At 51.7% G+C, this 243793-nt stretch overlaps 6 protein-coding genes across 21 annotated transcripts in view; 1 reads left to right on the top strand and 5 right to left on the bottom strand.

Moving 5' to 3' along the window:
* Window positions 1-1691: 1691 nt before the first annotated feature.
* Window positions 1692-40317, bottom strand: FUBP3 (far upstream element binding protein 3). 3 transcript variants are annotated; one of them, XM_032200314.1, is made up of 19 exons: window positions 40209-40317; window positions 33908-34013; window positions 27788-27838; window positions 27238-27271; window positions 25296-25345; window positions 23793-23864; window positions 22889-22946; window positions 20105-20267; window positions 19139-19237; window positions 17112-17216; window positions 16630-16732; window positions 15862-15962; window positions 14634-14775; window positions 9925-10085; window positions 9014-9087; window positions 8445-8521; window positions 4448-4519; window positions 3597-3724; window positions 1692-2495 (listed from the first exon to the last, which is right to left on the bottom strand). In XM_032200314.1, exons 1-19 carry the CDS (start codon window positions 40293-40295, stop codon window positions 2487-2489), a joined length of 1692 nt encoding a protein of 563 aa, XP_032056205.1. In that variant the 5' UTR covers window positions 40296-40317; the 3' UTR covers window positions 1692-2486. The 3 variants fall into 3 exon arrangements, with proteins under 3 accessions (XP_032056205.1, XP_032056206.1, XP_032056207.1); XM_032200315.1 differs by having other exon boundaries at window positions 27238-27268; XM_032200316.1 differs by lacking the exon at window positions 4448-4519.
* Window positions 40318-51272: 10955 nt separating this feature from the next.
* ASS1 (argininosuccinate synthase 1) lies at window positions 51273-76785 on the bottom strand. Its single transcript, XM_032200317.1, has 15 exons — window positions 76728-76785; window positions 74176-74287; window positions 73759-73827; window positions 73331-73519; window positions 70866-70922; window positions 70435-70509; window positions 67221-67291; window positions 66806-66836; window positions 63214-63304; window positions 61378-61462; window positions 60721-60785; window positions 56627-56758; window positions 53344-53500; window positions 52048-52113; window positions 51273-51544 (listed from the first exon to the last, which is right to left on the bottom strand). Exons 1-15 carry the CDS (start codon window positions 76772-76774, stop codon window positions 51490-51492), a joined length of 1302 nt encoding a protein of 433 aa, XP_032056208.1. The 5' UTR covers window positions 76775-76785; the 3' UTR covers window positions 51273-51489.
* Window positions 76786-78169: 1384 nt separating this feature from the next.
* Window positions 78170-115155, bottom strand: HMCN2 (hemicentin 2). The gene is made up of 91 exons (XM_032200506.1): window positions 114921-115155; window positions 114167-114237; window positions 113483-113641; window positions 113164-113286; window positions 112644-112815; window positions 112358-112464; window positions 112034-112154; window positions 111685-111948; window positions 111384-111528; window positions 110990-111111; window positions 110635-110907; window positions 110399-110540; window positions 109643-109770; window positions 109043-109192; window positions 108375-108548; window positions 108177-108272; window positions 107442-107566; window positions 107041-107185; window positions 106211-106323; window positions 105741-105897; window positions 105368-105533; window positions 104125-104252; window positions 103729-104001; window positions 103556-103639; window positions 103064-103255; window positions 102763-102890; window positions 102516-102663; window positions 102153-102279; window positions 101663-101817; window positions 101260-101538; window positions 100562-100834; window positions 100220-100328; window positions 99689-99858; window positions 99424-99578; window positions 99053-99149; window positions 98786-98881; window positions 98507-98683; window positions 98101-98255; window positions 97642-97765; window positions 97338-97513; window positions 97174-97261; window positions 96035-96154; window positions 95579-95740; window positions 94897-95178; window positions 94168-94335; window positions 93897-94010; window positions 93619-93705; window positions 92962-93150; window positions 92648-92821; window positions 92166-92279; window positions 91853-91995; window positions 91544-91694; window positions 91144-91362; window positions 90827-90940; window positions 90571-90758; window positions 90336-90432; window positions 89857-89982; window positions 89265-89408; window positions 88995-89154; window positions 88722-88846; window positions 88460-88643; window positions 88184-88281; window positions 87602-87874; window positions 87327-87517; window positions 87160-87241; window positions 86805-86941; window positions 86558-86699; window positions 86212-86359; window positions 85894-86021; window positions 85592-85748; window positions 85373-85494; window positions 84983-85147; window positions 84800-84907; window positions 84588-84722; window positions 84234-84368; window positions 83626-83816; window positions 83302-83515; window positions 83006-83140; window positions 82735-82925; window positions 82517-82598; window positions 81923-82192; window positions 81137-81286; window positions 80755-80892; window positions 80406-80527; window positions 80084-80321; window positions 79900-79953; window positions 79634-79762; window positions 79229-79540; window positions 78855-78974; window positions 78618-78744; window positions 78170-78512 (listed from the first exon to the last, which is right to left on the bottom strand). Exons 1-91 carry the CDS (start codon window positions 115153-115155, stop codon window positions 78170-78172), a joined length of 14220 nt encoding a protein of 4739 aa, XP_032056397.1.
* Window positions 115156-120425: 5270 nt separating this feature from the next.
* NCS1 (neuronal calcium sensor 1) lies at window positions 120426-136567 on the bottom strand. Its single transcript, XM_032200099.1, has 8 exons — window positions 136263-136567; window positions 124333-124357; window positions 122951-123089; window positions 122349-122427; window positions 122120-122208; window positions 121894-121971; window positions 121466-121582; window positions 120426-120979 (listed from the first exon to the last, which is right to left on the bottom strand). Exons 1-7 carry the CDS (start codon window positions 136324-136326, stop codon window positions 121484-121486), a joined length of 573 nt encoding a protein of 190 aa, XP_032055990.1. The 5' UTR covers window positions 136327-136567; the 3' UTR covers window positions 120426-120979; window positions 121466-121483.
* Window positions 136568-148741: 12174 nt separating this feature from the next.
* Window positions 148742-183119, bottom strand: GPR107 (G protein-coupled receptor 107). Its single transcript, XM_032200047.1, has 18 exons — window positions 182958-183119; window positions 178395-178514; window positions 177243-177293; window positions 177043-177131; window positions 176524-176690; window positions 174992-175026; window positions 174736-174792; window positions 173774-173887; window positions 172120-172253; window positions 171127-171202; window positions 170047-170120; window positions 169355-169472; window positions 168220-168350; window positions 166310-166353; window positions 158686-158735; window positions 157839-157922; window positions 156914-157038; window positions 148742-150243 (listed from the first exon to the last, which is right to left on the bottom strand). The coding sequence occupies exons 1-18, from the start codon at window positions 183072-183074 to the stop codon at window positions 150147-150149; spliced, it is 1683 nt and encodes a 560-aa protein (XP_032055938.1). The 5' UTR covers window positions 183075-183119; the 3' UTR covers window positions 148742-150146.
* Window positions 183120-187904: 4785 nt separating this feature from the next.
* The window catches only part of FNBP1 (formin binding protein 1), a 94424-nt gene continuing 38535 nt past the window's right edge, over window positions 187905-243793 (top strand). For all 14 annotated transcript variants that reach the window (XM_032200432.1, XM_032200444.1, XM_032200442.1 and 11 more), the window contains exons 1-6: window positions 187905-188110; window positions 218460-218575; window positions 222498-222554; window positions 225045-225192; window positions 236320-236382; window positions 237096-237200. In XM_032200432.1, the coding sequence (XP_032056323.1) occupies window positions 188087-188110; window positions 218460-218575; window positions 222498-222554; window positions 225045-225192; window positions 236320-236382; window positions 237096-237200 (513 nt within the window). In that variant the 5' untranslated portion in view covers window positions 187905-188086. The remainder of the gene's footprint in view (window positions 188111-218459; window positions 218576-222497; window positions 222555-225044; window positions 225193-236319; window positions 236383-237095; window positions 237201-243793) is intronic.

Here is a 243793-nt window from a genome sequence, read left to right as displayed (position 1 = left end):
CCCCTCAATAAAAGGTTGCATCAGAAAGAGATATTTCCATAATTTATAGTATGGGTATTTCACTGGGGAGACTCACTAATCTGTACTTACAGATACATTTAAGAAAATGCATCCTCCCACAATCCTGTGCCATTTACGACTATTGGCACAATCTGTAATACTCAGTCTTCAATTAAGGGACACCTTAGGGTTCATTATCACACAATTGCTCCCTGTGAACCATGCCAAATGCTGTTTTGGCACAGAGCTTGGAAGATGAATTAGAAGGAAGTCTTCTCGGTAATGCCCGCTCCCAATTCCCATCAGCAGCCTTTATGCCCTCCTCTAGCCATTTTTTCCCCCCTCTCCCCTCTTTCCAAGTGGCTTTTACTATCCCATCTTTCACTGTCTCTCTTTGATTCTCTGGAGGTATATTTAGAGATGCTACATCTCCTTTTCTTCCGGCTCTCAACATGCCTCCCACTCCCTGCTTTGCAGATGGGATCTTCTTTCCTCCCTCCCTTCCCCCGGCTGTAAACTCTCCGCTACAGCTGTCTGGGTAACAGCGGCAGAGCTCTTTTGGGTGGTGGAGCACAAACCTTGCGTTTTACAAGGCAGGGCAGAGCCGCCAGCAGCTTTGGCCTGGTTACAGCCTGAAGTCCCCGCGCTCTCTGCCTCTCCCCATCGGCCCCACACTGCTCCGCTGATCCCATCCAAAGGGTGCCCGGCGAGCCCCAGGCACAAGGAACCAAAGCTGTGGAAGAGCAACAAGTTCAGGGTGTTGAAACCAGGGGCTGAGCCTCCTTGACAAGCAATAAAACACTTATACAGCTGCAGATTGAGTCTCCGTGCCCGCTTATAGAAAACTTCCCTTTATTAAAATTGATCTTTTGGGCCCGGATGGCTCCAGTTACAGCACCTGACTGGGGAAACACAATGTGGTGGTGCCAAAAGGCACTTTGATGTGACAGGAATGGGGTCGCACTGGAATTAAGGCTCGAAGTTGAGGTATTGGAGTCATCCCCAAGTCCTCATGCGAGCCCCGGGCGGCAGCGGGGAGCTCGGCGCGCAGAGAGGGAGCAAACGGAGAGAAAGAGACGGGAGATACTTCACCCACAAGACACCTTGTGGGAATTTTATTATATAGAGTGTAAAATGCAACTGTCAGTCAAATAAAAAGAACACTTCTTTTTCTTTTTAAACACCATGCTCAACATTATCCAATCGCGTTTTCTTTATAGTTAGACATTTCAAGCATAAGGAAAAATAAGGAAAGAACCCAAGAACAGTAACTTCAGTACATTTCAAAACGGAATGTCCCGCAGGGCAATTAAAAAGGCAAGAAAAAATAGCTTCAATTCCGTTTTTTCCTTTAAAAATACACTGTTATCTGTACAAGAAACACTACAGTAAACATTGGAAATCATATTATCCCTTTTATTAAATCAAAATTATTTAGCGCATACTGTGGTTAATACTAGATTCATTTATTTCTCTAGGTAATTTGACAAATATTAGATAAGAAAATATTTAAAAGAAATGAAAAAGCAAAAAACACCTTGGAATTAAAAAATAGTTACTACCTTTTATATGGTTTTATGTTCCACAGTGTTTGTTAAAAGGTACTAATAGCAGGTTCATTTTAATATTAAAAATAACAGTATTTATATTTCTGAGAGCATAGAGGAAGGTCTTTTTCTTTTTTTTTTTTCTTTTTTTTTTTTAAACAAGCTTGGAGGTCTTAGATACATAAATGCAACTAGCAATGGAGACATGAAAAAATGTATTGCTAAAAAATTAACACGTTTTTATATTACCCCTTTAGACTCTAGAAATTATACAAACCCTACAAAATGCCCCCCCGCCCATAACTTGTCTGACAGTAAAACAGTAACTGTCTCAATACAGAATTCACATAATTAATTACAATACATATCATAGTTCAGTTTTTTAAAAAATGCAATAAAATCAAAGACAGCCAAGATACAAGAAATTAGAAGTAAAACATTTAATGAATTTACATATTTAAGAATATTTAAATACTGTTTAAAATTTTTTTTCTTTTTAGGATTTGTTACATACCACCTAAGACTTCCAAGCCACTCTTTCTGTTGCAACAGAAAAGATCGAAAATTAAAAGGAAAAAAAAAAAACACACAAAAAAACACATGTTGAAATGTCACAGCTCTGGGGTGCGTTTTGGTGCCTGCAAATTCTCTGGCTTCTCTCCAAAAAGAATCCCGGAGGTTGTTTTTTTTTTTTTTTTTTTTTGGTGTTTTCTTTTTTACAAATTTAGAAACAGAATTACCAGCATGTCCATAAGTTTAGTACATTACTAATTGTTCCTGATTCTTAGAAAAGTTCAGTATAGATTATCCTACAGCTAGTGTTTCACAAACAAACAGAAAAGTCTTCATCAAAATGTTGCAAATCTAGAAACCTCTGTTACAAAAAGGTTTTCTTCCACAATGATTCCAAGAAAAAAAAATTGCCACGAGGACCTTGTTCTACTGCTCCTAGAGAGAGAGAGGGGGGAAATAAAGGAAAAGTTACTCGGCGGCGGCAAATTCTTACAGCTGCCTAACCCTCCTCCCCCGACACACACACACAGGTCTCTCCGTCCCCGTTGCAGCAGGGCAGGCTATAACCTCAACCGATGCTCCCAACCGCAATCGCGGAGCTCTCTGCCCTACCGCCTGCCTTCCCCGAGCTCTCTCCTTCCAGGAGCTCGTGCCTTTTATTGAACAACATCTCCCTTCTCTAGAGGCTCGGTCTTTGCGGGAGCGATGAAGAGAACTCCCCTTTTATCACCACTTCTGGGTCACACTTCACCGGCGCCCGCGGCAAGCGCCGATGCCGCACCCGTCTTGCGCTGCTCGACCCCGGCGGCGCGGGGCTGGGGATGACAGCGGGGCAGGCTCCCCCGTGCCTCCCGTATCCAGAGCTGCTGGCTCTGAGGAGCCAGAGGGAAGGCACGACTCAGTGGGGAGAAGCGTCTGACCCCGCTAAGGTGCCCGTGGTTTGCTCGTGCTTTTTGCCAAACGCTTAGATGCTCACTCTGCAAACCCGGCACGCAGGAAAGCCCTGAATTTATCAGGATAAATCCCACAAAAAATCTCTCCAGTGCTCTGAAGGACAGGTGAGGCAACGTTTTTCTTGGCAGCTGGTTAATTCAAATTGTTTTTCTCCAATAGTTTTCCCCTCCTTTTCAGGGCAGGTAACTCCCCAGGCAAGCACGCTGCTCCTACCCTAGCACAAAGCTTGCAAGAGAAAAGGCGAAGTCTGCACGACGTAGCGGTGTCGCGCTGCCTCACCAGCCTGGATCCATCGTTCACTCTACCTAAATTCCCCAAAGCCACAAAACAGCTTGGGGATTATGAGGAAAGCCCCCAGGAAAACAAACAAGCAACCCCTTGGTTATCCCCCGAAAAAAAACACCCTGTCCAGGCAGATTAGACTCTGGTGTTGAGGTAACACGACGGTAGCAATCGATAGCAACGAGCAATTTTTCAGTTCCTCGACCACACAACACCTCCTTGCTTTGCCACAGGAACCCAACACTCCCCCCAGTTCCCCAAGGGGAGCAGCAGCGGGGTTCAGGGAACACGAATACAGACCTGGCTGTGGGCCTGAGCCTGCCCTAGTGTCTGCCCGTAGTAGGCAGCCTGCTGTCTGTAATACTCTGCCCAAGCCATCGTGTAGTCCGGCTGGGAACTTGCCTGAGAAGCAGCGCTGGCAGCATGACCTGGAGGGGACAAGAAAAAAAAAAAAGGGGAAAAAAGGGAGAGATGAGCAATTCGGCAAGCTCAGGGTTAGGGGTCTCCTCCTGCAAAGCTCAAAGAACAGCCAGCCCCCTTCCGACAGCTGCAGAACCCTGAAAGAGCGACGCCGGTAGCTGCTGTTTGGATGCGACAGGACAGGCTTTACGCTGGCTGGCGAGTGACAAGCCAAGAGCAGGCAGAAAGCGTTAAAAAAAACCCTTCCCACGGCTGCCGGGACAGCCTGACGGCCTGCACAGCTCATCCGTGGCCCGGAGGCTTCAGCAGCAAGGTGGCAAATGCAGATCCAGAAGCCGGAGCCACGCGCCTCGTAACGGAGCAGAGAAAGGCAGGCTCAGGTTTTTCCCCCCACACCTCTGCGTGGAGTTTTCCTGCCTCCTGACAACCCACCTTCACCTCTCTGGGCTTTGGGAGCATCAGTGCTCAGCATGTGCTAATTTTCCCCCAGGCAAGCCAAGTGCCAGCGTGGACACGGGGGCTACTGAGGGCCGCAGCTCAGCGGGAGCACCCAGCAGCAGGCAACACGACAGAGAGCTTCCAGCCAAAGAACTACATGCACCATCACCAGCAGGAGGGACCAGAGGGGGTTTGCAGGGGACTAGAAGCTGGCAACGCCAGGGGACGGAGATGCAAGTCGTCGAATTAGTTAACTCTGTTTCGCTCATCTCCAGGAACCCTGTTTCACTCACTCTGTTTTTTGTAATACTCCTCCCATGCTTTGCTGTAATCGGGATGGCTGTTCTGCTGCTGGCTCTGTTGGCCTGTGCAAAGATGACAACAAGGGGCACGTCAATATGGAACAGGTGACAGTTTCCAGCCAGTGACATCTGCTTCTCCACTAGACAGGCCCTGGCGCTACCTGAATTGCCCAGACTCCACGCTTCAGCTGCCACATTTCCGCAGTGTTGGGCGCCCTCAGTTCAGGGAAAGCCAAGGAAAAAGCCCGAGCTCCTGATTTCGTCTCACCTGTGCGTCGCTGAAGTGCCTTAAGCCTAATTCCACCCCTCTCCTCCGCCCCGCTGGGACGTGCTCAAGCCATAACAAACCGACTGGGAGCTGCTGGGTTTGCACGTGGACCACCCGAGGCTCTAAGCCCACTCCCAGCTAGCACAAGGACAGCACAGCTCAAACACCTGAGATCCCGGCCCCTCAGCCTCCAGCCACTGCGGAAACGGGCGCATTTTGAGCCATCTCACTTGGATTTTTGGGGTCTGCATCCTTGCCCATCCATCTGCACCACAAGGCTGTGTGAGCCTGCAGCTTGCTGCCTACCCGAGCACAGAGCTCTGCGGTAGCCACACGGCTCCTGGCTCAGTCCTGCAGGAGCAGAGGGGCCACGAACTCTGCACAAAGCCCCGGCAGTGCCGAGGGCTGGGGGGAGCTGCCACAAACACACCAGCAGCCGTGAAACCCAGCACGGGCTGGGGCACTGAGCTGAGACCCGCACGGGCAGACCACGCAGACCCCAAAACGTCAGAGAAAGGGGGGAAGGGTCCCCTCTTTCCCACACCAAGACGCCTTCAATCCAGCACGTCCCGGTGTCGAAGGGGAGCATCCAACCTGCTGGCTGCAGGGGCAGGGAGCCTGTGCTCCCTTGGAGCAAAGGGCCCTCAGCAGGCAAAAATAAACCTGAACGGAAAACACAGCGGTTAAAAAACTGCAAAGAAAGGCAAGTGCAAGCCACTAGGCGCAGGGATGGCAGCGAGGAAGGGGAGAGAGGTGGAGGGAGCTCTCCCAGCCCGGCTGAGCGCCCCTGCTGCATCCCCAGCGCGGCCGAAAGGAGGGCTTTGAAGTGGGGGGCAGGGGGAACACAACACTGCGAGCGTGGTGGGTGGAGGGAACAGGGCAGCAGTGTCCTGTCCGGGGGCATAAAAGCGGGTTAAAAGACTTGACCAACGCTACAAGTCAGGACCTTTGCTGGCAGAGGTCAAGGCTGCCTCAACTGTCCACCTGCTAATGCCGACAAAGGGCCTCCTTCAATGCCTTTTCTTCTGGGAGAATTACAGTCCGCAGCAGGCTGAAAGGACACGCAGCTAAATGCGCTTCACGGCCAAACGTTTCCCCGGCCAGTTAATTTATTTAAGATGGGGGAAGTAATTAAAATCTAAATACATGTGTAGGGGGTGGGGGCCTGCCCCTCCTCCCACAAGGAGGGCACTCTGGGATCTGGCCCTCGGAGCCGGGGACGGCTCAGCCCGTGCTTTGATGGGCTGGAGGAGCCACGAACACGGGCTGCAGCGCTTGGTTTCCTACAGGCAGGGAGGGGAACCCTTCCTGAGGCTGTTTTCGAATTAAAACTTGAAGGGTAAAACCAGGAATTCACCCAGTTTCTGATAATTATCCTCCTGTGCTGTTCTGGGCTCCACCTGGCCTGACTGGGTCACGCTGGGAGCTGCAGCAGGAGCGAGCGGTGAGGTTTGCATGGGGCACTGCCTTACCCCGTCTGTCCTCCCCTTACCGGGACTGCCTGGCTACAAACAGGAGCGTGGAGGATCCTAATGGACACAGAACTAGAGAACTGATCTTCTTCCGTCAGGTTCAACAGCAGAAATAAGACATCTGCCCCCAAATCACATCCTCGCGATGCGAAACCCAGCACAGGGGTAGGATCACTGAAGGCAGACCCTTGGGAACCACAGGAAGCTGACAAACTCCCTGCAAAGTGCTTGCTGTCGGGATGCAAACTGCAGTATCTGGGGAATCAAAGGTCTGGGCTTCTTTGATTAATTACCAAACTCTAAAGCCAGAGGATGTGAGCATGAGGACAAGGTGTTAGAGAAGGGGAGATTTTTCTCCCAGTGGCAGGTGGGCAGGGTAAGAGAATGTCTGGGGGAGACAAGGAAGAGGGGAAGGTACTCAGGTGAGTTTCTAGACACCTCTCAAAGCAATTAGCAAAGCACGTTTCATAGGCATTTATTCAAAGGTTTTAAATAAAGACAAAAACTGTATCTTTTTTGTAGGGCTTTCCCTGCCCTACTGACTGCTCTGCTTGTGCAGGAGCAGGCTGATTCCTCGAGCTCAGGAAAGCTCAGTGCTCTGGGGACTGCACAGGAATGGATTTGAAAAACATTTCTTCCTGTAAAACAAGCTAGTGGGAAAATTCTGCTCTTCAGTACTGTACTATTCCACTCCTGTACGAAAAAAAAAATCCTTTCAAGCCTGCCACTGCATTTTGCTGTCCTGAAAACCAAGCTACTGACTTTTTACATATCCCTAGAGCTCTATGGAAAAATTATGATTTTTTAGACTAGGATTTCTGAGGAGCAGCAGCCCTCTCCCAAAGCATTTTTCAGAGCTTAATGCCAAGTCCCTGGTCCCATGCAGGGTTTCTATGTCCAGCTGTAGCACCCTAGAAATGCACAAACATGAAGAATGCACCATTGAGGATTTCCAGATTTCAGATATGCACAATTTCATCAACAATAAATGTGATCAGTGCCATAGGGAATCAAAATGGCAATCGCTGGTGGCGTTCCCCCAATACTTCCTCCATCCCAGGTACCTCAAACAGGGGGAATTCAGACTGAAGATAATAATCTGCTCCAATGCTAAACCAGCCACAGCACCAAAAGGCACCTGTCTTTAAAACCCTTCACAATTAAGCTTACCCCCCCCAACCCTTGTCCCCAGCTTTTTTGGTGCTAGCTTTTGTTTTCACAGGAAAGATTCTTATTTCCTGAAAAACTGTGATTAAAAAAACCACTCTGTTGGGCATTACTGCCCATCACACAACCTTTCAGATTAACAAACAGACTACAAACCTGCTCTGCTTAGGACAAACCATTGCTGAGGTAGTTGAAGACAGTACGATGCAGTTACTAACATCACTACCAGCGTTACTTCAGTTATTCTGAAATGGGGAACTTCCATTCCAGCCTGCTGAATTTTGACTGAACGGTTTGGGGAAAAAACGGACACCTGGAACCCTGAAGAATAACAGCCAGCCAGGAGCAGAAAGCCCAACGGCAGAGATGATCTGGGCTCAGATCCTGAACTCACGACTACCAACCAACATTTGTGCACTGTTATTTTCGTTTGAAAGCTGGTTATCTGGCTGGGTACGTTCTGGGAATTTAGCACTGTGGAGGCTGAGCAGTTCCCATCAGCTCCCAAAAGGAGATAGAGAGGACACTGATACAGTCAGTGTGGACAAAGCAGGACAACAGCCACACAACCTCTTCTCCATTTTCTGCACCTACTTCCCAGTCTTTCCATCAGACTGGGAGTTGGAGAAGAGTTCATAAGGAGCAGGTTCAAAAAAATAATCAAGAATCCATACGGTTAAGAGCACAGAGATGGGAGGGCTCACCGTCATATGTGGTGTGCCTGCTAGGGGAAAGTGGGGCTGGCAAGTGCTTGCTCAGAGAATCCTGGCAGGAGAAAACCTAAAACAGATTTTATTTTTTGCTAGAGAGGAACAGATAGCAAGGACTAAGTTTCTACACAAAAAGGGAAGCAATAAGCAGTTAAGCACACAAAAAACATTACTGTTTTTGATGGACTTTGGCTTATTCTGAGCTCTAACACCACAGCACACCTCCGCATACCTCCTTTACTCAGGAATTCATTTTGCTGTTATCACAGAAGTGGTCTTACGGATGAACCTACATTTAGTGGACATGAAGTGGCAATTGCAAATGGGCAATTTCTCAATTTCCTTCTCAAACCCAGGTCCTAAAAACTTACTTGGGACTTGCTGTCCAGGCTGCTGCCACGTCTGGTAGGTACTGCCCCAACCCTGTGTCATAAACGCCTGAGGACCACTGCAGAGGACAAAAAGGCATGCTGAAGTAGACAGTAACACACTTCACAGGTCATATGCATGAAATTGGCCGGAGAAACAAAATTATTTGCAGTCAGCAACTGCTGAGCGAACAGGCGAACAAGGGAACAAAAGGAATATTTTAGATGTGTAGATGTTAACAGCTAACCACGTGGATGTTGGTCTGTTCATGAAGCCAAGGTGAGGACACTTTGTACTGAGCAACACCCCAGTGTGTGCAGCTCGAGCTTCTTTCTGCACTCACTGCACTAGAAACCAGAATTTTGGAGACACCAATACCTACCTCGCTTATGATTTAGTAGCTGAAATCCTTCCTGTAGTCAAGCTGAAAGGTTTCATCTCTTCTGGATGCTCCCTTTTAAGAGGCTCCACTTACATACCACCCATTCGGGGCCCACCACGCTTCTCCCCGTGCTTTTACAGCTCCCAGCCATTCCCCACAACACACCCGTGATGAGATGGAGAAGCTTACTTTTGATGAGGTGTAGCGGGTGCTTGGCTGAACGGGCTTTGACCAAATCCTCCAGGTCCACCCATGCTGGTACCCTGTCATGGAATCCACAAATACTTAATGCCAGCTCTAAGCAGAGGGTGAAGGTAGCTAGTATGAGCAGTAAGAAAGGGGAGAAAACAGCCTGGAACGTGTTCCATTAAACCCAAGCACCTGAAAGAAGTGACTGATCCTCCAAGGACGCAGTTCTCAGGACTGTCAGCACACTCCAGGAGCTCAGCTTCAAAAGCAGCTCTGGCCAGCCACAAAGGGGCTAACAGGACTATGGAACAGATAGAAGTTTTCCTCTGAATAGCTTGGATCCTGAGGTTGGTATCAAGCTGCCTCAAGTAATTCAGCACAGAGGTTGTTTTTCAGTTCTGTTCCCCAGTTCAGTATTCTCCTTACTTTCTTTTAACAAGCCTCCCCCTCCAGCAGTACTCCAGCCTGACATTATTAAGCTTCAATACCACAGCGCTGCGTTAAGTGGAAGATAAAAGTCATCCTGGATTTACTGGAGCAAGGGGTTCCGTGTGGTGATGCCAGGACTGTGCCATTTTCACACAGTAACACTATTGTCTTCCCTTCAAAATCCCATTTGCCAGCCTTCTTATCCCTTATTATAGTTGCTTTTCCCTCTCATACAGCTGCCCACTACACTCAGTGTCAGCAAACAGTTCGATCTTCCTCTGGGACCACAGCAAAAAATTAGTCCAATGGATGCTTGAGGACCAAAGATCCACATAGCTGTTAATGAGCAAATAAATGGTTTTGAAGCTAAATAATGTAAGCGTGTGCATTCTGTGCCATCCTGCACGTCCAGGCCTACGTGTACCTAACAGTGAAGAAACCACTTCTGAAAGAGACAGATCAAGATGAGAGATGCAACTTACACCAACTTTCTCATCTATGAGATGTCTAGCGAGTTCAATTTGCTGGGGAACTCCTCTGATTGTGAATATTCGTACACCGGGGTCTGTGTTGGGAGGTGGGTTTCTCTGGAGCTCCACGTGGGCTCCCGACTGTTGATTTATGCTCTTGATGTTCTCGCCACCTGAAGAAAAGGAAATCAAGACAAAGGGTTTCAGCAACTCCTTCCATAAAAGCATAGAACGAGACTCTGGGAAAGAGGATATGGTTTCAGCTACCTTCTGTGTGCCTCCAGCAAGGTGGGCTGGGGGTGGCAGTAGTGTAAGCAGCCACGTCACCTGAGCTCATGTCACTTCTTCCTGCTACCTCGTAAGCATGACCCAAAACCATGAGCTATTGAAATGCTTTCTAGGGCACTGATGGTGCTGTTTTAAGAACACACCACCTTCCTGCATGCACACTGCCAGGCTCCCAACAAGACAAAAAGCAACCAGCCACACACCTCGTAGCTTAAAACCAAAGAAAAGCTATCTCAGTGTGCTGTTCAATAGCTTATTCCCTGAGAAACCTCTGCTCAGCACGCTTCCTAGGCACAACACAGCACACACAGCCCTCCACGGAGCAGGATCCCAAGCTGTCTTCCATGATCTCAGAGTCAGTTGTGCATGCAGTGACCACGTCTGGCTACTTTGCCATCTGGATACACCAGAGCACCCAAGTGCTTCGAGCAGGATGCTCCAGGGCCAGCCAAAGAGATCTGATTTCCTGAAGACCTGCTAGGTCCCAGTCTCTTAATGAAATTTGCTTAACAAAAGCTTCAGCCAACATTACAATGGTTCAATTCTTCTTTTGGAAGCTCACACAACTTACAGACCAGCTCCGCTCGACTGGAGAAATTAAAGGGTACGGGGAAGGAAGGGAGTTTACAAATCCTAAATCACAAACCAAAATCAGCAGCCAAAAGGACACGCAGCAAGCACAGTAAAGCAACCAGAGATTTTTGTTCACTTTTAATTAAAAAGCCTCCAAAACCCTCCTCAATTTTGCTCGCATTTCCATCTCTATACATCCAGCACAACTTCAAAACAAACTGTGGATGTCGCAGACACTTGTTCGGTTCATTGTAATGGACTCGTGACCTTTTTAACATTTTAAAGCCTTTCTGGGGAAGGGAGGAGGAAAGCTTGCCAAAGGGCAATTAACTCTTTCCAAATGAATTTTAGAAGATGCATTTAACAAAAGATAGTCGTGTCACACCCCTGGGCAGACAACAGGGATTGTACTGCATAGCCGAAATCGAAGCCAGTCATTTTCAGCCACACAAGGGAAAGCCGTAAGATGGAGCTGACAGTCCAAGAAGTTTTTTTTTTATTTTATTCAATGCTTTTATCAGATGCAGATTTGTATCAAACCCTTGTTTTTACATATTAGGGTGAGATCTGAGTCAACAGCCACTTCCCGTGCTTAATGAAAGCACAGGAGCCAACACGCTATGGGTCACGAAGGAGAGGGAGAACTTTTTGTGGGGACAGAAGCATAAACACAGGCTGCTGCGTGCACAGCTGACTACCCTGCTCCTTCCAAAAGCAGACTGAAATTTGAAGCATTCTCACCAGACTGGAAGCGAGAATATAGATTTCAAGTCATTTCCCCACTTAGCATTCAGCACCAAGCTGGGAGTTGCTGGGGCTGTTTCCACATCAGCTCCCTCCTGGGCAGCGCCGAAGGATCACGTCCCTTTATTTTCGGGGTTTGCTGAGAGGCCCCAAGCTCCTACCTGCAGCACCAGGACTCGGTCTCCTTTTTCTCCTCGCCCTTTGGAGCCTGCCACTTGCCAAAGCGCCCCCTCCCATCCGAGCTTTCCTAACTCGGCCTTGAGCATGCAGATGAAGTGACACAGCCAAGAGGATGCTGTGTGGTGCCGGAAGGAGTTCACCTTCCCTCTTGACGGGGTGACCCGCTGGGCACATGGTGGCTGTCTATAGCTGCATTCAGCAGCCCTCTCCATTCTTCTACCTGATGGGGGGCAGAAGCGATCCAAGAGTGGCCCCCCAGCTGGACGTGAAATCGTAAAGCAATTAATCAAACCTGCTAAAAGGCAGAGCTGACAAGAGCCAGGCCAGCCACGTTATCTGTCAATATTGCTGTATTTATCATGGAAATCCAGCGGGGGCCCAGAGAGGCTGCGGTTTGTTTCCAAGCACCACCAAACAGAGAAAGCTCTTGACATGTGTATGGTGCTCGTCTCCACCCTTCCTCGAGTCTTTCAGAGAAGAAAAGCTGCACCTACCCACCCTCTAGAGGAAAAAGCTACACACAGGATTTCCAGGGAGCCGAGAACTTGGTATTGGCTCAAAAGGGCTCCAACTCTGAAGCTGAGAAGCAGTCCTCGTAAGAAGAGGGCCCTGGATCTTCTGTTGTACGTGCTGCAGAGACTGAGCTGAGGCCAACTTCCTTGTCTCCCTCTCCTCCCTGCTTCTGGAGCGAGGACACGGAGCTGGAAGTACAAAAGCAGTTACCTGGCCACACCTGATACCCTATCCCCAGGGGCCCAAGAAATGCACTGCTCAGGTGTGAGCCTTGGATACCAAGCTACACGTGCCCGGAGGGCTTGGCCAGATTTCACACGGAGGGCTAGCAGCCAAGCTCTGTATCACAGGGGCAAAAAGAAAACAAACAAACAAACCAAACAAAAAAACACACAGCAAACATTAACAGCCAGAAACTGCTCAGAAACTAAAGGGGAAGCTGGGGTGTGAGCAAAGGCTTTGAAATTGGTGACTGGTTAAAAACACTAACCCCCAAATTAATATCCCCTCTCCCCTGTAATGCCCCACAGGCAGTGGGAGAGGAAACAAGAAGCAGCAGACAAGGGTGTGTTGCATCAAAAGATGGAGAGCGTGGTACATCCACCCCGTCCAGACCCCAGAAGGTAATGCTGCAGCCATCACTCACTTGACAAAAAAATGAATGCTGCAACAGTCTAAGAGCACAGGCACCGTAAGAGCACCGATTGCAAGGTGGTATTACAAAGCTACGAGCATTCAAATCACCATACAACTAGTAATTAGTCACTCCAGAAAGCTTCTGATCTGGCTGGGTAAGAATCCCTGTTTTGTTGTTGTGGAAACAAAGGTAAAAAGCTACCCTTCACCCCCACAGCGAGCCTGTGCCAGGCCTCGCACTTGACTGCTAGGACATCTAACTCCACTACCTGCATTTATCTTTTCAGCACAGTGCTCTCTGTAGTCGCAAATGCTCCACTTCAGTGCACTGCTGAACAACAAGTGACCTTTTCTGATCCTTTATTAAGGATGACTAATGGATCCGGCAATAAAGTTTCATTATAATTTGATTTTTCCATCCACACAGCTCTCACTTGTGGGCTTAAAATTTGCTTTGCTCGATCTATGCCCAACCGGACCGTTCGCTGAGCTCAGGCACAATCGCTCTGCAGCATCTGCATAATGGGGAGCGCAGGTGTTTTGCCATACTGAGAAAGTTCCCAGGTTTGTGAGCAGGTTTACAGCAAAGAACATCTGAAACCGACTGCAGACACACTCCTTGCACGCCCGTGTCCCGTAACCTGTGTCCCTTGTCATCCAGTTCAGGGTACCACAGGACCCAGACGTGTGAAAGGGATCAAGCAGGGTTGCACGGCCATGGAACAAGGGCACAACGCGTTTCATCACGAGCTCAGCCCTGCCCAACAGGACAGCAGGAAACTAAATGCCACTGGAACGTGGCACAATGTCCTCCCGTCTCTGCCTCCTTTACCGTCACGGCTAATCTGTTCCTATTCTACTCACCTCACCTCTGCTGACACTAAAAGCCAACTGTGATTACTTAAATGCTACTTTAGGCATATGCCATTCTTTCTAAAATAAGCAGATGGAAAACTTAAATACAGCCCCTTTGATATATCAGTGTATTAACTCCAAAGCATCGCAACAATTAAAAGCCACAGGGCTATTCCTGGTTCTAATTCAAGTACTGCTGTTACCTGGTGCTCTACAACAATTTGAGACTGCTGCTGCTGCTCTGTTTTTATTAGTGTCTTGGAGGTGGGCTGGTTCTTGAGAGAAAGGCCAGGTGCCTTGTCCACGTCCTTAGCATGGAGAGATTCAACGGTTTAGGCAACAAAGGGGCCTCCGTGGCAGCAAACGTGCTCGCCTGAGCAAGATGAGGTGCACGTGGGGCACCAGTCTGTTCTGTGACAGGCTCAGGCATGAGCTGTGATACAGACAAGCCCCACCGCTTCACTTTGTTCATCAGATGCTTCAGGTCTGTGGCTGGAAGCAGCTACAGTTACTGCCACATTCAGAGCCCTGCCATTTTATCACACGGCACTCACAGAAATTCATCACGACAAAACGACTGTTCTGCTCGTCCCTGATAAACTGTCCTTTAAATGAGTTCTCTCTAAAAAGGATCCACAAACGAAACTGCCTTTTCTCAGCCAGCTGCTTGTTATAACAGGCTTACTTGACAGCTCTGCATGAAGAGCTCCTCTTACATATTGTGAACAAGGGCCTGGAGAGTACAATTATGAGCGAGAACACCACAAAGTAAACAACCACAAGTGCTTCTCGCTTATTCCTGCGCTGCGTTCACAGGCCACTAAATACCTACAATTACAAAAAACTCCCAAACCCCACTGCCAGGCAGCAAGAAGGTGACCATCCAGAGACAGAAAAACTGCAAGCTCTAATATTTATGTTTGCAGACCTACCTTTGCCTATAACAAGACCACACTTATCAGCTGGCACCGTGTAGGTTATTTCTTGCATGCCCCCAGGTGTTCCAACGCTCCAGTCTCCACGGCCACGACCTCTTCCTCGGGCGACAGCCAAACTTCCAAAGCCATCTCGTTCCTTGGAAGGCAAAAAATTGGTATTAGTGGTTTTTTTGCTGGCACCAATGCACATTAAAAACAAAATAAAGCAAGGTAAGTTAAATAGCATTATAATCAATGGCTCTGAACTAAGATATTCTTGGACTTCAGTTCCACATTCCAGATTTTGAAGTAATTTAAAGAAATGCCAGTGATGTAGGTTTGCAGCTGCCTTCCTGACTCAGGAAGATAAAAATATTTTTTAAATGCATTCCTATGTATCTGCTGAAATAAACCTTTAAACGCGCATCAGCTACTAAGGGACTTTTAGGTTGTGGTGGGGGCTTTCATCATAACAACGAATAGAACTTGGCACTGACTCACGCAGAAGTTACCTTCGAAACCCTTTCAAGTGTCATTCTTCAAAGAACTGCTGGAATTACTCAGCTGAAATGCACATTTTCCAGAACTTCCAAAGGCAGCTTTAAAGTTCAAAGACATTTAAAGGACATAGCTATTTTGGATAACTGATTTCTCCAAAAGCAAAGGCTGTGAGCCCTCAGAGGCTACCACAGCAGGCCTCAAAACATAAGTGGACAATTACCAGAGTTCTTCGAGCACAGTAACTGCATACACCAACATTTGTTGCCTTTCTCCTGCCTCCCACAGCCACCAGACCTGAGGACTGGAGTCTGAAGAGGCAGCAGAGGAGGCACTGTCCGAGCATTGTTAATACTGTGCTACCCCAAGTGTTACTCAGCCCTTCTGAGCAGAGCCTCCAGCCTTTGCCTCGTGCTAACGCTGGGCTCCATTCCACGGGGTCATCATTTTCAAATAACTGGAAAACAACTCACCATGAGGGTAAAAATGGAACTACAATGAAGCCTCATGATGCTGCCTGAAAAAAAAGGGAACCTTCCTATAGCTCAATGAGCCCAGATCCAATTTAAAAACAAAACCAAACCAAAGCTGGCAGCTCTCTCCTGGGCAGCAGCATGTGTGGTCTACCAGAGGAAAAAATGCAACACTGCTATTCTTCAGACAGCAGGGTCCATCCACACAGCTGCATGCACAAATACTACATTCTCATATAAGCTCTTTCCACCCAAGAGCCTCCAGAACCCACCTGTGCTGTGAGAATAAGCTCATTGATGATGTGTGCTGCATGTTGACACCTATCGGGAAGCCCCATGACCTGTGCGACTCTTTCAGGACTAATCCCATCATCTGTGAAGAGAAGTGACAAAGACTAAATTAAAAGGAGGGAACATTCACCCACCAACAAAGGCTTCCTTCCAGCACCACCACTGCTAGCAGCACGTTCACAAAACACATCTAGCCCAAGAGCTCTCCCTTCCCTCCACCTTCAGCCACTCTTCCAGGTACTGAAAGGAGACAAAACCCCAACCCCACTGCAGAGGGGACAGCGTTTAAAAGGCAACACTTTCAATGTCAAAAAGCCATGAGAGAGGTTGATATAATTTTAAGAGGACAAAGGCAGCTTTGATAGGTGATCAGACAGCCAAGGACCCAGAGAAAGTTACTTAGAATTAATCAACTCCTGATCCCCAAAGGCTTTAATGTCCTGAAGGAGAATTCTTTAACAGGAAATAAAAGTGGGTTTGGTTACTGGTATTTTGTTTTCCCATACAATTACCAGTCAAGACATTACTGTTGTGACATCAACTGTTTGCAAGTAAGATGTGTAAAATCTTACTCTCTGAAAAACAAAGTGCATGAGAAAGCAGAGAGTCATTCAAACAGGTTTCAGAAAGAGACAATGCACCTTTAAAGGAGGAAAGCCTAGCTGCTGGAACCTCAGAGCAGAATCACCGCAGCGATCCCAGAGTGGAACACTGGTAAGGAAGTAACAGCTCTCCATCCTCACACAAACCTGGTTTAAATTGAATCCTAACTCCAGCATCATTCTGAATCTTTTTGATCATTTCTCCATTTCTTCCTATCACAATTCCAACAGCAAACCTGGGCACAGAGACCTGATGGGAAAGGCAAAGCAGTATGAAAGCTCAGAACTAGACCAAGTGACTCTGATTTTACAAGGAGATGCACTTAACTACGAGGATGGGCCACATTAAGCTGCTCCAGGCTACACAACCATATCCCTTAAGAAAAACAAACACATGGCCGCAAATTCCTTCCCCGCTAAATGAACTCTGCACTGCAAGAATGTGGCTTCAAAAGATAATTAGAGAAGCACCATCTGGGAGTCCATGAGAACTCCCCTTTGCAGCCAGACTCACTCTTCTGGCAACAGAGCACATTGCTTTTCAGAAGCAGCTTACAAGTTACATGCAAAATTCGAGGACTTCCACCCACTGCCCATCCCACAGGGAGGTTAGCATGAAGAAAACATACCTCTATGCTGCCTCCTCCCATTCTAGAACTGAAATCATTGCGTACGCCTCGGAAGTCTGCCTGATCTTTCTCTCGGATGATCTCCAGTACCATTTCCCTCGCTTGCTACATGGGGAAAGAAGTTACAGTTAGCTTAAATTTACTCTGCTTGCCACCTCAGCGTTGGGGCCTCAACAGGGGCTAATTTACCAGTCGGGGAAGATCTGTTTTGGTCAGATGTGGAAGATGTCAAAGTGTGCCAGGTGTGCGAGGCTGCAGTTCCTTGTGTGCAATTGCTTACATCCAAAGGGAGGAGCTTTAGCTTTTAAAAATATAATCACTAGTTTTTCCCACCAATTTTTTAAAATTAAATGAAGGGAAGGCCCTTTCCTACTGGATAGGGCTGAAATAACAGTATGGTACAAGCTGTGGCAACACAGCACACAGTATATCCACTAAGAGGTAGAGAACATGTATCAAGAAGGCAAGTGGCCAGTACTGAGCTTACTGGCACTCAGAGAAGTTATGCACAAGTCTGCAGCAAGGCATTTTCTGAGACAAACGGATATTCTTCCTACCTACTTGCAGCTCTCCAGGCCTTTCAGAGACTTGCACATAAGCCCAGCTAGTTAAAACATGCCTTAGAAATAAGCAAGCAGTGCCACCATTTAAAAAAAAAAAAAAAAAAAAAAAAAAGCCCACATGTGAAAACCTTTGAGCCTTTGTCTCAATATATTAACTGTCAATCTTTTGATGCTTTGCTTCTATTTGCAAGTTTGAGGGACACTGGCAAATCTGACTCCTTTCACATACATTTTTTTTTTTTTAATTTTCCATGTCCCCTTCCTAATTATTACATAAGGGGAAAACTCGAGACATTTCAGAGACATCAAGATAGAAATAAGGCATCTGAGATATTTGCTAGTGATTTGAGATGGTTAAGAACTTTGTACATTGAAGCACAGAGTCCCCCAAAACCCAAGGCTCATCGAGCTTCTTAAGTGCTTTCTAAGCATGCTGAACTTTAAGTGCCTCCAAGATCTTCCAGCCTATGAAGTCTCTGTGATTGCTTGCCATAACTTATGGCATGGAAGATGTGACAACAGCAAATCTTGCAAGGTAGAAGAAACCATCTGGAAAGCATCAGCACTAACAGCATGATTTGGTTAAAAGTAGCAAGACTCCCATTCATATTTTTGCATATCTATACTTGTAGTAAGCATAAGAATTTTGAAAATTATTTAAATCTAAAAGTCCAGTTACATTAAGTGGCTTGAAAAATGCCACCCAAACATACCTGAGCAGCATCAACTGTTACAGCAGTTTATGCTTAGGGAGAGCCTATGAAACAAAGCTATTTTTATTAGAGACAGGAATGCTAAGCTAGATTTATGCTAAGCTAAGTACTTAGCAAGGTATGAAAGGCACTTGCTGAGAAGCGGAACGTGCCACAGCTCAACTTTAATTCCAGAACTCCTATCATGCTGCAATCTTCCAGCCTCTGGCTGATCACAGGTAGAACCCTGACACAAGGAGACCGAAGTACCAATATTAAGCAAACCCCTTGGTTTCAGGAGTTGTGGTTATTTTCCTTTTTTTTTTTTTTCTCTACTTTTAATTACCTGCGTCAATTGGCTGTCTGAAATACTTCTGTGGAAGGTTCACTTTGTCAAATGTCTGTGTAGGTTAGTCACTACGAACCCATTTGCTTAAGTACCACGTATCTACGACTTCTGCTTCAGACTGGAAACCTTTTCACAAACTTTCTCCAAACCATCCTCCTCAACTCTTCTCCTACCCACGTCTACCATCTACATGGAATAAGAGCTCCTAGGTTATACAGTGAACAAGCCAACACTTGATAGTCCTTTTTTAACTGATAGTCCAGTTTTAACTGATTCTACTCATACTTTAACCTTATAGAAGAAACAAAACCAGCAAGGATGATATCATTTACAATTTGATTTAACTGTTAGACATTCACAAATACACTTATGTTTAAGCTTCTCATCAGTACTCTGGGACAACTGCTTACTTATATTACGTACCTGTACTTTAAATGCATCTCCAGTAATACGGAGAGGTTTATCTGCTCCAGTAGGCAATGGACCATCTTGGATCATAATCATTTTCACACCTGTTCGCTCCTGAAGAAAAAGCACAGAGCACTTTGCTAAGCAGAGTCCCTAAAACTAGGGACTATATTTTGGTTACTAAACGTTACGTAGGTCGCGTTAGCAGCTTTGCAGAACACTACCTTAGCTCTTCGTATGTATTTATAGCATAAATTCAGTAATAGTCCTGGAGTGTAAAAGATTGCCAGAAAGTGTGCTACTCCTGAAGATCTCAAATACCTGAATCTCTCCTAAAAGCAAAACCCCTCTATTTCACCTGATTTTTTTTTTTTTTTAGCCATTTCCAAAATCTGCAGCTGTCTGCACATAAGTTATTATGTGATCAGCCTTAAAACTACTGGATGACAGAGGCCTAACCAGGGCATCCAAAAAACCTGCATTTTTGACCTAGGTGCTTTTCTTGTGCAGGATGCTAGAATATCTAGGAACATTGATTTATACATAACAAAACATTGAATTAGAAAGGGGTAGGATGAGGAAAAAAAAAGATGACAAACGCCAGCTTCATCACAGATCAACAACAAAAGAGAAGCACAGCACTCTACAACAGCATGGCTGGCATTAAAAACTATTGCAGCAGCAGACTAGAGAGAGCTTTTTCTTAGCTACAGGGATCCCCTCCTGACCAGCGCACACCAAATGTTATCTAAAGCACACGAGTTTCTTTCACAGTTCTGGCAAAACTCCACTACATGCGTAGCTGGGGCCAAACCGATTTCGTTTGTAACACAAGATTGGAGTCCAGCTTTCCGAAGGCAGAAGAGTAGTCCCTGCTGTAGAAGGTTAGAGCATTTAAGGCTCTCCGTTTCAGCACGCTCTTGTTGATCTAGAGAAGCTGCAGTAGGGAAGAGAGCCCTAAAGTAAATGCATCTTGCGCACCTGCAACTGTTTTATTGTTTCACCTCCTTTGCCGATGACTAGACCCACTTTGGATGCCGGGATCAAAATCTCCTGAATCGTACTGTTGCCATCAACATCGTTGTGAAAACCAGGTCCGTTCCGACAGCGATCTACAATCTGCCCCAGTAGCCGTTTTGCTTGTCTTGGAAAAGAATCGAGGGAAACAACCATTAGACAACATTGTTCCACGTCAGCAAGAGACTAGGAACCATTGGAACGTGAAGTGATCGGGGAGAGGAGAAGAAGTGAAAAGATGAAGGAAACCACAGTTAGCACTTTGTTTTTTTTTTTTATCCCTTGGACGTACAACTTCCCCTATCGTGATTACTTATAAGCAGTTTGATTTTTTGAAAGGGGAAGAGAGAAGGAAGAGCAGCAGCATGCTCTGACACTGTTGGAAGTTAAGGATAATAGCTGAGCTATTACATTTGGGGTGCACATTTTGAGTGAAGATGCTCTACGTCCTGAACTCTTTAAAGCTTTATTATACACGTTGTATAAATTATATATAATATTTAATAAAACTCAATCTCTGTTCTCCTTGGTCAAGCCAAAACAGACACTGCTCCAATAGTACCGCAGCATGTTGGTTAACCTCTCTCTGATCACAGGCAACTGCCTTGCCCTTCTCTGCCTGCTCTTACCAGCAGCACCACGCACACTGTTCTAACAGCCTCTGCCCCAAACAGCAGGTGCTGAAGCTACACCAGGAAGCAAGGCAAGGATACTGCAGCAGCCACCAGTGAAAGAGACTGGGTTCTTCTACTCCTGGTGAGAAGAGACAGACACAAAGAAGCATTTTGGAGGTTAAAGATACCTCCTCTAAAAATCTTTAGCACGTCAGAAGTAGCTTGCAGGTCCTTCCCTTCATCTCGAGGACTATTATCAACACGTCCCTTTTCTGCACTTTTCCTACAGCACTTCTCAAATAGGTAGCAGGAAGTCTCCAGTTCCCTACTCAGTCTAAAGCAACATCTCCCCTCTCTCCACTTCATATCAGGCACCCTACGAGGACTGTCTTCTACCTGGGAACTTGAAGAAACAGCACAAAATCATCCCTCGCAAGCAGACGTTCACCTGAATCAGCTCAAGGGGTGGTGATCTGAGGCTGCACAAAGATCAGAGCACTGCCCTCTCTCAACCTGCTCACAAAACAAGGCAAAAGATGGAATTTGTGGAAGCCCACTTCAAATATTCGGAAAGAGTCTGAAGAGGTTTTATTTAATCTACCTCTACATTTTGCATAAAGTTATGACCATAGAGACTGCAACATTCAATACAGCACGTAGATCAGATGAGAAGGGGTCATTGGGAAATTAGCTCTGGTAGTTTGCCACTGGATATAACTAATGAAAACTCTCCTCACACAAGATATCTGACAACTTTGAAGGGTTTCCTTACTTTAATATTTCTCTGAGTAGCCTGAAAATATAGTTCAAACAACCAACTTAATAATTTCAGCACAGAAGCAAAGTAAATTTCACCAAATTCCACATACTCAACACTTTGTTCTGCTTCAAAAACTGAGTATTCTCACTTTGTTTTTTTTGGTATTATTATTATTTTTATTTTATTTTGCTTTTCTTTTTTTTTTTTAATTTGCATTTAAAGACAGCCTTGGACATCACTACATTTAACTACATATTTCAGAACAATGAGGTCTTAACTATACCTGTCCCCCATTTTGCCCCAATTGCATTTCATCAGGCATTCCAGGGATTTAATATTTTACTCTTGTTCTGAAATATCGTTTTGCAAAGGGGGAAAAAGCACTTCAATATCACCAAGAGTACATCGCCTGCCCTGCAACACGAGCTTGCCAATTATATTTATTCTGGCTCACTGCTTGCAGCATTATGGTAAAGTAAGGAGATTTAAGTACCCTTAGATCTCTTAGGAATGGAAGAATGATGATTGCCTTCTCTTTAGAGAGACAGTCTTTGCGCCCATGTATTTTCACTATCAAATGCAACTCAAAGATTTCCAGATGGATTTTAAAAAACCCACCTACCCAAAGGCTGGGGAGAGAAAGAGCAGCTCCATATGTTAAGTGTGTTCCTGTAAGCCTGAGGATCCTGGATCCAGTTCCAGCAGGAGGTCCTCAACTGGTTTGTGAGAGTCTCAAACTCAGCTCCTGGGAAGGGGGAGGGAGGAAACACTGTCCCTAAAGTTTCTATAGGCCTAAAGAGTAGAAACCCCTGCTGGCTGGCCACGTGTCTCTACCATGCAGGGATCAGAATTCAAGACTTGGGTTCAGTCCTTTGCTTCTTGTTGGCAGCAGTGCAGAGAAAGCACGCCCAAGGGCCTCGTGCTCTGTGCAACACCACCAACACCTCCAGGGTATTCTGGAGTGGCACTGACAGGCTTTGGAGGCCTCATGCAGACCTTCTTCAGCTGGAAGGACGTCAGCTCAACAGGAGGGAAGCGAAGGGGAGAAGAGAAGGGGCCCTTCAACAGCTTAGCTCAGTATCCTGGAGAGCTGCAGTTAGAAAACTGCATCCTAGGTGCCCTAGGAGCAACCTTGCCCTGCGGAGGGGAATTCCATGGAAATTTCTGCAGAGGGTTCAAACTACAACGGGGGAAAAAAAAGCCTTTGAGGTGCAGTTTAAAGCATCAGACCAAGAGGCTCTATGCTCCAGAGACCCTCAAGTTTCTCTAGGCCAACAGCTGTTGGTGTGGCTAACCGAGTAGCACCACTGACAGAGCACAGCATTAGGGAGAAGAGAGAGAAGGAGGAAGGAGAAAAATGAAATCAGAACTCACTCAATGCTCTCTGGCGGGCCGGTGAGTACGCAGGGCCTCTCGGGCATCCCACCGCTGTCTGCAAAGGAAACAAGAGAACAACAGGGGTTAGATGCTTCCTGACTCAGCACCCAAACTGCCTTCACTAGGCAGGCAGAAGAGTGATTACTCCTTACACAAGCTAGAGAAAAAAAAACCCACACCACATTAATACTTGGAATTCAAAAATGGCAGCGGTTTTGGTTAACGATCAAGTACTAATGAAAACACCCCCCTCTGCACACCAAACATGCCCATGAATTCAAAGACATCCAGGGTCAACATATTTAAAATATTTGCTGGGTGTCTGCATTCTTTAAAAGCCTTCCCTGCCAACTTAAGGGAGGTTTAAATCCTAGACTACGTTCATCGACAGCTTCCTGCACAGCACTTGTAGTACAGCCTTCGAAGCAAACAGGCTGCAGCACTAGCAGACTGAATAGCATGGTCCTGTTCTTATAATGGAAGGTGGATCGTACAAAGATTTGCTGCCATGCTCCCGAAATGTTTTCTGCCAGGAGCTGGAGCAGATCAAACCATCAGAGACAAATTGCACGAGCTGAGCGAAGTGGTACCACCAGGAGAAAACTAAACAGCTGCAATTTCTGCTTTAAAAACAACACAGATTGTCCATTTGCACTGTACCCATCCGTTGGTTAAAGACAGTTCCTTAATTTGCTACTTTCACCCCCAAACCACCCGACAAGCCTGCTTGCTGTGCTCGTAGGGAGGACAGTCCCACAACAGCCCTCCCATGCACGTGAGCTTAGCGTATCGCCTGTTAACGGTGATAACACATTAGGACCAAGGCAAGGCACCTGATACGGTGGACACAACATCCTTCAACACTAAAACCCCTTCACCTGGCACACAAAGAGGCTCTTACCTGGAGCAATTTGAATTTTGCAGCCAGACTCTGCCTGAATCCGTGAGATCTGCTCACCTCCCCTGCCGATTACTGAAATGAGTTCAAGAAGCGTCAGAACATACCGGCTTCCCTGAATAACTGCAGATCACCTTCCCCCTTTTACTCCACTGCAGCTATCTATAAAGGAACAGTTTGACTCCAGGATTGCAGAAGAGGCATCCACAGCGTGAACAAATTTAAAAAAACACAAACAAACCGAACAAAAAACCCATCATGCACTGGAACAAATAAACCAGTTATTTGGGGTCCTAAAAAAAGCCAACAACTTCTGCTTTTATCTCTTTAAAATTCATATTTTACTACCTCTTTTCAAGAGACATGCTATTTCTCTGGTCTGCACTTAAAACTGCTACGTACTGAAATGCTCATTCAAACCGTGAGTGAAAACAAGTACTCATCTCCCTTCACGTTTAGAGGCAGCAAATAATGGCCTTCCCTCTGTGCATCTTTTTGCAAAGCAATGTGCCTATCCGTGTTCATCTCCTGCCCAGACTGCAAGAGAGCAAATCTGTCGAGTCTAACAGGTATACCTGGCTGGAGGACACCCTCCCAGCTGTGGATCCACCGCCTGCCCGATGTGCCTGAAGCAGGATTGTGCTCAACACACAGCTGAGACACCAGCCGAGTCCTGCTCAGGAGCTGCAGAATCCCTCCACCATCCCTTCCTCTCCACGTGTGGCCCTGGGACTGATAAATAACGAAGGCTGGTGGGAGGACAGACTGCCTCCTCGGGAACTCCACAGCTACAGCTTTACGGTGGAGAGTCAGGAGAAAACCTGAGGCACTGAGGGGTAATCATCCTCTGTTATTTGCCTTTTTGCTCTCTGTATATCAAATGGGAAAAGATGCACAGAGATCTAGCAGGGAAGAGCCAACGCAAGCACTGCAGTCACAAAAGCAGGAGGCTGCCATGGAAAGGAAGAGTAATGACCATCAAGAGGAAGAGAAATTAGGAAGAAAGCAGCACCAGCAACACACGTCTAGGAAAAAACCTCATCTGAGCAATGCACGCTGGCTGCGCTTCCCTGCAGCAGTGACTGTAGGAAAGACTTTAAATTCTGCTTAACTTGCCTTGAGCCAAGCCTTGCTTTAACATTTAAATCTTCTCTTCCTCCCTCAACTCCCACACTTTTGCATGCTCAAAGTAAAATATTTCAATGAGGGGAAATAAATTAACTTCTGACATATTTATGTGCTGCATCAGTTGGGATTTCAGGAACAGAACCACTACAACTCTCAGTAACCTGTACCGGTCTTGTTCTTATTACTGGACCACCAAGCTTCTCCATGCAGCATGCACCTGGATTTTAAATACATATCATCTGGTCCCCATGAAGAGAACACCAGACAAAGCTTATCCAAAGCCAGCAAGCACAAAAACTCATGAACACGTTTTATTCGGACAGAACAAATAGCATTCTTGCACAGAACCACCATACCAAAAGCATCCAAGGTACTTACTAAATCCAACCATTTTATCAGGCACTTTGAACTCTTCTGTTATTACAGCCCTGAAAAAAAAAAAAAGGAAGAGAAAAATCAAAGAGTCATTACAAAAAACAATTTGGAAGATGACCATGCTCAGCTGTGGAAAACAGGCAGAGCATCAGGCTTTTGAGCACACACGCAAGTAAATACCATATCATAGGGAAAATCTTTTGATTTGGAAGGGACCTCTTGGTCCTGCTCCACGCCCTGGCTGCAGAATGGACATAATTCCTCCTACATTGGATAGGTTTCTAGTCTACCATCCATTGTTGTCAGTGGAAGAATGTTTTTTTGGATTTAACAGAGTAACAAAGTTCCTTCAATATTTAGCCAAGACCTTCCAAGCCGCAGCCTCTGCCCACTCCTTTTTGATATGCTCTTGCCAAGAGAGGTTAACCAATGCCAATCCTGATATGAATGCCCCTTCTGATATTCAGATTGATATTTTAATCTGTCTGTCCCTATAATTCTTTTCCTTAGAATTTATAAAACCTGGTTTTGATTATCCTTTAAAGTCTTCCTATCTCAAGACTCGCATATCTGTTGCTCTTTGGACTTTCTCAGTATGTCTGTGCCTCAAACCCAAAGCAATTACCTAAGACCTGGCCACAATGAAGCGGAGAAGAATTACCTTGTGGGTTTTTTGTTTGCCATTTATTTCTATCTTGTATAAAACACAAGACTGAGCGCAGAATTTGCCAACTCTCTATGCTGGCATATGCATTATATACAATTTGTTCAGCAATCTCAGGAGCAGTCAAACACCTGCATAATGAGCTCAACGCAGGTTTTGTGGTGAGACGTATCAAAGCCTTCCCATGATTTACTTCAGATCAGTTAGGGAAGGTAAAAAAATACCCACCAGACCTCGCCAGCAGATAAAGCACCCTCCAGTGTCCCAAGGCTCATGAGCAAACCCAAACCCTGCCATCCCTATCTGCAGGGGAACGGACCCCACCTGCTCCAGGAAGGCTCCGAATTCCAGCAGTTTTAATCTGGAACAAACACGGCCTGTTGCCAAAACATCCCATCCTGCCTGATTTACAAACCACCCTGCGCTGGAGCAGCTGCACGGAGAGCCTAACCAACCACCAAAACCAGAAAGAAACCATTTCAGGCTTTTAACCTAAGCAGTTCCCTGCATAAACACCACCCCTGGCAGAAGACAGGTAGCTGCAGAGCAGACAACACTGCCCACCCTTTTCTGTGCATCCCTAGCTGTACATGAGCTCTAGGCTAACAGCAGCACCATGAAAAACTGATTTTTCTCCAGCTTTTGACTAAATATTCCTTCTCCTTTCTGCCGAGGGCCCCAGCAAAAGCTGGTGATGATGGAAACGCACTACTCCCGACCTGAAGGTGAATCCAGCTCTAGAAATGCTCTCCCCTTCCTGCTCAAAACGAGACAGGCAACTCCTTGAGAGCAGGATTAGAGAAAACCTGAGAATTTTACTTGTGTATTAGATGCTAAGGCGTGCTTCACACTTGCTTTAGTCTCCCCAAACCATCTTTGACAATCACAGGAGTCATCCCAGGTCATACTACATTAACAGAACTGGAAAGGAAAAAAAAAAAAAAAAAAGATCCACCTGCTTGTTTAATACTTTCAACTTCTGTAAAAATGCCAGAGTTTAACTCCCCCCCCGCCTTGGGCAGGGGAAAGGAGAGGAGAGAGAATTTATTATTCTTGGTCCCGCAGGTTTACAGGAATCAAATTCAAGTTTCACTTCAACTCTTCTTTCTTCGTAACAACAAATAGCCTTTAAAGGGTTAGCAGAAAACCCTTGCTGGAGAAAACCCAAGCCGACAGTTTCTCCACATTCTCAACCTCTGACTTCCTAACACTACTACAGATGGTGGATCAATAAACAATTAGAATTGATCAATAAATAATAAAACATAACCCACTGCTTACCTTTGATGTACCAGGGCCCCTAACTGGTTACCTACTGTGGCAGAGAGAGAAAAAAGGAAAAGAAAAAATCAAAGCATTAGCACGGATAAACTAACTTCATCCCTATAGAAAAAAAGAGTTCTTACCATTTCATCAAAAAGAAAGAAAAGCAAAACAGTAATTTAGGTTCAGTGGCTGAAATGAATGCGTTATGTGGTACAAAACAGGAGGGGATTTCTTGATCAACACACACCATAGCCCAGTGTCCAGCTGAACACAGGATAGGGAATTGATCTGTGTCTCCCCATGCTGAGAGTCATGGGAGAAAATCCTGCCTGCCCAAATCCAAATCCCTCCAACTAAACCTCCCTCCTTCCCATTTAAACCCAAAGTAGTTAAAAAAAAAATAATAAAAAAATAAAAAAAAGAGAGAGAGGGGATGACACCGGCTGAAGGGAGAGAAAAGGATTTTCAGGCAGCTTGGTATGTATTAAAAAAAAGCTAAAATAAAAGCAGGGCAGATTCAGAGCTTTAGTCTAGGCAAAAAGCATTACGGATTGCTTGCACATACTTCTCTCTGTATCTCTTATCTGTGCTCCATGGAGCCCACTTACACGGAGACCTGTTAAAGGAATACATCTGTTAAGTAACCTCGTGGCACCAAAACTGTATTTTATTTTATTTTTTTAAACACATTTTCCTGAACGCACACATTCCAGGCATATCTGCGATGTTAGCCAGTGGTCCACGTCTGATGAGCGCTCATCTCCCCAGCTGACAGCCCCCAAACAGACTTTTTTTTTTTTCCCCCTACCCCCCCAGATTAGATCTTTCTTCCCAACGTTAATGGGGGAAAAATATCATTAGACAGCCTCATGCCAAGTGGGAACACATGCCCTGCTGGGCTTCCTGCAGGACTGCGCCTGCAGCAACCCCGCTAAAAACCCACCATTTGGTCCTAACAACCAGTTGCAGATTATATTGCATGCCTGGAGGGCACGAGCAGAGAAACAAATGGGACTGGCCGGCAACGTGTGAGCTGTGATAATAAAGATGCTGTTCCCAACCACCTTGCAGCAACCTGCACATTCTTTGACCTGAAACAAATCCGCAATCAGCTGTCAGGGTTCGGAAGCGGACGTCTACCACGGTACGTAAAGTTTGGGGCCAAACACTTTGCCTCGAATAAAACAGACCCGAGAGAGTCAATAGTGTATTTCTGTGGGGTGTCGATATCTCGATAATAGGTCGGGACCAAAATATTGGCAGCCCGTGTATTTTATTACTCTCTCCAGTTCAGCGATAAGGCAACCGCTGCGTTATTGACTCCGTCGGATTGGTCTTTGCATATTCTCACCCTGAATATAAAAAGTCCTAATGTGATAACTGTCGATGCCGCAGCCAAAAAAGGCGGGTGATGTAATGGGGAATATTTGCCCTGGCTGATAAGCTACTACTGCAGAACTGAGCAAATATGGTAAAACTAATTCAGTATCTCACCATCTTGCCCCAAACAGCACTCAGAGTAATTTTTCCTATAGGCGGTAAGCCTTGTAGCTGTAGTACAGGATTGCCCTTGCCAGGACGAGGCCATTCATTACCCCAAGATGCCCAAAAGAGGGGTCTTAACACTACGAGGCCGTATTTAAACATCCACCTCGCATGGCCATTCACCTCACCAGCTCTCCTGCCTGCCTCTCACGCTGCAGCTGCTGCCCACAAATTACGAGACGGATACACATCCTATAATCAAACCCCGAATTTCACGCAAGGAACGGAGGAGCCATCACTTTTGTAACACGATCCTGTGCTTGGGAAAGACAACCTGTAAGGGGAAAGCTGCAGGGGCACCAGAAGTTGCACCAGCCGGGCAGGCAGCGCTGGTGGTGTAGGTAAGGTGCAGCCCCCAGCTCGCTCCAAGCAGTTAGCTGCTCACCACCCCAGCCATATCCCCCTGACTTTATTCACTTCTTCTACAAACCAGTTAAAAACCAGCTAAGCCACAGTAACTCGTGCACAAGAGCATCCCCTCCACGTGCCACAGACCTCTCCAAGAGCCAGGAAGCAAAGCAGGCGGAGACAACCGGGAGGGATCTGCCTGAAGTCAGATACAATTTCTCTCCCTTTGGGAGGAAAATGGATGGCCGGAGCTCCTGGTCCCAACAATCTGCAGTTTGATTCCTTCTCTACCGTGCCCATTTTGCTCTGGAAGACAGAGACTGATGGAGAGGCGAGGCTGGGGCAGAAGACGCCTGCGGCAGCGCTGAGCTTCACCACCTCCCTCCCTCGCGCCAGGGAGGGGACTGAACTCTGACAAGCCACGTAGATATTTCCCCCTTTTACATCTATTGAGTCCAATTTAACTGTAACTGCAGTCATTTTACTGCAAATAAGGAAAAACGCTGAATAAAATAAGCACAATTTCCTGTTAATGGCACCTGCTGGTTGATAACTCTTCGCTCGTCTTTAGGCTTCACCTTTAACTGAATTGTACCTAACAGATACTCAAAACAAATGCAGATTTTCTTCCACCCCATAAAGCAGAGCAGTGCCTCCCACTAAATTTACGTGCGTGATGGGAATTTACAATCTCATGGAGAATATTGCCGTGCCTAGAACAAAACCAGAGCAGCTCATCCCCCAGAAAGCAGTGGAAAAGGGCTTTATTTCATGCTTTCAGACTGGAATTGGATCATCGTCAATTTTAGAAAGGTACAATGAAGATACTAATTACTCTGTTGTTCATCATTAAATACTGGTGTGTTGGTTTTTTTTTTTTTTTTAAATAAATGGCCAAAACTTATTTTCCTACCTGCCCTTGCTGTGAATCTTTAGAGATTTTTCCCATTAGATTTCCTTATTAATAATGGTGATGTGCAGAGTTGCAGTTTTGAAGGAAGCTGCCGTTTTGCAACACTAAACCTTTCGCCAAGCGTCCTGAATTTCTGTCCTGGTCCCACCACTGCTACCGATGGGTCAAGGAGCATCGCTGCTAACTTGTCTGCAGGACAAGGAGACAGGATTTCCTCGTGCCCACAGGTATTGTCATCAAACCAAAGTCAGAGCAAACGAATGCTGTGTTTGTACAGCAGGACCGTGTGATGTGGGAGAGCCTCGGGGCTCGAGCAATCACGTCCTGTTGCACTAATACAGACCAACGTCGTGTTGGATGCACCACAGAAGCCTGGAGAAGGCAGGGGTGGAGAGAGGTGGTGGGGAGGGAAGGGAGGCTGCTTCTTCAATGATGGGTTTCACGTTAAATAAACTTATTAATTTGTGCTGGTAATTTGATGGACTGTTCGTGTGAAGAGAGGCCAGGAGCTGCTGTTGGCCATGAACAGGAGGATCTATCCTGTAGGATATCTGTGTAGGGTCCCATGAACTAGGACCTATCCTCAGTAGCAGCCCCCGAGCGAGGTGCCACTGGGGTCTCCCCGCAGCACGGAGCCAACCCCATCTCCTGTCACCTCCAACCTCATTAGCAGGACTCCAACTCCTCCCTGCTAATTGCACGATGACTATTTCCATTCTCTGGAAACAACCCTAAAGCAGCAAGGTTAAAACAATCATTCTCAAACCTCATCTAGACCAGCTCACCAGCACCAGTCCCAGCAGCTCACAGATTTGGGTGAACGTCTGCTAAGGGAAATGCAAAAGGGGCTCACATGTTCTGGTCCCCAGCACTATGACAAGACTATTTTTTTCCTGGAAATACTCTAAAAGCAGCTGAATTTGTTTCGCCCAGCACGCTGTCATCCTGTCTTAAGGCCACTTCCTAAGCTGACATCAATCAGCCGTGCCAGCAGCTGTTTACGAAAACAGACAGGCAGAATTAGATTTTCCTGGAAGACAGACGGTTCTCTTGTCACCTTAAATACTTCCACGTTCTCTGAATCCATTTCTCCAGCAGCATTTGGAACGGAAGTAATTTTCTATGAGCTACATGGGGGTAAGGAAGCAGCGAGGACCATGCACAGCCACACAGTGCACAGAGGTAAGCAATCCTGAGACTCACCACCAGACCTGCTTTCGAGCTACCCAGGGTAGCAGAACGTATCCCAGTCCCTGCACTATAACATTTCCAGAGCATGATAAAGATAAATAATCGCTTCTCGATGACAGCATTCCCAAAGCATAGCTCACAGCAGGAAAAGCAGGGAAGTGTGGGCACGCACTCCTGACTCCCCTTGTTCGCAGGACTGAAGATCACCCCGATAGGAAATGTTTTCCTAATTTAAGTGTCCCGTTAAAAGGAATTGCCATCTTTCAGATGCCTACAGCCCAAGTGCTGCATTATAGGACTTGGCAGCAAGAGCAGGTAGCCCATGAGTAAGGCACGGATCGTACCACGAACACATGCTGAGAGAAGCACCCACTGCTCAGGGCTTCCTCTGCCAGGCTGCACCCTCCCAGGCTTCTTCAGAAATAAAACCCAAGGTGACCAAAGCAAAAAGAACAAACACTTCCCTCGCTCCTGCCCTGACAAGTCCGATTTCTCTGTGATTCCAATCCCTTAAAATACCACTTCCATTATTTCAGCTCTCCCCTAAGATCTCACGGATCAGATTTCGGGGCAGGCAGTGGGAAAAGTTACACAGCTTACAGATGCACGCGAAGGACCCAAGGGCAAACACACACCTTGGAGCTACTTTGAACCGCGTTACAAACAGGGCCCAGTGCTGAACTACAGGGTGAGCGGGCACTTGTAGGTCCTTGCATCCCCTGAACCCCAAATCTGACACTCGAGAGCCCAGCCCCTCTGGATGGGGCTCCAAGAGCACCACCTGCTACGTGGGATCGCCTATCCCAGCACAAGAAACCAGCTGGAAGGTGCATTTATGGCCCAAACTGCAACTGTATTGACATGGTTTGTGTCAACACAAACAGGGTTCAGCAAGTAAGAGTGCTCACGCGTGGAAGTACAAAGTCCAACCCGCCCGCCACTGGGCATTGCAGCTACTTCATTTATTAAAAAATTCTCCAAGACACCTCGCTAAGAGGTCAGGTTTCTCAAGCTCAGTCTGCTGACACAATGAAACAACAGGGAGGGCTAATGCTTTGGGTAACTAGTTCCTAGAAGACAACTTGGATTCTTCTTTTTCAGGTACAGCCACTCGGCTAAGCCACCCAGACAGCCCAGTGTGGTGCAGCCTTCTCCAAATTGATGCTAAAATCAAATATTATTGAAGGCAGTGACAAAATAGGCCCTATTCACGCCTCCTGCTGCAACAGTGTTTCTGGAATGGAAGGAGCACCTTAAGAGGACATCATTTGAAGTGATGTCCACAATCAGTTGAGTACTGCTCTAAGGGAGCTGGAAAGGAAGAAGAGGCCAGGACATGTTTGCAAGCCATTTCTTTGCAGTCGCTCTAGCCTAGCAATTCAAACCACACTAAACACATCTGCCTGATCACAAAAAAAAGCAGCGAGTTTCACGGTTCATCGCCTGACAGCCAAGCACCTTCCCACACCGAAACCAGCACGAAACAACAACACAAGGCCTCCGGCTTCTCGCAAACACGGCGATGCTCCAGCTCGAGAGACGAGGGGCAGGGGCTCACACAAACCAACCCACTCCTTCCTACGACACCAAACCGAGCAAGCAGCAGCCTCCTGCTCAAACAGAGCCGACGCCAGAGAACAAAGTGGGTCGTGGCATAGGTTCAGACAGCAGTGATGCCAGCCAGCCAGAGGCTCCACATGAAAGGAAGGTCTGCCCGTGCTCCAGCACGCTTTTCGGCACGAGCAGCAGACGTGCAGTGTTTTCAGCCTCTGCCTCGTGCAGCTTTGGTGTCAGACAGAAAACAAAAAAAAAAACAACCAACTTTCAAAATGAAGTGCTGGGAAAAAGCTTTACGCTTCTCCTAAATGTCTCTGCAGGAAGGAATCAACCTGCAGAACTGGCTGGATGAGTAAAAACACTAGACAAGGACGACACAGACACATTTTGGGGGGATAACCAGCCACAGGAAAAGGTGAATTCTATACGTACAGCAGCACAGATACAAACACTTTCCTTGTAACAGCACACATTAGATTTGTAAAGAAAAAAAAAAAAGTTCTTGTTCCCAACATCAAGAAACTACTTATTTTAGAAGTGTAACAATTCATACAACTCAATACATTTGCCAGATTTACCCAGTAAATTATTCTTTAGTTATAACCAATGTTAATGCTTCAGAGATTTACGAATTCTCAAAGAATAACCACGAGAAAAGTCACACCTCCTATAGGAAGTTTCCTTCCAGCCCAAATCCACTTACACCCGTACCATTTCTCCTTAAAATTCACATAACAAGGCAAAACAATCAGAGCTCAACAGCCATTCATCTGCTGTGCTATGCCCACTGCTACCCATGGGATGAAACGGATATAACACTGCCCCTAGGCACTGCCAGCTCTCAGAAAACAAGGCTTGCCAGGGAAGGCCAGCTTGCTTGCACACACCTGGTACTGTGCACGCGGGTTCCAAGCAGCCCCCTCCCCTCCTCAGACCACCACGGAACAAGACTTAAACTGCAGAGTTAGATGGCTAAACCCCAAATTCACGAGCTAAGAAAAGAACGGCCTCAAATCAGGAATACCAATGCCCAGGAGCCCCGTGCTACGCAAGACCAAACAGCACGGGGAGTCGTGAGTAACATTTCTGAGCACAAGCAGCATTGATTTTTTCTCAGCAGAGCCTGCTTACCTCCATCATCCAGGGGCCGCTTCTGCACTCCATAACCATAGACCGAAGGGTCCACGAGTGTTGTAGAATTATTCAAGTGAGGAATATCTCCGATTTTAGCAGCAATCTGTAAAAAAAAACAGAGGAGAAAAATACAGTTAGTGCATCTGCAGTTTCAGCCACCAGAGCTACCCGTTCTTTCTCCCAACAAAGCCTTCACCCCAGAGCAATCTTCTCCCAGCTCTTTTCTGTATAGGTGGCTTTATAAAAAGCCCTAAGCAAGCAGCACTTTATTTGTACAGTAACCAGCCTTCCTCTTGCTTTGGCTATTTGTTTAATTAAGATCACGTTCGCCCGGCTCCTCTTCCTGGTCACGAGTACGTATTTACTGCCTGCGATATTATATTCAGATTTGTTTGTTCGTTCAGCTGAGGAGCTGAATCCAGCAAAGAGCTGAGCGAGCTCCCCGGCTCCGTCCCGGGGAAGCCACCGCCGTGTAGGAGGACACAGGCTCCTGCTGTATCTGCGCACATCCAGAGCCCCAGAAACGCAGACGTGGGCATCAGTGGGGGTGAGGGGAGGGGAAGGCGAGGAATGTGAAGATACACAGCACAAGGACGGGGCTGGGAACTCCTCGCTGAGGGCCTGGCTCAGCCTGAGCTCACTGCACGAAGAATAAGCCACTGGGCAAGCCGTTAGCACAGAATTAGCTGCAGTTTCCTGCAGCAGTCAATGCTTGAGTGGCTGTGTCTGCCTGTGCCTCTGCTCCTAGCCCTCAGAGGAGCACCAGCCATTCCCAGGGGAGCTGGGACACCAGGAGGACACAGAGGAAAGAAGAGATGCTCCGGCATCGCAGTGAGGGCACTAGGGTGAGCAAATAAAACAGGTGAGAGGCTCGCACTCAGTAAGAGTGAAAGCTGAGCTTGTCTCTGACACGTGGGACACACCAAGATCAAGCTGTCACCTACTCCCCCAGCCAGGTCTAGAAGCCGTACAGGTGCAGGACTTTGGGGCTGCTCTGAGCTTCTGCAGCCTTCGAGGCACCCTGGCACACGTAAAGGGCTTTGCTAGAGCAAGCAAGCGCAGAACAAACGAGCTGCAGGAAAAAAATATACATATTCTGTGTATTCTACTGCTTTTGCTGCCTTTCCCAGCAAAAAAGAAAATCACCAGATATAATGTGTGCCTGGAGTCTGATCACACTCTATTACAGCTGAGATTTCACCGGAGAAGCAGCAGAAGGAATAGATGGAAAAAGAGCATTTTACACAGATGTGCTTTAAACGAAGGCAAGGGCAAACGAGAAATGTAACTAAAGGTGGCTCTAAAATTTAAGTTTTATTGCAACAGAAAGACATCCGCAGTAACTCTGGTTGTTGACACCATCAACTGCTGCAGAGGAATAAACAACTGCCCAGGATGCAGAACCACAGGGTAGGGAAAAAACGCTGTTTGAAATAACCTCGGAAGATTGAGGGCACTGCTTTTAGAAAGAGAATAGAAAACATTCCCTTCAATGCCTCGCATGAAAAGGGCTCCGGGCTCCAAGTTTTGACCATTTTCTCATTCTGACCATTCCTTCCTCTCCTCTTTTAGAAAGGCAGCAACTTCGTTGGATCAGAAGTGCCAGCAGCCCGAGGATAAAATCCTGCCACTTTTACCCACAGGATTTTGACTGGTTTTTGGACGAACAACTGAAAACACAACACCAGACCATGAAACCCCCAGTTGGACTGACCTAGCCCCCAAAAAGGACGAACTGTTCGGTCATAACCTCATTTTAGAGTGGCAGCCCCTTACCCACAGGCTTCCCCATCATGTTTGGGATGCAGAGGATTTTAGTGAAGGTACGAAGAGCACAGGTGTCTCCTGACTACTTCAGTGCTGAAAAAGACTTAAAAACGCATTTTGTAGCCGTCTGTTGACAGCTTTAACACCACAACATCCAATCCAAACACACGCCAAGAGGAATTGTGGTCGGCTGTAACACACCCGGGCTTATTTTGGAACATTTGATTGTAGAGTGCCCTTTGTGAGATCTTTCTGCTAGTGGTTATTTACTCAAAAAAAAAAAAAAAATTATAAGATGTGGAAGTGGCGAGCCGAGAGTTTGGAACTGAAATCACTCACCGCACGCACATGGGGTAGGAAAAATCTTTGTGGATAGCAGGAATTGGCCTAGAGAAGGAAGCTGGCATTATGAAGGTGTGAGCAAACATCACCAGCCCCACGGAAGGCTTTTGGCTCCGAGCTTTATAAATCCCTGCTCGTGCTTAGCGCACAATTATCTCTCCAGCACAGAAGCCTCAAAGTTAGAGGACAGAACAAGAGAGGCGATGCAATTTTCACACTATCAGCTTTTGGGATGTTTTTTTTTTTCTTCCTTTATTGAAACTTGCACCCTTATCTCCAAAGCCTCCCAGCTGCCACGGGATTACACGCAGACGACGCGCCGCCTCCCTCCAGCAGGAAAAACACCCCGCAAAACCAAGAGTTAAGCTTCCACAGCAGACAAAGCCGTTAAAATCTATATTTTTTAAACTTCTTAGGTCTGACCTACAATGGGAACCTCCGTTTCCACTACAGGTTCAGCGGGGAGATAAGCACAGAAGTTAGAACAGAGCAAAAGTAAGCAGACCTAGCCCTTATCTGAGCAGATGACCTTGAGTGCCGTACTGCTAGCCACAGCTTTTGTCCCTCTGCATGTCAGGCTTTTTTTTTTTTTTTTTTTTTTTTTTTTAACCCAGCGCATCCATTTCACTGAGCTCTGAAATACGCTGGAAAAAGCATCTCTACCCCAGACCCGTTTCTGCACCGAATCCCCTCACATTAAAGCTCTCCAACGAGCATTTTAAAGGACACGGCATAAAGCTCGACTACAAATCTGCAATTGTAAAGCCAAGAATAACTAAATAAACAAGATTTGCCTGAGGCATACATGTTTTCCTAATACCTTACATTTCTGTCCTCCTATACCTTCACCACCCTTTAGAAGTGGTGCAATACCCAAACACTTTTAGATATGGAACTTGTCAGCTAGGCACAACGGGACTCAAGCACCAGTGTCTGCAGAAGTCAGCTCTCAAAAGGGCCTCGCTTCTGGGAAAGACCTCTCCCTGCTGTCCTGCAAAAGAACAGCAAGCAGGAAAAACACCAATTTGAGATATTAGCAGGATAGAAAACAACAAGGCGCTGGCATCGGACCCGTCAGTGCCTCTGCCACCCTTCCCATGCAGACAGAACGCTCACTTGCATGGTAGCAGTTCCCCCAAAGCTCTGGAGGAAGCAGCAAAACCACCCCCAGCCATTGAAGGTGCATCCCACAGGTGGTTTTCCTAATTGCAAAGATCTAAAGCTTCGAGGATGACCTGAAAAAGTACTTTTCTCTCTGCCCTTTTGGAGTAAGTCTCAAGGTCTTTCTCTCCCTGTGGAAATCAGAAGTTGGAGCCTGCCACCAGGAAGGCCTTTTAAACACACGGCCCGTTGGCTCTCAGAAGCCTGAGGACGTTCGCTCCCTTTCGAGGTACCCAAGCCACCTCGCTACGTACTGGCTGCCAAGCTGCAGACTCTCCTCTTCACATCATTCTTGGAAATTCGGGTGCAGAGAACGTATGGGAGGTTACAGGAATGCCACAGGTAGGAAAAGGGAATCACCAGGTGCTGGAAGGGCACACACTGTACAGGGAACGAGCCTGCCACGAGGGAGAGGCGAAGGTAAGAGCCAAGCTCTGCCACTGAGAACAAGGCCCGAGGACAGTCCAAGAGAAATCCATTTTTATCCGGAGTCCTGGCAGCTCTGCTTATTGTTTTTTACTCAGAAGGAGAGCAGACATCCTTTCTCCTGCCCCCAAATGCCACCGAGGCAGCCTGTGCCTCTGCGTGCAGATCGCTCACACCTACAACCCAAACATCATCCGCTCACCAGAGCCGTGCTGCAGAAGCTGCAGCAGAGCCCGGCTCAGACCTTCAGCATTCACCTGGAGAAGCCCTTTTCGATACGCCTCATATATTGAGGAGTACACACACACACCCCCCATGAAAAAAAACCTCCAACCAAGTCCTTCGAAAGCAACGTGAGTCATTTCCTCCGGCGGTGCTACAGATTTCTTACTCTCTTGTTAGCTCAGGTCCCGGTGTGCTTGAGAGCAGTCACCGTGATTGATCAGGGAAGTCTTCCTTGCCTTGAATTATTTAGCTATTAATAACTAAGCAGAGGAAACCACAGCTCAAGGTTTGGGTAATGGCTCTCACGAGAGCTGAATTGAGCCAGTTTCATTACCAGCCTTCAGTGCAAAATTAAACTTTGGGAGAGTTCAAATGTCAAGGCAGGGATGCCAGGCCAACACAGGAAGCAAGAACTGAGACTGCCGTGTTTTTTCTCCTGCCCTCTCCCTGCTTAAAGCAGAAACAATATTCAGAGAAGGCTACAGCACAGGCCAGGCGTAAAAGCTGACCTCTGTGTAGCAAATCAGGATGGGTCAGGCACGCTACAGCATTAAGTGTGGTCAGTGAAAGCTCTGCCACCACCTCCAGAGAAAGGCTGGGTGTACCTGCCTCTACACCCCGCCTGATTCTCAGCCAGGGCAGCCAGGTGAACCTCTCACCACCGAGCACTCGCCAACAGTTCTTCTCATCCCCCAAATACTAACAAAAAACAAACATTCAAGAGGCAGCAGACAACTCACTGCAGAAAAACGTAGGCACTGGGCTCCCAGAACGAGTGCAGAGAGCACATTTCTCACCACACTTGTCTCTAGCGTGGAAGATGGGCTGCTATGCCCACAACTGGCAGCTCTGGACATTTTGACAGATTTCAGCTCAGACCGATGTCACACGCTCAGGGAAACCCAATGTATTCTTTCAAATATAAAGAATTTTGGAATAGCAAAATCGGAGTAAACGAGCAGGGCTAAGTTACAGAATTCTTTGATATTCCACCTCCTTCGTGCATCAACGTGAGGCTCCCCAGCCCACCCTACAAACACAACAGGTATTGCCACCGATTTTTGGATAGCCCTGAGTTAGTTGAGCAGAGGCGTCCCACTCAACCTGGTACCCATCAGACAAATGCTGCGTGGTGTGATGCTTCCAACACACTCACGGAAAGCTTTCAACACATCACAACTGACCAGCGAGGAACTGATGATCTCCTCGCACATCGGTCATCGCCAGATTATTCAACGGAAAGCCCGAAGTAATATCATCAGATACCCTGGGATGTTTTTGTGAGGGGAGGCCTTCGGTTACAGGAGACCAGGTCAAGGCAAACACAGCTGCAACCCCTCTCGATTGAACTGCACCGAGCAGATAACCCCGGGCAGACAGCGCAGCTCTCAGACATCGCACGCTGTCAAGGCCACGGGGCTTTGTGAGCCACCGAGGAGCGACACCTGGCCTCACCTGGGGGGCTGCTAGCACGCAGCTCGCCTCCTGCGGTACTTCTAAGGCAGAAACAAGCAGATGAAGGGCAAATTGGCTCGTGAGCTCTTCTGGGAAGGTGCAGGGTGCTCCTCTAGAGCAGCCAGCGCCTCTGTACGTTTGCTGCAGATGGTGCAGAACAGGCTTTGCTGCCACACTGATTCACCAGCGAGCCGCGAGCGACGGTACGCCGCTCAGATCCCTTCAGGAGCTCCTAGGGTCCGCCTTAGCTCCTTCAAAGTCTCTCAGCTCAATGAGAAAAGCGAGCCTGAGAAACAGAAGGCGAGTCTCCCTACCTGGCCTGTAACACTGGAAGGAATAAAGCCGGTCTGCTGGTACTGCTGGCAGCACGGAGCCGTGTCCCACCTTGCTCCCACCTTGGAAACACGAGCAGCAGGGACAGCAGCAGCCGCTCGCTTCTGAAGCCTCTTTCCCCAGAGCACAGCGCAGGCGGGACGCCAGACCTGGGGTGTGAGGCTGGGACACCCCAAGCCCTGCAGAAGGCTGCCGGTTAAATCCCATCTCACCTCTCACACTGCGAGCTGCCATCTCACCCCTGTGACTGCTTGGGACACCCCTCACCTCTCCCTCCACGTAGAGAGGAACCAGACGCTGCAGCGGGCCTTGGGGGCTAACCCAAAGCCCCCTTATGACCAAAAACCCTCGGGAGGGCCCCTTGATGCAGCCGGGGGGGGGCAGCGGCGGGGCTGGGACACGAGGAGGGGAGGACCCGGTGCCACGGTGAGGGGCCTGGTGTCACCCAGAGGGGACCCGGTGTCACGGTGAGGGGCCTGCTGTCACGATAGAGGGCTCGGTGTCACGATAAGAGGCCTGGTACCACCCCCGGGTACCCCGGAGCGGGCCCTGCCCCGACCCCGGGGCCGCCCCCAAGCCCGTCGGTTACCTGCCGGACCCGGTGCAGGGCATCGGCGAACCCCTCGGCCTTGATCCCCACGGGGGCCGGGCTCTGCCCCTGCGCCAGCTCCGCCATGGCCCGAGCCCCGCTGCCGCCTCCTTCCTCCTCTCCTCCTCCTCCTCCTCCTCCACCGCCGCCGCCGCCGCGCCGTCCCGCCCGGGGACCCGCACCCGGAAAGGGAAAGAGCCCCCCGCTTCCGGCGGAAGTGGGGCGGGAACCGGGGCGGGAGAGGGGCGGGGAAGCGGGGATGGGGATGGGATGGGGGGGGGGGAGCGGGAACGGGACCGGGAACGGGGCCGGTGCTGGTCCTGGTCCTGGTCCTGGTCTCGGTCCCGGTCCCGGTTGTAGGCACCGCGTGCCGAGGAGCGGGGCCGTGTCCCCGTGTGTGTAGCGGGACGGGGGTGGCGCAAGGAGCAGCCTGCGGGCCCCTCGGGGACACCGAGCCACAGAGCCCGCACTGAGACCCCACAGTGTAACAGAGACACCACAAACACACAGAGACCCCAAAGAGCACCCACAGAGCCCCAACAGTCCCACAGAGCCACCAGAAACCCACAGAGACCCCCAAAGAGCCCCCACAGGGCCACCCACCTACCCACAGAGACCCCACAGATGCCCCACAAAGCCCTGACAGTCCCACAGAGACCCCACAGAGACCCAACAGAGACCCAACAGTGCAACAGAGCTACCACAAACCCACAGAGACCCCCAGAGAGCCCCTACAGAGCCACCCACCCACCCACAGAGACCCCACTGAGCCCCAACAGTGCAACAGAGACACCACAAACACACAGAGACCCCAACGAGACCCCACAGAGCCCCAACAGTCCCACAGAGACCCCACAGAGCCCCCACAGAGCCACCCATGGCATGGGCTGGGCTGGGGGCAGCTCACGGATCACCCACCAGCCCCCCCCCAGGGCACAATGCCTCCCCCCATGCCATCTGCCCAGAGCCCCGTCCTTGGGTGCTTCTAGAAATGGGGCACCCACAGCCACCCTGGCATCCCACAGCCACCCACACCACACAATTCCTTCCTTGTGCCACCTAAACCAGCCCTTGGGTTGTTTAAAGCCATCCCCCTTGTCCTGTCGCTGACCAGGAGACCCTCCCCAGCTTTCCTGCAGCCCCCTCTAGGCACTGCAAGGCCACCACGAGGTCCCCCCGGCGCCTTCTCCAGGCTGAACGCCCCCAGCCCCCTCAGCTGTCTCCTCACGAGAGGTGCCCCAAGCCCTCAGCATCCCCATGGCCTCTGCACCCACTCCAACATCTCCACTGCTGCAGGCCGTGAGCTGAGCACAGTGCTCCAGGTACATCCAACTCATCCCAGGGCTGGTTTCCCAAAGCTGCCAGGCCAGAGCATTACATTCAAGACTCAAGCTGTGACCCAAATGATGCAAGTGCCGTGTTTCTCCTCCCCGGCTGCCCGCACCAGTAGGGAGAAATCACTGGGGCTGACGAAACCACCTGGTGCCCCTCCAAGGTGGTTCTCACCCGAGTACCAACATTTTCTCTTCTCGGATCACTGCAGTTCTTATTCTTATGCAAAATGAGTGTTTCTTTTGGGAACAGGAGCAGGACTTGATGGGGTTGGATTTAAATCAACCAGATGTGTGCGTCTGCATCACCTCAGCATCACCAACACCTTCCAGCCACGATGAAAGCAATTTCTCCAGCCACTCCAGAGAGCACCCAGGGCTTTGCTTCTCCCTTTCTTTCACGCGGGCAGATACTTCCCCTCTTTGCAGGCTGTGCAGGCAGAAGGCTGTGCCAGGAGGCACACATTTGAAGGCTGGGTGTGCTGGGTGAGCTTCAGGCCAGGCTGGGCACAGCCGGAGGAGCTCATCCACAGGCTGGGGACAAGTCACCGTCCCCAATGCTTGGCCTGGGAGCAGAGTTGGGCAGCGTGGGGCAAGCAGAGAGGCCAAGGCCAGGTAGAAGATGCAAAGTGGTTTTCCCAGGGAGCAGAGCATCAGCTCCAAGGAGCATCTGAGACACAAGCCCAGCTCCCCGCAGCTTTGGGCACCATTCGGGGCCGGTTTCCAGCCCACCACTGTCCCACTTGGACCAGGCACTGGTCTGCTCCTGTGGGCCTCTCTGTGTCACGGGGGGCTGCTTCATAGGAAAACTACTCCAAAGCTGGCTGCCCTGCTCAGGATTGGCTCTGGGAGCCAGGTTTTGGCAATACCAGCACCCAGCAAGGGGAGTGGGTGCCTCGGGGGCTGCCTCGGCTCACCCCAGCTGTGAGGGTGCCAGGAGGGTGCAGCTGAGCCCCCCTGCAGCAGATGGGGCCACAGAAGGAAGTAAGATGGAGCCAGGCGAGGCGGTAAGAAGACATCAGACAGCCATTGAAAAGGAGGAAATTACAGGCCTTAAACACTCCCAGAAACAAATTTTTGATGTAAATCTTCCTTTTGAGAAAAAAAAAAAAAAAAAAAAAAAGGAAAAAGAAAGGAGTGATTCTACGCCTCCATCATCCTTCTCCCCCCGCTGTCCCCACTCCGAAGACACACACACCTTCACACACGCACACACACTGAAATTAGTTGTGACAGCTGAAATTCTCTTCTCATCGGACGACGTTTGACAGGGTACTTAAAAAAGGAGAGGAGAAAAAAAAAAACACACACAAGAAGAAGAAAAGGGAAAGTGGTTTGGTGTCGCGTGTGGGAGGCGGAGGGGGGTGATGGGGTGGGGGATTTCAAGTGATACAAGGCGCATAATTCAGGCTTCTTGGATTGCAAAAGCTCCTCTTACCTAAAGGGCCTGCTGCCTTTATTTTTATCCAAATGGCTCAATTACTGCAAAGCCCCACAGAGAAAATTATGGATGTTTGCCTCTATTTTTCTCCCCTTGTCTCGACAACTGTAGATATTTTGTTTTCCTTCTTTCCATCTCTCTCTTTTTTTTTCTTTTTTTTTTTTTTTTTTTTCTTTTTGGTGCTGGTGGGTGCGGGGGTGGGAGGTGGCCAGGGACCGGGATGGGGGCTGGATGCAGGGGACATGGGATGAGGGATGGGGTGCTGAGCACGGTGGCCCTGCCACCGTCACCCAACTTGTTCCTCTCCCCATCTCCCACCTGTCACCTCGCACCTTTTGCTCCTCGTGTCCCCCTCATTCTCTCCCTCGCTCTTACCCCGTTTCCCACCCTGCTCCTTTCCTCCAGCCCTCTCCCCCTTCGATCTCCCCCCACCTCTCCCTTCTCTCCTTCCCCCGACACCCCCTCCCTGTGCCTCTCAAAGCCACCATAATAGCAGCTTGTTTGGCACTTCACTTGGTCTCAATGAGAAAATTCCCCCCTCTCCCTCTTTTTGCCTTCGTTATTTCCAAACCCTGCAATAGCTCCTTTGCTCAGGGCTGCGGGAAGTGCCCATTTTTCAACATTTTTCTTTGGCTTATGTTTGTCATCCTCTGAATTACCGCACCGGGGAGTCCAGTCAGCCCGACACCGGGCCCTGCTATTCACGCCTCTCCTGCTCCTTGAGATCATGTAGGGAGAAATTAGTTATTTATTTCGAGCACCACTGCAGCGCACTTCCCAGCAGAAGTGTTTGCTTGGATCCCCGCAGGAGCAGGAGGCTCCGCAGGGACCGATGGCTCTGGCCAGAACCGTGGCCAGGGCAGGGCAGGGGACGTGTCCCCCCGGCCAGGAGGGGATGGAGAGGGTCCCCCCCATGCTGAGCTCCTTCCCTGAGGCTCCTCCTGGAGCAGATGCTCCCTGTGGGAGCTTCCAGGCCCCCTTGTCCCACGAGGACATTTTATTATCGTGGTGTTGTTCCCCAGGGTGTGACGGGTCGCAGGAGCACATGCGGCTGGGGAAACTTTGCACACCAAGTGGGAATGACCACAGCAACCCACAGGACTCTGCTGGGTGCTGGAAGGCCGGGCAGGTTTGGTTGGTGGAGGAAAAACCTTGCTCCAGCACAGCCCGTGGTCGCTGGACCCGGTGCCCAGCTCAGCTCGCTGGGTGCAGACCGGCTCTGGGTGCGCAGGAAAGGATGCACCAAGGGCACTGCCTCGTGCCACCAGCACATTTTGCTAACCCACCGCAAGAAATCCACCAAAGCAAGGATTTTCCCTGCTGTGGCGAGGCCTGGAGGCAGCGAGTGCCAGCCCAGCATGTGTGTGGGTCTGCAGACAGCTGGGCTGCAAGGGTGGCACCGCCACCGGCCGCGGTGCCATCAGGACGAGGGCCTGGCCAAGCTGCAGCTTTAAAGACTGAGGAGAAGCAGCAGGAGGATGAAAACGCCAAATTGGCCCAGTAGGTAGACCTGCTATTTAAGTGCAGCGGAGAAGTGAGCGCGAGGAATTACAGGAGAGATGATAGCGCCCTGACAGCTGCCATTTCCCACCGCCAGCCTCCCCTAATGGAGTCCTAATGTAGTGGTGGGCTCCTCGCTGACAGCCCAGCCCCAGCCGGGGCTTGTCTTTGTGCTGGTGACAGATGGGACAGTCCGGCAACAAACCTGTAATCCTCTGATTTCTGCCGCCTCCGCTTAACCCCTTCTTCCCCCGCCACCCGCTCGCTGCCCAGGTGCGCGGCCGATGGGGCCCCCACCACCACCCCGCTGCAGGGCGCCGGGTCCCTGCGTCCCGGAGGACACAAACGAAGGATTTGGGGAGCGGGTGGCAGCCTGCGGGTCCCTCCCCATCGTTTGGTGGCTGCTGGCAGGTGGCAGGGCTCAGCTCGGGTACCAAAGCAAGGCAGAGCCGACTGTGATGTGGCTCCCCGTGGGGAAAGGAAAAAGGCAGAGCACATCCTGGCCAGGTTCCCCATCCTGGCTGGGTTCCCCGTCCTGGCCAGGTTCCCCGTGCTGCCGTGCCCGGGTGACATTTAAGCGTGCAGGTGAGCCGGGGCAGGTGTGCTCCGCAGCTCTGCGCCCCCCCGGGGGGCTCCGGGCTGCCTGCCCAAAACGGTGGCCTGGGGCTGTGCCACCAGCCGCAGGGGATGCCGAGGGGGTGGCAGCAGGAAACGCTGCCAAAGTTTCCTGGCAAGAAAAGAAATGCTAGTCCCTGAGCTTGTCTTGCAGCTCCGAGGGAAAAGCAGGCTTGCTGCAGGATGCTGTGACGCAGAGGACAGGGGCAGAGGCACGCTCTCCCCCCCGGGGATACAAGGGACAGATTAAACACCTGGCGATCCTCTCTCCCCCCATCCCACCACCAGGATGGGCCCAAAAGGATCCCTGGGGAGAGATTTTTGGATGCTTCATTAGGCAAAGGGTCAAGCCCCTCCACCTCCATCCCGGCACTGAGCATCTCTCTAACATCCAGCTCCGTCACCCCAGGATCTCACGCACCGGGCAGGAACTCCACAGCCCTGCAAGGTCCCAGCTCTCCCCTCACCTCTTCACCGATCCCCCTGCAGCATCCCTGCCCTATTTGCTGCTGGGGGAAGGAGCTGGGACAAGGCAGAGCTCTGCTTGCCCATCCTGCTGGCACACGCAGGGGGACTCCAAGCTGAGCCCTGCTCCGCTGCGCTCCCATCCCTTGGGCAGCCCCCTGGGACCTGGCCACGGACACAGCAGATAGAAAACCCCCATCCCAAACCCCTTCCCCTATGGGAGAGGAGCTGAGCCTACGGGGCTGATCCCGGGGATGCTGGGGGCTTCGGACACCCCCTGCCCTGCAGGGAGCCCGGTGCTCCGGCAGCATCCGAGCCTCCCCGGCAGGAGAGCGAGCTGCAGCGCACGCAGGTACTCGGCACAATTAGCCAACAAGTGGCTGTTTTGTGAGGGATTGTTGCTGATGTGTTTTAAGTGGCTTTCTGAGTGGAAAATGTTAGGCGCTGGAGAGGCCGGCAGACAAAGGGGGGGATGCATTAGGTTTTATTGGTCTGGTTTGCACACATCTGACATCACTCTATTAAGCAAGTTCTGCCCGGCTTTGGGGAAAATGAAAAATAAAACAAGGAAAAAAAAAAAAAAAAAAAAAACGGGGGGGGGGGGGAGGGGGACGAGGGCGCGGGGAGCGCGAGCGATTCAAACAGGCAAGCGGGGGCTTAATAGCAGGAGACACTGGAGCAAACTGTGTCAACCAGATGGGACCCGGGTGCTGCGGGAGGAGAGGGGAATTAGCCAACCCGCGCTTTGTTCCAGCAGAAAGCGCGGCCCTCTCCCCCCCAGGAGCTGCCTACGTGTGATATAATACAGCCCCTTTCAGCCGCTAAGCTGGCCAAGGACAAAAGTCACCGATAAATAGCGAGAGGGAGAGGCTGAAAGCAAAAGGCAGAGCTGCCCACAGCCCCGCTCTCTCCTCGGGCCGCCCGGCGCGTGCGCGGCCCGCGGGCAGCCCCGGGGACTTGTGCCAAGGATGGAGGTGACAGCGGGGGACGAGGCTGGGCAGGGACACCGGGCATTTAGTGGGGCCACTGTGGCCGTCCCCGTTTTCTCTGCCTCGGTTCCCAGCTGGGGATGTGAGAGCGGGGACCTCGTCCCAGAACTGGTGGCCCTGCCCAAGGCCACCGCCTGGGGACACCGAGCCAATGTGTGCGTCCTGTCCGAGCACCAAACCCCTGGCCCCAATAAAATGGTTGAAACACCAAATTTCTCACCCAGCCCCAGCTTTCCCTGCAGCCTCGTGCTTGGAACCACGGCCCCATCACCACATTTCTCCCTGCTCCACGGCACGAGGAGCCTTTTCCCCTCCCGTCCCCCTTCTGGCACCAGGACACGTCTCACTGGGAACCACAGACTGGAGTAAGGAGACCCCAAAAATCCCCGTCTGAGCTGAAAGCTGTGGCCAGAGGGGGGTGGGGGGCAAGCACTAAACCAGCCACAGCATCATGCAAACAAGCAGGGGCCCAGCCCCTGCACCCGGAGGGGGCTGACAGAAATATCGATCTCAAAAGGACCCCGGGCGAGGCGCTGGGTGCGAGGGGGGGGTCAGGGAGCAGCGGCTCAGCTGGCGGCCCCTACGGGTGGTGTGGGGGGACCAGGGTGGGCAAGGGGAGTGCTGGGGGCCTGGGGATGCCCCACGCGATGCCGAGGGGCTGAGGCCAAAGTGCTTTCGCCAAGGGGAGGTAAAACAAATCGATGAGGGGCCGCCGTGACACGCTGACCCTGGCGCTGAGCCGTGGCTTTAACGCCTGCCCGTAAATGTGAGCGGGGCTGGGGGGCATGGAGGCAGATGGCCGGGTAGGGGGGGTGCGAGGGGACACTTGCTGGTGGGATGAGGAAGGGGAGAGCGCTCCCAAATTGAGTGGAGACCCCCCGGGAGGGGAGGCTGGGGAGCCCAGATGCTGGCACGGGGACGGGTGCAAGGAGCAAGGTGCCCCCCGCAGCCGAGCATCGCTCCCCAGCTGGTCCCTGCTCCTGGGCACGTGCCCTGCTCCATTTGGGGGGGCTTCAGGGGGACACCCCAAGGTTTCTCCAAGCCCATTGCTGAGGGGAAACGTCCCCCAAAAAGAGCCGTGCGCAGGGCTGGGGCAGGTCTCGGTTTCCAGCCCTCACCTCCCCGCTCCCACCTGCTGAAGCGAGGGCAGGAAGGCACCAACGGCCGCGGATCCTATTACCGGCGGCCAACAAAACCTACAAAACCTACCTGTCCCTTCCCAGCCCCTCTCCCACCGCCCTTCCCCGGGGGAGGGGGGACACAGATCCGAGGGTCCCCCCCTGCCCGCCACGATCGAGTGACCAGATGGACACCGGCCTCGCGCGGCAGCTCCTCTGTGGGTCCCTTGTCTCCCCGCAGCCAGCTGAGCTTTGACGCCCTGTCCCCCCGGGGCAGCCTTTTGTCACGGGGGCGCAGAAGGGGCCCCCCGCGTCCCTCTGATCCCCGCCACCCCCCACCCCCGGCAGCATAAAGCTGGCTTTCAGGGACCCCCGCGCCGGCGTTGGGAAACTCCCGGGGAAGGAGCAAGGGCGCTTCTTGTTAAACGGGGAGACAAAGCCACCTTGTTAAGGGGTTTACAAAGGCGACCATCTCCCCCCCTCGCCTGGGAAGCCAGTGGCCGGCAGCTCCCAACCACACCAGGGGGATGCCTTTCCCTCGGATAGATATAAATACTTCAGAGCCGTGCTGGGCTGCGGCTTGGGGCACCTTTGGCACCCCCCCATAGCCATTTGGAGCTGAATCTCCGAAGGAAAATGGGGTCCAAATACCCATCCTGTGGCCCCGTTGGGTTTTCCCACAAACACGCTGCTGCTGCTGCTGGCTGTGCCGCAGGGGAGCAGCGTCCTCGGTGCCGCGAGGCTGCCGCCTGCCCCAAATTACAGGGCGGGCAGTAGCACAAGGGGATTTTCTCCCCTCCTTTAAGTAAGGTAGGACGAGGACCCCCCCCCCCCAGGTCACTTCGCAGATGGGGAGATGGAGCCCAGCAGGTGACAGGGACAGGGTCCCATCGGGACAGCCCAGCAGCCCCCGGCCCATCACCGCTGACCTCCCCGCTTCCCTCCGGCAAAACGCCGCCCCTTTAGCTCTCGGGGACCTGAGAATCACGTTTTCCACCTAAAAACACACGTTTTAAGCAAAATCCCAGCAGCCTCAGCACAGGCACGCTGTCCACCCCCAGAGTTTCCTCCGAACCCCTGTTTATTTTCTCTGCCTTCTGTAAGAAGAGCTCCTGCTCTGAACAAAGTCAGCGGGACCTTTGGCACAGCCTGCGTGGGACCTTCCCCTGCTCCTACAGCACGGGGAGCAGCGAGGGGCAGCTCAGCCCCCCCAGGACCCTCTCCCTTCGCAGTTTTGGGGGGGCTCAGCACGTCGCAGCCACGTCCAGCCCCCCCAGGCCCCGCTGCCCCAACCCGCACGTTGTTCGGGGTTGTTCTTAGCAACGCCTGCTCTAAAACCCACGTGCACGTTAAACCTTAAACCCGGTAATTACCTCTACCTCCGGAGAAAGGGGAAAATTGATTTTGCCATAGTGATGCAGCAGGCTGCAACAGCCGGCATTGGCTGGCCAGCTTTTAAAATCCAGGTCTGCACGGGTTCGGGCAAAGATTGCCCTGGAGAAAAGACCTGCCCCGGGCTGGCTCCAGCCTCTCCATCCCTGCCTTCCCCCTCCTGCATCCCCCCAGCCCCATGGGGCCCCGCTGGAGCGAGCTGCCCACGCACGCACCTGCCAGCAGTCCCCAGGGATGAGTAAATCCCCGTGGGGTGAGCCCTGTCAGGGTGCAAGAGCGTTGCCAAAAAAGCCAAATTATCACCAAGGAGCTCTCTCGCCCCTGCTTCTCCCTGCGGCACACGCTCGCCTCCCACCTCCGCTTGCAGGTGGCACTTAGAGGGGACCACATCCCTCCTGGCATCGTCCCCACAGCCTCCCCCCTGGGGAAGTGACATCCCTGGGCAGGGGGACCAGAGGAGATGGCACCTTGTGCGCCTTGAACAAGCAAACCTGGCCACCCGTGCCATGCTCCCGAGGGCGGTGCTGCCACCCTGGCTGCGGGTCCCTCTCCAAGGAGCCCTGGGCCACCTCTCGTGGGGCTCTGCCATGCTCAGGGCAGCTGCCCCTCGCCGTGACCAGCCATAAATTGGACTGCTGCGGCTTTAAAGAGCTGTGCCTGCTCCTCGGCTTGCTGCAGGGCTGGTGGCAGCCGGGAGAGCCGAGGACACCTGCGGAGATCCTGTACAGCTGGGGAAGATTAGCCTTTTCCACTAGACAAGACCCATTACCATGTTCCAATATACCATCACTTCCGCTAGGAGAGCCCGCAGATGAGATATCGATTGCGGTGACCCCAGACAAGCCCTTCCCTGGAGCCCGGCAGGGTTGTGGAGCAGCCCCACGGCACGGCACCCATGCAGGAGGGAAGGAGCAGAGGGCAAAGATGGGGTGTCCAGAATATCACCCCCTTAATGCTTCTGCTGGGGAGCTCCCAGGTGGTTCGGGTGCATCCTGCTGCTCCCCCCGGTGTTTTTTCCTGCTGCTGGCCACTGCCGGGTGGCCCTGCAGGAGCCCGACGCTGCTCAGCCCCACTGGGGAGGGGAGGTGGTGGGAAGCTCCAGAGAGAAACCATAAAAACACGGGGATTGGGAGGGCTAACGGTGATTTAAGCGGCGCAGTAATTAAACACGGTGTTGGGCTTGGAGCAACCTGGTGGCAGCACCCAGCGGAAAGGGCAGGCGCTTGCTGGCTCTCTTCTATCCCCCTGCTTTCACCCCAAAAAGACTTGTACCCTCCTTAACCTGGCTTTCCAGCAGCACCAAGCTCTGCTTTCCCTGCGTGCTGCCTTTCCCTCCCTGGGACCTGCTGCCCAAGGAGCACCCAGGGGAGGTCCCAGCCCCGGGGTCTCAGCTCCGCCAGCAGAAAGCAGTGGGGATGCAGCATCCCCCCCCCCACCTCTCCGCACCCCACAGGGGTCGGACAGGCTCCAGCAGCCCAGAAAACCATTTCTCCCCCTCTCCTGACAGCCCTCGGCTGCTTTCTCCTCCCAAGATGGTAGCTGCCAGTAATAGCAGGGAAAGTAACATCCAAGCTGGGAAAATAACATGTTATTTTCCCAGCGGTGATGTCAGAGCTTGTCACGCTCGCCGGCTCGGCAGCGGGGCGGGCAGGGCACGCCTGGACGTCCCCACGCGGCCACCACCGGGCCTGGCTGTCCCCCTGGGGCTGCAAAAAGCCCTGTCCCCTTCGGGGGGGCTGTCCTGGCTGGAGACACCGACCCGTGGGCACATCCCTGACCACGTCCATCCTCATCCTCGGCACATCCCAGGTGCTCACACGGGGAGGAATTGTTTTTTTTTTTGCCTCTTGGCATCTGGCAGCACCCTCAGCCCTGTGCGCACGGGGTCCCCACCACGCTGCGCCCCCCCGGAGCTGAACTCTCCAGAGGGTTTTTTCCCCTTTCAGACAACCCCGAGCCTCATCCCCAAAGACAAAAGCGCCGCGAGCAAAACCCTGGGAACCGCAAAGCGCACGGGGACGGGGACGGGGACGTCCCCATCACCGGGCACTGGGGACACCTCTGCTCCCACAGAGGGGTCCCGCTGCTGCCGAGCCCCCGGCATCCTTCGGCAGCACTTAATCCACTACAAACCCCACAAAGCCCTCGGCCAAGGCGTGGAGGAAGAGCAAACAAACAAGGCAGGGATAAAGCCCGGCGCTCGAGGAGCGGCCCCAGCGCGTGGCTGGTTTTTATTTCCTTCCCCACTTCTCCTCCGGCCGGCCACCTTTTCCATGATTGCATTTCACTCGTCGGGGGCCCCCGTAACAAAGCCATCACCTCGGCCGCCGACTCCGGGAGACGAGTTACAATTACAAATTACCACCACAATTAGCGGTGGTTCTTCGAGAAATTAGAAAGGGGAGCGGGAGGCCCACACGCGATTGATTGCTATTCAGCCTGCTTCGCGGTGACCTTGCTCTGAAGACGATGATATTCCTTTAGCCTGGAAACCAGATTAAAAAAAAAAAAACAAAAAAACAACATAAATTAATTGTAAATTAACAGTAATAACACACATTTCCTTTCAATTAATTTAAGCAGAATGAGGGGGGCGTGAAGAGCAGGCGTTTGTTAAGGCCTGTACAGTTTAATTATATTTTTTTTTTTTTTTCCCCCCATGAGATAATGTAATTAATTTATCTTGGAGGGGTGGGGGGACATCGCGGATCAAGGAGAACAAAGCGGTTAACAGGCAATGGAAAAATTAAGAGCCCATTATGTAAATGCAGCATGTTTTACAGCATTTAGCTGGGGGGGGGGAGGAGGTACCGCGGGGTCTGAGAAGTAAGTAAAATAACGAGGCCGGGTGCTGGGGAAGGCTGTAATCAGGCAGGGCTGGGGCTCGGGGAGGCTGTCAGCGTCCCGGCGGTCGGTGGGGGCTCGGGGCAGGGCTGAGTCCTGGGGGGGACGGAGGGGGGGACCCCGGGAGGAGCCCCCCACACCGACCTCAGCGAGTTGATGTTGATGAAGCCGGTGGCGTCGGCGGGCTCGTAGTCCCCTTGCACGTTCATGCTGCGGAGAGAAAAGCGGTGTCACCCCTGTGGGGACGGGGATTTGGGCTGTGCCTGGGGACCGCGGGGAGGCTGGAGCTGCACGGCCACGAGCAACCAGGGCACGGCACCACGGGCACGTTCGCTGGGTGCCCTGCGTCCCCGCTGCAGCCCCAAATGTCCCTCCGGGGTGACGCCTGCCACGCCGTGTCCCCAGCCATCCACCAGCCCTGGGGACATCCCCGTGGCCGTCCCGCTCCGGGCAGGGCACCTCAGCCCCAGCACATCCCCTTCCTTCCCCCAAAATCCCAGCCCCGATGGCTTCCCACTGCCCCCCAAACCCCGTCTGCCTTCCCAGAAACCGCAAACCTTAAAGGAGAGGGGGGAGAAAAAAAAAGAAAAAAAGAAAAAAAGAAAGAGTTTACAATGATTTTACCTCCCCTGACGGGCTACAGAAAAACCTCTGTGCTTTTATTTTTGCTCATTCGAGTGGTTCTGACCTGCTCTATAATTACGTTACTTTCTACCTACTGTGCAGAGGCATTTCCACACAGCTCTGCCTCTCACAGCTTTCTCTCGGGTTCCTGTGACGCCGTCACTCAAAGGCTTTCAAACCAGCGATGTAGAAATCAAAAAGAAAAGGAAAATGGTTGGAGACGCAGGGAGAATAAGTGCCCCTGCTTTTCTCTCCTCTCTTTTCCCTCAGTCCCACCCCCCTCCATCCTCCTGTTTTTTTTTCTTCCCTCTTTTTTTTTTTTTTTTTTTTTTTACTTTATTCATTTAATCTCTCCAAGTGAGAGTGCGAAGCATAATGAAGGGTTGGGATGGATTATTAGGAGCTGTTGATTTTGAGGGGGAGGGAAAGGGGGAAAAAAAGCCAGAGAAGAGAAAGAGAGAAGATAATTTGACATTTACTCCGACTGATCTAAACTCATTCGGGTGTATTTATGGCTTATAAAGTGTTTAGAGAGATTGAAAGGGGCTGAGGGAGGGCCGGGGAGGGGGGGGGAGCGAGCAACCGAGAGAGAAAACAACGCGAAGAAAAGGGAAAAGCCAGAGGAAAAAAATATATATATATAATATTGACTCCAAAACACGGCTTGTGCTTGGCTGGGAGGAAAGCACGGGCTGTGACGGGTGGGCTGGTGGAGAGGTGAGGGATGGGATGGGATGGGATGGGATGGGATGGGATGGGATGGGATGGGATGGGATGGGATGGGATGGGACCCCCACAGACCCCGTCCCCACTCACCTCACCAGCTCCTCGTTGTACAGGGAGCACGGGGACGCCCTGCCCAGGATGGAGACGTGGCCCTTGAAGACGGAGAGGCGCACGGTGCCCGCCACCGCCTGCTGCGAGCGCGCGATGCAGTGCCGCAGGAACTCGCCCTCGGGGCTGTGCCAGAAGCCTGCGGGCACCAGGCAGCGTCAGGGGAGGGGTGGGGAGGTTGGGGGGCTCCCCGGGGACGTGGAGGGTGTCCCCCCAGCAGGCTGGGTCCCGCTAGGAAGCCCTTAGGGGGGTGTTTAAGGAAAAGGATGGGGTTCTGGAAGAGGGGAATGAGGTGCAGGGATGGGCAATCCCAGGTATCGTCCTGCTCCATCACTGCCCCCCCATGGGGTGCTTCCCCCCCACCACTTTCAGGGCAGTTTGATTTTCCCCTCCCATCGCTGAACCCTCCTTGGAGCACAGGGTTTGGGGGACACGGGCAAACCACACGGGTGCCCGTAGGGAGCTAGCCACCGTCCTGTTCTCCACCTAACCCCAACCACAGCAATCAGCTCCCCTTCCCGCCCCCCCCAGCATCCCAATCTGGGCACTGGGGTGACGCACACACAGTGTCACATCCCCCAAAAAAGCCAGCAGGGCAGGCGGTGGCACGGCCACGAGTTGAAGCCACCGGGAGCGCACGGAGGGGCTGTGGCCCTGCTGCTCCTCCTGGGCACCCTCCTGTCACTAAGAGGGGTAATTAGCCAGCGAGCCCTCCAGACCCCGAATAAAGCCTGGGAGATGGAGAGGGAGATAGAGGGGGAGAGAGAAAGAGCCCATTCAGCGCCCCCCGGCCATCCCCTGCGTTATCTCTCCCATCTCCCTGCCTGCACACCGGTGCCCTCTCACCTTTCCTTTCCCAGCTGGGACTCAAGAAACAAACCCAGGCTTTTGTTGGCTCCCTGCACCGGCCTCCCTGCAAGGAGGTTTTGCAGTATTTGCCATCTTTTTCCCCGCCTCAGCTGGGATAAGGTGAGGGGAGGTGGGTGCACGGCTCAGGTCTGGGGATGGAACCGGCGCCACGTGGGCCTGAACGTGCTGGGCACTGGGGTGAGCATCCCACTTCTCACCAGTAAAAGCATCCCCGGTGCCCTGAACCCCTTTCAGCACAGCCAAATGGTGCAGGGCCCCCTTCCTTGCACACAGACAACTCCACCGGCCGAGGGAATAAACCCCTCTTCTGGGTAAACACACTCCAAATAAAACTCTTCTAATGCCAGGGCTGACGTAGGGCTGCTGCATCCCCGCAGCAGGGAAAAATAAATAAATAAATAAATAAGATAAATAAATCCAAGACATGTTAAAATAATAACCAGCTGCTTAAATGCTGGCTCCAGCAGCTCCAGGTGTGAGGAAGCCCCCTCCCTCCTCGCCCCCCACCACCCACAAATTCCCCCCCGTGCAGTGATCCATCCTAACGCCTTCCCTGCTTTGTCAGCCCTGTCCTGCCCCAACCATCCCAAAACCACGTCGTGCAGGCAGACAAAGACATTTTGGTACCTGCGGGACTGACCCTGCCCTCCACGATGGGATCAGTGGGGAAGGTGAACCCTAATCCTCCCGAAATCAGGGGCTGGTGTCCATAATGAGGTCTCGCAGGATGGCCAGCTTGAGAGCCTGGCCACCTGGGGCCGGGAGGGACCTTGCAGCACATTGGGGCTCACACAGGTGAGCTGAGGGATGGGAAGAGAGAGAATGGGACCTTGAGGACAACACTCAGGTGTTCCTTAAGCCTGGGTGTGGACCGAGGGACCAGAGCCTAGCAGCTAAGCCTGCTGTGCCCGACACAGCACAAGCAGGCGGCGGTGCCAGCCAGCCCACACGGCTGCAGCTCTGTGTTAAAACCCAAACAGAGGACACAAAAAAGCTCTGCCAGACTCGCTGCTAGCTCTGTGACCAGCTCCACACACGCCAGCTCTGCTGGAAGCCAGCCTGCACGCCTCCAGGCTGCCCCAGCCTTCCCTGCCCTCGGCACCATTTTAGCCATGCCCCCGGCTGCTTTGCCAGCACTAAACCACTCCGGGATAACTCCTGGCGTGCTCAGAGCACTCCCAAAGGAGCCACGAGATGCCCTTGGTGATGGCAAGTCCCCAGGCTGGTGGGAGAGGAGCTGCAGGACATCCCGGAGCCCCTCGCCCAGCGGCAGGAGCAGCCCCTGCAAGTGGTGGGGATGGAGAAAGAAATCCCCCGGCACCCGCGTGGCCCCTTCATCCCGTGCTGTCACAGCTGCGAGTGTTTGGGAATAAATAGTTTTATGCTTCAGCTAAAATAAAGAAATAAAAAAAAAGGGCAAAGTCTAACAAAAGCAGCCAGGGGATGGTGCAGCATCAGGGAGCCCAGGGAGCAGGGGCTGCCATCTGAGGGGAAGGCGGCACTGGGAAGTCACCGGCGGCGCAAAGCCAGGCGCTGCTGCGGCCCCAAAATCAAACGGGGTCAGCCTTTAACAGGCACTGATATTAAACAGCAACCGAGGGAAACTCAGCCCACGCACGTGGCTGAGCAGCCCCGCATCAAAGCCTCCATGTGCGCCCCAGGAGGAGGGAGAAGTGCGTGATTTCTGTCCCTGTCCGTGGGTCCCAGCCAGCGTCCTCTTGTCCCTTAGTGTCCCCATCACCCCCCGGCCCTGCCGCACTGAGCAGTGCCACTGCGTGGGTGTGCACAGCACGGCCTGGGGAAGGGGTTTTGGGGTGGGTTTTGGTCAGGCGGGGGCTGCCACAGCCCTGAGCCCACTGCCCTGGTGCCAGGGTGCTGGGGGAAAAGGATGGGGGAAGGTTTGGCCAGGAGTGAGCAGCGTGGGGATGAGGGGCAGGAGGCTTGGTGCTACAGCCGGGTGTGCTGCCTGGGCCAGGGTGATGGCACCAGGCTCGGGGGAATGCCAGGAGCATCCCCTACCAGGGATCCCTCGTGGAAGGTGGCATCACCTCCTGCCAGCAGCCGTGGAGCCCTTTTACCCCAACAGCAGGGTGTGGGGATGGGATGCTCTGGAGCTCACTAAATCACAGAACCCCAGACCCGTTTGGGTTGGAAGGGACCTTAAAAGACCACCAGGACGAATCCCCCTGTCATGGGCAGGGACATCTCCCACAGGACCACGTGCCCAAAGCCCCGTCCAGCCTGGCCCTGAACCTTTACATGGACAGGGCACCCACAGCGTCCCTGGACGTGAGCAAACCCCTCTTTTTTTTTTTTTTTTTCCCCCGGGTCTATCTTTGACAGCCACACCTGAATTTTGTCACCCCGTGGGGCACGCTGCAGGGCCTTTACGTACCGTTGTACACCAGCTCGGAGAATTTCAAGGAGAGCCCCTGTTTGATTTTCCGCACCTCCCGGTCCATGGTGAAGGCCTCGATATCTAAATGCGCGTGGTATAGGATCGTCCCCGCTGGGGTCTCATAGATACCTAGCCATTTTTCCAGGCAGGGGGAAAAGCAGAAAAAGAGAGAGAAACGAATGAGACCAAAACTGTCAGCAAATGACAAAAAATAATGACTTGGCTGACAGAAGGAGCTGTGGTCGAGCGCATTCAGTCCCAGCTTGCTGTAAAATGCATCTGTCATTATATTCATGCTGGGGCCGAGACAGTCCACTCCGCACCTTGCGGAGAAAATTTCTAGATTCCCCTCTTTGAAGAGGCACTCTGACGAGGCTAAATGACAGGGTTTGGGAACCGATCCCCCCACCGATCCGTGCCCAACGGTCTGCTGCTGAAAACCTGTAATTAAGCGAACGACGCGGGGCACAAGGCGCGGGGAGCGGAGGGCCTGAAGTACCCTCCTCTCCCCTCGGCTGCCAAGCCAGCCCCGTGCTGCTGCCGCAAAGAAATGAGGGCCAAGAGAGCAGCACCTCGGCCGGGGCTGGTGAGACCCCCACCAGCCCCTTCCCACCCGCCCCTGGTTGTGGGGAAGGTGCCGGGTTGGAGGGCGGGGGAATTATTGTGGGGTCGGGGGGCAAAAGGCACGGGGAAGGCACGGAGGGAGAGCTGCTGCCTTTGTTCCGGCCACTCAGGGTTTGTGTGCCGTGGAAAGGGTTTAAATCTTGTTTAAATATGATGGAGACCACACGGGGCTTTTGCAGACAGCGCCTGCCTTTGCTTGGGGTGGTTGCAGGGTCACGTCCCTGTGCCCTGCATGTGGGCACCGTCCCCTCTCCAACTGGGTACCCACACTGGGAGCCCGGTTGCACGGCCCTGGGAATGGCAAAGGGCACCAGCACGTTTTGCTGGCATGCACAGGGACAAGCCTGTGGCCCTGAAAAATAAAAAATTCTGAGCTCAGCGATGACAGAAGTTAGAGGAACGCTGCCTCCAAATCGTCGCCGAGAGCTGCTGTTGGGCAGCCTCAGTGAGCTTCGTGGTGCTGGGACCTGCCACGGGGCACACAGCTCAAACACCAAAATCCCCTGGCCCTTCAGTGAAAGGGCTGGAGGAGAAGAGCCCCCTGCCTTTCCTCAGCACAGCCAGCAGCCCCTCGACCCCCAGGCATTACGGTGCCCACGCTCACACCACAGCGGGCACAGCTCCTGTTCTGGGGGCTCAAACCCCCAAGCTGCCTTCACCAAACCTCATCCCCACCAGGCTCCTAAAAACTCAGCGTCCTCCAGGCACGGGATGGGAACTGACCGACCCCACGGGGGCCAATTCCCTCCTGTTGGACCACACAGCAGTTCCCCAGCCCCATCCTGGGGGCTCCCCAAGGACCCATCCCCACGGGCACAGCCCTGCACGGGGGCTCCAAACCCTGGCTGCATGACCAAGCCCCCTGCAGACACAACTGACATCCCCTCTCCTTCCCCTTAACGCTAATTTGGGCTGACCAAAGGTTCAGTTTTGCCTCCTGCCCCTCTCCACCCCCCAGCTCGCCCCATCGGAGCGGTGATAGCAGCACAGGGACCGCTGTGCCGGGAGGGGAGGTGACAGCCGAGCTCCCGGAGACACCTCGGGAGTGACACTCGCAGCGTCTCCAAGTGTCTATTTTCATCTCCCCGTGTTTACAGGAAAAAAGACAGAGGTGTCAGCCACGCAGGCTGCCGGAGCTGCAATCACCCCGCAATTACCGCTGGGGAAGGGGGGCTTTGGAGGGGGGGGGGCAGCCCCGCAGGCAGCTGCTGCTGCTTAAAATTTGCTGGTTTGTAAGCTCCAGAGCCATCACTGCACCGAGCGCGGGTGGCAGCCTGGTGCTGATGCTCGTGGGATGGGACATGGTGTAGGGGAGGGTGAGGCCACCCAAATATCTCCCCCACCAGGGCAAATATTTGCAAAGTGGGTGCAGGATTAGGAGAGGAGGGTGCGGGTTCAAGCAGGGCTTGCTGCTGGCCTCCTGCGTCGGCGCGGTGCCTCGTGGCCTCGCTGGGCGCATCGATGGGGAGGAGAGAAAAAAAAGAATAAGAAAAGAGAGGAGAAGCCCCAGCTGAACAGAGCTGGGCTCTTTAGGCAGCAGCCCTCCCCTCCTTCCTGCCTCCTCCCCACTGATTTCATTTACTCCACTTAATTAGCCCCCCTCCGGAGTTAAGAAGATAATTTGGTAACGAGGATGGGAACGGGCGCAAGGGGCAGGGAAGGCTGGCACTTGCCGCCCTGCCCCATCAGCCCCCGTCCTCCCAGTAAAACAAACACCTCGAAATCCAGTTAACAGGGCTTAAGGGGCTGGCACAGGCAAGTTCGGTGCTCCCCTCGCCCATTAGTCCTTAACGAATTTCAATTAGGAGCTTAGTAAAAATCAATGCAAATGAATTTCCCCTTCCCAAACCGTGCGGGTTCAGGAGGTGATGGTGAGGAGGGAAGGTGGCCTGGGAGGGCTCGTGGGGACCTCAGCTGTCCCCGTGGCCACGGGCAGCCCCAGCGCTGTGCCCGTGCCTCAGTTTCCCCTGGTGAGCACGGATCCTTGGGCTATCAGGGTCCTGGTGACCCCGCAGAGCCCCGAGCTGGTGCCACCAGCAGGGTCACCGCGTCCCATGGGATGTTATGGGATTGTCACCCGTGAGCCCAGGCCTTGGTGCTAACACCATCTGGGGTCCGAAATGCTACCAAAAGTGCCTCCTGGCCACCCCCTGCACCCCAAAACCCCCGGGGAGGCAGGTTCCAGCAGCACCCCCCCTGCTCCAGCCCCATCCCCACAGGGGCTCCCCTCTCGCTGAGCACCCTGGCAATCGTGGGACACAAGAAGAGCAAACTGGGGGCAGGATCCTACTCAAAGAGAGGGAGGAAAGCCCATGGCAAAGTCTCATCCCCCCCTCGTTGTCCCCAGAAACCCGGTCCTCGCCCAGCAGGCAGCGCTGCCGCAGAGCCCTCCTGTGCCGGCACACCAACACGGCAGCGATCGCTCGGCAATGTCACGCAGGAGACAAACTTGACAGATAAATGGGGTTTGGAGAAATTATTAAATGCTGCAAGGGTCACTAGAGCATGTCAGCGGCTCTTAAAAAAAAAAAAAAAAAAAAAAAAAGGAGAATTTGACAAATTACTCAGCATCCTGCATGCAAATGTGCAAGCTGGTGCGTGCGGTTTGGGGGTTGGTTTTGTGTTTTTTCTTTTTGGGTTTTTTTTTTTTTTTTTTTTTCTCTCCTTTCTTTCGGTTTTAATTCGATTCTCCAAACTCTCACAGAATGATTTGGGGTTTTGTTTCTCACCTTCCGTGGTTGATGCTCCGGCAAGGTGCCCGGTGCCCCGCAGCAGGGGCTGAGCGCCGCCAACGAGCCTTATCAAAATATTTGCTCGTGCCCTGCCACAGAGGGCAAGTTTAAAGAAAGGGAGCCTCTAATTAGGTATTAATGAGATTTAAAACAAAAGAGCAGGGACAAGAAGGGGGAAATGGTGATGAGCTGTCTCGTTATTCCGTTCTACCAGGGGCAGCTCGCTGCCTCCGGAGGTTTCCGATGGAGCTGATCCCCAGGGGTGATCGATACTCAGCCACAGCCCCGAGAAGGCAAAAATAAATCAAGGGATCGGCTTCCAAAAAAAATTGGTGACTTGTGTTTGTCTCCCACACTTTGTCCCTGTGTCACACAGCCCCGTAGCAGCACCCTCCCGTGCGGGCTGAGGCTCACCCACCAAGCCCCAAGCGGGGCGGTTTTCCCCTTGTGCCAGGTGCCACCCCCAGCCTTGGGGTCTCTGGTGGCACTGGGACCCCTGGGCTGGCACAAACCATGGCACTGGCAGCGAGGGGACAGCTGCCTTCATAAAAAAAACAGTAAGAAATCCTCATAACCTCCAAATCCTGAAGGAAATGGAGCAGATGAGGGCTGCCAGTGAGGCGGGCACCCGAGCACCCCAGCGATGCTGAGCATCCGTGAAATCCCACCAGCGTTTTCCCCTTTTTTTGGCTACTTTTATGGCTGGGATGGCACTGGGGGTCGGTGACCACTCACCTCTGGACTTCATCCCCACGAAGCGGTTCTCCACGATGTCGATGCGCCCCACGCCGTGCTTGCCCCTGCGGAGGAGAAGGGCCCAGTGGCGTTGGTAGGGACCCCCATGTCGGAGAGGTGAAAGGCAGATTGTTTTTTGTTTTTTTTTCCTTTTTGCCTCCTTTTTGCTCTGCCACCCTCTCCTCTCCATGTTTGCCATGGGCAGAGCCCCGTGGCAATGGGGCCAGCGGAAAATAAACCGGGCAAGGGGATGGGCACTGGGGACTGGCGATGCTGCAGCTGCGCTCGTGATGGCCAAAATCATTGAAAAACCACTTAATTAACATTTAAAAGGAGAACTACGTGGCAAAGCTCAGTCCCATTCATCTCCGGGGAGTGTAAAGGTGGAGGCACAGAGGAGGGCGCCTGGCACTGGGTGGCACTGGGTGCTCCAGGAGCACTGCCCTGGCTCCTGGCATGGGTCAGGGTTATCCTCGACCCCTCAGGGCACGCTATAAATGCATGGGGAGCAAAACCCTAAATCCCCCCGTGCTCCCAGCCTCGGCACCAGCATGGCACAGTGGGGACAGCCCCGTCACCACCAGGGACGTGCCCGCCCGTTTCCACCCCAAACTGGGGACCCCTGGGGGAGGCAGCAGGGGGCCGGGTGGCACTCACGCGATGTCGTTCAGGTACATGAAGAGCTCCAGGGCCGAGCGGCGAACGGCCCCGTCCCCGACGTTGGTGACCTTCACGGGGACACCTGCGGAGGGAGGTGGGCAGGATGAGGCCAGCGATGGCGGGATCCCCCCCCTGGCATCACCCTGTGCGCGCTAAGGAGACGTGACAGATATGAACCCTAAATAACTTCTTAAAAAGGCATATCCAAGCTGCTGCCCGGGGAGAGGGGAGCGAGGGGAGGGGGGACCCACCTCGGGAGAAAAAGCGAAGTAAATAAATAAAAAAAGGCCATAAAAATGTCCCCCCCCACCCCCCACACCCCGCTGCCCACCTCCACCCCTCTCTTTCCCTTCTCTTCTTTTTTAGGGCCTGTGAAATTGCAACCAGGCCCTTAACTAATTGAATTTCACGCTCGGCAATTGTCTTAGGGCGCAGCACCTTCTGTCCCACCAGCCCCTGGCGGGGGGCTGACAAACGAGCCACCCGCCGCCGGGGGGGGGCACACGCACGCACACGCACGCACACGCACCCCGTGGCGGGACGCTCCCTGGGAATTCATTATTGCACTTTTTTTTTTTTTTTTCCTTTAAAAAAAAAAAATAAATTTAAAGGCCCTGGGTGGGATGGAGGAAAGCCGGGGCCGGGGAGAGGGTGGTGGCGGTGGCGGCGGGGGGAGAGGCTGAATAGAAAAAGAGGCATTTTCCTGAGCAGTGTGAAATGAGCAATAAATGTATTAGGAAGCTGACAAGGGGGCTGCGGGGCCCACAAAGAAAAGCGGCGCGGAGTTGGAGGCTAATCCCCCCTCCATCTGCCCTCCTCATTACCATCGGGCGCGCTCGCGGTTGCCAATCAGCGCTCAATGCCTCCCTTTCGAGCCTTTATCACGGGGCGCCCGCGAGAGCCGTGGCTGCTGACGGGCTCTGTCAGCTTCCCCCGGCCTAAACCGTAACCCCCCTACCCCCGCCTCCTCTTCGCCAGGGGTTTATAAACTCGGTTGTAAATTGCTATTAAATGTAAGTTGCGGCAATAATGAACCTTAAGCCGCTTCTCGCCCGGGCCCCCCCCTCGGCGCCCTCCCCTCGCCCCGGCTCTTTCTATTCTCGGCCTTCGCCGGGGCATTGGCCGGGGTCCGCGCGGCGGAGAGCCGACATTGTCGGGGCTGTTGTTGGCGAAAGCTGCTTAGCCTTTAAAATAGTTAATAATTAGATTAAAACTTCAAATAAATTAACTAGGGGCTGAATGGGGAGCTGGGAGGGAAGGGGGGGTGGGGGGGGGATCGGGAGGGGAGGAGGATCGGGAAGCTGGAGCCCGGCTCCCACCAGCCCTGGGGGATGCGGGGAGGAGGTGGCACCTCGGAGCAAGGGGGTGGCACGGGGACACCCATGGGTGGGGGGGGTCTGGGTCCTGTGTCCCCTTTGCCAGGCTCCAGGGATGGGAAGGGGTGACCCCCCCGTGGCAATCCCATAGTTGGCCCACGTCCTGCTGCGACGCTGGCCAGGGCCACCTGCGTGTCCCCAGGGCCACCTGTGAGCCAACCTGCAGGACAGGGCCACCTGCACCCACTGCTCTGGGATGCCCAGGGAGGCATTTCTCTGCCCGCAGGGGGGTCCCAGTGCCCCCCATTGGAGCCCCATAGGACAAGGAGTCACAAGGGACGTGCCCAGGCCCCCCGTGCCAAACCCCGACGTGCTCCAAGCGCTGCCCCAAGTTGCCGTGCCCCGAGTCGGGGCTCGTCCCACCTCCACCCGAGGGATGCTCCAGGCTCACCAGGGAGCAGGATCCAGCCCTAAAAGAGGAAAAATCACCAAGGGCAGGCTGGGGGGAAGCTCTTACCCTTCTCAAACTCGATCTCCAGGACATCCGGCGTGTCAGGAGAGGTGGCCGGGTCGCAGGTCTTCGTGTAGAGGCCGGGGGGGGCCGGATTCTGCAAGGGGAGGGAGACAAGGGAAAGTCGGTGCCGTTGGCACAGCCAACATCACCAGCATCCCCAGACCTCGGCACACTTCACCCACTGCCCCCCATCCCCATCCCAAAGCGAGGGGGACGCGGCGAGCGCCGGCACAAAGCAGCGCCGGAGCCGGCGGGGGCCCCGGGAACAAAGGGGCCGAAGAAATCAGACAATTTTTCCCCTCAACTTGATCTCATCTTTTTCTTCGACGCCCCCACAGCTGGAGGTGGAATAGCTGCGGAGAAGCAAGTCAGGCAGGGAAAAGTGCGACTTCTTTTCGGTCAGTGCGGAATAAGCCGGGCTGCGGCCCCGCCGCACTGACCGAAAAAACGAATGAGGAGGCCTGACCCCAGCAGGTGCTCTAGTCGCATGGGCTCTTTCACGGTGTCCTCGAGGTTAATACACACGGGGGGAAGACGGAGGAACAAAGCAAAAACCCATTTCAGAGCGCATCAACCTTTATGTATATTTTCCCCCAAGATTTGTCGCCAAAGGAGCATCTTATCTCCGCCAGAGCCGGGCCGCGGGGGTGACGGCGGGGAATTGAAGCACGTACCAGATGAAGGAGGAAAAAGTAATAATAATGATAATAATAATAATGAAACGCTTTCCGTCCCGGAAAGCAAATGCTTTGCAATTTAGTGAAGCTAAAGCATCCCTCGTGGCTGCTGCCCCAGCCAGGTGGGCACCAGGCTGTCACGGTCACTCGTGGTGGTAGCACTGCCTCTTGTCCCCTGTGCCACCAGGGAGGGGACCCCAGCCGTGCCCACACACAGCCTCCGTGCTGGGAAAGGGAAGAGAGGGGAAACCGAGGCACAGAGAGACCCAGACACCTGAAATAGGGGAGAAAAGAAAGGAGGCACCAAAGCCAGCTTGTGGCAGTCAGTGACAGCCACACCGAGCCCAAACTGCTCACCCAGCCACAAAACCCGTGGGATTTGGTCAAACTCCGAGGGAACATTTCCAAAGGAAACCCATCCACCTCCACAGCCACCTGCTCTCTGTTCTTTGCTCCAGGTGGCTCATCGGAGCATCCCCATCCCTTTGAGAGGCTCCAGGCCTCTTTCTGCTGCCCCGTTTAATGCCAGGTGAGCAGGAGCATGAAAACCATCCCCAAAACCACAGGCAGCTTCCCACTCTGGGATCATCCAGCTATGTCCCCGCCACACAAAACACCCCACATTCAGGCAGCTGGGGGTGGAGTTTCTCCAAATGGAGCCTCTCTGCATGTTTTACACGGTAATAAATTGGTATTTTCCCCCAACAGGTGAGAGCTGGAGCCCCTGGCACTGGGTACTGCCTGCAGCCAGCCCCGGGCGCAGCCTCTCCTGCTCACATCTCCTCCCTCCTGATCCTCGCCACCGAGCAAAACTGGATGAGGTAGAAAACAGGTTAAAAACCACCAACAACAAATAAAGTGCAAAAGGACTTGCTTGAAAAAAAAAAAAAAAAAATAAAAATTTTGAGGGGAAAATGAATTTCCCTGCGGAATTTTCACCTAAAATTTAAGACATGAGGAGTGCGTTTTGGGGTGAAAACTCCCCTTTACTTTTGGCTCCAACGAATCCCCGAGCCCGGCCGTTCCCAGCACCTCATCCTCCTGTCCCAGGAGCGCATCCCGGGGCGCATGGCGCTGCCCTCCCGCCGTGCCCCTCCGTTGGTGCCCCTTCCTCTCTTTTTTACACAACGCACACGCGCGCGCCTCCCTCGTGCCCCCCAAGCGCGCGCACGCACGCACAAATTACACGGGCTGCGGATTTCAATTTTACATCAGCTGGCCTCTCCTAGCCCTGATCATACTTATTAACCAGAGAAACCCGCTGGAGATGATGAAAAACTTGGAGTTCAAAAGGAAGGACGGGGGGGGGGGGGGGCGAGAAATGGAAAGTATTAAAAACTCTTTACTAAACATTGGAAGTCAAAGTCAGGTAGTTTCCAATTTTCTAAGCCAACTATGAAAACCCCTATTAGATAAAATAACTAAATAGAAATAAAAGTGACATTTGGCTTGCATTCCATCATTACGGTGCGAGTCTGTCCTCTTTTTATTCTCTCTCCTAAAAGCACAGTTCAAATGACAAATAGTTTGTTGCAGTGTATCAATGCCTCCTATTTATCCCGCCCCGCAGGGGGGCTAGTCCTGCAATGTCATCTTTAAAGGGGAGAGAGGAAAAAAAAAAAGAAAAAGGGGGGGGGGGGGAAAAGGAAGAGTGTGTGGAAAGAGAGAGAGGGAGGGGGGGAAGAAAGAAGCAAGAAAAACGGGGCAAGAAGAGAAGAAATTGGAAGCAAATGGTCCATGAAGTAAACCATGATGCAGAGCTATCGATGCCGCAAATGGTTTATTCATCCGGCTGATATTGTTGTGCCCGGGACTGAATGAACTCTTTCAGAGTGCCATATGAAGTTAAAGCAAGTAAATTTCTATCTTTCTCCGCATTAGCTGCCTCATTGCCCTTCAATCGGGCCTCACAGAGGCAGAAAATAGCTCAACCATCTGCTTTCAAATCCCTCCCTTTGGCAGGTCTCCGGGCTTTGGGAGGGGACCCTGCCGCGCCTGGCACCCCGGCCACCCTCATCCCGGGCTGGGAAGGGGCTGGAGGTGCCACCACGCTCGGCACAGCCCTGTCCTGGCTCTGGTAGGGGGGGAGACATGTCCCTGACCCCCCAGTGGCTGCCTGGGGTGTGTGGGAATGGCCCATCATCTCCTAAAGGGACCCCGTTTTCTGTGCTGCCTTGGGGACGAAAGGCAGGGTGCGGGGCGAGAGGTGCGGGGTGCCCACGGGGTGCCCGTGGGGATGGGGGTTCCCAGTGGGGCACTGCAAGGGGGAAGGTGCCCCTCTGGAGAGCACCGGGGAGGGAGCAGGGTGTCAGCCTCACCTTCCTCATCCTCGCATCCCCATGCTCTAGGTGCATGCCTGCCTGGCCAGGAGCACCAGGGGTTCCCCTGCAGCTCTGCCGGCCTCTCCCCGCGCTAATTAGTGCTGATGGAGAGCTCAAGTGGCCGCCGAGCATCACAGCCACAAGAGCACTGCCACTGCAGGACCACCAGGCTGCAGGCACCCCCATGGGGACCACATCAGGGCTGCCACTTCCAAGCCATTGCTTTACCCCAAATGGAGATGAAGGGGAAGCAAAAGGGACCCTGCAGGCTGCAGGCACGGTGTGGGAGCAGCCCGGACCCCTCCATCCACCCCGGTACGAGGCGTGGGGCAGCCCCACTCTCCACCAGCACCTCGGGTGTCTCATTGCTCCCTTAGTGCCATCCTGTGACGTTTTCCCCTCCGCTGCCATCACCCTGAAACCGTCCCGTCCCTGCTGACGCCGGCGGCAATTAACGTGCCGGGAGAGAGGCAGCGGGGCCGGGCGGGTGGCAGGGCCTCCCCCGCCGCACGGGGCCCGCCGTGAAATTGCCAATTAGGCTGCAAACACACGAGACGCCCTCGGCCCTGTAGCTGCCACCCGCCCGTGATCGATTACCTTGGGGTTCTCCAGGATCCCGGCTTCGTAGCTGGAAAGGAAAGAGAGAAAAAAGTCACTGCAGCGCCAGCACCCAGCGCCCAGGGACCTGCCCGCAGCAGGGCGACCCCAAAACGCTGCCACCACCCCATGAGGATGGGGGTAAATAGGTTTTAGGGCTCTTTGGAGCTCTTAGCAGCAACCCTGCAAGGAGTGTTGGGCTTTGGAGAGCCCAGGAGCTGCCACGTGGGACACGGGTGGCTCTGTAGCTATAGGAAGGGAGGTTTTGGGGCCAGCCTTGTCTGGCTCGTTGTGGCTCAGGAGGACTCAAGCTCTCCGCTCTGGAGGTGTGAAGGATTGTCCTGGCCTCGCAGGGGGGGACGTGGTGGCTCCAGGTTCCAGGTCCTTGCCCCGCAGGAGCTGCCCGACTGCGCACCTGATGTGCATGAGGTTCTCGTCCATGCTCCAGGGTGTCTGGGGGGTCACAGGCACCGGGATCCCGTGCTTCTGCAGGGAGAAGGGAGAAACACTCAGCGACCCTGTGGGGCGAGCCAGCCTCTGCTACTGGCACAGGACCCGGGGGGCTCAGCCCCAAAATCACAAAGGCTCAACCCCACAGGCAGTGGCAATGCTCCTGTGCCTCTGACTGCGCCCCATCAGCTCCCCCCTCGATGGGCACATCGGGGACACGGTGCCCCAACCCCACACCGTGCTGCCAGGAGGGGAACGGCTGCCCCAGCCCCGCCACGAGCAGAGATGGAGCCCCAGGGCATCCTTTAACCGAAGTGATGGAGATGTCAGCAATTTGTGCTTTTTTTTTCCCCCCAGATCCAGGTCGACTCATTCCCCCGGCTGGGCTCCTCAGCGACAGGAGGTGACCTGGGGACACGTCGCCAGCACCGCAGGATGCTCCCTAGCCTTCGACAGCACCGATCCTCTGCCGAGAGGGGACAATACCCGTGTCCCCACAGCCTCGTGCACGCACAGCCTGGCACACATCCCCAAACCCACGCACCCCAGGCTCACACCGCCCTGGCACAGCGGTGCCCGGGGCCCCGCACCAGCTGCCTCCGCGGCGCGCAGCGCACAGCACCGAGCCCAGCTCCCTAACAAGGTCAGCGGCGCACTCAATTATCCCCTGACACTTCAATGGGGGAAATTGCCTGTGAAGACGAGGTGAGCACGCAGGGGAATTAGCGGGAGAGGTGACGGCAGCGAGCTGCAGCAGCCGGAGCCCTCGGAGACGTCGCCCCGCCGGCGGCATCGCGCTCCTGCTGCGCGCGAGCCACGGCTCTGAGGTTGGGATTGAGGGTTTGAGGCTGGGTTTGAGGGTTTGGTGCTGAGGATCCGGGATTTGGCTGTGCCTTGGGGTGTGCCTGCAGCCCTTGCATCTCCCCGGGGCTCTGCTGCTCCTGCAGGACTGCGGCACGGATGCCACCGAGAGCTGAGGAGCAGGGTTTGTTGGAAGATCTTTGTTGGCGGGGAAAAGGGGAAGGAAAGGCTTTGGTTTGTTAAATCACAGTCCTCAACCTACCCCCCAAGAGCACAGCAAGGTGCTGAGATGCCTCCTAAGGCTGCAGAGGGACCAAGCTCAGCCCCACTGCCTGAGCCAGCAGGGACAATTCCCCGGTCCAGGCCGTGGTTCTCCACCCTCCCGTCCCAGGCTGTGGGGATGCTGGGCAGCCTCAGCCCGGTCCCACCCGCAGGGCTGCAGGTGAAGGGCTCTCTGCTGCCCACAGAGCCTCCCGGGAGGGCAGGCAGGGCGCATTTGCACTTCAAATGGCCTCCACGCCACAAGCTCTGACTTGCAGAGAAGGCAAAAAGCAGCTTGCCGGGCGCAACTGCTGCTGCTCTGCTGGTTTCTCCAGGTGAGAGTGGGAAAACACCTCTCCCCGTCTTGTCCTGTGGACACGCAGAGCTGCACATGCCTCTCACCCCCACAAAAACCCTACCCCAGCAGTGCCCTGGCCGCATGCAGAGGGCAGAGCGAGGGCTGGGGGCACAGATCTTGACTCCAGCTGGGGACTGACCACAGGCCAGGCATGAGCTTGGTGCCACGCTGCCATCAGGACCTGGCCCCTGTCCTCATCACAAAGGCCTCCTGGTTATTGGCAGAGGCCATTTCACCTTCATTAATTAATGCTCAGCTCCTTTTATCCTGAGGGGCTGTAATCACAGGCTCTCCCCTTTCCATCATTCACATCCAGCTCACCAAGACTCACCGCTGCCCCTTTTGGACCCGAATGCCCTCAGGACCACGAGCCCTGAGCGAGTCCCTCTCCTTCCCACTGCTGCTCCTCCTGGCAGCCTGTGCTCGTGGGGCCATCCCCTTCACACCCTAATTTTCCACAGGAGCACTTCAAGTGGGATCCTCAGCATCTGGACTCACGAACAAACAGCCAACAAGCCTGGGTGGCTTCGGCCAACCATGGCACCACCGAGCAGAGAAGTGGCTTCAGGGCACAAGCCCAGCTCCTTCAGCCTCGCCCTGCCCTGTCCAAGGCCAAACACCCGGGTGCACCCAGGATCTCCACCTCCTCCATTAACACCTTTCAGCCCTGCAGGTTGCATGCACGGCGCTGCAGCAGCTTCTTGCTGAAGCAAGGCGAGAGCTGCGCTGCGGCTGCACGGATCCCTGCTTCCCCTGGCAGCATCCAAGCCCCAAATGCCATCGCCTCGTGTCTTTTCCCTGAGGGCCGAGGTGAGCACAGCCAGGCACTGGAAGGATCTGGCCGGGTCTCCCTCCTCCTGCACGTGAAACAGAAAAAACTCTGCCCCCCCTTTCTATATTTTTTCTATTTTTTTTTTTTTTCAGATGCTGAGCATCAGAGGCCACGAGGTGCGGCAAGCCCTCAACCCCAACCTCTTCTCTTTGAGCAGGGCCCCAACCCATTTCACTTTCCTTTCCCCATCCCCTTTCAAATGAAAAAAAAAAAAAAAAAAAAAGGAAAAAGAAAAAGAAACCCACAACAAAACCCAAACCCAAAACACATGTTCCATTTTCCCCGTATAATAAAAACGCCGCGCTCTTAATAACTCCCCTATTTGACAATTTGTTTGGCAACATATGGAAAGCTCTCGTAAACTCGCCCCTCCGCCATACAACAACAGATGGCAAACACAATCCTCAACACGCCGCTCCCGGCGGCCCCGATGTGCTTGGAGGGCTCCTCGCCCCGCGCCGTGGCCCCGCACCTCGCCGTCCCCGCGCCGCCAGGCGAGCCTAGACGGCAGCTATTTAAAAACCCGAAGCAATTTTCTGGTTCCTGCACAGCGCTGCCTTTTTCCCTTTTGATTGATTGAGCCGAGTTGTCAAGCATTTCCATGAAGTCGCTAAAAGAGAAAGGTACCCTGGTGGGCACGTAAAAACCTGATGCAAAACTTCTAATATGTTTTATTGCAACTTGTACTTCAAAAAGGAAGAGACAACAAAGGCGAGCGGATTTGCTTTGTCTGTTATGCGAGTCGCCGAGCTGGGACCCGCGTTTCCTTGGAAAACGGGTTACAATTAGCAGGCAGGTAATTACGGGCTTTGGAGAAAGGAGGGAGGAAGGAGGAAACGCGAGGGGGAAGAAAGAAAACCGCCCTAGGAAAGCCCATCACGGTGCCGCAGCCGTGCCAGGCGGGGCTGGCCGCAGCGAGCGTCCTACCTGGGCATAGTCCATCAGCTCGCGGCGCCCGGGGAAGCGCTGGTAGAACTCGGGCAGCCTCCACGGCGCGACGACCTGGTGGCAGGCAGCAGTGTCAGGCTTGCAGCCCCCTCTCCTGTCCCCCCTTTCCTTCCCCTGGGCAGCCCCCCAGCTGAAATCGAATCTCCCCGCACGAGGGTGGCGTAACCCAAACCCCGACCCCAACGAGGTGCTGGGTGCGAGGGGGGAAACAGGGAGCATCCATCATCCTGCAGCTGCCTGGGTGCTGTTTGCTCAGTGGCCTGGTGGTGTTTGGGGTAAAAATAGGTCGATTAAGGATCTTTAAGGCCCCCTCAAGTGCCAAAACGTTGCTTGGTGCAGCTGGCAGCTTGTTAAGGAGAGGCACGGCCGCGCGCATCGGTGTTAAAAGGAAATCCCCCGGGCGGCCTTACCTTGATGCTAGGGCACAGCGCGTAGCAGGTGAGCTCGAAACGAACCTGGTCATTGCCCTGAAACGCAAATGGAGATGCTGAGGGGTTGCCTGGGAGGGGAGGTGGGTGCCCCACAGCACGTCATGTCAGTGGGGCACAGGACCCCATCCTGCTCCAGCCCGCCCAGCACCCCCAGGAGAGGATCAGGGCACGGAGGTGGGAGCCAGAGAGGAAAGATTGCAGGTTTGGATGTGGGAAAAGAAACTGCAGGAGCAGTGGGAACAGGTAATAAAAGGGAACATTAAAACCAGGTGACAAAAGGGCAGCTCCTGGCTGTGGCATTGTCCGGGGAGGCTGCCGGTCACTGGGATTGCAGGGGTGTGATGGCACATGGGGGTGTGATGGCACCCAGGGGTGTGATGGCACACACGTGCACTGCAAGGTGCTGCTGTGCTGCAGTAACAGCTCCCTGCGCAGCCCCACAGAGCCCAGAGGTGCTCCTGCAGCAGGAGCAGGAGCCAAACGCCTGCAGCAGAGCGATGGATGCGCGCCTCGGGGTGCGAGCTCCCTCCAACCTGCAGCATGAGCCTCTCCGGGAAGCATCTCCCAGCGTGAAGCACCCCGAGCTGAGCAGGGCGTTTATCCTCGAGCACAAAACCTCTCTGACACCACCCCAGGCAGATCTGGGCACCGGGCAGCGGTGCCAGCAGGAGCAGAGCTCCCACGGGCTGATCCCTGAGAGCTGAGCCCCAAGGTCTGGCCCGACCCAAATGCTCCAGGGAGCCTACAAAACCCACATCTGAGTATTTCCGTGCACGCCTTAGAGGGGAGATGAGGATGGGAGGAAGAACTCAGTGGCCAGGAGGCTGCAGCAGCTCGTAATTAACTAGCTCCAAACCTCCCGTTATCTTAATTAGCCCAGGCTGGTGGGGCACTGCTAATGAGGCCAGGATGGTGGGAAGGGGCGAGCCTGGGGGTGATGAGCCCTTCCAGGGGAATAGGGCTGACCAAAACCAATTTCCACCGGCACCAAGGGGCGCAAGGACCCCGCTCCCTCCTCTTGGCCCCGGCCCGAAGGATGCATTTACGGCCGGGCTGCCGAATCCCCGAGGACTATTACGCAGAGGCGAGGGGAGCCACCGAAGCACTCATTTCCCTTACAGGCCCCAAACAAGTCCATCTGCTCCGGCAGCGGGGACACCGCAGATGGCCCACTTTTAAGGCGCTGCGGGCTCAGCCGGGTCGAGTTACCCCTGGTGCTGCCTGCGCCCGCGGCTCTAATGGCTCGGGGAGGCTGCAGAGCCCGGAGAGCAGCCCCCGGGGAGCCCGGTGCTGGTGATGCCCAGGGGTGCAGGGGATGCGGCAGCACCGGGGTGGGTTCAGCCTCGAGCGGGCGTTTTCACAAGGAGGGTGCTGGGCAAGGGTGAGGGGAGAGGAGAAGGATGCAGGGGAAGCGTCGTGGCAGGAACAAGAGTTATTTTGGCCAAGGAGCAATCTAGCCCCAATGTGGGCACGCCTCTAAGCTGTCCCTTATCTAATGACCCCCTCCTTGCAGGGCATCGTGCCCTTTGGCTGTCCCCAGTCTGATGTCCCCCTCCTTGCAGGGCTTTTCCAGCATCACTGGGGACCCCCAGTCCCTGTCCCCTTTCCACCAAGACCCTACAGGTGGGTCAGGATGGGATGGGTCCATGTCAGGGCCCTGCAGGATGGGGAGGAGGGGGGGATCCAGCCACCCCTGGGTGCGTGCACAGCACCCGAGGGCCCTGCAGAGCAGCCACGTGGGTGGCACCTGGTGACGGTGCCACCCTGAGCGTCCCCGCAGGGGATGGAGGTGCTGGGGGGGGGTCCCCCTGCTCTGGCTGTTCCTGGGGAAATGTGACACGGTCCTGTGCGTCCCCCCGTCCCCAGGACAACGGATGGGAAGCGGTGGGGTGGCTGGTGGGGGGGGGGGGGGGCACCTTTGCTCGAATGAATCCAGGAGCTGCCCGTCTCCAGAGCAGGCGCTGCGCCCCGAGCATCCTTCCCACGGTCTCTGGCTGCCTCTAGTGGCAAAACCTCCTCCCTGCTGCCCGGCACGGCCTCGGGGACAGCTGGAGACAGCCGGGGAGGGCTCAGGGATTGCCCCAACCCCTCTGGGGACAGAGCTGGGGACCCAGCGTCATTGGCACCCCCAAACCCGCAGCGCGGCGCTGGGTCCCCCCCTTGCAGCCTCCTCTCCTGCCCAGCCCGTGGCCAGGGCAGTTTTTAAAAGCTGCTGTTGAAAGGGGTTCGGTGTTGAAAAACAGGGATTTCTGACCTGCTGGGGACCCCGGCTTGCAACACGAACCTTCCCGCACGCCGCCAGGCTGAGGGAACCGAAATTGAGCAGGGAAAACCCAGAAGGAAGTGTCGCAACGGGGCTGAGCTCTGCAATCCCCCCCCGGCACCCCCATAGAACCCACATCTGGGTGCCCCCAGCACCCCAGGGCCCCTCCAACTCCCCTCACCTTGCCCGTGGCCCCGTGGGCGACGTGCTGGGCTCCCTCTTTCCGGGCGACCTCCACCAGCCCGCGGGCGATGCAGGGCCGTGCCAGCGCGGTGCCCAGCAGGTAGCGGTCCTCGTACACGGCGTTGGCCTGCACGGCCGGCCAGATGAACTCCTCCACGAACTCCCTGCACACGTCCTCGATGTAAACCTGCGGGGACGGAGGGAGCCCGGCTTTTGGGAGGAGAGCCGCGAGGATCCGGCGACCTCCGGGGGTTTCGGGTGGCACCCCCAAAGGGTCCCTTTTCCTCCCGTCCTAGGTGCTGCCAAAAGGGTTTTTCTGCAAAACCTCTGGGAAAGGGGCTGCTCGCTGCGGTGTTAGCACCGTGCCTGCACTGATCAGGGGGTGCAGGGGGGGCTCAGAGCCCCCGGAGGGAGGGATGCTGTTACCTTCTTGGCCCCCAGCGCCAGCGCTTTCTTTCGGGCTGCCTCGAAGTCTTCCTTCTGCCCGATGTTGGCCTGAAGGAGGGAAAAGAATTAGTTGGAAAGCTTGCACAAAACTTAACGCGTGCCCAGGCTGCTTGGAACATCCCCTGCAGCACCACAGAAGCCCCACTGGCCAGGCTCAGAGCCATCCAGGATGGGTCCCCCCCCCAGTCAAGGCAGTGACTTGGGGCCGTGCCAACCCCTTGGCTCTGCCCCGATGTGCTGCCCTCGTTAGCAAAGGGTCATTAGGCAGCAGGGACAGGCTGTGCCCCACGGGGCTGGGAAGCTCAGCAGAGCAGCAGCAGGGCCACCAGCACGCCGTGCACCCGCAGGGGGCTGTCATTGTCACCCAATCCCTGCCCCCAGCACCCAAGGGCTCACCAGGTAGGCGACCACGTCGTAGCCCTGCTCCTTCAGCCACACCAGGATGCAGGAGGTGTCCAGGCCCCCACTGTAGGCGAGGACGACGGTGCCCTTGGGCTGAGCCATGGTGCTGCGAGGCAAGGGGAAAGGGTTTTGCGTTGTGCTGCCCAGCGGAGGCTCTCCGTCCATCCTCTGGTTTGCTTCAGAGGTCCTCAGCGGGACGATATTCCCAAATCCTGCCCCAAAGGGGAGGCTGATCTTGCTTGGCACAGGGGTGAAACCCTCCCCAGTGTCCCCTGAACCGGCCCTGGAGCTGTCATGGTCCAGCTGGGAGCAGAGGGATGGGATATTCTGGCCAACACAAACATTATCCAGGGGATGAATAACCAGGAGGCGAGGAGAGGAGCTCCCCGTGCGTTAAACACGCAGGTTCCAGCAGCTGCTTTGGACAGAGGAGGAGCCCTTCGTGGTGCAGCCCTTGCTGGGACGAGCTCCCCGAATAAAACCAGGGCTCCCAGTGATGCTCAGCCTTGTTTCAGCCTGGGGGAAGCGAGCTGCAGGCAGCTCAGGATGGGGCTCACCATGGCACGGGGGTACCGGGAGCCCCCCGGGGCTGCAAGGAGAAGGGATGAGGGCGAGAAAGGAGCTGCAGCACCCTGCCCACAGCCCAGGCTGTGTTTCCTGGGAAAGGGTGGGCACCCTGCCCGTGTGCTGGCTGGCACAGCACCCACCGAACACCCGGGGCACCCCGCAGCAGGCAGGCAGCCCCCGGGGCCGCCCCGTGCCTCCCTTTGCTCCGAGGAGCTGCGGTGGCAGCCCCACGGCCTGGGGGAGCCTGGCTCAGGCAAGGAGGAGAAGGAGGTGACCCGGCACATCCCGGGCACGTGAGCAGCACCCCCAGCTGCCCAGCTCAGCTCCGGTCCAAAGTCTAATTAATCGTTATTGGGAGTTTGTCCTAATTGCGCTGCCAGGGCGAAAGCTCTGCGCGGGGATTCGGTGCCCCTCACCTTTCGGCTGAGGACATCGAGGACTTCAGCCAGCAACGGGAGATGGGAAAAGATTCAGCACCCTCAGCTTGGGGGGGTCGGAGTCGTGCAGGGGGGATTTTGGGGGTCCCAGTGGCTCTGCTGGCCGTGGGAAGGGGCCGGGGCTGTCCCCGAGGCAGGCTGTGAATGCGGGGCCCCGCAGAGGCGATGCCAGCTGACCCTTGGCCGGGAAGGCAGACGGCAGAGCCGGCCAGATCCCATCCCCAGCAGCTTTCGCGCTCCTGCCAAGTCAGCACAATCCTGCTTTTACAAGGGGGGAGCGCCCTGTGCCTGCCTGCCCCCAGCACACCGCTCCTGGGGGGCTGCGCGTCCCCACGGCGCATCCCCATTGCGCCAAATGGAGCAATGCTCGGAGCCAGCCCAGCACCCCGGTGCAGGATCTGGCCTCACCGAGGAGCAGGGATGTTTGACAGCCCCATAACCACCCCACAACCATTTAATTCGGCTCCCTAAGCCTGCCCCTGTGCAGGCACCACCCAGCCTTGTGCAACTGGCGTTTCCATGAGCCCTGGGCGGCTGGGTGTGGGCAGAGCTGGGTCCGTGCCCAGCACACCCCGGCTCTGCCTTTCTCTTCCTCACCAGGGCATTTACAGGAAAGGCAAATCGCCCTTCCCGAAAGGGGCCAGCCAAAGCACGACGCTGTGCTTAGGCAAACCGCCCCCTGCACCCCCAAAACTCATCCCCTCTGCAGCCTTCGGCATCGCCCAGGGACCCGGGCACCTCACCTCGCCCCCGGGACACATCCTGGGCCATGGGGCCACCCGCAGGCTGCGGCCCCATAAACACGGCTCCGTGCCCACGAGGAAGGGAGAGCCTCAAAATTACGGGATAGGAAATCAAAGCAAACAGAGCGCGGCGAAGTGGAACGTTTCGGGGCTTTCTCAGCCCTGCTTATTATTGTGCTGCAGCCGTTTCCTTGTGAGTTAGGGCACGCTTTGTACCAGAGCGGCTGTTGGCTCTGCCCCACAGGAACACCGAGCTGGGCTGTTTAAAACCAGGAAAAAATAAAAGGCAGCGAGGCTGGGATAAAAAGCTTGAGTCTCTGGCAAGGAGAGGAACTGCCTTCCCCCAGGCGGGTGGGCAGAGTGGTCCTGGTGCTGTCGTGGCTGGGACAAGCAGGCTGCAGGGATGTGCTGCTGGCATTGGGATCAGCCTCGGCATCTAAGGCACGGGGACCCCATCCTGACCCCACAAACAGAGCTTGAGGGCATTGGGGTGCTGCCAGCCGGGGTCCCAGCTCCTCTCCCTGGGGGTGGCCAAGCTGGGGACGCTGTCAGGGTGGTGGGGATCACCCCGGGACTGAGCTAGAAGGGGTTTGGGAGCAGCCTGCGCCCCTTTTAGCGATAGGAAGGGGCTGGGACCCCCCTGCCTGGTTAATTTGGGGACCAGCGAGCTCGTGTCCAGCACCACGGTGGCAGGAACCTGAGGCTGGGTGAAGAGGGGACAGCGAGGGGCAGGGGACGTGTCCCACCCAGCAAAGGGTCCCTTTTCCCTTCCACCCCCCAACGCTGTGCCCACACTCACCCCCTCCGCAGGACGTGGGAGGCTGGCTGCCCCGGCTGCGTGTCCATCCTCCTCCTCCTCTTCCTCCTCCCTTATAGCCAGCCGTGGGCAGGCGGAGCTGCCGCAGGACTGTCCCCTCCGTGGGCACCATCCCCAGGCGAGGCCCTGCCCTCAGCCTGCCCGGGGCAAAATGGGGCAGGAAGGGGGAGAACTGGTACCCCCAGCCCCATAGGATGCAGGATTTGCCCCGTGCTGGCTCGCTGCACCCCTCGAGGGGCTGTCACCGCTGTCCCCTTACTCCTTCTCAGCATCCATGCAGCACCAGGGGGGTGTCCCCAGGGCCCCACGGCAGCAGAAAGCAGCTTGGTGGAGGAAGGACGAATTTCTTGGAAACCTCTGGAAATGGAGAGGTGCAGCTCCCACGGAGCCCGGGGGCCAGGAGCAGGCAGGAGGGGAGGGGGCAGAGGGGCTGCGCTCAGGGCAAAGCCAAGTTTTCCTTGCAGGCACGCCAAGAACAACGTCAGACCTGGCCCTTTGGTATGGGAAACCCATAACCTGCAGGAAACACCTTTTTTTTGGGGACATCTCAATATGAGAGGAGCGTGAGCACCCTCACCCCGGTATACGACTGTCTCCAAACCTTTGGGCTCAGGTCCCTCCAGCCAGCAGTGCCATGGGGCTGAAACAGCTTTTGGGGAAGGGGCTCCACCTGCACCATGCCCCCAGGGGCCTGATCCTGCTCCTGGGACCGAGGGACCCAGCACCGGGGCAGGGCTGTGCCCCTCGCATTGCCCCATCCAGGCAGGCTCACGGTTATAGCACGAGGTCTGGGAGAAGGGCCCGCAAGGACTGCTGAAGGAAGCTGCTTTCCTCATAAAAAAACCTTTATTTGGAGCGAACCCATAAATAAATAAGTGCACAGGAACCTAATGGGTTAAAACCAAATGGAACACGGGGCTATTTCAATACGTGGTTAATGCTGGGGGCCCCCGCGCCCTCCCTGCTCCATCCCCAGCCCCGTGGCCGCACCCTGCACCCCTGCAGGACCCTCCCTGATCACTGTCACCCCCCTGCCCACCCCCCCAGTCCCGTTATCTCATGGCTGATCACAGCCAAGGCCACTTCGAGCTGTGTTTGTTCCAAAACCGCCTGCGTTGCAACAAAACCTGGTGTTTGCAGCAGGCTGGCGGGACACCTCGTCCCCCCTGGGACTTGTGTCCCCCCCTGGGGCTCTGCTGAGTCAGGAACTGATCCTAGGTGAAGGCAATAGAGGTGGGGGCTGCCGGGGGGGGGGGGCAGGGGACAGCGAGGGCTCCTCCACCAGCAGGGGATCTCCAGCAGGGAACAGGACGGTGCGAGCTCAGCTCTCCCTGAGCCGTGTCCCCACCCGTGCGATGCCGAGGGACTGGAGGTGGCACAACCCTGCAGGGCTGGCACCGGATTTGCCCCCCCCCCCAGCTGCATCAGTAGGGGTAGGGCGAGATGGAGATGATGATGAGGAAGATGCTGCGCGCCCGTCGTGCTCCTGGGGTCAGCGCCTGCACCCGGAGGCGATGGGTGCCGGGCGCGTGCAGCGGGCGCAGCGTGGCGATGACACCTCGGCCCTGCTCGGCACGCAGGGCGAAGGGGCTGCCCCCATCCTGCTCCAGCAGCGAGAAGAGGGTGCGGGCACCGAGGGCAGTGCCCGGGGCCAGGCGCAGGACGTCACGGCCGGCGGGGACACCGAGGGGCAGCGGGAGCAGGACGTAGCGCAGCACCGCGGGGCCATCCGCACCGCAGTCCGGGGCGCAGTGGCTGAAGCACACCCTGCACCCACAGCGGGGCATCAAGGAGCAGCCAAGGGTGCCCAGAACACAGCACCAGCAGGAGTGGCACTGTACGGGCCCCCCACAACCCCACAGGATGGCTCACCCAGGGCTGGAGCCTCGCCAGTAGCCATCGGGGCAGGGGGCGTCCTCGCAGCGGGCTCCTCCGCGCGTGTTGAAGCAGAGCTGGCCAGAGGCGCACCGCAGCTTGCCCTCCCTGCACTCATCCACGTCTGCGGGCAGAGCAGGGGTGGGTAGCGGGGAAGGAGAAAAGCCCTGGGTTCCTCACAGCCAGGTGGCTGTAGGGTCGGGGGTTGCAGACCCCGAGGAAGGCTGCACTGACCGTGGCAGGTCTTCCCGTCGGGCAGCAGGCGGTAGCCGGGCGGGCACACGCAGCGGTAGCTGCCCTCGCTGTTCCTGCACTGGTGCTGGCACTGGTTTGGCACCCGGCACTCGTCGAGGTCTGGGGAGGAGAGGGGTGAAACCGAGCAGGGAAGCAGCGGTGTCCCGTGTTCCCTCAACCCATTGCTGGGGGGCTCCCACCTCTCCTTCCCTGCACAGCCAAGCCTGGCGAGACCCCGACACCGTGGGCGAGGGGGCAAAGGAACCGGGAGATGCAACAACAATGGGCAAACGCAGATTTTTAGGCAGACTTTTGGGCACGCAGTGGTCTCCAAACTCCCTGCAGAGCCCCTTGGCCTCCCCGTGCCCACTCACCGGTGCAGGTACCATTCCTCCTGACGAACCCAGAGGGGCAGGGACCCCGTGCATCCGGCCCCGCAGCCTTCGCCACTCGGCTGAGGGTGAGCCGCGGGTGTGAGCGGCTCCGCAGGTGGCTGCCGGGCCCCAGCCAGCGCAGGAGGGAGTCCCAGGGGGTGCTGCCTGCAGCCCCCGCTCCTGTCCCTGCTGCACCGCACTCGCCCTCCGGCAGCAGGACCGTGCCGGGGGGGCACAGGCACTCGTAGGAGCCCCGCAGGTTGCGGCACTCGAAGGCGCAAGGCGGAGGAAAGTGCAGGCACTCGTTAATGTCTGACGGAGCAAAGAGAGAGGGAGGTACATGAAGATGGGGAAACGGGGCAGGGAGGGGGACGGGGACGTGTCCTGAGGGAGCTGGGCTCGTACCCAGGCAGGGCCAGGCAGCGCCCAGGGAGCGGTACCCGCGGGGGCACACGCAGCGATGTGTCCCCACGGTGTTCTCACAGATCTGGTTGTAGCGGCAGGCGTGGGAGCCCTCGGCACACTCGTTGATGTCTGGGGACATGAGGGGGACAGGGAGATGGCATCTGGGGCTGCTCTGTGGGCAGAAACCCCTCAACTACCCCTACACCCCATGGGGACCTTCCGGCCCCAAACCACCATGCAGACCCTGCCCCAGTGAAGGTCCGTACCAAGGCAGTGCAGCTGCTGAGGGCCCAGAACAAATCCTGGTGGGCACTGGTCTCCTGGGGAGCAAGCAGAGGTGGCTGAGAAGGGACGTGTCACTGAAGGGAAGCAGCCTTTGCGCCCTCCCAGCCACCCAGGACCCGTGAGGGATCCCAGCACCTTCCTCTCCATTCTCATCCCCCTCGTTACCTGCATCCAGGGAGGTGCTGAGCTGGAAGCTGAGCTCCTCCAAGGCCGGGTCAAAGGAGGCTTGGACCTCCCTGGCCTGGATGTGCTGCACCCGCTGCGGCTGAAGACCAGGAGCGGGCTCGTATTCGATGGTGTGGTTGCAGCGGGCACGGGCGAGGCGCCCGTCCTGCAGGAAGCTCTGCACCGAGCCCCCGCTGAACATCCCTGCCCCTGTGCGCACGTAGCGCTCGCTGAAGTCCTGGGGAGGGAGCAGGAGGGGGGAATCAGGCTGTAGACCCCCTCAGAGACCCCCTCTGGCAGGGAGGATGGGAAGCTCCAGCACCTGCAGCAGCAGCGTGGCCTCGCCGATGCTCTCAGGCACGGAGCCACTGAGCACGCTGTCCAGCAGCAGGGTGCCGCTGGCATCCGCAGCCCGGGCAAGGTGGGTGATGCGCAGGAGGTCACCTATGGGGATGGGAGGGCTGAGGGGTGGCACACAGCACCCCAAAACCAGCTCCACTGCCCGCCGGGCGGCACCGAGCCCAGGAGAGCACCAGGCTCAGCCCCCGGTGGCCACAGGGATGGTGCGTGGGGGACAGGGATGGTAAAGCCAGGCAGGAGCAGGCACTGCCCCTGTCCCTTCTCGCACAGGGAGGTGACAGCAGGGGAGCCACACGCAGAGCATCCCTCACCTGTACCAAACTCCACCTGCGACTCGTGCCTGAAGGTGCCCCGTGCGAGCAGGATCCCACCGGGGACATCCAAACCGGTGTGTGCAAAGGACCAGTAAACGGGGGCCATGAGGGTGACCAGCACCCGCATCAGCGACCCTGGGGTGGGGAAGAAAATGTCACCACGAAGCCAGCACCCTCCTCGGGGGGCACCCAGCCCGATCCCCCCGGCACCCCACAAGTGGCAGCGCAGAAGTAGGGTGCAGCTCTCAGGATGCTCCTTGCTGTACATTTCGGCTTGGTTTTCTCCCTCTTTCCCCCATGATTTTCACCCAACACGGGTCAATCACCCCCCCCAGGGGTGAGAGATGTGCCACCACGGGGGTGATGTGCCACCACGTACCGACGTGCCGTGGGACGCCGCTGATGGTGGTGCGGATGGCGGTGGTGCCGGAGCGCGGCTCGTCCAGCACACTGGCATTGAGGGTGGCAACACCAAACTCACGGGTGTTGATCACGCCGATCAGGCTGCCCCGCACCCGGCGTGGCTCCCCTGGGGACAAAACACGGCACTGGGGCTGCTCGCCCACGGGAAAGCCACCAGAGCAAGGCCAGCAGCATCCCCACCTGGATGCACGCGCAGCCCCCAAATGCGCAGTGCCACGTATCGACAGGGGATGCTGTGAGCGTGGCCCCACACCTTGCACCCACCAACACGCACCAACACCTGCCCCCAGCACGCCCCAAACCCCTTCTCTGCACCCATACGCGTTCCTGGCCCCGATCCCAAGTTTTTATTTGCCTTTCCAGCACGCCTGGCAGCAAAACGCCAGCAGCCGCGCAGAGGGCACGCGGCGCTTCCGCCGCACCGCCGCTCAGCCTGGCAATCTGCTCCCCGAGAGAGGATGTGCCTGGGCATTTAGCAGGACCCCTGGGACACAGGAATTTAATCACCGGCAGCAAATTCAGGAAGCCTGGGAGAGCCAAAGGGCTCATGGGGGCCACAGGCTCGCACGCAGCAGCTGCTTCAGGAAGGCTTTGGCTTGGCTCAGCCCTTTAGCTCGGACAAACGAGTGATGGAAGAGACGGGAGAGAGAAAAACCGGGTGCAAACCGAGGGATTTAAAGTAAGAACGGAGAAGCAATATCCTCCCAAGCTACCACGAGGCCAGAAGCCTCCAGACACCCACCTTGCACCACGAGGGAGGCGCGGGCAGCGGCAGAGCCCAGGGCGTTGCGAGCGATGCAGGTGTAGGTGCCGGTGTCCCAGGGGCTGGCAGCAGGCAGCAGCAGCGTGGCGTTGGGCAGGATGCGGCCTCGGGGCCCTTCTGGCAGCGCTTCCCCATCCCACTGCCACTCCACGGACGGGGTGGGCTCCCCCGACACCGCGCAGTGCAGCAGCACCCGCTGCCCGGTGCGCACCGACACCGCCCGTGGTGTCACCGCCACCACGGGGGCACCTGGGCAGGGAAAGGGACCCGCGAAGTGTCACCTTCCCCTGGGGTTGTGCAGGCGTTGGGGGCCTTTAGACGCTCAGATGGGGCCAAGGGCAGGACCACCTGGGGGAAGCACTCACACGAAGGCGCGTTTGCAGCCCCTTTTCCCCGCAGCCAAAGTCCATCACCTCCCCAAACCTTTTATTCTCCTCTTCTTCCAGCTCCCCCCCAGCCTGACCCTCTCCCTCTGCCCCAAACCATCTGTCCCACATGGCAAAAAAGCAGGCAGAGACCTAAAACACCCTTCTTCCCCCCCAAAAAATGAGGATATGAAGGGGCAGGACTCACTCTGCAGGGCCAGGGTGACCACCTTCGCTGCCGTGCCCGCCTCGTTCTCCGCCACGCACCGGTAAAGCCCCGCATCGGCACCCTGGTGTTACGACAGCGTCAGCACAGCCACGAACCCACAACGGGGTGGCAAAGGCACTTCTGAGATGCTCGGCTTTGCCACAAAATCTCCCAAAACGTGCTGCCCACCTGCCTCCCTCCCCAAAACCCCCTCTCACCCCCAGGCTGCGGATGGCCAGTGATCCATTCTGCAGCTGGCGCAGCCGCCGGGTGGCTCCCACCGGCACGCCATCCTTGCTCCAGCGGACGAAGGGCGCGGGGTGACCCCGGGTGTCACAGTCGAGGAGGACATCGCCCCCGGGGGGCTCGACTTGGTAGGTGCTGGGGGCCCCCCTCACCACGGGTGCCTCTGGGGAAGAAGGGAGAGAGGTGGGAGAGGAGCGGGGACGGCTGGGTGTGCTGGGTCCCAGCCACGCCAAGGGCACCTACCCATGATGGAGACGAAGCTGGTGGCCCTGATGGTGCCGGCGCTGTTCTCGGCACGGCACACGTAGGTGCCACTGTCGGCGTGGGTGGCTGCCGCCCGCCGCAGGATGCTCCGGCCACGCTGCCCTGATACGCCCTCTGCAGTGAGCAACCCCCCAGAAAAAACAAAAACAACCCAAGTGGGGTTATAACCCGTGTCACCAAACACTCCAGGACCCCAAAATGTGCAAAAGCCAGGAGGGAGGCAGGGCAGTGCCCTCCCCCCAGCCTGGGACCCTCCACCCCAGCTGCCCACGCACCGGTGAGGGGCTGCCCATCGGCCATCCAGGAGATGCGGGGCTCGGGGCTGCCCGTGGCCTCGCACACCAGCTCCAGCTGCTCGCCCCGGCTCAGGACCACGTCCCCGGGCCGGCGGGTGAAGGTGGGCAGGGTGTGCACCCCGAGGGAGAGCCGGCGGACGGCCTTCCCCGCTGAGTTCACCGCGGTGCAGGAGTAGCTGCCGGCGTCGCCTTCCTGCGCACGGAAAGGGCGCGGTGCCCGTTACGGGGTGCATCTCCACCCCGATACACTTTTTTTTTTTTGGTAAATTCAGCTGCTTTGGTAAATTCAGGGCCTGTGCTCACCTGGACGTGGCGGAGCAGCAGCTCCCCGGATGGCAGGATGGTGATGGTCCCACCACGGTCCCGCATTGGGGCTCCCTCCCGGCTCCAGGACACGCGGGGCTCGGGGACGCCGCGGGCAGCGCAGGGCAGCAGCACGTCCTGGCCCTCCAGCACTGCCAGCTCCACGGGGCCGGCCGCGATGGTTGGGGGCACTGGGGGGGACAGACTTCATCACTTTCACACCAACAACCCGTTGGGGTCCAGGGATGCTGCAAATCTGCCCTCAGAGCTGTCTGGGGCCTCTGCTGAGGCTGCTGTGGGGGTGCCAACAGCCCGTCTCCAGCACCCCAACCCTCCAGCCTGTCCTAAGCTACAGCAAGGCAATGCCCAGGGAAAACATCCTGGACAGCCACAGAGCTGGTCCCAGGGTTAATTGGGGTGGTTTGGAGGCAGATTCAGAGCTCAGCAGCCTGGGCTGCTCTCAGTGCTCTGCGTGGCCCCCCAGGAGCAGCAGGGAGGAGAGGGGCGAGTGCCTACACGGATTGATGCTGCGGGCACCGAGTTGGCAGCCACATTTCTGCTGCGTGCCAGGGATGGAGAAGGAAGGAACAAGGGGACTCCAGCCTTACCTTGCACGATCAGCCTGGTCCTCCCCATGGCAGTGCCCGAGGGGTTGCGAGCCATGCACAGGTAGCTGCCAGCGTCTGCCAGGGAGGCTCGGAGGAGGTGCAGCTGCCCGCTGGGGAGCACCTTGAGCCCAGGCCCTGTGGGACAGGCAGGAATGAAGAAGAGGAGAGAAGAGAGCAGCTGAAAGCCCCAAGGAACAGCTCCAGTGGCCACCAGACACAGTGGGGAGCCATGAGGCTGGCTGGGCACCTCAGCCCTTCAGGTGTCCTCAAGAAGCCACCCAGTGATGCTGGCAGCTCAGCCACCCAAATCCACCCCCAGACAGGGGCTGGCAGGCAGCGTGGGCTCCTGCTCACCTCCAGCGATGCTGGCACCATCCTTCTGCCAGGTGACCTCTGGCCGGGGGACCCCGCTGGCCTCGCAGGACAGCACCGTGCTGGCATTGACCTTCACCATCACCATGCCAGGCAGGGGCTTCAAGGCGGGGGGCTCTGCAAGAGACAGAAATGCTGCCACCAGCATCTCCACAGCAACGTGCAGGGAGCAGGACCCCCTGAGCCACACGTACCGTGCACCACGAGCCGGAGGTGTTTTCGGGCAGTGCCTGCGGCGCTCCTCGCCGTGCAGGTGTAGCGACCGGCGTGCACAGGCAGCGCCTGCCTGATCTCCAGGGCTCCTAGAAGGCAAAAAGGGGGCAGCAGGAGGGCTGCAGGGACCCACTGCCCCCCAGTGCCCTGCCCCAAGCCCCTACCTGTGGGCAGGACGTGGTAGCCGCCCCCTCGGCTGCCCAGCTGAGCCCCATCCTTGCTCCACGACACCGCTGGTGGGGGCACGCCGGAGGCGTAGCAGGTGAGGACAGCAGGGGACAGCCGGGTGACGGTCACATCTGTGAGGTCATCCGCAATGGTGGGGGGCACTGGAGGAGGAAAGGAGGGAGGTGAGCAGGGTGCACGGCCCGTGCTGCAGGGGAGCTGGACCTGACGCACACGGATGCGGATATTTCTGTTGCCTCAATTCCCAAGTCCCCTAGAAGGGACTCAAGTGCAGGGGGGGCTGAAGCACGGCTACATCATGTCTAAGTGGGGGGGAGAGACCCCAGTAAGGCAGCTCCCTGCAGTACTCACAGCCCCCTAGGGCTCACCGTGGACAGACACGAGGAACACCTTGCGCGCCTCTCCGGCGGCGTTGGTGGCGATGCACTCAAACCACCCCTCGTCCCGGGGGCTGGGGCTGGTGATGAGCAGCGAGCCCGAGGTCTGCACCCTGCGTGGGCACAGCACACGTTGGGGACAGCCCCTGCACCATGGGGAGCAACAAAAGAGGGGAAAAAAAAAACCAACCCAGGGGGCAAGGAGGGTACCTGTAAGCACTGGGCAGGAGGTGTGGGTTTAGGGGGTGGCCGTCCTTCTCCCAGCGGACCTGGGGTGCAGGGGAGCCTGATGCATCGCAGGACAGCCAGGCTGGCTGCTGGGCCAGCAGGGTGAGGCTGGGGGGGCCGGGGGTGATGGCAGGAGGAACTGCAGGAAGGCAAACGGGGAGCTGGGAGCTGCCCGGAGGGGGCAAGCGGTGGGCAGCAGCGCGGTGTTGTACCGATGAGAGCTGCCCAGAAATAACGGGTGGCAGCAGGGGCGCAGGAGGGATGCAGCTCACTTTCCTGCTTACCCAGGACACGGAGATCCAGGCCCCGCCGGTCAGAGCCAGCAGGGCTGGAGGCCACGCAGAGGTAGTAGCCAGAATCCTGCACCCGGACAGGGTCAATGTGCAGGGAGCCATCGGGCAGCAGCTGCAGCCTGGGGAGGGAGGGAGGGAGAGCAGGTGAGCCCCCGAGGGCTGTGCATGGCCAGGAACACACGGGGACACACAGCCAGGAGGGTGACGGGCACCCTGAAGCCAGATGGGGCACGTCCCCTGAGCGGGCATGGGGACAGGGGCTCAACTGGGAGCCAGCTCTGGGTGCCACCAAGCTGCAAAGCCTCGTACCTGCTGGTGCCACGAAGGGACAGGAGCTGCCCGTCCTTCCTCCACGTCACCCGGGGCGTGGGCCACCCCTCTGCATGGCACAGCAGCGTGGCCGACCCGTTCGTGGGCACGTTCACCTCCTCGGGGCCTGGCTGGATGTGTGGGGCCACTGCGGCAGCACCCGTGGGGAAGGGAGAAAATGAACGACAGAGCTCGGAGAAGGAGAAATCAAACCCAACCCGTGCCTCTTTTCCTATTGCCCCATCCATAGGAGACCCCAAAATATTGGGCATCTCTGTCCCTGATGAAAGGGATGCTCAGGGAACGCGCTCTCCCCGTCCAAGCCTTGTGGCAGGGCGATGCTCACCGTGAATTTCCACCTGGAAGTTCTGCCTGCTGTCCCCCGTTGCGGTGCCAGCCCTGCAGACGTACTCCCCCCCGTCTGCTGCCCCCACGTCCCAGATCCTCAGGAACCGGCCCTCAGCCAGGGTCTGCCTGCGGGCATCCCCCTGACACCCCCCAGGGCAGCCCCGGTCAGCGGCTGTGCCCACAGCGAGCACAATGGGGCTGAAATGGGGGGGGACCCGGCCCCACAGCCCCCCCGGCACACCTACCCGCAGCGGGGAGCCCTCCCGGTGCCATTCGATGTAGGGGGGCGGCACAGCATCCACAGGGCACTCCAGGGTGAGCTGCCCCCCCGGCACGGCGGTGATGCTGAGGGTCTCACCGGTGCCCGTGGTGCCGAGAGGGGCTGTGGGATGGGTGGTAGCTGAGCACCCCCATGCCTGTCCCCATCCATCCTCGTTTATCCACAAATAACCCCCCCACCCAGTCTCTGGGGCTACCGTGTTCTGCTCCAGATCCCCCTCAGATGCATCAGGACCCCCTGATGTGTCCAAATTTGACCCCAAAGCCCTGCGCACCCTGACCCTCACCGCCACGCACGCTCCCCACGGGGGGCCACGCTACCTCGGGCGCTGACATGGAAGCTCCTGCTGTCCTCCCCAGCAGGGCTCGCGGCCAGGCAGGTGTACAAGCCAGAGTCAGCCACCTACACAAAGCCAGGAATGGGAAAAATTAGGCAAAAACAAGCCAGAAAGAGAACACAGGCGAGGAAGGGGAGGAGGAGCCCCCACCTCCATGCTGTCGATGCGGAGCGTGCTCTCATTCCCCGTTGAGAGCCAGGGCCCTGCCAGCAGCTGCCCGTCCTTCTCCCAGGTGACAGCAGGCACAGGGACCCCCGCCACCACGCAGGTCAGCTCCAGCGGGGCGCCCACGGCCACGGCCATCTCGGTGGGGTGGGACGCATCCTCAATTTTGGGGGGCTCTGCAAAGCGCAGGGGGAGCCGGGAGGGCTCATCCCTCGGCTGCTCCCCAGGGTCAGCGCCCCCAGCCCAGGGGAGACACGCACCCATCACCAGGAGGCTGAAGGCTCTGCTGGTTTCCCCGGCCTCGTTGGAGGCCACGCAGGCGTACACCCCCGTGTCGGCCGGCCCCACAGCCCCCAGGCTCAGCCGTGGGCCGTCGGCCACCCTCTTGCTTGGCAGTGCTGGGGTCTCGGCGAGCTTCAGCCAGGTCACTGCTGGTGCCGGGGACCCGCTGGCTTCACAGGCGAAGGTGACATCGGAGCCCTTGGCCACCACCTGCTCCTCGCTGCTCTCCGGGCTCTCCAGGACAGGGGGTGCTGGGGACGGAGCCGTCTCCTTAGTGGGGCAGTGGGAGAAAAGCTCCCAGGGGGTCCCAGGCACTAGGGATGGTTTTGGCAAACGGCCACCATCCCGAGAGCACCCGGAGGTGGCTCAGCCTCCTGCAGGGGTTTGCCCAGCACTGGGCTGCTCTGGGTCTGCTTTCAGGCTGGTCCCTCCTTGCTCCGTCCTTCCCGAGCCCACCCAAGGGCCAGCTCAGCTTGCACAACAAGCGCTCTGCAAGCAAAACCGGTGCCTGTGTGCCCCCACCCGCTCTGCTCCCCCTCAAATCCCCGGCTCCTCCATACCCAGTATCTGCAGGACGAAGCTGCGATCGGCCACCCCTGCCTGGCTGGAGACAACACAGGTGTAGAGCCCGGCATCAGAGACCTGTGTGCGGGAGATCCTACCCCGGGGAGCAGGGCACGAGGAGGAGGAGAAGGAGGAAGAAGAGAAAGAGATGTCAGTGGCAGGATCACCTGGAGAAGGGTGCTCCCAACATCTCCACCTGAAACCTCTGCCACGCAGACCCGGGAGCTGCCCAAAAAACCTGCAGCCAAGCATCCCCCCAGCAGCTCTCTTACCTGAGGACGTGCCCGGCCGAGAGCAGCGTGACACGTGGGGACAGCCGCAGGGGCAGCCCGTCCTTCAGCCAGCTCACACGCAGCGGAGGGGACCCCCGTGCCCGGCACCGCAGGGTGACCGCCGCGGACAGGACGCCACGGACCACATCAGAGCCACCGGCACCTCCCTCGATGACTGGGGGCACTGGGCGAGGGGACGAGAGGCAGAGATGAGGCTGCTGGGGACGGGTGGCCGTGCCCGGTGCCCCCCAGCCCCACTCACCCAGCACGCTCAGCACGTGCAGCCGCGCATCCTCGCCCGCGCCGTTGCGTGCCAGGCAGGTGTAGGCACCCGAATCGGCAGCACGCAGCGCCTCGAGGAGCAGAGCACTGCCATCCCGTGACACCCTGCATGGGACAGCACCGCGGTGACACCAGCACCCCCCAAAGCACCCACGGGGGAGGGATGCTCCATGCCTGGTTGTGCCCCAGGCTGTAGGATTTTGGGGTGCGCTGCAAGGACAGCAGTGTCCCCGTCCCCTCCCCATTGACTTACTGGGCACGTGATGGGGGCTGCAGCTGCAGGGGCTGCCCGTCCTTCAGCCAGGAGATCTGGGGGGGTGGCTGCCCCTCTGCCTGGCACTCCAGCCTCACCTCGCCGCCCTCCAGCACGCTGTGCTCGCTGGGGACCCCTGCGCCAAGGATGTGGGGTGCCACTGCGTGAGACAGAGAAGAGAGAGGCTGAGGAGGACAAGAAAAAGAGGAGGAGGAAGGCTCCCCATGGGGGGAGAGCCCCAGGGCCCCCCACCAACCCATCGAGCCTCACCTCGCACCAGCACCAAGAAGTCCTTGCGCATCTCGGCGCCCTCACCCCGTGCCAGGCAGGTGTACCGGCCCTGGTGGGAGGGCTGCAGGGCGCTGATCTGCAGCTGCCCCCCCCCAGGCACCAGGCCCTGCTGGGGGCTGCTTGCTGCCAGGAGATGGGGCAGAGGGGGGTTGTGGTCGTGCTCCTCTGCAGAGCCCTCCCCAGGCTCCCTCTGTTGTGCTCTGTCCCCCCCCAGTTCCCACCCCTGGGGCCCCGGTTGGTTAAAGGAGAGGTGTGGGCTCTGCTGCAGGTTTGCAGGAGGAAGGAGACAGAGGTTGGGGGGGAAACCCCAGTTCTGGTGGCACTCGAATGGCTGGTACCCCGAGAGCTCAGCACCACACCCCTGCGTCGCATCCCATGCCCAAATCCCTTAGCATTCATTGCTGAGACAGAAGCAAAACCTCCTAAAAACATGCAGGAAAAACACCAACGCGTTCATGCTCTGCCTCCTCCCCTGCAGGGCCCTGAGGTTTTCTCACAGTGGGATTAGAAACAGGGAAAGCGAGGCAGGGCTGGGGGCAGAAGCCCGGCACGTCACCACCTCCGTGCGTACCCAGTGTCCTCCCGTCCTTCAGCCAGGTGACAGCGGGCACGGCGGTGGCTGCACAGCTCAGGACGAGGGGGCTGCCCATGTCAGCACTGAGCGTCTCCTCCTGGGGGTCCTCAGCACCTGGGGGATCTGGGGAGGAGGAGCAGGGACGCGGGGAGTGAGCAGGGGCCAAATCCCAAGCCCCAAATTCCTGGCTGTGTTTGCAGCCAGCGAGGTGCTGCAGAGCCCTCTGCAAGCCAGAGTTTGGGGGATTGCACTTCAGACACCCGCATGGCCAGGGCAGGTGGAGGGCACCCAAAAAACACAGGAGCCACAGAGAGGTGTTTGCTGCCAGCCCCCCGGTGGGAGGCTCACCCCATCCTCTAGAGGGTGGCTCCAGCTGGGGGCTGCCATGGAGTGGTGGAGGAGGAGGAAGAGGGAGGAGGAAGAAGAGGAGGGAGGCAGATCAGCGACCCAGGGAAGCGTCAGCAGGGCTGCCTTACCCTGCACAGTGAGAGCAAAGTGCTTCTCAGCTGAACCAGCCGGGTTCTCGGCCACACACACGTAGCTGCCAGCGTCACCCACCTCTGCCACGGCCACCTGCAAGGGGAGCACAGCCCCACTGGGGACCCCCGGCCAGCCACCACTGGGGCTCGGTGCGCAGCCAGCCCCTCCTCGGGGACTGAATAAGGCCCTGTCCCCCCGGCACAGCCATCCCCTGAGCACGGGGACACCGACCTGCAGGACCGTGCCCCCCTCCAGGAGCTGGTGCCGCGGGCTGGCCGCGATGGGGACGTGGTCCCGGAGCCAGGACACCGCGGGCACCGGGCGCCCGCTGGCTGGGCACTCGAATCGGACGGTGCTGTTGGTGGTGGCTGTCACCTCCTCAACCTGCTCCTCCTCAGCACCACGGATGGCCGGGGCAGCTGGAAGCAGGGGGGTCAGGGGCTGCTGAATCCCCCCTCCCGGTATCTCCCAGCCCCTCCTCACTCACCCAGCACCTCCAGCTCGTAGTGCACGCGGTCCCTGCCCGCCTCGTTGGATGCCTCGCACGTGTACCTGCCCGCGTCCTCCTCCTGCACCACGGGCAGCTGCAGCACCCGGCCCCCTGCAGCACGGGGGGGGCAAGATGGGGACAGCCCCATGGTGGGGGTCCCATCCACCATCCCTTTCCCACCCCGCTGTGCACGGCCCCCACGCAGCCCCGGTGAGGCAGTAAGGGTCCCACGGGTGCTGCGCGTGTTGGCAGGAGCAAAGGGACAGAATCCGACCCCCCCCGTGCTGGGGATGCTTTCGTGGCAGGAGCATTACCTAGCAGGATGAGCACCCCGGGGCCGGGGGCGAGGGGCTCCCCGTCCTTGTACCAGGTGAGCCGGGGGGGCGGGATGGCGTTGGTGTCGCAGGAGAGCGCGGCGGGCTGGTGGAGGACAGCCTGGCGGTGCTCCGTCACCTCCCCGTCCCCGTCCTCCTCCTGGTACAGGATCTCGAAGGCTTCGCCGGGGCTCAGCTGGTGCTGGAAGAGGGGTGGCACTGCGGGGACAGGCTGCCGTGAGCTGTAGGGAGGGGGGCATTACCCCCAGGTGCAGCCAGAGCTGGCGAGACGCACGTTATCCAGCGCACACACACCCCTCTCCACCCTGATCCCATGGGGGACCCCCGTAGGGACCCCTCTCCCCGGGACAGCCCCCGCCCCAGCTCGCCCAGGACTCACCCTGCACGTGCAGGCTGAAGTCCTTGTCGTCTGCACCCAGGGGATTGGTGGCCACGCAGGTGTAGTGCCCCGAATCCGGGACACCAGCAGGTTTGATCCGAAGGACCTGCCCCTCCTGAAGGATCTGGAGGTGGCCGGCGCTTTCCAGGAGCTGCGTGGGGTCCCCAGCCCCAAGGCGAGGAAGAGGAGTGATTATACACCAGGGCTGAGGCATGCAGGAGCGGGGCAGAGCCCAGCCAGACATACCAAGGGTGTGTGTCCCCCCAAAAAACAGCAGCAGCTGCTCCCTGGCCACCCTTGGGACCTCACCTGCCCGTCCTTGTACCACTGGATGGTCGGCTCGGGCACAGCCCACGTCTCGCACTCCAGCGTCACCGTGCTATTGACACTGGTTCTCACCTCTGTCGTGGCAAATTCCCCTGAAGGGACATCTCGGGTGATCAAAGGGGGAACTGGTGGGGAGAGGAGACATGGTTGGGAGGAGGGAAGAGCCCCCAAACGCCCTTGTTCTGCCCTAACCAACAACGTGCAGCGCCTTAGGGTGAAGGGAAGGAAGGGGCACTGGCCCCATTATGTCGGGGGTTGTGGTGGGGCTCGGGAGGCACAGGGAGAGCTCACGCACCCAGGACCTTCACGGTGTAGTTCCTCACGGCCTCCCCAGCCTCGCTGGCCACAACGCAGCTGTAGGTGCCCGCGTCCTCTTCCTGGGCGTTCAGGATCTGCAGCCCGTGGCCACCTGGGCAAAGGGGGTCTCCTGAGAGGGTCCCTGCTCACAGCTGAGGCTGTTTATCCCCGTGCAGCACATGAAGACGTCTTAAAGGCCCTGCTGACCACCTGCAAGCCTGTCTGGAGGGCATCCGATGCTCTTCTAGAGCCCAATTTCCAGGCTTATAAAAACCTGTGCGCTCTCACTGATGCTGCTGAGAAGCTTCTAGCTATTACCAGATGATGTGGCCCACCCTTCTGATGGCCTGAGCCTCTCATCTCCTACAGGATGACGACTTCTCATCGCCCTGGGTGTCACCAGACCCAGAACAGACCCCACTCCCACCCCCCGGGCACCCAAAGGGGCTCCGTGGTGGCCAAGGGGTGCCGGCGCGGTACCGGGGAGCAGGCGCACGTCCCGCGAGGCTTCGACGGGGACCTCGTCCTTGAGCCAGGTGATGCTGGGAGGGGGGTAGGCTGGAGCCTCACAGAGCAGGGAGATGGGGTTGTTGATGATCACAACAACATCTTCTGTGGCAGCATCGTGGGCATCTCCAGCAGACATGGGGCTGGCTGCAGAGAGGTGTGTGCACTAACACCCATCACAGCCCCACTGCCAGCTGTAGGGCTCAGGGATCCTCACCACCCAGCTGGGGCAGGCACTCAGAAAGCCCCAAAAGCCCCAGGACTCAACACCCAAAGCCACCTCGTACCCGAAACATTCAGCAGGTAGTGCTTGGTTTGCTCCCCCACGGGGCTGGAGGCCACGCAGGAGTAGCGGCCGGCGTCAGACGGGGCAGCCTGGGGGATGCGCAGCACGGAGCCATCGGGGGAGATGGAGGTGGCTCCAGCAGGCAGAGGGTGGCCGTCCTTCAGCCAGGTGACCTCAGGCTGGGGGTTGCCTGTGCAGGGTGGAAATTAGGGTTTGGGCTCGGTGCAAAAAGTTTTTCCATGCGTGCACGCAGCCTGGATGGGGTCACTGCGCTGGGAAGCAGGGACACCAGCCCAAATCCAGACTTATCACAATCTGGATCGGGATTTTAGAGACTGCTGGATGAGCCAGCAAGAAAAAAAAAAAAAAAGGAAAGCTGTCCTGAGTAGGAGGTGATTAATTACTCCCATTGCAAAAGGAGAAACCAGATTAGAGGAATTTTTGCTCCGTTTTGGAAAGATCGGAGCTGACGTCGTGGAACAAGCTCCCCGCGTGGGCGCCCCCTCCCCAGCACTTTCCGGACAGCCCAACTGCAAAGCCAGGAACTATCCCCAAAAAGCTCCTCAGCCGACCTCAGCTATTCCTGTGTCATTGGCTGGAACCGGCCGCTTGCTCCGCGCCCATCTCCCACCACCCCTGCTCCCTGCACGATGCTCACCCGCGGCCAGGCAGGACCAGGTGACAGGGTGGCCCTCGGGCACCGTGACGGCCTCTTCCTCATCCACGTCCTCAATGTGTGGAGGAACTAGGAATGCGAGAGGCCAGGGACATCAGCAGCTGGACCAAACCAGGCGCTGTGTCCATGCACCAAGGCACAAAGGACTCCTGTGCTGCAGCTCCCACTGCTGCACCCAGTGCTGACCAGTGCTGTCCCCGCACAGCTGAAGCTCTGACGCTCCCGAGGAGCCCATCAGAGGGTAGATGTCCCTCCCTTACCCAGGACCTCCACCTGGAACTCCCTCCTGGCCTCCCCAGCGGCGTTGCTGGCCAGGCAGGAATAGTGGCCACCATCCTGGGCTCGCACACGGGGCAGCCTCAGCATCCAGCCCCCTGTGAGCATGGAGCAGAGAGGGCTCAGGGCACAGATCCAGGCACCAGCACAGCCCAGTACCACCCCGCAGGGTGGGAGCTGTGCTGGGTGTGAACTCCTCAGCGTTAGGGCAGAATGCATTCGTGGAGCTCTTGCAGCATCCTTCCCTCGTCCCACCTGAGAGCACTTGCGTGTGCTCGCCGGGGGTGACAGGAGAGCCGTTCCAGGACCAGGAGACCGTGGGCAGGGGGACGCCGGTGGCCTCGCAGGTCAGCGTCAGGGCTCTGTGCAGAGGCACACGGGTGTTGCTGGTGGATCCCAAACCTTGGAGGAACTTTGGAGGAACTGGGGAGGCAGAAGGGACAAAGAGCTGTCTGCAAAGCAGCCACCGAGACAGCAGAAGAGTGAAACAAAAGCGGCAGATGTTGAACCCAGAAAAAATGTGGCAGATGTTGAACCCAGCTTGTTCCCACCCTCCTGCTTGTACAGGTTGAGGCCATGAGCACAGAAGGCCCATCAGCAGCCACCTACCTGCACCCCCAAGCCCACACCTCCAGGCGTGACACTAAGCTGGCCACGTGCCCTACACCACCCCAGTCTTTTTCCAGCTCAAATGCTCAGCACCCCAGTTCCCAAGGTTCCCCCAAGTCCTTGGAAAGCAGCTGACTTTGTAAAGCAAGAGGTGCTCTGCTCAACCTGGAAAGAAACCATTGCCACAGGCTGGTGGAGCCACTTCTGCTTCTTCTCCTGTCCCCAAACCTTTTATACGCTGCGTTATCCAAACTTGCTCCACGTTTTCCTCTTCTCCAGGCTCGTGATGCTTTGGGCACGTGGTGGGACATCCCCACCCAGCCCAGCTGCCCGTGTCCCTTCCCCACAGCCACCCGCCGTGCCCCCCACCCTCACCGTGCACCACCACATCGAACTCCCTGCGCTCCTGCCCCGCCGTGTTGGCCGCCAGGCAGACGTATCGCCCTGCGTGGACCAGCGCTGCCCGGGCGATGCGCAGCCTCCAGCCCTGCTCCGACAGCGAGAGCCCGTCCCCAAGGGCCACGGGCTGCCCGTCCTTCAGCCACGTCACCGTGGGTGCTGGCCTTCCCGTGGCCTCGCACTCCAAAACAGTCTCGCCGGCCTCGATGACGGAAACCTTCCTGGGGGCTTTGCTGCTGCCCCGGATCCTCGGTGGCACTGCGGGCAGAGGGACAGGGGGTGGAGGTGAGGCTGGAGGAAAGCCCTTGGCGGTATGAAAGTGGGTATAAAAATGCCGTGGAGCTGGCTGGTGGCAGCAGGAGGGCGAAGCACATCCCAGTGGGTGCAATTAGTGCAGTTGTGCTGCTGGAGCAAACATCAGCTGCAGAGAGGAGCCAAGAGGGGGGCTGGAGGGAGCCAGGCAAACCCAGCTGGCAGCATCCCTTCCAAAACAGGCAAACCCTTCCAAAACACCCAAGGCAGGGGATAATAGCTGTGAACTTTTGGGTCCAGCTGGGCCTTGCAGCAAGGGAGAACATCTTGCTCAAACATACAGCTTAGGAGAGGCAGCTTCAGCCACCCCAGCAGGACCCCCACATCTTGGGGTCCTCCGTCTCACCGTGCACCCCCAGGCGATGCTCCTTGCTGCTGCTGCCGGCGGCGTTGCTGCACTTGCACGTGTAGGTCCCCTCGTCCACCAGCCTCACCTTCTCGATGTAGAGCATCCTCCCTCCTGCAGACACCAGCTTCAGGCTCCCGGGGTGGGCAGAGAGGGGTTCACCTACCCGGGGGGGACAACAGCAGCCTCCTCTCAGGCTCCCAGCAGGACCAGATCACACCCAGAAGCCAGGCACTACTCGATATAAACCACTCCTTGCTGCCCAAGGAGAGCAATGTGAGTTGGTTTTACTCTTGGCTGCAGCAGGAGACCCGCAAGGAGCAGGCTGGCAACTGGGTTTCAAGTTTAACCTGGCATTTGCTCAGCCAAAATGCTCCTAAACCATGCAAGGGGTATCACCTGCCCTGGGCATCTGCATCTGCCTGGTGGGTCAAGCCCTGAGGGGCAGGACCTTACCATCCTTCTGCCAGCTCAGGGCAGGGAAGGGGATCCCGTGGCACTCGCAGGCCAGCCGGACAGACTGCCCCTCCAGCACAGACGTGGTGGTGGGCTCTGCCGAGGAGAATGACGGTGGCACTGTGGGGAGAGAGAGAAGAGGGGCAGCTGATGGCAGGGGACAAGGGGAGAGGGGCAGCTCCGTCCTGCTCGCCACCCGTGGCACCAGGCTCTGCACAAAGATCCAGCGAGACGGCTGGAAATAATAACGTGCACTTCCCAGCTATTAGGAAAGTGATGGTTTTAATTGCACGTGGCCTACAGCAGAGGCTGGCTGAGCCCCACGGCCAGGCCAAGGCTGGCCAGACAGAGCCTCGTTAGGTAGCACAGCTCGCTGCGAAGGTGACCTAACACTTTCCGTTATCGGACGCCGTTCCCATAATTACAGCTGGCCGGAGAAGGGTAACCCCTTCCCGTGAGGGATATTAGCTTTTGGAAGAAAAATCCTAACACCCAGAAACCTCTGAAAAACAAAAACAGCAGAACCCAAACAATCGAGCCGAGCCAGGACACCAGGCCAAGCGTGCAAAGTCTCCCTGGGAAGGGAGCGCAGGAGCGGGGAGAACTGGCCTTCCTCCCCGTGCCGGCTGCCTGCCTGCAGGACTCCCACCAGCTGGCCCCGAGCATCCCCGAGGGAAGCCAGGCCTGGCTCTGCCCTGGTGCTGTGGATGTGCTGGAGTTTGCAGGGATGTGCATGGTGAGGGATGCACCAGCATCCTCCCGACCCAGGCAGGGGACGGCAGGGGTTGATACCCGCGTGCTGCCGTGATGGATGAGGGCGCAGAGAGTGCAGAGCAGCCCTGGCAATGGCAGCAAATTCCCTTTGCTCCCCTGCCCAAGCTTTAGGAAGACAGCTGCATGGTTACTGAAATACCCCAAAGCAACACTTGTGCAAACATTGGCTTTTTCCCCCGTCCCGTTCCAGTAGGGGATTCCCTACACCTCCAGCTGCATCATCTCGCAGAGCTTTAATCCTTCGGACACCGTTTTCCAAGCCAGCGAGCCACCTCAGGTCCACGTTATGCTTACAGGGTTTGTTTCTACATCTCCATACGCCCCGTATTTTCCTGGTGAGCTGTCCCAGCCGTGGCAGCCCTTACCCAACACGTTCAGGTTGTAGTGTCTCTCCGGGTGGCCGGGCACCTGGCACGTGTACCTGCCCGCATCCTGCACGGCGGCTCGCCCCACCTGCCACGAGGAGAGACGGTGAGATGCTCTGCAGCCCCTTTTCCCTCCCATCCCTTCTTTTGCTCCAAAACATCACCTGGAGCACAGTCCCATCCTCTGACAGCCGCATCCCTGGGCTCGGTGTGAGCAAGGTCCCATCCTTCAGCCAGCGGGACCCCCGGGGGTCGACCCCCGGGGCCGGGCAGCGCAGTGTCACCTCCTGGTTGACGATGGCAGAGACGTTCTCCTCCTCGCCCGGGGCAGTGGGTGGCACTGGAAACAGACAGGGCAATGCCACCCCCAAACCCCTCTTCCCCTGGCTGGCCCCACAGCCCCCCAAGGCTGGGGAGAGGGCAGGGAGCAGCCCCCAGAAGGGGCTGGGGACACTTGGGGACACTTACACCGCACCTCGACGGTGGCCTCGCGCCTGTCCTCGCCCACAGCGCTGCTGGCCACGCACGTGTATGTCCCCGAGTCCAGGAGGTGAGGGGTGGGCAGGGACAGCACGCGCCCACCGGACAGGATCTGTGCCCCCGGGAAGAAAAGAGCCCAGGGGAGCGTGAAACCAGAGAGAAACCTCGCTGGGCTGCAAGCAGTAACCAGGACGGGTGGGCACAATCCTGCCTCGAGCCTGTCCTTGTCACATCGTGGGGACCCCCTGGCTCTTCCACGTGGCAGGGAGCAGGGCTGAGCAGGTCTGTGTTCCCATGGACCAAACGCAGGGGAAAATTTGGGCAACACCACGTCTGCTCAGCTCCAGCAATTGTTTGGTTTTATTTTTGGAAAAGCCACAACAAGGAACCAGAGCATCCTTCTGGAAGGATGTCCCCAGGGAGACCCCCCTGTGGTAGCCACCTCACCTGCGGGCCACCCGCCACCTCCTCAGGCACAGGGTTGCCGTCCTTGAGCCAGATCAGTGCCGGGGCAGGGCTCCCGGTGGCATCGCAGCGCAGCGTCACCGCCTCGCTCGTCACCGCCACGACGGGGCTGGGGCCAGCTGTGATCCGTGGGGGCACTGGGGAGGGCAGGGGGGGCACAGCAATGTCACCAGCAGCACCAGGGGGCAGAGATGGGGACGGTGGGGGTGGGAGACACCAAAATTTGGACCAGATGCCTGTCTGTAGGGCTATGACCTTTGGGGACATTACGAGAGATGGATGTGGGGTAATGGCAAATGGGGCAGACGAAGGGGTCTCTGCTAAACCCATCTCTCAGGGATGTGCCCCCATACAGCCTCTGTCCTCCCCCTGCACCCCACGGACTCACCGGTCACCCGCAGGCTGTACCCAAGCTCGGTGTCCCCGGCGGCGTTGGAGGCCACGCAGCGGTAGCTGCCGGCATCAGCAAGGTGGGCACGGGGGATCTCCAGGCGCTTCCCATCCCTGGACAGGATCCGGCCCGGGGTGGTCACGAGCTGCTCGTTCCCCTTGTACCAGGAGATGTCTGCAGGGAAGGAAGGGGATGAGATGCAAGGAGCGTGATGGCAGCATGGGGACACGCACCGGGGACACCCCCAGGGAAGCTCGAGGGAGGGGACAGGCTCACCGGGAGCTGGCACCCCCGTGGCCAGGCACTCCAGGGACACCGTGCCGTTCTCCAGGACAGCCAGGTCCACCTCGCTGGGCTCGATGTTCGGAGGCACTGCAACCCAGCATGCGTGGCCATCAGCTCTGCGCAGCCCAAACCCAAACCAGCTGCACGGCACGCACCAGTCCCCGTTCCAGGAGGGAACCATAGCACTGCACGGTGCCACCGCTGCCCTCCAAGTCAGTGAAAAGATTTTTTTTCTCTGCACCCTGCCTGGTTTCTCACCCAGCACCTTCAGCATCACATCCTGCTCGTCCTCCCCTGCGGGGTTGGCTGCGACACAGGTGTAGACACCTTCATCGGTCAGGTCAGCCTTCTCGATCTAGAAGGAGGAGGGAGGGTTCCCGACTAGCTTTGGTCACCTGTAACCCTCCCCTCCTCAGCTCCTGCAGCCCCAGGACTGGGTTTCTCCTCAGGAGCCTGGTGTCCCTGTGCTCCAGACAATGCAGACCCCTCCACAACACCCCCTGTGCCCTGGGCAGGGGTCAGTGCCACCCCACGGCACCGCTGCTTCAGCCCAGACACTGCTGCAGGAAAGCCCCAGGGCACACAGCCCTGCCCTGCACGGCCCCCCCAGCCCCATCACGCCCCCCAACCTGGAAGATGCTGCCCGTGGCTGGCAGCAGGACCCCGTCCTTCCTCCAGCTGAGCCGTGGGGGCGGCGTGCCCGTGGCCTGGCACCGGAGCGTCACCGGCTGGCGAAGGGCCACGGTGACGGCATCCCCCTCCACGATGCTGACCGAGGGGCGTACTGGCCAGAGGGGGGAAAAAAACAAGGCTGGGGGAAAGCCCTTGGCCAGCCGTGCCCACCCTGATGCGTGGGACGGAGAGCGGGTATCCCCCAGGTGCTGCTGCGCTCACCTTGCACCAAAACCCACACCTGAACCTGGGTCCCCCCGGCCCGGCTGCTGCCCTGGCAGATGTAGAGCCCTTGGTGTGCGAGCCCCACACGGGCAATCAGCAGGGTCCCACTGTCCTCAGACACCGCCACGCCATCCCCTGTGCCTAGCGGGAGTCCATCCTTCAGCCACCTGCAAGGAGCAGGGCGGGCGGTGAGGTTTTGGGGTGTCCCACTACCACCCACCCTGGTTTGCGCACCAGGAGCATGGGGGCGCTGCACCCACAGCACTAGCAAAGCATCCAGATCACAGGGAGAACAGGACCCCAGGGATGAGGAATAGGAATTGATGCCTCACATCCTGAAGGACACCCCCAGCCAGGGGTCCCCGTTACCCATATGGAGTCCCCATTACCCATATGGAGTCCCCCATCCCGCTTCTCTGCTGCATCTTCACATGTCAGGCTCTGGGGTGCCCCCATGGAGCTGTGCAGCCCCCTAAGGCAGAGCAGGGGGACGTGGGCAGGACCCCCATCCCGTCCTACAGTGCTCACCGGATCCGGGGCACGGGGACACCGCTGGCACGGCAGCGAATGCGCAGGGAGTCGTTGGCGACGGCAGTCAGGTGGCTTTCCCCATCGCCGATCAGCAACTTGGGGGGAGCTGGGGAAAAAGGGAAAAGGGGACAGCCGGCTGGGAGCAGCCCTGGGAGCCTGGCACCGGAGCAGCCAGGAGCTCGGAGGGCACAGGACCCCAGCAGTAAACCAAAACCCACAGCTGCGTGGAGCCAAATTTCACACACACTTCTCCAATCTCAGAGGAGCTGCGGGTTTCAGCCACCTCCTTCCTACCACCATAAATCCCCGCTCCCTGCTGCAACCCCGCAGCCCCCTTACCCTGCACGAGCAGTGTGTGCCGCACCACGCTCTCTCCCGCGGGGCTGCTGGCCAGGCAGGTGTAGGAGCCCCCTGAGCTCTCCGACACCCTCTGGATCCGGAGCAGCGTGCCGCCCGCGAGGAGCAGCACCCCGGCACCCTGGGGCAGGGGCTGCCCATCCTTCTGCCAGCTCAGGGTGGGCAGGGGGTTGCCCCTGGCCGAGCAGGGCAGCTCCACGGGCTGGCCCACTGCTGCCTCCACCACACGGCCCTCACTGGAGATCGTCGGTGGCACTGTAGGGACAGAGAAATGGGGGGAGAGCGAGTGCAGAGAGCCCGAGCTGAGCACGGCGGCTGTGCTGGTGGCAGTCAGGGGACAGCAGGACACGTCCCACAAAGCTCAGCCCATAGGGAGATGGAAACTGGTTCAGCAGAAGCCCAAAGGTGCAGGTGAATCAGAGCAGACAGGGGCAGAGCTCGTGCTGGGGGCAGAAGCTCCAAAAACCCATCGCACGTGGCACCACGCAGCGCAAGAACCATCCCAAAATGGCACATTCACACCCTTATTGCACTGACAGCTGAGCGCAGCCACCCCAAGCTGATGGAAAGGAGATGGACAGGGGAGAGACCCCTCGGAAAGCCCCCAAACCAGGGGAGAGACCCCTCGGAAAGCCCCCAAACCAGGGATGCTTCCCAAGTCCTGGCACCGGGTGCCTTACCATACACCTCGAGCCTCACGGTCCTGTGCGCCGTGCCCACGGGGTTGGTGGCCCGGCAGACGTACAGCCCCGTGTCCTCCTCCTGCGCCCCGCTCACCCGCAGCACCCGGCCCCCCCTCACATAGGTGGTCCTGGTCCCCGAGGGGAGAGGGCGCCGGCCTCTGAACCAGGCGATGGTGGGGGCCGGGGAGCCCCGCGCCTCGCAGGGCAGCTGGCCGGAGCCGTTCAGCAGCACCACCACCTCCACCAGCTCCTCGGCACCCAGGATGGAAGGGGGAGCTGGTGGAGAGAGGGGCATGGAGGTGGGGGAAGATGCTCGCCCCTCCCCAAGTTCGGCTGCATGGGTGGGTGAGGGTTCAAGGGGATTGAAAGGGAATTGGGTGGAGGGCAGCCGGGGACTCACTGTGCACGTGGAGCTGGAAGACTTTGCTGTGCTGGCCGGCAGGGTTGGTGGCCAGGCACTGGTAGGTGCCCTGGTGCTGGGGTTGGCTGCTCGGGATCCTCAGCACCTGCTCCTCCTCCAGCAGCTCCAGGTGAGGGTCCAGAGCTGGGAGAGGCCTCGGGGGACAGAAGGGTGCACGCGTGACTCGGAGCCAAGCACGGGCAAGGGACAGAGCCCAGGGCAGGGAGCGATGGCACCAGCTCTTGGAGGGGTTTTCCATGCTGGTAACGTGCTGGTTTTGTCCCAGCAGGGAGGAAGCAAGGGCTGGGGAAAGGTTTTCCCAAAACCCATCCCTGAAAACCTCTTTTTGGCCCAGAGTTTTGGAGAAGGGAAGGGCTTTTCATCCAACACATCGTGCTCCCCTGTTGCATGCCCCCTGTTGCTGTCTCTTTGACAGGACCACCACCCTCACCCCTCCAGCAGGTCCCAGCACCCCCCCGCAGCCACTTACTGCCCATCCTTCATCCAACGCACCCGGGGTGGGGGCACCCCCCTGCTCCGACACTCCAGCAGCACCTCGGAGCCCTCCGGTACGGAGACGTTGTGAGGCCACCGGGACCCGGACATGCTCGGGGGCACTGAGGGCAGAGGAGGTGTGAGCAGGGGTAACAAGGAGCACCCCAATTTTGCCACCCTCCTGACCTCCCCATGCTGATCCAGGATAACAAGCTCAGTGTTCCCAAAATTGCACGCTGGATGCGGCCCAAGGGACCGCCCTGCCCCCAGCCCGCTGGCTGCAAGGGACCTCCCCCAGCCCACCGCAGCCCACCCCAGGGTCACCATCGCTGGGTACAGGGGACGGGGACCGAGTCACCCAGCACGAGCAGGGCGAAGTGTCTGCGCGCCTCTCCTGCCCTGCTCCGGGCTCTGCAGCTGTAGGTGCCCGTGTCCTCGCTGCGCACCGCGGCGAAGCGCAGCGTCTGGCCCCTGCGGAGCACGAGGGGACCCCCAGCTCCATCCACCTGCAGGAAGAGAGGGAGGAAAGGGGGTGTCAGGGGGAGCCAGCAGCACGCCTATCATGGGGGGGCACAATGCCACCACCCCCTTCCCCTGTGGCTCACCGGGTGCCCGTCCTTGTGCCAGGTGATGGAGGGGACGGGGGTGCTGGAGACGTTGCAATGCAGCTCCAGGGGCTGGCCGGCCACCACCGACACATTCTCCCAGCCACTGCCCATCATCTCCGGGGGGCCTGGGGGAAGGTGAGAGCTGTGACAAGGCACGGTGGCATCTGGCTGCCTCGTTTCTCCCCAGACAGCACACAGACCCCATGCAGCAGCTCTGCCCATCCCCACCACCCCCACAGCTCGCCCCATTTGGGGAGCATCTCACATGGGGCAGAAGCCCCCTTCCCTCTGGCCGTACCGTGCACCACCAGCGTGGTCGTGAGGCTGACGGAGCCCACGTCGTTGGCTGCCATGCAGGTGTACTCCCCACTGTGGCTGGGCTGCAGGGCGTGGATGAAGAGCGAGCCCCCGTCCAGCAGCTCAGCACCTGGCACGGCGTCCTGCACCTCCACCGCGTCCTTCCACCAGAGGACGGATGGCGTGGGGGTCCCTGCGTGGGTGCATGGAGGTGGGGAAAGTGTTCAGGCAGGTGATGGGTGCCCCATCTCCCACCTGTGCCAGGCAATGTGCGGGCTGCCTGGGGAAATCCGTGCTGCCCCACAGCTCCTGCGCCATCCCCACCTTGTGCTACCCAAGAGCCGGGTGCCAGGAGCTGGGCTGAGCCCAGAGAATGAAGGACAGGGGCATAGCAGTGAGGAAGGAGCAAGGATGGGTTAAGTGGAGGTTCCCAAAGCCAGACAAACGAGGACACCCAGCCCCTGGTGAACACCAGCTTGCACGGAGCCCTTACCCTTGACCGGACAGGTTATGGTGACGTTCTCAAGGAGAACCTTCTCCAGCAGGACCTCTGCACCATCCCCCAGGTACGGAGGCTCTGGGGGTTGGAACGACCCCAATGCTGGGTCAGCAGACACCCAGCCCAGCCCTCCCCACCCCATCCCATCCTGTGGTCCCAGCGCTCACCCAGCACTTGCACAACCACCTCCACGGTGTCCTGCCCCACGCTGCTGCTGGCGATGCAGCGGTAGCGTCCCGCATCGGAGAGCTGCACGGCCCCGATGGTCACAGCTCCATGGGGCCCCCCCAGGGCTCCCCGCTCGCCCTCCCGCAGCGGGCGGCCGTCTTTGGACCAGCTCAGGCTGGGGACGGGGTCCCCGTGGGCCACACACGGCAGCTCCAGGTGCTCTCCCACCAGCGCCCGCAGCACCTCGGGGCCACGCTGGATTCGTGGCGGGACTGGGACAGAGAAATAAGAGAAAAAAGTGGCATGGAGGGGTGGCACAGAGCTGTGTTTACAACTCACGGCTCCCCACGGTGATGCAGAAGCATGCCACGTGCCACGGGCTCAGCAGGACGTACCCTGGACTCGCAGGCTGTAGCGCACCGAGGCGTTCCCCACGGCGTTCGTGGCCGTGCAGGTGTAGAGGCCGCTGTCTGCCTCCTGGGGCTCAGCCAGCCGGAGCGACCCCGACGGGAGGACGGTGTACCTTGGGGTGCAGAGGGAACAGAGAAGCCGGCTGGGAGGAGCAGCCCTGCTGCCCTTTATCAGCCTTCACCCTGGACAGGAGCTAGGGGCTGACAGCTCACCACGAGGCAGCCACGGGAAGGTCCCCATGGCCACAGGGAGCCCCGCAGAGCTGCGCACAGGGGGAAAAAAAATAAGCTTTGCTCTGCACCCGTGCAAGGCTGCAGCGTGAACCACCAGTGTGGGGGACAGGGTCACCACTGAAGGTGCCGGGGGTCCCCGTGGAGCTCGGCCCCTGCAGCTGGAGCTGGCCGTGCTCTCGCGCCCAGCACCATCTGCGCCGTGCAGACATAACATCATCGCAGCCCACGGCCGCCCGTTCCGCCCCATAAATCACTCGGCCGTGGGGAGCAGCACAGGGCCACAGGGAGCAGCCACAGGGAACGGGATCAAGAACGACAAAGCAACACGGTCCCTCGAGAGGCGTGAAAACAAGCTGCCTTCCCCAGCCAGCCACAGCAAGCCTCGGGTGGAAGGAAGGAAGCCACGAACAGAGATTGGGGTCCGCAGTGTGGGACACCCCTTCCAGCACGCTGCTAACAATGTACTAAGCAGATCTTGCTCCATCAGGGAAGACCAAGACACTCAATAATCAAACACACCCAGGCACTTTGCAGTTTTCATCTCCCGTTGTATGATTTTGGTGGTCCCATCACCGCCACCAGCCCCACGGGGACAACTCTGCCTCCCTCCCCATCCCATCCGCGTGCTTCAGCATCCCCGCTACCCCATCCCCAGGGAGCAGCAACGTGCTGAGGGGCAGATCATGCGCTGTGAACATCAGCACGTAGCTGTCTGCTGAAGCTGAGGCTGAGCAGATACGGGCCCGAGCCATGGAGCTGCAAGCCAGCCGCTCGCTTCGCTCCAGTGGACAAATTCAGACCAGCTGCGAAACTGGGAGCAGAACCCAGCGTGAAGGCGCGTGGGAGCGAGGGGGTGGTGGGAGAGCGGCTGCCCTGGCCAGCAGCCACCGCGAGCTCTCTTTGAGGAGCAGCAGCGAGTGCTCAGAGCACCAGGGCAGGATCCAACCCTCAATAACCCCAGGAGAGCTCCCCAGGGAGCAGGCAGAGCCGGTACCTCGAGGAGGAGAGAGGCAGCAGCTGGGACTCGCGGCTCCACGCCACCAGGGGAAGGGGAGAGCCCTGCGCCTCGCAGGGCAGCGTGGTCTCCTGCCCACGCACCGCCAGGACGGTCACAGGGGCTGATATCCCCCGCGATCCGTTCACGCTGATCCTGGGCTTGGCTGGATGGAGAGAGAAAACAAAGCTGGTGCAGGAACGCTCCACGCACCCCACAACCCTCAGCGCTGTTTTCCCCATCCCCAAAACCCATCCTACACGCGGCTCGGGCAGCCCAAAGATAACAGGGAAACCAGGAGCAACCACAGCCTGTGGCTGCCCACCCTCCGGAGAGGGTTTACCAGGAGCTGGTCCCAGTGTGGAGCACTCACTGCTGATGGAGAGCTGCACCTGCCGGCTGGAGAAGCCTGCCACACTGGCAGCCGTGCAGAAATAGGTGCCGGCATCCCCCGGAGAGGGTGATGGGATCAGGAGGGTCCCGTTGGGGTTGAGGTGGTAGCGTGGGCTCGGCGAGATGGGCTCCGTGCCCTGATGAGGAGAGGAAGAAGGCAGAGACTTTGCCATGAGCTAGCAAGGCCAAGGGCAAAAAATAAAATCAATAAAATAAAATATAATAATAACAACAATAATAGGCTCTGTGTCCATCAGAGCAAGCTGTCTTGCTGATTCCAGCTTCCAGGGGCGCTCAGTGCCACCTCCCCAGGCAGCCACAGCGCACCGGTGGGCAATGTCCTCTCCACACACCACCCAGCACCCAAGGGTGCCCCTGGCAGCAGGACGCCAGCCTGCTCCCACACAGAGCCACCCTCCCAAGCCCCCCACCTGCTGGGGACACTTCTACCTTGGTCCAGGTGACTGTGGGGGTGGGCACGCCGGTGGCATCGCACCGCAGGGTGACGGCCACTCCCTCGGTGGCAGCAACCAGGGCAGGACCAGGATCGATGCTGGGAGGAACTGGGGACAGAGAGGAGCACCTCACCCTGCTGGACATGGCCTCAGGGAGCGGGGCTTTGACTCACAGCTTGCCAGCACCCCCAGCAAACCCCCATCCCGTCCCCAAACCCCTCCAGCACCGTCCCCTCTCTCTGCGCAATCACCGCTGTACACAGGGGCTGCATCTCCAAAAGCTCACATGCTTCCCCAAAAGCTCACGTTCTTCCTCAAAAGCTCAGCCTCCCAGGCTAGATTTGCCTAAACCTCACCCTGCTGCAGGTGACAGCTCCTGGTGAAGCCCCTGCTCTCGTACCCAAAACATTTGGCACCCGACCCCAGCTGGCGACCAGCCCCGAGCACCCTGCACATCCCGGCTGGGCACGGAGCTCCACCAGCGCGGGTCAGCAGCCCAACAGGCAGGATGGATGCTTCATTGCACGTGTCCAGAGTCGAATTTCATGTGTCCTGGCTGGCTAGCACTCACAGAGCCACCAGATGTTCTCTGAGCCTGCTTTGTAGCCGCACCGCGCTGCCCTGGGGACCGTTCCTTACGCACAGATCTGGCTTCGGAGTTTTTCCTGCCCTGACATGCTGCAGCAGCTCTTCCAGAGCGGTGGAAAAGCCTCGCTCCAGCCAGAGATCCACGGCTCCTTCCCACTGAGGTCACACAGAGCTGGCAGCAGAAGCCAGGGGACAGCACCCACCCCGACCACCCCGCGGGGACACCCGGCCTCTCACCGTGGACCACCAGGGCCATCTCCTGCCGCTGCGAGCCGAGGGCGTTGGTGGCCACGCAGGTGTAGGTCCCCGCGTCCCCCCGCGACGCCTGGCCCACGTGCAGGCTGCCGTCAGGCTGGGTGGACAAGCGGCCGCTCGGGGCTACCTGGACAGGGCAGAGACAGGGAAGTGGAAGGGATAGAGAGGGGCAAACATCACCTTGCCATGCTGCCTTTGGGGCATACCCAAAAATCCCATGCTTGGGTCATACAAACACCCTGATGGTGCGCCCTTCCCAACCCAAACGCTCCCCCAGCATCTCCCACCGGCAGCTTTGGGCACAGATGTGCCCCCACGAGTCCCCCATTCCCACAGAGCCCCCACTGGCCCCATGAAGCCCCCCCTGTCCCCACGACCCTCACCGGCTGCCCGTCCTTCAGCCAGAGGCGGGCAGGCAGCGGCCGCCCGGCCAGGATGACGCACGGCAGCCACAGGGGTTGCCCTGCCAGCACTCGGACCACGGTGGGTGCCAGAGCTATTGCTGGGGCTGGGAGAGAGAGGGGAGAACAGGAAAAGTGATATTAATTGGAGATAAATTAGCAAGGAACACGGGGGAGAATTAATGTCCTGCTTTAAAAATTAACCCAGACGTCTTCCAGACCTTCCTGGGGACGGGCAGAAGAGCCCACAACAGAAATGCGCGGCTGACTCAGGCTCCCCATGGCACGGGGTGTTTTCTCCCCCTCCCAAGCCACCCAGGATGGTGATTTTTTGATTTTCTGCATTAAGTGCATTACATTCATTCCACGGAGCAGCCCAGCAGCCTGCCCAGTGACACCCGGACTGCTGCAGCCCCCCCGCTGCCACCACCAAAAAGCTGCTCGAGGCTTGGGGTGGCCATAAGCCCCTGCACCGCCTCTCCTCCGAGGTCCAGAGCTTGGCTCAGCACAAGCCTGCTCCAACATTCAGCCCCCCCCAGGAGTTTGGGGGTGTTTGTCTGTGGGTCTGAGCGCACCCCAGTGCTTTTGGGCAGAGGTGGATGAGTGCTCCTGAACCCATGTTGGGGAGGGATTCAGTGGATGGCTCTGCCCAAGTGCTTTCAGCCCACCTCGAGCCTCACAGGGACCCACACACCAAAAAACCACAGAAAATCAAACCTTGTCCAGTGACCGTCAGCTTGACTTCTGCTCGGATTTTCCCAAAGTCGTTCTGGGCTTCACAGACATAGACAGCTTGGTCATCCAGCGAGGCTCCTGGAGCACCGAGGGGGAGCGCACGGAGGTGCTGTGTGAGCGCACACCCAGGCAGGACGCCTGCACGCCCTCTCCATCACTCGGCACGCACGCAGCGCTCACCATCGATGAGGAGCTCAGCCCCAGGCACCCCGTGCTGCTGCACCACGGGCTTCCCATCCTGCCGGGACCAAGCCACCTGCAGTGGCAACGAGCCCTCGGCACGGCACGGCAGGGTCACGCTGTCCCCGATCTCGACCTCCAGGTCCCCCAGGGGCTCGGGGAAGTGCGGGGCAGCTGCAGGAGAGAGCAGTGGGAAGGGGCTCGGGCAGGGCTGCCGCCCCCCTGCTGCAGCACCCTGGCTTCCCGGTGCCCAGGGCTGCAAAAATGCACGAGCCAGGTGCCTTGAAGGGTTACGAGCATGATTCAAAGCATTTGTTGTTTTTATTACCCCGCAGCTTTGACCCTCAATTACACTCAGCACCCCTCTTGCTGAGCAAAACCCTCTTGTGCTTTTCTACCGTTAACAGATTCAAGCCTTACTGCCCCCAACGAGACCCCCACCCTCCTCTTCCTCCTTCCCAAGCTATTCCAGCCCTTCACAGGGAAGCCCTGAGCACCATGGGGGGGGTGCCTGGCTTTTCAGACAAAGGCTTAACCCCCACTTCCACCTAATCCCACTGCTCACACCCTGCACCCCAGCCTTGCCCCATGCAACAGCACCCACAGGGGTCTCTGCCCACACCCCGAGCCACTTCCCTCCTCCCAACCCCAAAACCCCAGATACTCACAGCCCACATCCAGCACCGTGCTGGCAAAAGCATCGCCGGCCTCGCCGCGAGCCTGGCACGTGTACGGCCCCGAATCCTCCTCCTGCACCGCCTGCAGCCGCAGCACGCCGCGCTGGCTGCCCGCCGGGAACGCCGCCACCTCCTGCTCGCCTGCCCCAAAACGTCCCCATCAGCACCCCAGGGACCCCGTGCATGACGTCCCCAAGGGCAGGCGGGGGTCCCGGTGCGGGGATGGGGCTTGCTGTCTGCGAGCGTCCTGGCCCGGCTTCACCTTTGTGCCACGCGATTTGGGGAGGGGGCACCCCCGAGACCCAGCACTCCAGGGTCACGTCTTCTCCCACCAGCGCCTTGACGCCCGGTGTCACGGCCAGGATGGCAGCAGGCTCTGTGCCACAGGGAGAGAAACGGCTGCAGGTTATCCCTGCAGCACTCCTTGTGCCTTAATTCACCCCGAGAGGACAGCGGAGACCCCAGAGCCCCTCCACCACCACCCTCCTTTTGGGACAGTCCTGCCCACAGCTTGCACAAGCAGCTCCCAGCACTGCAGGAAAGAAAAAACCCTCGTGCACAGCTGGGATCCCCCTCCTGGGGTGCCGGTACCGATGTACTCCAGGCTGATGGCTTGCTCGTCCTGCCCCAGCAGGCTGTTGGCAGAGCAGCTGTAGTTCCCCGCGTCCTCCGGGACCGCAGCCCTGATGTGCAGGGTGCCCTGAGAGTCCATGAAAACCCTGCAGGGGGTGGGAAAAGAGGGGAAATGGTGGGAAAAGAGGGGAAACCGAGCCCTGAAAAATGACACTGATGAGAAATACGGTGAAATTAGTGATGGGGCTTGGAGCCACCCTGCACACGGGATAGGTTTGCTGAGCACTGGGTCGATGTGGTTTGGGACTCAAAGCCAGCTGCGTCAGCCCCCACAGGAGGGAACCTTCTCCTTGGAACCAAGGAGAAGCATTGAGGGTTGAGCACTTTCATCCCCAAAGTAAAAAAAAAAAAACCTTCCCCAAGCCCACTTCACAGCCTGATGTGGGGTGGGGAGGGGGAAGCCAAAAGCAGAAGAAATTAAAGTACAAAGATCATTTGGAGATGGGTGCACAGCGGGCTCAGAGAGCTCCTCCCCACCTCGAGTTCCCCTTGCTGGGGTCTGTGCCTGGATAAAGCAGGATGGCTTTGAAAAACACATGTGAAATTAGGGCCAGCAATACGCCAACCATCCCAGCTGTGCGGGCTGGGGATGCCTCAACGCCTTCCTCTCCCTGTTGGCAACCCCCAGCCCCTCTCCCAGCCCACACGGCCCCACGAGGGGAGCACCAGCCCCAGTGGGATGCAGGATGAAGGCACCCCGCTCCCCGCTGTCACCTCTGGTCCTGCTCCAGCACCCAGCCCCAGCGCTTCCAGGTGATGCGTGGCTGGGGGTAGCCCCCGGCCGTGCAGTTCAGCCGCAGCTCCTGGCCCCTGCCGAAACGCTGGGGGCTTGCATCGACCTCCACCCACGGCGCCTCTGCATGGGGAGGGGAAAAAAGGACCACGAGCAGCACATCACCCCGTTTGGCTCCCGGGGTGACAAATCTCCCCCGGTGTGGGGCAGAGCCTACCCTGGATGAAGAGCCAGACGGAGGCGGTGGCGGTGCCGTGGGCACTGCGGGCGATGCACTCGTAGGGGCCCGCGTCCCCCGGCTGCACGCGGCTGATCTCCAGCGAGTGGTTCTGCAGCAGCCTGGCCCTGCCGCCCTCCTGCAGGGCCACCCTCCCGTCCCAGCTCCACGTCAGGTTGTAGGGCACGGCGCTCAGCACGGGGCAGGACAGCACCACGTCGTGGCCCGGCGAAGCCGTGACGTTGCCCGGAGCCTGGAGACGCGGCGGTGGCTCTGCAAAGGCAGCGTGCTGGGCTGGAAGGAGCCTGAACCTGGGGATCCCTGGGGACCAGAGCTCGGCAGGAGCTGCACCCACCTGAGACGGAGATGTAGGCACGAGCCCGCGCCACCCCAACCTTGTTCGTGGCCGTGCACTCGTAGAACCCTTCGTCGCTCTTGGATGCCGCGGGGATCAGCCAGCTGACGTTCCCTGAACCTCTATGAAAAAGAAACCACAGGATCAGCCCCATTCCAGGCACTTGGGGTGGGAATGCCATGCCCACAGCTGCTCCAAATTCCTTGGGATTTCTCCTGTTGGAGCTGGGCATCACACAGACACGTCCCTCGGGTTTCACAACTCCCTCAGGATGCTCGCAGCCAGCAGTGCCCAGGGTGGCGCACAGCATCCCTCCACCAGCAACATCGGGGGGGGTTGTGCTGCCTCCGTGCAAGTCCAGCAGGGAGCAAACTGGGCCAAACTGGAGACCAACCTGAATTGCTTCTCCTCCCCGAGCCTGGCCCCAGCCCGGCTGAGCTGCATGCGGAAGGGCAGCTCGCTGTGCGCCGAGCAGGAGACCCGCTGCGGCTCGCGGCGGTAAGCCCGGATCCTGCTGGAGATGTTCACCTGGGGCAGGCCTGGAAGCAGTTGGGGACACACACAGACATGTAACGCTCCTTGGGAGACACCAGGAAAGGTGGATTTAAAATACCAAGGCGGAAAGCAAAGCAGAGGGGTGCTGGAAGGAGCCTTTGAGCCCCCTGGAGAAGCGGTGCTGAGCAGGGACCGCTCACCGGGGACCACGCTGGTGTAGGTGACGCTGGAGAGGCGGTGCAGGGGGTGGCCCTGGGCGTCCTCGCCCTTCACCTTCAGCAGAAAGTCCCCAGGGGGGGCACGGAGGGGCGAGCCCACCCAGAGGTGCCCCGAGGAGGTGTTGGAGAGGGGCCGTAGGGGCAGCGAGAGGAGGGCACGGCCGGAGCTGTTGAAGAGCTCGATCTCCTGCAGACGTCCTGGGGGCTCCAGGCCGCTGCAGTTCACCACCACAGAGACAGGCAGGCCTGGGAGAAAAGCAAAATTTAGACGTGTTCCAGGCTGCAGGAGGCATGGAGGCAGAGTGCACATCGTGGCAAGTGCCAGCCTCACCTTGCAGCGGCCGCTCCCCGGGCTGGATGCTGTCGGGGTCGGGCTGGGTGGAGAATCCGGCTTGGAAATTGATGCTGCTGACGCCCGTGATCCTCACCGAGTGGCGGCCGCTGCTCTGGGTCTGCAAGCAGGACGAGAGGCACTTGCCGAGGGCAGAAGGGGAAGGAAGAGGGCAGCAGCCAGCCCCTTGCACCCGCTCAGGCAGCTCGGTGCCCATCAGGAGAGCCCCGAGCACGGGAGAGGGGCAGGGGCTCTGTGGGCTCTTTTTTTTTTGGGGGTGTCCCACCTGGAGGGGACGACACACGGGACCTGGCACCAGCCTACCTTGACCTGCCACATCCCTGGCTCGTGGGGCTGCACCGCCACCACCACGGCCGAGTTGGGGATGCTGAGCAGCTCCTTCAGGTCGCGGCCCTTCTCGAGCACCTTCCCTGCAAGGAGAAGCAAAACTCTGGGATGGGCACCCCGGGTGCTTCCCCAGCCCCTGCAGCCGGCCAGGAGCCCTCCATCACGCACTTCTGGCTGCTGGAGGAAAACAGGGACTCACAGGGATCCCCAAAATGCTCCCCAAAGCATCTCCCCTCTGCCTGCTGCTCCTCTGGGCACCCACCTGCCGGGTCCCGGACCTCGATCTGCGGGGCCGGGCCGCTCAGGGAGACGGTGACCTCCTTCAGGCTGGGGTCGAAGGGGACGGGCCACGTGTGCTCCCCGCCATCCTCATGGTCCGCAGACAGCAGGTGGACTTTGGAGGCCTGGATGGCCTCTTCCACCCACTTCAGCACCTGGGGGCAGGCGGGGGAGGATTAACCTGGATCCTCGCCGTATGGCATCCCCATTTTAGGGCTGTTTCAGAAGCAGGGCTGTATGGCAGGGGCACAAAACCCCAGGCACACCCCTCCCGATGCAAAGGGAACCGAGTCATTTGGTGTGATTGCAATTGCCAGGTGGCTCCTGCTCCACCATGGGGGAGCAGTCACATCCCCTGGCTCGCCCATGGGAACAGAAACCTCGTTTGCTTGGTTCAAGGCTAACGCGGGGCTCCCAGAGCAACCCAGAGGTGCCTTGGGCACGAGGATTGACCCCGGGGGAATACAGGGGCTGGGTCAGACCGCCTCCCCGTCCTCACTCACCTCCTTCACCTGCTGCTTGTCCAGGTGGAAGACCTGCCCGGAGCTGGTGGCCGCGATGCGCTCGTACACGCGGTACCCGGGGTGGCTCCTGTCCCCGCAGTCCCCCGTCAGCACAAACACCACCTGCCAGGGTCACACCAGGGTCCCCTGCAGCGTCCCATCGGGGACAGCACACCCCGGGGGGGACACATCCAACCCCCTGCTCGCTCAGCCACGGTGCCGCGTCCCCGCGTGAAGGGGTGATGGGGGCAGTTCCTCGGGGCTTGGAGCCACCGCCGTGCGCCTGCCCGAGCCACGTCTGGCGGGGACACGGCCTCACCTGGGACTGCTTGTGCTGCAGCAGCCGCAGCAGCTCCTCCTGCTGCTCGTAGTCCTTGGCCCGAGCGTCCGTGAAGACGTAGATGAAGGAGCCGGGCTGCGAGACCTCGGCGGCCAGCCTGATGGCTGCCACGCTCATCTCCGGGCAGTCCCCCCCGCCCTGTGGGGATGTGACACGGGCAGGGCTGGGGTCCCCGCTGTCCCCGTGCCATGCCGGCTTCCCAAATCCATCCCCATAACGAGGGCTTGCATTTCTTTGCTGGAGCATGCACAGCGTGATGGCCCCATGGGGCCACACGGGATCACAGCTGAGCCGTTCTCGTCCCACATCTGGTAATTAACACCCCACCCCATAATGACTCCAGCCCAGTGCAGCCCCGTGAATCCACCCGTAGGGCACACTCCTGTGCCCACCCCAGCCCACCGCCTCCAGTGGCCACCCCAGGCAGGGGGCTCGGGGGCACGGCGAGGACCGGCTCCTGCTTCCACGGGGTTTTGTGCCCTAAAAATCCCGCTGACACAGCTGCATCTAATGGGGAACGCAGCGGGATGGAGCATTGCAGGGCAGGAACCGGGCTGGGCAAAGCGCAAGAAGCTCCCCGGGAGCGTTTCAGCCGGCAGAGCGCGGCTGAAATGGTTTAAAAGGCATCGTTTTTTAGAAGAGAGCGTTGCTTCGGCGCTGTACCTGGACTTGGAGCTGCTGCAGGCGCTGCTGGAAGAGGCGGGGGTCCGTGGTGAGGGTCGCGGGGCCAACCTCTGCGAACACAGAGGTCCCAGGTCAGCCCCTGACCCCAGCCGAAACACGGGACACGGACCTGGGCCTTGGGGAGACCACCAGCAAACGGCCGCCGACCCCCACCTACTGCCCCTGACCCCATCTCCAACAGTTTTCATTGAACTTCAGCATTTCTGCTAAAAATAAAGCCCCGGTCCTGCTCTCTTCAAGGGAGGTCTGGGCTCTTTTGGAGAGCAGCCGCTATTTATAGGTGTGCACAGGGCTTGTGCAGCAATGCCCAACAAGATGGGAACGGGTTGGGAGCAAAAAGCCACCCGCGTGGCACAAGCAGGTGCCGGCATCGCCATTAATTAATTAATTAACAGGGGGAAACAGCCTGCCCCATACGGCAGCACGGTGTGGAGACCGTGCCTGACAGCCACCCCGTGCAGCTTCCCCACCGCAGCCACTGGGGGGGGGATTAAAAAGGGGGGAAGGGACAGGGCATGCACTCGGGGTGCTCCTCGGAGTGATTTTGGGTCAGCCATCCCCATCTGGGCACATTGCCCCCGGCCACCAACCGCAGCCTGGGGCACCTGGGGGCTGGCAGGGGACCAGCTCCGCTCCCCTCTGCTACCCTCAGTGCACCCCCAAGAACCCCAAACCCACCCAGCCCCAAAACCCCGGCCCCTCAGCCTTATCCCCACACCCATCGCGGCCCTACCTGGGTCGTGGAAGGGCACCAGGACGTAATTCCTGATGAGCTTGGTGCCCCGGCTGAGCGTGCGCTCCAGGATGCGCGACGCCCCGTCCGTCACCTGCACCAGGTCGTCGTACATGGAGCCCGTGGTGTCGAAAACGAAGGCCAGCGTGGCCCCCCCGGCACCGGGGGGGGACCCGGTGACGCCAGGGACCAGCAGCAGCCAGAGACCCACAAATATCCCTCCGTGGGGTGGCATCCTGGGGAGAATTTGGGGTGCCGGAGCCCCCTGCTTTGTCCTCGCCCTGCTCCGTCCCTGTCCCCAAATTGGAGAGGGGGGGGGACAGGGGGGTGCGAGGGGCTGCACACAGCAGGGGCAGAGAGGGGACGCAGCCACCCCACAGCTGCAGCCCTGCTCCAGCGCTCAGCTGCTGGGAGGGATGGAGGGAGGGGAAAAAAAAAAAAAAAAGGATTTTGTGAGCCAGCAACGTGCTGGGGAGGCCGGGGGGGGGCTGGAAAGGAGGTCCCACAGCCCATGGGGGCTGACACAGTGCCTGGACCCCCCCCCCAGCCCTGCCTCCCCCCCACCCCCCTCCCCGGGTGCCGCCGGGGGAGGTGAGGGGAGGACACGGGGGCTCGCAGCTGAGCGCTTTTGGGGAAAATCTGCCAAAGGCATGGAGAGGGGGGGGACCCAGCTGCAAGCAGGGGGGGTGCTGAGAAAGGAACCCCCCGCAGGACACCAGGAACCCTCCTCAGATTGGATTTCCCAGCGACTGCGTGGGATGAAGGGGTCGGGGTGGGGTTGGGTGGGAGAGGGGCTGGGGACAGAGACCCCCCCCAGCAGGAGGGGGGCTGGGAGCAGAGCCCAGGCCTGGATGTGCTGAGCTTCCCCCCCCCATCCCCGGCTCTGCTCTTGCTCAACGCCCCCCCAGTGGGACCGGGAGAGGCTGGGGGCGAGCATCGAGGGCCAGATCCTGCCCCAGGGCTGAGCACCCCTCGTCCTGCCCCAGCAGGGGATGGGGACCACCTCCACGCACAGCTGCTGGTGCCCAAACCCCCCCCCCCCAGCTTCTCCCCATCGCCTCATTCATCCCCCCAAGCTGCTCCCAGTCCCCGCAGCACCCGTTTAACTGGGCGTAGGGGGTTAACTGGGCTTTAACCCCTTCCTTGCTGAGGGGGGCTCCCATCCTCAGCGGGAACAGCCTCTGGGTAACCGCACCCAAAAACATCCTTCGGAGCCTTCCCCTCTCCTCGCCCTCTGCTGGCACAGCCGTAAATAAATTTATGGAGAGAAATAAAGAGGAGTTGGGCTCCACGAGCCTCATGGGTCCCTTCCAACTCGGGATATTTTATGGTTCTTGATTGCAATACACGCTTTATCCCTGCGCCGGGGTACAACGCGCCTCCCGTGCGCCTCCCGTGCACACCCAGCCTCCTTGCTTAGACCTCCTCTGGCCTCCCCAGCAATAATTAGCCCCCCTCGTTAGGAGCTCGCCCAAACGAGGACGTGCTGGCAGGGCCTTGCAGCCTCCTTTCCAGCAGGCTTGAGCAGCACAGAGCCGCCCCGCACGCATCCAAAGCCTCACCCGCGCCGCGAGCCCCCTCTGCGCGCCCAGCCACGGGGAGGGGGCCGCCGAGGGCGCGTAATTAAGGGCTGCGAGACGCAATTAGGGGATATTAATAGCAAATTGCTCGGCGGCCGCCGCTTGCCAAAAGCACCCCGGCGGCTCCCAGCCTGCTGCGCTGGCAGCGGGGCCGGAGGAGGTGGGGACAGGCTGCACGCGCCTGCTGCGTAAAGGGGGGGGAAAAAAAAAAAAAAAAAGGGTGTGGGCGAAGGGAGGAGCAGCGTTTTGGGGTGAGCTGAGGCCCGACTGCTTGTCTCAGCCCAGGAAGCGTGTGGGTAGGGTGTCCCTAACAGCCCCCTGCTCAGGGCACCCAGCACCCAAAGGTGGCACCCGCAGCCCCTCCGCACAGACTCCCGGAGACTGCCTCCCCCTGCTGCACATCACAGACCACGGGTGCCTCGGTACCGTCATGAAGCTTTTATTTCCATCGTCACAAAGTTCCTGGGTTCTGATTTTTTTTTTTTTTTTGTCTGTTTGTTTGGAACCGGTTGTTTTGCTCGGTTTGCTCTTGAATTCATCTCAAGACAAGGCAGCAGGGCATGCAAGCCGGGACGCCGGCACGGACGACGCGCAGACAGGCTTCACCTTGACAAACGAGGCTCTGCGCTGGAGCTGCTGCTTCTCAGCCCAGAGCTTGGCTGCCTCTCGGGGCAGGGCTTGTGGCCACACGAATGGAGAGAGAGAAGGGAGAGGGGTTTTCCTGCAGCACCGGGTCTTGTGTGTGCCACCAAAACCCCGGTGGGGACCCTGTGCGCCAAGCCCCGAGCTGCTGCGGTGCACCGGGGGCTGGCAGCTCCCTCCTTCACCCCAAAATTCACCCCAAACCTCCTGCCCTCAGCCTCCCCGAAGCCCTGGCAGAAGGAGGGGTGTCGCTGGCCTCCAAAAAGGCCTCGGCCCCCCCCAGTTTACATAGGGAGCGGGTGAGCTGCTTGGTGCCACCGTGCCGGCTGCGGGTCACCGCCCGTCCCCTCCAAACCCACCCGAGAGCAGCTCCAGCAGCCCTTGCAGCCGACCCCAAAACCCCTGGTCCTGCCCCAAGCAGGGATCAGACCCCCCAGGACCCTTTTCACACCCCAGCTCAGGGTGGGGAGGATGCACCCCTGGCACCAACAGGGCTGGGGTCCCCCTCTAGCGCTCCGGGGGCACCCGATTGCAGCGATTGAAGGGCAGCTCTGGAGGAAAACTCCCACCTCGCTTCTCTCTCTCGTGCCCTGGTTCAGGCCAGTACAGAGGCTGGGGGGGGGGGTGTGCCCCCAGGAGGAAAAAGCTTTCCTCCTGCTTTTCCAGGAGGAAACGTCTCAGCCCAGCCCCAGAGCACAGGGAAAGGCGGCCACAAAGCAGCGACAGCGCGCGAACAGAGGACTGAAAAGAAGGGGAGCACAGACACTGCGTTTAATCAGGCAACACTGACGGGACAAATGAAGGGGGGGACACACACACAGATGCTGCAGTCACCGGGGGGGGGGACGGGGACACCCACGCCTCTGCCTCGGGTCCCCCTCCCCGGTGTCATTTCAGCCGCAAAACCGAGCGCAGGGAGCGGCCCGGATCGGGTGGGCTCCTGCCGGCTGCGTGGTTCGGATGATGATCGGGTTGAAAATGAGGGCTGAAATTAATTTTCATAATAAATTAATCGGCTCCGACCCAGCAGCTCCTGCCCCGTTCCTGGAGCTCCACGCGGGTGGGTTTCTTGCCAAGCCCCCGTGGCTGTGGCTCAGCACCCAGCGGCTCTCCGGGGCTCACCCGATATCAGTGATGGGGAAACTGAGGCACGAGGAGGTTAAGGCCAACATTTCCAAGCAGGAGGAGCTTCAAGCCTTATTTGCAGCAGTACCGAGGAGCTGCGCGTCCCGGTGATGCTCAAGGAGGAGGTGGGGGCCCCAAGGAGAGACTGGAGGTGTCGCCAAACCGGGGTCCCAAATCTGCAGCCAGGTCTGGGTGCTGTGGCCGAAATGATCTGCTCTGGGGCGTTCAGCATGCCAAAAGGGGGCAGGACAGACCCCACAGCGGGACAACAGCCAGCCCCAGCCCTGCAGGAGGGTCCTTCCCCTGGGAAAACTTCCCCTCATTCCCCAGCGGGGTCCTCATCAACCAGCAAAGAGCTCTGTAATGCAGGCAAAACCCCTATTTTTGTTCCTTTTTTTTTTTTTTTTTCTCAAATGTGCAAATGCTCAGAAAAGGATGAGAGGGGGCAGAGGGGGCCGAGGGACTGCTCCATCCCACCCCATGCAGCAGCAGCAGGGGCTGCAGGCAGCCGCACCGGCTGGGTGGACGCTGAATTTTGGTATTTTGGGGGTTGGAAACTCCTTCTAGCTGGCTGCGCACCCCGCTTTCTTTGCAGGTTCTCCCCAAAAATCGGCGAGGGGTCGAGCTCGCTGTGTATGCCCCGGATGAGCGCTGATGGAGCTGAAGCACAGCAGTGGCTGGGAGGGGCAAAGCCAATACAAAAGGCATTAAAAAAAAAAAAAAGGAGGAAAAAAAAAAAAAGTCTTCCAGGGGAAGTGAAAGAGCAAACATTTGCATTTGGCTGGGAATTATTCCGGGTGCTGTGGGTCCGTGGTTTCCCAGCAGACGATCCTCGTGGTGTCACATCGGTTGGCACCGGGGGGTCCAGCCCAACGGGTCGGGGTTGGAGATGTTGGAGGCACCGCGGGGATCTGCAGGAGGGAGCTGCGTTTTGGCCACAAAGCATCAAAAAAAAGGAGTTCCCAGGGCGAGGAGGGAGCGACGCCTTCCAGGAGCCCCCGGCAGCGGGACAGGGGCACCCTCGGGGTGGCAGAGACGTTCCCGTGGGCTCCCAGGCTCAGGGCTTGCAATTGCTCTCGGTGATCCAGTGGGTTTCCGTGGTGGGGACGGGCTGCCCCGTGCGCTCCAGCTCCCGCAGCCCTTTCGGTGCACAAAGCTCCAGTTTTTGGTGCCTCTTCCTCTCTGCCACCCCGCACGGCACCCGCCAGCTGCAAAGAGCATCCTGGGTTTTGCTGAGAGGTGGAAAATCCTCCCAGCGAGGTCGGAGGTGCAAAGCACAGCGGGAGGAGAATGGGGACGAGGGGGCTTCACCCCACAGCTTTTGGCTCTCCTGCGGGACGGGGCCGACCCCAACCAGCTCTTCCCCCAAACCCGGCCGCGGCTGCACCCGCTGCTGGCCGTACTGCACACAAAGTCAGCTCTCCTCGGGGACGGGGAAAAGCATTTTTGGAAGGGCATTTTTTTTGCTTTGGGGCTGTGCTCCTGGCTTCCAGCAGAACCTCACGCGTCCTATCCGAGGTGCTGCTCCCGCGGCTGATGGGCAGCCAGCTCCGTGCCGGGGGGCAGGCACGCCTTGCCACCATCCCCGAAGAAAAATAGGGATAAAGGAACCGTGTCCCGGCTTGGGAGAGAAACCCAACTCTCCGTTAATACTTCTCATGCAGGAAGGAAAGGAAACGATGCGAAGCAGCACGTGCTGGGCACCGGCTGCCTCCTCGCCCTGCCCCACGGGGAGGCCCAGCTGGTAAAAACGGAGAGCAGAGCGATGGAGCAGGAGGGGCTGCCCAAAACGACCCCCGGCTGAGCTGGCAAAGAGGAGGGAGACCGGAAAAATGCAGGAAATGGGGCAAATGGGAAGAAAAAAGAAGCTACGCCCCCCCCCCCCTTCAAACACCAGCCAGCACACGGCGTGCAGGGGGCGGAGGTGGGGGGAAGGCAGATTTTTGGCTTCATCGTTATTGCAGGCTCCCGATGCCCTGCAATAGGGTATGAGGATGTAAACCTTACAGATCATCACCTAGGTGTTCGGACACACACACACACGAGAGACTAAACACGGCAGCAACATTTACAACGAATAAATAAAGATATCGATCGTCGAGATAGGCATATAAAAAAAAAAAGCCTCACTTCTTTCCACCAAAAAAAAAAAATAAAAATGAAAGAAAAAAGCACGATACCGTCTCACAAAAATAAAATAAAATAATCCTATAATAATATATATCCCTAGGGACCCGGGCTGGGCTGCCAGCGGCACGAGGGCTGTTCCCCATCACCGTTCATGCCTCGGCTCCCCGAGCAGCACCCCGGGGTGCCGGCGCCCCGCTACCTTTGGGCTCCGTCTCCAGCCGGCCGGATCCCAGGAGAGGACCACGCCGGCGCATCCACAGTCTGCTCCCAAAACGTAGGGAAGAGGAGCAAAGGGGGCGAGGAGGCTGGAGGGGCTCTGCCTTCGGTGCCACTCGACCCATTCCCCCGGCCCCGAAGTCCTGGGCGCTCGCCGCCGCTCAGACCGTGGTCTTTTGCAGGTTTTTTTTGGAAAAAGCAGAAGTTGGCGAATGGCAACGGCTGGTTCGGAGTGCAGAGAGGGGGAGTGAGCTCGCGCTTCAGGTGCATCCTTTGCTCGCGGAACAAAAAGGAAGGCCGGAGAGGGACAGGCAAGCTGCGCGCTGCGGTGGTCGGATGGCACGGAGAGCATCTTCCCCCAGGCATCTGCGGGAGGGGGGAAGAAAACCACGTAAGGACCAGGGGCAGATCCACAAACGCCTTGGGGAGGCCCAGCTGCGAACGCAGAGATTGTGGAAAGCTCAAAAATCCAGGGGGTTAAACCAAAAGCAGGACCCGGCACGGTCGGTGACCCCCAAACCCACCCCGAGACATCTCCGGAGCGCAGCCCCGTGGGGCGCGGGTACTCATCCCTGGGGTGCTGTGAGCCACGGCTTCCCCGGGACCGCCAGCTCCAGGGCACGATACAATGACACAGGACATAAATGAAGCATTTAATGGAATATTGCTGCAGTGTCCCCACTCCATGCCTCCCCTGCAGCATGCGCAGCCGAGAGCGAGATTCGTGCCGCGGGCCCTGCCGCCACCGAGCGCTCGCCAGCTGGGAGGGTTTTCGGGCACCCTCGTGGACTGAGGGGCTGTCGGAAGCACCCCCCGACCTCCCCACCCGCAGCTCCCCCATGCCGGACTCACCGCCGCTCGGCCCCAGGACTATACGAGCCCGTCGTAGAGGGAGAGGGCTTGCACGATGGAGGGGTCGGCCTTGGAGCCCTCCTGAAACTCCTGCAGCGTCAGCTTCCCGTCCGCGTTCTGCAAAACGCCCCCGTTGAGGTGCTGAGCACCCCAGGGCCCCGGCAGCACCCACGCTGTCCCCACCACCAGCCCCCCCTCGGATCCCATTCCCCATCCAGCCCCCCCCACACCAAGAGCAGAGCCACGGGGGGCTCAGCACATCCCTGGGACCTGGCGTGGATTTGGGGACCCCCGAAGGGCACAGACCCTGCAGACGGCCCCATGGCTGCCCAGAGCCTGTGTTTGTGGGGATGGGAGGTACCTGTGAGAGCCCAGATGTGGCAAAGGGGGCCCAGAACTGCCTCCTGAACCCACAACGTGATCCTCACCTTGTCCATCATGGCAAAAATCCGATCCACCCTTTTCTCCGGTGTGTTTTCCTCCTCGGGAAGCTCCACCGTGTTGCCCTGCAGCAGCAGGATGGGACACAGTCACACGCAGGCACAGCTCGTGTCCTGCCGGGCGGTGTCCCCATGCGTTTTTGTCCCCCCCCCGTCCCCACCTGCAGCCCCCTCATGGCACAAACCCAGGCAGACCCGAGGGCCGGGCGCTTACCACCATCTGGTAAATGGCGTCCACGATGTCCAGCATCTCGTTCCTCGTGATGTACCCGTCGTTGTCCAAGTCGTACAGCTTAAACGCCCCTGCGAGAGAGATGTGGAGATGCCTGGGGCCTCGACACGTGTCCAGTCCCGATGGAAACCTGCTGCACCCCCTCACCGCCCCCCCAAAGCCACCCCAAAGCCCAGGGCTGAGCCCGGCAGCGCCCCACGGGGCCACTTACACCTCAACTTCTCGTCCAGCGTCCCCCTGGAGGTGACCGACAGCGCCTGGATGAACTCCGAGAACTCGATCCTCCCGTCCTGGGGGAGGAACAGAGGGGTGTGAAGGAGAGGAGGGGGCGAAGGTGCCGCTGCCAGCCCCGTGCCACACGAGCCAGCCCCGTGCATCCCGGCGGTGCGAGCCAGCTGCCGGCGCACAAGGCGCAGCTGCCAGCATCCCACCGCGAGCGCTGCCCCCGCTGCGAGCGCAGGGGACACCTTGCGGGTGGGCTTTTGTCATCGAGACATCTCATTTCTCCTCTCTCGCCGCCTTTCCCCACGTGATTCTCATCGAATGAAGCGAGCGCGGGGGCTCGCTCGCTCCAGCTGCTCCGTTTTAATTTCACGCCCCGGGGAGCGCTGGAATATTTTGCGCCTCGAGCGTTGCGCAGCTGTTCCGAGGCACAGCACCGAGCTGAGCCCGGGGGGAAGCAGCATGCTCGGTACCTGGGGGTCCCCTTGTGCACCCCCCTTGCCCAAAACACCACCAAACCCACCCTGCCAAAGCGCAGCCGCTGGCCCAGCCCTGAGCCCCGTGCGCCGTGCCCGCGGCTCGCGGACTTACTTTGTTCTCGTCGAAGACGTTGAAAACAAAGGTGGCGAATTTGGTGGGATCGCCGAAGGGGAAGAACTGCTTGTAGATCTTCTGAAAACCAGCGGCGTCGAGCTGCCCGCTGGGGCAGTCCTTGATGAAGCCCTTGTACCTGCAGAGGAAGGGCAGAGGGACGGGCGTCGCGCGGCTCCGCTCGCTGAGCGCACCCCCGGAGGAGGCACGGAGGTGCTGGGTGCCCCCGGCCCCGCTCCCCTCGCTGCCTGCAGCACCCGACCCATAGGGGACGAGGTCCTGGTGGGCATCACAGAGCTGGAGAAGCGCCGAGTGGCACCGGTGACACCGAGCAATGCCCGGCAGCAGCCCAGAACTGAGCCACGTTCACGTTGCGCACTGGCAGGGGATGGGGACACACCGCCCGGCCAGGAGCAGCGGGGAGCACACGTGGCACATCCACACCTCAGGGCACAGCCCCAGAGCTGCAGCCACCCCCTAAATCCCGAGCAAGGGAAGCTGACACCCTGCTGCCGAGCCAAATTCCCATTTAAAGACCCTCCCTCGGCAAGGCTCACAGCAGAAGCCCCAAAAGCACCCCCAAAAACCCAGTGCCGCATGCCCGTCCTACAGCAGCTCGGCTGTGCCATGGGATCAGGCACCCATGGGACTCATCCAGGCTGCCCCAGCCCCGGGCAGCTCCTTGGGCTGGGCACAGGGAAAGGGACAGGAACCCTTTAAACCCCAAAAAAAGAGCTGCTGCACCGGGGGCAATCCCAGAAGGTGCAGGGGAAGGGGACGGCTGGTTCCTGGGTGGGGGGACAGCACTGGGACCCCGTGGGACCCCCTGGGACCCCGCAGGGCACACAAGCATTATGCAAGGCCCTGTCTGGATCCGCCAGCACCCGCTGCAGCGGCCGAGGGCTGGAGGAGGAGGGGAAGGGGGCGGCGAGGTGGGAAACCGAAGTGCCGGTGACATCTTTTCCACGGTGCTGCAGCGCTGACTCATCGGGGTGGGGGGGGGAAGGATGAGAGAAAGAGATAAAGAAAGAAAAGCTTGACTGGTTTGATAGGGAGATGAAAGGGAAGCGGTGGCTTTTTTAGGGCGTCGCGTTTGGGGGGCGGAGGGGATGGGGTGGGTGCACGCTGCCAGAGAGGCATCACCGTGTCCTTGTCGCTGTCGGGGCCGGGCTGCCAAGGGACACCCGATGGCACCCCTGGGTGCTGGCGCCCTGCCTCAGTTTCCCCCACCTGGCTGCTGCAGGTCACCAAAGGCTGTTAGCAAGGGAAAGGCGCCCCGTGCCTTGGGCAAACCTCTTGTGGGACCCCTCTCCACTCAGTCCCCGAGCACCCCCGGCTCCTGCCCCGCACCCCCAGCACCTCACTGCCACGCCGGTACTCACCACTGCTGCACCTCCTTCTCCGTAACTGCAAGAGGGAAAAAAAAAAAAAAAAAAAAGAAGGGAAAAGAAGAAGAAAAAGGAATTTAGTGTTTGCCCAGTGCTGGCGCTGCTCTGCACTTCCCATAAGCCGCTTCCAGGCCTGGAAGGGGGAGGAGGTGCCCATGGGCACCACGTGCCCGAACCCAGGCTTTGCATCCCCGTGAGCCGCAGCCTCCGAGGCACAGCCCAGGGCTCACCAGGGGGTCACCCAGGGCCCCCCCAGCCCCAAAAGCAGGGAGCCTACAAGGACGTTTTGTCTCCTGCAAGGGGAGCACGGTAAGATGCTGTGAACCACGCGGGGCTGGTTCGTGCGAGCAGGATCCGGCCCTGCCCTCCCACCTCCCCGCAGCCAAAAGCATCCCCAAAACATCTTGCAGGAACGTCTGCTTTGGGGTGCCAGCATCCCCCCGACCAGGCTCACCAGCCCCTCGCCCCCCGCCTGCTGCTGCCCTCCAGCCCCAGAGGAAAAGCTCGCTGCAGCTCCGGAGCCCTTTGCATGAGCCTGGTGCTTGGCAGCAGCTCCCTCTGGGTTCGCATGAATACACAGCATGTGAAAACTTGGTTCCTTTCTGCAGCCCCCCCCCCCCCTTCCTGGGATTATTTTTAGCTGCAATTGTCAGGTTTCCATGCGGTGCTGCCCGCCGGGGATCCCCCGCAGCAAACGCTCGGCTCCGCGCCCCTGCGCACCTCCTGGAGGAGGAGGAAGGTGATGAAGGCTGCGGGATTCACCCAGCAGAGCCCCCCCGACACCAAACCGAGAGCAGCACGCGGTGCCAAGGGGGATGGTGACACGGACAGGGCTCTGACGGGCAGGGGGGTGCGGTGCTGCCGATGCCAAAACCATTTCAGGCACGTGGGATGGAGCAGGAGCTGCGCTGGGTGCCAGGTGTGCACGCAGCGCCCCGAGCATCCCGCCCCAGCCCACCCCTGGCACCGGCCTGAGCGTTCCTAATCGGATGTCAGGACACTCAGAGACCTGCAGCCTGCGATGGTTTCGCTTTCCCACCCTTTGGGGATCGCCACGTGGCTTTTCCAGCTCGGGATACAGCCGCCCAGCAATGGATGCTCACAGCACATCGCAGCCAGCTTTGAATTCACACATTTCGCTACCCAGGTGCTCGCTGCCTCCGAAGCACACGGATGACGGCAATGAAACACATCACCAAACCCATGCCGGGCCTCTGGGGGGGTTCACAGGGCTTCGGAAAAACCCCAAAATACACCGACTAGAAGATGGTCAGCATCAACAGCCCTGAGCAGCTCCGGGTGCCGTTCTGGAGCTCGCCTTGCAGACAGCAGCCCCGGCTGAGGGCAGCTGCAGAGCCCAGAGGTGCTCAGCAGAGGAAAGGCTGTCACGGCGCGGGTGAGCAGTGGGATGCAGCACTCCAGGGAGCCCCAAACCCCAGCACCCCGCTGCGGGAGCGGTGCCGGGCTGGCACGCGAGCAGGGAGCCCGCTGCCAGCACGCTGGCACGGGGGAGCGGCCTCGTTAGTCATTTCCCTTGCATCGCGCATCTAAATAATAATAAAAAAGCAATAGGTCTGAAATTCGCCGGGATAACGAGGCGGAGCGGAGATGTGTCAATGTGCAAACGGCTGATAAAAATAGAGAGCCCAGCCACATCAACAGATGCCAATTACCTTGGGTGGCAAATAAAAGGAAGCAGCCTTCCAGCAGAAGGATTTACAACGTGCCTGGCAAAAGGCGCAGGGCGCAAAGGGCGAGGGCTGGCGGGAGGTGGGTGCAGGGACGGGGGGGTCCCAGCCCCAGGATCCCCACACACCACAGCCCCGAAGGGTGCAGCGGGGTTGGGTTCAGTGGGATGGCAGCCAAAGGGTCAGCTTGGTGGGGGCTGCGGGGGCAGGAGTGGGGAGAAAGGCTCAGGGATGCTCAGCACCCAGGCTGGAGGATGCTGGTGGGGTTTGGCTGCGCCACGGGGGGGATTTGGAGGGTTGTTTTGGCAGGGTTGTTTGGCAGGAGGAGAGTGGTCGTGGGAAAGGGTCACACAGGAGTGTCCTTCCAAAAGAGATGCTGGGCAACGCCTCGATCAGATGCAGCCTTCTGTGCACACATCCCCTGGCACCAGGATACCCGTCGGAGCTAACGGGATTCGTGCCTGGAGGATATGCAGAGGTGCCCCCGGGCACCAGCCCCATGGCCCCAGGCTCTCATGGAAACCAACAAAGGCAGGTGGGAGGAGGAAGAGGAGGAGGAGGAAGAGCAGGACCTGGAGCAGCGCTGGGGATAGCGGCAGCAGCGTGGGGACCCGGCCAGGTGCTCAGCTCAGCACCTCTGGGAGATTCACGTTTCGCTCTCTCCCGCTCGGCTTTTCTCCCACCGTGCTATTTCGGTCCTGGGAGCTGCCTTTCAACTCCAGCAGGAAACAATTAAGAAATCTGTGCTTTTTTTAGTACAGGAGAAACGCTGGTAACGACACGCGCGGGCTGGGCGGAGAGCGGGGATGCAGCCGGCTGCCTGGCACCCACGGGGAGCGGGCCCTGCTCCGGGCACTGCCCCTGGGGCTCCCTGGGCCCTGCAGGGAGGGATCCTCAGCTCCGAGGGTTTCCATATCTGCAGTTACCGAGCCCAGGCAGGTTACTGCTTTGCGGCTGCGTCTTCCAGCCGGCCCAACCTCACCGGGTTTGGATGCTCCGGGCGGCACCGATGAGGGATGCTGAGGAGCGTCCCTGCAGCAGGGAGCTGCGGCCACGTAAACCTGGGGGGCACGGTGCCCTCCTGGCCGGGCTGAGCTGCCTGGCCTGGGCACAGGACAGGGGGTGCATGCATGGGCAGGGCTGCCCCCCACACTCCCCCCAAGCCATCCTCAGCAGCTCAGGGCGCTCAGCATCTCTCCGGCACGCAGAGCGCACCCGAGCTTACAGAAAGTGCGGCGGCTGCTGCATTCCCCTCCCCCCCAGCATCGATTCCGGCGCGATGCTGAGCTGATGCAAATCAATTTGCAGCGATACAACACAGGCAGGCTCGACCCCGAGCGCTCAAGGACAAGGGATTGCCCGCAGCGCGTCCCAGCGGAGCGGGGCCCCGCTCTGCGGTGCCGGGGGCGCGCATCTCCAACGCCCTGGGGCTCAGCGGTGGTCCCCAGGGGACAGCCAGCCCACAGAGGCTTTGGGGCGGCTATAAATAGTGCACGTAGCTGCTCCTTAATGGATGCAGCGCGCCCTGGGACCCTGCGGGATGAAAGGCACTAAATCAAAGCTGGGTTTGGGTATTCGTTATGAACCGTGATGCTGGAGGAGGCATCGCCGAGCTGGGAGCCCCCGCGCCACGCTGCAGCCGCCCTCCCTCCCGCAGGCACAACGCCGGGCGGCAGCTCCGCCGTCAGCACCGATGTTTCCGCCTCTCTTGTCAAAGCGTGGGGAAAGGCACGGGGGAAATGCTGAGCACAGGGGCAGGAGCAGCACAGGACCTGCCCCAACCCATGCCCACGGGCCCTCGCTGCCCCTTTGCAGCACCCCCGGGTGCGTCCCCGCTCCCATCTCGGCCAGGAGGAAGCTTTCGGCCCCGCATCCCACACCGTGCACAGGGACACCCAGCAACAAGGGGACAAACCTCAGCTCTCAGCTCCCTCAAGCAGCACCCAGCCCCCTGCTCCCAGCTCCCAGGACCCCAAACTCCCACCCTCCTGCCCCCTCCTCCCCATCAATCCCCAGCAGTGACAGCGCTGTCACCACCCGCCCTCCGCATGCCCCCTCTCTTCCCACCACCCAGCTGCCACTGCAGCAAGAAACAGCTCCGGTTAATCATTGCTCGAGCCCGTTAATTTGTTTGCCAGGCTGTGAGGAGAGGAGGACGCGGGGCTGCGAGTCCCCACCCGCGCTGTGCCCGCGTGGGAGCTCATCATTTATAGGACCAGGGCAAGGACGGGGCAGCTGTAGGGCTGCAGGAGAGATGGCCGGACCCCAACCCCTCTGGGGACGCTTCTCTCACATGACAGCACCCTGACCCCAACAGGGCTGCCAGATCAGGAAAACCAGAGTTAATTATTTCCAGCCACAAATGGCACTCGGCCTCCAGCTTACCTAAAGACGACGCTCTCCGGATGGGCGGGTGGATGCTTAAGGCCGCCTAAACCTCCCCAGGATGCTCAGTGCAGCGCCCAGACAAGGGTAAATTGGGCACCCACGTGTGTGCAGAGTGTGTGCTCCTGCGTGAGCAAAGTCTGAGCTCACACGTGAGTCAACTGGGCACCCACGGGTGTGCCAAGTGGGCACCCATGTGTGTGCCAGCTGGGCGCCCATGCGTGCACTGGATGGGCACTCCTGCAAAAATAAACTGTGCAGCTCTATGCGGACAAGTTGGGCACTCATGCATGCATTATTTGGGTGCTCCTGTGCAGATGATTGGGTGCTCGTGCATAACTTCACGGGGCGATCGTGCACGCACTGCCTGGGTGCTCAGGCGTGAGCGAAAGGGGGACTCATGCGTGACCGCACTGGGCGCTCGCGTGTGGTTCTGTTGGGTGCTCGTGCATTTATCGGGCACTCATGCATGAACTAATTGAGCACTCAGGAGTAAATTAGTGTAATTAGCAGATTACACACTTGTGCACGTACTAATTGGGTGCTCAGGCGTGAATGGATCAGGTGCTCGTGCATAAATTAATTGGACCCTCGAGTGAGAACCGATGGGGGGCACAGGCACCAAGGAACTGGGCGCGCGCAGGGACCAGCGTGCGACCGAGCACCAGCCAACTGGGCGCCCATGCATAAATTAACTGGGTGCTCCTATGCCAATTAATTGTGCACTCGTGTGTGCACTAATTGGGCACTCATGCGTGAACTTATTGGGTGCTGACGCGTGAATTAACGGGGCGCTCATGCACGAGCTAATTGGCCCCTGATGCGTAAAACAACGTGGCGCTCCCGCGTGAACCTGGCGCACCCTGCAATTTGTGCCCAACACACTCCACCCCTCACCTCTGCGAAACGCGTAGTTAAGGATTGTCTGAAGATAAATGTGTTATAAACTCCGCTTTCAACATCGTCACAATGTTAATCTGCATCAATTACAAACCGCGCTGCTCCTCCCCGCGCACAGGCAGCCGGGACCAGCAGGACGCACGAGTGCTCGCTGAGATTCGCTCCTTGCCCTGGGATTGGGGTTGCAGGGATGAGCACCACAGCCTGAACCAATCCCCACTGCACATGGAGCCCTTTGCCCGTGGGCTCGCAGCAGGCTTCACGCCTCATTCTGCCAAACACGTAACCGTGAGGGTCGGGGCATCTTGTCCAGGACCCCCCGGCCCAAACTCCAGCCCTTGGCCCTGCAGAGCGGGTTGCAGGGTTCACAGCATCACAGCCGGGATGGTTGTTACAGATTTCAAGCCTCTCCCCACAAAGCACACCCCGAGCAAGCAGCAGCAGCTCAAGCCCTTCACCAGGCGTTAGCCAGGACTGCAAGGGTCCAGGCAAGGATTGAAAACTGTGCTGGAAGCACCCACAGACTCACACATGCAAGAGCGATGGGGTGTCCTCCAGACCCCAAAATGCACTGAACGGCACCAGCCGGTGCCATGTGGCCGTTCCCCTTTTGGGGAGCAAAACGCCTGCCTTGTGCCTCGGGACACGGCTTGTGCCCGGGGACTTTGTGCAGGCAGAGGGGGTGGAAAGCAGCAGCTTGCCCGGGGCCGGCTGGAGCGTGGGCACGGAAACTCCTCCAGCAAACAGCACGCCCCCAGCTCCGGCACCAAACTCCCCCGGCACGCAGCACAGGGCTGCAGGGACGTGCTACGGGGGAGCAGAGCCGTGACACCCCCAGGCTGCTGCAGCACCGGGGGCTTGCTGCTGGCTCCGGCATCACCCAGCCCACCCCGTGCCTCCTGCCCTGCTCTGTCACTTCGGGTAGTGGGTCTGGGACCATCCATCGCCCCGTTTTAGGGTGCTGCAGGGCTCCCCCAAATCCCCACAGTACATTTGGTGACGGCAGCTTTTCAGATACGCCGCACGTCAGCACTTCAGAAATGTGGGTTGTTCGGCCCTGATGACTTGGTTTCATTTAAATTCTGGATTAAATATGTAACCAACGTCCTGGTTAAACATTACGGAGCGCGTTGCCTTCCTGCCCCCCAGCAGGGCTCAGCCCCACGGCTACCGGACTGCCCGAGGACTCGATCCACTCCCCATCCTGCTCCAGGTCACCAAGGCTGGGGGCTGCGGTGCTGGGGTCACCCCCATGGACACAACCATGGGGACAGCCTGACCGCCGATGCTGTGGCCAGCCCCGAAGTATTTCCTTCTGCTAACCCAAACCCTGCGTGCCCACAGCTCCTCCCCACGCACCCCAGCAGCGCCCAGTCCCGCTCCCAGCCACGCTGCCCACACGTCCCCACGGGGGGACCCATCCCCAGCATCCCAATGCCACCGTCCTCCTCCTATCATCCTCGTTGTAGGGTCACCAGCACCACCAGAGCTGCCTACCTCTCAGAGGGGGACACAGCCACCCCAGCACGTCCCATCCCAGCCTGGGTATCTCCCCGCTCCTGTCCCCACGGCTCACACGCCGCCAGCATCACCATGGGTCCGGGTGGCTCCACGTGGTAAGGGGGCACAGGAGTGGCACTGTGGTGGCAGTGGTGAGGTGACAGCAGTGCCACCCGTGATGCTGAGATGGGGAAGGACTGCGTGTGCTCCTGGCCCTCCTGTCCCCACAGCTGCCACCAGCGGTGCCTGCACACACGGGCCCGCGAGCCGCTCTGCTCTCATCTCCCCCCGCGGCTGACACGGGCAGCAAAACCAATACGCAGTTAAAATCCCTTTTAGACTTCATCAAATATTCAAGGGGCCGACGGCAGGCTTTGGAAACCGGGTTCGGGGAAGAAGCAGCAGTCGCTCTTTGCAGCACAGGCAGCAGAGGAAGGGCAGAGCACTGAGCCTTGGCTGGGGAGTTAATGAATCACGCTGAAGGCTCCCACGGCACAAGCCGGTGGCTGCAGCAGGTTTCTCCCTGGCTCTGTTTGATCCCAGCTTCCCCACGAGCCGAGGCAGTGATGCCCCACGGCGGGGCATCCTTTTCTTAGGGCTCCCCCTGTCCTAAGAGGGCCCAGAAGGCGAGGAAGGCACAAAGCGAGGCCACGAATATCCCCCCCCCCGATCGTTGGGCTCCTCCCTGGAGCAGCCGCTTCCTTTGATGCCTTCAGAGCCTCTTGTTTCACAACCTTAATTATAACGGCAGCAGCAAAGGTCAGCAGAGTGGTTAAGCAGATCCATTAACATGTCAGGGGATAAATGAAATGTGATTCTTCCGATGCCTTCGCAGCACCAGGCCGTGGCTGCCTCGCTCGGTTGTGGGGTGGGGGCCAAGGTCCCCCTCGTGTCCCCTCCTCGTGTCCCCCCCGGGGACCACAGGGGCTGGGTGCCGCAGGTCTGAAGCCCCAAAGCTCGCTGTGCTCACACCTACCCTGGGACAACGAGATGTGGGATTTGCCACGAGGAGAGCAGGGTCTCCCTGGGGAAGGGGCTGCAGGTGCTCTCCACGCCACCACAGCCCCCTGGAGACATAAAATTGGGTGTCCCCCCCTTCCAAGATCGCAGTGACCGGGAGCCTGCACCACAGCCACCACCTCTGCAGCACCCGGGCTGGGCGCTCCCATCCCCAAATTCCCTTTTGGGCTCCTGCAAATGCCTTTATGCACCAAAAGCAGCCAGCAGCAGCTCAGCCTGGGCTCCCAGCACTGGGCTTGCCCCCACCTCGGCACCCCAAGGGGGGTCTGCAGCCCCACGCCACCCGCCCACCCCAAAGGAGAAGATCCCAAGGCACTGGCTACCCCAAAATGGTGCACGTAGGGCAGAGAGAAGGGACACAGGGCTGGTGCTACACCCAGCCACTGCGACCTCCCCACGCTCTGGGTGTTTCCCCCATCGTTTGCTGGCGCCGGGTGCTTAGGCACCGGGCTCGCTTCTCACCAGCGTGCCCCAATTTCCACAACAGGAGGGATTCCAACACCAACCGGCCTGGCAGAGGAACCCAGAGCCCAGGGCCAAACACTTTGGAGGATAAAAATAAACCCACAGCGGGGAGCCACCGACGTCCTCCACTGTGCCACCCGGCCCCCTGCTGCTCCCCACGGCCCCAGCTTCATCCCTGCACCCTCCAGCCGAGGAACCCCCCCGGTTTCCTGGCTGCAAAGTGCTGCAGCTGGAGAATTTTTTTTCTTTTCCCCGCAGAATTTAGCCAGCCGCCACACAGCCCCGTAACTACCAATCGATCTGTTTGTAGTTTGCTCTTAAACTAATGCCCATTAATTCAATGCATTACTGTCGAGCAACAGAGCCAATTTTGCGGCTTATTGTAAAAGAGCAGAAAATGATGATGCCGGAGTGAGCTGAAAATCCACAAAATAGATCACAGTGGGTGGGACGCGGCTCCTGGGAGAAGAGCATCTTCCTCTGCTCGCACCCTCTGCAGCCCGGGCACCGCTCCCGTGCCTCCCCCAGCACCCCGGGTCCCGGGGGTGTCACGGCTGGCGTGGAAATAACGCGGTGTTCGGGGGGCTGCACCGGGGAAAAAGCTGCGGAGAGCAAACTTGGAGAGCCACCCCCAAAAACGACCAGAGGGAAAAAGCTGAAGTGTGCTTTTCCGGAGCAACCTCAGACTTTTAAGCCTGTTTTGTGATTTGAAGGGTTGTCGGCACGGTGGTGGTGCTGCGAGCAGGGACACCCAGCGCTGCCTGGAGTCCATGGCGAGCCCTTCCCAAGCACGACGCACGCTCTGCGCCCACACCTGCTTTGCACAACCTGCCCTCGAGGCCTGGCCAGGACCTTCACAACACCCCAGGACCTTCACAAGCTCAGCAGAACCTGCTCGCAAATCCCACGGTGGCCCCGGTGCAAGCACCTGGAGCTACATCCCCAGCGAAGAGGGGAGCCGGGCACAGCCCTGGGGAGAAGGGGGCTCCTCGAGTCTCCAGCATTAACACCCCCGGGACAAAACACACGGCAGCCAAACCTGTCTCTGAGCTACCTCAGCGAGGCACGGGGAGGATTAATAAATTAATGCTTATAAAGCACTCTGAGAGCTTTTGGATGAGAGGCTCCATGGAAGCACAAGGCAGGAGATGATTTATTATTCATTACTGTTGTCATTCCTCCCGCACAGCAGCAGCCCGGCCTCCAAGGAAGGCTGAGGCCTTGCAGGGCTCACTTGGTGCTGCCAGATTTTCGTGGGCATCGGGAGATGATGAAGGACTCACGGCGATGGGTCCAAACCAACAGGGGAAGCCCTTGGGCGTCCTTCTGCACCTTCAGGTGCCCAAGGGCCATTAAAGCCACCCCCCGGCACCGTAACGGCGAGGGGAGCCCAGGTGAGGGGCCCCAGCTCCTGCCCTTCCCCGTCTGCTCCTGGAGGGCTCAGGGCGAGCTGCGCTGAGCAGCAGCAGTGACACGATTTTGGTGGCCAACCTGCAGCATCCTCAGCAGCACCCCCGAATCGCTGCGCCCAGGGCCAGAGAAAGGCCCCTGGGGTGTCACCTGAGGGGACGGGGGACACCAGAAGCCACCCGGCACTGGGACATGGTGCAGGCTGGGGGTGCGGCCCCCCTGTAGTCCCGCAGGTGTGACAGATCTGCAAAAAAGTGGCGTGGGGTAAGAGGGGATGAGCGCTCTCCGTCCCTCCCAGCCCAACCAAGACGGGGTTGGTCGTCGTTCGCTTCGTTTCCTTGTCAGATCGCACAAGCAGAAAATGATGCAATGGAAGGAAATCTCATAGTGGGAGAAACCCTTCATGCACATGGTTTTCACCCTCGTGGGAGCACCCCTGGGGCACGAGCAGGTCCCCGTTGTCAGCCCCTGCACAGCACCCACCCGGGTGTGCTGTAAGAGCAGCGGGACCAGCAGCAGGCACAGGGGGGGCCCAGCACCCACTCAGCAGCATGGCAAGGGGCTGTGGGGACGGCAGCCACACACCGGGGACAGTCACCGAAGGGTGCTCATCACCTGCCAGAGCGGTGCTGTGACACCACAGACCCGTGTGACATGGGCAGGAGCCACTGTCCCCTGCTCCAGCCAGGGACCGTGTCCCTCCTAGGGCACCCGGTGCAAACCTGCACTGCCACCTGCATCTCCTCTGTGCCCAGATTCCCCCAAAAGCAGAAGGAAATGAACATTTTCCAGTCTCCCAGGGGCTGGAAGTAAATCAGAGGCTCCCAGACGTGCCTGGGAGGGCCCCATGCAGTGCTTGGCTAGCCAAGAGAGCGCGCGGCTCGCCTTGACGGCTGCAGAGAAGGGGCAGAAACACTCAGCAAAAGGAATTAATCCCGGAGACAACAGGGGGAATGAGCAGAGCTCAATAAGCAGGGCCTGGTCTTAGTGATGGCCACACAGAAAGGGAAGGGCACCCGAGAGGGAGGTGCAGAAAGTTGCGAGCGAAGCGATTCCAAAGGCGGTGACCCTCCGCTGGCCCCATCCCGCAGAGACACCCCCAGACGATGGCTCCGCCGGCGCTGCGTCTGTCAGCACCGCTGCTGGGAAGACACGGGGCAGCTCTCCCCGTGTGCCAAAGCCTGGGGCCACCCATGGGTGCAGAAAGCCCAGCGCTTTTTGGACACCACCAGGGGATGAGGCTGCTCTCTCCATCAGAGCTCGGATGCTCGCACGGCGGTCCCCAGAACCAGCCCACCTGCACCCGCCGTGGGGACACCACAACCCACATCCAGCCCCTGCCACCCCCCAGGGGCTGGCCCTGCCACCTATTTTTTGCCATTTCTGCTCTCTGAGCCGCTGAGCCGGGGTGCCCCAAGCCACCCCCTGCCACCCCTCGCGGGCTGGCTGTGCGGACGTGCCGCCGCGAGCCGCCCTCCTCCCGGCTGTGCACCGGCGAGAGAGAGGGAAGCAACCCGGCGTGTGGGGTTGTGCAATGCACCAGCATTGCCTCCTCTCCATATGGGAGAACTTGCTGCATCCTAATCTATTGCCTTTTTGGGTAAGCGCTGCCGTGGGACTGCAGCAATGACAGGGGGAGAGCTTGCAGGTCTGCTGCACGTTAGCGGCTCCCCGGCCAAGGAGAGGGGGGAAATATCTGCGCCCGGCGAGCGGGGAGGCAAACTTGAAGCGCCAGAGCCTTTGTTTCCTTTGTGCATCCCTTCAGGATAACCAAAAATAATAAAAAAAATAAAAAAATAAAAAGGGGTTGCTAAAACTGGATGGCTCAGCCGCTAGCCACGCTAATAAGATTACAGAGGAGGATCAGAGGGGAAAGCCACTCACTCAGAACCCCCGGGTTATTGAACTGCTGCTCAGATACTCGCAGGAAAACACCGAACCCGGTGCCGGCTCACACAGCAACAAAGGAGCCCCCGCCAAGTATCGCCCCCAAACTTTGAGGGCCACCCGGACGCCCTGGTTATGGGGGCACAGCCCCCGGCCGGGGGTACGCAGCCGGCAGCGGGGCCGGGGGGCTGCAGAGCAGGGCCTGGGGGGGGGGCTGAGGGCAGGATGCGGCCCCCCCCCCGCTATCAGCAGCTCCGAAACAGGCCGCGGAGAATGGGGTTGGGAAGAAAAACGCCGGGTTCCTGCGGCTCCCTGCCCCTCTCCTTGATACATATAAATAAATAAATATACCCAGGGCTTTTTTTTGTGTTTTTTTTTTTTTTTTTTTTTTTTTCTCTTCCTCCTCCTCCCAGCCTAATCCCTGAATTCTTGCAACAAAGCCCGGCGGAGCCTGCGCCTTCTGCTCGGGGAACGGGGCCCCGGTGCCCGGGGAGCTCCGTGCGGGCCGCCAGGGGCCGGAGGGAGCCGAGGGGCTGCGGGGGGACCTGGGGGGGACCTGGGGGGGACCTCGGAGCCGCCGCCCCCCGCGCCCCAGCCGCCCCCCGAGGCACAGCCGCTCGTTTTCCCCGACCCCCCCCACCCACCCCATCCCCTCCCCGGTATACTCACAGTAGGTTTTCCTGGTCAGCTCCTCCACAACTTCGGGCTTTAACTTGCTGTTGGATTTCCCCATGGTGGCCGGCGGCTCCCCCCGGCTCACTGCGGGGGCATGGAGCGCCGGGGCCGGGGGCCGGGGGTCGGGGGGGGGAGAAAGCTCCCTGCCGGGCTACATCCCGGGGAGGGCAGGAAGGGATCGGGGACGGTTGGAGGGGGGTTAAAGGGGGGGGCTTTGTTGCCGGGGCTCGGTTTAGCAGAGCCTGGAAGCGCTGCGGGGCCGCCCCGTGGCTGCGCGCACCCTGCGCGCGTCGCCCTGGCTGCGCGCACCCTGCGCGCCCTCCCCGCTCCCCGCCCTCCTCCGGCAGCCGGGATGGGAAAGGATGGGGATGGGGATGGGGAGAGGGTGGGAAAGGATGGGGAAGGGGTGGGAACGGGGGGCGGCCTCCCCCGGCACAGGGGGGAGGAGGCTGCGCCGTGGGCTTGGGGTTTGGGGGGCTCCGGGGACGCCCCTCCCCAAGGACCCCCCTGGGGATGCCCAGCGCTGCCCCCGGCTGGGGGCAGGTCCCCGCCTCCCCCCAATGCTCTGCGGTGTGCCCATGGAGCCCGAGCTCGGTTTAAAACCCCCCCCCGGCTTCAACCTCCAGAGATTTGTGGCACTGCCAGGAAACCGTGCGAGCTCTGAAAGCGGAGGCGCTTGGCTTTTTTTCTTTTTTTTTTTTTCTTTTTTTTTTTTTCCGCCTCAAAACCACGCAGGGCTTCAGGGCTCTAGCAGAGCTCTGCGTGCACGCATGCACGGCCATGAGCTGCGCCGATGCGCTCGATAAATTCGGTTTTTCTTCCCGCCTGTGTTGCAACCAGGGCCCCGCTGGAGCTGCCCAGGCACGCCGGCACTGCTGTGGCAGCAGCCAAGGAAGGGGGAAAATAAAAACACAAATCCGTGCTTGGATACAGCGAAACCTGTCCGCAAGGCTGCGGAGAGCTCAGCACCAAACACGGGGCCTGTGCTGGGAAGGGGAGGAGGAGCACGGCTCATGCGACATTGGCCCTGCACTTTTTTGTGTTGTTTTGTGTTTTTTTTTTTTTCCCCTTAAACCAGCCAAGGGTTGCCTGCCACTCAGATATCCAGGGATACATTCCCCAGGTAGATGTTTCCAAAACACATAATCCTCCAGGATCCTGCCTTCCAAAACCGAGCTCGTTAAGGCAGAGGAGGAAAAAAAACACCTCCCTCAGCGCCACCGCCCAGCTGGGGCCCCCAGCAGCCGTGTGCCCGGGGGGTGAGCTCTGGCTGTGCCCTGCTGTGAGCAGGAATGGTGCAGGATCTGCCAGGAGTAATGCAGGATCCTCCAGGAGCCATGCAGGAGCCTCCAGGAGCCATGCAGGATCCACCAGGAGCAATGCAGGATCCGCTGCGCCCAGCTGCAAGGAGGCAGCGAGGGTTGTGCTGCCCGCCAGCACCCCTTGCAGCTGCTGGTGGGGTGTGGGTGGCTTTTAGGGACAAAGGCCCGCCTGCCACTCGTGCATCAACCCCATCAGATTTCAGTTTGCCCCCCAGAGCTGCTGCAAAATGCCCTGTGTGACCCCTTCCTTCCAGCAAATCACCCATTTTTCCCGTTTCTCCCCGAGCTGTGGTCGTGGTGCCGTATGAACACCTCCAGCAGCTGGGGCAGGAGCACGGCTGACGTCCCACACCCTCCCCGTGCTGCACAGGCCTTCTGGTACAAGCCCTGCTGATGCAAACCTGATGTTACAGGGATTTAATGCTATTTAAAACTCTGCCCTGTCTCCACTGCTGAGAACACTGAATAGAGAGCTCGGATCTCGCAGAGGAGAGAAGAGTCATCAGGAACCGTGCAGGCCCGTCACTTTCTCTCCCTAATTATTAGCTTTAACCCTGCTATTGCTTCAATAACACCACCGGTGGCATTTTCCGGGATGCAGTGACATTTCCACAGCCAGGGGAATGCAGCCCTGGCCCAGAAAGGCTCCTGGGGCTGGTGGGTTTGAAATCAGGCACAAACCAAGCTGCCCAGCCAAACGTGAAGCATTCAGAGACAACCCTTGTGCCAGAGAGGACATCCAGCACGGGGCCAGCCCTCGGGAGCAGCTCTGCAAACCCCCCCAGTGCCCCCCTCACCCTCCGAGCACGCAGCCCGTGCAGCACAAGCTCAGGATTTTTCCTTGCTCGTGGCACACCCTCTGCCTGCTCCCCAACACACTGCCATGGAAATCCTGGAAGCTCCGGGTCCCGCGGTGACATTTGCTGCCCATCACCACTGCTGCAGGTCCCCCCGGGGCCGGGAGCACCTCCACACCTCGCCACGGGAACCGCGTGGGCTGCGCAGTCAGGTCTGCGCCCTCAGGGAGCTCGCCCTTCCCCAGGGATTCACTTCGGGTTTTAATCAAGCAGCGAGCTCTTTATTTATTTTTTATTTTTTTCCCCAGGACACAGCGGGGTCGCTGGGCTCAGGCACGCCGCCTTCGCTCCACGTGGGCTGGCCGCGCTGCGTGCATTGAGTGAGCGTCCCCAGGCACCACCACGGGGCTTCCAACCCAACCCAACCCAACCCAACACGTCCTCGTTGATTTTAGCATCCAGATTAGGGGCTCCTCGTTGGAACAGCACTGCATGCGAGCAGCAACGCTCAGCCCCCTCCCTAGTGCTCTCCAATTCACAAAAAGGCCTTTTCCTCCCTTTCCCCCGTTGTAGATGTGTTCAGATCTGAAACCCGGCGGTGCTGCAGGGCTGGAGGAGCCAGGGGTGCAGCCTGCGGGCCCCTTGGGCACGGCCAGCACCAACGCTGCTGGCATTTGGGGATGGGGCAGTGCCCAGAGCTTGGCCAAAGGCGCATTTAGATGGGAATTGGGGCAGAGGATACCCCAGGGAGCCTGGTGCTGGAGAGGGCAGCGGCAGGCAGCCTGTGCCAGGCCATGAACTCGGCGAGCAGAGCGCACGGCCCATGCTGTGATTCCTGGGGAAAAGCCAAATTCCGCTGAGCCTGAAAACTCAGGGAGTTGGGTGGCAGCGAAGTCTCAAAGCCTAGGATGGGGGAGGAACGCACGCGCGAGGTTAATTATATCAACTGCCAAAAGAGCGGCTATTTTAAGGTTAATGCTTAATGATCGTGAGTCAGAAAAAAAAAAAAAAAAGAAAAAAAAAAAAGGCAAAAGAAATCATCGGCGTCAGCGCTGGCCGCTCCACCAGACAAGCTGTGGTCACTGCTGGCACAGAGAGCTGCTGAAATAGTTGCTTTGGAGTTGAAGAAATTCCAGCGAAATGAGTTCAGTTTCCTGGTGCCACAGCCGCGAGCCGAGGAGGCAGGAACAAGGCAGGAACAAGGCAGGAATGAGACAAGTGGGCCCGGTCACATCCTCGCCTCCCCTGGTGTCCCCCCAGGCTCAGACGGCAATAATTGTACTCACGAGTGTGGTTTCATGGCAAGGGGGCTGTGGGAAGACCCAAACGGGGCTCTAAAGCTTCAAGTTTACCGACCAGGAGGTTCCCGAAGCTCTTTTAGGCTTTACAAACGTGCGACTGATGCTGCTCCTGCTTTGCCCTGGTTTCACCACGGGCACATCAAACACCCAGCACCCTGTCCTGGATGTCAGCAGCACAGTTGCTTGGATAACTGAGCCACACCCGGCTAACAGAGGCCTCCGAAATCAGGCCGTAATGACCCCAAACTGGGACACCAGCATGAATATAGATAGCACAGCCTTTTGGTGCCGATACCTAGCACGGCTTTGGGCAAAGCACAACGACACAAAGCACAGCGGGTCTTTGGGTACAGGGCCTCAGCAGCAGCGCCTGTGGGTTCTTCTCCCAAGGAAACCGAGTTGCTGATGGTGAAACTCCAGCCAGGCACCGGGGAAGGGCTGCAGACAGGCAGCACCACGCACAGGCGGCCCCTGCAGCCGCAGGACTGATGCGCAGCCGATGCTCTGAGTGTTACAATCAGCCACGCTATTCATTTATCTGCTAAACTCTTTTTTTTTATATATAATTTTTTTTTTTTAAGACTGTTCTCTTCGCAGCCTCCGGGGCTGTCATTGTTATGCTAACGTGGGAACCTGCACGGGGCGGCAGCAGGAGCCCGTCAGTGTCAGCGCCCAGCATTTGGCTGAGACAAAGCCAAGCAGGAGGCAGCGGCTCGGCGATCCTCCCTGGTGGCACATCACACATCCCAGCTGGCACCTGGGAAAACACCTTCTCTTCTTTTCTCTTCCCTTCCCGCAGTGCAGGAGCTGCAGCCCAGCCTCCCGGAGCCTTCAAACGCCGCTCGCTACTGGAAGCAGGCAGCACCTTGGTGGGGAACAGAAAAAGAAAGGCTCCTCGTGCCGCCGGCCCGGCACGCGCTGCGCAGCGGTGCCTGCACGAGGGAAGATGCCAGCCGCACAGGGAGCAGCAGCTTCTTGCACCCAGGACACCCCAAGACACCCCCACAGCTGCCACCAGCACCCCTGGGGCTGGAAGAGGGGTTGGAGAGGCTGCTTCACCACCCTGGGCGTGAGGTTATTGGGCACCATGCACCAATTCTAATGCCCTGCTCCAACGGATGCTTTTACCAAAAATAAAAATAAAAATAAAAATCTGAGAAGCATCCCTATAAACGGCAAGGCTGAGACCTAAAGCTTTTATTTTTAGGAATACATCAGTGCCTTCAAAACAGGGAAGCTGCTTTCCTGCCTCCATCCCTGCTCTGAGGGCAGCTCGGTGGCTGTCCATTAAATTCTCAGCTGAGGGCACTCGCCGCGAGCAGTTGTGGTGGTTTTTGCTCCACGAGGCAGGAGGAAGGCAGCCAATTTGTGAGATAACCTGTGAGTCGTGTCTGACCATCAGCTTTTTGGTGCAGGAAGCCTGCCTGTGGTGCTGCACCCCGTATGTGGTGGTGGCCCTGCTGCAGGGCACCCCAGGAGCAGGGCAGCGCTGGGCACTGCTCCCCTCAGCTGCTTTTAACGCAAGAAAGGAGCTTTTTGAGCAAGCTTGGCAAGCAAGCAGCGCTCTCCAGCTATTTCTGTCCACCCAAACCCCAACCTGCTATAACTGAATTTAAAAAAAAAAAAAAATTGAACATGCAAAAATCCTCTTGTACCTATTTTTCAGATTTCATCGCCGTAAGAGGTTGTGCGGCTGCCTCCCACAAGGCTGCTCTGATTCACGGTTCCGCAGGGGCACTGTGGGGCTGGCGAATCCCAGCAGATATTTCTGCTCAGCTTCTGCAGCAGCAGCTGAAACCAAGACTTCCCAGGAATACAGATGAGGGAGCACGTTTCCCAGCCTCGCTGGAGCGGGGCCGCTCAGCGCTCCTGCCAGGCAGCAGCCCAGCTCGCTCCAGGTATGCGCAAGGTTTAATGGTGAAACAACAACAAAAAAAAAAAAAAAAAAAAAAAGGAGCCTCCACGCCAGCAATTAGGCAGGCAACGTGCTTCCCACGGAGATAAGCAAATGGAGAAAGACCAAGTCGGGCATTTAGTCCCACTCACGGCTGATAAGGGATTGCTCCCTGCAGTATATTGAGGAGGGATCTGCCCAGCCCGCTGTTCATTATCGGAAACAACACACAACCTCCTCCATTTCTCTGGGGAAGACTGCTTGCAGCAAAACCCATCTCCGTGGCAGGAGGCTTCTCCTGCCAGCTTTTTTCCCCTCTGCTTTAGTTCCTTCTCACCTTTCCACCTCGGGCCCCACTAATGAGTCCCCAGCCCGTTTCCGTGGCTCCCCCCGTGCGGGCATTTTGCACAGCACTGCTCATCTTTAATCACCAGGCTGAGAGCCTTAACCCCTGTAATCTTCTGTCGTCGCCCAGCTCTCCCATCTCAGCCACTGCAGCTCTCCTTTGTAGCCCCTCCAGTCTGGCCAACACCTCCCAGTATGAGATCCATCCCCAAAGGGGGAAGTTTGGCTCCTCCTGGGAGCTGCAAATCAATACCTTGGATAAGAGCTGAGCCAGGTGGGGGATTCCTCCCCACTTCCCAGAGCTCCCAGGGAACAAATCATCCAGAGCAGCTCCACAGGAGAGGCATTTTTCAGCCAGCCAGCAGCCGAGGCACCAACAGTCCCCCCCCACCTGGGTTTGTAGGGTGCCAGACTGCCAGCGGGCTGTTGTGCTGCCCTACAAAAATGGCTTGAGACCGCAGATGGTATAGGGGATCAGTGACTAAGAGCAGTCTTCCTGGGAGAAAAAATAAATAAAATAAAATAAAATAAAATAAAATAAAATAAAATAAAATAAAATAAAATAAAATAAAATAAAATAAAATAAAATAAAATAAAATAAAATAAAATAAAATAAAATCTTGTATTTCCCCTTGGTGCAGAAGCCCCATGTTGTTTAACAGCTCCTCCCACCGAGGATGCTGGAGGTCTCTTGCCAAGCTCAGTGCAATCATCCCAAGAGGGAGCAGCGAGCCCTAAGCTCTCCGCCCCATTTTGGTGCTCACCTACACCACCTACCACCACCCTAACAGCCCCCCTGGCATTCCTGTTCATTTTATTCGGCAATACAAGAGACATCCGATGCACTGCGTCTCAGCCATCCCTCTAGAAATATTCTACGGGGGGGAAGCAGCCACAAGAAAGCAGCACGAGTCACATTATTTGCCACAAATGGGACTGGAGAGAAGAAATGGAGAACGTGCAGCTCCTGAACATGCAGCTCCTGTTATTTCAGGCACACGAAATCCTTCGGCTCCTGCCTGAGGACCCCAGGATCAGGAGCAGCTGTGCCAACGCCAGCTCTGTTATTACCTCGCTGTTCGAAGCAATTTGGTTTTATTGACCGTTCGCTATCCGGGGCACCACCACGCCCTCCTGCTCGTTAGAGGCTGTCAGTCAGAAGGCAAAAGAAGGGAAAAGCAAGGTTTAAAGAGAAGGCAGGTCTTCGCAGTCATGAAGATCATCTTGGCGGAGCGTGAGCGCTGACAGCAGGCACCCTGTCCTGCAAGGGGGAGCTGCACGCGATCAAGACAGCTCAGAATTTCAGACGCTGAAAGAAAATGCTCAGAGCAGGTAGAACCATTTGCCTCCTCTGGTCTGGACACCCACAGACGTGCACTCAAACACAGCAGGCTCAGGGAAGCTTTGTCAGGGCTCTTGTTCATCCTCGCCCCTGTGCAGTTCCTCCAGGTGATCTCTGCCTGCAGTCAGCCCGAACCTCACTGAGCTGGTACCGTTCGGGCTCGCCTCCCACCAAGAGGACAGGCAGAAATCAAGATTTTTCTCACATAACCCACGCTTGGTCTCAAGCTCAAGTCTTTTGACGATTCAGTCCTGCTTGGTGTACCCTTCTTCCATTACAGCTGAACTGGTTTTGGTCCAGTACAACCAGCTCCCCTGGAGCCCCGTGTGGTACATCAGCCATGAGTTTGCTGCCACTTTAGGGGGAGATGTTTTAAGGTCAAAAACACACCAGAAAGAAAAAAAGCAGAGGATGTGCAGCTGGGAGAAAGCAAACCCCCAAGAACTACCTGCATGCAGTTTGTTTTATTCTGCAGCAGGCTATTAAGTCCCAAACCCGTGTACTTTTTTACAGTTTCACTCCCCAGCAAAACACCACCCACCCAAAAGCTCCAGGCGACGCACAAACGGCTGCTTGGGATTTGCAGGGGAGAGAACACCGTCTATTTCTGGCACTACCCCTCGGTGGTAGCTTGGGAACTATAGGATAAACTGCAAAGCGTTCTGAAGACCTACATTCGGTGACGAAGGCCATATGCTTTTGAGGCAGGGGGTGGATCGGCAGGGAGAGCGCTTTATGGAAATACGCTGCCCTCCTCGTCCCTGCCAACCCGAAATCCACGCTCAGACCCTGGCATCTCACAAAGAGAACTATAAAAGTCCCCAAACACCCTCAGCCTAGCCTAAAATCAAACCTGCTCCTTTCTTTAAGGCAGTACTTTCACGGAGATAATCGCACTGGATCCACAAGGTTATTATGGGTAGAAACCTGTATTTTTGGTAATTTGCCTCTGGTCCCAAGGTCCAGAGCACCTGCTCTGTGTCATCCCTTGCCCAGCAGGCTGACACCGAGCCCTGTGGCACAAGGAGTCCCTGGTGCTGGCTGGCAGCAGCGAGTCCTGGCTGCGTCTGCCTTCCTGCCTGGCCCAGACTGCAGGGCCGGGAGAAACACTTTGTTCATTCGAGCCTCAGACCACAGAAACGCTGCTGAAGTTCACCTTACAGAGCCAAAAGACTTCTCTCAAAGATCAGGGGTACACAGCTGATTTTTGTGATTTGGCCCCTGTACCCACAACAATGTTAATGGCTGCAAGGGGATATCAGGCAAGGGGAAAATAAGAACTTCAAAACCAAAGGTCAGCTCGGTTACTGGCAGTTCAGAAGCAGAAAACAAGATGCATTAAACTTTCTAGTCATTCAATCTTTATTTTATACATTTGAATCACAGCAGGGAAGCCAAGTTGCACAGACCATCCTGATTTGTATCTGTCTTGCTTCTCTCCAAATACTGTTTGCTGTTCTTTTAATAAAGCTTAAAAAAATACTGAAAAAAAAAAGTTACTTACACATCCAAACATGAACTGAAGAACAGGATAGTTACTGGTCACCAAAACCCCTGAAAGAGGACCTTGCTGTACAGGAGAGTCTTTGAGCTCTTTTGGAGATCATTTACTAAATGAATTCAGAGCTACGTTGTACAAGGTGCCCTAAAGCTGCTTAATGATACAAGAGGATCTGGAATTAATTATTAATAGGTACTGAAGGGAAAGGGAGGCCACTTAGGCCCATCCTCTGTTTTGATGGAGCAGGTACCAGCCCAACACGCCAGTATCCTAGCTACAAGAGGAAGTGCTTCGGACGGCGTGGAGGTCAGGTTCTCCTTTATTACACAGAAAGCAGAACACCAAGCGAAATCCCACAGGAAAATATTTATTAAGAATTGTCCTTTCTACAGGATTGCTGCAGTCAAAACATAAATGGGTTCTTCAACCAGTCAACCTACAAGGAGTGACTCTTTTCCTCGGCCACTTTCTTCTTGTACCATCACTTCCAACAAGTGTAGCATCTCAGTATTTTTCTGAAATCCTGTTCCAGCCACTTGCAAGTACATACCATGCAGAGTTCTTACAGGATCATTGCTATTTCCAAGCAAACTACACAGGAGGGGAAAAAAAAAAAAAAAAGCACAGCTTTCTATATTACTAATGATTAATAAGCCTAACAGCATCACACCCAGCGGCTACAAGGGAAGCCAGATTAAACTGATTTAGCAATCAACCCCAGGGAACACGGGAACATTGGTCAAGCGCCTCTGGGGAGCACCGCCTCGGCTTTCGTGCAACATTTGGGTTACTGAAGTTACACACAAGGTCACAGGTTTTCGGCAGCAGAAGTCCAGTTACGTCTCACAAATCACTGTGCCTTCCACCTACTGCAGACCGCGTCTCCATGCTTTTTACAGAAGTGAAGAACGGGGAAACAACTTATGATTGAGATGGAGGTCACAACGCAGAATCAATACGTTTGCTTTAAAGTAACAGTAGTCTGTTAGCTATTGTTACAGGTCAAACTGAAGGAGACAAAGGAGGCAGACTGAAGGAGCAAGTGTTTCCTTCAATACCTGCGCTTTTACCTGATTTTCTAAGAGCTAAGCAACTTCAGTTCTCATAGAGCTCAACAGAACCTACAAATACCCAGTATTTGCTTCTAATGCAGCCAGGCAATTTTCAAATAGACACACACTTTGTCCATTTGATCACCACTGTTCAGCCTGCATTTCTCCTCTTCACGAGAAGAGTACCGTAAGGAAAAAGAAGAGTTAACACATTAAAAGCCTTCCGTTGGACTTTCACCAAGTGTGCACACTGGAGTGGTTAGGATGTGCCCTTTTCGTGGCCAGCAGGAACGTTACAGCACTTAACATTTGGTGGATGCACGATCACGCTACAGAGTCCACCTAGTTTAGAAAAATACATCTCCTACCTTACTAGCTCGAAGACAAAATACTGCAATGCAGCAAATTTTTACAACATGCTCCCAGGGTATGCCAGCATGGAAATCCAGGGACAGGGCAGTCAGATGGAGAGAAACAGCGAACAATGCACTGCGCAGATCACGACATGCTGAGTTAGATGACAACATTAAAGAGCATCTTAATAGGACAGCATGTGGCTTCTTCAGCTAGAACTGCTACGTTTTCAGGAAGCAGCAGCAACGTTCCAGATGACCCCATTATGTCTTCCTATCTTTTAATGTGTCTCTTGATGAACCATCAAGGAAAATATTTTCAAGTCTGAAGAATGCACGAGTCTGGCAGCTGCACTGCAAGGTTTCCTATGGAAGACAGCTTGCTGAACGGTTACAGCAGTAAGGAGGAGTCCATCAGTGGCGTTTGTGTGCCATCGTCAATAGGGATTTATTGGGGCATAAGCTGCATTACAATTGGAGAATGAGCCAATCTTTTTTCTCTGCAGAGGGTGCCGAGCACTCCACAGCAGCAACATATGTGAATGCATTCACTGCCATTTACTCAGCGCTGCGCCAGACCTCCCTTCCCAGGGCTCCTCTCAGCTACCCTGCCGTATACCCAGTGATTGTTTTGGCTGCTCGCTTCTGTAGGAGGCAGACAAGAAAGTAAGGCTGCATCCCAGAACGGTCTGCACAGCCACAAGCAGCTCTTCCACTTTGCCTCCCTGTGAAAAAAAGGGAAAGGCTGTGTCTTCCTACCAGAGCGACAGCAGGCAGCATGGCAAAGGCAACCACTGTGATTATCCCGCCTGGCGAGCTGCTGCTCTTCACTAGCAGGAGTCATGCTCTTGCCACTCGTGCAGATCTGGGTTTGCCTCGGGAGGAAGGGGAAAGGAGCAGTCCTCCCATTGATGCTTTGTGGCACAGCACACACTGAGCTGTGCACGAAGCTCAGCTGCAGCCACCCTCCCCATCCTTCAACATCCCAGCCGCTGTCCAATCCAACATGCAACCTCACAAGGGAAATTTTTCTACCTGCTCTGAGGACTTCTATGCTATAAAGTGGAAATTCACACTTTGGACATGGCTGCAGTAGGAAAATATACCTTTTTTTTTTTTTTTTTTTTTTTTTACTTGTATATCCACATTTCTTTATTAATGCATAGGTCTGACAAGTCACTGTGGTACTGCTGGCTAGCGCCCGGCATGAAGTGCCAGCTGAAGTTGGTTGTGTAGCTGGTTGCTGAGGCTCAGAAAGTGAACTTCAGAAACAGCTCTTCTGAGAGAACTTGCAGAGTCCTGCCGCAGCTTTTCACGCCAAGACAAAGTCACCCATTTCTTGGCCTCTGACTAGGAAGGCAGGGTCTTGGCAGACACAACTACGCTTTATGCAACGTTAGCAGAAAAGTGCACATAAAGAAACCTGAGACTAAGGTAAAAGCATTTGTCCTATCAGCAGCTTCACTGATGCTGAGGTACGGAACCGACAGCTGTTTGGAACCAGCTCGGCCCATGCTGGGACCCCACCACAGCCGCCGGTGTTTTGGAGTGAATCACACCCATCAGAATTCCCCAGTCCATCCACAAAAGGCATTAGGAGGTTCTAAGACAGCATTGTGTCTGGATTAACAATGTGTTATTGCACTTCTGTTCCTGACAGCAAATCCTCACATACCTCAGTGCTGACAGACTTCAGGTCTCCTGGACTACTCTGGGTGAAATTTACAGCCTGTTTGAGTAGCCCTTTGGGAGCAAACAGTGACACTTCCCCAGGGACAGAATAACCGTGCAGAGGAGAGGATCGCTTTTTCAGCTATCGTATTTAACTGTATGATGTGCTGGGGCTGCCTATGTTTGTTTATTGTTTTAATTTCTCATACCTCAGCTACTTAATATGCAAAAGAACTTCTCCTACTGAAGGTCTAAAAGGGTGCTACATGATGTACGAGCCTTTCTAGCGGTGTAGCCTCTGTTTTCACTAAAACTTTATCTTCGCAAGACAGCGACAGCAAAAGTCAAACCAGCACTGCTGCAATTACTGTGCAGTTACAGCTGAGGAGAAAAATATAGAAGAGGACTCTGCACCAAGATAAGAGGGTTATTCTTTTGCTTTATCTGAAGAAAAGCCCCTTCCAGGTATCAAAGCAGGTAGATTCATTTCTACCACTTCGATGATGAATAGAATCAATACCAGGGAAAAGAAGCTGCAACTGGTGAAAACAACGCTGCTCTTCAAACGGCAAGTCTTGGTACAGAGTGCTCGCTTGTTAAAAGCTCTACAATCCATGTTCAAGACTGAGAAAGTGGTTCAACGTTTCAAACAAAAAACAACCCTGCAATACAAAAAAAAAAAAAATCCTCACCCACTTCTAAACTGAAGGAATAAAAAAAAAAACTTGCTGTAGACCTTTAATCAGCTGTGCCCCAGAGATGCAGTCCCCTTAGTCAAAAAAAATCTCCTAAAAGTGTTTGTAAGACATCTTGGCACATCTGAAGCTCTGTGATGATGCCTGTCCCTGTCCCTGTATGCCTAATACCTCCACATGAAGATTAAGGCTTCATTAGGTCAGTGAGTTATACTTGATTTATTTTTCTTAAAGCTTATTCCTGTTACATCCGTGAACCACTTCTGTCCTCCCACAAATTAACAATCCATCACTATGCCCTACTACTACAGATACAGGCACTGACTTGCCTTTCTAGTGATACCCAGAGCACTAGAGATAACACCCTGCATTTGTAACATGTCTCTACGTTCAGATTCCACTGCAGATTTGCAGCTGATAGATAAGACTTCTGTACTTCCAGGCATTGAACGTTCTGGCCATAACCCTCTCCTTTCCTCAGGAAAAACAAATTCATGACTGGGAGTTGCACTTGCCTGGTTTTCACAGCAATACCGTTTTGACCAGGTCAGCTCACCTTAAATAGTTCTATCACTACATAGCCAGAGAGGTACCAGTCGCCATCCGGAGAGGCAAAGCAACTCAGGATAATGGTGAGCCAGATTCATGCTGCAGTACATTTGCTGGACAGATCCTGGTACTGGTTACACGGTGCCAGGAAGGAGTCTCTTTTGAAATACCTTGAAAATATTTTAGAATGCAGATCAAAGTAGTTTTGGTCACAGCTTAAAATTCAACATTTAAGACTGCATGGCAGACCCCTAAAAAGTAAGCCCCAGTCCTACACCTCTTGTGTACTTGTCAGGTGGGCACGAATCAAGAGCAACCCAATTAACAGTGGAGAATTTACATTAATGCTCGTTGTGCTACAGGCTGGTGTTTTTAATGAAACCAGTTGCTTGCTTCCTATACACCAATACATCTGAAAACCTGATGTGTTCAAGTGGAAGCCTGCCGGAATAAGAGAAAACACTTCTCAGTGTTCCCACTGATGTGAGTACTGGTGGAATTCATCTGATCCAATACCCCATTTAGTCTGTCAAATAACTGCAGTTATTTCTACTCATTTGTTTCGCTATATTTTGTCCAAGCCAAAAGAAGAGTTAAAAAAAAAAAAAAAATACTTACACCACTTTTCTTCTTTTCCCCACCTTCTGTGATACTTTGCATTTCCCAGCATACATTACATAGCGTGTGTATATATATATATGCACATTATATAAAATATATACTTTACATACACACTAAAGGTCTCTCTTCACGTTAAAATTACACATTCTGAAGAACGCAACCGCAAACAATTCAGAATACCTAACTGATCCAGAAAGGGGAAAAAAGAATAAGCTACCCAAAATCCCTAGGAAAGCTTCACACTCCTTGCAGGTACCAAGAGATCCCATTTTCTTATGATCAGAGGAATAGTTAGATTTCTGCACTGCTTTGCTCCCCCTAGACACACCCCACTCTGCAGTTTCAGTGTTGGGAAGTGCTAGTTGCTCCCTTTCCACTGAGTAATATTAATAAATTAAAAAAGTTTCTGCAAAAGTGCTGCCTTAGTCCAGTCCATCATGCCATGTTTTCCCACTCGCCCCGTGGCTCTGCTGAACCATTCACCACTTTCTTGACCTTCTTCATGCCCTCCATCACTCCAGAAGTTGTCACCCTGGAAAAGAAGGAAACAACATCAGAATTTGAACTCCAACACCCGTTTTGCCAACAGCCCATGCTTTTCCTGCACATATCAAACAACATTTCTCCCAAGTGACTCTTTACCAGTCTTGATGTTCTGCCTTTCCTATTGCTACCATTTTGCAGAGCAGGTATCATCTTGAACACGCCACTGATGGGTTGGGAGCAATACTGCTGTCCTCAAGGCTCTCCTCATCTGTCACTAAACTAGAACAGACATATGTAGGCTGGCTCACAGTTTCCTGTTCAGACCAGGTGTCACAGCATTGAGAGAGGGCCAATCCTTTGTGCTTGGCAGTGGGAAACACAGAAGTCCCGACAGCCTTGGTGTGCCAGGATCTGCTATAGCTGTCTAGACAGGAAGAACTACCACTGAGGCCAGCTGACTTAGTTGCAGTGTTATCGTAAAGATTGTTTATCCATTTGTGCTTTGCAGGATTCAGATCAAAATAAACTACAGCATGCTTTAGAAAAAAAGGTTCATGCTTATGGAGCCGTGTGCCAACAGGAACCATGCCACAGTCCCATCTACACTGCTTTTACCTCCTGAAGGAGCATTCCTCAACCAACCCAACAGACCAAAGAAAACCAAAGTAGCAGACTGCAGAGAAGGATCAGAGCAAGAACAGGATGTAACATCAGAAACAAACGTTTAAGACACTTGTATCAGTACAAATGAGTGCAGCTCCTTAGTTAAAGCTGCTTCTTGTGGTGGAGGAGATAAAATCACGATGGACTGGTAATAGACAAGGTCTAAACTGCACTCAGCTGAAACCACATTATTTAGTTTCCCTCTCTAATGTAGGGAAAGCTGTATCAAAACAGTATCAGAGGCACTGCAATGGAATAAGCATTATAATATTTGCTCCTACTCGAAAAAGTATGAGGTCGTTTAGTAAATAACCAACTGGTATCACATTAAGTTTCAGCAGCTTGCTTAGAAACTTTTCACCCTATAGCTGAGCACCCTTCACTCTGTCCATTAGACTTGCTGCTGCATTTGCAGTGCTTTTAACAAGTACAACATCTTATACAAATGCACAAGCTGTGGATACTGCCCCAAGTGAACATTATTAGCTTAATGCACTCCTGTTAATAGCAAAATTACTCAATGAACAGCAACAAAACAGAAGAGAGGTCATCCCATTTATACCAATCTATGCCTGGCTTTGACGTGGCAATCTGACCACTGAACTACAAAGCCTCATAATGCAGTTCAAACACTAGGCAGACTGATCTGTTTATCCAGCTACAACAGCACCACTACTCTTACAACCACCTTGGCTTCCCAACAAGCTCTTCAGTCCTGTACCTTTCTCCCTCGCTACACAACACAGGCTATTCACATGCACCAGACATCTGCTCTGTTCTTTTGCACGATATGATTCTGATTCCACCCAGGTATTTTTTCCTACAAGTGTGCTGCAAAGGTTATTTTAGATGCTGGAAGTAAGAGTAGCAATGGTTCAATGCATTCACAAGGGATGCCTGGAAGCATACATAAAACCGTCCTGTTCGATGTCGCCGCTGTCAGTCTGTGTCTGCTTTCACCTGCTGTTTACCATGTAAGAATATTTGATCAGGCTTGCTAACAGCATTTTCACAGTATCATCCAAGAGAAGTAATCTTCAGATACACTCCTCTGATACCACCCTTGGTCCCACATTAGATATCAGCTTCTGTTCATGTACTCTCTAAGAATAATTTACCCAAATAAAAACTAGTACATTCTGGCATTCTCTAGCGGGGGCAGAATTGGGATCATCAGCGGTTAAGATGCTTTAGAGTGGGTCTAGATAATCCTGTGTTCAAGGGAATAGAAAGGGCCAGAAGAGCACAGATCAACTACCAACTTTATTCCCTATTGAAATAAAAACCAGGGAGATTAAGCAAGCAGGTAGCTTAAACAAGAAGGACAGAATTAGTAAATGTTCACCTGGAAGAGATCACACCAAGCTTTTCAGCACAGAGAGCATAGAGATCTCAAGTTCTCCCTGTTGACAGTGGTTTTCCCACAGCCTCATAGGAAAAAACTGGGGAAACATGAGCTAGAAGGATCTATCAGCGTAGATGCATAACTAATTGGAAAAGCATGCATTGAGATGAACTTAATGGTTTCCTGTCAAAAATGAAAGAACATTGAGTGTGGTTCCAGAGAGGTCTGTCCTGGGCTCACTTCTACTCAATATCTTCAGTAATTGCCTGGGTAATGGAATAGAGAACTTGCTTATTAAATCTGCAGAAGACACTAAGAGCTACATATTTGAGAACAGGACTAGAATGCAGAAAGGTTCTGGCAAATTGAAGTAATGGTCTGAAAATTATGGGAGAATGGAGGAAAACAACTATAAAGTTTACTCTTCAGAAATAACTGACTTCATAACTACAGAGTAAGGAGCTGAGTATCAATTCTTCAGGGATGAGTTTAAGATTATAATGAACTACAAACCAAAAAAAAAAAAAGAGGCACTACGAGAGCAATCCAACAAGGATATATACAACGGCGATCCCACTAGGATATTTAAATAGGTGCTTTGCACATGCTTGACACCAAAGTAGTGCTAACACTTGACTCACATCTAGGAAGATCCCACCGGGCACAGAGTCTAGATTTTAGCACAGTACTTGAATGCAATTACAACCCATTATACATCACGAAGATAACAAAGACAATCAGAGGTTACAGCTCAAAGGGAAAGATCCATTTCCTACATTCATGGGGGGAGAGGACAAACAGATACATACTGAAATTGCAGCCAGGTAAAGTCCTGCTATTTGTTTCCTGCACCCCCGTGCAACGATAGCACAGAACTGCAAGAGATGTTGGGAGGTGGGTGGGGTAAATTCCTCAGTGAAAATTAAGGACTGCCAGTCTGATTAGTGCTATTCTTGTCTCAAGTGCTATTCTTGTCTCAAGTGATCAGCGTAACCCTTAAGGCCTCATTCCTCAGCCTGTTCATGTACAATGGGAGATTCTCTTCCCTCTCAACATTATTTCAAACAACATGTTTTAACGCCCAGTAAAATAAGGGCAGCAGCACCAAGATCAAGAACACTGCAATTCTCAGACTAATGCCCTGGGCAGTCTCTGAACTTGAGCTCTGACCTGCAACACTGCAAGTAAACATTCCTCAGCTGAACAGTTTGCTGAGCTGCATTTCTAGCCCACAGATCAGTTGTAGCTGAAATGCAACAAATCCTTCACACTAAAGCAGCTCTCCAGAGAGGACTTCTGTAGCTGTCACAGAGAAAGAAAATCACTTCCAATGAAGAGCCTCATGAATCAGCCTGCCGTGAAGCACAACCTGAGAGAGAGAGCAGAGAAAAGCAGCCAGCCAGGACTTTCTGCGCAGAATAGGCTGCCTCATGACACAGCAAGAAACTCCAGATCCTGAGGTATAAGCAAAGGTAGGTCAGCATTACCACAGCAGTTCACTATGTTGAGGTTGTTTGTGGTGTTAAGTAAACACAAAGTCAGTCTCCAAACATTCAGTAAAACGGATTTACTGAGTTAAGAACAAAGCCGTTAATGTTTTTTCCTGCAATTCTTCCTCCTGCGTAAGTATCTTAACCCCACATGCATTTATGAGCACGATTTCAACCCAGATCTGTAGAAGAGCTCTTCTAAAGCAATGCTTACTGAGCTAATGAAATAACTTACTGCAAGAGTAAAAAAAAAAGAAAATAAGAAAAAAAGAAAACCTACTTCCTCTGCCCTTCCTCACCCCACCTCATCTAATGCACCGTTTACATTTGTGTTCATGTCCCAGAAATGGCATGAGGACTGGAAGCCTGACAGCTCTTTCTGCCAAGTGTGGCTGCACCTTTTCAAAGAGAGTACTTTAATCTAACAAACTGTCAGCAACAGGCCCACATACTGACAGAACAGCCTAAAGAAGCTGCCCCGCACAGAATGCACAGAGAGCCACTTTGTTGAAGATGAATGGCTATTGACCCTACTTGAAAAAGAACAGGCTGGTCCTTAGTTCAGGTTTAGTCATCCTCTCCTCTCCACCAGGGCAACTTCTATTGAGTCTGGTATCATTGAAACCAGTCTTAAAAATTTGTGGATGCTTTCTCTCAAGACAGGGGTGTGTTAGCTGAAAAAAAAAGTAGCTTTACAAGCTTATTACAAGTCACCTTCACTGTTCGTGATTCAGAGAATATTTTTTTGAGAATTGAAACAGTTTACAGAGGGAGGATTTGTGCCTCACGTTGCTTCTGTCAGACACCTAGACTTTGGATTTTTCTTTAAGCTCTGCAGATTGCCACACTGTCCTTAGCAATATTTACGTTTATTGCCACACAGAGCTTTGTATAGTTTGCATTGCATGAAAACAGGCATACACTAGAGAGCTGCACTTCAAGCATCCTATTTTTCTTGCTGAAGGACAAGCAAGCCTGGAAAGTAGACTTGCTGATCATACAGCTCTCCCCTCTATTGGCTCATGGAAATGTTGAGCCTAAAGAAACTGAATACTTTTGCAGCAATATTTTTTTTTTTTTTTTTTTTACTTTTAAAAAAGATATATAAAAACCCTTTTAGAAAGGAAAACCACCTTAAAGCCTGGAAATAAGACATGGAAGAACACCATGAATTTTGCAACCTTTTAACTCTTCTGCCACAGCATCTGAAGACAAGTGGATATTTATCACATGAAAGACAAAACGCTCATACAATGGTTAGTCAGGATGCTGTCAGACACTTAGTCACTTGCTTGAATAAACCTTGATATTTTTCCCTATAGAAACAACATTTAATATTTATAAAAGCAAAAACAGGACTACCAAGATCAAATCAAGAAGAAACTTTATACACATGCATTGTAGTGCTTCACCTATCACAGAATGTGTACATATCATGCTTCTGAAATGTGTAAGCTTAACCTCCCTGATGCAGCTAGGGAACAGAAAACAAGACACTTAGAAATTATCCTCTGCCAAGTGCCCACATGGAATAAAACTCATCATGAATCAGATGAGAAAAAATCCAGCAAGGCTAAGGGGAACAACCCACAAGGCACAACAATGGAAACTCCCAAGGCAAGGACCAAAATGCCTTACTAGGAAGAGGCTCACAAAGAACTCTGATCCTCGAGTTTCTAGCAATGTCTGTATCACTGCTGCAAGATGTAAATCACTTGATTAGCTCATTAAACTTTAAGGCTTTTTCCTGGCAGAGCCTCTAAAATTGAGCAGCTTCTCCAGTCCAGTGAAATCACTACATGTGAGAAATGCTTTATTATTAGGCCTAACAAAAACACAAACAAGTAAAAACTCATTAAGTACACAATGCAAAGTTAATTTCAGTCTAAGAGGTAATCTTGCAGGAGCTCATTTCTGAACAACCACAAATCCTGCCACATCTTCCAGGTTAGATGTTGCCTTCCTAATGAGGATGTGTGCTTACCAGCACCCAAACTGAAAACAGCTTCTTATATAAGCCATTGAAACACCTTTAAGTGATAAGTAATGTTATGGTCACTTGAATTCATCTTTCAACAAAGAGGTTTTTATGAACCCAAGGCAAAAATAACCATGCATTTGGCAAGAACATCTGTTACTGGAGACATTTCTGAGAATTAAAGTCCTTGGCATGACATTTCAGGCTGGATTCCACTTTATGCATCTATCCTTGTAACAATTCCCTAGTAAGCTGTATTTCTTCTTGAGCTAACTATGAGGGCAGCAAACATATTCCAACTTTTTTGGCCCTGCAATAAAAATTGGAGGAGCAGTGATTTATTTCACTTAAAATCAGGTAAAGGAGATCTGCCAAACTGGAAAGAAACTGTCAGGAATAGACTTCTGTGCCTGCACATGAATTGCAGCTATGCATGAAACGCATAACTACTAAGAGATTAGGGTAGCTCTGCTCCTACAAGGCCACAGAGTGTAGCAATTATAACCACGTTCAACACTTCCAGCATGCTGCACATCTTAAAGCAATTTCTATCATAGAAAACGAGTGGCATTTCTGAAACGAAGTCCTCAGAAAATCACTGCAAAGGAAATGACAGGGATTAGGCTGAGTCTCATTTTATAGTTGCTCCAGACTAACTCAGGTCCTGCTGCATTGTGGTGCCTCATGGTTTAGCAGCAAAGAAGTGAACTGTGAAAAGCACTGTTAAAACCCCCGTCTCCTCAGCTCAGCGTTACTTAAGTTTTTGCAGAGCTACAGGCTGACCTCTGGGGTAGAAGGGACCTTACATCATGCTCATTTATAGTCAGTAGACTGCTAGTTGATTTTTATGATTTGTTTGGTGGTTGCTTTTTGAACTACGAAGATTTATTTTCAGACACACTGAAAATACAGCCTTAATGACAATCTATAAGGCATGTTGGTGTTCAGCAACACAGTTTGTGTTTAATTTGTTTAGCCTGGCACTTCCCTGGGCATCTTCCTGCCCCATGAAATGCTTTACCAGCTTATTCTACTCTACTGCAATATGCAGCTCAGGGATTCCTAGGCATATCACAAGCCTCTTTGGTAGTTTAACACACACCAAATAGACACCTCATCTTTAAATATGCATACAGAACTTAATCTTTTTTTCAAATAAAGACTTAGAGATTAGAACAAACTGTTTATAAACGTTAGTTTTCTCAGGTCGAGTTAAGAGGTAAAAGAGGTAGATTCTTACACAGCTTCCATCTGCAAATCATCCTCGTCATCTTGAGAAAGCTGTAGATATGGGTTGTCTGATGCTGGACGGAACTTGTACCCAGTGAGGACAAAGAACACAAGTGTGGCCATTTCATCCAGCAGCTGTAAGTAAAAACACAAGATTAAGTTCAGTCCTGTAATCCTTCACGGTCATGAAACACTTCTCCTCATTCATAAGGTTCAAAATTTTATGGCCAAGAAGCCCGTGCCCTAGCAGAAATAAAAAAGCAATTCCTGTCCTGTTATCATTAATCCCAGGCAAAAGTCTGTCAAGCTCTTTGTTCTTCCAGCCTTCCCTGTCACTCTAAATACAGTTACAATTCTAGACATCACTCCAGTGCTTTTAAATAACTACAGCAAGACTTGGCTTTTAAATTGGAAAAAATACATATCCCAAAGTTGTTTGGTATTTTCAACAGTTCATGTATTCCAAAGACTCCCTGCACGGTTACTTGGATTATATGTTAAGAAACCAAGTATTTAAAAAGTCACTAGGCAAATAAAGCCTGTAAGTGGAAAAGCCAAAGCCTATTTCACTGGCTCCCTGGGGCCTCAATTACACAGGGTAAACCTATTTTTTTTTTTTCCTCTTTTGTACGTTCTTGATTAATTTCCTTCAGATATTTTTAATTTTAAAGACTAAGATCAATAATGCAATTACTTTCAGACATCTCATGTGTAATCCAGCAGCCTTGCTGGGCAAACATAAAACTAAAAATACACTCCTGCCACCAGGAGCGATCAGTGATAAAAGTCAGGAGAAAACAGGGTGAAGCACTGTGCTTTGAGATGTTCTACCATAACATGAACAACCCATTATGTATTTTTTGGTGCAATCATATTTAAAGATTAATAAGAAAAAAAGTCAAGGAATAAATGTATTTTCCTTTGCAGACAAATACCTGGTACAGCCACTTCCACTGGAATGGAACAGCAATCTTTATGAGAATTGCAATGATCCGTGTGAAGTAAATGTAACACACAATCTGTGGGAAGAAAAAGAAGAAAGCATGTGTGTGAACAATAGCATCATCCTGACTGAACCTCTTTTTCCAGAAAAATAGCTGAAGCAGTTCCCAGACAACTCATTATGTCAAATTAGCCCTATTATGCTCCTTCGATAAACATGGAAGATATGGGCTGAGGGCTCTGCAGCTTGTTGAACATCCAAATGACTCAAGCTGTTACTAACAAATATAAGTTACATCAGGAAAATGCTTTAAGTGTCAGGATTTTGTAGAACTGAAGAATCGGTACTGTAATTTATTACTCTTAACACTCATAAGAGTCTGAAATGAGACCGCTGGAAATCATTAAGGCGGCTATGCTCTCTTGGGAGGTATGCTCATGGCTCCCACTGACTTAATCAGAATCTATACGCATGCATCTCAAGGCACCATTTGGTCCCACGTTTAGTTTAGCAAGTTTATAGTATGTTATTCAAGCTCATCAATTCAACTGGCAGCTCAAACTGTCTCCAGAGGAAATCAGTAAGCATTACAAACAGCTGGAGCCAATTTAAAAGATAGAGGGATGCAATTGCTTGGAGAAGAAGGAAAGTTGCTCTGAGGATTGTAATCCAGTTGGCCAAGGTGCCAAAGTCCAGCACCGCCACAGATCTAGGAGCATCTCTACCCCATTCATCAGCTTCAAAGAAGTAATCCATCTAAAGGCTTGAATGGCTTTGAAGTGCTCTGTATGCATGAGGACAAGGTTTTTTGTTGTTGTTTCGTTTGTTTGTTTACTTACCATAACATAGTAATGTCTGAAGAGCTTCAGCTTTGCTAGGTTAATGGCAGCTGTCAAAAGAACAAAAGTTCATCAGAAAATTAATCAAAATGAGAGTTTCTTCTGATGCTTGTCTACAAGGTAAGACCATGATCAAAACTATGACTTGGGTAATTCCACACTAGAAGTATTCACCCCACAGCCTGCAGGGTGCTCTGAGGAATGCTAGTCTGGCTTGAACACATACTGGACAATCCCTAGGCTGGGGTGAACAGCCTCCTAAAAAGGCAATTCACCGAGATCACCTTTACTCTAAGTTTTACATATCCACACACAACCTACAGCGTAGAACCTTCTTCTAATGCTTATCTGTCTATACACAACTACTTACTGTTGCCTTAGGGCTGCCACAAGGGCCGTGCTGCTTGACTCTACCTCAAAGCTGCTCACATCAGCTAAAGGCAGAGAGCATGTCAGGAAGTACTCGATAAAAGACAAAGGTTTTCTAGGAGGCAATCCTGCATCCAGGAACCATTGCATCTTGTTCAAATACTCGGCTGCTGTTCAACAGCTAAGCTGTATTCTCCATCACTCACTGCTCAGTCATAATTTACAAGTGGGATGGGGAGTCGCACTACCCAGTTCGCATGGCAGATGAGTGTTTCAATCCCAAACCCTGTGCGCCACGGCCCCAGGCTAAGCTGCATTTATTGGACAGATTACATCAGCTCTTGAGAAACACGGCGCATATTCATGTGAATGAGCAGAGGTCAACACCAGATGGAGCAGCTGTCAGCTCTGGTTTAAGAGTCAGGCTTTAGAGGTGCAGCAGGATAACAGATACGGACTCCTGGTGGTTTTGTGACAAGAGGAGAGGCAAAGAGTCCAAGATATGTTGACAGCATGCAGAGATGCAATTTAGAGCCAATGAACACATGTCGCTGGTTAGAAAACACTGCCACTCTCTTACTTGTATTCCCTCCAAGCCCTCCTTCTGTTTAAGGGAGATGGAGGTGCAACACACGGCGCTTAAGTTTACCTGTGCTCCCTCACAGAAAACACCTGCTGCACAAATCACATCTATAAAGCACTCTGTGCATTTGCACATAAGATCCGTCCAAGGTTCACAACAATGCAAAATACAGCGTTATGCATCACAAAGAGAAGGACTAATAACTACAATAAAATGCTTCACTTTGTGACAAAAACAGTGACATTTTTTTAATAAAAAGGTAATGTCAGATGTTCCCAGTACATAAGTTCCAGTACAGACAGATCATTCTGTTACAAACCTACTTCGTTTTATCTAGAAATCAAGAGTCACTTTCCAAAACTGACAGTATATCCCCTGAAACATTACAGGTAAGCCATGGCCACCTCGAGACAGATACAAACCCTACTCCAGAGGGCACAAGATCACCACAGCACCTGACTGACTACCTCAAAGCATAAGGTGACTGGCAGGTGAATAAAACTCAGCAAAAAGTTGTTTTGATTCAGTACTGCCCAGTGGCATGTCAGTTAAGAGGAAGCAGAGCCACAGCTCCAGAGGGAGAAAAAAGCAAACCTTATTTGGGAAGGAACACCAAATTTGCTTTCCTGCAGCTAAAACTCATACCATGACACACTTATCTGAACACCAGACAGGTTGCATTGGCTTTAGGACAGTGTCCTTGTGGGGACAATCTTATGGCACAAACTGTATGTCAGGAGCAACACTGGCTCTTGATTTTGGAAGGATGGTTTCTTGTGGATTGCACATGAAACACTGAATATAGAATAGCACTGACGCTGCAACGTGGGGTTCTGGACTCCAGAATGCAGTGCCCAAGCTGCAGGCTCACTTTTGAGGAATAGCTGCAGTCAAGCACAAAGAGCACTTCTCTATTCCCTGTGCAACAGCTGCCAAGATGTGCAACTGCTAGAACTAAATCCTTGATAGCTAAATAAGCCCTGAGACATTACCTGCTCACAAATGCTGGTTTCCCACATTTAAATAGCAAAAACATATGTTTTTTCATAGGTCTAGTCCTCCTCCACCAGATAGCTTAATGTTAGAAGTTTTCCATAATACAGTTAGAGAAAAATTAAAACATAAGTACGCAGAACAAACTCACTAAATCATGAAGCAGAGAGGCAGTGTTGTCCTATTTAAAGAATTACATTAAGTGTGACCATGAACATCTTGTGATTCACCACGTATCGGTTTGTACAGAAAGATCTATTTTGAACTCAACGCATCCATCTCCAAGAACTGCTACCAACTGGTGCACTGACAGGCCACGAGAATTCCCAGGCTTTGTGGTTGAAGGAACACCAACTCAACAGCTGTGATTCAAACTGCCAGTCCATCAGTGTTTTAGTCAACAACCAAGTGAGCTGGGGAGTCATTTCTGTTGGATTCATGCAGTGCACAGGAGGAGGAAAGGATAGCGAAGCCAAAGATCTGGCTGCCAACTCACAATGCACTTCTCTCTCAGCTGATAGAGCCCAGCTCAAGATCTCACCTACCCATCATGATCATCAACACCAGAGTCATAGTGTTACATCTAGGTATCTGGAATGGCTAAGCATGGAAAAGAAGGGTGAGGGAAGAGGAAAAAAAGACAAGAAGCACCAAATAAAAAGTCTGCAGAGGCACCTTTGGAAGCTGGCTTGCTTGGTTATCACAGCCAGGTGCTCCCCAGTAGTTAACTCGACTTCAGGAATGCTCCTCTCCACTGGCAGATTCTAGAATCAGTATTTATGCACAGTTGCAAAATCCTGCCAGTTTTTTTAAACAGCTCAAAGTTACAGCACATACTCTTCTGAAGAAAGTCCAAAGTCATCCTTGCTTGTCATCAGCAGCTCGTGAACTGTTTTTTTCACAGGCTGAAGGTGCTTCAAGTGTTAATTCTTGAGTCTTGCTATACTGGATGCTTTCTTAGGTTCACTTAGGCTGGCAGCCCAGATACCAACAGCAACACTCCCAAGAGGGAAGGCCAGCAGCTGTCACAACTTAAATCACCTGCAGCCCCAGCCTGTAAAACTGTGATAAAACAGCAATCGCAGCATGCAGTAAAGGTTAGGTAATTTTATATTTTGAGCATGATAACCGTTCAAGGAACAGTGCCCAACTGCAGAGCATAACAAGAAAAGAGATTCTACCAAAGGTTTTACAAACTAATTCATACCTGCATTCCGCCTCTTTCATAGACTAATTAAGATGAAAGCCACCCTCCAAGATAGACTTATAACTTCTATAACTTGCTTCTCAGTTTCCCCTGTTCATCACCATTTACTTTAACAGCTTATGCTTGCAACAGCCTGATCTGCACTGATCAAAACATAACATGCCACAGAATTTGGGAAATAAATCACTTTTTCATTTTGCTCCCTGTGCTAATTTCAAATGCTGAGGCAGTCTGTAAGATGGAGAAAAAAAGCCAGACAGCGACAGCCCTGCACACTATCAGACAATACCTTTCTGATGAGTAAATCTGAACTTTTCAGAATATGTATGTAATAACAGAAAAGGACTGCAGATAAGGGCAAAAGGAGCTCAAATTCAGACAATACAGTATGCAAAGACAAACCATAATGTGTCTAGAGCAAACAAAGTACAGCTAAGAGTATTTCCACAATGCACTGCACGCTATAGAAGTGTGTACATTTGAGGTGCAATCTGTGCCATTACTTAATAGTAAAAGGAAGTCTTGTATCCCCCCACTCCCCAGCAATGAATGCAGCATGCAGATTTAGACCTCAAAAAGCAGCTCCAGCAGTAACTCTGAGACATACGGCCCTATAATCTCTATGGCACTCTGCTTAAAAGCATTCCTATACCAGCAAGATGGGGTCAAGCGAACAGATACAGCAACTCTCCGTGTCACGCATTATAAGGTGGCACTAGTTAATCTCAAATACTCTGAAGCACATTAGCTGTTTGGCACAGAAGTCCCCGTCACAGTCAGAAGAAATTCCAACGTACTGGATAAGCAGCGTGCCTCCCACACGTACCTGCCATTTCAGCCCTGGATACCTACATCCAGGGTGCCTGGAAGCAGTACGCTAGAACATAACAGGCCCATTTCGTTTCTCAACTTGCATTTCTCAACATTTCCCAGCCCTCCTGTGCTATCCATGGAGGTCTCGACACTTAAATCACAAAGCTTTATCTCAAGGCTTTGAGATGTCTGTGTACTGCCTGGAGCATGTTTACCCGTGCATTACTCCCTGCTCCTTGCCGGAGAGCTGCCGAGGTGTTGGAGCACAGATCTGCACACCATCGCCTCCAGCATCTGCTGAGCTCAGCTGAGCCCAGGGGGCTGAGCACCACGCAGGACCAGGCTCCTCGCTCCCAGCATTTGTGGCACAGAAGCAGGATGACGCTGAACACAGCAAATGTTTTTTCCTGACACGGGGGCCAAGCACGAAAGCATTCATCATCATTTGCCCACCGCGCGGCACACGGGGGATGTTGCCTGGGAGCTATATGTTGCAATGCATTTCCCCTTGCACTGCTGCCAACTCTGCCATGCTGCAGTGCTTCGGGAAAAGAGCTAGCTGGTCGTGATCAGACTGCACCGAGCTTCATAGCTCTCATCACACGCAGAGGTCCAGGCAGAACAAAAGCTGCAGCGGTGTTTCCAGCCCTCCGTTCCTCCCTCAAACAACATATAACGTGACAGGTAAGAGTGGGTTGTAAGACTTCAGAGGTCCAGGGACCAAGAACTGAGTTTCAAATAAGTTTACTATATCATAGTTCTCCTCCTTTTCTCATAATGCCTGTGAACAAGGTAGTGGTAGTTGAGCAGCCCAAACGATTTAGCTTAGTTTGGCTCATTTAGGCTCATTTCCTTAAATCTGCAAGCAAGACATTTGCAATGCAGATCCAGAAGTGGACAGAGAGCAGACTGCCTCTGAAAAATACAGTGACAGACCAGAAGAGCTAGGCACTCACTTAAATCTGAAGGTGGTGATTTTTTTTTTTAAAAGAAGCTCCTAAAATCCTATTTTCTACACCCATTTCAGTGCAGGACAAGCCTGTGTATGTCAGGTATTTAGCTTCAGAGTTAAAGATCACCTTCAAAGGAATAAATAAATAAATCACCAACCAACCAGGCAGCCCAGACCCAGCTGTATCGCTGTGCCATGCCTACTCTTTACCAGCAAACCACAGCATCTGTGCTTGGGAGGTCACCCTGGATAAGTTACAGCTTTAGACCCATTCCTCCAGCCTTGCCACTTCAGGAAATCATTTTAAGACAAATCAAGTTTAAATGAATGTTACCTAGTGACTCGAGATCACTAGCAGTGGTTTTAACAAGCCTTTTATGTAATTGTAGACAGCTAATACAAAGGCCTACAGCAAGCACAGCTATAACAGATTGAAGACTCATAGCCTGGCCAGCTCGCTACTTCATTTCCATGCTAGTCAGGCTGCAGTCATGACTGCACTTGACCCAAGGGAGTGCTATCTAATAAACAGGTTGTGAAGTAGCTGGAAGAGGACAAGACAAACAGGCAGGGAACACAAGCAGGATTCTGAGCCATAAAGTCCTGGAGTCGTTAGTTCTGGTGGACGAAAGGAACCAAAAACAGTTTTCCTCAGATTTTCATCACCGGCTAAAAGGTCACCAGAAGACCCAGTGCCAGGAAAAACAGCTATTTAATTTTTAGTATATAATTCCCCAAGATACCCTGCAACTTAATGAAGCCTATGCAAGAGGAACAGTGAAAGCAGCCCTTGAGGGCTGCTAATACTACACAATAAATCCTAGCCAGCAGTAGGCAGGCTGACCAGAACTCTGTCCACACAGGATTAAGACAACCCTAACCACAGGATAGACAGTGCAGCAGCTAAACTGCACATGAAAGGATCCAGAAGCTTTCACCACTTAAGGAGAAAACAGTCTTCATCTGTGGGGGAAAAAAAAGGCTGAGGAATTCAGCATTAGTGCTGGTCATATTTTTCTTGTGAGAAGGCAAGACACTGAGCAGCACCTCTGCAGAACAGGACCTCCAAGGGATGCCTACAGAGTTAGGAGCATGTGGTTCCACTCAAGACACTTCATTTATAAGCCTAAGAATGATTTTACCTTATTATAGTGCAGCCAAATCATCTTTTGTTTCCTCTCCAGGCACACCAGCAGCATGACACCATCAGGTACCGTGCCCTGTGGGCTTCCACCAGCCACCCCTAAACATTGACCACACTGTACCTGACAAGCGAGCCCCACCACTGTGGCTGTCCTGGCCACAATCTGGTGGTGAGTCTGTGCAATGCCTTCTGCAAATATTTTCTTCTTTAACTATTCCTTTATCATTAGGCTCACAGCTGCCTTATGCTATGCTGCCTAAACAATTACTGAACCTAGAGAATCTTCACAGCTAAGCATGGTAACAGCAGCAGCGCTTCTCAGATCACCATTTTCTTTTACTTCCCCTTTTTTTTTTTTCTTTTACCTCCTCTTTTACTGTCCATGTGACGTTATAACACATCTTGCAGAATAAAAAGCCAAAAGCAACGCTTGGTTTTACTCAGATCAGGATCCCACCCACCACAGTGTCAGACAGGCAGGTCAGGAGCCTTTATGTTGAACATCCTTGATGCTGTCCACCTTCATTCTGTCCTTCACTCAGTACGTTTTGAAGTTAAACTCCATAGCACCACCGTGTGATAAAAACCACCAAGTGCAAGGTGAGCACAAGCTACTAACCAACTTAGGACAGACCCAGTGGTTTTCCATCTCTGTTAGGTGCAGTAGCCCCCAAGTTCTTAGCATGGAAGAGTCACAGACCCCCTTACTGCACAGCAGGTCTTCTGCCTTAGTGACACACACTGACCCCACACTGCAGAAACAATAGAATTAAAGGATAGGACTGGATTGAATGGATGTTTCCACAAAAGACCTTCTACAAATACAGCTTTCAAGAAGAGTCAGTCCTAAATGACAGACTACTGAAATGGCTGCCCGCTTCCTAGGAAGCCAGCGCTATGTTCCATGTGTGAATCTGCAGCCAACTGAGGAACTAATCTGGAAGCAGTGAGAGGACAAGGCAGGAAAAGCAAACACCACAAAAGCCATATTTGGGCTGACTTTCCATCCATCGCCTCGCTCACTGCTACAATAAACATAACGTGACTTTACACAAGCAGCCCTTTAAATTGCTGTACAAACATGGACAAGTCAAGAGCTGTGTTACACTCGATGCCAATTTACGGTTTGTTTCCTACTGAGGTTTATTTCCCTTTGTCCAGGCAGGAACGGAATTCTGTAGAAATTAAATTAGGCTCACCATTAGTCAAAACGGACCCCCATTTCCAGAATTCTTTTCTGGATTGCTTCTGAACACCTGAGTCTGAGAACAAGGCAAAGCTGTCAGATGATTTGTTCTAGGTACCATGTCTAGCTTGCACACAGAGCTGAACGAGAACCAGCAAATAAACCTCACGTGCGAGTTCTGACAGTCAAAGCAATGCATGAGAAAGGGCATTTTCCAGATGTTATTCCTAGAAGTCCATCAAGGAAAAGCAGCAAAGCAACAGTAACATTGTAGACTTATAGCTTCAGTTTATGTTTTTCAAAATCAACATGTTGGAAATTTTGGCAATATCTTACGGCATGTAGCATAGAACAGCAAGAAAATTATGATTACTTGCCTTTCCCATCTGTTGCTGAAGCCTCCTGTAAATGTCTTATTGACCTGAAAAATTAAAAAAAGTAGAATAGCTTTAATTTTCACACTCCCTCTTCACTGCAGCCCTCTAGAGCTCTAACAGTTTTGCTAGCTCTCTATGGCCAGGCTATGCCCATAATTAACTGTGCCTTAGCGTGTTTGGCACTGCATACATTTCACCCCCATCTCAAGCAGTTAGTTCAAGTATCTGCATCTCCTTGTGATTAAGAAAGCTAAATTGCTAAAACCTGCTTCAGCCTACAGAAAGCTTTGAGGGATGGCAGGAGCAAAGTGAGAAACTGGGGCATTTTCCAGCTTAACGCTTTCCACTTGTACAAGTGAGCTGAGCTACTATTCAGAGTACTGCCAAGCATTTGGCATCTTACTGCTCTTTTAAGCTCTTTTCATTTAAAGACTTGATTACAGCTTACATGGCGACATAGGCATCTTATGTAACAGAAGCTACCCTGCAGGAATGGAAATTCGAGGGCCAAGTCTTAGTCACCTTGCTCATATGACTCAGCCCACCAGCTGCAGTGAGGCTGTCCAGATGAAAAGGGGCAGGATTTTGTGTCCTAGGCTTCCCTGCCAGTTTGTGTTGGTACCATGACAATGTAGGAGCACTGGTTGCACACTATATAAACAGCTACAGGACAGTTCACGCAAATGCATCTGTTCTTCAGACACAGTTCTGTTATGGAAAGCAAGCTTTGTCCTAGCGTATCGCTACACAGGACACAGATTCTGCACATTATGCAGCTGAAGCTGTGACCGTAAAAGTTCCCTTTACATAGGAGATCAGAACCTCTCCCCAATGAAGGTTATTATTCCTGTAGTTTTGTTTACCCAACCCAAATGCTCTCCCCACCCAAATGCTCTCCTTCCAGTGGGGAAAGTGTCAAGTGGGTAGTGCAAATTTCTCGGAAGACATTTCCCTGCCTTGGCAGAAGGCCACTGAGACTGGGTTTGGTCGTTACACAGAGAACTGGGAAGCCAAAACCCACCTTAGTGAGCCAAGGTGAAGCTTACTCTCATCTACCAAGCACCATGTATGTGTTTATACACACACATATGCATCATGAAACAGTTTTCTCCAAAACGCTCAGGAATTGCACACTATAGAGTGAGGATGTGTTTATTAGACAGACACATTCCTTCTGTGTTTCAGAAAAAAACACTGGAGATACTGGAGAAAAACAAGAATATTGTGTTTACTAACCAAGGAGCCAGAAGCTCCTTCATATCCTCTTTTAAATCCAGCTGTTTATCCAATTAAGACTAAAATGAATTTAGAACATAAACATTCTGACAAACTGGCAAGCAGCAACAATAGCATTTATCTGAATTATCTGTGTTTTGGTTGGGTTTTATATAACCAACATTTTTCCTTGCCAAGTAGAGTGGAAGGAAGGGCAGGGAAATGTTCCCTGTGGGATTATTTCTTCTAAACAGTCAAGTAAATATGCAGCTACTCTGGCTGAAAGAAGCTCTGATCTCAGACAGCACTATTGTTTTAGAATATAGTGGCCTACTTTCCAACCTCAGGCAGTAAAGCAAAACCCTATTTTTCAACATAAGGGAATCAGCACTTTGACAAGTTGCAAGCTTCAAAGGCACCTATAGTCTGTCTGCACTGCGCTGGCCATGCTTTTAAAACGCCCCCCACTTTCATTTATCCTTTTAATATATTTCCCAAGCAAGCATCTTCCACAACATTGGCCTGAAGCATTAAAGACCAATACAGTTTAATTAACTTGACTTGACTCCACGAAGGACAGACATTTACTTCTTTGCTTTGGTAGCATCTTAACCTTTAGCAGTCCATAACCCCTAGCTGAGAAGCAGCCCAAGCCATCAGGGCTCAGAAACTATACATCACGCCCAGTGACTCACCATACCACTGGAAATAGGATGGCACCACAACACAGCAGGTCTACCAGGAAAAGGATTTCTTTCCACAGCCCATATTCAGTTGTTCCCTCTTCTGTCGACTCTATGATAATGTATGCCACGTTTGCCAGTACCTATGGGACAAAAGGTGCTTAATGGCTTCAGAGGCTTTCCAAAGAGAGAGATGTGGTCTGCCAACTCGGTAAAAGCTGTCCCACAGTTGCAGAAAGAGGCTATTTGGTAACATCAATTATTCTTCTGCAGCTCTATGTCAAAAATAACACGTTCAGAAGCACCTTCACAGGATTTACAGAAATAACTGATTGGAAATAATTTCTGCTGACATTCAGGATGTAGTCCTTTTTGCTACATAATATGCTGAATCTACTGTACCAGTAGAGATAAAAAAAAGAACAAAATTCCATTATTTTTTTTTCAATACCAAAACAGGAGTCTGCATACACTTAGATAGCAAACAGTCTAACCACATTATCCTAAATCAAGTCAATAATTCAAACTGGTCATTCACAACATTTTGTACTCTGTACTGCTCTACAAGAACCTCAGACTCTAAGTATATCCTTCTGATTTTGCAGCTGGGCAACAGATTCTGTCTTGGAAAGCAGACTATTCTACCTACAACAGCAAATAGAATTGCTCTCTTCCTTTATTCTTCAGCTGCTTGAGTAGGACATAAGCTCTGACTGCTTTGAACATACTGGGAAAATTTCCCTCAGATGCAATGGGCCTACAATTTTTCCCTTTCCTTAAACCCATTCAGCAAGCATTTCAGAAGTGACAGCTTTCATTTAATATCTCTGCTGAGTAATTTAGTACTGTTTTGCAGCCCAAGTTTTGTCCCAGCATGACTATACCTACATTAGAGTTACTTGATGCTTACTGACACTATTCGATAACCATTATCTCATACTCAATATGAGGAGAAAAATGGGCAAATTACAGAAATAACTTCAGCCCCTTTCACAGCTCCTAAAACTCTTAAATTCAACTTATATTGTAACCAAGAGACTTATACAAAAAGTAACTGTGATATTCTCTGTAGGATTCAGAGTCCGTTACATTTTTCACAATCAGCTCTCTCACAATACAGTAAGTATTGATGCGGTTCAATCCTCACCTGAAGCGGGATGACAATCATGAATATTTTTTTGTCTTTATCTGAAAGGATGTGTTTAATGAAAGCCCAGCCAGTTCCAATGAGGGCAATAGTGATGAACAGAAGAGCACCTTTCAGTCTGAAAGAAAAGCAGATAGTACAAGGAGATTATTATACAAGAAGACCTTCTGCCCAGGTCTTCTCTCCTACAGACAGCAAAGCCACAAACCCAAATAAATGCCTTGCTATTTGTAAGTCTGGCAAGTGCTTATCCTACAAGAGTGAAGCAGATGTATTTGCTTACAACTGTGCACCACACAGCAACATTACCCTGCATTCACAACTGTCAATATAAGCAATCTTTTCCTGAGGGAGTCATCCATTTACCATCATGAACAGGAGAAAACACTGGCAGCTGCACCCTCTTACTATTCATACCAAGAGCAAATTAGATACTTGAATATTAGTATGAATAAAGAATAGCAAAGCATTTCTCCTTTTACTCCTTTACCCACAAAGTACCAATTCTCTACAGCTGCCCTCTGCAAGTAGAGCTTTCCCCTTTACACGGGGCTGACTCTTATCTTGTCACTCAGACCGTAGTACAAAAGAATCAGCAATTTCCCAGTTTTCTTTGGAGGGAGGGGGATGGCCACACCAGGAATTCAGTTTCATTGTTTGAATCTACCAAAACAATCTTCTGATATACTTACAGGTGAGTGATGTAATAGACAACAGCCCAGCCTTCAATAGGAAATCCCTGAGAAGAAATGTAGTGATAGTCGATCTGGAAGCAGAAAATACAACGTGTTACTTCATAATCCTCTCATCAGCACCCCACCCACGCCTATACAATAGGTCTGCTCTCGCAGCCATTTCAAGTTTTATTCTCCATCAGCATGTACAAACTCATCTCTCCCATAATTTAGAGGATGCTTCCTCCCAACACATTCGAGTTTTGTTTAGTACTGATCAGGTTATCTCCATTTGCTCTATTTCCTAAGCATCAGTGAATACATTTTATACAATCTACATCCTTCCTACACAGCTACAGTTAAAACAATTGCATATCTAGCTTATTAATTCATTGCTCGAGTTCAGTTGCAATAGGAAACTAGAGGCTCCCTAGTTTTACTTTCATTTGGAAACAAGATTCAAACCAGTAGACTCCAAAATTTTTGTAGGTATTATCCTCCTATGAGCTTGACGGCAGAGATCATGACTGGCACTAACACTGGAAGATTAAATGTTTGTCATTATCTTTGTTAACGATATCTTTCAGCGGAAAGGCAAAGTCAATACAATTCAATAGAGACATCATGTATTGAATGTGTTAAAGCTTGTAGTGTTAGGTCTGTCATGGTATGCCATACTACGTCAGCTGAAGCAGCAGCCCTCAATTTTACAGACATCAATCAAGGCCAACCATTCATTAACATTTATTGTTAAGACATGTAGCTGGAGCTGTACCATTACTCGAGCTTCCAAGCCAGCCTCAGATGGCTGAAGCATTAGAATTCATGGAACTCATTCAAGCCTCCCGTATATCCTTGTTGCTTTCCCTTTTCAGGCCACAATCTCAATTGTATTTGAAGTCACAATTTGCTGATGAAAATTGAATCGCTTCCACCACACAGCTGTGGTTCAGTATCAACACTCCAATATGAAAGACATTTCTCTCCCCCTTCACTCCTCTTTCCCACCCCCCTTAATGCAAATTCCTCTAACATCATGCCCTGAATTCCACATTTCTAATTCCCAGCTGAACAGCTTAGCGAATAAGTTATACGTACCGCATGGAAGACCAAGGACAGAGATTTTGTGAAAGGGAGGGCTGCCATTAGCCAGTGAATCTTAAAGACATCATTTCTGTCGAGAAAAAGACCTATCAGTTAAAAGCCAGCAGTAAAAGTCTGTTTCTGCAAGGATATTTTCTTTATCCTAAACGTCAGAGTAACTCCCAGGAGGAGCTGACTATTAGTGTAAAGGGACTCTTTTTAATGCTGCAGTCCAAACTTCTGCAGCATCTTGAATAACATTTTAACGACATGTTCTGCTATTGCTTTTTAATTAGTTTAACATGGTAGTTCATAGCTATGATCTATACATACAAGATGTTTGTTAGAAAATTACTGAATACAATTCCAATGGTATCACAACTGCTGCCCCACCCCTCAAAGTCACTAAACTACACCACCAAGCTTGAACTTCAGATCACCAAATGAACTTCAGACTACCAAATCACCTACTACATCACCTACTGAACTTCAGACTACCAGATCACCACATTACCTACTGAACTTCAATTCAAGTCCTAGGGTCCAAGCTGCTCCTGGCTTCTGATGTTACGTTTTAATGATTAAGAAGCATGGCACATGGTGAGGAATTCCCACCACCTGGTCTATAATCAAAGTGTTTATGGCTCTCGTCTGCTGTTCCTCATAAGAAAATGATTATTAAAGATTTCTTGTTACGTAGAGTTACTTCCAAATAGTATTCTCTGTTGTCCACTACAGGAATTTCCTGTGTATTTTTTGCCACAATATATTAAAATATGCACACTGCATGCATAACCTAACATAAGACTTGATAAGTTTTGAACAATGGTCTCCTACAACGTCACCGATTAAAGTAACTGTAGCATCTAGAAGCTGTATTAGGTACACATCATTGAGCAAGATTTAGAATTCTAAGTGATTACATCTGAATTGGGCATAGTAAGAGGAGGAATAAAATTAAACCAGGTAGGTCCGTATTTGTCACTGACGCAGCATTAGCTTGTTTACCTGCGTTTACGAAGTATGTGGATCCACACAGTCCCAGACAGGAAAAAGAAGAGTGCCATGGAAATGTAAAGTTTTGGCAGTGGAATCTCACCCGCTGAGAGGTAGCTTTCAGGATTCTTTTCCGTAATTTCTATCTGAATATTAAAGGTGTGTTACGCGTACAATTGAAAACAGATTTGGCTAAAGCATTGTGAACTTTAATTGCTAACTCAAACAGATACACTCGTTTAAAATTAGCCTTTCTGAAGTGCTATCTTATGAGACAACAAAAAAAAAAAAATAAAATCAGCTCTTCATCTTCAAGCATCTCAAGATATTTTTCAAATTGCATCTGTAATTTCCTTGAAAAGCAGAAAAGGACAGGCAGTCCCTTCTGGTGCTTCAGTTATGCAACGTTATTCAGAAAGGAAGTAATTTTCCCAAATAACAATTGCTCTATCCACCAAATTTCACATTTAATTCAGTAACAGTATCTACACAACTTTGTGTGAACAAGCAGAGTTTTTAGCACAGCCCTGATTTCAGGTGAGCAGAGAGTGATACCTAGCTGCAAGAACTTTTAGGTTTGCTACAGTGGATTTCTTCAGGTGTCAAGAGAAAGGACGTACCTTGCTGCAAGTCTATCACCTCGTGACTGAAAAAACATAAGCTTTAACATCTTATTTATATCCCCAAAAGGCTTGCTTATGTGTGCTAGGACTTCATTAAAATAATTCACCAAGACTAATTTGCAACACTGAAAATATCGTGCTTCTCTGGATACAACTAGGTAGGCTAGTTACCCAGGTTTTCTTCTCTTTCCAACTTCTTCAGGGGGTCAAATGAACAAATTGCAATTAAAAGACTTGGCTTTCTAAACAACGTTAGAAGCAGATTTAAAGCAGTTTAGTCCGAGTGCAATTAGGGCTACTAAGGTCTATCACCTTCATGTTCCCCTGCTGTAGCATCAGCACAGCCACATTAACGAGCAGTTCAGGGGCCTGACCGGACAGTTACCTTAGTCAATGAGAGGATTCATTACAGAACAGACTACATTGAAGTCATTACAGCAGCATGGAAGGCAGTATAAGCACAAGAAAGGGAAAAAAATGGAAAGCCCATGCTGTTCTAATAATCTCTGTCTCGAGACTGCATAGGATTGAACCCTTGAATGATAAAAGAGATAGGACATGTGCGATGAAATATTACCCTTAAGGGTGTTCACCTAACAGTGTAAAAATGCATCTTGATTTAGGCCATTAAAAGCAAAACAACAATGAATTCACAAATACCAACAATTTAGATTGCAGCAACAGCCTTAATATCTGTAACTGTTTAGAGAAAAAAAAATACGATTTTGGGGACTAACGTAACACAAACAGCTGTTCTAGCTCATCTCATTACAGCATCTAGTCACAACTGTGTACACTCAACCAATCCCACATGCAGTCTTCAGATTTTCAAACATTTCTCTAAAAGTAGTACTTTAATTCTTCTTACTGTAGTTGCTGCCTTCAGAAACGCCACTACAGAGATTAAACGCACAGCTCTGAATCACTTCCCACCCCAGACAGACACTCACATACCGAATGTGCTTGGTATACAAGCTAGACTAAAATATACAGCTTTCAATTCTAAGTGAATGAGTTAATTATACTTTAGAAGCTATACTCACATCAAGACTAAATAGCTGCTTATCAGTATTAGGCTGCCCCTTTTCGCCAACGCATTTGTGGAAATACAGGCTGTAGAGACCTTCTTGGTTATCAGAGCTGATGTTAAAAAAAAACTGAAAACAAAGAATAGGAAAGTCAGTGTTCTTCTCATTCACAACAGGGTTGCATTGTTAAGAAGCCATCTCTCCTGGGGCCAGAAAAGTCATTTTGGTTCAGCTGGTTCCTTTCTGCAAACATACTGTTCTGAGGATACATATACCTGTGTATCTGCAAGTTTCAACAGCATTCCAGGTACAGAATCACTATTGCTGTGCACTCTGGAAACCCAGGACATTTGGGCATCAGCCCTTAAGTCAGTTCAACACAAAAAATAACAGGAAGTGTCCTCTATTTAACATGGTGAAGCACAGAATTTTGATCATGCTTGCCTTAATGCATAAGATGTTCTGTTCTCACCACAACCACACAAATTTTCACAGCTATGCAAATTTGCTCTGTTTCACATTACGATCTAAAATATGCTTGTTTTATAGTAACCAACAATGACAAATGAATCAGTGTACTGCAACAAAGCATTCATCTGGTTTCATGCAGAGCAGCTGTCCCTTAAGTGAATCATCAGACAGGTCACAGCTATTTGTTGTTAGAAATCTGCATGCACTAGCCAAATCCCAGTAAATGCTAAGGCTTTAACAGACCAAATACTTGGATATGCCAAGGCTCACAGACTATCATATTCAGGTGAACTGCAAGGAGTTTAAAATCAGTCCCCACACTTTATGAAAGATGAGCTTTTTGGCATTTCTTTCAACAAGAGTCCATCTCAAACTTACAAAGCTACTAAAGAGGCTCTGTACCGAGGAAACAGGCACTACAATAAGGAGCAGCAGACTTTTCACAAAGTACTACGTCAAAGGAACCATCTATACACATTAAGACTAGGCAATGGCAGAAACCCTACCTGAAATGAGAAAGTTCCTCCATCGTTGCGAACATGATGCTGTTGTTCTATTATGCTCTGGGAAAAGGAAAATAGACACGGATTTCTAGGCAGGTACCTACTACATCTGGTTACATCACCCAGACAAACAGAACTGCATCCTGTACATTTATAGTGGAAGCTGAGAGCAACAGAATACGCCTTTCAACTTTCTGGCTATACTTATATTGTAATGTTTTGCCATTTTTTTTTCTGAATGAGAACAGCAGATTCTTACCTGAGACGTTGTTGTACTTCGTTGGGACTTCTTATCTAGAGATAAAAGTATTAATGGTACATTTAGAGTGTTTGCATTTAGACAGCCTCACAAACTACCACCTTTTACACATTGCCAATACCTTATTCAAATATTCCTACACTCATCTGCATGACAGTTTTCAAGATGATCATCAGAGATTCTTCCCCAACCCCTCCTTACTTGCCTAGGACTCTTCCCTCCACTACAATTCATTCTGGATGCATCCTTAAATGTTAAGGCAGGCTTCCCTACTACTACACCTTCCACAAAACCCTGCCCAAAGAAACTTTCCACCCCCTTCAGCTACAGGGATGCAGGAGGCAGATGGCATATACTGGATTCAGGCTACAGCTTTGTTTCCTACACTCTACAACTATGTGAGTTTAATGTTATCACTGATTAGCCTCAATGTACACATTAGGCCTGACAAACTTACAAAAAAACTAACTTGTTTTGGGGAAGGAAAAGGTTCTCAACTCCTTATTAGGCAAGGTCACAATTTTCAAAAAAAAAAAAAAAAAAAAAAAAAAAAAGCAACCTGCCAAGTAAAGATCTGTTCTGGAGAAATTTAAACTGGCAGGAGACTTCCACAGAGCAGCATGTGAAGTTCACAGTTTCACTCCACTCACTTCAACAGACCCTGGATGAAGCTTTCCAGACATACAGTCATTCCATCCTACCAGAGAGTAAAAGTTTTAAGACTTAAGCTTTGCTTTTGGCTTCCGTGTGTCAGCACACTGTCAATGTTCACAACACTACTGCAAGAAAAGCAAAGCTAGAGCTGTCAGACAAATTATCTTCAGTGCCATCCAGCTTCAGCTCTTGACTTGTTAAAACAGCTGTGCAAAATAAAGACAGCATACTCCATTTTCACCTATATCAAAGATCATGCACACTACACAACAAGACAGACTCCATCTACTACAGATCAGTCTGCTACATTTAGGAACTCTTCCAGGAAGAGATAACAAACTGTTTAGACCTAATTCCATAAGGGCAGAGATTGTCAAATTGTTTCATCTGCTGGTCTGGAAGCCAGACAAAGATGTATCCCTGCCAGAAAGATTACCCGTATAGTTGCCTCTCCATCCCCTTAACTTCCAAGTGACAGACTAGATTTTAACCTCTCAGATAAGGAAGATCATCATCTCATAAAAATAAGGTCTGGAAAGGACACGTGGGCATCTTTAATGCAGTTTCTGAATCAAAGCAGCCCTACTGTCAGTAATGGACCACACGTGTTTAAAATCTTTTAGCGCAGATAGTCCAGCCCCTCCTCACAGATACTGTAGGTCTCTGACAGTCCATGCTAAGCCTCCAGGGGATATAATGCACATCACTGAGCAGGAGAGACTTCAGTCCAAAGAGTAGCCCAAAGAATGGGCAGGTTTACACAACTGTCAAATTCTAGCCCAAGGGGATCCTGGAATGTGACCACAACACGCTGCTGGGTGCACATCAACCAGAAACTAGCAGTGACAGCACACATAGATCAGGTTGAGCAGACTTACCTTTGCCATCTGTATTTTGTTCAGTCTCTTCCAGACTTGTACCAGAATCAGCATTTTGTTCTGACGTTTTTGTTGGCTTGGTAATCGTGGCAGTAGCATTTTCCTCAGACACGAATGAAATTTTAGGTAACAGAGAAGAAGCTTCTGCAGAGAACCGTACTTTCACACTAAATAAGATTTTTATACAAAAGAAAAGCCAATCAACATTCTTAAAGTGGCTTGCATAGTCTACACGTGACCAGTAAAAGACAATCACCTTATTAAAATGCAAGAAAAACCTACACCAAAGAAACAAGTCACATCCCCTAACCCCTTCAACACACAGAAAAAATTATTTATACCTCAAAAATACCTATCACTTTATACCTCAAAATTTCTTTCATTCCCAACTTTCATGTGACCCACTGAGAATACAGCTACATGCACTGCAGCTTTCCAAGCCCTTCAAGAAGTATCAAATGTTACATTGACTTCAACTAGCAAAGTAACCCAAGAATGCAAAGTACACCATTTACTCACACTTCATTTGTGAAGTCCAGAAGTAAGATTACAATAGACACATCTTGCTCTGGTTTCTTTCTCAGAATACAGTAATCCAATTCTTCATCCTGGAAAGGAAATCAAAAACATTTTTGAAGCATCCTCCTGTTTATAAGAAATGGGTATGCTCTCTCCCATGTAGAGGCTACTATTTTTAGGCCAGCATCCACATCTCTTACCAGGTAAGTGGAGAAGCCATCGTTCCTTGTTCGATCCAAACTGAACCCCACCTATGAGACAATTAAGAAGAATCTGTCAAATTACAACAGCTCAGCCTCCCAGGATGAGAAGCCAAGCCACCATGGAATGAGTCAAAGACACTGCTCTCAAATTAACCTATGTTTAAGACAGAATTTTTCTCATTACCTGTTTAGACAGAAAATAATTCAAGTATAATAGACTTGCTGCTTCATCCATACCTACTAAGAAGGTAATATATACTGACTCAAACTCAAACGAGAGTGCCTTCTGGCATTGCTCCCTTTCAACTTGCTACAGTACTTTTCCAGAAAATTTTGCATGAGGAAAAGATGTAATACGTTTTGTAATAAGATAGAAGTATGCAGTGAAGTCAGAACACATCTGTTTTCTACCCAGGTATTTCCATATCTCTACTAAAATCATTAACATAACATATTATGTACTACATAAGGTGAAAGTTCTCTAAAAATCTGGATGTGGTCACTGTACTGAGAATCTACTGATAACATGATTACACAGTGTATTTGAATATAACAGGACAACAATATGAAAAGTCTCAGCTCAGAGGACTGTTTAGGAAACCTCTGTTCAATAGAGGATTGATATATACACACAGTTAGTACTTTAGGATGTATGGGAATGGCACAAAGCTGCGCTGTAGGATGTTCAACTGGACATCAGGGAAAATTCCTAAGCTATGAGCGTGGTCACACACTGGAACAAGCTTCCTAGAGAGGTGGTTGATGCCCCCATGCCTGTCAACACTCAAGAGGCATTTAGATAATGCCCTTAACAATATGCTTTAACTTTTGATTTGCCCTGAAATGGTCAGGCAGTTGGACCTGATGGTCTTTGTAGGTCCCTTCCTACTGAGCTATTCTGTTCATAAAATACATATATGGACACACAGGTTCAGTCGAGGAGGTGACGAGTTAAAATTTGACCTTAAAGCAGAACAGATAGCACTTGAGGCTAAGTCTCATAACGTATACATATCCTCACAGGTTGCTCGCAGTGGGGAGCAAAGCAAACAGCACCACCAGTCTGACACTTCACACAAGTCCAAACTTCCAGTGCAGGGGCAACTTGACAGAAAGCTTAAGGCAGTGATTGGACTCAAAGTGACTTACTTCTGTGCCCTTAGCAGCACTCACGGGTGGCTTCAACGAAAGGTTGCTGACATTGACTTTCATGAAACCATCCTTGAAGAAGCCAAAGGTATTCAGGTGCACTTTCTGCCTCACATCATCCTACGAGAAAGAAAAGACAGGTTACCAACCCCATACACAGGTCCTGGTTTTGGCTGGATTACACCACAAAACGCAGCCACCTGCCTAAGCAATTACAGAGGAAGTAGGGTGACCAAGATTGACACTTAAGTATTCATGCAAAACATCTGTCTGATCACACCAAGAGCAAATCTCTTTAGGATACCTTCAGACACAACCAATCAACTCTTACAGCAACTTAGACTTGAACTTCAAACAAATGTGTCATTGCTGATTATTTGACTCTACTCCTGAGAATGCTGCAAAAAAAAAGTCTGGAGGACATTAAATTGCTGGCATCACCGATTAAGCAAACTATTGCTACCAAAAAAGAAAAAAAAGACTGGAGATGAATGAAGAAAACTCTTGTTTGAACCCTAGCCACTGTCATTGCAACAGACTGAAGAGGAATTAGTCGACTGTAATACTCTTACCTAACTGAGAGCTGGGTTTGGGCCATGTGTTTAGCAAGTATCACACCACATTATTGTCCTATCAGACCTTTTGTGTTAGGCAGGGTCACCGCTTGGCAGTCAAACACCTAACACACTGCAAAGCTATCTGCACGGCGCAGATGAGAACATTTCTTACATAGCCTCCTTCTTCCAAACGATTTTTAATAACGGTCCTGGTAAAACTCAAGGCCTTGAGTCTTACAGGTAGGGTAAGCACTGAATATAGATAGGTGGGGTCCAACAGAACCACTGGGGTTAGTTTCTCTAACAGAAATCCCAATCTCTAATCCTCTCCCCTGCCCACAGGCTTAGTTGCAGAATAATTTGCCTCCTCTCAGACTGGCAAGGAAACTAGAAATTCATACCTGCTCATGCCTTGCCCAGCTTATTAAAGTTCAAGTACACTTGGCTTTTTTTTTTTTTCTTTTTTTTTTTTTTTTTTTTTTTTAGGAGGCTTGAAGGACCTAATCTGAGAAGAGGTAAAAATTACACACAGCTGCCACATCAGACAAGGAAAGGTCACATTCCTGGTACTTTGCATTCTGAGATCAATAAGTAGGTACAGAAACACAGGATGGGTTGGGTTGGAAGGGACCTTAAAGATCATCCAATTCCAACCCCCTGCCACGGGCTGGGACACCTCCACTAGGTCAGGTTGCTCAAAGCCCCATCCAGCCTGGTACGCAACTGGACCCTCAATCCTACAGGATCATTAACCGGAAGAAAAATAAGAACAGAGCAACAAAGATTAAAAAGCACATTTAAAACCTAGTTTAAAGCACTTTTACAAGTGATCACTGAAAATAAGTTATTTCCTCCTCCTGCTATGCCTAGAAAAAGATAATCAGATTTCAGAATACTTGAAGCAGAGAAGTCAACTGCTAAAGGCAATCAGACTCTTCTGGATGAGGCAGTGGAAGACTGAGCTATGAACTGAACAAATAAATAAGTTGTCTCTTTCCATTGATCCCCAATTTTGCTATCTGCACAAAACATTCCTTACACAAATGCCACTGTAAGAGCAGGACACAAAGCCTGGCACAGCTGACCTGTAATTTAGCCGTACTAAGAGATCACCCTAAGAGAATCAAGCTAACCTGACAAATAACCAGATGGTTCCCTTAATGCTCAGAAGAGGAAAAAACAAAGTTAGTGACATGGCTTACAGCAGATGCTTTGTTTAACAGAGTATTAAAGCGGTGCCATCTTAGCATTCTAGGCACTTGGACGCTTGAAACAAGAGTCCACGTGGGTCATTTAACAATGCTTTACATGTAATTTCTCAGTCAGAATAGAGGACTAATACTAGCTTTTTAGATATACACCTGGTGTGGTATTAAGCACTTCTGGACAGAATTGTGTGGGCAGCAAGGAGAGAAACAGAGCGTCACCCAGCCACAAGGCGTTCTGTATGTTGTAAATACAAGCGGAGACATGGACGCCATTCAGAATTCCTGCAAACACTACGCAATTTCAGTTCAATTTCATCATTTGCTTCATTGGTTCCCCAGCGCGCTCCCCATGAACAAACAGTACACACCACACACTTTCCTCCCTGGTTTTATATCAGCTTTGGGTGCTTAGAGTTTACGGATTTAGTTCACAAATCCTTCAGCTTTACACGATCCTGACAAGCAGCAGCACACTCCCCATGAGCATCTATTGCTCGGCGTATCAACAGCTTGAAGATGCTGGCTAACTGACAGCCGTCTCACCTCTCACGAGAGGTTTAACGGGTTGGATATATCTGGCTTTTACTTATATCCACTCAACTGCAGAAATATTTGATTGTGTGTTTAGAACAAAGGTCTAAACCAACACAAATGAATACTTAAGCATCTGAGCTGTTAGCATGCACGGGCTTTTAATTTGTATAGGATGCCTTCAACACCTAAACATGCCCCTTCAAGAGGGGACGACCTGGGCCTTATTAGTAACAGGTTACAGTTGTACCAACAGATTAAGTTGTCAGCTGCTTTCCATACAAATCTTTCCCTCTCAGATTAAAGTCAATCCTGCACCATTTGAGTACAACTAAATAAAAGTGGCATCCGAGATCCTACAGAATGGGTAAAGACATATTTAACATTTTACCCCAAATCTAACTGGGATGATGCTATCAGTATGAGTTGCTTTGAAAGGGTTTTTCAACTTGTGCAATTGAAATCCAAGACTTACCAACATAACAAGGCCAGAGGGATTTACGGACAGAAACAACCACTGAAAAATAACATCTTCCAAATAAAAAAAATAACATGACATCACAATCTTGACACTGTCATAAAACAGGAGGGGTTCTACTTCCCTTTTGGAAGCCAGTGCATTACAGAGCAATCTCACTTTATTAAAAGTAACACGACAAACTGCTACACAGCATTCTCAGTTGGATGGTTCCTCTTGATAATTTACTGGAAACCTCTAATTTCAGCTACTCACCAGCATTAAACTTAGTTGTGTACCTGACAAAGGTCTCATCTGGACAAACTTCCTCATTCTCGGAAGCAGTCGGTATTACAGTATTCAAATGTTAAGACCAAAAAACCCCAAACCCACAGCACATGCCCCGCTTACCATGTTTTTGGTAAACAGAAACATGCTAATTGCCACCCACTTTTGGAAACCTCTGAAAATTGTTTCCAGCAGTTCTCTTATGCTTGAAAAAAGCATTTTTTGTTTGTTCGTTTTTAACATACCACATTATTTTAATGAAGCCAATAAGTGCTAGCAAGGAAGAGCCTTCATTAGATGAGGTTATTCTAACAGCACGGGTCAAACAAATCCATTTTCTACCTCAGAAAAAAAATCCTCATTTTGTTTCTATAAAGGGAAAAAGCTCTTTTCATAGCTGCAAGACGTGCTGATTGCGACTCGCTTTTCTGACATCAGAAGTTTCACTTCCGGACGTTAACTACGAAGACAGAACGAGGCTTTTCCAACGTAAGCAACAACAGGCTGTTTGCAGAGGCCTCGTACCCAGCACTCGCTCAGAGCCGCGGCCTTCAGCTTGGCACAGCCTCAAAACACACACTGCCACCAGCAAGGAGCCAGCGGCACCAACACCAGAAGGGAGGTTTCATTATGAAAGGGTACCGCTGTCGGAACCTGGTGTTTACATAAACGCTGTAAAGCAGCAGGTGAAGAGGCTGCACTCTAACAATGAAGCTCCTGTTTATACAGGTGTGTGAAGGCACGACAGGACGTCTGCTTCCCGTAGTGCGTGGCAGCTCGGCGCTGCAACCCATGCAGAATACCTACAAAACTGAAGCCACGCGCAGCTTTGATTGTAAGAAGGGTGCGAACACTTCGGGACTTCAGAAATGCTGTGAAAGGATCTGGGAACTGTGGTGTTGGGTGCTGAGGACATTTGCTTGAAGCCAGACTGAAAGTTTACAACGTAAGGGAAGAAAGCATTGCCCTGGGAGAAACTCTTCCAGCATTCAAGTGTTGGTCAAAAATTCTTCAAAACGATAAAAGTAACCAGCAAAATTTCCTAGTTAGTTGTTTCTGAGAAAGGTTAGCTTTTCCTGGGGCAGAACAACGTTCACTCGGTTGTGCATCAGACAGCTGCACAGACTGGAAACCCCCTACAGCTGGGACAGGAAAGCATCCCCGCATCCCAGCCGCTGGAGGGGAACTCCTGCAAGGCCTTGGCACTCCCCCTACCCTGCTGCAGCAGTGCTGATCCCGCTCTTTTTACACTTTATTAACTCCTTTGGGTATTTTTATAGGCAAAACCCGACGCCGTTCGCTCTGTTGTGCAAAACCGGCACCGAAACCAACCCCCAGCCCCACGCTGCGAAGCCCCCGGCCACGCAGCGCCCCCTCAGCCCCCTCCCAGCCCCGGGCTCCCCTCAGCCCGAGGGGCAGCAGCGGCCCTGAGGGGACGAGGGGCAGGCCCCGGGACTAGGCCCAGGGGCTCCCCGCCAGCTCCCGGCCCGCTCCCGCTCCCCTCAGGCGGCACGGGCCTTACCCTGAGGGTGAGGTGATGGACGCGGGCAGCCGCCGGGCCCGCGCAGAGCAGCGCCAGCCCCAGCCGCAGCCCCAACGCGGCCCAGCCCGGCGCGGCCCCGGCGCCGCGGGCCGCCATCTTCAGGCCAGCGTCAGCATCCTCCTCAGCGCCGCTTCCGGGGGCAGCGCGGGACACGCCCCCTCCCCGCCAAAGCCACGCCCCCCTCCAGCACGGCCACGCCCCCTCTCTGTCAGGGCCCGGCCCCACCCGCTCGCCTCACGTTTTCCCGCCCCCCCGTCCCTCAGAGGTTCCCTCCCCGGTTTGTTAAGCGATGCGTTGGAGTTTTGGCTGAATATCTCAGCAAAACGGCCCTAAAATAAAACACGGGGCTTTCGGCTTTCATACTGAGGTGGTTTGGAAGCTTCTGAGCTGTTTGAAAGCCGTTTAGAATCGTAGTTCCACTTGAAAATAAAATTTCACACGGCTGGGGCATGGCTTCTGTGAATTCCCTCACCAGGGCAGCACAAGAAGTGTAACACAACATAAACGTCTCTTGTTCAAAGTAACACAACATAAACATCTCTTGCTCAGAGTAACACAACATAAATAGGGGTGATTTAAGTGGCTAACCCACTGCTAAACCCCTGTTCAAAAGGCTACACAATATATCTACATTATGGAAGCCATCAGTGCAAATAAATGTAATTTTTCAGTGTTCTGCTACCTCATAACTCACACGTTTTCATTTTCCCGTTTAGTGTACGAGGCAAGAGCTGCACAACACCCGTCACCCAGAGCCAGGCAAACAGCTGGGCTGGGACAGGTGAGCAGCAAAGCGTGAGGTGAATAGGTCGAGAAAAATCCCCACCTTTACAACAGCAACGTTGGGTAGGATGGCTCATCCTTGGTCAGACATGATTCAGGTCTTACTGTACAGGTTATTTCTTACAGTTTCGTTTCCCCTGTTTTCTTGGATACTCTTAGGTAATAGAATAAACACAGAAACCTCGACATCAACCAAAGAAACCTGGACTGATACCAGAAAAATACCAGAAAACACCTGGAAGCATGAACAGCACACACATATATACACACACCCCCTGTGTTTTTCAGGCAGATTCTTTCCCTAGCTAGTCCCCGGGCCGTGCCACTAGATGTCCCCTCAGCACCAGGCCTCGGAGCCCACATCCCTGTAGGAAGCCTACGTGACCACGGTCAGAGTTTATTTCAAAAAGATAGTTCTGGTCCAGATATTTTCTCGGAATGTTTTAATAACGCAATCATAGTTTCTGTGCACAGACCACCCTGGGAAACCCAGAGACAACAGACTCATGAGAAATGGTTACTTGCAACCGCAGCAGAGACTTTATGCCTTGCTCTGCTGAGGAGCCTCTTCTAGTCTGAAGGTGCTTCCTAAGAACAAGCAGGGATTTTTATGCCATAGACTGGAAATTATCAGAGGTTTGATTTGTTTTCCTTGTAACTCTCTACCAGCTATCGGAATATCGTAGTGGCTAAGTTGCAGCTAACTTAGACTGAGTGAACTGCAAGTTGGAATTTGTGATGTTTACTCTATTTGGCTAGGCATTTTTAAAAGAATATATGTTTTAAGATTTTATACTTACATTTACATCCCTATCAATATACCCTTGTCATAAAATGAATGGGATAGAGCAGTTGGAAGTGACCTACAAAGGTAGAGTCCAACTGCCTGACCACTTCAGGTCCAGCCAAAAGTTAAAACACTGCCGAGAGCATTATCCAAACCCCTCTTGAAGATAAGGGCATGTCATGCAGCAGCAAGGGCTCACTGTTCCCTCAAGACCACAGAGCACAATAATGCAGCCAACAGGGCAGGGGCCTCACCATACTGTGTACAGTCCCTCAGTTCTCAAGCAAGACAAGCCTAGGGACAGCAGCTGAGAGCTCAGGTCATCAAAAAAGCTTGTATCAATGAGGCATAGATAAAATTGGATTGAGATGTTAACCTATAGTTCAGATAGTGAATTCAGAAATGAGTATTTCAGGTGATGGTAACTAAGGTCAGACACAGTCTAGCAATACCTGGATAAGTTTGTAGTGATCAGGGAGGTCTGAGATCAATGCTTCAGGGGAGTTGGGTATCTACAACAACGTGGTCTATAGCCAAGCACATCCACAGCTATAGTCAAACATAAAACAAGTACCCCTACAACCCAGCTCAAACAGAGGACAATGCCTCAGGCTAAAGCTTAAATAGGGCTCCTGCCTCTATGGGTGGAGGGTGTGAGGTGGAGGCCACAGGTGAGAATGACCATTAAGGTTTATCAGGCATTAATCAGGTACTAATCAGGCCCCTCCGGGCCCTGATAGGACATGTAAAGAGAACCAAGGTCCCCTGCTGTGTGTCTGAATGAGCTGGATAATGTTGCAACAGCAGAAAGGAAACAGCTGTAATGCTGGTGGCCTTAGGGAAAGGTGTGTCCTCTTCCTTTCCGGGTGCTGTTTTGGTCCCAGTGTATGAGAGGTTACAAGTAACATCTACATTACTTGTCTTGGATGTGGTTGATACGGCCAGAATTATAAAAAAATAAAAGGGAAACAGCTGCAGGGGTGATGACTCCAAGGGGGAAAGGTGGGTCCTTTTCCTCTTATGTCCTGGAAGCTGGAAATGCTTCTACTTTGCAAGCTGTGATTTTCCTTGCTTTGCATGATTAGACCTAGGGAGCAGGGATTTAAACTGAACTACAGTTTAGGGATTTGTTTTACATTGCTTGGCTGCTAAATGATTTAGAAGGTATTTAATCTAGCTGCTTTCGATTAAGGTTAGAGTCTCTTAGATAAAGTTCTGTTTTAGAAAGAGAATTGCTTCTGCTTAGGATCCAGTTCAGAGACTATGCTAAATCATAACAGGAGGGGTAAGCACAGATTTTACAGGAATAGGCCTGTATCTAGACAACAGCTCTGAACGGTCTTATTCTCACTGAAGCTGAGAGGAAAGCCCCCACTAGGTTCTGTACTGCTCTGATTTGGGTTGTGTAAATCAGAAATGAAGAGAGAGAATCCATTTTCTAAGTGTTATTTTGAACTATTCTTTTGAGCCTGGGACCTGCTGAGCCCTCCAGCATCATGCTGTAACGTAAAGGGCTCGTAATGCTCCCATCATTGTTAATTACATTAGCAATTAGGGACCAATCATGCTGCAGGCCCTGCTGTTTTGGGCACTGTACAAATGAAAGTAATAATGTAAGTGGCAGTCCCTGTCTTGGAGAGTTTCAAACTAAATAATAAAGACAGGGGAGAGTCTCCTTCCAGAAATATCTGGAATTCGTTTTTATTTAGTTTTTGTCTTGAGCTTCTGTCCACACATTTTAATAAATTTTCATACATTTTGGTATTGTTGATTCTAATGTTCCATCATAAATAAAAACTTGCATTTCTGGCCTGTATCTTTCTATAACCAGTTAAGCATTTTTTATCTTCTTTCAGCGTGGACAGGTTTCCCTGCCCGTGCTGGTGTAACAGGTTTGCCTTGTTCCCCTCCCAGGTCTTTGTGCAAAAGGAAATTCCACAGCAAATTTGCCTCAGATGATACTAGTACTGCTCTGTGTTTGGACTCAGTACATTCTTTTTGTTCAAGTATTTATAGATTAAGCTCTCCCAAAGTCGTGAGTCTGGTTTTGTGATGTGTTCTGGGTGGACATAAGCCTAAGGAAGGACAGCAGGCTTTGGCACCCCTTTTCTGAGAGTCCGTGGAAGGACAAGCCCTTGGAAGACGGTGGTTGTGTCTGCCATGCTGCCTAAAGCACAAATATTTAAATATGTTGGCAATAGCAGGAAGAATTACTCTGTAAAATGAGTTGAAGAGTGTCTCTCTCAGTTGTTATGAAGTCAGTTCTTAAAAGTAATAACTTTTAATGATGAATAAAAGTGATGCCTGCTCTCTGCATCCCTTCAAAGACAGCTGTGTGAGGAGCAGCATTCTACTTTTAAGTTCAAACCAATTGAACTAACCAGGGAAAAATATAAATGCAGTTCCATTATATGCATAAAACTTGTCTTCATTGTTGTTCTAAACGTTGGAATCACTTAAATTATTTTCTTATTCTTTCTGATGTAAGTTAATATCCGAGTGCCAGCTAGTGAAAGGAAAAGTGCGCTGATCTAAAGGAGATAAAACCTGCAGCAGCTGGTCAATTTTTATCTCCTTCATCAAAAGATTCCAGCCCTCTGTAAGCAGACGCCTTTCCTCTCAGGTGAACAGACGTGCTTCCCTTCTTTACCCACTGTGGAAATCTTTGATGAACGGATGCAGCAATAAATATAAAACAGCAATCTAAAGCTCTGTTTACATCTCTCGTAGCTGAAAAGCAAAAAATGTAAAATCCGATTATGTGTGGCACAGCTCAAACAAATGTTGTTACAAAGGAAGACGAGCACAAAATAAATCTTATTTCTCCGGCGAGGAAATGAGCCGTTTTCTGCAAGGCCAGCATAATTGCTACAACAACCCGCGTTTATGCGAAAGCAGATAATTTGATTATTTTTGTGCTCGCCTGCTGAGCACACTGGTGGCAGATGGCGGACTTAATATTTGTGGATTTGGGTCGGTTTGGGGCGTGGGGCTGGATTTAGGCAGAACCTGCGTGAAGGGGCTGCTTTACTCGACGTGGGGGGGGATGCCCGCATCCCAATCACCCAAACAGAAATAACTCCTAAACGCAAATAATAAAAATAACACGAGGGGGGGAGTGAGGAAAGAGGCACTGAGGCACTTGAGGAGGGGGCGGGAGCGCGCCCCCGCCGCCCCCCTCAGCCACGGGGGCGCGCAGCCTGTGCGCCTGCGCGGTGCGCGCATCTCCCCCCCCTCCCCACACACCCACCCGGCCACGCCTGCGCAGTGCGGCCGAGCTGTCAAGCGCCCCCCACCCCCCCGCCCCCCCCCCCCCCCCCCCCCCCCCCCCTCCCCGCCCCGCTCCGCCCGGGCCATTTTGCGGCGCGATGAGGCGGGAGCGGCGGTGAAGCAGCGCCCGGCCCTGCCCGCTCCTCGCCTCCGCCGAGGGCACCGAGAGCCCTGAGGGGGGGACAGAGAGGGAAAAGGCAGAAGGGAGGAAACCTAAAGAAGCGGGCGCCGAGACCCCCGGCGGCCCCCCTTTTACCTCAGCGGAGCCATGAGCTGGGGCACGGAGCTGTGGGTGAGTGAGGGGGGGGCTGTAACGGTCCGTGCTGAGGGGAAAATGCGGCCCCCGGGGCTCTTCTGAGGGGTGAGGGGTGTAAAAAGATTAGGGTGAGGGGTAAGGGGATGAAGGGGGTTGTGGGGAGGGGTAAGGGGATGAAGGGGGTTGTGGTGGGGGGCTCGTTTCCCCCCCCCCCCCAAACCCCTTCGTGGAAAGTTTTCTCGTGTGGGGAGATCCCTGTGGGGTGAGGACCGTGTGGAAAAATAAGTGAAAAAGCAGCTGCAGCCCTCACCAGAATGCGGGATTTGGGGTAGGGGGGATCTCAGGTAGAGGTTTGTGTGGGGTACGGTGAGAGGGGGGCTGGGGAGGGGGTGGTAGCTGAGGGGCTGGTGTGGGGAGGGGGTTGTGGGGTGGGGGTAAGGGGGTGTATAGGGGATGTGGGGGGCTATGGGGGCTGTAGGGGTTGCCTCAGGGGTGTGAGTAGGCACGGCTGGGGCTCAGAGGCTCCTTGGTTGAAGAAGTGGGAAGCGTAACGCCTCTGGTTCATGCCGAGCCCCCACTGGGAAAAGCGGAGCTGGTAAAGGAGAGTATAAGGCCAGTGGGGATCTTCATCAGGCCCCGCTCGGAGAACACCAGGGGAGGCAGGTAGGAGAAGTTTGAGAAGGCGAAGGGGAAAGGCAGAGCCAGCCACAAAGAGGAGGCGATGCAGCCATGTTTGGCAGCGTGAGGGGGGAGCCGGGAGCAAAGCCTGGTAGCGAGGGCTGTGGCGGTGGGCAGCAGGCGGGCGAGCAGCTCTCCAGGCTCTGGGGGCTCCTTGGGGTGGGCTTCTTGGGGGGCACGGGAACGCTGTTTGCAACGAGGAGTCATAAATGAGTGCTGGGGCGTCATCTGGATTGCAGGACGCTGCAGCGTTTTGCTCCTGTGTTCGTCTCCTTGTGCCTGGCAATCGGTGTAAGTTCAGATGTAAGCACATCAAAGCTTTAAAACCATCTCCGTGGAGGAATGGTTCTTCTATACGTGCTGAATGCCATCCTTCCGGGATGCGTTACTGCTCTGTTCGGTGAGCATCTCATCTTGCCGTGACATTGTGGTCATGATACAGCTAGATCTGGTTAGATCTAGATAGTAAATTAGGGGGCAAATGCTTGCTGAGGGGTGGCTGTGGTATGCTTGTGTATTCCGGAGTAAGAGGCGATGTGTACCGATGAAATGCTGGAACGATGCTACTGTGATTGATCAGTATTTAAACAGCTCTGCTGCATGGGCACGGTGATGGGAAAACCTGCAGTTGCCTTCTGCATCTTGGATGCTTTGGGGGAGATTAAACAGTTTGAATGGAATTAAAGTAATGAGCCAGCGTAACAATTTTGACACAGAAAAATAAATTTTGAGTTTTCAAGATGGATTTAGTAGCTATTCTTGTATTCTTAAAGAGTGCAAGCGATACCGAGAGGTTTCTGTATGTGAACAAGCAGAGAAGTGCTTATAAATAGTCCTTTCTGTTCATGGTAATCTTTGCAGGTGTGCATGCAGGCATGTCTTTGTAACAGCTTCTTTTTCCCAAAATTTTGTTGGTGAAATTCTGTCTTTAGCAGCATCAAAGTGTTATTTTCCATGTTTTCGATGTGCTTTGAGAAGTGTAGTGGTTTACTGAAGAAAATAATTGAGCAACCAGATTAAATGATTCTTGGTACTGGGTTGGCAGGACTTGCTGTGTTTTCAATTGGGCAGGGCTTTGAAAACTCACCGGTTTCCAGTGCTCTGGGTATCTAGGCCAAAACACTGATTACCCTCGCCATATCCATCTTTCACTGGGAAAGGAACCTCACAACCAAGCTGTATTTGATATACACCGCTGCCTTTGTTGAGCCTAGTGGTTTTCAAACAAAATTAAATTTCTGTTTACCTTAAAACTTAGTATTTGTTTTAGGTAGTCAGGGAATGGGCATACAAACAGGTGCTGTAAATGTCAAATGCCTGCTTTAGGGTGTGACTGGGATATGGTTTGCTGCAACCATTTGATGGACTGGAAGCTGAGGAGGTAAGAAGTGTTTCCAATTGTAGTTTAGAAAATGAAAATCTGCTGGAAGACCAGTGGTGGTTGCTTGCAGTTTATATCTCAGATGAGCAGAACTACCAGAGTGGGCACGTGTTCAGGGTTTACCCCTTTCATGTAACAAAGGAGAAGCAAAATCAAGGTCACTCTTAAGAGCAAGTAGCATGTTAATGTGCATGGATTTGGTAGGATTTCTCTGCGTTACTGGGGGAAAAAAGCTGCTTGCAGAAAGCCGTGTGCCTCAGAAGCAATAAAACCCCTTCAGTAACACGGACGTCGTTCCCAAGACAGATTTTTAGCCTTGCACTTTGGGAGGGTGTCTGGTTCCTCTAGGCTGCAAATCCTATTGCAAAGTTCTGTGGCTATTTCACTCAAATCTAGACTTCTGGTTTCATTTTAGGCTTGGCCTGTGAGCATACAGGGACCCAAAGCCAGCAGAGCAGAACTATTAAAGGTAGTAGGGCATCGTCTGCATCCACTGTGAGGTTAAACACTCGGGATAATGAGATCAGCTGGGGCCTCCGAGCAATCCGGTGTGACGGAGCAAAACCTGAAGGCCTCATGTAACTGACGGAGGTCCCCGTGTGCGGGGTGCCCCGTGGGGTGGCAGTGGCTGTGCCGTGCTCTCAGTACAGAAGTCTGTCTGCACCCCAAACAGTGAGAGTTGGGAAGTGGTGGGTGAAGGGCAACATTGTCGTCACCGGGCTGAAACATTTTGTTTTCCACCCTGGTTCAAGAGTAGCTGGTAGGGCTGGCAGGTAGGAGATCACAGAACTTGCTTTGTGTTTGGTCTTTCACATTCCCACTGTTTTCTAAATACTTATGCTAGCATTAAGTGGTAATTAGAGATTGTGTACCAGCGCAGAGACCCGATGTGGGACTTTGGTTAACTAGGCTTTGAGGGAGATAGGCTGTAAAGCACACTGAGCTGTCTCATCCTTCCCCTCTCTTGGGTAATGAGGAAGAACATGCTTACCAGTGTGTCGTGTCCAGCTGCTCTGCCTCAGCTAGTGAAATGCCGCTGTGTTCTCAGCGACTTCCCACCAGCGGCCTTTGCTGTGGGATGGAGCCCTGGAAGCAAGTGGTAGGAATTACACAGCAAATGGCACTAAAACCGACCTCAGCCCTTCGGTCCTTGTCTTTTGAGTGGGAAAGGCTGTGGCTGCGCGCTTGGTGTATTGAAGGGAATGAACTCTCTTGATGATAAGTTTTGGTACAGTGTGTAGTTTGGGGGAGCTACGTGTAAATTTGTGGTTAAGTGGTCCAGGAAAACCTCTGGTGTTTCCAAACACTGTCTCACAGCATGGCAAGTGCAGGCAGCAAAGGGATTCAATGTGGGAAGATTCATCTATTTGCTCTGAGTGTTTCAGAGGTGCAGACACCCTGGGTTTGATTCCACCCCCCCAATGTAAAGTTCAAAAAAAAAAAAGATTAAGTGGTGAGAATATGATTTAATCCAAGTTTTCGTTGACCTTTGTGTGGCTGGGTGTCTGCTAACAGCTGTCAATGTCCTTTCAACCTGCAAGAAGGTGAGCAGTCTATTTGCAAAGGACTTAATTTGCTGCCTTTACGCAAGGGGCTCTGTTGGCCAACTCCTCACATGACTGATACTTTGGGGATTGGGCCTTTTGTTTGCAGTGTTCAATGTGCTTCAGTATGAAATAAATACATCTCGTTGGGAGTTATTTTAGTTGTATAGAGTTCATTCTGTTTATAAATGTGAATTGTCTCTAACGTTTTTATGATTTAGGAAATGATTTTTCTGGCAATAATAATTTCTTAATTTACAGAATGAAGACAAGTGGATTCTTGTAGACCAAGTTCTGCTAATTATTCCTTGTAGCCAGAAAGCAAAATGTAGGTGTGCCTTTGAGAACTTAAGGCCTGCTTCCTACCTGTAACTGATAAATTGTTTCCTCCTTCAGTACCTGCATATCTAATTCATCAGCAGAATTAGTGTTTAAACAGCTGTAGTCTTCAATTTCTTCAACTTTCTTGAATGCAGTATTGTTCTTTAACAGTATTTATAATGTATAGGTGCTGCATTTAGTGGTGAGTCACCTTCTGAATCTGTCTGAAGAATCTAGGTGGCTTTGACCTTGATGCCATTACAAAGTGCTGTTTCCTGGGCGCTGGAGTCAAATGTGATCTTAAATGAAGGTGCTGTTCTTGTCAGCGTGCTCCCTTGTAAGAGGATCTGCAGAGCTGGATCTAGGTTTGAGGCACTGGATTATTAATTTTATTTGCCAAATCTTGTTTTGCTGAGTGCATAAAATATAAATCCTTCTGCCCTCATGGTCCCTCACCCACACCCGCACCCAATTGCTCTTGGTTTGGGGTGTTAACTTTCAATCTCTGTGAAAGGAAAAGCTGTTGATCTCTGATGGGACAAGGGCACAGATTCTTGATTTAGCATGCAAGACTACTTCTAATTAACTCTCTCCGTATTCATTATTAGAGATTCCTTAATGTAAGGTAACGGGTCTAACCTTCAAAGGTGGTTGGGTGGATTGCTTGCAAGATAGAAAGTTTGTGATGGCAAGTGCTTTTATGAAAAGTGAATTTTATTGTAAATTGGTTGAGTTGTTACAACTTATTTAACAGCATACAGACAACTCCTAGAGGCAGAACTGTGTCCCTGCCCCCCTTTGCCTCTGCATTTTAGTAGAAATTTGGTTTTCATTTAATAACATTAAAACTTTCTTACATTTCAAAGAGGGTGGTGGAACTTGACCTACAAAAATATGTAAGGCAGAGTGACCCAGAGTAAGGCACCTTAAAAGTAAATAGTGAGAGTCTGAAGAAGAAAGGAGGAGGAAAAGAAAACCACACCACCATGAAAAAATTGAGGTCAGGAGTAAATGCATCATATTTATAACTTTGGCTTGTTGATTTCAAGGCCCTTTGTAAAAGCTGTGTACAGAATGCTGGAGATGGGCACTTCAAAGCAGAGTACGTTTTTCATTAGTTCAGTATTCTGCATAGTTATTTGGACAATTGTGAAGCAGCAAAAATGTCTGACAGGAATATCTCCCTCTTATTTCACAGTGGATCACTGTCTGTTTTAAGTGGTCAGTCTGTGTATGTAGATTACTGAGTAAGAAATTGTTTATAGAGATGTTGAGTCATTAGAGAGTATCTTAATTCTGCAATACACACCTCTGTGCATTTGCCTAGCACAGGATGGTAGTTCAGGCTCCTGCAGCCTGTATGTGTTCTTTAAAATTAATGCTACTGCAGTCTTTTTCCTTATCTTAAAAGTAGTTGGGGAAGATGATGTGTTGAGGGAAACTCTTGCTGCTCTCAGAAGTCTAAGCGAAGTGGGTTGGGCTGCAGGGCTTCCGTGCACAGCCGTGGTGCTTCCAGGCACGCTGAGTAGAAAGATTCCATTCTGGTTTCTAAAGAGGTCGCTAGGTCTTGAATGTGTGTCTGAGTAATTTCATTTACAATTCTACTTTGCTTTAAGAAAGGACTTCTATAATTCTGTCCCTGGCCTATTCTTATATTTTCTACCTATTCGTTAACTGTTGGGGGATTTACGATCTTTCAGCATGAGTCAAGACTGTAGAATCTCTCTTTTTTTTTCCCTCCCAGTCACAGAATCGTCCCATCTGTATTGTGGCTGCCCGAGATCCCCCGCTTTCTTGAACCATGTGGGAAAGCAGTCAAACATGAGACAATGTTTTTCTGGACTCCTTGCAGCTCATTAGTGTTACTCATGTTGTGAAACATTCTGCTAAAGCAGAATTTCAAAAGCCATGCTCCACATGAAGAGCAGGAGCCGCTGCTGGACTGTAACTTAATAATGCGCTTTACATGAGTGCCTTTGTTGTTGATTGCTGAAAGGTAACTTGCTAATGAATTTTTGGAAACTCATTTTCATCCTGTTTGAAATAGTGCTGCTGACATTGGTTATGCGTTGAATCTAATCCAGTCACCCAAATCCAATGCTCTGTTGATTTTCCTTAGCATTCATATAAATATTTTAAAATAACTTCCCCCTTCAACATAACCTTACGTTTTTCAGATGAAACATCTCCTCTTCCTTCCACGCATGGAAATTCCACTTTTCTTTTTCACACTTTGTTTAAACAATGAGCTAGTTACATTGGAGAGAGGAAAAACACTGTTGTCTGTTGACATATTGAAGTCTTAGTTCTCCTTTGCAAGCAATAGTTTTGGCTCTAAAATCCACTACTTTTTCCCATCCTGTATGTGTTTTATGTACACACATCTATGTATAGGATGTGACAGTTTTCATCTTCTCAAGCAGATGTGATGGGGGTGATTTGGATCCCTTTGGAATTTTTACATGATTGCTTTGCCTCTGTTGTCTGGATAGCCTTAGTGAAATGTTCCTCCTTGCATCTAAAAATGGGAGAAAAAAAAAGTCTGGATGGGGTTTCTAGATTACCTGCAGTATAGAGCAGTACAAAGTGCGGGAATTGAAGTGCTGATTATTCAGGGTTGATTACTTTGCTGATTACTACAGTAACTGAGTGTGTTGTAAAGCTTGCAGAGAAGCAGTCCTATTGCAATGCTGTCCCTTATTTATGTGGGGAAGACTCAATCTAATTGGAAATACAACCAAAAGAACAGCAGGAATCCCCCAGCCACCTTCAAAATCCAAGTGAAGGAATGAAACTTCTGAAACGGAGTCTCCCTGGAATTCATGTCTGGTTTAGAAGGGTGGTCCCCAGTGAGCTACCTAGGCATCCCCACGGCCTGTAATCATAAAGAAAGCCATAGGGGGTGGTTGTTGTTGTTGTAGGGGAAATAATGTAGGCTTCTTATCTCAAATACATGTCGTTTGTCTGTCTCTTTTTCAGTATTTAAGTGCTTTTGCTTGGTACTTTAAAAAAATGTAAAAAATAATAATAAAAGAAATCTTTGAGTTCTACCCTTTTGGTGAGGCGGGTGCTGCTGGTAGCTCTGTATCTGAAGGGCAGGGAAGTTTGCAGAGTTTACACTTATTCCCTGTGAACAGCAGGTACACTTCTCACCAATTATTCGTTTTATAGTTCAAAAGTTTTACTTGCATTGCACTGAGTCTGTGGATATGCAGATAAAGGAGTATTATCTACGTGAAAGGAGAATGTTTGTCTTGCAGAGATGTTGCGATTACTCTTTTTTACCGACTGAATTCTTGGAGACTGCTCAATTCTGTTAACTCAGAAGTTGCTTATGGGCTGCCTGGGACAGTTTTCTCCCTTAGCTTATGTTCTAGACTGGTGGCTCTTCTCATGAAGGTGATTTAACACTTTCTGTTAGGATTTTCTATGTTCTGTGGCTTAAAATTGTTTCCACCTTGGCATGTTCAGTGTCATTTTCTATGTGCCTGCCTCACAGGTGTTTTTTTTTTTTTTTTTTTTTTATTTTTTTTTTTTATTTAGATTAGTCAGGGTTATTAATTTGTTACCAGGGCCAGTGTCTCGCATGTGCTAAGTGCACTGCCTCTTTGGTTTTAGAAAGCTGCAGTGCTCGCGTTCATTGGAGGAAGGATTTGAAGTTTGGCAAACAATAGCTCTTGAACAGGGATATGCCTTCTGCTGGTCTTGAGAGAAAATCTGCCCAAATTAGGCAAGCTTGTAAGTCTTTGGAAAAATCTCACTCTGTGAGTACTCAGCGGAGATAGTGCTGAAGGCTTCAGCAGTCGCAGTGGGAGCGAGGTGCTTCAGCCTCGGAGGGCTTTGTGTGGTTGCAGGGAGGGTCCAAGGCTGTGCCAACCCATGGCAAATGTCCCTTGGCTGCTCACACGCCCTAGGTGGTAGGCAGCAAGGGAGCAATATGAGGGCTCAGCAAAATGGCAGTGGCTCTTCTGCCACCTTCCTCTGAGGGGGAGGAGATGCTGTGGGCAGAGAGGAAGCAACGGGCTTGAGCCTGCAGTGCTGGGGAAGGGGGAGGAGAGCTCGGGGTAGGAACTGGGTGCAGAAATGTGGAGCTGCTTGCCTGGGAACTTTGCCTGATATTGTGGTGATATGTCAGGGTGGTGGGAGTGGGAATGGAGGAGAGGTGATTGGAACTGGCAGCGTGTGAGGTTCTGGTTGCCAGCCTGGGAGGCTGAGACAACCAGAGCTAACTGGACAAACGGAACAGCAGGAGGAGATAGGGCCTTTAAACCAGGAGGCCTGGGAACCAGGAACAGGGAGACAACTTAGATAAGGGGCGTGTGAGGACAGTAGGGTTGGTAGGGCCGGGAGAGCGAGGTGAGATCGTGCACACAATTACAGAGCAGTGCATTAGCAGTCGCAAGCCAAGAATGCGATGGGATCAGGAGAAAGAGTAATGGAAAGGAAGAAGTGTGGGGCAAAGGATGAAGATTAGATGAGACGTAGGGAAGACGAGCAGTGAAGGGACCTAGCAGCTGTCTTTTGCATGTTTGGCTTTGTAGCGTTGCAATTTTTGTGTGGCTTTTTCCATGTAATATTTAAGTAGAGTTGACTTACTGGTTTAAATGTATGCACATTGCCTTCTGTGGTTGCGTTTTGCATCTTTACTCACTGTGAGAGAATATTTGACTGCATCCCCAAGTGAGAGCTTTATCCAGAAGCACGCACGCTGTTTTTTCACCCTGCACTCATTTTTTCATTTTCTGCACTCTTTCTGTGTAGAAGGGTCTGAGGAACTGTCTAGCAAATAGCTTTAAAATACACATAGACAATGTTTTTCACTCTGCATCATGTTTTCTGTTAAAGCAGTTCATTTTTTTTGCTTTAAGTCACTTATCCTGTATTTGCAAAAAGAAAAAAAAAGATCGGCACGTAGCAGTGAGTGAATGAAAGTGTGTTTTCTCAGAAGTTAAATGAGGAAGGGAAATATTTCTTGCCCTCACGAGGGCTGTTGATCTCTCAAATGTGGAGCGTATAGGAGTGGTATTCATTAAGAACGTGTCAGTAAGATCCTGCTCTAGTGAAAGGAAAGCCGGCAATGGACAAAGTGAGAGAGCTGTGGTAGAGCACCACATAAATGTCTTTTCACCTCTCCCGTCTGAGTGTCTGAGATGATTTCGCTTGTGTTGTTACAGGAGAAGTGTAGACAGAAGGGCAAAAGGAAAGACTTGGGTGTGCTGGTCAAGAGCTTGTGTTTCCTTACAGCTCTGAAATGTGAAACATCCTTGTACAGAGGATGCTTTCTGGTGTATGTTCTGAACGTGTAAAAGCTGAAGGACTGTGTAGCAAAGCTGTCCTTCAGACTGTGGAGTGCACAACCCCTGAGCATTTCAGAAGTGCACGTCTGGGTTAGTAATTCCAGTGCTGCTTTTCTCAATGTCACTGTCATCAGATGATCCCAAAGACTGCATGGGATCCTCCTCGAGGACGGCCCACCACCAGTCATCGAGGTGTGCTTGAAGATCACTGTTGTGTGCTTTTTACCCGAAAACCCAAACTGCAAGCTGGGCAGATGCACCAGCCTATCTATCCTTTAGGTAATCAGAATGCGTATCACATGATATGTGTGACTCGCTTCCTATTTAAATCAGTGCCTTGGGGATTTACAGCCTTATTTTTGGAAGGTGGGGGGAGATAGGGTTGAATCCTAGCTATTTAAAGGCAAAATAATGTTTCTGTGGCTGTGTACAGCCTTCTGAGGTGCAGTGAAGTAGCCCAACAGAGCAGCCTGGAAGCATGCATCCGTTCCTGGTGTAGCACGATATGAGCTCTGAGCGCCTCTGCACCTCCTCTTCTGCGTGACTGTGGGCTGTTCTCCTTTCCCATTGTGGCTTCTGCTCTGATTCTCATCTGTCATCTTAATACCAGTATTATGTACAAAATTGCTGAAAGCTCCTTTTCCAGAGCTCCAGTATGATTGGCATGAAATTATCTTGAAACAGGAAAGCTATAATTGTTGGAAGCAGACGACTTTCCCAAGAGATGTGCTGTTGGGAAACACATGCACCTAATTTAGGGATCTTTGGAGACTCCATCTGCACCCTTGGTTGCTCTTTGAAAATACTTGGTCTTGACTATAAAGTTGGTGTGTAATAGTGGCAATATTGTTTGTGGGAGTGTGTTGAATTGTTCCGGCTAAGAAAAACATTTTCTGGGCTAAACAATACAAATATAAATATTTCTCTTGGTTATTAGCAGTTGATTTGAAACACTTAATAGTTGCAGCTATTAACAACATGACAAAGTTGCACACTCCACTCATGCAGGGTCAGAAAGCTTTCTTCAATATGTATGGTCTTCAGGCATATAAGTATAAATGTTTACGTTAACTTGAGTGTTGAATCTGTTGTTGGCTTGGTACGGTTATCTTTTGTGGTTTGGTTGTGGGTTAACCTCTGGGAACAAAAAGATCGGGAACACTGGTGGGGTAGTAAAAAGCTAGAATTTCTTGAAGAGTCAATCTCTTTCATTTAAGTGTCAAAATAGTGGAAATTCAGAACCCTATTTTAAAATCAGAATGAAAGAATTAAGTGTGTTTTTCTGTCTTCATAATGCATTGGAGTATGCAATGTTTGGAAGCTGCTGGCCAGTGGAGCAATGCTGATTTCCCTCTGGGGGCAAGGCATTCATTCAACCTTCACAGCAGGGGGTGAGATTGATTCCTTAATCAGAATAGCAACAATCCATCCTGAAGCTTCCTCAAGGTATTAGGGCTAAATTAAACAGTCTGGGACTAATGTGTAAGCCCTAATGCACTTCGAGAGGCTTTCTGGGATGAGGAGAATTTTGAAAATAAACAGAAAATGAGCCCCAAACAAAAAGAAAAAAAGCTGCAGGCACAAATTGCCCTCAAAGAAGAAGACTAATACACTCTCTTTGTGTGGTACAGTGCTTAATGCTCAGATTCTCTGAGGGTAGAAAAGGAAAAAAAAAAAAAAATAATAATACATGAACTACATAGCTCTATTCACGGTATTGCATTAATAATTTGTTTTCTCTCCTTTGTGGTTGTGTTCCATCATCATTCCAAAAATAGGTATGGTCACATATTAAATTAGTAGAATTAAGCATCTGAAAGCTGGGAAATACACCTTTCTTTTTTACAAGTCACTACAGAGAAAATGTGGATACCTTTGCATATTGTATTACATTTTAATGTTGCAGCATTTCAAGATTGTGTTTACTTGTGTGTATTTACAGAGTCTACAATTACACGAGTCTCTTGAGGATAAAAATGTCATGGTTGCATTCAGCTTTTCTGGAAATCCTATCATTAACTTGGATGAGGAATGGAATCGTATGACTGAGTTTTGTTCTGTATATTAAGTGCTCATAAGCAAGAATTAACTGTAATGTGTGAGTAACCTTGCTGAATACACACACTCATAATTATGAATGTCACTTATATACATGAGTAATCAAAAAAAAAAAAAAAAGGGGGGGGTGTAGAGCATATGATACTGCTTCTGTCTTCCTCTTTTCTTGGCCACCTTGTCTCATTTTACTGCAGTCTGCACACTAAACCAGGTAAGCAGTAGCTTTCCATCTACAGGATATTGGGGTCCTTTCCATAAAAGAACAAATATATCCAAAAGGCTTGAGGACTTCATAAAGGTTGGGCAGTTTTAGAGTGACTCTTTGTTAATTGTGCCTGTGAAGATATGGGGCAAGTCCCCATGGAAGCTGGTGGATGCTCTCTTCCTCTTGTGTTCCACTGAACTCGGGCTTCAGAGATGCTCTGCCAAGGTATCCTACCGTAACGTAAACTTCCCTGGTCCTACTGGTTCACGGCCCACCCATTTGTATTTATCAGCCAAAACTCCAGTATTTGGGAAACGGATTTAAACTTTTAGGATTTGTGGGAAAACAAGCTCCTCGCTTCCTGTTTTTTGGCTAAGGGCAGTAACGGTTTCAAGTGAACCCTTGGACCAAAGCTCTGGCTTCTGAACTCTGTGAAGTGGAAGGTGCTGTCTCCATGACCTCAGTGTCCTTGCTGAGGGAGTGGATGTTCTTGGCAAATTGTGAGAAATTCCCTTTCTTACCCTCATCCTCTGTGTAAGAGGTAAGTATGCATTTGTCTTTCTCTTCCTCTCCCTCCTCCCCTGGTTCAGAGGCCAAGCTTTCTTCCCCTGCTAGGCAGATAAACATCTAGTAGGTTCAAGTCAATATCCTCTCTCATATTTTTAGATGATTCAACTGTTCATCAAGCGAATGGTCTTTCCCCGTGTTATAAAATAGTTGGGGAGTCATGGGACGTTCATGGAGCTGTGCCCAGCAGCTCCAGTTGCTGTGTGGAGATCAGTAGGTCTAATCCACGCGTGGCAAAGGTTGGGCAGGAGGTTCCTGTTGTGCTTCTTTGAATGAGGGCGTTTCTTCTGTGCTCGTGTGCTTTTCAGTCCAGCGAAGTGGCAACACAATGTAGTGGGTGAAAGGGGAAGAGGAGGAAGGCAGGCACGTGTTTATGTTTGTTTTTAACAGTGGGAGGTGATACAGATTACTGCAGGACTGGTAGACCTCCTGTCACAGAACACCTCTGTATCGAGGCTAGATTTTTGTCTTTTTTCTAAGATAAGTAACTCAGTTTACCTAAGAATTCCACTTCAACTAAGCAATCAATTTAAAAATTGTTCTTAAAATGCAGTAAGTAACTGATCTTTGTGTTTAAGTCCAGATTTGGAAGATCTTTATTCTACTTTTTGTCTTCACAATAAGAAAAAAAAATATTTTTCTGATCTTCCTGTCCCAAGATAATGTTAACTACTGTTGTATAAGTACTAAACTATATTAAGATACGTGTTTTCAGACAACTGTTTCTGAAGTTGATAAGGCATGTGATTTTCTTCAGGCCAGACAGAAAAGTGCAATTGAATAGAAGTGATAAGGGTGGCAAGAAAGCAAAGACATGAACAGATATATACCTTTTGGGGGGGTTATCTGTTGTGAAATTTATTATTTTTCCTTAAGTTACAGCCTTTTAATTTCAGGGAGAGGATAAACTCATGGGATTTTGTTTTACTTTGCTACTACTGTCACTCTAATATGAAGCCCTTATGATAAGCTTCATTTTGCATTATGTTTGTGCTTGTGTAGAGCATTACTCAGGTTGTCTTTATTAGCATATCTGTTTCTTTAGAAATGGCTTGTATTTTGAGTCGTTGATAAACTAAGTCACATAAGAGACTGGACCATAGTCTTCAGCCCTTACTCATGTGAGTAATTTCAATTACTTGAGTGTAGATAAAAGCTAAAGGCCTGATCTTTTTGTTTATGTACACGTTGTGTCTGTTTGCTTTATGGGTCTTTGCTTTTTTTTGAGGTTAATAAGAAATTTAGATCATCATGCTTAGTTTAGTAATGCTGACTCTGCTCTCTGAACATCTGTCGCTGTTTGCATCAATGTCTTTGCAAGGCAAAGCAATGTTCAAAACCTTAGGTCTCATTTCAGGCATGTTTTTCTAAAGCATTTGTGTGTTTCCTATCCTCACTTACAATTCTTTTCTGCTTTTACATGCAGATTCTGCATTACATTTCAGTCTTGAGCTCTGGTAAAGTAAAATTTCACTTTGCTGATGTTCTGCAGCAGTACCAGTTGTTTTGTTACTATCCCATTATCTTCCATTGTCTTCCCACATGCCTTCCTTTCAAGGAGTAGATTATCTATACCAAAATATACTCTTTTTCTGTCTCTCCTTTTGCATTACTCTTAAGATTAGCTCAAGTCACCATGTACTTTAGAATTTGCAATCTATGTTTCCAGAAATGTCAACAGAAGCATGGTGTGATAACCTTGCAGACTTGAGTTCTGAGTCAGAAAGTGTCATGTTGGATGAAGGAAGGCCTCGTACAGATGGATGGAATATACCAACCATCACAGAAATAGAAATAATTGACTTTGAATGTAAGACTCCAGAGCACTGGAAAGAGACTTGCCAGGAGCAACTTGCCTCTGTATCCTGTGGGATCATTCTGGGGAGACTTTATGCAGGAACAGTAGAGGCTTTTGTTTTATTGCATACTTCTAACAACTCTTAATTCCTTGCAAACATGCAGCAATTTTAGTGGGCCCTATCTTGCAGATTGTGTGACATGAATTAAAGATGAGGAAGATGGGAAGGAAGCAGCCTGTGTCACTTAAGGACATGGAACCTGGTACGCAGGGCTCAAACCTTTCCAACCTCATGACTGTCCTGGCTTGGGGAAAAAATAATCTTGCACCTGTATTATGAAAGTTTTCATGTGTTACCATGTTGTAAATTAGTAAATAGTTACTGTACTGAGCCAAAGTTACACATTAAAAATAGGTTATTTACTCTGTATCTTTTTATATTGAAAATCAATAGAATATGCTGATAGATTCCCAAAATGGATTCACTTTGCTAGAATGGCTGTGTTCATTGAATGCTCTAAGAAGTCTGCATGTGTCATAGCTGCATTTCAAAGAACTATTTTTCCGATACAGTAATTAATTCCCTTCAAATAAATAGGCATGAAAACAAATAACATCAATATTTAATGACATCTGCTTAAGCCTCCTCATCTAGGCTTGTCAAGTTGCATAGGGGTGATGGAGAGAGGATAGAATGTTTTCACTTACAGCATTAATTACTCCTTAAAGAAGTAATTACAAGATGCCTAGATGACCCTGCTCAAAAATAACGGGCTGTAAGAAGCACTTATCCCTCCTTGCAGGCTGTTGCATGGTGAGTACCCACTTGGCCGTTCCAAAGGTGACTTCTGCCTCCCATGCAGCCGTGTGGGGTGAGCTGGTTGCCACCTTCCAGCATACAGGCTCCTGCTGTAGAACCAACCATGCAGAAATCGCGTTTGAAGTGGGCTGCAGTTTTCTTCTGGCTTGAGGAGAGAGCGACCCAAGTGACTGACGTGGTATTCTGCACGTCACGTTGTTTCTGCTGCTGCTGGCAGAGCGTAGCTACAAGCTGGCCTAAATTTCTGGTTCTCTTGCAAGACGCCAGCCTACTCTTGAGCTGTCTGCGGCATTTTTATGCACGAACTGCTGGAATTTGGCGTCACTGCTGTGTTATCAGCCGCTTATTTTGAATGGTGGGCGTATGGGGAAGCGAACTTTTAAGAGATTTGTATACAGCTTGTGGGTGCTGTTTGTGCCAGATGGACTTCAGAGTTGGGGAATCCATTACTTTGGAACCAGAGCAAAGAGTTGTTCATTTCCTCCCATGGCAGTGGTAGAAAGAGCAGCACTACGCTTGCCGTCCTTTTTGATGCTTCTTAGTTTGTTATTGCTATGACAGGACAACACAGCCAGCACGTTATAATGTAAGCATCCCCTCTGTTTATTTTTCTGTTGTGATAGTCCTCTACTTGCTCTTCCAAGAACATGTGAAGAGCGGAAACCAACATCGTGTGGTGGTGTACTTCTATTCGCAAGATTTCACCACACGTGCTCTGTGCATAGCATGCTTTTTTTTGTGACAGTCTTAGGGAAATAATTCACTAAGAAATGCTCCTGTAGGATATGGTGTGCTGTGCTGCTGGCTCAGAACTGGACCAGCAGCTCTCCCATTACTTTCATTATGAAAATTTTAATAACACTGAACCCTAGTTTGTGTTAGTCCTGTAACAAATAACGTCACTATTCATGTGGTGGTCTTTGTTTTCGTTTGTCTTCAGGAAGGAATGCTTTTTATCGCTGTCCCAGTAATCAGTCCAAAGTACAGCAAGCTGCTTTATGCTTGAAAAACTGTAGCACCCTTTCAGAAAATATCTTTGGCGCCTCAGATTTTTTCAGCCTGCTAACACATTCAGAACACAGGACAAGCAGCTTAAGATCTGAATGAGATTGTTCACCAAATGAGTTGGTGCAGCATGTTAATTTGCTAGCACTTGTAAATGCCTTCAGTGTTACAAGAGCCTGCAGTGTCACTAAAATACCGGGAGCTTTGTTGGTTCTAAACTCCTTAAGAGAGAGTTTTAAATTCTTGTCTACTTGCTGTAGCCTTACCAGCTTTATAAAGAATTTCAAGATCTATATTTGAAAAATGTTGTGCTTAGCAAGGTTAGTAAGAACCTTTTCCTAGTAGTATTAATGGTTTTGGAGTTTCCTTGTGCTCTAGGTTTTATTGTATAGCTCATTATTATATGAGGCTCATTAATGCTTTTATATAATGCCCATGGATACATTATTGCACGTTTTAATAAGCATTTAATCTCAATAGACAGTCTTAGGATTTATGTTGACAAAGTGGTTGTCTTTACAGTTAGGTAAACTAAAATAATGTGACTTTAATGAGACTGGGTGCAGTCAACCTGATGTTTTTATGGGTACTTCCCATGGCACCATTGTAGGCTTGCAAGTTGACGCTTCTACAGCAGAGTAGAACCAGTTTGTGTAGTATACCAATACCCCCTTTCTCTCTCAAAAACATTATTCTGTCTGGCACTTCTTGGACGGGAATGATGTGAACAGATTTTTAGAGTCTTAAACTTTTTTTTTTGAAAGTCTACTTTTAAGCTTTTCAATCTCTAAATCAAAGCATCTGTTTAACCCAATCATTTCAGTGAGTTACCTAGATGGGTGAAGCATCATTTTGTTACCTGCTGCAGCCATACTTCTGTCTGAGGAGCGTGAGCTCGTAGCAATTGACTGTTCAGAACTGAATATAAAGCTGTCACAGCTGCATGTTCAAGAATTGAATCAAATCAAAACATTTAGTGCTGACACTTATTTCAGTGATAATAGATTTAGGCAAACACGTAGCCCTGCAAGATGGGGCGAGGGAATTGGTGTGACAGACATGTGGCTTTTCATCCAAGCTCCATTGCACTGCAGTTCTAAATGTTTTAATTTGGCTAGTGTTTTTATTTCTTCTCTATGCCTTGAAAGCTCGATTAATAGATAACTGAAATTACATTCCTAAAGAATACTTAGGGGTGTGATGATGCACCCTTATTCAAGCCTTCTGAAGGCTTGACACCTATACCCTGGTGTCGCTGTCACGGTATAGCACATGTGATAAAATACCCACACTTCTGTCTGAACCCAAGGACCTAAGATCAAGTGAGCTGAATTGCCCCCCTTTGCCAGGCCAGGTTTGTTCAGTCAGTACTGCTGCCCTGCTTACTTCCTAGCGCCTGTAACTTTTGTTTACCTTTTAGCTAGCAAACTGAGCTTGAACTTTTTCCACCGGGGCTCACAGCGTGGCCCTATTAGCGATGCTTTGTGGGACAGGCAGCAAACCACCTGGTCACACCGGCTGTGCTGTGGTTCCCCACTTTCCGCTGCTGTGTTGCCGAGCCTGGTGTCGGCACCATGTGTGCAGCACCTCATGTGTAGGCAGTGCTAGCATGGGGCCACCCCCAGATCCTTGCTGCTGCTACCACCAGTTTCAGATGCTCTGAGCAGGTTGGCAGGAACTTCTACGTGGATGGGAAAGATGATGGGGTTACAAGACTCTAGTTTTGTGTGTTTTGTGAATGTCAAGCTTGTAGGGTAGGAAACATTTATTTCTTCCTATTTTACAAAGCTCGGTGACGTGATCTCTGTACTGCTTGGATGAATGTTTCTTTGGTGCCATGGAGTTGCATTTACCTCTTTAGATACTTGCAATTGGCTTGTGCCTCTTGGAGAATCTCAAGCATCCTCGACTGAGTAGCTCCGATGGCTCAGCCACAATCCACAGAAGGTTGTAGCTTGGCTGTGTGCATGCTGTGCTATTGACTCTGCAAAGGCAAGATGTGCGTGGGAGAGCCTCCTTTTGTATCGTAGCATGTAATTTAATTGATGTTTGTTTGGTAATTTGCCTCCGATTCAATTATTCGTTTTCCCTACTGAACAAATGCTTTGTGTGCTTTTGGTGGGTCAGCATTTTGCACAGTATTTCCCCTTCTTTATTCCACCTACTTTGGTGCATTCATTTAGCTTTGCTGGGATCTTATTGCTGAACTGAGAGAGGCTTCTATTGGGGAGGGCAGGGTGATTTCAGAGAGGCTTCATACAGTGATTATTTGGCAAAGGGAAATGTGATTACTTTTCTTCAGATTTAATCTTTGACTTAACATGAGCTCAAATTATAATTAACGTGAGTCGTACTACAGTAACTGAGGACAAGCTTCGTAGAAAAAGAACAGAACCGTGTGTGAGAATGAATGAATACGTGGTCTCTTCCTCCAAAGGAAAAGATGCTGTCACTGAAGTTGTCAGGTTATTTACAGATAGCAATGTATGCCCTGACACCCAGACAGGTGTTTGTGATCCCAAGTAAGATGTCAGCAGTACAGTTGGCACATTAGGGTGGGTTTGGCCATGTCTGAGTTTGCATGGACAGGTCTGTGACTGTGTGAGTGATCACATCTTCTGCAGGGGAGAAGGGGCACCTCAAGGTCCAGCTAGAGGTTGAGGTATTTGATGCAGGTGGGCTCAGTCTGGAGCAATGTCAGTGTCCAAATGAAGACAAAAAGCCCCGCTCTGTGAACTTCTGCAGTGTCTGCAGATCCAGCAGGGGTTAGTCACTTTTCTGAAGAGTTTTCTCATCCCAACTTTTTAGATGATGATAACCTAATAGATAATAGGAAAATATTTATCAGGATGTTAGCTCAATGGCTTGGTTGCTGTTTTCATAGCTGTAGAAAATGTTGGCTCTTGCTTGTTTAAAGAATGGTGTGGCAAACTCCTGTGGGTGCATTCAAAGAAAACAGCCTTCTCCTGAACTCGTTTACTTCTGTTTCTGGTCTACTTCCAGAATTCATCTATTATTTTCCACTGTTGCTTGACTGTTGTCTGTGGGAGTGGATAGTACTGAAATATGAAATGCATTTTTGGACACTTTGTTCAACTTTGAAGTGATCAACTTTGTGTGTAAAATTTAAGGTGGCTTTATGCCTGTGCTTGCAGGCATTTAAATTGCTGTGTGCTCAGAACCCCTTTGTTACGAAAAGGGAAAGTCATTTTCTTCATTACGTTAGATTTCCTGACTGCCATATACCTCTGATTTAGATGTATGTGTCTCCTGATTTGGAAACCAAATATTTCTTGAATCAGAGCAGAAGCGCCAGATCTAATTCCTGGGTTATAAATGGAATGCAGTGGTAGATAGAAATGCTTAAGGCAAAGCAGTAATGTTGTTTGGTCCTGAGTTTGAAGTGGTCCTTGAATGATCTAGGGCTGTATTTGTAATGGCACGGTATTTCAGATATTAAGCGCTTTTTGAACCCCCATCTGCAAAGGGGTACTTCAGTCTTTATCAGCTGCTAGTTCCATTTAATTTGGAAAAGAGAGGAGGGAACAGTTAGCTTAAGAGATTTTCACTGTTAATTTGAACTTCAGGGAAGGGCTGCAGACACTTAAGGGGGGCTGGTTTTTCACTGTCGATATCGCCATTGCTCCAGCTGAAACAGAAGAAAACATGCAGAAAACATTTAATGACTGTAGGCAGCAGCCTCCTGCTGAACAAAATTACAGCGACTTTTACAACATCCTCTTTTTCCAAACATCAGCGTAAACATCCCAGAAGGCCCAGGCCTGCAGTGGAGCTTGGTAGTCTCCCCTCGGAGTGCTTCACAGCCAGAGGCAGTGGCAAAGAGGAGTAAGGGCTCTTCTGTTTGGGGGGGAAAAAAAATCTTTAGGCTTAACAACTGTATAGAAAAGAGACCCAAGGCATGCTCAGTTTGAAATTCTACATCTGACAGGTGATTTATTTCATGCAGATTAGAAGATCAGTGGTTTTGCTATTGAGAATACCAGGCATTACTTTCTTTTTAATGTAGCCCATATGGGCCACCTTTAGACACAGAGATCCAGGGCTCTCTGGATGGCTCATGGTCAGTTTTTTTTTTTTTTTTTTTAAGTGGTTATATAAAAAAATAAGACCACCACCCGAATATAACTGTTTTGAAGACAATGAACAGAAGGGGATTGATCCTGGTCCTGAACTCCAGCTCTGTGCTTACACCAGGGATTATAACAGAAAAGGCTGGATAACCAAATCATGCTCTTTGAGGATGCGCAGAGCTGCTTGCATATTATGTGATGCATCCTGCGTGCTGTCGGTTTACAAAAAAGCTGATTTCTTTCCCCAGAATATGTTACCACAGACTACTACAACTTGAAGTACTGTTCTTGTGGTTGAGATTATAATATTGTAACTTTGTGTGATTTTGTGTAAGAGGGCAAAATTGCCTTTGTGTGTGTCTTTTTTTTTAAAAGTGTATTAGCACACTTGTTTGTTTTTGTATTGTAGCTACCCGTGTGATGAGCAGGAGCACTGCATGGTTCGCTCTTAATAATCAGTACACAATTGCCCAAAGGGGAAACTGTGTGGGCAGGAGATCTTGTTGATCTTTGTTTTAACAGCTGGTATTATTAAGGAAGAGATTCACAGTGGGAAAAAAAGAGGATGAAAATCAGTCAACAGTTAATCCAGAGGCATAGTCAGGCACCAGCAGATTTACTGGGAGTTAGTTCTAAAACTGCTTTTGTTGAAATAATTTCAGAATAAAAGAATGGCTGCGTACTAAATCAGGGAAGTGGGATGGTGCTGCGGAACAGCGAGGAGTTGCGACATTGTCAACTGAAAGATCTTACTGGAACAACAACAACAAGTATTTAGCATTGTTACCACGCTGCAGCTCCGGAGGGAGGCAGCTCCAATGTGGAGCTGTGCTGCTCCTCCTGATTTATGCCGTCCCGGCGGCAGGGCGATACACGCCGGAGTCTGCTCATTTTCAAAGCTCTTGTTTATAGCGCACGCACCAGAACGACGAATCCCTGTGGGCCATTGCAGCTTTCAGGCTGCAGCTCTGGATACTGTCAGCAAAACTGAATCCTTGTCCCATTCCTCCTCCCCCAGGATGAGCAGAAGGAAGAGGTTAGCATTGTTTGTTTTGGTTCTTTGTTTTTCAAACTAGTTTCATGGGTATCATTAATGCTAATGATAGAGATGCAGCATTTCTCTGGGCCCCAGAAGATTTTAGTAGTTACCAGCCTCTGCTTAGGCTTTGCTTAGCTAATGAGTCTGAGGAAATTTATCTGGATTTTAAGGTCCCAGTTCTGCTGTTTGCCCCTGTGTCTATTGGGATTAAGTCTGCATAAATCAGATGAATGGCACTAGTACCACCAAAAGGAGAAGCAGCATGTGCACATTTGTCTTCAGTTTAAGTGACTGAAGATGTACAGAAAAAGGATTGAAATGCAGCCCTTCACTAAAACACTGGTATTTCTGACCTTACTTCTGGCATTAGTTGAGGTCTTATTATTTTGATCTTTAAGAGCTTTCATATATCCTGGGTTGTAATTTGCACATTATGCTATATTTTGAAACAAAACTCTGTCCCATTCTGGGACTTCTTGTATGTGTGTTGTAAGCAGAACTGTGTGCTCGCAGAAGTGTTCATTGCCGAGCAGTCTGCTTGTGACAGATGGTTCTCATTGTGGCAAGCTCGTGCGGTGCCTCAAACCTCAAAATGTATAAACTTATTTGAGGGAAATGAATTGCTGCTGCAGCGTGGTCATCTGTGAAAAGTATCCTTGGACATGGCAAGCAGGGCTTTCTGAGCCTTACCTTTTCTGTATTCGAAGAAAAGTGTAGCATTCATTTTTCAAGAATGGGACACCATGACACCTCTGAGATGCACACAGCTCTTAAAAGAGGAACTGCGCAACTTTTCTTTGAAATATCTTCCCACTGGTAACAGCAGACAACTTGTGTCGAGTCTGTAATGCCTCGGTGCAGCCTTTTTAGGTAATCATTTGAATAAAACTGAAACGCTGCCTGGATAGTGCCAGATAACGCTGGATGGACTTACGGTCATCTGCACGTGCCAGCCAGGGCGCGTAACCTACATAATTTCACAAAAAAATCTCCGTTCTAAGGAAGTCAGACTTCCTGTTCTTTGCTTGCCTGCAGAAGGACAGCCTAACTGTCCCAGTCCTGGTATCCCTGACTCAGTTGCTGTTTGAGTCGCCTGTTGCTCATCGGGTCTGTCCCACCCTGCTTCAGCTGTTCCCATCCTGCCCCGCTCCCCAGAATTAATCACTGCTCTCTGCTGTCACCCCTCTGGCAGCACCTTCTGCGAGCTGCAGCAGCGACCACATCCTCTCTCCGATGGCACATCCTCTCACACCTTCCTTCCTGTTACTTGCCCTGCCGCTCGAGCAGCACCGCAAGCTCTGCGCTACCACATCCTTTGCAGGATACGTCGGGCCGGGGGGGCAGAAGGCTTTAGTTTGATACCAGGATGGTGGAGGTGCAGGCTTTGGGGTTGTCCTCTGTGGGTTGTGCTGGGGAAGGCAGTCTGTAGCAGCCCTGGGAACCAGGACAGGCTTGGATGAATGAGGCAGGGCTGCCTGTGGCTGCGTGGCTTGGCCCAAGGAGTGCCCCCAGCTTCGTGCTGGCAGCCTGGTGCTCTGCCGTTCAGCACGGGCACCTGGCAGCCACAGCAGTGGCCGTACTCATGCAGGGAGGCTGCCTCCTGTGACCCGTGTGCCAGGTCCTCCAGGGCTCCCAGAAGAGGTGTCAAAGTGGGTCACGATGCGAAGGGTCGGGCTGCGCTCCAGTGAGCAGCCAAGTAGGTGTCTTGTTGCCCATCTGACACCCTGGGCTTCCTCTCTGTGAGCCACCCTCGCTGCTTGCAGGCTTTGCCAGGTCTTGTTTGGCACTGGGGCTGGCTGTCATGGTCCCTGTTCCCTGCTGCGGTGCTCTGGAGTTGTGAATCACTTCCTCTAAAAGCCAGTTGAAAGCTCTGCTGGTACAGCGACGAGCTCCACGTGGCGGTGGGTGGGGATGTACCCGCACAGCTTTCCTGCAGGTGGGTCTGGTTGGCAGATGGCACAGCTCAACCTGCTCCCTGCACACCCTGAAGGTCTTGTTGTGCTCCTGGACCTGGCCCAGCTCAGTGGGACTGTGATTTTCCTTGTGCTTTCTGGTGCTGGCCCCTGGGCTGTGGGCTCGGAAGCTTTTTCTGAAGTACCTCCTGTTTGTCTTCAGTCAGATTTCTGTTAGGGGATGGCCGAAACCTGCACGTGAGACAGCACTTCTGCTTAATTGGCAGGAGGGGTCACTCTTGAGTTTGTGGAAGGTGTTTTTTGGGGTGGGGATGTGTGTGGTTGGTCTCAGCAGCAATTAGAGGGATGCCCCATCACCACCCTTTGCACAGGGCCCTGCTCTTGTACTGGGGCAAGATTATTTTTAAACCCTAAATTAAACCTGTCACAAAAGTGCTGAAAATTGAAAGTGTCTCAAGGCTGGAAGGCAGGCTGCTTGATTCCTAATGTTAATATTGGACAATTGGAGGTGAATTCATCTAGCCACATATAGGATATTTCAACATAAACCATAATCTGTTTCCACTCCTGATCTGTGGGATTTTTTTCCCCACAAGTTTGAAGCGCACTCAGTTGTCTAAAAATGCAGTGCAGAATCTTGTTTGCGTTTTTCTTGTCTAGATCAAGTTCAGAGGAGCATCAGAAGAGGGAAAAGAATAAAAAAAAACTTTTGGTCTTTATGGGAAATGAGTTAAGGATGGAGATTAGGAGGAAATAGAGGTGGGGAGAGCAGATCAGATTTTTCTGGGCCACTTACCATATATTTCATGTGGAAATATGCTTGTTTAAGGTGGAAGGTCAGGAAGAACTTAATACTTAAAGGTTAAAATGAAACTAAGTGTGGATCAATAGGATATCAGAAGGAAAAATGTGATTGTAAATGGTTTTATCAGTGAGGACCGGATATACTAATGTAATCCTTCCACGACCCACGTAAAGCAGGCGGTAAAGCCACAGCACCACTTCAGTGTAAACCAAAAAGAGATGTTCTCCCCTTCTCGTCGGTCTGTCTTCTCTGGTGCTCTTAGTCCTCCTTATTTGTGCTGCTCGAAGCCAAAGGTCAGTGTCCAGTACTGTTTTAAATGCCTGGCGTGGATCACCACAGATGTTTGTTCAGTTGTCGTTAGCTGAGGATTTCGCTGCCGAGAGCCGACAAGTTCTGTGTGGGACGTGGTCTCTCGCCGGCAGTGGCTGAGCCAACAAATGCTGAAGTGCTTTCTCATTTTCTGCTCCCCTCTGCTCTCTTGAAGGCTCTTGCACTGGTAGTTTGTACTTCATGTTTGTTTTTTTTTTTTTTTTTTGGTTTTGCATTATTAATTTGCCTGAAGACTGCTACGTTTGCATGTAGCTTTATTGTAGGTCTCCAAGAACCTGTGTATCTGAACCCTGTCGTATTCTGCTAGCACTGCATCGTGCCATACGGGACCTAACTGAGCTTGTGCAGGGTTCATCAGCCTTTCTTTTTTTTTTATCTAATTTGAAGTTTTTGAAATATACTTACAGTATTCAAATACTAATTTACTTTAATGTTCTTGATTTTTAATTCCTTTTTTCTATAGAAACGGACGTTTCCTCTTTTTAAGTCAATGGGGGAGGGGTAGGTATGAACCAGAGGGGGAAAAAAACACATTCAATTCCCCTATTCTAATATACATTTTTAGGAGAGTGGATTCTGGAGGAGATGGAATGGAATTCCCCAGAGAGTGAGAGAGTAGAAAGTCTTAAATATTTTTAACATTTAATAATCGTGGTTTTCTTATTATGTTGCAGGATTTAGTAATATAGGAGGATTATGCTAAATACAAAGGCTTTGTTTCTCTGTTACTAGCATCTGAATTTGCAGCATTCAAATTCCCCACTTGGCTTTGTTTTGGTGTTCCTAACTCCTGGCTCCTGCGCTGCTACCTGTGGAAGCAGCAGGAGGAATGGCAGCTAGGCTTGGTTACATCGCCACCTAACCCTAACCTGAGCAGGTTTGAACAGATGACATAATGATTAAAATTGCAGAATTTACTGGCAAAGTCTCCCAGAATCATAGAATCACTGAATGGTTTGGGTTGGAAGGGACCTCAAAGCCCACCCAGTTCCAGCCCTTTGCCCCCAGCCCCATCCAACCTGGCCCAGGGCACCCCCAGCTCCTCAGGGCAGCCTGGGCCAGGGCCTCACTGCCCTCGGAGTAAAGATTCTCCTCCTTATATCTAAACCTATCGAAATCTACAGCCTTTTAGCTTAAAGCCATCCCCCTTGTCCTATTACCACACCCCGTGACAAAGAGTCCCTCCCCAGCTCTCCTGCAGCCCCTTCTGGGTTTGTTGGTGAAAATGAAGGTCTCGTCCATCCCTGGATTTGAATGAGCCCTGAGCTGGATGATTTCACAATAGATGAAAGCACTCTTGAAAGAATTAGGAATATCTTACTGACCTGATCCCTGAAGACCACATGAATAACATTATTGCTCAATAACTGGTTGTACTCCATGTTTTGTGGCTTAGGAATGGAGGGAGGGTTTTTTAATGGCTAACTTTCTTCTTCTTCCCAAAATACTTTGCTATGTTGGTGAATGTGACTTCAGGAGAATACTTGAGAAGTGAGGGAATTTGACAGCTTAAAGTAGCAGCTAAAACAAGGAAAAGCAAATAGCAGGACCATTTCCATTTTAAGCATTGTCAGTGTAAAAAGGCTGCAGCTGAGTTTCAGAAAGTATGCGTGAGCATGAGGTTATTTGGGTAAAAATACTGGGAGGGAATTAATGGAAACAGAAACAAAGTCAGAAACACTTTTGCCTTAGGAATGAAATTTTCAAAGCCCGCTGGGTATTTGGATGCCCAGTTCCCATTCAGCTTAGCGACGAAGCTCTTTCCTCCTTGGAGTTTACATTTTTGTCTAGCTGCTCGAGAAGATGCTGAGCACTGAAGAGACGCGGAGACGCAGCTTGCTTGCGGCAGCTCGCAGCCAGAGGCTGTGCTGTCCACCCACGTGGAGCCGGGTGGCTCAGCTCGTGTGCTCGGCTCCCCGGCGCTTGGCGGAGGCTCGGTGTTTTTGTTGGCAAGTGGCACTGTTGGTGGGAGCTGCTGGGGTCCAACGGAGGAGCAGGTCCCAGCTGTGTGAGCACTCTCATGATGTGCGCTTCCTGAGCACCCTTCAGGACTCTGCGTCTTCTTTAGCAAGCTGTTGGTACCACAGGGAGGAAGCACGGGGGTTTGGAAATGGAGGAGGATGCAATTTGGCCCACTGGAAGGCCAAAGGACAGATGGTAACGTGGGGGCTGCGGCCACACACCTCGTTTGTCACTACTGTGTTTTGCTCAGGAGTGTTTCTGTATGCAAACAGGCCTCTGAGTCAGAGGAAAGTAGCAAACCGTTCTAGAAAACAATTGGGTTTACAGAAAATAGGCACAAAGTGCCCTTCTGTCTCCCCACCCTGTGGTCTGGTGGGAGCTGAGCACCTCGCCATGCTTCTCATCTTGTTTTCTCACTTTTCTCAAAGAGTGCTAAAGGCCTCGTGGAATGTATTGTTTTCTACTGCCCTCTGAGTGGGAGGGTGAGAAGACTGCAGAAGAGAAACAGAGATGTGCAGGTTGGAATGAAGAGCTGAAGCAGCAGCTCATCAAGGGATCTGAGCCAGCTTCCAGCAGCTGAGCACCCCCGTCGAGCCGTAGCAGCGTGTGTAACCTGCTCCTGTGCACCCAGTTCTGTGCCCATACTGCTGCCATCAGGCTGCTCCTGGTTGTGCAAACACCATGGGAATCCTCACACCCTCCACTCTTGCTCCTTTTTGTAAAGTAGATACTTCTCCCAGGCTTTCAGTGGGACCTTGATACCTTTATTGAGCTCCAGGCTTGGAATCCCTCACCAAGTTTTTTGTTCTTGGAGTACAAGAAGCCGCTTACACCTGGTGCTACAAGTGCTTAGGTTAGCCAAGTGCTAGCTGACCTACTGCTGGCTCTGTCCTCTTCATGATACCATTTTTACTGGAATTACTTGTTTTAAGTGCTTGCTTTATGCAATATAATGATTCTGGAGTTCAGTGAAAACTGAGATGAAATGTAGCACTGAAGTACTGGGAGTCTTTTGAAGAAATTTATTCAATTTTTTCCTTTCCCAACCTACTTATGGGAAATCTTATGGGAAGCAGTCTATTAGGTTTTTTAACTTTTTGGATTCCAAGTAGTAATGTATTTTTGTGGTGACCTTTGGAAATAACAAATGCCTTTTAAATCTTTTTAAAATTGCTAATTTCTTAAAGGCATGTTATTGTTGATGATTACTGTCAATCTCCTTTTAGAGACTGTGGTTTTGTACTGGTTGCACATACTGGCGATTTGGGAATTCTGTAAATTAAATTGATGACCAAAGCATTCTGTGTACCCTCATTTGTCATTAGATTTCATTAGCTTTAATGTAGAGCCTTCCCCTACCCTCAGCTTGCTGAGCAGATGCAGGAGACGAGGAGGGCATGCATGGTGTAGGCCCCTCTGGCTGCATTCTTTTACTTTCAAATCTCATGCTCTCAATTTTACTGACTTTATTTCGTCCTTAAGGAGCACAGAGAAGAACTGAAGGTATGGGGCACATGACCCCAGTATAGCACATCATTGCAGGGCGTTGGCAGTTAAGTGAAATGACACTCAGGCCAAAACTGTTCAATGCCCGGAAAAGGACAGAAACTCTATCTTTAGCAAAGTCTGCAGAAAGGAGCTATATTTCACCTTGCCTGCTAGCAGAGGTTAGTGCTCATCGTTTCATCTGGTCAAGGTTCTTCTAGTTACCACTCGGTGTGGGACACAAGTTTCTTTCCTCGCTTTATAAATAGAAAGTTAGCATTTTCTCACGGTGTATCAGACAGCAGCAGCACGGTGTGTTCGCCTCTGCACAGCATGGAGTTCTCTTTCTCCAGACGTGACATAGTGAGGCAACCGAAACAGCCCACCAGATTGATCCAAAGGACCACAGAGCAGACCGTGTTAGCTTCTTGGAGTCATCTGCAGGTTTTTTTCCTACTTTAAAGGATGCTCTGAGAACAGAGCCTGAGGTGGGAGGGGGGGAGGCGGTGGTGGAAGGGGCTTGTACTGCTGGTGATTTTCGTTCAGAAAATAACAAGCCACTACCAAGATTGCTTTTCCAGGGTGTCTTTCCGTGCACTTAGCACAGTTTGAATTCTCTCAAAGGGCACGATCCTCCTCAAAGGGCATTCTTCCCTAATGGGAAGCTGTGACCTTTCCTCTTGGGTAGGGTTACAGTAAGATGCAAGTTAGTTTCTTGCTAGCAGTACAGAACATCTGAGAAGAGTGGTCTGATTTGCTTACAGGGGGTTAGCACTTGGATTTCCCTACCTAAGACTTCCCTTTTCAAAGCTGGGAGTGTGTGTGAATATATGTAAACTTGTGGGTACTGGACTGCCTTGCCGGGTATTTATTTTATATGCATGTGTTTATGTTAAATAATGTAAATTGTGGAAGAGCAGAGCGTGGGATAGCTAGACGGCCTCTTTATCAGAACCCTTACAGAGGCCACGTTTGCAGCACTTTCTCGACACCAGCGTAGTCTGTGAGATTTAGAGGTTGTATATCAGGAACTGAGCAGGAGCTGCCTCTTGTGGTCCTCAGGCACTGCTGGGAGCCCTGCGGGCCGAGGAAAGGTGTGTGTGTTACCCCGGCATCGCTGTGCTCTCCCTGGCTGTGCGGTCTGTATGCAAATACCTGCCGGCACAGTACATGCCTCTGCCTTCTGCAGAATACAGACATCCTCTTTTTGAGTGCATGACATGACTTTGCTTTAAGGGTGACTTACTTTGCTGGATATCAGAGTTTTATTCTGTGCAGTCTGAGTCTTCCTTTTTAGTTGCCTTTAACCATTTAACCATTTTTTCCATGGCTTCTGGAGCACGGGTCTTAGGGCATCATAGGAGTTCTTTGCTATTATGGTATTTTGTACACGATTGCACTTTGCTGTTTCCCCCTGCCCTGTGACTCTTTCGTTGTCTAAAACTGACATTGTTTAAACTGAAGCCTAGTCTGCTGTGGCTGATGGGTTTAAAGCAGTCCCTTATGCTAAAGCAGAGCAACCGTGCAGCTACCCAGAGCCGATGTGTCCAGCCCCATGCATGTTACCTGCTGTTTTAACTGGTTTCTTGATAGTTCTGCAAGTTTTCTTCCTGTAAGGCATTTCTGATTTCTTTCCTTCAAAATACACTTAATACACTTTCGTTAGCAAGCAGCAGCTTCTGTGTGCAGTTGTCTTGCTCAGCGCTGGAAGAATCTCTCCTGATACGATCTCATTTTCTGTCCGAACCGGAAACGCTGCAGCACACAAAGTGGTATTTGCTTAAAAGCAGCAGAGTCAGAAACGAGGCTCTGTAGTAGGCTTGTTATTTTTTTCGCTTTGTGCATCTAAGGAAGTGGGTTTATAGCACCTTGATAACGCTTGATGATAGCCCTACAAACTGGTAATCACAAGACAGATAGAAAGCAGCATCGCTTCTGTCGGAAGCTTTAATTATGGCAGCTAAGCATTTGACCTAAATCTCTTGGTGTATAGATATTTTTGGAAAACATTGCAAATCTAACTTCTGTACCACAGATGTACAAAATCTCTTCTTTGCTTTCCACATAATACAGAATGGAACCTGCTGCCAAGTCATTCAGGCTGATATTAAATAGCTTGTTTACGTTGCATTTAGGTAGGATTAAGTATGCAGTATATCAAGATACCAAGTTTGCTTAAAACATAATTTAAAAGCGTTGTAGAAACAGTGACTTTTGAAATGCTACATGGAATGGATGATTATGGAATATGAGTATGGTTGAAGTAACTACATTAAAAAAAAAAAAAAAAAAGTAATTTCAGGTTAACTCTATATAGTGATAAGTTGGCTTGGATAATTAATTTGGATTTAGAGTTGCTTAATTTCTCTTGGCATTTGCAAATCCCAAACTGACTTGTGGAATGTTCTTGATTGAAAAAGACTTTAGTGAAAACATGTGTGACTGTGTTTTTGAGGGCAGTGATTTTTGAAGAACAAAGTCGCATCTGTATATAAAAGTAGATAGACAAGAAGAATTTCTGTAAACATAGCTAATGTAATTTTGTGGCATCATTTGCTAGCACATCTTCTATTTTTGAACAAATCATGAGGCTGTAGGGGGAAGTAAGTTCTATTCTGTAGAAAGCCTTCGCTTTTCTAAGAGGTATTATAAATTCTTAGCACTGACAAAGGCTGAATTCAAATTATTTTTTAGACTAATATTAGAATTATTAATTAGGAGTAGGTCTCAAATTCATGGAACTCCTGTCAACTCTTAGAGTGCAATAAAATTCTGACAAGAGTATCCATTTCTTATCATTTGTCTTGGTATGTCTTGATATTAGAAAATTGTGTTCAGTTAAATTGCCAGAATTTTATGAAATGGAAGTGATTCAGAAGTGAAGAACAAAGAGCATTACTGACTTGGCCTCATGTTAAAATATAGATTTCTGTTGATTTAAAAAACCTGCGTTGCTACAAAAATGTCTAACTGTGGCAATGGAAAATATTAATACCACTTTGTAGCGATATGTACTTTGGAAATTATTTTTAGTTATTTCTATGTTCAATGAGACTAAACATTTTTTTTTTTTTGCTTCATTGCAGGACCAGTTTGACAATTTAGAAAAACACACGCAATGGGGTATTGATGTTCTGGAAAAATACATCAAGTTTGTAAAAGAAAGAACAGAGATTGAACTCAGCTATGCAAAGCAGCTTAGGTAAGTTGATATGCAAAGTTCTGGACTTTGAGTTGCATCTGTTCAGCGCCTGTAATCATCTGTAAGTTCATGTTACAGTGGTGGTAATTTGTGTAGCTTATAATGATTGCTTTTAGATGGAGAATAGCTTTAGTTTAAAGAATGGAAAGCTAAAATTAATTTAACATGCTGGTTTTTATCTCTGCTAAACATCATATGCTTTGTAAAAGTAAGGGTATTTAGGTGACTGAATAGCACACTGGGGCTTACTCGTGATTTACTCATGGTTAATGGCTCAGGCTTTGGGGTAGAGTTGTAATGTTTTCCATGAAATTAGGACTGCACAGGAATTCTGAAGGTTTTAAGAATTCAGCACAATAATAATTTGTTACAGGACAAAGTTTAGGGTTTCTTTTCATAAGAAAAGAACATTTCAACCTCTCGTTGAACTGGCGTTGAAGAAACTGCAGGTCAGAAAGTCAGTCTCGGCACGTGGAAATTTAGTCTACAGTCATATTGCAGCCTAGGATTTGAATTTTGACACTTTTAGAGTCTTGCCAATGTTCTTGCAATGTGTCTCGAACAGAGCTGAGGTCCTTGGAATTTATCTGAAGTAGCTAAATTACTGGAAATTCCTTCTGGGTATTTTCTGGGTTGACCGCCAGGTTGTACGTAAGGATACGAGTATAAGCAAACCAGACCCTGAAAACCAATTCCTTGAGGTCAGACCCACTGTGAATGGAGAAGAGGGAGGAGGGAAGGGGCGTGAAAAACCACCCCACAATGGGTAGCTCTTACCCTTTTCCCCAGAAGGGCAGAAGAGAAGTGAACAAGGGTTAGTGGGGAGCACAGCCCAGCTGTTGTGGAGAGAGGCTATGATGCAACATAGTTGGCAGCCACTAGTGCCCAGGATAATTAAGTGGAAGGGGTGAAGGGGATGGAAGCTAACTGGGAGGGGGAGTACAGGACTAATGCTTCCCAACCCCTCCAGTAAATCCATCCCTTTTTTCCCCCTGCATGATTATAATACATATTAGAATCTGCTTCCGTCTTCCCGGTATTTATAGAGATTGAGATCTGCGCTTCTAGTTGATCTGTATATACCTAAAGCAAAATGCCTATTAAAAAAAAAAAAAAAAAAAAAAAGCTAGCTCAGAACTTTTGATGCTTTAGTTTGAATGGCTTTTGAGATGGGCAATGGCTTATTATTTGCTAGAGGCTGGTACCTGATAAAGCCCTGCCTTCACGGTTATGTGCTTTCTCAGGGGAATGCCACAAGGATTTCCCAGAGTTTCTGCTATATAGACGAGCAGGAAATAGAAAATATAAGTTGTGAAGGAACAAATTGCTCACATCCTATGGAGATGAGAAGAGACTGAGTTACAGAGGCAGAGTGAGGTGGAAGAGAGCATGAGTAGACTGGGAAACCCCAGCAGATTACCTGTGTGAGCAAGTCTGTCTTACAAAGAATCACACCCTTGACCCACTGAATTTCTAAGGGTGATGAATTTTAGGCATGAAGAGCATAATCATGAAAATAAATGAGCAAACAAAGTGTTAAAGGAAAGTGGGAGATGGTCAGAGAGAAGGTTATCTAAAGCTATTACTCTAAGAATCACGAGCCTCTGATGGATAATTGTGTGAAAGAATAAGGTGTCAGAAGTGAAAATGAGGGAGCAGAGAAACAAGCTAGGAAGGCATAAAAATGATGCAGAGTGAAAGGCAGACAGAAACACGAATCGGAGGCAGGTGCACAGGCTAGCACAGAATCTTTTTAGAATTGCTATTTTATTGCTGATCTTTTGTTTTTATGCGTTAGTTGCTGCTTTAATCGCTGTTAGATTTGCAGGTGTCATTGCTTTTCAAGCTTAAACCTGAGAAGGGCCAATATTTTGCTCCTGACACTGCATAATTGCACACTGAATTTCAACATGTGATAGTCAGGTTGGCTCTTACTGGATGAAGTATCACTTCTGGATTCTGTATCACTTCTGTTTTTTTGTGGGCGTCATGGTTAAAACCCTATATACTTTTTTGATTAACAAAGAGGAGACAGAAATCAAAAAACCCTGTTAAATATGATATACATGTACATTTTTATAAGTGCATTATAGGGATTAGCAACTGGGTTAAACATTTTATTATTTTCTTTGTTCCTTATTATATATTTTCTAAATCCGTTTTCTGTGAAAGCGTACTGTCTGCTGTTGTTTTACCCTGACCCAGTAGCATTTCTGTACCTTTAGAGGTTCAGTAGACTGTAGCCTTGTATTTGAATTACTTGGGCAGCATGATAGTAGGGAGATGTCCATCCTGAGTATGAAAATACCTTATTAGTTTAGTCTTCAATGTGTTTCCTTCTGTTTTTTTTTTTTTTTTCTTCAAGTAGGTGTGTGGAGGCATTCCTATCCACACGTAATCAGGTAGAACAGTTTGCAGAATTGTTGCTGTGCTGATATTTGGTTGAAACTGCTGTGTGCAGAACTAGAGAAAAGTTCATTGTTCCAGAGCATCCTCTTTTCAGAGAAGGCAGAGGCTGGAATGGAGATGCTTATCTGGGGGCCGCCCAGGAGGGATACTTACATTTTGAGGAACTGTCCAAGTCTGCCAGGGCTCTGGCTAGAACTCCGTTGGTGCTGATGCTACTTAATTCCTTAGGGAAAACAAAATGAGTAAGAAAAGTGAGGCAAGAGGCTCTGCTGTCTCCCAGTTAGCAGTAAAACCAGCATGCAGCAGGGATTGGGTTACACCTACTTGAAAAGAAACTGCTTTTTCAGAAAGAAAAGACTTAATTCTGGGAATTCTCAAAAAAAATAGCATAGATAGGCCAATGAATTTTAGTAGTTCATCTGTCAACGATTGCATCAGTACCACTGAAATGTTACTTGGAATCAGTGAAAAACAATCTTTAAAGTTAACCCAAGTGGTTTCTATTTAACTGTAGGCTAACAGAGGCTGCAGGAAGGCATAGAGTAACAAGGCTGAGTTTAAAATGCAGGACATCCCAGTGCTGCAGCCCTGAAAAGGCTTTAATTGCTAAGCAAGATGTGGCAGCTCCCTGGTTTGCATCATGTATGGTGTTACATTGCGCTACAGTCCAAATATGCATCATCGTGCTGGGTTTTAAGCATCAGCAAGGTGCGCTGAGTGGTGGACAGCATGTGTTCTGTAAATCCTAGATTTGCTGCTGGCTAGGGGTTTGCAGTCATCTTTTTCAGGAAAAATGAAAGCTATAGAACAAGTCAGGTGTGCTAACCAAGATAGGTTCAACTTCCTTGCTCGAGATAAGATCACTGGAGAAGGATATCAATATTTTCAAATGAAATCATTAGTTGCGTATGTAGTAATGAGATGTAATCGTCTGTGCTAATTGGAATAATCAAATTTCACATTTCTGCCAGCATCAGTTAACGATCACAGAATTATCCCATTTGTATCATCTCAGTGCAGCTTCCCATAGCTTTACCAGGATTGTTTTTCTTCCTTGGAAGCATCCCACAAAAGACAGGCAAACTTGCTGGGTCAGAGTCATCTCCTGCAGCAAATCGCACTTCCGTGAGCTGCCTGCCTTTGTGTGTGGAATAGCACCTTCTACTGGGGGGACTTCTTACAGCTTCTCTGTGTGTCTGAGGGCCAGGAAAAGGGTTGTAAAAGGTTCTTTCGGGCAAAGGGGATGTGCGTCAGCAGAACCAGAACTCAAGTGCGTTGTGTATTGACATTATGATTTTAAATTATGAACTTCTTGGGTTCAGAGCCTGTTAATTCATTGCAGTTACGCAGATGGAAGCACAATGGGGCCCCTTCTTTTGTGGTCATACTTCTGATAAGGTAGATACCTAGCCAGTGCAAATAAAAACTGAAGTGCCACTGTGTGCATGCAAAGACCATCCACTTATTTTAAAGGGTATTTAAAATTTAACTTTGTATATGCTTTTAATTTTAGGAACCTTTCGAAGAAATATCAACCCAAAAAGAACTCCAAAGAAGAGGAAGAGTACAGGTACGTTCATGATCTACTGCTGGGTAAGCATTCATTGACAGAGGAAGGGGAGCTATAGTTAGGTTACCTACAAGGATTTGGCTTCTAAACCAAAAACTTGCATTGAACTCTAGAGAAGAGAGAGATCATATATTCATAAGCAGGCTTATATATGTGTTCTGGGTACTAGATGCCTTTTTTTTCTTTTGTGTCTTTTCTAATGTACTTTAAAATCTTCAAGCCAGACTATACAGTGCTGGTTCTTTGAAGTGAATGACCAAACTCTAATTACCTTCAGCAGGAACAGAAGCAGTTGTTAATTTTAGCATGAAACTTGAGCAGTCCATGCAAGTATTAAATTACTCTAATGGACTGACGAGGCAGTCTAGTATGTTATTAAAGAGATCGTGTTGTAGCTCCACAGGAGAAATCAGGGTCTCTTGAAGAGTAAGGTAGAGAGATGTAGCTTGTAACAGGCAGTGTCCTGGAGCGGATCGACACATGACTTGCTGCTGTTGAAGGATGTTACATTGCCTCAGGTGCCTGCTGTTTATTTAGATATTCAGACTGTCTCCCTGGTGGCAGGGCACTAACGTAATGTTTGCAGGTAGTGACTGCAGTCTCAAAGCACAGGTCCTCCACTCAGTGACACTGAAAATGCATATGGAAGGCTGTAAACCATGTCAAAAAAAAAAAGACCACAACACATTCCTGCCCTTGCTGAGATCAAAGATATTATTAAAGAGAGCTTTCTAGAGGAGAAGCCTTCCAATGGACAAGCTATAAGCCAGAGTTGTAACCTTTTCTGTGGAGCAATCTGACTTTTTCTAAAATTCCTTAACTTCATTGTTTTGTAATGCATCAGCTTTGAGCAAAGGCACTGTAAAAGATTCTGACCCTGCAGCCTTAAATTGCAGGAGGCTGCTCTGCTTCAGAGTTGAACCATTGACCTTGAAACTTGAAACGCTTCAAAGGAGTTTGGATTCAGGTCCAACTGTACTATTATACTGATTTAAATTCTTGGGTCAGGACCCCCCTCCCCAGCTGGCTTGTACAGCTACCCTGCTGGTTTGTATCAACCAAGATAATAGCCTTTTCATTTTGTTTTTGATTGATTTTTAGTAACGCTGTTTGGGAATCATTTATTGATGCTATTGTTTCCTGAAACAGTGATATTTACACAAGGAAGCTCATATTACCAGCACACTGGCTGTGTTGGTCTGTACCTGGGGTTAGGAAGAAATGTGTCTTTGGGTAGCTATACCATAAACTGGTATTTTTAGTTTACAACAACCTTTTGGACACATCTTCCTTTGCTGGAAAAGGATATTGGAGCTAAGTAGCTCATGCGATGTGACACAGAAGACTCTGTGTATCCTTTGCCCTTTTAAATGGAGTGTCCCCATGTCTCTAACGTCTGGGGAGTTGTCATGTGACCTTTGGATGTCTTGGATGCTGCATTGAAACAGCCTGTCTAAAAACGATGCATTTTCAAGTTTATCATCAGTCTGTAGTTCCGTGGTTGGATCCCCTGGCTTTTGCAGCTGGGATGTCTCTTGAGGTACCGCAGCTTGACTGTGAATGTGGTTGCTTTTAATGGTTTGGGTCTCTTCTTTTTTTTTTCCCCGTTTTTTCTCCAATGCCTTTCATCTCCTTTCATACCACTCCGCTTTATTTCCTCTGAATCTCCCCCCTTCGCTTTGGATTTTTGCCTGAAGGTGATGTTATTTGTGCAAACTGCTACCATTTAATATTAATAGTTTTCCTAGCGTGCGCAAGTGCAGCGCTTCAAAGCAGTGTTCTTCCAGCTGACCAGTACAACAAGCAGGGGAATTTAAATGCAGCTCTGTTGGCTCAGTGCTGAATATGCTGGTGACATCACCTGCTGTTTTTGAAATTGTGTGCACAGATGTTCACTTCTTCCTTTTAATAACATGTGGAATGTTGTATTGGAGAGTAATATGAAAAGTAAACCTTGCAATGGAAGGGACCAAAATATGTGGTTTGACAATGAACACCTGGTTAGTAAATTCACTGTCTTTTGGAAAACTTTGTAAGTTATAGCTAATCTAAATCCAACTAACATTTTGAAAAGTTTCCTTTTCTGCACAGTGCTAGCCAAAGGTTGGTTGGTTGGATTTTGCCAGGTGTGGAGTTCACTGACTCTGTGCACTGAATTGTAGGACTTGAAAGAGGGTAACTCGAAAATGTTTGGTGAGTAAAGATTAGAGCAGTGAAGTCCCAGAGCAGTACTGATAAAAACACTTGGCTTTCTCAAAGTGTTGTGTTCTAAGAGCCAATGTCAAACTGTCGAAATGCAGATAAATTTATCAGACCGTCAGTGTGCGGGATCAGTTTCCTTCTGAGGGCATTTTCAAGTGAACCTGTGCTAATTTGTACTCAGTCTCGTGCAACGATAGTAAATGCTTCAGAAGGGTACAACCTCCCTTTGCAGTGTGGGTGTCTGAAAACAAAGGGACTAAAAGCCAAATGCATTTTTGTCCTCTGCAGGTACACATCAACTAAAGCCTTCCTAGCCACTTTAAATGAAATGAATGACTATGCCGGACAGCATGAGGTCATTTCAGAGAACATGACCTCTCTTATCACTGGAGAGTTAACACGCTATGTGCAGGAGCTGAAACAAGAGAGGAAATCGGTAACTGAATGTTTTTTATTATTCACAATTAATTGCTAATTAAGACAGATAATTAGTGGTAGTGGAGTTCAATGTTAAGCAAAATTAACATGCAGTTAATAAACACAAGCTTTGCTAATGAACCAAGCATTAAAAAAGTGGGTTACATGCCCTGGCCAAGGCACTGAACCGTTTGAATCAAATGTTATAAAATCAGACAGCTATGCCTTCAGGAGAATGCCTGCTAAATAAGGTCAGAAACCCATCTGTGCTCAAGGCTCTGTTAGCCAAAAGCTTGTTTAGGGAAGAGTCCAGGCACCACATAAAGCATGAAATAAACAGAGAAGCTGTATTACTGAAACTTTCATAAAGAATTATTATTATGAACTTGATTCACGTTTTCCTGCTTCTCAGCCAGATCTAGTCAACAAAACTCTTTCAAAAAAGATTTATAACGAGAAGTGCGGGGTCTGCTTTGTTTTGTGATGTTGATGACTCTTTTTTCAACCTGTTGTCTTTCAAGATCACTAAAATTAGGATTTTGTTAATACTGTATTTTAACTGGTAGCAGGCACGCAGGTTCCTCAACTACAGCAAAAGTTGAAAGCTGATTAATTTGCATGTCACCAACTGTGAAAGGCGTATAGCTGAGATGTGTTTGTTTCCTTCCCCTGCCTTGAAATCTTTTATCCCTGGAATGCGTGGGCATAAAATACCGTTCCTAAGGATTATTGTTGAAAATATTCATAAACCATGTATGAAACGGCTAAGCAAAGTGCAACAGGGCAAGGGAGCATCAGGCCACATACTTCACTTCCAGATGGTAGCCAAAATGTTGGTCCATTATGGAAAGTGCAAAGTGCTCTTGTTAGTCCAGCAAAACTTAAGCATTTATAAATAGCCCCACTAAACGTTAAGCCTGTGTTAAAGTGCTTTGCAAAACTAGACTCCTGACTATTACTGTGTTTTCCGAAGTGTAGTATGAGAATAGTAAGCCTGTCAACAGCGGATATGAACATACGGACACACCTTTCATTTGCAGAATGGTGTGTAATCTTTTAGAAACACATTATTTGGCCAGCAGCATGGAAATGTGATTTGCATATAGTTGGGATGGGAAAGTTATCTTGGCTGCTTCTGTGACCTTTTATTCCATATGAACTCTGTACAATATGCAAAGTCCAAAAAAAAGAAAAAAAAAAGTGTTCTGTATGGTGTTTTGTTGTCACTTCTAATTTTTACCTGATTTCTAAATTGTAGGGACTTATGAAGTGATTGGAATATCTCTTGGACATCTTAAGTAAAATAATGAAGGGCTTGGTATCTTGTAAAGAATGCGAGCAGTAACTGTATTGTTTTTTTCTTATGCTTGTAGAGTTTTATAGTAAGTTTGGCTCAGAAGTATCTGATGGGTGAATGACAAGCAAATTATTTTAATGTCAGTCCAGCAATACAGCATAGGAACAGCAAAAAAAGGAACTGACTGTGTTTATGCGCTGCTGGTGATAACTTGTAGCTTTTAACAGAAGATAGCTGTCAGTCATGGGTGCTTGTTTTGTTCTTGTAACATGAGTACAAACGTTGTGAATTATGAATCCTTGTCTGATTCCTTTGGATTTTTCGTTTATGAGCAAGTGGTGTTGAAAAGGGAATTGCTTCTGCCTTCAGGCGTTTTTCATACATAGTCTCTCTCATTACATACCATAAAACACAATTTCATCAATCATGCTGGGATCTGCAGGGTAAGCTGATTGTTGTGTAAATATCACAGAGGTCTGATGCCTGTGATACGAATTGATGAACAGTTTGGGATTTCCAGTAATATTGCTGGCAGAGTTCTTGTGCTTACTGCTTAATGCGTGATCAGCCATTGTGCTAGGAGTTGCTGCAAGCTGTAGGAAAAGGTGATCATTCCTGAGTCTAGGAATAATCCACAAATAGGACCTGGGGGGGGGGGCTTCTTGTCTAGACTCTTGAATGACTTAATCCAAATGATACAAGAGCCTAAATACGTGTAAAATGGAACAAACTTCCAGTGGTTTCAGTGTGATTGAGTTACATAAGCACCCTTGCTTTTATTGTCATAATTTTTCTCCATGGAAAAGGGGAATGATACACAGATGCATCATAAGCATAAGTGTGTAAAAGGGGTACTCAGATACAGCAAAGTGGTCAGACAAATGCACCAGGCTTGAGAGCTTCTATTTCTAAAGGGAATCCCTTCAAAACGCAGTAGGAATTGTGCATTTAGCAGGCATGAGCGATGAGGCTGGTGATGTTTAAATGCACAAGGTCTTATGTATGCCTACATTACTCTGTTTTCATGCTCATTTAGCTCTATTGATTAAAGTGGAATTACACCAGCAGGCGATTGGTTGCACAGAAGTAAATCACACTTCTTTGTTTTCCTCCGTGACAGCTACGAGCCCATAGCCTGTAAGTAAGCAGCACAGAACCTGATAGTATATAAAGCCTTACACTAGTTTCCTGTTGGATAAAACTCAGTTTGTGTGCAATTTTTAAGTGAGTTTGTTGGACTGCTGTGTAAAAAGGTGTGCTTTATACATGCCTTTGTAAAGTTTTCCATGTTTGATAGTTGCTAATGGTGAAAATATGGCAAGAAGCCAATTAAAAACAAGCAGGATGACTTGCAAATTCACAGTGGCTTGGTGCTGTTGTTCAAAAGACAGATAACTCCTGTTTCTCCTGGCCTGGTTTAAAGCCTGGGGAGAGTCCTGGGTTACTTTTTGTTTTTACCGATGACATATATGATGGCTTTTGCTCACTAGAGAAAGAAATCAGGCAAAGAATCTTTTTGTGAAACTAAATTATCTTCAGCGACGCAGGTCAGTGTGTTCAGTTTCATTGTGTTGTGCATTCCCCTTCCATAGCCCACACTGACGTTAATACTGTACCAGCTGATGTTGTGCTCTGCCCTTGCAGTCACAGGAGCTGCACATACACCCTGCCTGCTATTCCCATACAGCTTGTGTGTGTAAGAGGGAGAACTCCTTGCACTGTTTCGGTTCTTCCCAGCTCTCCGGTGAAGTGAAACTCGTACAGTGCAGTTCCTCACTTTCACTTCTTTTTGTGCTCTCTTGATCTCGGTGTGTCTGTGCTCTCATGTGAGTAATTCTCTTTTTCAACTGACCTTGATAACTACTTCCAAGCTGAAATGTCGGTTCCTATGCTGCATGTGAAGGTCATAAACCATCCGTCTTCCTTTTGGGGTTGTTGAGGCTGTGCCTGAGTTCCCCTTCACTGTAGGAAGACGTCTGTCATCAAACCACACCAACGAGTGGGGGATCGCCAGCGTGGTTCAGGGAAAGAACTTCTACAGGCATTCTTTGTGCAGTCCCAATTTCACAAGGACCATGTTTTGAGGTAACTGTGGAAGCTGTCAAGTTTGAGCCAGGCACCCTGTGAAATTGGGTCTTAATCTTGCTCATCTGTGATGAAAGAAAAGGAGGTGCTCCCGGTAACGTCAGGAGAGGCTCCTTTGAGGCTCCTTTATTTCACAAGCATTTGCAGGTTGGAGATGTACTCAAGACTTCTACTCCCACCCAGCGTGACTGCTGCTGGTTGTGACAGCAGCTCCTAAGCAGACCACTTGTTCTCATTGTGGGAGAATGATCACCAGCATTTTGGTTGCGTAGGTGAGGGAGTCTCCTCCATGTTGCTGTGCCTGCTGAGTTACTCAGCACGTTTTATTCTATTAAGAATATGCATAAATTTAGACACCGGCTATTTTTTGCTACCTTCTTTTTTGGTGACACCAGTGCTTGGACTTCTGAGCAAGTGTAGCCAATGCAGTCCAAGCACTGAGGATTTCCTTTTATTTTTTTAATTCCTTAAAGCTTCTCAAGAGAGATGATTTAGGCATTTTCTCAACTTTGGCTGAGGAAGACCTTCAGTGCTGTCACTTGCCTGGATAGAAACTCACAAATTAATTCCTGTGACAATCCTCATTTTGGGTCCCTGTTCACAAACCAGGTCTGACTCAAGGCCTCCTCTGGCAGCAGCTGCTCTGTGTTTCTGTGTAGCCACTGCTCTGGCATCAGCTTTGCTAAAAAAAAAAAAAAGTGTTTGGGAGTCATGAACTATCCCTCTTGTTACTGCTGCTGCTTTCACCTCTACCTCCACCTCCCCATGGGGATCGGCTGGCTCCATACAATCAAGCATGAAAGTCAAGCACAAGCCAAGAGCCCTGCTGCAGACTGAACTGGTGCAGCACTGGGATTCTGTGGTTGGGAGAGAATTTACCTGATGTCAATACGTTCCATTTTGTGCCAGGATAGAAGCAGAGCAGGGAATGAATGCATCCTTATGGGTACTGCAAGGGTAAAAATGGTCTGGTTCTTCATGGTGCAGCATGTGCGCCCTCCCTGTGTGTATTCATACTGGGGGTGTGCATTTCAGAGAACTTTCTGTTTCTCAGAGGCTCTCAGGTGTTGATGAAAAGTAAATAATTGGAGGAATTCTGCCACGTTCGTTCATTCTGAATAGTGCCCTGTTCTGCAAATAGTCCTGTGGTTTTCGACAGGATTTCTCATGGAGTTGCACCGTGCAGGCATGAGGCAGGGTGGCAGAATACAGCCCTGTCAAGTGCACAATGGATTTTCCATGTGGCGTTCTGGATGTGCCTCCAGGTTTGGAGCACAGCTGTGCCTTGTGCTGCAGAGGTACGGAGACACGCTGCTGCCTTCCAGAAACTAAAGAGGCAACGCAGACAGCAGGAAAAGGGACAGCGTGGAAGGAAAGGCTTTGCCACACTTCAGATTTGGGTTGATTAGATTCATACTGAGCTTACTCCAGCTCTTCTGTGACTTATCCACTTACCCAATGTACTGCCCCAACGAATGCAGTTGGAGGGATTTAGGTTTGGCCTAAGCCTAGAGGTATAAAAACTAAAAATGAATGAATAGTTAGGTTGGCAGCTAGAAGCCTGCAGGAGCTGCTTATGAACAGAACGAAAACTCTGGGCATTTATGGGAGATTCTCTTGTGCTCAGTATGCTGCACAACAGTCCCCTTCCACATGCTCATCCTCTCTTTCTTGCAAGGCAGTGCAGCTGTATTTCATGAAACTAAATTGTGTCAGTGTTAGGCAGCAGCTATGAGAAATGAGGGAATGCAGCAAACTGCTTAGGGAAGATCGTAATAAACTTTGTATATGCTTAATGAGCCCTTGTTTCTTTTTTCCCCAAACTATAGCGCAAATATAATGAAATTGTGCTAAATATTTGGATGTATCATCTAATCCTGCTGTCAAAGATGGTTCTGGAATGGGAGAAAGCAAGTGCTTACCCAAGTTTCCAAAACATTTGTGGGTGGGAAGCTAACAACAATACCCAGTTCAGCTGAAAGGTGTACTGTGAATGTTAGTTTTAGTGGGGTTAAAGTTTAGACCACTGGACTTGGTGTCTTGCACTACCCAGTTTTGAATGGGTACAGTGAAGTTTGAAATAAAAATGTGAATAAACTGACTCCTGTTTACTCCGTGAAGGATGCTGCCAAACAATATAGCTGCAAGCAAATGTAGTCTTGTTTTCTGTGCATTCGCCAGAGCATTGTGCTTCAGAGGAACAGCCTGTTACAGGGGGGAGATGAGATGTCTCCTAACAGCAGTCACTTTCCCTGCTCTGTGTAGAACTCCGCAATGCCTGAGGGCCAGAGATGCTGATCAGCACCGGTAGGCAGCTCTTTTCTTTGTACCTTGGTGTTCGGTACTAAAGTTGGATCTCCTGTGGAGAAGCCCCAAGATTTCCTCTTGCAGGGTGCTTTAGCACAACCGGGCTTTTAAGGACGTGATCAGACCCCAGGGCAGGATTTGAGTGGGGTGCATGATCTCCAAGCACTGCAATACCTGTTTGAGCTCCCAGGAGCCCTGGCCTTCTGGCCTGCTGCCTTGGAGGATGTCAGCATGGCAGGACGTGCTGGAGGACCCCGTGGCTCTGCTCCTGTGCTGCTGAACTGCAGCCACGCAGCGCTGCTCTGCCGTGAGGATCAGCACGCCACGGAGCCATCTCCATGTCCAACAAGTTGCTTGCTTCTGCCTTACAAAGCCCCAGCCAGACTTGGGTGTAAGGAAGACTACGAGGCTATGTAGCATGAAACAGCACAAAACATCCCCAGACATCGCTGTCACAAAGTGTCTTCTAGCTCTATGCTCTTCCTCTCCTTATTGTCCCTGCTGGCACATTGCCAGGCAGGCGTGATCCTGATCTGCTACTTGTTTGTCTTGTGCAGCTGATCTAGCCTTTGTCTGAGACACTTGGGTTTTAGTGCTCTGTAACCGATTCCTTTGGCACACACCGCTCCAGGAGACGATTCCAGTCAAATTCACACCAGCTTTGGCTAGATTCCCATTCACCCATGTCTCAGGGGAGTTCCACGTTAAGAATAACAATGTTCACGGTGAGGATTGCACAGGAGAACAGGGCTGTGCCACAATATTAAGAAGTAGCAGTGATGAAAGTGTGCAAAGATAGGCATGTATTTCATGTCATTATTCACAGGGCTGTCTTCTACTACTGCTATTACAAATGAGAGCGATAAGGCCTCAAGAGCGTGTTGTTATTCTTGGAAACAAAGATCTCTTCTCAGGCCATTTCCTGTCTTTTGCGAGGAAAGGAAAAGCATTTGACAAGGCTTTTTGCGAATTAAGCTGGGAAAATTGAGAAAAAAATGTTCACTGACTTCCATCTCTATTTATGCTTTAGACACTGGTAATTACTTTAGGAATCATTTGTGATAAAAGCGTTGATAGTGCTTCCTTTTATCAATAAAACTACATTGCTAGGACTGACTTTGCATTGTCTATCAATGTGAGCCGAGGACGCAAGTTACAAAAGTTAAAGGTAACTGTTTTTTCAATACGTTATCTAGCTTGAACAAAGAAAACAGAAAAGGAAATGTGTATGTGTACGATATCTTTTGAAAATTCTTGCCAAATAAACCAAATGCTATGCTTGAGTTTATTTTTATATATTATAGACATATTTAATAATCTGTATTTTTGAAATTTAAACAGACTGTAATGTGCAGATCTTAAATTCAACCATGCAATCAATTGCTAAGAAAAACAAGGCATTTTAATTTTTTTAAGCCTTTCATAAGTAAAATATTCCCCATGATCAGGTTTTGGTACAGCATGAGCACCCATGCTGTCATGCTGGTCTAAGTGTCTGGAGCAATCCAGACAATTTTTGGCTGAAGTTGCTGTGTTTTACGCTATTTTTTAGCTGGTATAATGCTTGGATGAAGTGTTTTTTAGGGAAATCATGAAGTCAGTGTGGTGATTGCTAGCGTAAGTCTCATAAATATAGAATAAAAGGTGTTTTGGTGAGATAAAGAACACTTAAAAACCTGCTTGCAGGTTTTTATGAGAGTGAAGGTTGTGAGACAGCCCCCGTAAACATCTGAAAATTCTGCACCTCATTTCAGGTGTAGAGGGTCAGTATGCCTTTTTTTTTTTTTTTTTTTTTTTTAAATTTGCGAAGAACACTTTCCTTGTTACACGTTACCTTAATTTTCTTCTCTCGGGGTTTTGTAATCCATTGCACTGATTTTATTAAGCCAGCCATGTAGTTAAGAACACTGATTTCTCTGGAACTGCTCTTTCTTGGGTGTTTCCAGTGCTGTGGATATAGCAGAAAGGAGTCTGGAGGAAATCGTGGCACTTAACCAACGCCACCATTGCAAATGTCGTACTGGCATGCTTGGAGCGTGATTCATTAACTCAGTATCTTGCTTAGAGCGTGTGAGGTTTTAAATGGAAAGTCTGATTAGAGTGTATTAGTTTGGATGTTCAGTGTGTGGGGGAAAAAAAAGAATCTGTTGTCAAATTTATTACTGAAATGTGTGTGACTAATAAGGAATAGTAGCTTTCCATACGATTTGCTGAATCATTTGTCAAATTCCTATTTGCCGAATCTCCAAGTGTAGAATAACCAATCATTATTTCATTTGATTAGGAAAAAAAAAAATCTTTAAATTAGAACATGTATCTCGAAACCTTGTCAAGGACAAATTGATCTTCTTTTATTTTAACTTAATTAAAAAAAAAAAAAAGCTGGAAGGCATTTGCTGTATCAGAAGATTTTAAAGTCTGTTAAAGGAAATGAGTTTGCGGAAGTTGAAGATAGTACAGGGTTTGAGGAAACTGCACGCTTCCTGTATGACTTCGAGCAGATCATTTAACCAAACTGTCAATTTTTTTAACCTTAAAGTGGGAATAGTAAAGAAATGTAGGTAGCTGTGGTAGCATTTGCTACCTTTCTTTGTTGCTTTGTATGAAAATGAGGTTTTGGAAGGCAGAAATCATCCTTTGAGTGCAAATGATGTGTAAAACCAGAAGTGCTCTCAATAAATGTTGTATCTTTCATCACGTATAGCTCTCTCTCCACTAGCAAATATATGTACGTGACAATGCAGCAAGAACTGAGGGGTTACAAATGTATTTAGAAAATGGTTACAAGTGAGATCTGCAAAACACAATGAACCTGCGTACATCAGACTGTCACACGACATCAGTTCCTTGGTTTTGCTGTGTAGTAGTCCTCAGTAATGCCCGTTGTACATCTCATTGCTCATTCCTGTAAATGAGCTTCACAAAAATGTAGCAAGGTACGAGCAGCATGAGGTCTTCCTGCTCATGCTTACTGCTCTCGTATGTACTTTGGCCAGCTTGAGGTTTATTTTACAGGGAAGACAAATTTGGAAGGAAGATGGATGGCTCCTGCAAAAATGAAAATTACGCTGTTGATTAACTGCAAAAACTTGGTTTAAAAACTTCATCTGATATGCTGTAGATTCTGGGTTCATCCTTCAGCCCCCACATCCACCTGTGTTATGTTAAATTAACCTGACGTCTTGCTTTCCTAGGGTTATGGGTCACTGCCAGTATTAGGTTTCAAGCAGGCCAGCTGTTCCCAGATCCAGTCCCTTCCTACACTCCAGCGAAGTCAGAGGCAGAGCAGAGGGAAGCACACAACCAGAGGACGAGGGAGGCTGCAGGCAGGAAGTGCAGTGTGGAGACGGCCAAGTAATTCTACTTGCAGCTTCACTGTTAAAAATTTCCACATATTCCTTGCTCATTAGCAAAATGTTTAAAAATGTAGTGTTAAATTGCAGTTGTTCCTTGGGACTGTTTTCTTAAACTCTTAATTACAAAAGCGAGCTTGAAATCAGGAACATTTCAAGCCTCTAGCAAGGAAGATGCAGCGTCTCAGTCACACGGAGAGTTTAAGGGAAATGGGAATGTACAAAAGGAACCGAAATCCACATGGAATCTCCCCCTGCCACCCAGCAGTTTCACAGACGTGTTTGTTTTTAAATGTCACAGTGCGGTGACTGAGGTTTTGGAGAAGCCTAGCATGGATGGCAGAGGTCTGATCTCGTGAATGTTGTCAGAGCTAATAGCAGAAGGAGACTGTCCTGGCCTTCAGCAGCACTGCCCTGCTGGCCTGGTGCTTCATGCTTGCTGGCCACGATAGGTAGGAGCGTGGGGCAGAGCTGGGCACTTCCCGTGCCCCTGGTGAATTGTCGTGCCTCCATTCTCTGCTTCAAGAGCTTTTGTGTAGAGAAGGATGCTATCCAGAAGGTTAAAGCTGTGCAGTGTCCCTAGGTTCATCTTACAGCCAGGCACCCCTCTGTAACAGCAGGCATTTGGGGCTGCAGGGAACAGTGTCTGGAGCGCTGGCAGGCTGAGGGGTTTTCAGATTTTTAAGGCAATGGAAGACTGTTGGACATCCTATGAGAGAATTGCAATTTGGGGCCTTTTTGCTTCTCTTGAGTAAGGTCTGGCTTGTCTGGTGGAGGCAGAAAGGTGCTACGACACTTCCTTGCTGCACTTGCTTCAGAGACCTGCTGCTCTGACAGAGGAAAACGCTGGTTGGTTTAGTGCAAGATGCAGAAAACCAAGCAGCGCTGCTTGTAAGCAGATTCTTCCTGACCTTGGTGGTTTGTGGCAGGCTGCTGTCCTGAGATCGGAGCTCTTCTAACAGGCTGCTGCTACCGTGTTAAGTTAAATCTAATTTCTGATTCCACGTGGGACACTATGTGTGGCTTCTGGTGAGGTGCTGTAGGGTTACCCGGCAATACCAGCCCTTTATTTTTGCAGTTTGAAGCCATACCTGTGTTTGAGTAAAACATCCTCCTTGCCAAAAAATAATACAGTGGAAAGGCATCTCTCCATATTAGTAGATTGCTATGTTATTTATTTTGCAAGGTGGCTTGTAAGGAGAACAGCCTGTTCCAGCAGCCAGCTGGGCTCTGCGTTCAAATCCCCGGTCTCTACAGCTGTGTCCTGGGCTTGTGCAATGGTCTTCAGCAAATTGCTTGTCCTGAGGAAAAGCGAGGCATGGGGGGTAATACCTAAAGCATATTGGATTCTGATGAAGGGCATTGTGTAAAGGCTAAGAACTGTTATTTAAACAGGCTGTCATTAATGTAATTAAGAGTCTTGCCCCAAAAGGCATGTCAGGAGATGTTCCTTGTCACTTAGCGTGTAGCTGACAGCTCATATTTTGGAACTTTTGTAATACCATAATGTGTGCACACACACAGTGTGTGGGAGAGAAGGGTTTGTGGAGGGACCCAAAGTACTGAATACCTCCCCAGAGACATAAGCAGCTGGCTTCACAAGCACAGTCAGAAACTAGAAGAGGTTTGTCTGGTGAGTCTGAATGAAAATCAGGATGAACATCAGTTGTTAGAATGTGTCAATCAAGGGCATATTGGTAAATTCCATGCAGAGAGAAATTTTAATTTAGAGCTAATGTACTGTCAGTAATCAAAAAGATCCTATTCAGCTGAAAGTGCTTCAGATTTCATACTATGGGAAACCAATAATTATGAGATACAGTGAATAATACAAGGTAGAATTGCTAAAGGGATTAATTAGACTTAGACTAACTAACCACTATAATTGATGCAAATATACATCTGTAGCCTGCTGAGACATTAGATAGTCGTCATACACCTGCTCAATTTAGCAGAGCTGCAGAACACAGCTGTCACAATCATTTCTGTTTTATTCTGGAAAATTCTATTCTATTCTTCGTATCTGGAGAAGAGCTCCTTGAACATAATTGGCTATTTGTTCTTTTGTTGTTCAAAATTTTGCCTTTTATCTTTTTCTAAACAGCACTTCCACGATGGCAGAAAGGCACAACAGCACATTGAAACTTGCTGGAAACAACTTGAAGCCGTAAGTGGAAATTTCCTCAGATGTGACATTTAAATCATTTTTATACCATTTTTTATAGAGATGGTTCCAAACTTTGTATTTAGAATATGAAAGGTGTGTGGATAAAAGCTGAAGAAATGTGATTTTTAGAACTTTGCTGTTTTAAATACACTGGTAGGTATGAAAAAGGTCTGTTTAAATAGTACATTTGGCTTTCCATGGGATCTATGTGTAGGGTGAGTAGTGTTTCATTTGATACAACTTGAAAAGTGTGCCAAGAGTTGCTTGAAATGCATAGTCCCTAAGGATGCTATTCAGATATTCCTCCATAAGCTGAATAGTTTCACCCTGCATGAATAAATCAAATGTGACCATCTCTTTAGTAAGGTGCTGCTTCTCAGAAACAAATACACTGGAATTTGTGCTCAGCATTCATCACATGAACCAGTGAGAAATTTTAGGTGCAGGAGAGGATAACGAAAGGGGATAAAGGTAAATGACAAATCCTACTTCCAAATAGCAGTGAAATTGGTAGAGTGAAGCAGTCTGAAGAATGGAAGAAAAAAGATGTGTTTATGGTAACTGTTATTAAGTTCTTCAATGTAAACAAGCTAGTCCTAGAATCTCCTGACAGTTGTTACAGCAGATCAGTTTAGGGTCAGTTATTGATTTTAGGTAGAGTTTTAATTTGTGTTTCTTTCCCATGCTGAAAGATTTTTTTTTTTCCTTTTCAGAGTAAAAGGCGGTTTGAACGTGACTGCAAAGAAGCTGATCGAGCACAGCAGTATTTTGAGAAAATGGATGCTGACATCAATGTTACAAAAGCAGATGTTGAAAAGGTAAGCCAGCGGGTGGAGAGGCTGTTTGTAAACATGGATGAATAGGTTCAAGTCCTCAGTCCCACTGGTAGTATAAATCTTCTGAGGCTTACTGCCTCACTGGCCAGTCCATGTGTTAATTAAAAAAGGGAGAGCTCTGCAGGGAGCTGTATTGGCATAAAAATTATAAACACACGGTCAGATTTCTTCAGAAAGATGATGTCAGAATTTAACGTAGCTGACATGGCTCTAAATACATTTATGCAAAATCAGTTTTAACTAACACCCCAGAGTTTTTGTACAGTCAATCTTGTTAGGGCTCCCTGCATCTGAACGTTTGCAGTTACCCAAACTTTGATTCAGGTGGACAAACTTCCTGCCTTCTCGAGCAACACCTCAAAAATGGCCTGATGCCATTGGCTGCAGTGACATAATATCAGGATTGTTGTTCAGAGACCTAGGTTTACAGCAGGACAGCTTTTCATGTTATGGAGTACCCTGAAATCCCTGCCTGTCACAGATAGCACGTAGCTTTTATTTGTAAGTTGCTGTCTGGTTGCAGTCGCACGTGGCTTTTGTACATTGATTTTGTGAAGCTTTTGAACTGATGTCTAATTTTAAGCATAGATTCGTGTTTCAGCATATCCATTGTGAAATACTTTTTCTTAAAGCATCCTTCTGTACATCCGATTTTGAATTAAATTTAAGTTTAAATGTCTCAGTCAAGTGAAGTACCTGTATCTTAAGAAACCAAGGGAGAGGGAAAAGGTGTCTTTAGCTTGCTTCTCTTTTTGATATTAGACATCTGCTCAGATAATTCAGTAATGTAGACCAGAAACACCCCATTGTAATATATAAGGATAGTATTCGCTGAAAAGTTTGATCGACATAGGAACAAAATAGTCAGAATACTTGAACAGGTTTGTTTCTTTAAAAAAAAAAAAAAAAAAAAAGCGGGAGTGAACATATATCAAATACTTTGTTGCAGAAGTGTGAAGTGAATCTTTTATAGTCCAAGACTGTCCCTGTAAGAAAAAAAAAAAAGTAGGTTTTGCTCTTCAAGAAGTCTGCTTCATTCTCTACTCAGTTAATTCAATCCTAGGAAGCTATCAAATACAAATTTGCTCTACATTTGTGGGATCTTAAGAAGTTTCTAGTGTGCTGAGCATCACAGTATCCAAATTGCTATTAGAATTGACAACAGTAAATGAAAAGACAGCTCAGGAAAATTTCCCAAAGTGTTACTGAATATTAAAAGGAACAAACAGCTTTGTGGTCTTGTCAATTGCTTGGCTGTTAGTTGTAAATTCACCCTGCAGATTTGATTATCTGTCACCTGGATTTGGCAGTGCACTTTACAGATGAATGAGTGCACAGGGTTGTCAAAGATGTAAGGCCACACACAATTTTTTTCTGGCAGACAAGGATCATCTCTGCTTTATCTGTATTAAATGATTTTAAAATATGTTTTTTCGCAGATGAAATTAGGACTTACCCGAGATTTTTTTTTTTCAAAGCTGAGGTCATGTCAAAGGGGATAGAGAGACATGGCTCACTGTTTCAGATAGGGAGCTGGGACTCATTAGTCCTACATCAGTTCCTAATGCTGGCCTTTTTTGGTCGGCGTGGAAGGATGCATGTTGGCAATGTATGCTATAGATTTAGGTACATTCTGGGAAGCAATCCTTCCTCTGCTGCTCTTTCCCTGTAAAGTGGAGCAGAGGGGCTTCTCAGCTAAATTTTTCTAGTTCTTTAGTGTGTCTGTTTGTAAATTACTTATTGCAAAATGAGGCTCAGTGGCATCTTGAAAGACAAAACTCTGCTGCAGCTCTGCGTGCTGGCTAATCTCTGGAGAAGGCATTAGTCGGCTTTCCAGCCAGCCAGTGGAGTAGATGGAGAAGGAAAAGGTTATCAAAACGAGTGGAATGTGAAATAATATTACTGAACAGAGAGAACAGTGTTTTCTAAGTGCATGTGTTAAACTGGGTTCATCCATGCCGGGCTCTGAATAATGCCCTTTCTTTGCTTCCCTCGGCCCACGTGACTGGCTCTGCCTTACATAAGGCCCCAGTGAAAATAGGATATTGTTCGCCCCGCGCTGCTGCCGGGCAGCTCTTGCAGACCTGCTCCAGGGAGAGATGCAGAAACCCCGGGGTTTCAGCTAGAGCACTATGATGACTTTTCCCTCCTCCTCCTATTGCAGCAGTTCTGATTTCACTTGCCCCTCACAGCTTGGCAGCTGCGCTCTTGCTCCCAAAAATCTGTCTGGCCAGGAAAGCAGACGATTTGGCTGTGTTCGGAGCCAGTGCTATTCACTTTGGCGGAACAAGGTGCTCTTCGAGCAGTGGGATCGTTTGTCCTCATTTCTTGGGCTTGAGATTGACACTTTGGCTACTTCAGCTTCTACCTGCGAATATAAGCAGACAGTAGAGTTATATTTTGCATCGCGCATTGCAGGGTAACGGAATTAAAATTCTGCAGTGATCACAGTGACACATGCAATCAAAAGAATGTGCAACTGCCTGATGCACCTCATGCTCAACTGTATGAGGATCTGACGTGCTCTCATCTGTCAGTCTTTAAATAGTTGTAGCCTTTGACGACTGCAGCAAGAAATTCGGTGCTAGCGCTGCCAGCTACCAGCACTTAACGTGGCCTTGCTGAAAGGAGAGCTCTTGGCATTACAGTGTGCTACGATTAAGTAACCAGAATAGTGGCAGAGAAGCTAATTAGGAGTTACTTTCCTCCTTATTTCTCCAGGACTGCTTGGCAAAATAACAAAGGGCCTCAGGTGTGTGCTTCGAGGCAGGGCTGGGTGTGCATGGACATCTTTAATGGCAGCCCAAACCGCTCCTGATTGCAGGGGGCAATGCTGTCTGTGCTGCTCCGATGTCCAGCGTGGTTCCCTTCATGGGTGCAGCCAGCCAGCCTGGGGTTGAGCTGAGGGAGCTGGGTGTTTAGCTTTGCTTCCTCCTGTCTCCTTTTTTGGTGTTAGTACCGTGGAGCAAAGGGCTGTGCTTAGGTTTCGGCAGGGGTCGCAGGCTTTGCAGGGGAGTGGGCTCCAGCACTCGAGTTCCCCTCCCTGGGTTTGCACGGAGTCTCTGAAGTGCAAGCCGCCAGCATTTGTGGGGGAACGTTGGTGTGAATGCAAAGCGTATTATGCTCAAAGCTTTTGTCTGCTCCACTTAGCAAAGTCAGAGTGACTGTGTTGCGAGCAACTGCACTGCGAAAATATCCTTATAAAATAAATAAATGGTGGAACGTGCTGATGAAAACACTGGGCAGGCTTGTAGGTATCACTGTGAGCTTTAGCTTTGCTTGGATCGCACTGGGATGTGAGCTTTCAAAGCAGTTCTTTTTCAAAAAAAAACCACAGTGGAGTTGCTTCAATTTTTTGACCATTTGGGGAAATGGTCTCTGTCACCAGCGCAGAGGCAGTGTACTTATAAGGAAGTGCTCTATTGTTTGTTCCTTCTCTTTAGAGCTGCAATCACTAAAAAGCTGACATCTTTATGGGATAATGTGGTACCCAGCGGTGCCTTTGCAGACTTCTTGCAATAAAAAAAAAAAAAAAAAAGAAAAACAGCTGGCTTCTCTAAAGGTTTATTTTCAAAGTGGATTTTTCAGAATTTGTTTTTAAGGAGGAAGTGGTTTGGGGCCAACCGTACGAGGGGATGAATGCTTTTTGCATCTTGATTAGCACAGAAGTTGAGGGAGAGGGCAGCAGCTTGAGGTAGCCTGAGTCAGGCAGGACCTGTCCCTTGGTGAAGAGTAGCACGGTCGTGTGTGGGGGTCCTAGGTGATAATTCTGCCAGAAAACAACTTCAGCTGTGAGCCCCAAAAAATGAGCTGGGAGTGAGTTCCCAGACTGCTGTCCTGAAGTCAGGGCTAATCGTGCTGGTTTATTTTTTGTTCCAGTTGTGTTCGGGGTGTTCCACCTTAAGTGGTTTTATGATTGATGTAAATGTCTTGTAGGTTTTGAAAGTAGTGAGAGACTAAAAGTGCAAATTTGACATGAACTCTCACAAATCAAAAAGGTCCTAACGTTGCTCGTACTTGAGGTGGGATGTTTGTTTTGCTCTGGAGGTTTTGACTGACTGAGTTCAGTATATCTTCAACCTACACTAAGAAAGGCTGGGTGAATATGCTTTCTTACACACTTACTGCTTTCTTACCCAGCCAATTTTAATGCAATGTAAGGAGCCTGTATCGCCCCCCTTACCACAACAGACGTCCATTTACATTGCACTGGAAAGTCATGAGCTGAAGCACTGGCAGAGTCGTATGGAACATAGATGAAGAAATACTGCTACTTAGAAAGATTCTTGGAATAAGCTGATCTTCCTGCCTTTGCGAATGCAGTTATACCGGCAGGTGTTAAACTGCTTTTCCAGCAGCCAGGCTGCTGCGCTGCAGGACGCAAATCTCTTCATTAAGAATTTACACATCCTTACAGTGAAGGATGAACTAAACTATTCTTAGTTAGGCCCCAGAGAAATCTCTCAGCTATGCTTCAGCATATCCATACACTGTTTGCAGCATGCTTCGTCAGAGGAGCATCAAGTCACAACGGAGCAGGATAGAGTGAGCATCGCTGAAACCCTGCATGCAAGCCACAAAGGAACATCTCCAGCTCGGTGCTGGATTGTTGCAAAGTGCGTCACTGAGGTTTTAGTCAATTAAGGCTGTCGGCAGTAAACTCTGCAGCATAGCCAGAGACTGTGGGTGCCCTCCTTCTGCACACCATGACTACTTAATGAGCCCAGTTTTTCAGGACCTGCTGAGTCATCTGCGCTGTGACAATTAGGTTTGTTGTATTCTTCCCCTGGCTCATCCGACTTGAGGCACCTACTGCCATACTGAACTTGTCAGCGGTTGGAAAATGTAGTGCCGTGCGAGGGCGATGGTAGAGGCTGGAAAACCTCGACAGTGTTTGTGTCACTAAGACAGGTGAGGTGGGTGAGGCTCAGTCCCAGACATAGTTCCAGAGAGCCCTGTGCATTTCTTCCTTAGCTACATGCTGCATAAGGCTTCCCCGCGTTCTCTGCATGGTGCTGAGTTTTCCTTATGTTTACTAGGCAGTTGTGTTTCTGTTGCTCTGCTGTTGGAACTGACCAAACCCTTGTGTGTCTTCAGTTCTGATGCAAGTCAAATTTCCCGTAAATTCAAGGGCAGTCCTTTCTCAGTAACATGATTTAAAGCCATTAGATTCACACTAACATATTTTCTCTATTTTATGCAGATCCCAATCTCCTTTTTGAACTGCTTCTTCCTAATGGGCATTGTAGTATGTAGGAAGTCCCTCAGGAGGGTCATTTGCGTTTCTGGTAGAATAAGCCTTGTTTACAACCTGCTATCAGCAACGCTGAGATGATACAGCAGCTGTTTCCCTTTTGGACTCATGACTAATTTATGAGCTCTGATTTCTAGTCTATGAAGAGTTAATGACCCTAGAAGCATCATCTGGGAAACTATAAATACCCTTATGTATCCCATACAGACACTGTATTTGGTCTTAAGAGATCAAGAAGCAAAAATGCCAGTCAGTTTTAGTATAGGATTAGGAAATCCATCTGAATGTGTTCCCTCTTAGCGGTACCCGTCTGCAATAATGCCCTGCGTAGCAATTTGACAGTTTCATAACAATGCAGCCCTACTGGGTAGTGGATTGCTGAGTGGAGCAAACAAGTCACGGAGGTAAAAAGGGGGTTGTGAAGGGGAGGTTTAAGAACAACTCCTGAATTAAGGATCAACCACCCTTTGAATCAAGGCGTAGGAATTCTTAGCGTGCAGAGCAATTAGTTTATGCTATATGGTTAGAAAGCTTGTCTGTAGTTATTCTGTCAAAAATATTTTGACAGAGCTTTTCAGCTGTGTCAGAACTAAGGGAAAATGTAGCAGAGACCTCAGAATTTGGCTGTTAAGTTTGTGAGCTGTTCAGTTTAAGTGAATGTGTGGTACCCATAAAGTGAGGCGTTAAGGCTAGCAGAATCATATGGTAACTGTCTTCAGCCCTGACTATTCATCCTGCATTGGCAGTGTTTATAAAACCTTTGTTGGAGAGAGATTACTAGAACCATGCCCAGTATTCAAAGTATGATCTAAGCAATGTATTATACAGTCCTGAAATAAGTTCCATTATTTATATTCCATACTCACATTTATACACTGCAGAACTTAATTGCTTATGTTAGTACAACTGAACAGGTCTCCAGAAATCATTTAAAGTCAGCCGCTGCTCCAGACACCTCTCTGGTAACCTCCTGCCTCAATTCCAAATATTCTTCTACCTATTGTGCAAACACCTCGTTCTTTTGTAATCAAGCAGACTTTTTGAAGCATCCTCATGGGACTGGCTTTCTCCAAGCTGTGTGGCAGGCTGCTGGTGGAGATTTGTCCGTCTGACTCTCTTGCCCATTTGACTCTTTGGTCACCCAGGCAGCTTGCATATTTGGTGTTTGTGATGTGAGAGTGGCTGTGGAAGGAGACAAAATTTTGGATTTGAGGCACGGGTCTTTTTGCTAGGGCCTTGGAGCAGTTGCAGGACTGGTGGCATGGGTATAAAGCTGACTGACACAACTAGGTGAGTCCTCGTTGCTATTTAATTTTTTTAG

This window comes from Aythya fuligula, chromosome 19, assembly GCF_009819795.1.
Source record: "Aythya fuligula isolate bAytFul2 chromosome 19, bAytFul2.pri, whole genome shotgun sequence".
Lineage (NCBI taxonomy): Eukaryota > Metazoa > Chordata > Aves > Anseriformes > Anatidae > Aythya > Aythya fuligula.
This window is presented reverse-complemented; position numbering and strand designations above follow the sequence as displayed.

Coding starts and splice junctions, on each gene's coding strand:
- FUBP3 (XM_032200314.1), bottom strand. CDS start 40,295: ATGGCGGAGCTGGCGCAGGGGCAGAGCCCGGCCCCCGTGGGGATCAAG. Junction 17,217..19,138: donor GAGATGCATTTAAAGTACAG/GTACGTAATATA, acceptor TTCCCCATGTAG/CAAGCGAGGGAAATGGTACT. Junction 16,733..17,111: donor TGGGAGGAGGCAGCATAGAG/GTATGTTTTCTT, acceptor CTTTCCCATCAG/GTCTCTGTGCCCAGGTTTGC.
- ASS1 (XM_032200317.1), bottom strand. CDS start 76,774: ATGGACACGCAGCCGGGGCAGCCAGCCTCCCACGTCCTGCGGAGGGG. Junction 74,288..76,727: donor TCCCACGTCCTGCGGAGGGG/GTGAGTGTGGGC, acceptor CTTGCCTCGCAG/CACCATGGCTCAGCCCAAGG. Junction 66,837..67,220: donor GAGAACCTCATGCACATCAG/GTGCGCAGTCGG, acceptor TTTCCTTTCCAG/CTACGAAGCCGGGATCCTGG.
- HMCN2 (XM_032200506.1), bottom strand. CDS start 115,155: ATGCCACCCCACGGAGGGATATTTGTGGGTCTCTGGCTGCTGCTGGTC. Junction 87,242..87,326: donor TCCGCATCGACAGCATGGAG/GTGGGGGCTCCT, acceptor GGCTTTGTGTAG/GTGGCTGACTCTGGCTTGTA. Junction 78,975..79,228: donor GAGGAATGGTACCTGCACCG/GTGAGTGGGCAC, acceptor TCTCCTCCCCAG/ACCTCGACGAGTGCCGGGTG.
- NCS1 (XM_032200099.1), bottom strand. CDS start 136,326: ATGGGGAAATCCAACAGCAAGTTAAAGCCCGAAGTTGTGGAGGAGCTG. Junction 123,090..124,332: donor GAGAAGGAGGTGCAGCAGTG/GTGAGTACCGGC, acceptor CTTCCTCTGCAG/GTACAAGGGCTTCATCAAGG. Junction 121,972..122,119: donor ACGCCATTTACCAGATGGTG/GTAAGCGCCCGG, acceptor CTGCTGCTGCAG/GGCAACACGGTGGAGCTTCC.
- GPR107 (XM_032200047.1), bottom strand. CDS start 183,074: ATGGCGGCCCGCGGCGCCGGGGCCGCGCCGGGCTGGGCCGCGTTGGGG. Junction 171,203..172,119: donor CACATACTTCGTAAACGCAG/GTAAACAAGCTA, acceptor TTTTCTCGACAG/AAATGATGTCTTTAAGATTC. Junction 169,473..170,046: donor GTCTATTACATCACTCACCT/GTAAGTATATCA, acceptor CTTTTCTTTCAG/ACTGAAAGGTGCTCTTCTGT.